The sequence below is a fragment of the Rhinoderma darwinii genome, chromosome 1 (assembly GCF_050947455.1).
Source record: "Rhinoderma darwinii isolate aRhiDar2 chromosome 1, aRhiDar2.hap1, whole genome shotgun sequence".
Classification (NCBI taxonomy): Eukaryota; Metazoa; Chordata; class Amphibia; order Anura; family Rhinodermatidae; genus Rhinoderma; species Rhinoderma darwinii.
This window is the reverse complement of record NC_134687.1, coordinates 356,600,020-356,888,377: the sequence shown is the minus strand read 5'-3', so window position 1 is coordinate 356,888,377 and position 288,358 is coordinate 356,600,020. Positions and strand designations below refer to the sequence as shown.

Below are 288,358 nucleotides of genomic sequence, written 5' to 3'. Positions count from 1 at the left end.
TTTTCATTTTAAAGTGGAACTTCTTACTTGCGATTTGTGCTTTGAATATGCAGCTTTTGCGCAGCAAAAAATGCAAAAAACCATTCCGCAGCATAAATTGACATGCTACATATTAAAAAATTTGCACCGCAGGACAATTTCTACACGTACATTTTCAGCAGCGTGTGGATGAGATCTTTGAAATCTTATCCACTTTGCTGCTACTGTATTACGCTGCAGATTTTCGGTGGTGTATCTGGACGCAAAATGTGCATAAATTACACTACATGTGCAGAAGGCATTAGGGTGAATTCAACACTGAAAATTTGGGAAAATTACAACACATTGCCTGTGGATGGGGGTTTCCTCCACATGTAGCAAAAAAAATCAGTGTGGAATACAGGGCATGCTGCAGATTTATAAAATCTAATAATCCCTGCCTTCTGTACTACACAGGAGAGCCAACAGAGATCAGAGGATGTCTTCAGTGGTAAATGTAATCCTGAAAAGTACTGATTATCTGGAAAAATTTATCATTTGTAACCTGAATTGCCAGATTAGTGGATATTAGTGTAGCTTTCACTTGCAATGTGTGTAGCAATATGTTCTATGCCTAGGGGTATATTGGTACGACTGTGATATTGTGGTCACCAGACAGCCACATGTGTAATGACAGCTATCATCACCATGTAATATGAAGCATCTGGAAGAACTATCACAACAATGTTCATAAACAATTTACTAGTCTCGGAAACGTTTCTATTGATTGTAATGTGATTTTTCCAGGGAACTTTAGGACTCACTAGCTTGTCCTCTACCTTTTATCCTACATAGATTAGAAGCCAGGTTCAGTTCATGCAACAGTCCAGATTCCAATAAGGCTGAATTTACATTGCGTGTTCAGTGTCCGCTTGACGTAGGTGCCGAGAAAGTTCCTGTTGCATATGTCAAATGTTTCTCTACGCCTCCATTTACCTGAGTGTTCTTTTGCCCACTGTCAGGATGGTATACGTTGGTATAACTTTTTTTCAACTCTATTGACTGGCACAGTCTGATGCCCTATTGCATACATAGGAATCCCGTAAAAAAAGAAAACATATAGAGTGCGGTATATGTTTTTTTAAAATATGAGAATATATGGGCAATGTATGCCACTATATGCCTATACAGAGGAATCTTTTGAAGGTGTACCACGCAGTGTAAATAGGCCCTAACCTGATCACTAACTTGTGTGGTATTTACCAGATTTAAAAGGAAAAAAACAAAAAAGCTGTATATATAAAAGAGGAAAAATAGAAAAAACTGTATATATATATATATACATAGTATTTTATAAAATATTTTGAAGAACCAACTATACCTTCATTTTGAAGGGAGACGTTATAGGGCTGCGATAGAGGTGCATGAAAATTTTACTGTACCTTCCTATACCTCCTATTTTACATGGAGGCATAGGGAGGTTTGACAAAATCCCACAGATAATATGTAACTTGATAGAAATAAAAAATCGTGGCACGCTCTATCGAACTCTGTGTATAATGTAAGGAGGTATATTTCCCTAGACGCAATGCAATATGTGCCCACAAACAGTGGGCACTTATTGTCCGATGGAGACTAAGGAGCCACACAGGTTCCAGGCACAGGGCTCTGCCATGTGAATAAGCCCTTACAAAGAGCAGTACACAAATTCCTGCCATTCCTCCCACGGTTATCTGTAACAGCTGAAGGACATCTCTTGACGCTTGTCTTTTTAACCAGTTTCCAATAAAATACAAAAATATATCCCAAATTAAAAAAAATGAGGTACTAGAAATGTAATCGCCCCACTGTCCTTTGCTAAGACATTAAATGCAGATGTGTATATTTCCAGTAACAGGCCTAACAGCTGGGGCAGAGTTCACTACACACTTATCAGACAGGATACTGCATGGATTTTTTTTTCTCTGCTTTTTCTTGGGTTTTTTGAGACTTAAACATCTTTAAATGTACATGCTATTCACACAGGTCTTACTTTTTGTAATACTTTATGTGCAGTAATCTCAACACGTTCCCATGTTCAAGACACGTGATCACAGCAAACCCGGCCTAAGGGTATGTCCACACAAAGCGTAAACACTGCGGATTTTACGCAACGGATATTATTGCGGAAAATCTGCAGCGTATTACAGTAGCAGCACAGTGGAATTGAACAAATCAGACGCTGCGTAAAAAATACACTGAAAAATCGTTCATAAATTGACCCGCGGTGCGGTTTTTTAATCCAAGTCAATTTATGCTTCAGAATGAATTCAATTGGGAGGTAAAAATCGCAAGAAATGGCAGATGCTATGATTTTTGCTGCAAAAATCGCAACTCAGAAAAAAAATAAAGATTATACTTACCCAGATCTCTTTGCTTCAGCGTCCAGGCCCGCCTACCGGGATGCCTTTTTATCCCATATAACTGCTACAGCCAATCACAGGCTGCGTATATCACGGACCGAACACTGTCGTGTGAATTAGGCGTAAGGATGTACACAAAGATATATGGGGAGTACAATTTAAATCTCTGTGCACAAAGGTAAGTGGGAAGTACACTGTGGATTTTAGGTAGAGCAAAGAGTTTGGCTAATAAAAAAGTAAATAAAAAAATAATGATTTTCGTTTTAATATAAGAATTTTGTATGCGTTTATTTTCAATTATGCTGTATTTACTCCCTGGACATAGTTCTATATGTCCTCATCATCCATGTACAGAACAGTGGAGTCTATAACTGTTGGTAGTGACAACTCAGATAAACCTGCCCCTTTAGGGTCAATTCACATGTTGCGTAAATACTGCAGATTTTCCGCAACGGAATTCATTACGGAAAATCCGCAGCAAATATAGTAGTAGCAAAGTGGATGAGATAAAACAAATCTCATCTACACGCTGCGTGAATACTGAGCGGAAAAAAACGCAAAAAAATTTACCTGCGGTGCAGAATTTTATTCCGCAGCATGTCAATTGTATTTGTGTAAACGCTGCTCATTTGTTGCAGGTTCCCCCCATTGAATTCAATGGGGAGGTAAAACCCGCAACAAATAGCAGTTGTTGCGTTTTTCTGCGGCGGGTTCGAATCAAACGAACCTGCCGCAAAAAAACTCAACTCAGATAAAAAAAAGAAAAAATTCTTATACTTACCCAGGAGTCTGTGTTTCTTCCTCCAGGCCAGCCTCCTGGGATGATGTGACCGCTGCAGCCAATCACAGGCTGTAGCGGCGGTCAGACGGGATGAAACGTCATCCCAAGAGGCCAGCCTGGATGACGTCAGAATGCCGGCCTCCTGTGATGATGCTTCATCTTATGTGAATGTCGCTGCAGCCAATCACAGGCTGCAGCAGTCTACTGCAAGTGCTGCAGTTTTCCGCAGCTGACATTACGGGCGAAAAGCTGCACCACAGTTTTGTTCGGTTTTTCGCCCGGAATTCCCTGCGGTGCACAGGGCAGATACGCTGCGTGCTATTACGCAGTGTATCCGCCCCGTGTGAACTCGGCCTAGGGCCGGGTTCCCAAGGGACGGATACGCTGCGTAAAAACTGTGCAGCGTATCCGACCTGGAACCCGCAGCACCTTTCGTCCGAAAAATCGCACCACATTGTGCGGAATTACTGCTGCGGAAATTTCCCACGTAGCGTAAACGCTGCAGAATTTCCGCAATGGAATTCTGTGCGGAAATTTCGCAGCATTTACAGTAGTAGCAAAGTGAAAAAACGTACAAAAGTCGTGCGGAAAGTGTTCTGCGGTGCGTATTTTCAATTCCGCAGCATGTCAATTGATGCTGTGTGTTCTGTGCGCAGATGCTGCATGTTTGGCCCATACTCTTCAATGGGGAGCATAAATTCCACAACAGATTTATGTTATTGCGGTTTTTACAGTGTTCACGTTGCGGAAAAAAAGTAAAAACTGCTGGAAATCCACAGGTGCACATATACTTTGCTATAAGCAATGTTAAACACTAAATCCGCAGGTAAAACCGCAGCGTTTCCACAGCAATATGAGCAGGAAAAATGCACTATTTGGTGCGGATTTCTGTGTCATATTTACTACGTTTTCTAGAAATTCTGCTGCATATTTTTTGTTGCAGAAATTCTGCAGCGTATGTTTGGGAACATACCTACAGGGTAAATGCACACGATGTGTATTTGCATGCGGAAAAACCGCAGCATAATACAGTACTAGCATATACAATAAGATTCCAGGGAATCTCATGTCCACGCTGCTGTATTTTTCAGGACGTAAATTGACCTGCGGCACGTATTTTCGGAACCGCAGCATGTCAATTTATCTCGCGATTCCGCTTGTCAATTTATCTCCCTATTTCTGGAGAAATATGCAGGAAAACCCGCAGCATGAAAATACCGTAATTTACGCAGCAAAACGTAAAAACCGCACTAAAAACGCTCGAGTGAATGTAGACTTAAAGAGTGTTTGTCCGGTTTCAGCAAGTTATCGTATTTTTTTGCATAATGAAAAGATATACAATTTTCCAATATATTTTCTGTATTAATTCCTAACGGTTTTCAAGATCTCTGCTTGTTGTTATTCAGTAGAAATCCTTATTGTTTACTTCCAGTGGATACAATTCTGTTCATGGCCATGTGATAGACACACAGGTGCGTGGCTCGTTACTTAGGCCCTATTCACATGGCAGGGATACTCGGTCGTGTGACGGCTGTTTATGAAACGGCCGTCACACGGCCGCAGTCAAAACAATATTCAGACGGGCAATTTTTACAGTATATACTATATCCATAGATATAGAACGGCCGTCACTCGGATCACATCCAAGTGACGGGCATGTTTTACTCGGCCCCATAGACGGTTTTACTCGGCCCCAAAATAGGGCATGTTCCATTTTTTGGACGGCTTGGTTTACATGTATCATATATAGTTCAAAGTACCTACTGCAAGTTTTTTCAATATTAGAAATCACAGAGGAGTTCCATAACTTTATAAAGCATGAGACGGCTTGGCAAAAAAAACTGGTATAAATCACGTAACTCTTAGGTGACTTACTATTCTTAATAATTTACAGTAGGGGGGTATTCCTTGTAATAAACATAATAATAATATAAAAAAATAATAATAATAAGCAAATTATTTCTTATAATAAAGACCCCACCTGGAGCAGAACTTTATTTTGGAGAGGAAGCAAAAGTTTGTTTTGGCTTTACATAAATAACACTTGTGACCTCTCTACGCCAGAAAAGTGGCAAAGAAACGTTGTAACATTCACCGCAAAGATTAGAAAGTTGTATAACTTTTCATCTATACAATGATTTAGCTTTATTTACATAATACCGGTATACCCATTTAACTCCTTAGCACTTGCCTTGCCTAGGGGCTCCATGACGTACATTTATACCAAGAAGATTGCATGGGCACAAAAGAGAAACCTATGATTCAGGTCATGTGAAGGGGTATTCCCAGAATCAAAACTGATCCCCTATCCACAGGATACGTGATAAATGTCTGAGGATCCCCACCTATCATGAGAACAGGGGTCCCGAACTCACTACATCTCCCGAAGTGAGGAGGAGCTTGGATGGTCGAGCATATGTCCACCGCTCAATTCAATGTCTATGAGAAGATGTACATTATATGTATCCTGCAAAAAAGCCATCATACAGCTACATAGACAATACAATACCAAAAGTTATGGCTCTCGCAATGTGGAGATTAAAAATAATTCTTGATCCTGAAGATCCAAAATAAGACGGTCCTTAACCACTTCCTGACCAGGAGCTTTACCCCCCTTCCTGACCAGGCCAATTTTTACGTTTTAGCCATGTGCCAATTTAAAAGCAAATTGTTGTTCTATTATTTTTCCAACCTACATGTATTTGGTCTTGTTTTTCTCAGAACATATTGGGCTTCCATATTGTGTAAAAAAAAAGAATACATTTCCCATATGTCTACTTTAGTTTGGCATCTTTTTTTGAACGTCCTTTTATTTCTCTAGGACGTTACAAGGTTTAGTACTTCAGCAGCAATTTCTCACATTTACAAGAAAATTTCAAAAGACTATGGATCCCCACAACGGTCTCTGAGATTAAAAATTTTTTGCCAATTGCCCTAAATATGGGGCTAGTATAAAAGGCTTTCATCTGGTCCTACTGGGCTATCCACGCTATCCACAGCACCCCTGTTTTTTCAGCCGCCAAACACGCTTTGAAAATATAATGTGTTTCATGCACTTCTCCGACAATTACCAAATCGCCCCAAGAAGTGACCCAGGCTGTGATCGCCTCAACAAATTTAGACCCCTTATCTTCCTCCTAAGAGAGTCATTTTTAAACTTAAGTTGTGCAGCAAAAAAGGTGAGGGAATGGCGGCGTTCCATTGAGACTATATGTGAGGTGGAAAAGTGTAGGTTGCCGGCTGCCACCCACTACGTTCCCTCGGTGCTAAATACTTAGTACCTGGGACAAGATATGTATAGGAGGGCAAGAAAAAATTGCAGTCTAGTAACGGGCATCGGCACCAGGCTCAGGAGGATAAGGGTAAGCATACGGGAAGGTACCCGTGGCCAATTGAAGTCTATGGGCTCGTATTTACGGGCCGTAATTACGGCTCGTAATTACGTTTGTGTGCATGAGGCCTTACTTAGTAAAACGACTAAAGACTAGGGCCTGGTATGAAAAGGTAGTGATCTACCTCATCCAGATGGCTACGTATAACAGATATGTGCTCTATAAGACACAGGGAATGCTCAGTTTCATACAATACCAGGCAAATATTATAGAGCATCTCCTGTTTGACTCCCCCGCACCTGGAGAATCCTTTGAGTCAGAGGATGTCAACAGGGTCACTAAACGCAACTTCCTTCACCCCGTTCCTGCCACTCAGAATAAACAATACCTCCAAAAGAGGTGCTGGGTGTGCAGTAAACATGGAAGGAGGAGAGATACCCGGTTTTACTGCCTCATGTGCCCCTTAAATCCAGGCCTGTGCAAATTCCCCTGTTTTGAGACCTAGCACACCATTTCTAATTATTAATTTTATATATGATTTAGGGAAAACCAAAAAGGGTGGGGTGGGGGATTCTTTTTAGGGAGTCCATTTAATTTATTCATATTTTTTGTTGTTTCTGGGCTTTCCAAGAACGGGAGGGATTCTCATGGGGAGGTAGTAAAGTGTGTTTATTTCAGACTGTAAAACTAATTTTACCCCTTATGATTTTTTTATACAATTCTTGGACAATTAAATCCAGGACTTGATCACTCACAAATTCATTTCTATTATATAAGTCTTGGACAATTAAATCCTGGACATGATCACTCACAAATTAATACTGTTTATTGTGCAGGAGCCCACATCTGTCTATTCAGAACATGGACCCCCATAAGTGTTCTTGAAATAAAAAATAAATGTGGGCATTGCATTTATTAGTAGATAAATCCAACACCTGCGGCCCGTGCCACCTCTGAATTAGTGGAAGTCGTGCATTTTAGCAATGGTTACAAGAATAAATTGGGGATATATTTCCTTTTTCTTATGACTATGTCCTGCCACATACAGCTGTTACATTCCTAATTCTGTACCGTGATACGGGCATGATATTTTTTTTTTGGAGGATCTCTAATAATTGAGTTGTTCCTTATCAATACACCATGGGTTTTCTTACGGTTATTGATCCTTTACTGTTCCTATAGATGGTTTTGGACACTGCCCCTTTATATATTCTGTAGGTGATTGGTTGTTTTGTGGACATAGCGGTTCCTACCTTGCCGGGCAGGGGGCTGTTATGGTGTACCGCGTCACTTGGCACGTTCGTCCCTCATAAGGATTGATGGAGCGAAAGAGACGTTTTACAACCAGTCACTGAAAAAAAAAAAACCTTGTCATGGCAGCCCTGCAGGTGTTCTTCTATCTAGTGAACAGACTCGAGTTTGCAACATAGTTGGATACATTTTCCTCCATTTGTTTGAAGATATTGCCCGTCACTCCAGTACAGTTTATTTTTTCCTCTCTGACTGAGTTTATATTAAGACAGAATTCTGTCCACAATGACATCATAATGGCACAGATGCGGGATAACTGCTTCTTCAGCAAGACATAGTCATAAGTACAGGCAAATACGTCTATAGCGACATGTATCCATTATGAATACACGGCTTCACTTCTCTTCTGTATGCCGCACAAATTTATTAATGTGGCGTATTTCTAACAAAATAACCTTCTACCACGTCTCCTCTATTTCATGTGGAAACGTAATAAGAGTTTGAAGAAAACATTATATACCCATAGTGTCTGAAATAATAACCATTATTTCCTCCTTTAAAAATGTTGCTCAGCATGCCCACTACACCACTAGATGAATACCTTTACATCTCTTGCACACGGCCGAGTTCGGGCCGTGAAAAACGTTCCGAGTGTCGGCTGGATTTTCCGGCCTGACCACGGTACAGGTGAACGGGACTCCTGGTATCATAGACATTCTATGAAGCTAGAAAATCCATGCCTTCCCGCGGAACTGCTGTTACGTACTGAACAAAATGATACAGCATAGAACAGCAGTTCCGCGGGAAAGCAGGGACTCCTAGCATCATAAAATGTCTATGATGGCAGGACTCCCATTCAATTGTACCGTGGACGGTCCGGGAAATCCAGCCGGCCCTCGGACCATTTTTCACAGCCAGAACTCGGTTGTGTGCAAGAGGTGCTAGGGGGTCTAGTTTTTAAAATGGGGTTATTTCTGGGTGTTGTTTTTTTTTTGTTCAGGCAGCTCAATACCTCTAAATGCATGATATGGGGCCTAGAATTTATTCAATTGTGCCCTGAAAGCCTCCCTTGCTTTTTGACCCAGCCACATGTCTAGTAAGCAAATTGAGGCCACAATCAGGGCATTTTTGAACACAGGAGAAACAGGGTGATAGATTTTGGGGTGTGTTTCCTCATTCTCATGTTCGCTTTACAAAGAAATTGCTCTTTAAAATGATACATTTGTGAAAAAAGTGGAATTTTATTTTTTTTAACCTGCTTTCTATTAACAAACAAAAACCATTTGCAAAAGAAGCATTACCATTAAAACCAATGGTAATGCAAACAGAAGCTAGCTGGCGTCGATTTTACTGTGTGGCCTAACAGGGTAGAGGCCTTTGCCCCTTCCCCGATCAGACTGCCCCCTATCAAACAATTAAAAAAAATCAAAATATGTATTGTCACCTCACAGATTATCTTTGCTTCTTCCCCTCCGGTCCCTCAGGCTCTCACAAACGGCCACAGCTCAAACAACTTACTATAGCCGGACAGCATCAAGACATTGTATGTAACGCAGCACTCAAGACTTTTAGTGATGCGTCACATATAAGTCCCTGATGTTGCTCGGCGTCAGGACCTTGTGTGAGAGGCACATACTGAGGGGACCCTGAGGGGACCCGGAGGGGAGAAGTGAAGAGGACAGATGAGTATAATTATTATTATCTTATGTCCAATGTGGGGGGGAATAGATGGCGCCACGGCCAGTGGAAAGATGCAACAGATTTATTAAGAGGTGTCCAGATTTTAATAAATCCGCTGCATCTAACTCCAGTGGAGCAGTAAGCTAAAACTGGTGTATTATGCACCAGTCTTAGTAAGTCTGCCCCTTAGAATAACTTGTAATAAAATCTAAATCCCTTCTCTCTCTGGGCGTAGTCCTAACTTTTTCTGTATTCAAGCTCCCACAGTGAAGGCTGTCAATCACTCAGTAGGACCGCCCACTGGAGTCTTAAAGGAACAGTGTCATCACAAATTATTTTTTTATATGTTAAAGATGTTAGTGCTTTATTAAAAACGTTTATATTCATTTGTGTGTTTGTGTTTTACTTTTTCTTATTTTTACACTTTTTCTTCCCTATGGGGGCTGCCATTTTTTTTCCATTTCTGTCTGTGTCGATTAACGACACATACAGACATGGAATACGGCAGCCACAGTCCCATAGGGACTGCGAACGGCTCCCGTCCCATTGACTTCCGTGTACGGCGTCTGTGTGGGAACTGCGCATGCGCCGCTCCCACACAGTCCAATTCGAAATTGGCGCCGTCCGGCGCCATTTTCCTGTGGACCGGAAGTCGCGGCCGGACAGTAATATTACTACTTCCGGTCGCGGCTTCCGGATTTGTGCACTTGGACCAGCGGCAGCAAACGGAGCGGACGGGCCGGAGGGAGCCGCGGCGGCAGGAGCAGGTAAGAGATTTCAATGTATGTTCGTGTTTGTGTGTGTTTACTACTGTATGTAAACCTACTACACTGTGTGTTAGCTCAAAAAATGGCGACACACAGTGTAGGAGGTTACACCGTTCAAACCCCTCGTTTATCCCTAGCCAGGATAAAGGAGGGGGGGGATGCTGAGAGCTCACTAGAGCGAGGGCTTTTAAACACAATGTTGCAATGCTGCAATTTTGGGAATAGCTCCATCTAGTGACCAAAAATGGGTAGTATTATAAATTTAGAATTAATTTATAATATTTCCTGACTCGTGAAAAAAATAAAAAAAATTTGAACAATGTTTAATCACCCACACACTAAATGTTTAATTTAAAAAAAAAAAACATGTTTTTCTGGCAACACAATGCCTTTAAGCCCAGAATAAGTAGAGATTTAAATGAATAAAATACAAGTTATTCTAAATCTTTTCCCACAAAAATATGCAACAATCTGCTCAGCTCCTCCTGCTCTATAACATGCTGCCTGCAGAGAGGACCGTATTTTTAATGTCACAGGTTCCCTTGAAAGGAAAGGTGTTATTATTTTTTTTTTATTATTCATTTATGTGTTTTTATTTAATTACATTTTATATGTACTTTATTTATTCTCACATGAAATGTTTTTTTTTATTAATACTTTACTGGGGCCTGCCATGTTTTATTTCATCTGTGTATGTGTCTCTTAACAACACATACACAGATGGAATACGGCAGCACAGGGCATTGGACATAATGAACGGGAGCTGTTCATTACATCCTGTGCCTCTGCCGTCTCGCTCTGTACTGCCGCTGATCCTTCACAGACGCTTATCAGCAGTTTTGAAGCATTAGCGGCAAGCACCGCTGTTCCATCGAGTGCTTCAAACCCCCCCAAACATGCAGGTAAGGTGTGGGTGGGGGGTTTATGTGTGTGTGGGGGTCTGTGTGTGGCACGGTTGCATGTTTGGGGGAGTTGTGGTGGGGCTCTTGACGGAGCAGCGGTGCTCGCTGCTGTTCATTCAAAACAGCTGATTGGCGTATATGAAGGACCAGCGGCACACGAGCGCAGCTTATCCTTCACAGCCGCTAATCAGCGTCGAGCACCGCTCCTTCGTCGAGTGCCCCCACACACACACACACACACACAACCCCACCCCAAACATGCACTTAAGGTGTGTGCCTGTGTGGTTTTGTTTGTGCGGGTCTGTGTGTGGCACGGTAGCATGTTTGGGGGGGGGTAGTGTGGGGGGGCGCTCGATGGAGCAGCGGTACTCGCCGCTGTTCCTTCAAAACAGCTGATTGGCGGCTGTTTTGAAGGATCAGCAGTGAGCACTGCTACTCCGTCATTCCTTGCTCCCACTGTGAACAGTAGGAGCAAGGAATGAAGAAGCAGCGGCATATTACTAACTTTTATTTCTTTTTTGCAGGTTGAACTGGACTGTTTGGACTACGTCGTAGATCTTTTCTTTCTTTTTTTTAAAATAAAGTGGTGAAAGATGGTTGTGTGGGGGAGTTTTTATTTCAATAAAAAATTATTTTCTTATGTCTCTGTTTTTTTTAAATACTTTATTACCTGAGCAATAAAACCGCTTGCATAAAAAAATTGTGTTGTATGTAGTAATGGTGCGCTTTCCCATTGATGTAAATGGGAAGCTTAATCAAGCGTTTGATGCGTTTTTTGTTGTGTAAAATGCGTCAAAAAATTAGTCAATTACGCGCAGTGTGAACCGGTCAACTGAAAAGTCATTCGCCACAGGGTCTTTCTTCCCTCTTGACTTTCATTATTCTTAGCCTTTTGGTGTGTCCTGTGGCTGCTGACAGCTGCCATTGTAAAAACACTCCCAAAATGAGAGCTGGACAATGCTTGGCAATTTGAAGACATCTCACCCTGGCTTGTAGCCAAAAATAGTGTGGGGGGTGAGTCTCCCTCCCACATTTACAGCAGCTGTAAGTCAGGTTGCTTTGCCTGATTCACCTTGCTGTAATTCTGGGAAGTGCTCCCTCTGGTGGCCAACATAGGAAAGCATGTCAAATTATTATTTAATTTTTAATACTTTCCACCTTGTGGAAGAAGAAAAAAATACAGCAAAAAAAACCGTCAAAAATATAATAAAAATAAGTAACTTACTTAAAAAAAAAAAAATTATTTGGCGACACATTCCCTTTAAGGACCAAACTAGGTTAATAAATGCTCCCCATTGTGCGAACTTCTTGTATCAAGGGTTGATTTTCCATGGTTGACTAGAAGAATGCAGCCTACAAAGCACATAACACTCCCATGTTCAAGCAGAGAGAAACTACAAGGATTACCTCATAAGAGAAAAGACATATTACATTTCTGTGCACAGCAACACGAGACTCCAGTTATTGCACCGTCTATGAGGGATTGCATGCAGCTCAATTTAACCTAAACAAAGCGCAGCTGGCAGCAAGACAAAGCGGAGGAGAAACCAGTCTTCTCCACTACTAGGAGATTTACGGTACAAGGGATGTGTCACATCAGCTCCTCTTGGCACTGAGGTTTAAAGTTTCAGCAGATCTGCAAAGTGAATGATAGAGACAGCAGAGTGCCAGTGTGCCCGGGCACCGTCCACCTGACTGGACATGCGCTCTCTCAATACTACACCCGCTGGCACTACCTCATTCTGGAGCACCAGGACAGGAGAAGCGCTGGAGGGCAGAGATATGGGTGTATAAAGGAATACGAGCTGCTATTTAATTACATAGGAACAGTGCACACCCTATTGAAGACGTTGTGACTTGTCACCCAGGAAGCAATGACTTATTTATCTGCCCTGCTTTAGTCTGTTTCCTACAATCACCTTGGCATCTGGCTGGCTCTGCCCTCTGAGATCCCTTGTAAGTGTCCTGGAGAAAGCATTGCCACCTCACACCAAAGCATGGCCGATTCCTCCACCCTGGACCTCAGAGATATTGAACTCAAGCTGGGGCGCAAGGTGCCTGAGAGCCTGGCAAGGTCCCTGCGGGAGGAGCACTGTGACTGGAAGAAGGATGCCACAGACTCGGAATGCCAGCTCAGCCCTACTCAGCCCAGCACTCTGGAGAGACTGGAAACCAAGCTCCAGCTTCTCAAACAAGACATGGTGAGTATCACCTGTGACAGCTCTGGCACTGCCACCCGTGCCTGGCAGCTCATATAATATACAGGGCACAGGAGGTTATGTCATCGTCCCTCTCCTATCACTGTGGTATTAACAGCCGTCCCTAGGAACAGGTGCCCCTTCCTGATGTGTGTGGGCACAATGTATCTTCATCCAGGAGAGGATGGCATTTTGGGTGATAACTGGCACTATATTTGTGTTTGTGTATAGTTGTGGGTATGTATATGCATCTTATTCTATAAAATGGTAACACCTACAGATAGAAGCGAGATTTTTAACATGACATATGATGAGCTTGTCAATATAATCAAAAGTTTTCTAATACATTTCAGTTTCTCACCATTTTCAAGATCTCTTATTGCTGTCAGTGATGGAAACCATTCTTATTTACTGTACATCTAGAGAATGAAAACCCCTACAGACCTAGTCCTGCTTACATCTGAGAGTATCCAGTCTAGACAATCCTCTGTGGGCTAAATACATCAGCAGCACAAAGCTCTTTCCGGTTCTGCTAGTTTGTTACAATGTACCAGTGTAGGTAAGGCTCTGTTCACCAGACTCTACACTGTGTATACGTCAGGAAGTGCTCCTGAGCAATTTTAATAGCCAAATGAATTCCAAAAGGTGACGACTACACTTTGTATTCCAGGCAAGCAGTGGAATACGTTTAGCAAATACTTTTAGCTGGACAATTCAAACATGCTCAAGGGCGGTGTGAACAGAGTCTAAAATGTGTCAAACGACGACGCGTAAATGACAGGTCGTCTGCACAATACGTCGGCAAACCCAGTCAAATGAATGGGCAGATGTTTGCCGACGTATTACAGCCCTATTTTCAGACGTAAAACGAGGCATAATACGCCTCGTTTACGCCTGAAAATAGGTCGTGTGAACCCAGCCTTAGGGTATGTTCACACGAGGGCGTCCGTAACGGCTGAAATTACGGGGATGTTTCAGCCTGAAAACATCCCCGTAATTTCAGCCGTACCGGCATGTGCAGGCGCTTGAACGCCGCGTCAATTACGGACGTAATTGGCGCTGCTATTCATTGGAGTCAATGAATAACGGCTCCAATTACGGCCAAAGAAGTGACAGGTCACTTCTTTGACGCGGGCGTCTATTTATGCGCCGTCATTTGACAGCGGCGCGTAAATTACGCCTCGTGTGAACAGACAAATGTCTGCCCATTGCTTTCAATGGGCAGATGTTTGTCAGCGCTATTGAGGCCCTATTTTCAGACGTAATTCGGGGCAAAATGCCCGAATTACGTCAGTAAATAGGCCGTGTGAACATACCCTTAGTATGAAACCTGCAGGAGTACGATGCAGCTAATTTATTAAGAGGCACACGCCTTTGAATAAGTTTGTTGTATCTGGCAATACATTTTCGCTATAATTTACGCCAATTTGTTTCAGAAAATAACGTTTTTTTATTTTACAATGAAAAGTCTTACATTTTTCCAATATACTTTCTATATCAATTCCTCCTGGTTTTCAAGATCTCCGCTTGCTGTCATTCAATAGTAGTCGATCATGTGATAACAGTTTGGCCAAGATCACACATACTGTTTTGATGCAGTTTTTGGCTCAGTTTTTTTGAGCCAAAGCCAGAAATGGTTTCAAAAGGACTGACCGGTATAAAGAAAAGACTAATGCATCTCCTTTATTTCGTGTCCACCACTATGCACCACCCTGGGAGTAAACCGTGTGAATTCTTACTAAATGACAGCAAGCTGAGATCTTAAAAACTGAGGAATTGATACAGAAAGTATATTTTATTTTGCTAAAACTGGAATACTCCTTTAATCTTTGTTTATGTAACACTCAAAAAGTGTTTGGGTCTATTCACACGGGGTGGTAATGGTGCGGCAGACCACATATTGGCAATACTACATGTAAATACATCTGTTTTCTATGCAGATATTTACTGGGAGTGTATGAGAAATTATGAGAATGTCTACGTACGCAAAGTTTTGGCTTGTGGCTTTTTAATGCAATTTTTGAAATCAGTGGCCTTTTTTTCCCGACCAACCAGCTATGCACGGAATTGCAACGAGCCCCAAATACTTGAATGAGGCCGTGCTGCAGGTCCCTGCTAAATCACTTTATAAGATGGGAATACACCGTTAAGAAAGGTCACTAAAAACACCATAAAAAAGCCTTGAACGGGACGTTTAAAAATGCAAAAAACAACCCTGCCTGAGCCCAGCCTGACCTTTTCTGGACCTCTTGGCTTTACATTGATTAATAGGAGACTCCCTTTTGGAATATTACAGACCTCTTATTAGTGTGTCCATACAGATTTCTATGAAGACCTAATATTATTGACAGCTTGGCAAGATGACGAAATAGAGGGATTCATTTACAAGAGTCACACCTGGAACATAGGTATTAGTAATACTATAGCACCCAAACCAAAGATGTTAACCACAAGTAGGACATATCTATTCTTCTCGTGTGCTCTGAATAGGTCAATAATGGCACCGCCATTTTTCTTTTTTTATAAGAGAGATGAATTGCAGCCATTCAATAGACCTGACATCAGAGGAATAGCATGGTTGTGGACAGGTGTTCAATCATTTATCCTGAATGCTTTACTACTTTTCCTATTGTGCAGTGTGTATATAATTAAAAGCGACAAAATCTATATACACGAACGAACGATGTTGTTCTTCCCCATACAGTACAATGGTTGCTGTATGGAAATGAGAACCCATCGACATGCTACACTGTCAATTTGGCGCCTGTTCACGGCATATATTTCCCGTTGTAAATGGAGCCTGAAGGCCTAACGTATCCTGTTTAGCCACCTAAAGCATTGGTGGCTAAACAGGAGCTCTCAGGTAGTAGATATTGAACTTAGGCCACCACTGAGGGATGTCTTCCTTCTAGACAATTCACCACAGGAAAATATCACACTATAAAAACGAGTAATAGTAGAACGTTCTTGTTTCCCCTCTGTGATTGGAAGGATCATATTACGCAGTATTTCCATTATTACATTGTCACAATGTACAACCATCATCCCACCTGCTGCTAATCTAAACGTACTGGAAATAATAGCACACTTTGTACTGAGCTCCATGCCGTATTCATCACTGAAATATAAAAATTATATATGTAGCTATTATTGTTAATAACTAGAGCTTATGTTAACTAAATATCATCTTGGGAGTTCTCACAGGGCCATTTTTACCCTCAGATGCACAGAATGTACGGATCATGTATAAAAAAATGTTCCGGAAGTAACCTAAATAAATTTGGTAGGCACAGTTGCCAGCGGGTGACCCATCACAGTATCACTCAGTGTTCAACGGAATGATTAGTCACGTATATTGATAAGTTAAACCACCCCTCCCCCACAAACTCCCGGTCAGGAAGCCATAAGTCATCTCGCTATATTCTAATTAGAACCAGTCTTGACTGATTGGTTGTGAGGGATCATGTGGCCCACCCACTACAATGCCTTTCTTCTAAGCTTAGTTTTGTTAGGGCATCTAAAAGATTCTCTCATTTAAAGATGTCTATCTCTATGTCAGCTCTTGTTTAATGCTGCAATTGGGTGTAGACCAGTAGATGAGACAGTGTCTCTCTGCCAAAGGGTCTCTTTAATGGTATGTTCACACGTCTTAACAAAATACGTCTGAAATTACGGAGCTGTTTCAGGCGAAAACAGCTCCTGAATTTCAGACGTTTTTGTAAATACTCGCGTTTTTCGCGGCGTCCATTACGGACGTAATTGGAGCTGTTTTTCAATGGAGTCAATGAAAAACGGCTCCAATTACGTCCCAAGAAGTGACATGCACTTCTTTGAGGCGGGCGTCTTTTTACACGCCGTCTTTTGACAGCGATGCGTAAATATACACCTCGTCTGCACAGAACATCGTAAAACCCATTGAAATCAACGGGCAGATGTTTGCAGACGTATTGGAGCCGTTTTTTCAGGCGTAATTCGAGGCGTAAAATGCCTGAACTACATATGAAAATAGGTAGTGTGAACATACCCTAACTGCTTTGCTTAACTTTATTACGGTCTGTTCCCACTGACAGGAAACGCTGCAGATTTTCTGCAACAGAGAATCTGCAGCGGAATCTAAAAAAAAAACGTTGGTAAATCAGTCACAGGAATACACATCAAATAGTGCACTTTTGCTGCGCATATTGCTGCGGAAGCACTGCGGTTTTACTTGTGAATTTAGTGTGAAGCATTGATTATAGTAAACTTTTTAGGTTCACCTGCAGTTTTTCTGTGGTTTTTACTGCGATTCCGCTTAGGAATTGTTATACAACCCAACTTGCGATTTTTAGTGCAGAATTTATGCTCCCCATTGAAGTCTATAGGCCAAACACGCAGCATATTAACATATTCTCACAGAATACCATACCTCCCAACTTTTGAATTCGGAAAAGGGGGACATTTTTAAGCCACACTCTCTAACCACACCCAATATCCCGCATAAGCATATCAAATCACGGCCAGATCCTTCTTCAAATAACAAGCGCACATTCTCACTGCGGATCTCTAGACTCTATGGATATCACAGATATTATATTTCAGGTTATATCGTCTTTGTGTTACTTTTCCTATCTTGGGTATAACATGTTAGGGATCTGCCAGGTACTTCATCTAGGTATACTCCTGGGATTAATCAATCCACACCTGAGGCCAGACCTGTTCGACTGACACCATCTCCCACCAACCAGGGTGGCAGGCTCAGGAGTGGGAGAGCCTATCGCGGCCTGGTCTGTCGGAGTTAGCTCTGCCCCCTGTCCTTTATTACCTGCCCTGTTCTCTCCCTCAGTGCTTGTAATTCTTTTGGATTCCTGGCCCCACTGCTGCTTGCTCCAGCCTGCTTCTGCCGTGCTTCTGCCTTGCTGCAGTTCTGCTTGACCTGCTTTGCTTTGCCCCTGGCTTGCTTCTGTCTCCTTGCCCGCTTGGGTGTACTCACTTCGTCCTGGTCCTGACTGTCCGTTCGCCGCTCCGTTTCCTCGTGGCGTTCCGTGGCTACTGCCCCTTCCCTTGCATGTTCCCTGTTTGTTTTCCTGTGCACTTAGACAGCGTAGGGACCGCCGCCCAGTTGTACCTCGTCGCCTAGGGCGAGTCGTTGCAAGTAGGCAGGGACAGGGCGGTGGGTAGATTAGGGCTCACTTTCCCTTCACCTCCTTCCGGCCATTACATAATTACAAGCCTCTAGGAAGTTTTCGCCCACGGAGAGTAACTATGATATTGGCAACCGCGAACTTCTAGCCATTAAATGGGCTTTTGAGGAGTGGCGGCACTTCCTGGAGGGGGCCAGACACCAGGTAACGGTCCTTACGGATCACAAGAATCTGGTTTTCCTAGAATCGGCCCGGAGGCTTAATCCTAGACAAGCTCGGTGGGCACTATTCTTTACCAGATTTAATTTCTTGGTTACCTATAGGGCTGGGTCCAAGAATATTAAGGCTGATGCTCTGTCACGTAGTTTCATGGCCAATCCTCCTTCTGAGAAGGATCCTGCTTGTATTTTACCCCCTGGTATAATCGTCTCTGCCACGGATTCTGATTTAGCTTCTGATATCGCGGCTGATCAGGGTGCTGCTCCCGGGAACGTCCCTGGGGACAAACTGTTTGTTCCCCTGCAATACCGGCTGAGGGTACTCAGGGAAAACCATGACTCCGCTCTATCTGGTCATCCTGGCATCTTGGGCACCAAACACCTCATTACCAGAAACTATTGGTGGCCTGGGTTGCCTAAAGACGTTAGGGCTTACGTCGCCGCTTGTGAGGTTTGCGCTAGGTCCAAAACCCCTAGGTCCCGACCTGCGGGCCTACTACGTTCCTTGCCCATTCCCCAGAGACCTTGGACCCATATCTCCATGGATTTTATCACCGATTTGCCTCCATCTCAGGGCAAGTCGGTGGTGTGGGTGGTAGTCGACCGCTTCAGCAAGATGTGCCACTTTGTGCCCCTTAAGAAGCTACCTAACGCCAAGACGTTAGCTTCTTTGTTTGTGAAACACATCCTGCGTCTCCATGGGGCCCCAGTCAATATCGTTTCTGACAGAGGGGTACAATTTGTTTCCTTATTTTGGAGAGCTTTTTGTAAAAAGTTGGAGATTGATCTGTCCTTCTCCTCCGCCTTCCATCCCGAAACTAATGGCCAAACGGAAAGGACCAACCAATCCCTGGAACAATATTTAAGGTGTTTCATCTCTGACTGTCAATTCGATTGGGTCTCATTCCTTCCCCTTGCTGAATTTTCCTTGAATAACCGGGTCAGTAACTCGTCAGGGGTCTCCCCGTTTTTCTGTAATTTCGGGTTTAACCCAAGATTCTCCTCCGTCTCCCCTGGTTGTTCCAATAATCCTGAGGTAGAGGATGTTCATCGGGAACTGTGCACCGTCTGGGCCCAGGTTCAGAAGAACCTAGAGACGTCCCAGAGCGCACAAAAGATTCAAGCGGATAGTAGACGTTCTGCTAACCCCCGGTTTGTCGTCGGGGATTTGGTCTGGTTGTCGTCCAGGAACTTGCGCCTTAAGGTCCCGTCCAGGAAGTTTGCTCCCCGATTTATTGGACCTTATAAGATCATTGAAGTCCTCAACCCTGTATCCTTCCGTCTGGAGCTCCCCCCATCATTTCGCATACATGACGTCTTCCATGCCTCCCTCCTTAAACGCTGCTCCCCGTCCTGGTCCCCCTCGAGGATACCTCCTGTTCCCGTTCTCACCCCTGAGGGGGTGGAATTCGAGGTGGCCAAGATTATGGACAGTAGGATGGTCCAGGGCTCCCTCCAGTACCTGGTCCATTGGAGAGGATACGGGCCGGAGGAGAGGACTTGGGTACCTGCCCGTGATGTTCACGCTGGGGTATTGATCAGGAGGTTCCACCTTCTCTTCCCCACTAAACCGGGTCCCCTTAGTAAGGGTCCGGTGGCCCCTCATAAAAGGGGGAGTACTGTTAGGGATCTGCCAGGTACTTCATCTAGGTATACTCCTGGGATTAATCAATCCACACCTGAGGCCAGACCTGTTCGACTGACACCATCTCCCACCAACCAGGGTGGCAGGCTCAGGAGTGGGAGAGCCTATCGCGGCCTGGTCTGTCGGAGTTAGCTCCGCCCCCTGTCCTTTATTACCTGCCCTGTTCTCTCCCTCAGTGCTTGTAATTCTTTTGGATTCCTGGCCCCACTGCTGCTTGCTCCAGCCTGCTTCTGCCGTGCTTCTGCCTTGCTGCAGTTCTGCTTGACCTGCTTTGCTTTGCCCCTGGCTTGCTTCTGTCTCCTTGCCCGCTTGGGTGTACTCACTTCGTCCTGGTCCTGACTGTCCGTTCGCCGCTCCGTTTCCTCGTGGCGTTCCGTCGCTACTGCCCCTTCCCTTGCATGTTCCCTGTTTGTTTTCCTGTGCACTTAGACAGCGTAGGGACCGCCGCCCAGTTGTACCTCGTCGCCTAGGGCGAGTCGTTGCAAGTAGGCAGGGACAGGGCGGTGGGTAGATTAGGGCTCACTTTCCCTTCACCTCCTTCCGGCCATTACATAACCTTTGCTCATAACGGCGGCAGCAGCTGCAGGACAAACCAAAAGACTGAGAACAATGAGAGTCAAGAGGGAAACCCTGTGGTTGATGACTTTTCAATTGACAGGTAGCAGAGTTACATGATGGGGATTTTTTTTTTCCAGTTGTGTAACTCTTCTACCGGTCAATGGAAAAATCATCCACCAGAGCCCCCCTGTAGATTACTCCACACACAGCCCCCCTGTAGATTCCTCCAGACACAGCCCCCCTGTAGATTCCTCCAGACACAGCCCCCCTGTAGATTACTCCACACACAGCCCCCCTGTACATAGCGCCAGACACAGCCCCCCTGTAGATTCCTCCAGACACAGCCCCCCTGTACATTGCTCCAGACATAGCCCCCCTGTAGATTTCTCCAGACACAGCCCCCCTGTAGATTGCTCCAGACACAGCCCCCCTGTAGATTTTTACAGACCCAGCCCCCCTGTAGATTGCTCCAGACACAGCCCCCCTGTAGATTGCTCCAGACACAGCCCCCCTGTAGATTGCTCAAACACAGCCCCCCTGTAGATAGCTCCACACACAGCCCCCCTGTAGATAGCTCCACACACAGCCCCCCTGTAGATAGCTCCACACAAAGCCCCCCTTCAGATAGTTCCACACACAGCCCCCCTGTAGATAGCTCCAGATACAGCCCCCCTGTAGATAGCTCCGCACACAGCCTTCCTGTATATAGCTCCACACACAGCCTCCCTGTATATAGCTCCACACACAGCCCCCCTGTAGATAGCGCCACACACAGCCCCCCTGTAGATAGCTCCACACACAGCCCCCCTGTAGATAGCTCCACACACAGCCCCCTGTAGATAGCTCCAGACACAGCCCCCCCTGTAGATAGCTCCACACACAGCCCCCCATGTAGATAGCTCCACACACAGCCCCCTCTGTAGATAGCTCCACACACAGCCCCCTTGTAGATAGCTCCAGACACAGCCCCCCCCTGTAGTTAGCTCCACACACAGCCCCTCTGTAGATAGCTCCAAATACAGCCCCCCTGTAGATCGCTCCACACACAGCCCCCCTGTAGATCGCTCTACACAAAGCCGCCCTGTAGAGTGTAGAGTGCGCCACACACAGCCCCCCTGTAGAATGCGCCACACACAGCCCCCCTGTACATTGTGCCACACACAGCCCCCCTGTACATAGTGGCAGACACAGCCCCCCTGTACATAGCGCCAGACACAGCCCCCTGTAGATAGCGCCACACACAGCCCCCCTGTAGATAGCGCCACACACAGCCCCCCTGTAGATAGCGCCACACACAGCCCCCCTGTAGATTGCTCCACACACAGCCCCCCTGTAGATTGCTCCACACACAGCCCCCCTGTAGATGGCGCAACACAACCCCCTTATACTTTGTGCCGCCAGAGCGGAGAGCGGTAGAGGTAGCCCTACTGCTGCCACTCTCCACTCTGCTTTGCCGTCACTCACCGTCAGAAGAAGGCAGGAGTCTTGCGGCGGTATTCTCACTGGTGTCGATGCCGGCCCGGGAGTGGACCAGTCCAGTCACCTGACCTGTCACCTGCCCGGTGAGGTCAGATGACAGGTCAGGTGACTGGACTGGTCCACTCCCGGGCCGGCATCGATCCCAGTGAGGACACCGCCGCAAGACTCCTGCCTTCTTCTGACGCTGATTGCTGCTGCAGTCGTCTGGCATGCAGGGCGCCTGTCAGCAGCGATCAGCTGTTTTGATACAGCTGCAGCGCCCAGCGGGACATTTTGCAGACCGCCCGGGACGGTGGGACCCCGGCGAGAAACCGGGACTGTCCCACCGGATCCGGGACGGTTGGGAGGTATGGAATACGCAGCATAAATTGGCATGCTGTCGATTTGAAAGTTGCATCGCAGAGCACATTTCGCACTAATTTTCTGCAATTTATTTCTGCAGTGTGGACCTGATATATGCAAAATCTCATCCACTCTGCTGCTAATGTAAATGCTGCCGAATTTCCGCATAGAATTCCATTGCAGATATTCTGCAGTGTTTACGCTATGTGGGAACTCGCTTTTAGTCTGACAGAATATTTACTTGTCCTTTTATTCCTCATGTCTGTTTATATAACTTTATAAGTGGCTGTTTTGGGTGCACAACATAATATGGGTGTGATACAATCCACATCTGAGGAGGCAACTTGTTGCAACACAGATCATTTCACAGAGTTTTTTGACGCGGAAATCGCGTCGGAAAACACGCCAAAAAACGTCCGAAAATGCCTCCCATTGATTTCAATGGGAGGCGGAGGCGTTTTTTCCCCGCGAGCGGAAAAGAATGCTCGCGGGAAAAAGAAGGGACGTGCCCTATCTTTGGCCGTTTACGTCTCTGACCTCCCATTCATATCAATGGGAGGCAGAGAAAGCGTATTTTGCTGCATTTTTTGCCCACAGGCGAAAAACGCCACGAAAATCAGCGTGCAGGCAGAGCAAAATCTGCCTGCAAAAAACTCCGTGTGAACCCAGCCTTAGGCCCCATGCACACGAACGTGCTTTTGCGGCCGCAATTCCCATGAAAATCCACGGGAGAATTGCGGCCCCATTTATTTCTATGGGGCCATTCACACGACCGTGGTTTCCACGGTCCGTACATGGCCCAGAAGCCTGGACCGCAGAAAGAACGGGCATGTCTTATTACGGCCGTATTCTGCGGTGCAGGCTCATAGAAAATAATGGCCGCGGCCATGTGCACGGCCCGCGATTTGGGTGATGCTCCGTGGCCGGCCAACCTGAAAATCACGGGCATGCACATGGCTACGGTCGTGTGCATGAGGCCTTAGAAGAAGAAAAGTAACAAAATAAAAAACCCAAGGTTCTGCTGTTGGGATAATCAGCTGATGCTCTGCTTCGAGACTCCAGTACTGCTTTGCCGACATCATTGTCTATATATGGACAGTGACAGTGACGTGAGCAGAAGTTGTGGAGTCCCCAGGCAGAGCATTAGCTGATGCTTTGCTCCGGGACTAAAGTACTACTCTGCCGACGTCATTGTCCATATATGGACAGTGACAATGATGTGGCCAGATGTTGTGGAGTCCCCAGCCAGAGCATCAGCTGATGCTTTGCTCGGGGACTCCAGTACTGCTCTGCCGACGTCATTGTCCATATATGGTTAGAGACAATGATGTGGGCAGAAGTTGTGAAGTCCTCAGGCAGAGCATCAGCTGATGCTTTGCTAGGGGACTCCAGGACTTCTGCCCACTGTCCATATATGGACAGTGACGTCGGCAATAGTACTGAAGTCCCGGAGCAGAGCATCAGCTGATGCTCTGCTCGGGGACTCCAGTACTGCTGCCGACGTTATTGTCCATATATGGACAGTGACAATGACGTGGGCAGAAGTTGTGGAGTCCCCAGGCAGAGCATCAGCTGATTCTCTGCTCGGGAACTCCAGCGATAGGCAATGTGACAGCCCCTTGCGGTCATGTTCACGAACAGCACATGAAGCAACAGCTCAGTCACGTGCGGCCGTGTAGGGAGCGTCATAATTTTTAGAAAAGTTCCAGCACTTCCTGAATAATTCATGAGGTTTGAACTGCACCATTTAGCACAGAATTTTTAATTAAAGTATATTAGTAAGTTACTTAGTTTCACAAAAATATATTATTGCAATGCAGTTTTTGGTCCCCGGATAACCCCTTTAAAGGGGTTGTCCCATGAAGATAATCCTTGTCCATATACCCTGTTAAGGCATATGGACATTATAGACGGGGTCCCCTGCTCAGAACCCACTTCTATAAGTCAAAACAGAAAGCCGTTTGGAAAGAGTTGCTCCTGCTGTAGTAGACCAAGCCTCTCCATTCATTACATGGACAGTCATTCATTTGAATAGTCGCCATGTAAGGCTAAATTTCCCCTACCACTGCATGGAAAATGTCTGGACAGTTGCTAGACCAGGGGTTAGAGAAGCCAGACCTGGCTTTCTTTCCAAAAGGGGTTCTCTTCTTGATACTTAAATTCAGTCCCCAAGGACCCCCCAAAAAAGCAAAATTGCATATTACACATAAAACATCCTGTACACACAATGCAACCTAAAACATCATGGCTTTTAAGGCAACCTTTTTATGCCACAACATAAACCAAACACATACCTAGAATGATTTTGAAATGCGTAGTTGGGTATTTAGGTCCAGTGTGATTCTTAGCAACAAGTGAAAGTTTACTTTTGTGACATCAGTGCTTGTTCTGTGCACATAAGAGCAAGCCAAGCTCCCTATTGCTTCATATTCGGGTGGTTGCTAGTTCCAGTAGATCTCCCAACTATTTAAAGCATGGCATCATGAAATCTTAGGGGTTTGGACTGCCAGCTTCCTCTAGGGCACGGTAGATTTCCAGTGTGGAAGCTCGCTGTACTCACTCTTGTCAGGCTCTTTCTCTCTCTGTACTGAAGTATGGTGTGCTCTTCTCTTCAGGTTCTGCGAACTGACTGCTCCTCTGCTGTGACATACTGCTCCCAGGAATAAAATCTATGGGGAGGGTGGAAAAACTGCAAACAATGGTCCCACATACACCATCAGCCACATAAGTTGTAAATGTAGGATGGGGGCAGTGGAGACAGATCAGACCCCAAAATAAATTCAGGCTTCAGACAAGACCCAGAAATTCATTCAAACCTCAAACCAGACCATTAAAGTGTACCTCCAGCTATAGAAGAACAATTATTATAGTGCAAAAGTTTGCAGTATAATCTTACTTTCTAAATAATTGTTAAGTTATACGCTGCTCCCTAGCCTACTGTCTTTAGTGCCGGTGCCAGCGTTAGCTCCCGTACTGAAGACTGTAGCCTAGAAAGCAGAGCAGGACACAGCAGTGGCGAACTACCGCTATAGCAGCCGTAGCGGCTGCTACGGGGCCCGCGGCATGAGGGGGCCGTGTCGCCCGCCGGCACGGGCCCCCACCATGGCCGGAGGCTCCGCTAGCAGCCGCTAAGGCTGCTACAGCGAGACGCCACTGAACACTACGGCAGAGCAGGGAGGTATCTCCCCGCTCTGCCATTAAACAAAAGACATGTATCCCCTATCCACATGACAGGGGATACATGTGTGATCGCTGGCAGTGATAGGGAGAACGGGGGACTGAAAGTCCCCCAATGTTCTCCATCACAAACCTCGGACTTCCGGGGTCTGTGTCGGCAGCTCCGTAGAAATGAATGGAGCGACGGTCGCGCTTGTGCGCATGCGTGACCAGCGCTCCTTTCATTTTTATTGAGCTGCGCAGATGCCGGAAGTCAGAGGTTAGTCATGGAGAACTTGGGGGACTTTCGGTCCCCCGTTCTCCCTATCGCTGCCAGCGATCACACATGTATCCCTTATCATGTGGATAGGGGATACATGTCTTTTGTCTTCTCACACTGTAGGTCGCATTTTTTTGGGGGGTTGGGGACGCTGTATGGCGTTCCCTACAGGGGGGGCTGTATAGCGTTCCCTACAGGGTGGGGGCTGTATGGCGTTCCCTACAGGGGGGCTGTATAGCGTTCCCTACAGGGGGGGCTGTATGGCGTTCCCTACAGACCCCCCTGTAGGGAACGCCATACAGACCCCCTGTAGATAACGCCATACAGACCCCCTGTAGATAACGCCATACAGTCCCCCATGTAGATAACGCCATACAGTCCCCCCTGTAGATAACGCCATACGGTCCCCCCTGTAGATAATGCCATAAAGTCCCCCCTGTAGATAACGCCATACAGTCCCCGCTGTAGATAACGCCATACAGTCCCCTCTGTAGAGAACGCCATACAGACCCCCCCTGTGGATAGCGCCATACAGCCCCCTCTGTAGATAGCGCCATACAGCCCTCTCTGTAGGTAGCGCCATACAGCCCCCTCTGTAGATAACGCCATACAGTTCCCCCTATAGATAACGCCATACAGTCCCCCCTGTAGATAACGCCATACAGTCCCCCCTGTAGATAACGCCATACAGTCCCCTCTGTAGAGAACGCCATACAGCCCCCCCCTGTGGATAGCGCCATACAGTCCCCCTGTGGATAGCGCCATACAGCCCCCCTGTAGATAACGCCATACAGCCCCCCCCTGTAGATAGCGCCATACAGCCCCGTCTGTAGATAGCGCCATACAGCCCCCTCTGTAGATAACGCCATACAGCCCCCTCTGTAGATAACGCCATACAGGCCCCTCTGTAGATAGCGCCATACAGCCCCCTCTGTAGAGAACGCCATACAGCCCCCTCTGTAGATAACGCCATACAGCTCCCTCTGTAGATAACGCCATACAGCCCCCTCTGAAGATAGCGCCATACAGCCCCCTCTGTAGATAGCGCCATACAGCCCCCACTGTAGAGAACGCCATACAGCCCCCCTGTAGATAACGCCATACAGCCCCCTCTGTAGATAGCGCCATACAGCCCCCTCTGTAGATAACGCCATACAGTCCCCTCTGTAGATAACGCCATACAGCCCCCTTTGTAGATATCTACAGAGGGGGCTGTATGGCGTTATCTACAGGGGGGGGCTGTATGGCGCTATCTACAGAGGGGGCTGTATGACGCTATCTACAGAGGGGCTGTATGACGCTATCTACAGAGGGGGCTGTATGGCGCTATCTACAGAGGGGCTGTATGGCGCTATCTACAGAGGGGCTGTATAGCGCTATCTACAGAGTGGGCTGTATGGCGTTATCTACAGAGGGGGCTGTATGGCGTTATCTACAGGGGGGGCTGTAAAAAAGGCACTATCTACTAGGGGGGGGGGTTGTGTGACACCCAGGGGAGGGGGTCCCCAGTCAAAAGTTTGCTATGGGGCCCAGTCTTTCCTAGTTACACCCCTGAGACACAGGGTTTATGCATCAGACATGGTGCAAGTAACAGATTAACAGATAAACAGGTTACAGCTCTGCAACATTCAACAGTTAAATACTGATCCTGGAACGTGTTTTGTTTAAGCAAACATTGACCACTTTGTAACTTCAGTGTTACACATACACATCAGAGTTACTGCAGCAAATGTCACATTCCAGGCACTCATGCAGACTTACATTGAAAGGGAACCCGTCATGCCCATTATGCTGCCCTCTGTGAGGGCACCATAACGTGAAGCAGTTTCTGAGGAATTTACATGAAGACGCCATCCTCTGCAGAGATGAGTCCGATGTATTGATAAACTGCCAATAGCTCCACCCAATGTTCACTAGCTCTGCCCACTCAGCTGATTGACAGATGCCTCTAAATGGCAGCGCATGAATACACCGGACCTATCTCTGCCCGGTCTCTTCATGTAAGTTCCTCAAAAACTGCTTCAGATAAGAAGATAAAAGACAGACCACTGAAATAAGGGTGTCTGTCACTACATTATGCTGCCCCCAGTGAGGGCAGCTTAATGGGCATAACCGGTTCTCTTTAACCCTATTATTCAGGACAGCGCTATATAAACCTTTTGAGGGCATTTTCTTAAATGTATGTATAAATGCCTAAAAAAATAATTTTTTTAATATATATATTTTTATTGATCAGCGATTGTCTACATGTCTCAATCTTAGATCCCCACAGCGCTGTCCATTTCTTTTATCAAGATTTTCAAGCATGTTGGAACATCTTGTGTGATATCAAGCACTTGATTCAGAACCTCCTCATTACCTCAGGCCAAAATATTGCATTATGTATGGCCAACTTTACAATGATGAGGAGGGTTGTTTGGTCTACGAACACTACTAACTACTAATTCCCATGTGTAGAAATACATACAGGCGATAGAAAAGAACTGACGATGATGAAACGAGTCATAGTTTTTATGCTTTGACACATGTGCCCTGTTATAACCTGACATCAAAAAGCATAATAAACCTGGATTTTTTTGAAGTGTCTTTTACATGTCCTAATATAATCATATACCACATTCTATAATTTCTTCCTACTATAGCACTGGATGTATGTGTGCACACGACTACAAACACATTCTTTGTGGGTTCTACTTTGATTACATATTTTTCTTGTTTTACTATGTGACTCACTGTCCTAGAGGTACGTCTGCCTTTTTAATATATCCCTTTGTGGAACATAACAGCTTTATTGTGGTTCTCCAGTGAAACCAGATCACTTACATCCACAATGTTAAGACCAGATCTTGTTTTGATAGCACACCGATTTTCATGCTTGATTCCGCAGTGTTATGCTTTCAGGTTACATTCTTCCCAGGCTATGGTAACATACTCTTGGACTAACGTAATATCTAGATAATTACGGACATGAAGTTTCATACAAAGAAAAGTCCTTTCAACAGCTGAACAATAACCTCTTGGTGTCCGCTCTGGTTCTTCCCATTATCTTGTTCATTGGCTCACATATCTTTTGTCAGGTGTCACCAGCCTCATCCGCAACTTTTCAAGCATAAGTCATTTCCAGCCAAAAGTCTTCCATTTTTTATATGAGAAGGAGAGAACATACATGAAATCGAATTAAACAATCTTACATAAACAAATAAGAATAAACGATTATTAACCCCTTCCCACACCTTGACATAACTGCACGTCAAGGTTAGCAGTAACTTTGCGCACCTTGATGTGCAGTTACGTCTGGACTTTGGCAGTTAACCGCCGCGCGGTGCTACACTGCAGCGGCGGTTAACTGTGCAGGGTGTCTGCCCTGCATTCCCTGTTGCCAGTCAGCGGCCCATCGCCACTGATTTGGACAATTAACCCCTTAGATGCGGCGGTCGATTGCCGCATTTAAGGACTTTAGAGCAGATCGGCAACCCCCACATGAAATCGTGGGGGCTGCCGATGGTTGCCCTGGCAACCGGAGGCCAAACAATGGCCCCCGGGCTGCCATGTATGAAAACCTATGAGGACCAGCCAGAGGCTGGTCCTTATAGGCTACCTGTCAGAGTTACTGTAACGTCACAATGACAGTTAGAATACATTACACTACGTAGGTAGTGTAATGTATTATAGTAGCGATAAGAGCTGCAAGTCTTCAAAAAAAAAAGTAATAAAAATTTTATAAATGTGTAAACCTAAAAGTTAGAAGTTACAAAAACAAAAAATGCTTTTTTTCCTTTAAAAAGTCTTTTATTTGAGGGAAAAAAATAACACGTTAAAAAAAGTACACATATTTGATATCACCGCGTTCGTAACGACCCAGACCATAAAACTGTAATATTCTTTTTCCCGCACGGTGAACACCGCAAAAAAAAAAGAGTAAAATGGCATATCAGTGAAACATTTTTCACTCCGCACCATCTGCTGCGCATTAACCCCTTCGCGCACCACGACTTATTATGACGTCGTGGTGCGGGGGGTGATGTATGGAGTGGGCTCACGTGCTGTGCCCGTGCCATACACTGTGGGTGTCAGCTGTGTATTACAGCTGACGCCCGGACTAACGGACAGGAACAGCGATCGCGCTGTTACAGGAGCCTGTAAAAATGATTTCATACTGCAATACATTAGTAATACATTAGTTTACATTGGCTGGCATTGTTAATCCACGCCACATTGTTTCAGTACATTGCACTTCTAGAATGCTAGAAGCTATAACATTCTGACTCATCAAGCCCCTGACGATTTACAGCAGAGAAATAACTTAAGAGGCTCTGTCACCAGATTTTGCAACCCCTATCTGCTATTGCAGCAGATAGGCGCTGCAATGTAGATTACATTAACGTTTTTATTTTTAAAAAACGAGCATTTTTGGCCAAGTTATGACCATTTTTGTATTTATGCAAATGAGGCTTGCAAAAGTACAACTGGGCGTGTTTAAAGTAAAAGTACAACTGGGCGTGTATTATGTGCGTACATCGGGGCGTTTTTACTTCTTTTACTAGCTGGGCGTTAGGAATGGGAGTGTATGATGCTGACGAATCAGCATCATCCACTTCTGTTCGTTAACACCCAGCTTCTGGCAGTGCAGACACACAGCGTGTTCTCGAGAGATCACGCTGTGACGTCACTCACTTCCTGCCCCAGGTCCTGCATCGTGTCGGCCACATCGGCACCAGAGGCTACAGTTGATTCTGCAGCAGCATCAGCGTTTTCAGGTAAGTAGCTACATCGACTTACCTGCAAACGCCGATGCTGCTGCAGAATCAACTGTAGCCTCTGGTGCCGATGTGTCCTCGCTCGTCCGACACGATGCAGGACCTGGGGCAGGAAGTGAGTGACGACACAGCGTGATCTCTCGAGAACACGCTGTGTGTCTGCACTGCCAGAAGCTGGGCGTTCTGAACAGAAGTGGATGATACTTCTCGTCAGAACGCCCAGCTAGTAAAAGAAGTAAAAACGCCCCGATGTACGCACATAATACACGCCCAGTTGGACTTTTACGTTAAACACGCCCAGTTGGACTTTAGCAAGTCTCATTTACATAAATACAAAAATGGTCATAACTTGGCCAAAAATGCTCGTTCTTTAAAAATAAAAACGTTACTGTAATCTACATTGCAGCGCCGATCTGCTGCAATAGCAGATAGGAGTTGCAAAATCTGGTGACAGAGCCTCTTTAGTAAAGAAACGCATAGTGCTGGAAGTAGGTAGATAGGGATAACACTGCCTGAATGCAGCAGTGTTATATTTCCTGAGCTCAGCCACCTCTGAGGATAAGCATCAGAAGGGCTGATAGAAGGTAGACAGGGATAACACTGCCTGAATGCAGAAGTGTTATACTTCCTGATCTCAGTTACCTCTGATTGACAAGCATGAGAAACGGAGTGGAAGAAACAGATATATCCACTACACTGACATAAGTTCACCTAATAATAAAAAACAATATATATATAAAAAATATCAAGAATATAATAATAATATCAAAATAGAAATATTAAAAAGGTGAAAAAGGAAAATATGAAAATCTAAAAAAATAAGAATAAAAACTGGGAGGAGGAAAAAATATAAATATTATATAGAGATCATTGCATCCGCATAGGTAGTATCTGTATTCCTTATCTACCGCACTACATCTAATGGTGTAAATGTAAAGTTTACAGGCACTAGTAAAATAAGGCAGATTGTTGCCATAATTCATTTATGCTAAAATGACAAAACAATGTAACAAATGTAACCACATTTAGATGGTAATATATACAGTGAAGGAAATAAGTATTTGATCCCTTGCTGATTTTGTAAGTTTGCCCACTGTCAGTCATGAACAGTCTAGAATTTTTAGGCTAGGTTAATTTTACCAGTGAGAGATAGATTATATAAAAAAAAAAAAAGAAAATCACATAGTCAAGATTATATATATTTATTTGCATTGTGCACAGAGAAATAAGTATTTGATCCCTTACCAACCATTAAGAGTTCAGCCTCCTCCAGACCAGTTACACGCTCCAAATCAACTTGGTGCCTGCATTAAAGACAGCTGTCTTACATGGTCACATGTATAAAAGACTACTGTCCACAGACTCAATTAATCAGTCTGACTCTAACCTCTACAACATGCGCAAGACCAAAGAGCTTTCTAAGGATGTCAGGGACAAGATCATAGACCTGCACAAGGCTGGAATGGGCTACAAAACCATAAGTAAGACGCTGGGTGAGAAGGAGACAACTGTTGGTGAAATAGTAAGAAAATGGAAGACATACAAAATGACTGTCAATCGACATCGATCTGGGGCTCCATGCAAAATCTCACCTCGTGGGGTATCCTTGATCCTGAGGAAGGTGAGAGCTCAGCCGAAAACTACACGGGGGGAACTTGTTAATGATCTCAAGGCAGCTGGGACCACAGTCACCAAGAAAACCATTGGTAACACATTACGCCGTAATGGATTAAAATCCTGCAGTGCCCGCAAGGTCCCCCTGCTCAAGAAGGCACATGTACAGGCCCATCTGAAGTTTGCAAATGAACATCTGGATGATTCTGAGAGTGATTGGGAGAAGGTGCTGTGGTCAGATGAGACTAAAATTTAGCTCTTTGGCATTAACTCAACTCGCCGTGTTTGGAGGAAGAGAAATGCTGCCTATGACCCAAAGAACACAGTCCCCACTGTCAAGCATGGAGGTGGAAACATTATGTTTTGGGGGTGTTTCTCTGCTAAGGGCACAGGACTACTTCACCGCTTCAATGGGAGAATGGATGGAGCCATGTACCGTCAAATCCTGAGTGATAACCTCTTTCCCTCCACCAGGACATTAAAAATGGCTCGTGGCTGGGTCTTCCAGCACGACAATGACCCGAAACATACAGCCAAGGCAACAAAGCAGTGGCTCAAAAAGAAGCTGTAATGGCAGGAAGGAGGTGAAGGGAAAGTGAGCCCTAATCTACCCACCGCCCTGTCCCTGCCTACTTGCAACGACCCGCCCTAGGCGACGAGGTACAACTGGGCGGCGGTCCCTACGCTGGCTAAGTGCACAGGAAGACAAACAGGGAACACGCAAGGGAAGGGGCAGTAGCCACGGAACGCCACGAGGAAACGGGGCGGCGAACGAACAGTCAGGACCAGGACGAAGTGAGTACACCCGAGCGGACACGGAGACAGAAGCAAGCCAGGGCAAGCAAAGCAGGTCAAGCAGAACTGCAGCAAGGCAGAAGCACGGCAGAAGCAGGCTGGAGCAAGCAGCAGTGGGGCCAGGAATCCAAAAGAATTACAAGCACTGAGGGAGAGCACAGGGCAGGTAATAAAGGGCAAGGGGCGGAGCTAACTCCGAGAGACCAGGCCGCGATAGGCTCTCCCACTCCTGAGCCTGCCACCCTGGTTGGTGGGAGAAGGTGTCAGTCGAACAGGTCTGGCCTCAGGTGTGGATTGATTAATCCCAGGAGTGTAGCTAGATGAAGTACCTGGCAGATCCCTAACAGTACTCCCCCTTTTATGAGGGGCCACCGGACCCTTACTAAGGGGACCCGGTTTAGTGGGGAAGAGGAGGTGGAACCTCCTGATCAATACCCCAGCGTGAACATCACGGGCAGGTACCCAAGTCCTCTCCTCCGGCCCGTATCCTCTCCAATGGACCAGGTACTGGAGGGAGCCCTGGACCATCCTACTGTCCATAATCTTGGCCACCTCGAATTCCACCCCCTCAGGGGTGAGAACGGGAGCAGGAGGTATCCTCGAGGGGGACCAGGACGGGGAGCAGCGTTTAAGGAGGGAGGCATGGAAGACGTCATGTATGCGAAAGGATGGGGGGAGCTCCAGACGGAAGGATACAGGGTTGAGGACTTCAATGATCTTATAAGGTCCAATAAATCGGGGAGCAAACTTCCTGGACGGGACCTTAAGGCGCAAGTTCCTGGACGACAACCAGACCAAATCCCCGACGACAAACCGGGGGTTAGCAGAACGTCTACTATCCGCCTGAATCTTTTGTGCGCTCTGGGACGCCTCTAGGTTCTTCTGAACCTGGGCCCAGACAGTGCACAGTTCCCGATGAACCTCCTCTACCTCAGGATTATTGGAACAACCAGGGGAGACGGAGGAGAACCTAGGGTTAAACCCGAAATTACAGAAAAACGGGGAGACCCCTGACGAGTTACTGACCCGGTTATTCAGGGAAAATTCAGCAAGGGGAAGGAATGAGACCCAATCGAATTGACAGTCAGAGATGAAACACCTTAAATATTGTTCCAGGGATTGGTTGGTCCTTTCCGTTTGGCCATTGGTTTCGGGATGGAAGGCGGAGGAGAAGGACAGATCAATCTCCAACTTTTTACAAAAAGCTCTCCAAAATAAGGAAACAAATTGTACCCCTCTGTCAGAAACGATATTGACTGGGGCCCCATGGAGACGCAGGATGTGTTTCACAAACAAAGAAGCTAACGTCTTGGCGTTAGGTAGCTTCTTAAGGGGCACAAAGTGGCACATCTTGCTGAAGCGGTCGACTACCACCCACACCACCGACTTGCCCTGAGATGGAGGCAAATCGGTGATAAAATCCATGGAGATATGGGTCCAAGGTCTCTGGGGAATGGGCAAGGAACGTAGTAGGCCCGCAGGTCGGGACCTAGGGGTTTTGGACCTAGCGCAAACCTCACAAGCGGCGACGTAAGCCCTAACATCTTTAGGCAACCCAGGCCACCAATAGTTTCTGGTAATGAGGTGTTTGGTGCCCAAGATGCCAGGATGACCAGATAGAGCGGAGTCATGGTTTTCCCTGAGTACCCTCAGCCGGTATTGCAGGGGAACAAACAGTTTGTCCCCAGGGACGTTCCCGGGAGCTGCACCCTGATCAGCCGCGATATCAGAAGCTAAATCAGAATCCGTGGCAGAGACGATTATACCAGGGGGTAAAATACAAGCGGGATCCTTCTCGGAAGGAGGATTGGCCATGAAACTACGTGACAGAGCGTCAGCCTTAATATTCTTGGACCCAGCCCTATAGGTAACCAAGAAATTAAATCTGGTAAAGAATAGTGCCCACCGAGCTTGTCTAGGATTAAGCCTCCGGGCCGATTCTAGGAAAACCAGATTCTTGTGATCCGTAAGGACCGTTACCTGGTGTCTGGCCCCCTCCAGGAAGTGCCGCCACTCCTCAAAAGCCCATTTAATGGCTAGAAGTTCGCGGTTGCCAATATCATAGTTACTCTCCGTGGGCGAAAACTTCCTAGAGAAGTAAGCACAGGGGCGGAGATGGGTGAGGGAGCTGGTACCCTGGGACAGGACGGCCCCCACTCCCACCTCGGAAGCGTCAACCTCCACAATAAATGGCTCCTCTTGGTTGGGCTGAATCAGCACAGGGGCCGAGATAAAGCACTTCTTGAGAGTCTCAAAGGCCTGGACGGCCTCAGGGGGCCAATGGAGGACATCGGCACCCTTGCGGGTAAGGTCCGTAAGAGGCTTAGCGACGACCGAGAAGTTGGCAATAAATCTCCTGTAATAGTTGGCGAACCCTAAAAAACACTGTAACGCCTTAAGGGAGGCAGGTTGGACCCATTCCGCCACAGCTTGAACCTTGGCAGGGTCCATGCGGAATTCATGAGGAGTGAGGATTTGCCCTAAAAATGGTATCTCCTGTACCCCAAAGACACATTTTTCAGTCTTAGCAAACAGATTATTCTCCCGAAGGACCTGGAGCACCTTCCTGACATGCTCCACGTGGGAGGACCAGTCCTTGGAAAACACCAGTATGTCATCAAGGTACACAACAAGAAAATTACCCAGGTACTCTCTCAGGATTTCATTAATAAAATTCTGGAAGACAGCAGGGGCATTACACAACCCAAAGGGCATGACCAGGTATTCGAAATGACCCTCGGGTGTGTTGAACGCAGTTTTCCACTCATCCCCCTCTTTGATGCGGATAAGGTTATATGCCCCCCGTAGATCGAACTTAGAAAACCATTGGGCTCCCTGAACCTGATTAAAAAGATCCGGAATCAAAGGAAGTGGGTACTGGTTCCTTACGGTGACCTTATTCAGGTTACGATAATCAATGCACGGCCTAAGACCACCATCCTTCTTCCCCACGAAGAAGAAGCCAGCACCTACAGGAGAAGTCGAGGGGCGAATGAAACCCTTGGCCAGGCATTCTTGGATATACACCCTCATCGCTTCACGTTCAGGACATGAAAGATTAAATATCCTACCCTTAGGAAGCTTGGCACCAGGCACCAAATCGATAGCGCAATCGTAATCTCTATGGGGGGGCAACACCTCGGAGGCCTCCTTAGAAAACACATCGGCGAAGTCCTGAACAAACTCAGGAAGTGTGTTTACCTCCTCCCGGGGAGAAATAGAGTTAACAGAAAGACATGACATCAGACATTCATTACCCCATTTGGTGAGATCCCCAGTATTCCAATCAAATGTGGGATTATGCAACTGCAACCAGGGAAGGCCTAAAACCAGATCAGACGATAATCCCTGCATCACCAGTACAGAGCACTGCTCCAAATGCATGGAGCCAACCAGGAGTTCAAAAACAGGAGTATGCTGAGTAAAATAACCATTAGCAAGGGGTGTTGAGTCGATTCCTACTACAGGGATAGGATAAGGTAAATCAATACAAGGCATCTTTAGAGACATAGCAAATTCCACAGACATGATATTAGCAGATGAGCCAGAATCCACGAAAGCACTGCCCGTGGCAGACCGGCCAGCAAACGAGACCTGAAAGGGAAGCAAAATTTTATTGCGTTTCACATTAACGGGAAATACCTGTGCGCCCAAGTGACCTCCCCGATGATCACTTAGGCGCGGAAGTTTTCCGGCTTCTTATTCTTGCGCCTGGGACAGGTGTTCAGTAGATGCTTGTCGTCCCCACAGTAGAAGCAGAGACCATTCATTCTGCGAAACTCCCTACGTTGTCGAGGGGACATGGAGGCCCCGAGTTGCATAGGTACCTCCGAGTCCTCCGTGGAGGGGCGAGGAGACGGGACCTCGGGGGGAATCGCAGAAAAGTCAGAGGGGAGCACACTGAAGCGTTCTAGCTGACGTTCCCTGAGACGTCGGTCAAGTCGTACTGCTAGGGCCATAACCTGGTCAAGGGAGTCAGGCGAGGGGTAGCTAACCAGCAGATCCTTCAGGGTGTCAGATAATCCTAACCTAAACTGGCACCTTAGGGCCGGATCGTTCCACTGAGAAGCTACGCACCACTTCCTAAAATCAGAACAGTATTCCTCAACCGGTCTTCTACCCTGACGTAAGGTCACCAGCTGACTCTCGGCTAAAGCAGTCCTGTCAGTCTCGTCGTAAATGAGTCCGAGGGCAGAGAAAAAACGATCAACAGAGGAAAGTTCAGGGGCGTCAGGAGCCAAGGAGAAGGCCCACTCTTGGGGCCCTTCCTGGAGTCGGGATATGATGATACCCACCCGCTGGTTCTCGGAACCTGAGGAGTGGGGCTTTAGGCGGAAATACAGTCTGCAACTCTCCCGGAAGGAGAGAAACGTCTTACGGTCCCCTGAAAACCGGTCAGGTAACTTGAGGTCGGGTTCTAGAGGTGAGGTGAGGGGTACTACTAAAGCAGCGTCACCCTGATTGACCCTTTGGGCCAGGGCCTGGACCTGTAGGGAGAGGCCCTGCATCTGCTGGGTCAGGGTCTCAAGGGGGTCCATGAAAGCGTCAGCGTAGGAGAAATGGTAGACTAGGTAAGGGCTTGTAATTATGTAATGGCAGGAAGGAGGTGAAGGGAAAGTGAGCCCTAATCTACCCACCGCCCTGTCCCTGCCTACTTGCAACGACCCGCCCTAGGCGACGAGGTACAACTGGGCGGCGGTCCCTACGCTGGCTAAGTGCACAGGAAGACAAACAGGGAACACGCAAGGGAAGGGGCAGTAGCCACGGAACGCCACGAGGAAACGGGGCGGCGAACGAACAGTCAGGACCAGGACGAAGTGAGTACACCCGAGCGGACACGGAGACAGAAGCAAGCCAGGGCAAGCAAAGCAGGTCAAGCAGAACTGCAGCAAGGCAGAAGCACGGCAGAAGCAGGCTGGAGCAAGCAGCAGTGGGGCCAGGAATCCAAAAGAATTACAAGCACTGAGGGAGAGCACAGGGCAGGTAATAAAGGGCAAGGGGCGGAGCTAACTCCGAGAGACCAGGCCGCGATAGGCTCTCCCACTCCTGAGCCTGCCACCCTGGTTGGTGGGAGAAGGTGTCAGTCGAACAGGTCTGGCCTCAGGTGTGGATTGATTAATCCCAGGAGTGTAGCTAGATGAAGTACCTGGCAGATCCCTAACAGAAGCACATTAAGGTCATGGAGTGGCCTAGCCAGTCTCCAGACCTTAATCCCATCTAAAACTTATGGAGGGAGCTGAAGATCCGAGTTGCCAAGCGACAGCCTCGAAATCTTAATGATTTACAGATGATCTGCAAAGAGGAGTGGGCCAAAATTCCATCTAACATGTGTGCAAACCTCATCATCAACTACAAAAAACGTCTAACTGCTGTGCTTGCCAACAAGGGTTTCGCCACCAAGTATTAAGTCTTGTTTGCCAAAGGGATCAAATACTTATTTCTCTGTGCACAATGCAAATAAATATATATAATTTTGACAATGTGATTTTCTGTTTTTTTTTAAAATATAATCTATCTCTCACTGGTAAAATTAACCTAGCCTAAAAATTCTAGACTGTTCATGTCTTTGACAGTGGGCAAACTTACAAAAACAGAAAGGGATCAAATACTTATTTCCTTCACTGTACAATACATCCTTTGAGATACAAAACTCAGTGAATTTTGCTCTAGCTTCAAGGGAAGCCTACAAGAAATTTGTTTTTTTACAGTGAATTAATACATTAGTATTGCAGTGTATTGTACCAGCGATCTAATGATCGCTGGTTCAAGTCTCCTAGGGGGACTAATAAAATGTTTAAAACAAATAAATAAAAAAAAAAGTAAATTAAAGTTATTATTAGTGAAAATAATTAAATAAATCAATAGTCAAAAAAAAAAAACCTTTTCCCATTTTTTTCGCCCAAAGTAATGTAAAAAATACACAACATTGGTATTGCTGCTTCCGTAAAAGTCTGAACTATTACAATATACCATTATTTAATTTACATGGTGAACGACGTAAAAATTAAAGAATTTAAAACACCAAAATCACAGTTTTTTTGGTCACCTTAACTCAAAAAATTTATAAAAAGTGCTCAAAAGGTTGTATGTACCAAAAATCTGTACCAGTAAAAACTACAGCTCATCCCGCAAAAAATAAGCCCTCACGCTTCTCAATCGACCAAAAAATAAAAAAAAAGTTATGCCTCTTGGAATGTGGTGATTTTTTTTTTAACAAATAGTTTTTACTTTGTAAAAGTAGTAAAATATTTAAAAAATATATATAAATTTGTAGATTTTACTGCACGGTGAAAGCATTAAAAACAAAACCCAAAAACAATGGAGGAATCTCAGTTTTTTCCAATTTCTGCCTGCAAATAATTTTATTTTCAGTTTCCCAGTACATTAAATGGTACTTTAAATGGTGTCAATAGAAACTACAACTCCTCCCACAAGAAAAAAGCCCTCACAACACTCTACAGATGGAAAAATAAAAAAAAGTTATGGCTCTTGGAAAGCGGGGAGGGAAAAACGAAAAAGAAAAAGCAAAAAATGGATCAGTCCGGAAAGGGTTAATTAATTTCTAATAAAAAAATGTATGACCACATGTGAGGTTTAGCAATACTAGGGAGAAATTGCTTTACAAATGTCGGGGTGCTTTTTCTGCTTTACTCCTTGTAAAAATTCAAAATTTCTATGTTTTTTCAGTAAAAAAGTAGACTTTTCATCTTCACAGACTAATTCAAATACATCTAGCAAAAAGACTGGGGGGGTCAAAATGCTAACTATACCCCTAGATAAATTCCTTGAGGGGTGCAGTTTCCAAAATGGGGTCACTTTTTTTTTTTTTTTACTGTTTTGCGTCACGTTGGGTACATGGACCCACTGGGCCGTACCGCCTTGACGGTACGGCAGCTGGCCAACAGGGCACAGGTCACAGTCTATAGTTCGTATAGTGTACTTGTGGTTGCTCGGACAGTAGTAAGACAGGCTCGGCTGGGACTAGGCAGCAGGCAGGCGCCAGGCGTGGTATATAGTACAGCATGACTTCAGCTCAACACGGCACTTGACCAGGATAGCATGGGATACAGGTTACAGGTAGCAGGAACGGGAAACACTGGAAACTGGAAAACACTAGGAGACCATTTCCTAAGACAAACTTAAGGTAAGACAACAACGCTCAGGCAAGGCAGGAAGGAGCTGGGTCCCTCTTATAGTCCAGGGTGCTCATGGGCTAATTTAGACTTGAACTCAGGTTCGCGCACTGGCCCTTTAAGTGCGGGCACGAGCGTATGCGGGCACCCTACGGGACCCGGCCGAGGTAAGCGGAAGTGAGTGAGTGAGCCTGACGGCCCGCGGCCATGGGCATGACATTTTGCCACCACAAGACCTCTTCAAACCTGACATAGTGGCCAAAAATATATTCTAAAATAAAGGAGGCCCCAAAATCCACTAAGTGCTCCTTTGCTTCTGAGGCTTGTGTATCAGTCCATTAGCACTCTAGGGCCACATGTGGGATATTTCTAAAAACTGCAGAATCTGGGGAATAAATATTGAGTTGCATTTCTTGGGTAAAACCTTCAGAAAAAACTGTATTACAAATGAACTTTGGCAAAAAAATACTTGGATACTTAGGGGTGCAGTTTTCAAAATGGGGTGATTTATGGGGACTTTCTAATATAGAAGGCCCTCAAAGCCACTTCAGAACTGAACTGATCCCTGAAAAAATAGCCTATTGAAATTTTCTTGAAAATGTGAGAAATTGCTGCTAAAGTTCTAAGTCTTGTAACGTCCTAGAAAAATTCAAAGAATGTTCAAAAAACTATGCATACATAAAGTAGACATTTGGGGTATATGAAATAGTAACTATTTTGTGTGGTATAACTATCTGTCTTACAAGCAGATACATTTAAATTTTAGAAAAATGCAAATTTTCGCACATTTTCTCTAAATTTTGGTGTTTTTCACACATAAATATTTAATTTATTGAGCACATTTTTTTACTTATTTAAAGTACAATATGTCACGAGAAAACATTCTCAGAATCACTTGGATATATAAAAGCATTCCAACGTTATTACCACATAAAGTGACACATTGATTGAATACACAGTGATTTGTAAAAATCAGCTTTGTCCTCAAGGCCAAAGGGGTTAAAAACATTTTGAAAAGCAAGTATGTTGAAAGTTTTTGTTTTGCAGAAGAAGTTTTGGGTTGTTTTGTCAAATTAGAATAACAAAAATATTACTATGTCCAACTTTAGATTGTAACAATATTTACTTTGTGTGTGTCTCGCTGGGCTAGAAAATTCAAGTGTTTATAATGTAAAAAATTAAAAAACACTTCCTCTTTAAGTCTACAGCTGTTTTATACAAAAGAATGTGTGTGAATATTTTCAGCAATACCCTTATCAAAACCCAGAGTGTGCACATTAGAGACCAGCCACCTCCTTTAGTTCAGTGACATGAAAAACGGAATTTAAAACCAAAGATAAATAACATTGTCTGTGTCAAATTACTCGAAGAACAAGTCTAATAAGTAGATTAGAGCCAGACATAACTGTAAACTGTACAAAAATAAAAAGCTCTTTATAAGCCGTGTCTTCAGATGAGTCTGTAATAACAACAAATCACTCACAACAATGTCCGCAACAAGTGTCAGTCGGAGGACTGTGATTTTTTGCACTCGAGCACGCTGCCTGGTACAGGACAATACTGTCTGATACTTGGATTTGATTGTTTATGCTGCAAATGCCAATGCTTTGCTCTTTTGCTCTGTAGGCAGCTTTTTATATCATGTTTGTTCCCTTGAGGTAAAATATTTTGTTTCTGTTCTATAAGACTACTTTTTGCAGTATTTCTAAACATTCTGAAAATTAATCTAATATGAAAAGAAATATCAAAAAGTGAGTGTTTTTTTTTCAGTTTTTTGGTATTGTAATATATTAGTTTAGTTTGAATAAACTGCAATTATTCAGTATATTTCAATGGCTCGGAACCACAAGTAGCTGTTGGGCACCTTGCACATGGCTCTCCAGTTAATGGTAAATCAAAATACTATTGAGCCAATGTACCACCATGTCATATTGTTATTAAAATGTGGCACTAGGATATAGACCTTATCTATAGAAAACAACACTAGGATAAAAGTCTTATTAAAGTGGCTTGTGAGCTACAAAAGGTTGAGGACTTTGCATATATATATATATATATATAGAGAGAGAGAGAGAGAGAGAGAGAGAGAGAGAGAGAGAGAGAGAGAGAGAGGGTGGGCCATTTATATGGATACACCTAAATAAAATGGGAATGGTTAGTGATATTAACTTCCTGTTTGTGGCACATTAATATATGGGAGGGGGGAAACTTTTCAAGCTGGGTGTTGACCATGGCGGCCATTTTGAAGTCAGCCATTTTGTATCCAACTTTAGTTTTTTCAATGGGAAGAGGGTCATGTGACACATCAAACTTATCGAGAATTTCACAAGAAAAACAATGGTGTGCTTGGTTTTAACATTACTTTTTTTGTTCATGAGTTATTTACAAGTTTCTGACCACTTATAAAATGTGTTCAAAGTGCTGCCCATTGTGTTGGATTGTCAATGCAACCCTCTTCTCCCACTCTTCACACACTGATAGCAACACCGCAGAAGAAATGCCTCCCGATCTGACCCCCTTAGACTTTTATCTTTGGGGTCATCTGAAGGCAATTGTCTATGCTGTGAAGATACGAGATGTGCAGCAACTGAAACTACTGATACTGGAAGCCTGTGCTAGCATTTCTTCTGCGGTGTTGCTATCAGTGTGTGAAGAGTGGGAGAAGAGGGTTGCATTGACAATCCAACACAATGGGCAGCACTTTGAACACATTTTATAAGTGGTCAGAAACTTGTAAATAACTCATGAAAGAATAAAGTAACGTTAAAACCAAGCACACCATTGTTTTTCTTGTGAAATTCTCGATAAGTTTGATGTGTCACATGACCCTCTTCCCATTGAAAAAACTAAAGTTGCATACAAAATGGCCGACTTCAAAATGGCCGCCATGGTCAACACCCAGCTTGAAAAGTTTCCCCCCTCCCATATACTAATGTGCCACAAACAGGAAGTTAATATCACCAACCATTCCCATTTTATTTAGATGTATCCATATAAATGGCCCACCCTGTATATATATATATATATATATATATATATATATTATACTTTTAGTATCAGGCAGCTGTAGCACAAGTCTACCACTGTCTGTGTAATTCTCGAATATATATAAGTGCTTGTCAAAAGGCATCCATTTCTCGTTTTAGTAATGACTCTTGAAAATCTAGTGGTTTAGCATTCATCTCTGTTTATTCAGTGGGCATTCCTTGTCTTTGTGATCCATTGTCTAGTCCATTTCTAGTGATCCTGTTGGCATCCTCCGATACAGTTTTTAAGTTGTAATGCTTGGTAACCCAAGGATTGCTTTCCTACCGCCAAGCCTAGTTCCTTGTATAAAGATGTTGATGTTAACATTAGCTAAAGAAATATTTGGAAATATTTTCCTCCTTTGTATTAGTATTTGTTCCTACTTTTGATAAAAAAGTCCTAGTGAAGAGCAGATCTCCTGAACATCGTGTGAAGGCAGCCTTTCACACTGAGTTTTTTGACGCAGAAACCGCGCCGCAAAATTCGCCAAAAATGCCTCCCATTGATTTCAATAGGAGGCGGAGGCGTTTTTTTCCCTCTAAAGAAACGTCTCGCCGGAAAAAGAAGGGACATGCCCTATCTTCACGCGGTTACGCCTCTGACCTCCCATTGACATCAATGGGAGGCAGAAAAAGCGTATTTCGCTACTCAATGGCCACGGGCGAAAAATGCAGTGAAAATCGGCATACAGGCAGAAGAAAATCTGCCTCAAACTTCCAAGCTGAATTTTGAGGCAGATTTTCCGCCTGCAAAAAAACTCTGTGTGAATCCAGCCTTACATCCAAAAGTCCTCAAAGAGCTTAGTTCAGTTTTTTATGTACCCGTTTAAAATATTTATAAACTCTTTAACAACAATGTCAATGGATTAGGAAAATTCAATTTGGGTCTTTGACAAGTCATTTATAGACTTCTAAGCTTAACATTTATCATAGGAAAGACATTTGAGGGTCTGTAAAGGGACTACATAGCGGTATATGTGATATGAAAATAATATAAGCAGTTTTATGAAAGACCAACAAATTTGTTTTGTTCTGTGTGTTGTGTGTTTGTTTTTATAGACTGGCCTCTATGTATACGTTAGGTCAGACTTTGTAAAAACATTTGACACTGAGACACCTCCCGGGTACATTAGTATCTATTGGTCTAGAAAGTAGAGTTAGCAATTGTATAAACTATTGGCTTCAACACTGAAACTAGAAAGTGGTGACCAATGATACATACTCTGATCCACTGTTAGGAGTGTTACCCTAAAGTTTCATCTTGGGACCATTATTGTTCAACGTATTTATAAATATTGAACATGGGTTAGCACTCTTTTGGTACATGCAGAGGGCACCAAGCTTTCTAGTGTAATCTAGTCTTCCAAGGAGAATCTGGGTACTAACAATCAGCATACACCATATGTCCTTTGGGGGTAGAAAAGGAGCTGGGTGTATTTGTAGATCATAGACTAAATTACAGCACGCATAGCTAATCTGCTGCTTCTAAGAAAAGCATGACACAGAAGAGCATGATGCTTTTCTGTATTAAAAGATACATGGACTCACGGGACAGGGGCATATTCTTACACTTTTCAAAGTATTAATGTGGCATTATCTAGAATATGAGGTACAGAAGCTCAAAAGACAAGGGCTGGAAGAAAAAAGATTCCGTATCCAATGGTGAAAAGGCTTCTTTGCTGTTAGAGCTGTGAAAGCTCTGGAAAAATCTGCCGCAGGAACTGATCGCTTTAGAAGAGGCTTAGATGTTTCCTGAAACAGAATAACATAAATGCTTATGTAAATGTATATAGGTTCTTCTGCCTTCCTCTTGATCAACATGGGTAACTTGGGGACATATGTCTTTTTTTTTACCATATAGGTAGGCCAGGGTACTGTAAGAAACGGAAAGCTAAAATATAGAGTGTGTGATGTATGGGGAAATGTGGAAAGGATTAGGGCCTGTCCTAATTAGTCGACTGCGCTATTGATTCCGTAAAAAAAAAACGGAGCCCTTTCACAACGGTGATGAACGGAGACCATTAGCAAAGTATCCGTCGCCATTAAGATCAATGGTGATGCAAACGAAAGCTATGGTTTCCGTTTGCGTATCCGTTGAGGGGTTTCCCTCGACGGAAAGCTCCGATGGGAACCCCTCAACGGGCTGACAATGCTTATGTGAACAGGCCCTTAGGTTACTGACCTAGTAAATATAAAAAGACAAATCTAGTAGCAGATGCTGCGGTAACAGAACAAACCAATAATAACAAATTATACAATGATACATTGTTGATTGTTATTGCACAATATGTATACATAAAAACCTGGTAGAAGTGACATTCTTTCAAAGGAATTGGAAAAATGGTCTGAAAATGGTAGTACTGCATATGTCGAACAATCTACTCAGGCTGCCAGAGTAGGGAAAGCACAGTTAGGGTATGTTCACACGCACTAATTACGGACGTAATTCGGGCGTTTTTGCCCCTGAATTACGTCCGAAAATAGCGCCTCAATAGCGTTGACAAACATCTGCCCATTGAAAGCAATGGGCAAACGTTTGTCTGTTCACACGAGGCGTATATTTACGCGCCGCTGTCAAATGACGGCGCGTAAATAGACGCCCGCGTCAAAGAAGTGACCTGTCACTTCTTTGGCCGTAATTGGAGCCGTTATTCATTGACTCCAATGAATAGCAGCGCCAATTATGTCCGTAATGGACGCGCCTGCACATGCCGTTACGGCTGAAATTACGGGGATGTTTTCAGGCGGAAACATCCCCGTAATTTCAGCTGTTACGGACGCCCTCGTGTGAACATACCCTTAAAGGTAACATTTAAATAAAAGAAGAGCTCAAGTTACCCCCCAGTTGTGACCAAGGAAGTTATGTTGCAAACCACCAAGATGCAGATGGCCATAGGCGTGCAACAAATGTCAGCCCTAAGGCTGGGTTCACACGACCTATTTTCAGGTGTAAACGAGGCGTATTATGCCTCGTTTTATGCCTGAAAATAGGGCTACAATACGTCGGCAAACATCTGCCCATTCATTTGAATGGGTTTGCCGACGTATTGTGCAGACGACCTGTCATTTACTCGTCGTCGTTTGACAGCTGTCAAACGACGACGCGTAAATTGACTGCCTCGGCAAAGAAGTGCAGGGCAATTCTTTGCAACGTAATTTGAGCCGTTCTTAATTGAACTCAATGAAGAGCAGCTCAAGACGCCTCGCATAATACGAGGAGGAGCTTTTACGGCTGAAACGAGGCAGATGTTTTCTCCTGAAAACAGTCTGTCATTTCAGCCGTAAAAGCCAGCTAGCGTGTGCACATACCCTAAGTCTCCCATAGACGTATTATTCCAATAAGGTAGGAGATAAGCGGCTACCAGACACCACTGCCACCCCTTATTTTTCAGGAAACAATAAGATAAGGATATTGTCATAAAACCATATGTGCTTAACATAATAGCCAACAGCAGTAAGAGGAATATATCAAAATTGCCAATGGAATAATTATATATCTATACTTCATAAAATGCCCCGCATATAAACAAATGTTGATTGGTTGCTATGGGGGACATTACATTTTAGTTCTATAACTTTTTTCTATTTCCATTTTATATTACTTTTCTGGGGATCATTTTAAAATCTACACCTCAAAATGAGCTGTAGAAGAAAAAACTAATTTTTAGTTTTCCATTCTCCATAGCATCCTGATACAAATTGATGGAATATAGGTCAAATTATAAGGATAACTCCATAACTCTGCCAGAAAAATTAATATGCATTGCGTTGATTTTAATTAACTGAGGTGAAACGTTGGAAAAAGTTAATTAAGCTCTGCTACAAAGCAAAAAAGTACAGATGGTATTTATATGTATCAGGTACATTAAGAACCACTCTGGGAAATAAATTGTTTCTATTTTCTCCACATTCAAAATCAGTTCACTGTAATTAGGATATTCTTAATGGAGAGCTGTAGGATTTACTAAGAAATGAAAGCCTTTGAAGACAAGCGCTGTAATTCCTATTGTGCTGCTTTAATAATGTTTGCCGTATTTGAACCATTTAATTTTTAACCTTTTATGATGGTTTGTGTATTCGGATTACCCTGAGGGTATGTGTCACGATGCGGGGTGTGGACCCACTGGGCAGCTGGCCAAACAGATACAGAGTTCAATTAGTTCAGCGAGGGTACCTGAGGCAATCGTAGGCAGTAGCGAGACAGGCACGTCCAGGATCAGGCGGCTGGAAGTCGTCAGGTGAGGCGTAGCAGATCAAGCGTAGACTGTAGCACAGCACGGCACTAGAACTAGGTAGCACGGAAACAGGATACGGGATACAGGAGCAAGGTACACTGGGAAACTGGAAGACACTGGGAGACCATAAGCACGACAAACAACGCTCTGGCAAAGAGCAAGAGGAGAGAGCCCTTTTTATAGCCCAGGGCATCCTGGGCTAGATTGCAGATTTCCTGCAAAAATGCGCGCACTGGCCCTTTTAAGGCCGTACACGCACGGGCGCGCGTGCTCGCCAGAGACACTCGTAGTCCGGAAGTGAGTGCCGGCGCCTCACAGGAGGGCGACGCTGCAGCGAGGTAAGATGTCCATGGCCACGGCCGTCGAAGTTAACGATCGAACGACAGACCGTGGCCATAGACGTTATAGTATGTTCACACAGCCTATTTTCAGACGTAATTCGGGCGTTTTACGCCTCAAATTACGCCTGAAATAACGCCCCTAATACGCCTACAAACATCTGCCCATTGCTTTCAATAGGAATTACGATGTTCTGTTCCCACGAGCCTTTATTTTACGCGTCACTGTCAAAATATGGCGCGTAAAATGACGGCTCGTCAAAAGAAGTGCAGGACACTTCTTGGGACATTTTTGGAGGTGTTTTTCATTGACTCCATTTCGCCTGAAAACAGCTCCGTATTTTCAGACGTATTTTGCTAAGCCGTGTGAACATACCCTTAGATGGATCCATAATTACTGATTTACCAGATAGTGGTAGTAGCAAGTGCGTTATGTTACATTTAATAAAGAGAAGTTTTCATATGATAAATGCAGTATTCAACACATATAGGAATATGAAGAAGAGAAAAGGGCTTTGGTGTGTGTGTGTGTGTGTGTGTGTGTGTGTGTGTGTGTGTGTGTATACACCATGTTCCAAATTATTATGCACATTGGATTTAAGTGTCATAAACATTTAATTATTAGTTTTTCAATGAAACTCATGGATGGTATTGTGTCTTAGGGCTCTTTGGATCATTGTAATCAGTCTCAGACACCTGTGATAATTAGTTTGCCAGGTGTGCCCAATCAAAGGAAAACTACTTAAAGGGAATGTGTTGCCAGAAAAACATGTTTTTTTTTTTTAATTAAACATTTAGTGTGTAGGTGATTAAACATTGTTCACATTTTTTTTTTTTTTTTCACGAGTCAGGAAATATTATAAATGAGATTCTAATTTATAATATTTCCCATTGCTGGTCACTAGATGGAGCTATTCCCAAAATTGCAGCATTGCAAAATTGGGTAAAAAGCCCTCGCTCTAGTGAGCTCTCAGCATCCCCCCCTCCTTTATCCTGGCTAGTGCCGGGATAAACGAGGGGTTTGAACGGTCTAACCTCCTACACTGTGTGTCGCCATTTTTTGAGCTAACACACAGTGTAGTAGGTTTACATACAGTAGTAAACGTACACAAACACGAACATACATTGAAATCTCTTACCTGCTCCTGCCGCCGCGGCTCCCTCCGGCCCGTCCGCTCCGTCTGCTGCCGCTGGTCCAAGTGCACAAGTCCGGAAGCCGCGACCGGAAGTAGTAATCTTACTGTCCGGCCGCGACTTCCGGTCCACAGGAAAATGGCGCCGGACGGCGCCAATTTCAAATTGGACTGTGTGGGAGCGGCGCATGCGCAGTTCCCACACAGACGGCGTACACAGAAGTGGATGGGACGGGAGCCGTTCGCAGTCCCTATGGGACTGTGGCTGCCGTATTCCATGTCTGTATGTGTCGTTAATCGACACATACAGAAATGGAACAAAAAATGGCAGCCCCCATAGGGAAGAAAAAGTGTAAAAATAAGAAAAAGTAAAACACAAACACACAAATAAATATAAACGTTTTTAATAAAGCACTAACATCTTTAACATATGAAAAAAAAAATTGTGATGACACTGTTCCTTTAAGAAGGATGTTCCACATTATTAAGCAGGCCACAGGTTTCAAGCAATATGGGAAAGAAAACCGGTATTTTAAGCCGCTGGTGCCTCTTGAGTCCCGCGAACCTCAAGGTGTAGGATCCTCCAGAGGTTTGCAAGTGTGCATAAAGCTATTATTCGGCCACCCCTAGACAATGCTCACAAGCAGTAACGGTTGCAGTGGGCTCAGAAATACATGAAGACTAATTTTCAAACCGTGTTGTTTACTGATGAGTGCCGTGCAACCCTGGATGGTCCAGATGGATGGAGTAGTGGATCGTTGGTGAATTGCCACCATGTCCCAACAAGGCTGCGACGTCAGCAAGGAGGTGGCGGAGTCATGTTTTGGGCTGGAATCATGGGGAGAGAGCTGGTAGGCCACTTTAGGGTCCCTGACGGTGTGAAAATGACCTCTGCAAAGTACGTAGGGTTTATGACTGACCACTTTCTTCCGTGGTACAAAAAGAAGAACCGTGCCTTCCGTAGCAAAATTATCTTCATGCATGACAATGCACCATCTCATGCTGCAAAGAATACCTCTGTGTCATTGGCTGCTATGGGCATAAAAGAGGAGAAACTCATGGTGTGGCCCCCATGTTCCCCTGACCTCAACCCTATTGAGAACCTTTGGAGCATCCTCAAGCAAAATATCTATGACGGTGGGAGGCAGTTCACATCAAAACAGAAGCTCTGGGAGGCTATTCTGACATCCTGTAAAGATATTCAAGCAGAAACTGTCCAAATACTCACAAATTCAAGGGATGCAAGAATTGTGAAGGTGATATCAAAGAAGGGGACCTATGTTAACATGTAACTTGGCCTGTTAAGTTGTTTTTTTTGATTGAAAGAGCTTTTGATTTCTGTAAATATGACCTCCTGATGCTGCAAATTCAACAAATTACCATTTTAGTTCTCTTTACAACCTTTAAAATGTTTTGATCTCTGTTGTGCTTAATAATGTGAAACAGTGCATTTTGAGTTTTTTACTCCTAAAAAAAAATCTGTTATCATTAGGAGATTTGTTCAATAAAATTTGCATTATACTCCAACGGTTGATGGCTTGAAGATTATACTGACTGTCATTTGCATCGACTATTTATTAAAATCAGCGAAAAATAACATTTGCATAATAATTTGGAATGCGGTGTATATATATAATATATTTCAAAGAAAACACTTCCCCCAACAGCGGATGTGTAGGGACTGTCGGGTTGCCCCATACACATTAAATTGTTGCTGGGATTAGTCATTCTTCATATAGCATGTATGGATAGATATAACTCCATAAAACAGTGAGTGCAGGTTTTATTGACCACAGATATATATGAGTGGTCTGGCACATAGGAAAGCTGGGAAATTAATGATCTGGCACACGTAAAATAACTGCTGAAGGAGTGGTTAGCCACATTAAAAGCGCTTGGCGTAGCAATGATTTGGAACATATGTGAACTGTAGGAGAGACACATGGTGTGACATGTTTTTTTAATATTTCGACTTGGCTTTTTTGTAATAAATATATTTCATCATCTTTTTAACTTTGGAAACCCCTGTCCAACGGTCATTTCCCCCAAATAGGTGTTGATGATGGGCAATCCGGGGCTGGGATCATCTGTTATCACGGGAACATGGCCGAATTACTGTTCCGATCAGAAGCAGGACTGCTGCTGATAAATGATTTCTGTTATCTCTGTGTTTGGGTGTTGCTAGGCAATTCTGAGTCTGGATTTGGTCATCATTTGGCTTTGGCTGGTTAATTAGGGCAGCGTACTTTTCTTGGGCTTAGGGCTTATTTAGATGAACATGTAATACGTCCGTGCAACGCGCGTGATTTTCACGCGCCTCGCACGGACCTATGTTAGTCTATGGGGTCGTGCAGACTATCCGTGAGTTTCACGCAGCGTGTGTCCGCTGCGTAAAACTCACGACATGTCCTATATTTGTGCGTTGTTCGCGCATCACGCACCCATTGAAGTCAATGGGTGCGTGAAGATCACGCGCAGCACATGGAAGCACTTCCGTGTGACGCGCGTGATTCGCGCAACAGCAGTAAAAAGTATGAATGAAAACAGAAAAGCACCACGTGCTTTTCTGTTTACAAACATAAACAGAGTGTCATAATGATGGCTGCTGCGCGAAAATCACGCAGCCACGCATCATATGGTGATGACACTGCTGTTAAGTACCTTTTGCGCGTGCAAAACGCAGCGTTTTTTTGCACGCGCAAAATGCACACGCTCGTGTAAATCCGGCCTTATATATAGATACTTCAGGCCTGGAATACTCAGGTACTGGTTATACTGTTTCTGGCATGTGCTAAACTTTTTCTAGATTCTAGTTGATGACCATGTTCTTGTCTATATGTTTGTACTGTGGGACCTGTTGGTCCTCTCAGAGATCTAGTTTTTGTATAGTAGTTTTATGTGCATCCTGAGATCAGTAGTTTGGTTTGCCTTTCCTGTGTGTTTGGTTTGCTGCCAAGCTGTTATCTTACCCTGCTGTGGGATAGTATTCAGATAGGCTCAGTGAGTGCTGTCAATTCTTGTCCACTGTCTATTCTTCTGGTCACTGCTTGCATGCTATTAATCTGCCCTTTACTCCATTTATGCATCTCCATCTTCTACTACTTTCAGTGTTCAGTTCCACTCATCCACTGGTGAGTTACTTGTGCCTTTTTGTTTCCTGCCATTGTTGATGCGTGCTTCACCCATGTGATAGCGATTGTCTGGTGTTGAAGTTTTGAGCACCACCAACAATTACACTGTGCTTTTTGGAGTCAATGGGTGTTCATGATATATGTCGATGCTCCAGGATCAGATGGCTTACAAGCCACTTTTTGTAGTATCTTTCCACTCTAACTAGAGATAAGCCCTGATCACACAAAGACTTTTTATTTTGCTTCATATGGAACTGGCCCTAGTGTGTGTGTCCATGTTTGTAATAGACAGACAAGATTTTGAGCCCGACTGGCCTATGATTTTATTCTATATCTAGTGCTGAAGAATATGGCTGCACAATATAAATAAATTGATGAATTTTCTTTGCAGTAACTGCATTGTCATTGTCTTATGAGCTGTGTTACAATTTGTCCTTGAACATGGTAACCAAATATATTTAACCATCTTTTTCTTTCGTAACAGATCTATCTTCGAGCTACTGATGTGAAATTGATGAGACAGTTGCTGATCATCAATGAAAACATTGAGTCTATCAAGTATATGATGGAGGAGAAGGACATTGTCACCAGCCAAGGGAGCAGCCTGAGTGGGAGCCTATGCAGTTTACTGGAGAGCCGGGATAGTTCATTGCAAGGAAGCTACACCAGTTTACACGGCTATAGTGATGGAATGGATGAAATATCAGTGGGCAGTTACTTGGATACACTAGCAGACATTGTCCCTGGACACTGTACCCCAGATTTTGACCAATATAATGATGTACAACAGAACCGTGACGACTATCAACCACTATGCAATGATTCCAACCATCAGTATGATGAGTATTACTGTTTTAGATAGGCTAGCATATCATATTAGTCCATATTGGACAATCCACGCATTTTCTTAATTATTCTAGTAGGTTAAAAATTAAACAAATAAGGTGTGCACAAGTTTTACAGGAACTGTATATGTTGTTTTTGCTCCTTTTTTTCTTTCCAACACATGTTCAGTTGCTATTTATTAAATAACTTGTCGTTTTACATATTTTATGTTATTGATTGAAGACTGCAATATTAATAATCTGTTTTTAGAATAAATCAGGGAAAGGGTTATGCATTACCACAAAACTGCCATGAATTTCTATGCTATTGTTAATTGCTTTGTGTTTTTCTACCTTTTATTCAACAAAATAAAGCACAGTGTCACTCAGCAATATGTCCTTCATATGTTGTTTTCTCATATGCTCAGTCACCGGAGGAGTAAGATCTTAATTACACAGAAATAAATATGTAAAAATCTTTCAATTGGTACTTTTGCAGAAATACTAGCAATAACCAGTAGTTACCCTGCCAGAGGAAGACAAAATAACCATTATGAGGAAGGAAGTAATTGTCCTCATAGTAGGGGAAAATAAACTTCTCTGGCTCCAAATATGGCAATCCGAAAATATATCACTTCAATCCCCATCTCAGTATTACCATGTAAGGCTTTGTTAACCCTTCGCTTTTAATTATTCATAGGCCGATCGTGTCCTTAGGCCTTCATGCACTCAGCATATGCCAAAACAGTGTCCTTTTGGCATACGCTGGCCCAGTCTACGTTGGCATACCTTTTTTTTTTCCCGCTGTTTAGGAAAGCAAAGTCTGCTGCGCTTTCCTATATAGAGTCATCTAGTTAAAAAAAAACATATACATATAACCGCGCAGTATACATTTTTTTTTACAATGGGAGTTTGTCGACGTATGCCACTGTACGTAGCCTACCGTTGGTGGTATACGTCGGAGAATATTCCTGATGTAAACCACCAACCGAAGGAAAACATGAAGTATGAACAGAGCCAAATATTATTACATCCAGGCTCCTTTTGAACTCCTTCTGTGAATTCACCATAACAACTTCTTCTGGCAGAGTAAAGAATCCCTTTCAATGTTGAAGGAGAAATCTTCTTTCCTCTAGACATAGTGGATGCCCCCTTGTTAAAGTTGCAGTCCTACGTATGAATAGGTCATTAGACAGATCTATGTTGATACATTTGTACATACTAATAATGACGCCTCTGAGTTGTCCGTTCTCCAACTAATTCAAATTTTTTACTAATCCTTTCTATGTACTGTAATCCACCCATTCCCTAGATTACTTTGATTTCCCATCTCTGAGCTTTTTGCACTAGTTTGCTGTCTCTTTTACACCGTCCAATCTGCTTTCATTTAGCTATTTAATGGACAATTAGGAATTGTCTGTCTCGGCTGGCGTTTACCTTGTGTCTATTCTCAGTGTGATACACTGTCCCCCAAAGCTGTTCGCAACAGGCCAACATGAAAGTAAGTAATCATCTGGACTGCCATCGGAATGAGGTGGGTGTCATCCAGTGTAATCTCAGCCTATGGCTTCATGCACATGACGTGTGCAGGAGACTGTATGGTGGCATTCTGTGTGCCTCCGTATGGTGCGACATTCAATGCCGTATGTTGGAGATATACTCCGCTAAAAGCATTGTCTAATATGGTATTCAAGAGAAAAATCCTCTGCATTCCTCCATATGAGATCGGAGGTATACAGGGGTACAGTAGGGCCTCACAGAAGTCTATGAGTGCCGTACTATTGTTCTGTAAAACTTGAAGGTTGTATGGAGCCATAATGCAGCCATGTACATTTGATGGGGTATGTTCACATACGCCACTTATTTAGGGGTGTTGCCGTTGTAATATATGGCAATGGGTAGATGAACATAATGCAGGCGAAAGCCAGTTTTTAGGTTATGCTCTCATTTTTTTGTAATCACATTGCAGTTTACTTGGGGATTTGTAATGCAATGCAATTTTCCATACAAGCAGTTCGAGGAACATTTTCCTAGAACTGTTTCTTTAAGGGAAAACTGCATGTACTTAACACGTGGTTTCACCTTTTTCCGTTTTCTTCCAATGCAGAAGTTAAGCATCTTCCTACTTCTTTGCATTAGATAATAAACCTTTACACATTCCGTTTTTCTAACTATTTTAGTAATATTCTTTAGCATGGCAGGAAGTTATAAATAGTGACATATGAGTAGTGTTTACAGCTGTTATTTAACTCTGAATCGTTTACTTCCTTTCTCACAGAATTTTTTTATTTTTTTGTATTATTTCACTTTTCTTTTTATGGAAAAAGTGAACTGAGCTCCAGCAGCAGAAAATACTGGACGTAAAGAACATTACCATGTACCAGACATGTGTATACAATAGTTATAGAACAGATCTCGATAGAAATGCTTGTCCATTTACAAAAAATATATCTCAATGCATTTTTGTGGGCCCCAAATTTCAGGACCGTAATACATTGCCGGGTGGTGTCCCAATTAAAGCCTATCTAGGATTAGAAAACCTTTTTCCTGAGCCTAGGAGAACAGTGGTCTGCTCTACAGCTGAATATATAAAAAAAGGGAGCACATATTGTACCTAGCCAAAAATCAACATGTGCCCCTAAATTCGTACAGGTAATAAATGTGTGCAGTCTTTTTCTCGTAGGCCCAGTCAGTGCTTTATCTTTCTATTGCCTTTAGTTACTGACTTTAGAAGAAGCTACTTACTATTAGCCCCCTATACATTATGTTTTTGCCTTCCATCAGAGTTGTATTTCGGGAGGACTACTCTGATGGAAGGCTGCAACGTATTCCACTGTATAGGCATACAGTGGAATACGACGCCCGTACCCCCCAGGCATTATTAAGCATACTGAATAATATATAGGCAGGCATAGATAAACTACCAAGCAACTAGTGCATGTTGGGTAATTTAGTTATAACATCTTTAAACAGCTTGAAAAGTATTAGAAAAACATGGCTGATTTATTCCAGAAACCTGCCCATGGGCTGTGTTCGATACTTCATCTAGGCTATATAAAAGTGAATGGGATTGAGCTGCAATATCACAGACAACCTGTGGATAGGTGTGGCCCTGTTTTTGGTAGAAAGTATCCATGTTTTTTTAATCCCTTTAAGGGAAATTACTGCATGCAGGGGATTTTTTCAAAATCACTAGAAATGTGATTTCAAATTTTTATTGTTACGTCCACAGGAAGCGGTAATGGTGCGGCAGACAGCTGCACTATGTAAATACATGCGCTTTTTTCTGTTGTACCCCGATTATAGTCTGGCAAAACCACATGTAAATATGTGTGTTTTTGCCATGGTTTTACAGGTGCCGTAATGGTGTGGCTCTCTGCGGCACCAAGTCTGCTCTGTGTGTACATACTCTTAGGGTGAATTTGCACGTTACGGATTTGCGGTGCGGATTATGCATGATGCAAATCCACAGTACTGTACGACACACATGGATTGGTTTTTAAAAACCCTATCCACATTTAGAGAAAAAAAATACACATGGAAAAACGAGCATGCTGTAGATTTTTAAATCCGCAGCAAGTTAATTCTGCTGCGGACTTTTACTTCGGATTTCACCCCTTCAATTTAGAGGGGGAAAAAGCGCAGCAAAATCTGCATGTAACACGCATATTTTGCAGCTTAGTCGCCAAGGATTTCCTGCGAAATCTGTGGTGCATTTTTTTCGCTACGTGTGGACCCCCCCTGACTTTCAAGAACCTCAGACATTATCAGGAAAACCTACTCATTAGATGGATTGTATTAATAATGAATTAGCTGTTCATGTGCCCCCCTTTGATGTGAAGGTAAAAAAAACGTAGACACCACTGAATGTCTAATTTTTTTTCCCTGACCGTGGCTCTACAGGACTAATAAGTGCAAAATGGATTTACGGTACTCCCTTATTTTATTGGTGAGAAATTCTGATGACTACCCGTCTCCCGCCATGTCAGTGCAAACGGCCAACAAAATCATTTATTATACTCTGTGACAAATGTGACAAATTTATATCAAACTAAGGGGGGATTCACACGAACGTGTATTGGTTCCGTGCGGGCCGCGTGGTTTTCACGCGCCACGCACAGACCAATACAAGTCTATGGGGCAGTACAGACAGTCCGTGCTTTTTGCGCAGCGTTTCTCCGCTGCGCAAAAAGCGCGACATGTTCAATATCTCCGCGTATTTCGCGCATCACGCACCCATTGAAGTCAATGGGTGCGTGAAAACCACGCAGGTCGCACGGAAGCACTTCTGTGCGAACTGCCTGTTTCGCGCACCAGCTGTCAAAAGGATGAATGTAAACAGAAAAGCACCACGTGCTTTTCTGTTTACAAACATCCAAACGGAGTGTCTTTGAGATGAGCGAACCCGGACAACCCAACCGAACTTCACCGGGTTCGGCCGAACTCGTTTTGGCCGAACCCGGCAAAAAAATTTCCGGTACGCGACGTCAGGAGATAGTCACTGTCCAGGGTGCTGAAAGAGTTAAACTGTTTCAGCACCCTGGACAGTGACTTCCGATCCCAATATACATGAACGTGTAAAAAAAAAAAAGAAGTTCTGACTTACCGATAACTCCCTGCTTCTTCCTCCAGTCTGACCTCCCGGGATGACAATTCAGTCCAAGTGACAGCTCCAGCCAATCACAGGCCAAGCACAGGCTGCAGCGGTCACTTGGACTGCAGCGTCATCCAGGGAGGTGGGGCCCGATGTCAAGAGAGGCGCGTCACCAAGGACGCGTCACCAAGGCAACGGCCGGGAGGGAAGTTCTCGGTAAGTACGAACTTTTTCTTTTTTTTTAACAGGTTTCTCGATATTGTGATCGGCATTCACTGTCGAGGGTGCTGAAAGAGTTAACTGCCGATCAGTTAACTTTTTCAGCACCCTGGACAGTGACTGACGTCGACTAGACTCATCTCTATGATGGCGGCTGCGCGAAAATCACGCAGCCGCGCATCATACACGGATGACACACGGAGCTGTCAAGTGTTTTTTGCGCACACAAAACGCCGCGTTTTTTGCGTGCGCAAAAACGCAACGTTCGTCTGAATAAGCCCTAATAGTGTGTGTGTGTTTTCCACTTTCAATATCTGCAGTGGAAAATCTCCAAGCCTTACACTTCACCCAAGAGGGGAATCAGAAGCATGGAAAATGTGAATGTGTCATTGTACAACCATGACTCTGGGTTTTCACTTGAGGTTTATTTATTTTCATCTTGCTATCTTATTGACGTTTTTGGCAAATATGTGAAATTTTTAGCCAATTTCACAGATAAATATCTTACCCAGCTGATTTTGCAATCATTTCCATTAAGTTATTGAAATAGTTTACGACTAAAATGTTGCTACCAGCAAATATGGTAGAGAAATCTTACAATCTGCAAATAAAGATTATCTTGTTATTTAAGACTTTATGGAAAAAAGTGATGGAGGCTTTTCAAAATCCATATTCACATGACTCATGTACAATATGGTGAGATAGAGGTTATTTACATACTGACCTATATAATTGTGTATACATGAGCTTGTATAGATCGTAATGTACTTCTACTCTACGAAACTCCTGGGTTGTCCCAACTGGACAGCTCCTTGTTTAAATGAAGTCAACCCGGTGACCAGATGTTCACTACGGGTCCAGCTTCTGTAACTGCGTGACCATTTATTTCCCCACTGCATTACACAGTGCCCATTCAATGAGTGTCCATGTAATACATGATTGTCTCGAGTCTGCCAGATCAGGAATCACTATGTGCATTTAATATCTGCTCTGGCATATAGAGATCCCAAGCTGGAGACCTACTTCTCTGATGTCCATATGTCCTAATAGGGCATGTGCCAGGGCTGTCCTGATGGGAAAACCCTTTGAACCTCACACACGTTTCGCAAGCTCATTATTTGCCTGAGTCTAGAAGAGGGCTTGCAAATCACTGTTATCAACTGCCAGAACAGAGACCAATACATAAGTAATAGTAGCCTACTTTATTTTAAAATTTTACTTTAGGTTACCTTTTTGGGTGATTTTTGCCCCTACAGATACATTTTATATATTTTTCTGACCCTCTGGTAATCCATAATATTTTACAACCTGACACTTGTCAGGTCCCTTTAATGGAAAATAAAGAAAATGTATTCATATATTAGAAGTAGACATTTTACAAACCATTCTATTATTAAAAATAAAGAGCTGGTAATATCATTTACATCTATGTTTATCAGGAGATTCTCAGAACTGATATTTTCCATGATTTCCTGTCAGTAATCCCATTATAGAATAACAGAGTCCGTCTTTCTCCACCCTTAAATGGATGCTTGCAGGGAACAATATTACATTTAACTACATAGTGTCCCTTTAAGTCCTTGTACTGTACATAAATAATCTTTTTAAAGTGATACACTGTTACACAAAATGTATTCATTAGGAACTTCACAATGGGCTGTTTCAGCGTCCGCTGCAATTATGTAGTGAGTGATATTCATCTCTCTCTTGTAATAAATAACATTTCACTCATATTTCCACTTGGTCCTTTACATGTCAGTAGCTTCAAGCTTTAATGACATGAATATAACATCTGGAGAGGATTCCGTTTCACATAATCCTTCTGTATGTTCCTTTCCCATTTCACAGATAACTGCCCTTTGTTACATATCGCAGGAAAACGGGCTTCTAAATGAAATACGTACACACTCGTCTATATACAACAGTTCGCACTATTTATAGCTATGGGATTGACTTTCATCATATGTCTCCCTATATTAGAAGCGTTTGATAGGTAACTAATTACATTTTTAGAAAAAATAAGACTTGTTACCTAAAGGAGGGCCCTCAGAACAAAGGAGTGCTGAAGAAGAGGGAAATTCCATGAATACATTGCAAGCATATAAGCACGTTATTGATAGGTAGGGCAGTGAGATTGCCTCCACATCCAGGTTATATGCTTCTGCTACCCTGTGCATCCCACCATGTTATCAATCAATCAGTGGTCAGTATGCAGGTCTACAACCTGTGCCTCCAAGACCACAGAAGTCATGTACACTACAACTCCTGCCAACCCCATTAATGCTTCTGAGGCGGGTATTCTGTAAACACAAGGAATGCAGTAAGAGCGAGTAACCCGGCAGAAGTAATCTGCCATTATATCTAGTGGCATAATAAGTACTCATGTAGCTCCAAAGAAAAACTTGGAATGGGGCCAAAGCCTAACACTAGGAGTAAGTGGGTCAAGCAAAGGCTTTTTTCTTTCTCACTCAATCTTAGGCCTTATTCACACGAGCGTCTTTGTTACGTGCGTTAAAACAACGGACATCAACTGGATCTATGCAATTCAATGGGGCCATTCAGACATTCAGTGCATGTCCTATTCTTGTGCGTTTTTTTGCGCATCACGCAAACGTTGAAGTCAATCGATGCGTGAAAAAAATGGACAGCACACGTCCGTCATCCATGTGCTGTCCGTGATTCACGGAACAGTTGCTGAAGAGATGATGAGAAAAAAATAAAACAACTCCTTCAGTTCTTTTTGCTGACGTAAAAAACGTGTGACATACGAATGACATACGCGCGTAAAAAACCCAGATGCGCACCGTACACGGATGCCACACGGAACTGCAACGCAGGAAAACTCTGCACTTTTTACGCCCGCAAAACGGACACTCTCGTGTGAATTAGTCCTTAAGTAGTAAGGCTTTAATTATTATGTGTGATTTTAGAGTTAACAGTGAGTTGCAATCTCTTGGTCTCTTGTATATTTTGTTCCCTCCATTAATCTCTCTACATCATTCCCTCTCATTCATATCATGGGAAATGTATTTGCAATGCCAAAATAAATTTCTCTTGATCCATTGTAAAGTAAACAATACAATTTTAGCATTCACCACTAACAATAAGAAACATTTTAAAGCCGAACGATAAGTGTTCTGACCGACACGTCAGAACTGATCGCTTTTAGTGCTAAGGATGTAACAATTGGTTACGGTTATAAAATCGGTCGGATCATTAGAAATAATTGTTATGTCTATGGCCAGCTGAACATTGCCATCATGACAGACAATTTTATAAAGACAGATTAAAAGCTGGATATGTTGTATGTCTAAAGCTCTGTTCACACTTGCGCTACACTTTCCCATCAGGCTTTCTGGTTGTTTTTTTTTACAGCAAGAATAGCACAGTCTCTAATCTTGTCCTCAAAAACACCAGAACTCCGATTGACCCACATTAGTCTGTCGTTCTTTTTGGATCCAGATCCCTTATAAACAGAAGCCTCGATGTTCGTGTGAACGGATCCACAGTACAGCCTGCTATACATGATAAAAGACATACGTTTCTTGGTGAGAATATGCCCTGTTCAATATATACTACATATATATATATATATATATATATATATATATATATATATATATATATATATATATATTTATATACATATATATTTATTTATATAGTATACAATTCTTCCCCGTTTCTCGGGAGTCTTATAATATGCTATGTATTATTTTTAATACAGAATGCACCATGTTTATTACAATGTAATCCTTTGTAATGAAGTACTGTATATGAAACACATCATTTTTAATCTGGTCATAGATTAGATTATTAATAATACACAATGACTATGAAATACAACAATATCATTTTGGTCATCATGACATTATATCATTATGTCTTTTATTAAGATCTACTTTATCCTTCAGGATAATCAGGTTACTGCTTACAATAAAGGAGAACCTTCATACAGAAGATTGGACATATTGTTGGAATGATTCCATCTTGTCAGAGGTCAACACGTGGCTTTCTGCGCTAAGATTATTCACAAAGAACTTTGGATAGAGAATACTCAAATCCATCAAAGTTAGGATATCTGATACTAAAACCTAGCCTCCATTACTAAGATAAAGACAGTGTTTTACTGTTTCTTTGTACTGCATGTTGGATGGAAAATGGTTTCTCTAAGAAAATATAGACAAGTATTGTCCTACAACAAGATAGAATATAAAGGGCCACAGTGAGTAATACAGTACAGAGAAATGTTGTCAGTTTACTGAATTATGTTATTTTCCCACATTTGGTTGAATTTTCTGATACAGTCATTAATAGTTCAATTTTGTAGATTTTTTATTTATTTAAAGGGGTATTCCAAACAAAGACATTCATGGTATATCCTTAGGATATCTGTATTGACCAATCACTGCTCGCTGCAGTGATGCATTGTCCATTACCTGTGTTCCAAAGTATAAGGGATGAACTAAATCAAATTGATGAATAGCTCAAATACAAATAATATTATTTAAAATTTCTGAAAATAATTGTATTATATGAAATTATACGAGCAATGTAGAAGATCCTGGAATGCAGCTAGCTTGCGAAAGGAGACAGGATGTCCATCTAGCAAAGAAGGAAATGATGTGTTTTTCAACTTGCCCTGTTGGTTTATCTAGAGCCTTATGGGGGTTTTCTTATTCTACTCAAATTAGCTGGGATCTAGAAATGGCTTGTGAACTGCGGAAGATACTACTTTTTTTACTCCAAATTCTTTGCAGCCTATTTAAGTTATGCTTGTCTCAAAGATCATTGAAGCACACAACACTCAAATAGCTCATTGGATAAATGTGGTAAATGCAGTGGGTAAAATGGACCTTTGTAAAACTGAACCTACAGTGATGTGTGTACGTTAATCAGACCCTAAGAAATCTGGGGACCCTTAAGTAGAAAGGCCCCATCCTCCCATTTTAACTAGCTTCGTTGGCTACTTTAGAAGAGCTTGGCACATACGTATGTACCCAGCCCGCAATATCTATATATACCTATATACCTTTAATTAAACAGTCTGCACTGCGCTCTCATAGTGCAAGTGCAGTGCTTAAGATACAAGATTTATGAGATTTGTCCTTTAGTAGTGTTAAGGGTCATCAATTTAGGCAGGTCATCAACTGGACCTCAATGTCTCTTATCTGGTTTCAAATATGTGGGAGAGCTTGACGATGCATCGGAGAGAAACGACACACTTCACACATATTGTAAGTGCAATCAGATTCTCTAGTTTATTAGCAAACAATACATAGATTATATATCATTAAAAGGGGTGTTGGCCATGTCTCCCTCTCCAATCACATAAGAGGGGCTATGGCCTTCAGTCTATCCAATCAATATTGACCATGTCTCCTCCTCCTCTAAATCACGCGGGAGTTTATCATAAAAGAACACGTATACATTATATCACATTGTATCAATTTATATCACATGTTTTGTAATATTGGTAATCAGCATATTTTTTAGCTACGTGCTCAGACATTATATATTTTAGCTATGCCAGCAGATTCATAGTCTGTCTAAGAAAGAGGAAGTATCATTTTAGCTCGCTGGGAGACATCTAAAAGGAAGAACAAAGGTTAAAGTATTACACAACTGAATCAGTAGTTTTAAAACTTGAGAATAATATACAAAATGGAGGTTAGAAGTCCAGGCTTCCATATCAGTAGTCTGACACTTTGCGGATGGATGTCTACAACCTTCCCTTTTCTCTAGAGTTTTTGGTCACTTTAGATTTTTTTACATTTTTGATTTTGAGAAAATGTTTTTTACATTTTAAAAAATTGGCTATAATTGCCCAGGAGGGTTTGTTTTTCCTTTCTAGACCAAATAGATAGCATTAGGTTCGGTTCACACTTGCGTTGTTAAGTTTGGAAACCCAGACGGACCATATTACAATCAATGGAGTTTGTTAGTAACTTTTTGTATCCATTGGATGACAGATCTGTCACAGTGCTAGGGTGTCACATACTCTCTGCCTGCAGCTCCCTCGGTTTCTAGGACATTGAGAGTTACTCGCTCGGGCGTCGCCCGGCCTGTCAGTCTGCAGCCAATAGGAGCTCAGGAGCGTCAGGCCAATCAAAGCCTGGCTGATGTTCCTGAGCTCCCGCCGTCTCCTTATTTAGTTCAGCCTGGGATAGTTGGCCTTTGTCTGTAATTAGTGTTACCTAAACTGGTGCTTTCCCTTGTTTTAGACTCCCCTGAGCGACTTGCATTTTGACTTCCTGTGTCCTGACCTCGGCTTGTCTCCTGACTTTTCTTTGCCTTCTGACATTCGCACTCTCCCGGTTTGACGCTGCCTGCCTGACTCTGCCTTTTGCGCCCGGACTTGACCGCGGTGCAATTGCCCTGCCTCTCCCTCCGTGTACTTCCCAGGTGACCCTTTGTTATTTCGTACTGTCTCTGTCTTTTCCGTTTGTCAGTTTCACTTGTACTAGTATAGGGAACGCTGCCCAGTTGTGCGCCGTTGTTTAGGTCGGGTCGTACAAGTAGGTAGGGACGGAGGTTTGGGAAGAACAGGGACCTCACTGTTTACTGTGTATTTGTTCATGACACAGGGCTTCCATTATAAACGGAAGCCATAATTGTAGTGTGAACAGGGTCTTTTGTGTATAATGCAGTGCAATACATCAGTGCTATTTAAATTGCACGAAACAAAAGAATAAAAACCCATTTTTTTTAATGTCCTATGCCTAGATTATTATTTCTTTGTTGTTAAAGGTTAAAAGTATAAAAGCCACATCTCAGTACTGGTAACAGCACACAAATATGTTTTAAATAGTTCTTATCAAATTTAGCGATATCAAGCTGCCCTGTTTTTGTTACCAAGCCAATACCTTGGATTCACATAAAAGCACATCAATATCTGGTTTTGTCACTGCTGTTATGAACAAGCCTTAAAAGGAATGTGTTGCCAGCAAAACATGATTTTTTATTTTTTTAGTTAAACAATTAGTGTATAGGTGATTAAACATTGTTCTAATTTTTTATTTTTTTTCACGAGTCAGGAAATATTATAAATTGGATTCAATTGGATTCTAATTTATAATATTTCCCATTGCTGGTCACTAGATGGAGCCATTCCCAAAATTGCAGCATTGCATGTGGTAAAGCAACCACATTGCTTTATGCTGCAAAATTGGGTAAAAAGCCCTCGCTCTAGTGAGCTCTCAGCATCCCCCCCTCCTTTATCCTGGCTAGTGCCAGGATAAACGAGGGGATTGAACGGTCTAACCTCCTACACTGTGTGTCGCCATTTTTTGAGCTAACACACAGTGTAGTAGGTTTACATACAGTAGTAAACACACACAAACACGAACATACATAGAAATCTCTTACCTGCTCCTGCCGCCGCGGCTCCCTCCGGCCCGTCCGCTCCGTCTGCTGCCGCTGGTCCAAGTGGACAAGTCCGGAAGCCGCGACCGGAAGTAGTAATCTTACTGTCCGGCCGCGACTTCCGGTCCACAGGAAAATGGCGCCGAACGGCGCGCATTTCAAATTGGACTGTGTGGGAGCGGCGCATGCGCCGTTCCCACACAGACGGCGTACACAGAAGTGGATGGAACGGGCCCCGTTCGCAGTCCCTATGGGACTGGACCTGCCGTATTCCATGTCTGTATGTGTCGTTAATCGACACATACAGAAATGGCAAAAAAAATGGCAGCCCCCATAGGGAAGAAAAAGTGTAAAAATAAGAAAAAGTAAAACACAAACACACAAATTAATCCAAACGTTTTTAATAAAGCACTAACATCTTTAACATATTAAAAAAAAAATTGTGGTAACACTGTTCCTTTAAGCAGTTACTGAAAATCTACTATTACACTAAAATCTAATTAGTCGACCAGGTTTCCCATTGACTAAAAATAAGGGTTCATATCACATTCATTTTTACAGGCAAGAAACGTGTTTCTACAGGATATTTGTGATGAATAATTTAGACTACTTGTGAAATGAGAATTTATGTAACAAACTAATATAATTAATATAAAGCAATTGCTCACTGGACTTTCAATAGTTGCAGAAGATGTGTTTTTAAACAATCAGAATATATTTGTTGGTACAAAAATATTTATTTCCCTATAATGGATTTTGTGGTTAGTCCACAAAATATTCATGTTGGTATGGGGGAGGTCCAGGTTTGTGATCTAAGGCAGCTGGAATCACACCAGCTGTCTGACTAGACCAGCTGTCTGAATTACACAAGGTTTGTCCATACTAACGCAGTGCCCCTACCCTGGAGCAGGAAGGGCTGGGGGAACAACAAAATACTGCTGCAACTTATAGAGTAGATAGATAGATATGAGATAGATAGATAGATAGATAGATAGATAGATAGATAGATAGATAGATAGATAGATAGATAGATAGATAGATAGATAGATAGATAGATAGATGATAGATAGATAGATAGATAGATAGATAGATAGATAGATAGATAGATAGATAGATAGATAGATAGATAGATAGATAGATAGATAATTATTAAATGTGATTCATTGCACGCGACTCTGAAAACCCACACATTTTTTCCAACACATTTACTCCGCCAAACAAGTGGCACAGGGTTTCACAAGTTTGCCCCATTTACTTTATTTAATATCTAATTTACATTGTAAAATAAGGGTGTTAAACTCAAGACTTATATCTACTTCTAGAACTATTCAGAGCTAGGTTGGTGGATGCAGTCTTACAGCCAGAAAACCCAGATATTTTCTTGTAGTCATCTATAATTAACTGTCTTGAATGATTCATTTAGTGTAGCTATCAATATCTGGTTTCCCTTTGAATAGACATCTCACAATGATGTGTAGAAAAGCCATTTAATGAATTAATCCGGGGTATATATAGAGTTTCAGCTAAATATTTAATCCTCCCATTTAAAGCCAAAAAAAAGATAATCACAATCAGAAAAAGTTGTGATACTTAGAACAAAATGTATATTTATGGTCAAGTAGACTAAATTTGTCATTATACCTCGACTTTCTATTATAATAAGAATGGGGGACTGTACGTTGTCAGATTATACCCTCCAAGAGATCTACATGTTTCTTTTTACCCTTAAATGTAGAATTTAGCAACTGCTTTGTATTCTCGCTGCCTGGCAGTAGCTGTCTGTAACCACCATCGGGAAAGATGAAACAAGTTGCAGGCGGTGTTGGAATAAGGTTCTTTGAACCCACCAGTGGATAGGATTCTTTGAACCTTTCGTCCATCTATAGGGAACATGTGTTCATACGGTACACTTTTTATTTCATTGTAATCTTTGTTGTTATCATTGCATACACATAACATATCAATAAGAAATAGACCATAATGGCAAGTGATTGGTACCAAAAGCAGCTCCAAATGGGGTAGTCTATTGGACCTCTTATTGTGCCAGAACCAGGACTCACTGGAGGTTCCTCTGGTACTGTGGTGGGCCAGTTTGATTCTAAGTGCAGGTGGCATAGACACATTGTGACCTTTATGACTGGTCATTCTGCCTTTATTGGGGCAAGGTAAAAAGCCCTGTGACAGTATACAGGTGTGAACTCCAAAAGCCTGTACTGGTAAGAAAGCATGCAATAACAAACAATTCTTTCATGGAAACATTGGATTACTTAGACTCTAAGGCTATGATCACATCTGCATCAGAGGCTCCGTTAGGGGCCTCCATCGCACATCCAGCAGGGTTTACCGGACACAATAGCGCAGCATGCTATGTTATTGTGTCCGGTAAAATCACGGACACCCCGACAGAAAGCTGACATAACCTATTAAAGTAAATGGGTTCCGTCGACGATCGGCGGTCTCAGCTGGTTCCGTTATTCCCTTGTTCTACTCCTCTGACGGAGCAGAACAACAGCACGGAACAACGGAGGTGTGAACAGAGCCTAACACACAATTAGTGTTCCCCAAAAGCTATTATTGCAAATGCCAAACGTTGTCCTGCAAGCCGGCATTTGTCCTGGGGAGTTGGTACTGGTTCTCACTGAGGAGACCCAGCTAGTGTATGAAGACTTACTTACAGGCAATGCTCTATTGAAAGAAAAAGTATACAAATTAGCTCTCCTCCAGAGGGAAGACAACCATCTGTGGACAGCTGTTTGGGGCTTCTTGCCAATCATCAGTACAGAGCAGGGTACTGGTTGGCTGGCTAAGATGTTATGAAATAGTTTTCTTCTTTCTGGTGGAAAGCTAATGTGCATATTTCTTTCCCATGGAGCATTGCATGTAACAAATGACTTGAATGTAAAACTGTATGGTTCTATAGCTAGGCTCCTTTATAAAGTACATATGCGACTGAAGCATATCTCCTAGTACAATGAATAGTAGCTGCAAAGCGAGACTCCCGTACTGTCCACAGTAACCTAAGAGATAGTGCCCTCACTGTCTCCGGCGCAGCAGTAAAAACACTGGGCAGTTTGTGCTGCAATATTATAGTAAATAGGCAGAACAGGCTTATAAAGTATATTCAGAAATAACAATGGCGGAGTCTTACACAATATTAATTTATGCATTGTTAATAACAAATGGTGTAAAAAGACAGACACCATTTTGTCTGCTTCATTGCATTGTATACGGGCTTGAAGTCTTTGAATATCACCTTTCGGCTGCAATGTTGAGGTGGCACTCCACACATTCACTGTCAATGGTAACAGCATTGTATAGAAATCACACTGCAATAAACATACATTTATATTGCGGTTATCTGCATGCTGGTCATTATCTAATCACATTTCTATATAATAGAAGCTGTGAATCTAGCCAGTGGGATGAGTGTCTAGTACACTATACTGTATTTGCTTAGCCATTCAGCTGTGCACATATGTTTTCCTAGGACAATCTGGGGTCAAACAGCTGAGTCCATTGATCGGACTCAGTCAGGAACTTGGAACAAAGTTGGCCTGGCTAAGATTTGGCTTTTGTTTTTTATCTCTCCCTTCATGGTCATTGAGCTCGTTGCTGGGAGGTCTTGAATGTGTTCATACTGTCTGCCCTTTAAGGATTGGACACCTGTTTTTGTGCATAATAACTTTGCTGCATTGATTATTTTTTGCCTAACTGAATACAGTGTTTTTATTGTTTCCTGCAAAGTTCTTACCACCTGTTTCATAGACCTCTGTGCTGTATTGTGATGAAAAACGCATTCACTTCCTAAGTAATATTTCTATTCCAGGTTGAAATCCTTATATCTCTCTGGAATTATCATAACACAATATTCTACTTATAGTCACTATAGGCTGAAGTCACAGACAGCATTATATGTGCATTCTGGCCATTGAGGTATTGGCCAAGTGCTATACGACAGTGTTCACACAGTGTGGGCCATTGCCGTGCATCTGAGGTATGTTATGGCTTTCACATGTGGAACCTTCATTGCATTTTTTCCAAGAAGCAGCCCCTTCCTACACCATATATTTACGGCATTGGGGGAATGTTTTTCCTGCACAGAGCCATAAATGTACAGCACGGTGATGGCTCGAATGCCTGCGCTATCAGTAGCGGGTATGAACGGTAACATCTGACACCCTGTTGCAACAGCCAATTCAGAGATCCTTAGATGCCACAGTCAATAACGACTGCAAAACCTAAGTGGTTTTACAGAAGGCATGTTCTGACTGCTACCTCTACACCCCATATAGCTACACCCTTGAGTTCAAAGATCTTTGGATCTCCAAGCTAATGTTAACAGTGCTGACATATGACTCAGTAGGATTGTACAGTTCTACTAAATCCTTCATGATGAATCAACACTTACAGTGAAGGAAATAAGTATTTGATCCCTTGCTGATTTTGTAAGTTTGCCCACTGTCAAAGACATGAACAGTCGAGAATTTTTAGGCTAGGTTAATTTTACCAGTGAGAGATAGATTATATTTAAAAAAAAACTGAAAATCACATTGTCAAAATTATATATATTTATTTGCATTGTGCACAGAGAAATAAGTATTTGATCCCTTTGGCAAACAAGACTTAATACTTGGTGGCAAAACCCTTGTTGGCAAGCACGGCAGTCAGATGTTTTTTGTAGTTGATGATGAGGTTTGCACACATGCTAGATGGAATTTTGGCCCACTCCTCTTTGCAGATCATCTGTAAATCATTAAGATTTCGAGGCTGTCGCTTGGCAACTCGGATCTTCAGCTCCCTCCATAAGTTTTCGATGGGATTAAGGTCTGGAGACTGGCTAGGCCACTCCATGACCTTAATGTGCTTCTTTTTGAGCCACTCCTTTGTTGCCTTGGCTGTATGTTTCGGGTCATTGTCGTGCTGGAAGACCCAGCCACGAGCCATTTTTAATGTCCTGGTGGAGGGAAGGAGGTTGTCACTCAAGATTTGATGGTACATGGCTCCATCCATTCTCCCATTGATGCGGTGAAGTAGTCCTGTGCCCTTAGCAGAGAAACACCCCAAAAACATAATGTTTCCACCTCCATGCTTGACAGTGGGGACGGTGTTCTTTGGGTCATAGGCAGCATTTCTCTTCCTTCAAACACGGCGAGTTGAGTTAATGCCAAAGAGCTCAATTTTAGTCTCATCTGACCACAGCACCTTCTCCCAATCACTCTCAGAATCATCCAGATGTTCATTTGCAAACTTCAGACGGGCCTGTACATGTGCCTTCTTGAGCAGGGGGACCTTGCGGGCACTGCAGGATTTTAATCCATTACGGCGTAATGTGTTACCAATGGTTTTCTTGGTGACTGTGGTCGCAGTTGCCTTGAGATCATTAACAAGTTCCCCCCGTGTAGTTTTCGGCTGAGCTCTCACCTTCCTCAGGATCAAGGATACCCCACGAGGTGAGATTTTGCATGGAGCCCCAGATCGATGTCGATTGACAGTCATTTTGTATGTCTTCCATTTTCTTACTATTGCACCAACAGTTGTCTCCTTCTCACCCAGCGTCTTACTTATGGTTTTGTAGCCCATTCCAGCCTTGTGCAGGCCTATGATCTTGTCCCTGACATCCTTAGAAAGCTCTTTGGTCTTGCCCATGTTGTAGAGGTTAGAGTCAGACTGATTAATTGAGTCTGTGGACAGGAGTCTTTTATACAGGTGACCATTTAAGACAGCTGTCTTTAATGCAGGCACCAAGTTGATTTGGAGCGTGTAACTGGTCTGCAGGAGGCTGAACTCTTAATGGTTGGTAGGGGATCAAATACTTATTTCTCTGTGCACAATGCAAATAAATATATATAATTTTGACTATGTGATTTTCAGATTTTTTTTTAATATAATCTATGTCTCACTGGTAAAATTAACCTAGCCTAAAAATTCTAGACTGTTCATGTCTTTGACAGTGGGCAAACTTACAAAATCAGCAAGGGATCAAATACTTATTTCCTTCACTGTATATCTATGGGACAACATATCAACATTAGCAGGTTACTTTATTTAGCTTTATGTTGTACCTTTTGAGCACCAAATCAAGTGAAGACCGGAAAAGAATTGCATAAGTAATCACACGTGGACAAAATGCAGTATTTCACCTTGGCGCAATTTAGAATATGAATATGAATAACTGCCAAATAGACTTTCACTTATATAGTGCACCATAAGAACAATTTAAGGGCTGCAAATACTCAAATATAATGTGAGGAGTATGTGACAGCCAAAATAATCTTTACTGCAGGCAGAAAATGGCGCCCCCCAGATCTTGATTGACACCCCTGGCTATTCCACTTCACTAGCAGCCACCTTCGACTATTTTGGATGCGCCGTTGCCTTGTACTCCCCTGGTGTGCTCGGTGCAGCGATGAAGCCGTGCAGAGTACACCTCACTCCATGGAGTACAAGGCAATGGCACATCCTAGAAAGTTGGAGGAGACTGGTAGTGATGTAGAACAGCCAGGAAGATGTCAATCAAACAAGGAAAGGTCAGTTTAGAGGCAGGACTATGTGACTCTTCAGGATAGCGGCACTGCCCCGTAACCCTTTAACCCCTTCGCACACCCTGACGTGCCATTACATCCTGGTGCGGGGGGTGATGTTTGGAGCACGCTCCATATGCTGCAGGTGTCGGCTGTATTTTACAGCGGACACCCGGGACTAACAGCCGGGAGCAGCAATCACGCTGTTCCTGGCTGTTTATCCCCTCAAATGCAGCGGTCAATCGCAATCGCAGCATCTGAGGTGTCGAAAAGAGGGGGGGTGGCCCCCTCCAACAGCTCACTGCCCCCCCCCCGGAGTGAGATCGTGGGGTGATAATGGTTGTTTTTTTAAAATATCATTTTTATTAACATTTTTCTAATTTTGTACAAACATTTCACAAAAAAATTTGCAACATCAATGAACAGCTCGCAACTGCGAGTATAACAGAAACAGAATAATCACAAACATGCATGGCATATCGTCTTGCATCTGTTAAGCAATTAACATGACTTCCCCTATTCCCAATCACGACTTAGATCATTGAAGAATAGCACCGCCCCATCTATCCCTTATCTGCTACTAGACTGGAGTTGCAAGCCTCCTAAAGTGCCAGCCAAAAGCTGCGTATGATACCACGCTGTGTGTCTAAAAGGCGTAACAATTTCCACCACCTCAGTCGCTGTGCATTGCGTTTCTATAAATAGCTGCCATTTAGCAAACAACTTTTTGGCTCCCGTTTCTTTCCTTCTTTCTACCTCCACTCATTCAAGGGCTAACAATTGTTTCAAGCGGGACACGATCATGTCGATGTCCGGTGTATCAGCTTCCAGCCATTTACATAAAAGGCATCTTAAAGCCACCAACAAAATTGTGTGCACCAGGGGGGGAGGAGATCTCGTTCCTCCAGCAACCTCTTCCTCTGGCGGTCGCGCCTGATGGAACAGCAGCGCTTGGGGCGTCATTGGAAGGTTTGCCTTCCAATGATCTAAAATATAGCTACGTACCATTACCCAGTACCGTTCAGTATGAGCACAGCCCCATACCCCGTGCCACAAATTCGTCAGGGGGGTATTGCATTTGGGACAGCTCGTAATGCGATCGGGGAAGGACTGTGAAGGCAGAATATTGAAGCCATATATAGCCGCATGCATTAGTTTGAAATAGGTTTCCCTCCAGCTCTCGTTAATGACCACCTTCCGTACCGTCTCCCAACCCCCAATATGGTCTCTCCTATCGCCGGATCGTGAGTCCACCGTTCCCAGACCTTTAAACATTACCCGTTTTTGCGGGCGGACAAAATACTCCCGAGTGCTCTATACAACCTCGAGATAGTCGCCCGAAGAGCCGTTGGGCCAATTACCTCATCTAGCGTATGAGTGGTGGCTTCCCTATTTAAATCCCTGAGCCTAGAGGTACAGAATGACCGCACCTGGAGAACTTGTAGAAAATTAGCGTTGTCCTCTAAGGGACTGAGTTTAGCCCTTATTTCCAACCCGGTTAACCATCTCCTTTCCTCTGTATGCATAAGGTCCCCTGCATTACTAATACCTGTATTCCCCCAAGAGGCAAATCTGTCTCTACTGTCTACTCCCGGTAAGAATTCCGGGTGTCCACACAACGGCATGTGCTTGGATAGCAGATGAGGCAAGTCAAAAATTTTACGAACCACTTTCCAGGCTAGGGCTGTATCTCTCAGAACAATGGAGGTTTTGAGACGGCTTGGCAGAGAGGCCACCCGACAATGCAGCAAGGCCTTTAAGTTCCAGGGTGAGGAATACTCCCCCTCTAGATCTAAGTTGGAATAATGGTTCGTTTCATGAAGCCAGTCCACTACATGTCTAAAGAGGCACACCACATTGTATCCCCTAATATTAGGAAACTTCAGCCCCCCCTCATGCTTGTCCCTCATGAGCTTAGTGAGTGCAATGCGAGGCCTCTTTCCCGCCCATATGAATTTTGTAAATGCCGAATTCAGCTTGGAGACGTCCCCATGTTTCAGTAAGAGCGGGAGTGTTTGAAAGGGATATAGCAATCTGGGGAAACTGACCATCTTAATTAGGTGGCACCTCCCCAGAAGGGATATTGGTAACTGACATCATCTGGTGAGTTCCGCCTGCATTTTTTTAAACAGTGGTGGATAATTCAAGCCATACAAGGTTTCCGGTGCCTTCCCTATCTTAATTCCCAGATAAGTAATGCATTGTTTCACCGGGGATATCCCACATCCCAAGGATTGCCAAAAGGTCCCAGGTAATGGTTTGCCCAACTCCAGCAGTTCACTTTTAGCTATATTGACTTTGTATCCCGAGCATTGCCCAAAGTCCTGCAAAAAGTGAAAGACCGGCAATAAGTGTTCTTGAGGATTCGACATAAACAGAATAACATCATCAGCGAACAAGGCTAGCTTGACAGCCAAAGACCCCAACTGGATACCTCTGAACACTGCCGACTCTTCCAGAAATCTAGCCATTGGTTCAAGTGCTAGATTAAATAAAAGTGGCGACAAGGGACATCCCTGCCAGGTCCCTTTATACAATTGGAAGGGAGCCGACAGAAATCCTGAAGAGTAGACACGCGCTTGGGGATTAGTATAGACCCCCTTCAGAAAGATCCGAAAGGCTTCCTGGACATTCATCTTGTCTAACACCATCCCCAGCCATTTCCACTGTATGTTATCAAACGCTTTCTCTGCGTCTAGCGCTAAGAGTGTCGGCCGGGTACCTGGCCGGGGATCGTGTCGGACTGTTTCTAGTATAGTCAACACCTTACGCAGATTAGTCACTGCTGCCCTGCCCTTTACAAAGCCCACTTGGGATTTTCCCACCAACGTCGGTAGATACACGGCCAAACGATTAGCTAAGATTTTTGTAAGTAGTTTCTGGTCTTGGTCTATCAATGATATTGGTCGATAGGACCCCGGGTCCAGAGGGTCCTTCCCCTTTTTGGGCAGCACCTTTATATGCGCTATTTTGGCCTCCATTGGTAGCGTACCGGTATGTAATAAAATGTTATAATACTCCATCAAGATGGGGCTGATTTCTTCCCTGAGGGACTTAAAAAATTCTCCTGTGAACCCATCCGGCCCAGGGGCCTTCCTGTTAGGTAAGGTCCTAATGGTACTCTCTATCTCTTCCCCCGTGATTTCTGCGCTCAGCAGATCGTTCTGCTCCTGCGTGAGTCCAGGCAGCTTTACCTTCTCCAAAAATTCCTTTCCTTTTTGGGTGTCGACGGGCGTGTCTGAGTACAGGGCCTCATAATATGTACGCAGTATAGTGTTTATGGTTTTTGGATCCGCTGTAGGAAGTCCGTTGGCGTCTTTAAGGGTTAAAATGTGCGACGGTGTATACCTCCCCTTCGCCAATCGTGCTAGTAATTTGCCCGCTTTATTACCGAAACGCATAAGGTCAGCATCAAATTGAGACAGATAAATGCTTTCTCTTTTGTCTAGCCATTGATCATACTGTCGCTTGGCTTCCCTCCAAGCCTCCCCCAGAGACGCTGATGGAGATTGTAAAAACGCTGTGTATGCGCGCCTTAATCGGTCGCTCGCCGTCTTATACCCTTCGGTGGTTTTACGTTTAAGATTGGCCATAAATTGTATTATTTTCCCGCGAACTTTAGCTGTACGCCAGTATAACGACGGGTCCGTACGGTGTGATGCATTATCCCCGTCAAATTCCGTCCACCAGCCCTTTAACTTCTGTACAAAGCCCTCATCCGCCACCAGAAAGGAGGGGAACCGCCAAATAAAATCCAGTCCCTTAGCTACCGCTTCTGCCAAAGTAATTGTGATTGGGGAGTGGTCAGAGATGACCATATCTTCTATCGCCACGTCACGTAGCCGGCGAGAGAACTCCTCCAAGCATCTGTGAGGGCCGTGTGTCTCAAAAAATGTGGCAGGATCCTATCCCTCTGTCTCTGCAAAATGGACCCTACACTTCTATTTTCCCTAGCGGACCTTACGGTATAAAGGTCTCCCCCTAGCACGAACAGCTTAGTGCGATCCTGCTGGAGTTGGGTTTCCAATTTACCAAAGAATTCTGCGTTGGCCGCATTAGGCCCATAAACATTATGGATGCTAATAGTTTCCCCTGCATGCTCCATCACTAGATGTATCCAACGACCCTCATCATCATGGTCCTGGGACACCACCGTAAAAGCAAAATTTTTGTGCACCAATATTATCACTCCCGCCTTACCGTCTCTTGCGGCCGAGCCAAAAACATGGCCCACCCAAAACTTTTGTAGATATTTAAATTCAGATTCGGTAAGGTGGGTTTCCTGTAACAGGGCTACATCTGGATGTAATCTCTTCATATGTCGTAAGAGTTTGGTCCGTTTCTGTGGGGATTTAAGCCCCTTAACGTTCCATGAAACTATTTTCATGTTATTGGGCTATGTCTAAGGTGAGCTAAGGTGTCCAAAAGTCGTGACTGAGTCGGGGAGTCAGATCCATCTTTCCCTAAGTGCCATGCATGAACATTTAAAACTCGGCCAAAACCCGGCCTAGGAAACAAAGCTAAAATCCAACTCAAAGCCTTCAGACTTTGTTCAGAAAACATTGAAAAAACGCCTGTGACAAGGGCAGTCATCTTCCTAGTACACATTGACGTCAGAGACTTCACTTTTTTCTGCTGTGCACCAACACGTCCCTCCCTCCCACCCCCTCCCAGACCTGCGTAGCAGAAATTTCCCACCGACCGAACCACACCAGCCCACCATCCCATCCTTGACCAGCAATCTCTAGCAGCCGATACCCGGTCCGATAGCAACGGGTCAACCCCCCAGTTTCCGCTCCATTCACCATGTAGCATTTAGACCTGATCACTGTTCCACTTCAAGGTTTCCCCGAGCAACGATCCAGAAGCCCCTACTGAGATTTCCCCTCGTATTTGACCTGCAACGGTCTTAGCCAATCTCATTAGAGAGACCAGCCTCGTAAAATTCTTGCTTGAAGAGCCCCACCCACTAACGAGCATGGACTGCATAACATTGAAACCAGCTCGAACTCAAACCCCTAGCAGTGTAACTACGTCATTGCATCATTATAATATAATAATGGCATTATAACAGTAGGGCAGTATATAAGAATGCATACAGTTTGGCATGAAAACATTTGGCAACAGACTATAATATTGTAGTAATAAAAGACTAACGTGTGCAACCATCAAGCCTTATCATTCTCTGCTAATATCTGTAGTAACTGTAAACTTATCTGCTTAAGATCGGAGCCTGCAATTGCTCTACAGCGTCCTCGGGACCCTCGCACAAGGTATGAGGGTCTCAAAAAACTTTCGTCCTCAATCTTCAATCCGAGGACGCGGACCTGGAGCGATCACGCGGTCGTCTCTGCGGCTTCGGAGACGCACCTCTGTTCCTGGCTCTTCCTCCGCGTTCTCTGCCAGGTGTGGGCAATAAAGCTTCAGCCCAAGTCCGCTCCATATCGAAGCGACTCCCTCCGACTTCTCTTGGCTTGTGGCGTGGGCTGTGGTCTGGAGTGCGTCGCACCTCGTGCAGGGGGCGGCTTCCACATAGCTCTGCCAGCGCTTCCTCCGCATCCTTCACTGTGGCGAAAGTCTTGATCCGCCCGTTTGCCTGAAACACTCGTAAGATAGCCGGGTACTGTAGGTTAAAGCGCACTTTCGCTTGAAACAGCTCCGTACAGATCTTGCTGAAGGATCACCTATGTTTCGCGACCTCCGTCGAATAGTCCTCAAAAAGTAGCACTTTCATGCTCATTATCTCCAAGGGTCGGGATCTACTTCGATATGCCTTCATCAGTGCCACCTTGTCATTATAATCCAGCAGCTTAAAGATAACTTGTCTGGGGCGAAGCGAACTGCTGCTGTTATCTGCTGGTGGGAGATTTCTTGGGTCCGGTCCCACCCTGTGTGCCCTCTCCACCTGGCATGGACGCGGAAGACCCAATGCTGCCGGCAATGATCTCTCGCATATACGTTGCAACTCAGAAGGGACCACCGCTTCCTTCAGGCCCACTATTCGCAGGTTACTCCTCATGGAGCAGTTTTCCAGGTCCCCCACCTTTTCCCCCAACTGCGTAGTACTGGATAACACCGTTTTAAGCTTGGACTGCAGGGGCTCATTCTCATCCTCCAGCAGCGATACACGTTGCTCCAATTCGTTAGTCCTGGAGGTTACTTGTGCCAGGTCCGCATGCATGCGGTTGAGCGACTCTTGCACCATTTTTCCAGCGCTTTCTGCAGGTCGGGGGCTATGCGTTTAGCCACTTCATGAGCCAATGCTATATAATCCACAGGTGCGTGGTTAGAAGAGGTTGTGGGCTCTGCTGGACTTGGAATCGGTGACTGGGACTGGGGCCGTAGCTGTTCCTCATCCTGTGAATACAGTGGGGGAGCAGTGGCAGGAAGCGCCGCCATCTTACCTCCCCTGTCTACTCCCGCGTCTAGATCCTCCATGGCTGGCTTATGTGCGCTCCTGAGGAGGTATCGGGTCCATGCAGGCACCCCCGGGTACTTTCCTGTGTGCAGGGCCGGTGTCTGTCCGCCGGTTGTCGCCACCGAAGTGGCTTTTGCAGTTAAGCAGGCTAGTCGGGAGCGGGAGCTCAGTCACACGCGTCCTGCATCGACAGCGCCGGAACCAGAAGTCTTTCGATAATGGTTGTTATGGCAGCCCAGGGGCCTAATGAAGGCCACTAGGGTTGCCTTTACTCTGCCTGTGCTAAGCCATGCCTGTGGCAGGGCTTAAGAGATGCCTGTAAAAATGATGATATACTACAATACGTAAAAATACGTGAAAGCCGTAAAAACCATTCAGGAATCACAGTTTTTTCCAACTTCAGCCCACAATGAATTTGTTTTCAGTTTCCCAGTACATTATATGGAACTATAAATGATACTAAAAGAAACTACAGCTCCTCCCGCAAAAAAATAAGCCCTCACACCACCCTTTTGACCAAAAAAGAAAAAATTTATGGCTCTTGGAATGCGGGGAGTGAAAAACCAAAATGAAAAATCAAAAAATGGCTTAGTCCCGAAGGGGTTAAAGAGTAAATGGAAATATGGAAATATTGAAATATCGTCAGGTCATGTATTACCGCATGGTGGCAGTTCAAGGGGTTAAAACTACCTGGCAAGTTCCCATTACATAGACAATGAATTGCAAAAATTCCATCTGCCCTGCAATTTTGGTATTATAAATATATCCTATATAATTACAGTACCAGAACAAAGCTCATACACATATACAGCACCAGAACCAAGCTCGGTATATAAATACATCACCAGAACAAAGCTCAGAACATAAATACAGCAACAGTACCAAGCGCAGTGCAGATATACAGCACCAGAACTAAGCTCAGTTCATAAATACACCAGAACAAAGCTCATTACATATGTACAGCACCAGAACGAAGCTCAGCTCAGTACATAAATACAGCCCCAGAACAAATCTCAGTACATAAATACAGCACTAGAAGAAAGCTCAGAACATAAATACAGCACCAGAACCAAGCTCAGTGCAGATATACAGCACCAGAACAAAGCTCAGTACATAAATCTAGCGCTAGAACCAAACTCACTACATATATACAGCACCAGGATCAAGCTCAGTACTTAAATATAGCACCAAAACTAAGCTCATTACATATATACAGCACCAGAACAAAGTTTAGTACATACATACAGCACCAGAACAAAGCTCAGTGCATAAATACAGCATCAGAACCAAGCTCAGTACAGAGATTATTTGCAAATTTAGTGCAACCCCTGCCGTATATGTTTGTACGGCATAAAACTACAGCTCCCAGCATGGCCAAGCAAAGGTAAGGATATGCTGGAAGTTGCTGTTTCACAAAATAAAAATCATAGCATCCATCATCTCGCTTCAGATCATACAGAGACTACAGTACTATTTAGAGGCCAAAAAAACATTTACATTGAGTGACTCTTCTCCATCCGGTCCAGACCTCTATGATTACTTCTCCCGGCCCATTTCTGCAATTTGTCGCTCAGATGTCTTCAGCTTCTCACTTTTCAAACATTTACGCACCTATAAACGAAGATAAAATTCTCATGGTGTCACACACTACGCCTCTAAATATAATAGCGCTATACGCTGCACCCCTAAATATAATAACGCTATACTCTGTGTCCCTGATTATAATAGCATCATACACTGTGTCCCTGATTATAAGATTATAATAGCACCATACACTGTGTGCCACACACACAGACACACACACACACACACACACACACACACACACACACACACAGTGCCCCCAGTAGATAGTGCCCTCTGAGCATAGTGGCCATCATAGATCCGCCTGTAGATAGTGCCCTCTGAAGATAGTGCCCCAAATAGAGCCCCCTGTAGACAGTGCCCCACATAGAGCCCCCTGTAAACAGTGCCCCACATAGAGCCCCCTGTAGACCGTGTCCCACATAGAGCACCCTGTAGGCAGTGCCCCAAATAGAGCCCCCTGTTGACAGTGCCGCCCCCATACATAGTGCCCCCTATAGAGCCTCCTGTAGATAGTGCCTGTCACGCCTGCGGGGTTTGAGGACCCACTAGGCCACTCCGCCGTAGCGGAGAAGCAGCTGGCCAAATGACAGTCTATAACAGTCTCTAGGGCAAGAGTACCTGGGAAGATGATCTGGCAGATACTCGGAGTAGCAGACACGTGGCGTAGCAGACACTTGGCACAGATGGTGCTTGGTGAGGCAGATGACACTGGACATTGCAGATGACACTGGACGTGGCAGATAAGACACACACGACTCCCACAATAGACTTTGGCTCAGGATCAAACACAGCAACAGGATACAGGATACTGGAAGCAGGATACGGGAACAATGGGAGCAGGATACAACTAAGGGACCATGCTGCTTATGGGAATTCAACAACAACAATGCTCAGGCAAGGAGGGGAAGGGAAGGGCAGAGTTCTTTATATAGTCCAGGGTGATCAGAGGATTGGGTAGGGAACACATTATTGGTGCGCGCGCTGGCCCTTTAAAAAGAGGCTCTGTCACCACATTATAAGTGCCCTATCTTCTATATAATGTGATCGGCGCTGTAATGTAGATTACAGCAGTGTTTTTTTTATTTAGAAAAACGATCAGTTATGACCTATTTTAGATTTATGCTAATGACTTTCTTAATACGCAACTGGGTGTTTTTTAGCTTTTGACCAAGTGGGCGTTTTAAAGAGAAGTGTATGACGCTGACCAATCAGCATCATACACTTCTCTCCATTCATATACTCAGCACAAAGTGATCTTGCGTTGTTAACGATGTGCTGTCACTTACTCACACATTAATGTTACTGAAGTGTCTTGAGAGTGAATAAACATCGCTTCCAGCCTAAGATGCGATGTCTATTCACAATCCCAACACTTCGGTAACGTTTGTGTGGGACTTAATGACAGCAAACGTGATCTCGCAATATCACGCTGTAAATAGAGCCCCCCGTGTAGATAGAGTCAATCACACTGTTAACTGAAAAAAACCTTTACATTCACACCTAATCCCGTTCTAGTCTCTTCCGACCAAGTCTGCTGGAGCTAAATTACACGTCATCGCGCCGCTTGCGTCATTGAAAGGCGCTAAATGGCAGGGCAAGGCTCATCCTTTCCCTGCCATTCAGCGCCTTTCAATGACGCAAGCGGCGTGAAGACATATAGCCCCCTGTAGATAGAGCCCACCTGTAGATAGAGCCCCCTATAGATAGAGCCACTCACACTAACTTATCTTACTACTGATCTTGTTCCCGCGCCGTCCTCTAGCAGACCTAGTCACTTCTGACCAAGTCTGCTGGAGCTAAACGACTCAAGCGGAGCGATGACTTAATTGCGTCGCTTGCATAATTGAAAGGCGCTGAACGGCAGGGCAGGGTTATATCTATGTAATTGTATCTGCATCCTATAGACGCAGATACAATTAAAGTGCAAGAGGGGGTAGCGGCGGTTGGTTTCAGTGGTGCCGCCGCCCCCTTTAGAGAGGCAGCAGGACGCCGCCTGAAGCAAGGCGCTCATCTTGACTCATGGACGGTGCGGTCCTGAATTCAAGCAGAGGTTTACTTTGAATGAAAACAGAACACGTAGCTGCCTATAGGGCTTGTGTGTTAGGAAGCTCAGCGCAAAGAAGACCATGTAGTAACCATGCAGAGTGCCCCCCATTAATAGTGTCATATAGAGTAGCATTCAGGGTGCCCCTGTGAAAAAGCCGGTCATTAAAATAAATAAAATAAATATAAAAACATGACGTTTTCTGACTGCCTTATTTAATTTTACACTGTCTAAAACGTAATGGTATTAGCAAATCTGCCCCACTGTATACAAGATATACACTGAATTTATAAAGTGGAAGCTCAATTACACTAAGAAGTGGTGATCTTTTTGTGCCCTGCGAATATAAATCAATTGAATCCAGCAAGCTAAAGAGAACCTTTCACCTCCCAATACATGTACAATACATTTTTTTTTTCTACCTCCCACCGTTATTTGAATATCGGTGCCGTTATATTTAGCGCCCAATATTTAAATAACCCCTTGAACAATCAACGGGGCGTGTACTGGCAAGGGGGCATGTTACTATGGCTGTGACACTGTCCAATCAGATATGAACAGTGACACAGCAAGAGCGAGGAGAGAGAGAGTGTGCGATTGCAGTCTTTTCACCTGCACATACCCTCACTCTTCAGCTTTCAAGATTAGTCTTCTGCCGAACTGGCAATGGGGAGTTTCACTGCTATGGACAGTGTAAGAGCTGTGGAGAGGAGAGCACACTCTCATCTCTTCAGCTCTTGCGAGAGATCAGTCTTGTATTGTCTGCCGAACTGGCAAGGGGGCGTGTCCCTGCTACGGACAGTGTAAGAGCTATGGAGAGGAGAGCACGCATGTGCGCTCTCATCTCTTCAGCTCTTGCGAGAGATCAGTCTTGTACTTTGTCTGCCGAACTGGCAAGGGGTCGTGTCTCTGCTACGGACAGTGCAAGAGCTGGGGAGCGCTTACACTGTCTGTAGCAGAGACACACCCCCTTGCCAGTTCGGCAGACAATACAGGACTGATCTGTCGCAAGAGCTGAAGAGATGAGAGTGTGCTCTCCTCTCCACAGCTCTTACGCTATCTGTAGCAGTGACACGCCCCCTTGCCAGTTCGGCAGAAGACTAATCTTGAAAGCTGAAGAGTGAGGGTATGTGCACACGATAACTGCATTTACGTCTGAAATTACGGAGCTGTTTTCAGGAGAAAACAGCTCCTGCATTTCAGACGTAATTGCTCGTTCTCGCGTTTTGCGAGTCGTCAATTACGGCCGTAATTTGGAGCTGTTCTTCATTGGAATCAATGAAAAACGGCTCCAATTACGTCTCAAGAAGTGTCCTGCACTTCTTTTGACAAGCCGTCTTTTTTACGCGTCGTCGTTTGACAGCGACGCGTAAATGACAGGTCGTCGGCACAGTACATCAGCAAACCCATTCAAATGAATGGGCAGATGTTTGCCGACGTATTGGAGCCGTATTTTCCGACGTAATTCGAGGCGTAAAACGCCTCGTTTACGTCTGAAAATAGGTAGTGTGAACACAGCCTAAGAGTGATCGCAGTTGCTGTGGCACTGTCAACATCTGATTAGACAGTGTCACAGCCATAGTAACATGCCCCCTTGCCAGTACACGCCCCGTTGACTGTTCAGGGGGTTATTTAAATATCGGGCGCCAAATATAACGGCACCGATATCTAAATAACGGAGGGAGGTAGAAAAAAATGTAAAGTGCCCCAGGGTTTGTTTAGCACTCCCCATTACATGCTGCATTTAGCTGCACATGTATGGGGAGGTGAAAGGTTCTCTTTAAGAGTCTTAATATACAGTACCTTTCCCTTTTTTTTTTAAATGCTAAACTCCTCTTCAAGTGCATACCATATGATATGAAACAACTGCTTTTTAAATGTCATGAATTCCTTGAATTCTTTTGCCAGTGCTAACTGTTTAATGTCTACTAATGTCTGGTCTATAGTAGTGATATATATGTAATTTAATCAAACTGATTGTGTTGTATCAAGTCCAGAGTCAGCGCAGCCGTCTACCAGGAAATTTTCCAGCACTTCATGCTTCCCTCTGCTGACAAGCTTTATGGAGATGCTGATTTCATTTTCCAGCTGGACTTGGCACCTGCCCACACTGCCAAAAGTACCAATACCTGGTTTAATAACCACAGTATCACTGTGCTTGATTGGCCAGCAAACTCTCCTGACATAAACCCCATAGAGAATCTATGGGGTATTGTCAAGCGGAAGATGAGACACCAGACCCAACAATGCAGACGAGCTGAAGGCCGCTATCAAAGCAACCTGGGCTTCCATAATACCTCAGCAGTGCCACAGGCTGATCACCTCCATGCCGCACCGCGTTGATGCAGTAATTCATGCAAAAGGAGTCCCGACCAAGTGATGAGTGCATATACTGTACATACTTTTCAGTAGGCCAACATTTCGGTATTAAAAATCATTTTTTAAATTGGGCTTATATAATATTTACATTTTTTGAGACACTACGTTTTGGGTTTTCAATAACGGTCAGCCATAATCTTCAACATTAAAAGAAAAAAATTCTGGAAATAGATCCCTCTGTGTGTAATGAATCGATATAATATATGAGTTTCACTTTTTGCATTGATTTACTGAAATAAATTAACTTTTTGATGAAATTCTAATTCATGGAGAAGGACTACACACACACACACACACACACACACACACACACACACTGAGAGACCTGCCCCTGAGAACCTCCGGTTTGAGCAACCACGTCAAATCTTTCCTGGCCAGATGTTTATAGGAGCCTCTAGAACTTAAAGATGTTTGTTCCACTGGGCAAGGATATTGGACTGTAGACACCTGAAATGGAACCTAGCCCATGAAACTGCTTTGATGGAGGATGTCAGACGGCCCAAGACTCTCATGGTTACTCTCACAGAAAACTTCTGCCGATAAATCAGGAATTTTGCTGATTTTTCTCTCTTTGGACAGAGAGACTGAGAAATCTTGGGTGTCTAGGATGAACCACCAACTACTGGAGCTTCTGAGATGGCTGAAGATGAGACTTTCTGTGGTTGACTAAGAACCTGTGTTTTTCTAGAACCTGGATAGTGATAGAGAGGTAAAATGACAGAAGATCTGCAGACGGAGCTCGTAGGAACCAGTCGTTTAGGTACTGGACTAGGAATATTCTCTGTAGCCTGAGGGCAGCTGTCACTATGATGATGATTTTAGTAAAGACTCGCGGAGCAGTAGAAATGCAGAATGGTGGGCATCTGAACTGGAGATGTGCCACTCTTTAGCCCCTGCGTATTGGGAGTCTCAGAAAGCACTTGGGAGCGGGAAGAATTGGGATGTGTAAATATGCATCCTTAAGGTCTACTGAGCCATAAAACCTTAAGGACAGAACATATCTAACTCTGTTCTTATAGACTCCATTTTGAACCTCTTCTTTGCGAGAGGATTGTTCAGGTAAGTAAGATCCAAGACCAGATGCCCGTGATTGACTGGCTTTGTTACCACAAAAACGACAGAGTACACGCCCAAACTTCTTTCCTGAAGAGGGAATTCCCCCAAGGCCCCTTTTAGGATGAACTCATCCAGGAGATGTAGAAGAGCAGGGTTCTTTGGGCAGTTCAGGAGAAACCCGTCTGGTGAAGAAGTAATAAATTCTAGAGTCTGATGTTGTAGATGCTGTCACGATGCGGGGTGTGGACCCACTGGGCCGTACCGCATAGCGGGAAGGCAGCTGGCCAACCAGGTACAATACAATGTCTATAGTCCAGAAAGGGTACCTGTGGCAATGTAGACAGTAGCAGTGATTCAGGCTTGAGATGAGGCTCCGGCAGCAGGCAGATACCCGGTGGGTGTAACACAGTAGATGCAGCGGAGGACACAACTCGACTTCAAGAGGCATGGTAGCACAGGATACAGGGTACAGGCAACAGGAACGGGTAACACTGGGAACTGGAAAACACTAGGAGACCATTTGCAAGACAAACTAAGGTAACACATCAAGGCTTAGGCATTGATCAAGAGGGCAGAGCCCTTTTTAAAGGTCCAGCAGCATTCTGGGCTAATTGCAGAATCACTGCAACTGGACGCGTACTGGCCCTTTAAGGGCACGCACACCCTGTGGGAGACAGTCTCTGAACCAGGAAGTGAGTGCCGGCGTCTCTCAGGAGGGAGATGCCGCCGAGAACTCACACGTCCATGGGCGCGGCCGTCAGAGTGTAAGTCTGAACGACGGTTCATGGCCATAGACGTTACAGTATCCCCCCTCTTACGCCCCCATCTCTTTGGACAAGAGCGGGAGAGAAACTTCTTCACGAGGACAGGGGCATCAATGTTCTCCTCTGGCTCCCAAGACCTCTCTTCTGGACCAAATCCTCTCCAATCCACCAAATAAAATGTCCTTCCTCTCACTTTAATGGTGGCCAGGATCTCTCTCACTTCGAAAGTCCCTGACGAGCCGCCAGGAGCCACTGCGGAACTAGAAGTCCTGGAGTAGCGGTTCAGGACCACGGGCTTCAGCAGAGAGACATGGAAGGAGTTAGGGATCTTGAGGGTAGGAGGCAGCTGAAGCTTGTAAGATACAGAATTAATTTGCAGCAGAATCTTGAAGGGTCCGAGGAACCTGGGGGCAAATTTGCAAGACGGAACCCTGAGCCGGATATTCCTGGAAGACAGCCAGACCTTTGTACCTGGAAGAAACTGGCGAGGATCTCGTCTTCTAGTGTCTGCCTTTCTCTTCATGCGGTCCACCGCCAGCAGAATAGAAGTTCGGGTCTGTTGCCATATCTGCAGAAAGTCCCTGAAGGTAGATTCAGCTGCAGGCACCTGGGACATAGTAGAGACAGGAATAGGTATTCGAAGATGTTGGCTGTAGACAATGAAGAACGGACTGGAGGTGGTGGACTCACTAGTATGGTTATTATAGGAGAACTCAGCCCACGGAAGCAGCTGCACCCAGTCATCATGCCACCTGGAGACAAAGTGCCGCAGATAGTTCTCCATAATCTGATTAACCCTTTCAACTTGACCATTGGACTGAGGATGGTAGACCGAGGAGAAGTCCAACTTTACAGCGAGGAGACCGCAGAGTGCTCTCCAGAACTTCAAGGTGAACTGGACCCCTCGATTCTAGGGAAATGCTCTGGCATGCAAGGCATGTGAAGTGAATCTGACACTGATTGAGAAATCCCCTGCATGCACTTGCGTCTCCGTTGAAACGAGGCGGTAGTGGCAGCGAGAACCGGGGATCAGAACTGGTGCTGACAGGAGGTGTAGCAGGAGGATCAGCCGGAGAAACTGGAACAGGAGCAGAGGAGAAAGAAGCTAGCACCCCTAGCTGTTGTGCCATGGCGTTTACTGCCACAAGGAGTTGATCCTGTCGTGTTCGCAGGTCCTGCAGATACACTTTCATGGCTTGAGAAGGTGACTAGCCCTTGAATTGACCAGCGGAGTCCATGGCCTGAGCGTACTGTCACGGCGTGGGGTGTGGACCCACTGGGCCATACCGCGTAGCGGGATAGCAGCTGGCCAAACAGGTATAGGCAATGTCTATAGTTCTGGAAAGGGTACCTGAGGCACCGTAGACAGTAGCGGTGGTTTCAGGCTGAGATGAGGCTCCGGCAGTAGACAGGCACCAGACGGGGTCCAACACAGAAGATGCAGCAGAGAGCACAACACGACTCCAACACTTTAAGGCACAGGGGCACGGTAGCACGGGATACGGGGTACTGGAAGCAGGAACGGAACACTGGGAACCACTAAGGGACCATTTGCAAAGACAGACTAGGGTAACACAACAACGCTCAGGCAATGATGGAAGGGCATAGCCCTTTTTATAGTCCAGGGGCATTCTGGGCTAATTTGCAGATATTCTGCATGAGCGCATATTGGCTGTAATGACCGGGGGGTAGGGAAACGGACAAGTGAGCCCTAATCTACCCGCCACTCTGTCCCTGCCTACTTGCAACGACCCGCCCTAGGCGACGGGGTACAACTGGGCGGCAGTCCCTGCACTCAGTAAGTGCACGACAAACACGACAAACATACAAGGGAATACAAACAAGGGAAAGGGGCAGTTGCCCACGGCAACACCGTGAGCAACCAGAGTGGTGAACGAGCCGAGTCAAGCCAGGAGTGTGCGAGGTACCAAACGAAGAGCAGAAGAGTAGTCAGTAAGCCAGGGTCTGTATGGAGCAGGAACAAAATAGAAGGAGCTGTAGCTGGGCCAGGAAAGCACACGAAAAAGAATAACAAGCAAGGAGGAACAGGAAATGCAGGTATAAATAGACAGAGGGCGGGAGCTAGCTGAGTCTGGCCAGGCTGCGATAGGCTCTCCCACTCCTAAGCCTGCCAGCCTGAGTGGTGGAAGCTGGAGTCAGTCTCAGGGATGTAGATTCAGGTGCTGACTGATTAATTAAGGGAGTTAACCCTGAAGCTGTGCCTGGCAGATCCTTTACATTGGCCCTTTAAGGCCGAGCACGTGCTTGTGCACGCACCCTGCGGGAGCTAGTACCTTAATCGGAAGTGAGTGCCAGCGTCTCCCAGGACGACGGTCCGCGGCCATAGATGTTACAAGGAGTTTACAGAGAGCTCTCCAGAATTTTGAGGTAAATTGAACCCCCTGATTGGACATGATGTGAAAGGGCAAGCCATGCAAGCGGAAGATGTGCTGAATGAAGAGACTTGCCAGTCGGGGAGCAGAAGGTAGGCCGGTCAGCGGGCTAAAATGTGCCATCTTCGAAAACCGGTCCACCAACACCCAGACAGTATTGCATCCAGCTGAGGGAGGTCAGTGACAAAGTCCATTGCAATGTGCTGCCAAGGAGCATTGTGTACAGGCAGAGGTTGGAGCAGGCCAGCAGGCTTGGAGTGAGCAACCTTGTTTGAAGCACACACAGTGCAGGAAGAGACAAAGTCCATAACGTCTTTTTGCAGCGTGGGCCACCAGAAATGACGAGTTATCAGGTCTCTAGTCTGACGAACACCCGCGTGTCCAGCCAGTTTGCAGCTGTGTCCCCAGCGAAGGATTTACCTCCTGTCTGCCAACAGCACAAAGGTCCTCCCCGGAGGGATGTCTCTAACTTGCAGGGGATTAGCCGTAATAATGCAGGACGCGTCTATGATACATTGGGGGGACTCCACAATGTTCTCTGTTTCCAACGACCTGGATAGGGCATTGGCCCTCACATTTTTGTCAGCAGAACAGTAGTGGAGCACAAATTGGAAACGGGTGAAGAACAGCGACTACCTGGCTTGACGAGGGTATAGCCGTTGAGCCGACTGGAGATATGTGATTTGCTTGTGGTCGGTGTATATCAGGATGGGATGAGCTGCGCCCTCTAGCAGATGTCTCCACTCCTCCAGCACCTATTTGATGGCCAATAACTCGCGATCCCCAATAGAGTAATTGAGCTCAGCGGAGGAAAAAAAGTCTTGAGTAATAGCCACATATCACTGCCTTTCCATTGAAGCTTCTCTGGAACAGAAGTGCACCCGCACCAACAAAGGACGCAACCACCTCCAACAACAATTGCTGGATGATTGAGGCTGAGGTAAAGGCATTCTTGAGGCTATTAAAATGCAGATTCTGCCTTTGGAGTCCACACTGTGGCGTCCATGGCCGTGGGCCGTCGGGTTTACTCTCCTCCCGCAGCCATGGATCAGTAACCGCTGGCTCGCATCACCTCCCTAGGAGACGCCAGCGCTCACTTCCGCTCCGGTCCGCTGTGTCCCGTAAGGTGCGCATGCACGCTCGTGCCCGGTTTTAAAAGGCCAGGGCACACACACGTGAAACAATCATCATCAACTACACATGATTCCTGGACTATAAGAAGGACCCTGCCCTTCTGATCCTTGCCTGAGTATTGTTAGTTATCCCAAGTCTGTCTTGCAAATGGTCCCTTAGTGATTTCCCGTTCCAGTTGTTACCCGTGCCCTGTTACCTGTCATGTCTACTGCACCTGCTGTTGTTTGCCACATCCTGTGTCGTTTGCCATGTCCTGTGTCATCTCCACGTCCAGTGTTATTTGCCACGTCTGGCGCAACCTGCGGTTCCTGCTGTCATCCGCCATGTCTGGCGTAACCTGCTGCACCCACCTCCATCCATGCAAGAGCTGTGGCCACTGTCTGGACTATCCAGGCACCCTAGTGCGGGACTTTGTATTACTGGGGTGCTCTGTTGTTTAGCCAGCTGCCTCCCCACTACGGCAAGGCAGCCTAGTGGGTCCACATACCCACGAACCGTGACAGTACCCTCAGGCCATGGACCCTGCTGGTCAACCAAAGACCTTGATGACACAAGCCATGCTGGCCGAGATGCAAGACCTCAAGTCTTGGCAAGACCAACTCCTCCTGTTGGTGAACGCCATTGCTCATCGGCTGGTTGCTCCAACCACAGTCTTCACCGCACCCATTCCTGCTGTTCCTCCTGCTAAACTTCCTGTCTTTACCAGTGCCGATCCCCTGTGCATCTTGCCGCTACCTTCTCGCTATGACGGAGACACAAGGTCCTGCAGGGGATTTCTGAATCAGTGCCAGATCCACTTGACTACATGCCAGGGCCTTCTCTTCTGATGACGTCAGGATTGTCTTCATCATATCTCTCCTTACTGACAAAGCCCTGGCATTGGCAAATCCTCTGTGGGAACATCAGGGACCAGAGACCCGTGACTTGCAGTACTTTTTACGGACTTTCCGCTCGATTTTTGAGGAACCTGGGAGAGTTTCTTTGACTACTGCATCCCTGCTGACCCTACACCAGGGAGACAACTCCGTGGGCGAATATGCCATTCAGTTCCGTACCCTGGCTGCTAAATTAACCTGGAAAAACGAGACTTTCGAGGCCACATTCTGGCAGGGACTGTTTTCTGGGATTAAAGATGAGAAGGCCACTCGCGATCTGCGATCTACCCTAGACGATCTCATCCTTCTTGGCACCCGGGTTGACATGAGGATCCGGGAGCGTTCCCAAGAGGTTCTCCAGGAGAGAGGATCTCCTAGGCTGGATTCTACTTTCCAGCAATCCTTTCTATCCTCCTCAGTCGTCCTACCAGAGGATCCTATGCAGATGAACCGAGTCAAATTGTCTACCCAGGAGAGACAACGCAGACGCACTTCTGCACTTTATCTGTATTGTGGCCTCGGAGGCCATATTGTGCGTTTTTGTCCCCAGAGGCCAGAGACACCCCAGTGCCTAGGATTAGTTGGAGAGAGAACCCTAGGTGGAACGGTACGAAATAAAGCATTCTGTTCCAAGTTGATTATTCCTGTGACTATAGTATCCGGCGAGAGGACGCATCAGCTTTCTGCCTATCTAGACTCCGGGTCCGCAGCAAACTTCATCCAAAAGGAGCTAGTGTATCATCTCCAGTTGCCCACAGTTCCACTGGAAACATCATTGGCTGTTGCCTCAGTGAATGGACTGCCTCTGCCCGATCCGATCGTATCTAAAACCAAGCCGTTGAAGCTCCCGGTTGGAACCCTTCGATCTGAACTAATTTCATTCCTCGTTTTGCCCAATGCCATCAATCCTGTTCTGCTGGGCCTACCATGGCTTCGTCTGCATGCTCCAGTCCTGGACTGGAGTTCTGGAGAGGTTCTCCAATGGGGCTCCAAGTGCCTCAGTCGTTGTCTGTTGATTTTCTCCCCAGATCCGACGACTCATCGGAGGCATGTTCGTCAACTTCTACAGCGTCAAACAATTCGGATATTAGTGGCAACGGGTATTTATTCTTGACCGTGATCTGGTTGAGACCACGGTACCCGGTCAATGCAGGGTCGAAGAGATCCGTCTTTCTTCTTAACGAAGAAGAATCCGGCCCCAGCCGGGGAGGAAGACTTTCGTATGAAACCCCTCTCCAGATTCTCCTTTATATATGCCGACATGGACTGAGTCTCTGGTAAGGAGAGAGGACATACCCGTCCACAGGGAGGAGAAGCGTTAGGAACCAGTTAAATTGGACAGTTGTAAGACCGGTGCGGAGGTAGCATCTCAGCCTCGATTTTGCTGAAGACATCTGCAAACCGGGAAAAATGAGTGGGTAATCCTGCTAATAGCTGAGGCAGCGGAGGCTTGATGGGATGGATCTGTACCAGGAATCGGTGGGGACATTTGGGGCCCCATTGGAGAACTTCTCCTTAATTCCAATCCCGGAATGGAGCATGCAACTGGAGCAAAGGCAGACCCAACAAAACTGTATTGACGTCTTTAGGCAAGACCAGGAATGTAATCAGTTCCATGTGAAGAGCTCCAACTTGGAGCTTCAGTGGCTTGGTCTCAGATACGATCAGATCGGACAGAGGAAGACCATTTACCGAAGCAACAGCCAAAGCCTTCTCCAGAGGAACAGTGGGCAACTAGAGATGATCCACTAGATCTTGCTGGATGAAGTTTGCTGTGGTCCGGAGTCCAGATAGGCAGAGACCCGATGCGTATTTTCACCAAATACAGTGCGGAAAGTTTGTAGGAAGCACTGTAAGTAACAGGTCTCTGGTCCCTGACGTTCCCAGATGGGATTCGCCCATGCCAGAGCTTTACCAGCCAGAAGAGAGACTATGAATGGGATCCTAGCACCATCGGAAGGAAATGCTCTGGCGTGAAGGCTGAAGTGAATCTGGCACTGGTTTAGAAATCCCCTGCAGGACCTCGCGTCTCCGTTGTAGCGAGGTGGTAGTGGCAGCGAGAATCGGAAGTCGGCACTGGCACTGACAGAAGGTGTAGCAGGAGGAACAGGTGGAGCAACAGGAGCAGGTGCTGTGGCGGTTGAAGCTTGCGCATCCAGCCGATGTGCAATGGAATTCATCGCCTGGAGGAGTTAGTCAAGTCATGACCGAAGGTCTCGTATGTCTGCCTGCATGGCTTGTGATGTCGCCATGGTCTTGACTTGACCAGCGGGGTCCATGGCCTGAGCGTACTGTGGGTGTGTGAACCCACTGGGCCGCACCGCCGTAGCGGGTTGGCAGCTGGCCAAACTACAGTGTACCAAGTTAATATATATATATATATAGTCCAAGCACAGGGGTACCTGTGACAGTCCAGACAGTAGCAACGGCTAGGCACAGATGGGATCTTGACGGCAGGTGATGCAGACGAGACAGATGACATCAGATGGGGTGTAATACAGCAGACGTGGCAGATGGCAGAACTAGACTCCAACACTATAGCGGGCACAAGAACAACTGCAACACGGGATACAGGTAGCAGGGTACAGGAACAGGATAACACTAAGTGACCATTTGCAAGAGTAACAGAGGAATACTAACAATGCTCAGGCAATGAGCAAAAGGGCCAGGCCCTACTTAAGTCCAGGGTGATCATGTGCTAATTAGTGATGTTAAACATGTGCGTGCACTGGCCCTTTAAGGCTGGGAACGAGCGTGTGCGCGCACCCTATGGGACTACAGAGTGGAGTGGAAGTGAGCGCTGCCGTGTCCTGGGGAGGAGATGCGGACCAGCGCTCACACGTCCATGGCTGCGGCCGTTGGGGGGTGAGTAGTCCCGACGGTCCGCGGCCGGGGATGTTACACACAACAAAGGATATCTTATTGAGAATACTTCACCCTTTTTTTTTATTATTTGTTTTTATGCGCTGCAAACAGGTATGTAGGTGTACAAACATCCATTTTAATAAAGTCCCAATCAATGTTTTGGAATGTGATTTACCCTTTCAAATATCTTGTTTGCAATTTGTATACAATAGCCCTCAAGCACATGACCGTCTGATGTGCAAGTTCTGAGTTTTATGAAAAGACAATACAACATCTATAAAAATATATGGGCCCATACTGTACCTTTTGTCATGTCCGTGGCTGCGGGCCGTCCGTACCACTCTCCCCCTGACAGCCGCAGCCACGTGTCGGCGAGCGCTGGCCCCAGTCTCCTCCTCAGGAAATGCCAGCGCTTGCTTCCACTCACCTCAGCCGGATCCCGTAGGGTGCGCGAGCACGCTCGTGCCCGCTCTTAAAGGTGCAGTGCACGCACCGGACTTTTAATGTACTATCAGCCCAAAAGTCTCTGGACTATAAGAGGGGTTCAGCCCCTTGCTTCTATGCCTGAGCGTTGTTGTCGTATCCTAAGTCTGTCTTGCAAATGGTTCCCTGGTGTTACCTTCTCCCAGTGTTCCCTGTTCCTGTATCCTGTAACCTGATCTAATGCCGTGCTGAGCTGTAGCCGTGCTGTGCTGTATACCACACCTGTCCTGCTGCCTAGTCCCAGCCAAGCCTGCCTTGCTACTGTCCGAGCTGCCACAGGTAACCTATATGAACTATAGACTCTGACCTGCGGCCTATTGGCCAGCTGCCATACCGCCAAGGTGGTACGACCCTGTGGGTCCACGAACCCAAGGTGACAGTACGCTCAGGCCCTGGACCCCGCTGGTCGACCCAAGACCAAGATCACATCACAAGCTGCTGTTCCTCCTACTACACCTCCTGGCAGTGATGGAGACACGAGGACCTGTCGTGGATTCTTGAACCAGTGCCAGATCCACTTCCGTCTGTATGCAAGTGCATTTTCATCTGACGGCGCAAAGGTCGCCTTCATCATCTCTCTCCTCACTGGCAAGGCCCTTGCTTGGGCGAACCCTATCTGGGAGAGACAAGGACCTGAGACCCGTGACTTCCAGGGCTTCCTCCAGACTTTTCGCATGGTATTTGAAGAGCCTGGACGAGTCTCGTCTGCAGCAGCCTCTTGATGAACCTACGCCAAGGAGACACCTCCGTTGGCGAGTACGCCATCCACTTCCGCACCCTGGCGGGAGAACTGTTGTGGAACAATGAGGCCCTGGTGGCTAAATTTTGGCATTGACTGTCAGCCTAGAATTAAGGACGAGCTTGCCGCCCGAGATCTGTCGTCTACTCTGGATGATATCGTCCTTTTGTCCGCCCGGATTGATATGAGGATCCGAGAACGGTTCCAAGAGGCTCATCGGGAGGGAGGCCTCCCTAGTCCGGCTCCATTCTTGCAGCAACCTCTGTTATCCTCTGATGCCGATCCTCATATGGAGTCTGTAAGCGGGGACCGGTGGAAGCGGTCTTCTCACTTCAGGACTCTGTCTATATTTCGGCCTCGGAGGCCATCTTGTGCGCCTGTGTCCCCAAAAGCCCCTAAGCCTAGGGTTGGTAGGAGAGACAACCTTGGGTAAAAAAGGTAAATTGTCCTTACCCGTGACCATAGTGTCCGGCGAGAGAACGCAACAGGTCTCTGCATATCTGGACTCTGGATCCGCTGCTAATTTCATTTGTAGAGACCTGGTGGATCTTCTTCAATTGCCCACTACCCCTCTGGAGAGGCCGTTGACGGTAAATGGACTTCCTCTGCCAGATCCAGTTATTGATGTGACCGAGCCACTGAGGCTCCCGGTGAGAGCTCTCCACTCCGAGTTGCTATAAATTGTTGTCTTGTCCAAAGCCGTTAATCCCGTGCTGCTGGGCCTGCCTTGGCTCCGACTACATGCCCCAGTCCTGGACTAGAACTCTGGAGAGGTTCTCCAGTGGGGCCCCGAGTGTCACAATCTTTCCCTGGGACAGATTCGTTCAGCTCAGCCTCCTCTGCCTCAGTCACTGACAGGATTGCCTGGTCATTTTTCTGCATTTGCGGACGTCTTCGGCAAGGAGGCGGAAACACTGCCCCCACACCATGCATATGACTGTCCTATCGAGCTGATTCCTGGTGCATCCCTTCCCTGTGGTAGGGTATATCCTCTCTCTTTGCCAGAGACTCTATCCATGTCCGCCTATGTTAGAGAGAACTTGGAGCGGGACTTCATACGCAAGTCTTCCTCCCCGGCAGAAGCCGGGTTCTTCTTCGTCAAGAAGAAAGATGGTTCTCTACGTCCCTGTATCGACTACCGAGGTCTCAAACAGATCACGGAGAAAAATAAGTATCCATTGCCATTGATCTCAGAATTGTTTGACCGTATACGTGGTGCCAAGATTTTTCCAAACTAGACCTGCGTGGGGCTTACAACCTAATCCGGATTTGCCAGAGTGATGAATGGAAGACGGCATTTAACACCCGTGACGGACACTATGAATATCTAGTAATGCTCTTCGGCCTGTGTAATGCTCCCGTGGTCTTCCAGGAGTTCGTTAATGACATCTTCCCTCCCTGACCTTCTCTATGTTTGTGTAGTATTCTATCTTGATGACATCTTGATTTTTTCTCCAGATCCTATGACTCATCAGAGACATGTCCGTCAAGTCTTGCTGCGGTTAAGGGAGAATCATCTGTATGCCAAGTTGGAGAAGTGCGTGTTTGAGAGAGATGCTCTACCCTTCCTGGGCTACATTGTCTCAAATAGAGGTCTCAAGATGGATCCTGAAAAGCTAAAGTCCGTCCTGGAATGGCCACGTCCTCAAGGCTTGAGGGCCATACAGTGCTTTTTGGGATTTGCCACTTTTTCCAGACAGTTCAGCCCAAACTTCTCATTACTGACATCTCATATCTCTAACCTCACCAAGAGGGGCATGAACGCTAAGGTGTGGACTCCTGAGGTAGAGTCCGCATTCAATAGCCTAAAGAGTGCCTTCACGTCAGCCTCTATCCTCCATCATCCAGATGTTTCCCTACAGTTCTCGTTGGAGGTGGACATCTCCTCTGTCGGTGCTGGTGCACTCCTGTTCCAGAGAGGTTCCAAGGGCAAATCAATGGTATGTGGATATTTCTCTAAGCTCTTCTCTTCTGCAGAACGCAACTACTTGATTGGGGATCGGGTGTTACTGCCCATCAAATTGGCCCTGGAGGAGTGGAGACATCTACGAGAGGGCGTAGCTCATCCCATCCTGATTTTTACGGACCACAAGAACCTCGCCTACCTCCAGACGGCCCAATGGCTGAAACCTCATTAGGCCAGTTGGTCACTGTTCTTTGCCAGGTTCCAGTTTGAGTTCCATTATCGCCCGGCTGACAAAAATGTTAGGGCCGATGCCTTGTCCAGGTTTTTTGAAACAGAAGACACCATGGAGATGCCACAGAACATTATCGACCCGTCCTGCATTGTCTCGGTCAATCCACTGCAAGTTGGGGACATTCCTCCAGGGAGGACTTTTGTGCGCATGGCTGACCAAGGGAGAGTCCTCCTCTGGGGACACGCCGCTAGACTGGCAGGTCACGCGGGGACCCTTAAGACCCGGGATCTGATTGCCCGTCATTTCTGGTGGCCCAAGCTGCCCAAGGATGTTATGGAGTTTGTTTCCTCCTGCTCTGTATGTGCAGCTAACAAGGTCTAATCTGCTGGCCTGCTCCAGCCATTGCCTGTGCCCGATGCTCCCTGGCAGGATATAGCGATGGACTTTATTACTGACCTGCCTCTCTCTGCCGGATGCAGTGCTGTCTGGGTGGTGGTGGATCGATTTTCGAAAATGGCCCTGTTTGTTCCTCTGACCGGTCTTCCATCTGCTCCTCAACTGGCCAAGCTGTTTATCCAACACATCTTCCGCCTGCATGGCATGCCGCAGCATATTGTGTCTGATCGGGGGGTTCAGTTCACCTCAAGGTTGTGGAGAGCCCTCTGCGGACTCCTAGTTGTGAAGTTGGACTTTTCCTCGGCCTACCATCCTCAATCCAATGGTCAGCTCGAGAGGATCAATCAGATCTTGGAGAACTACCTACGCCATTTCATGTCTAAGCAGCATGATGACTGGGTACAGTTGCTTCCGTGGGCTGAGTTCTCTTACAACAATCATACCAGCGAGTCCACAAGGAACACACCGTTCTTCATTGTCTTTGGCCAACACCCACGAATACCTCTCCCGGTTCCTGATACGTCCGAGGTACTAGCTGCTGACACGTCCTTTAGGGACTTTCTACAGATCTGGCAGCAGACTCGATCCTCCATCCTGCTGGCGGTTGACCGCATGAAACGGAAGGCGGACACAAGGAGAAGAGAACCTCCTCAGTTTCTTCCTGGCTCAAAGGTCTGGCTGTCCTCCAGGAACATTCGACTGAGGGTGCCATCATGCAAGTTTGCTTACAGGTTCCTTGGACCCTTCGAGATCCTACAACGGATCAATCCTGTCACCTACAAGCTTCGGCTGCCTCCTGCCCTCAAGATTCCCAATTCCTTTCATGTCTCTCTCCTGAAACCGGTGGTCCTGAATCGCTTTAGCAAGATTCCTAGCCCTGCGGTTGCCTCCAGCGATCCTTCAGACACCTTCGAGGTTAAGGAGATCTTCGACACCAAGAGAGTGAGAGGAAAGACACTTAATTTGGTGGATTGGAGGGGGTTTTGTCCTGAAGAGAGGTCCTGGGAGCCAGAGGAGAACCTCAATGCTCCTACTCTTCTGAAGAAGTTTCTCTCTTGCTCTGGTCCCAAGAAGAGGGGGCGTAAGAGGGGGGATAGTGTCATGTCCGGAGATGCGGGCCGTCAGTTCCAGTCTCCTCCTCAGGAGACGCCAGCGCTCGCTTCCACTCACCTCAGCCGGATCCCGTATGGTGCGCGCGCACGCTCGTGCCCGCTCTTAAATGGGCAGTGTGCGCAACGGACCATAATGAACTATCAGCCCATAAGTCCCTGGACTATAAGAGGTGTTCAGCCCCTTGCTTCTATGCCTGAGCATTGTTGTCATATCCTAAGTCTGTCTTGCAAATGGTCCCCTAGTGTTTCCTGCTCCCAGTGTTCCCTGTAACATGTATCCTGATCTAGTGCCATGCTGAGCTGTATCTGTGCTGTGCTGTGCTGTATACCACACCTGTCCTTCTGCTCCACGCTTGATGTCTGCCTGCTGCCTAGTCCCAGCCAAGCCTGCCTTGCTACTGTCCGAGCTGCCACAGGTACCCTATATGAACTATAGACTCTGACATTCGCCCTGTTGGCCAGCTGCCATAGCACCAAGGCGGTATGGCCCTGTGGGTCCACTAACCCAACGTGACACCTTTGATGTCATACAGAGGCATACAGAGATATTTTTCACTTATTTATGTGGCGTTATGTCCCTTTGGATGCCGTATATATGAAGATTTTCTCTGCTAGAAGCAATACCTTTGTCACTTTGCCATATTGAGGCACTATAGAGCAGAACATAGAGTGTCTACAGTCCTATAGTACGTGACCATACAGCCTAGGTACACACAGGCCTTAAAGTGCCCATACACATAAGACCCTGCCGATATCGGTGGGACTAGCCGACTATCTAATCTGTATGTGGGTGTTCCGAATCTCCCGCCATGGCAGAGGGAAAGACATATCAGACATATTGGATTTTTTATGCTTGTTACTTTGTTCCCATATAAGATTAGTTGCTGACAGAGGTGTCTGGCAGAGTCTTAATCCCTTTTCTCCATTGAAAACACGTACACGCTTGGCCGAGCATGCAAGTGTATGGGGAGTTGGGAGGAATAGCCGTCGGCCAAACAAAAGTTCAGCAAACGTCCATATGAAGAGTATGGCCACCTTAACTTCTGTGCCCCGCACTGTGACATCCTGCACTACTCTATTAACTGGGTGAGTAATTAATAGTGCATGTTCAAAAAAATTAGGAGATTAAATAGCATCACCATTGAATAAAATCAGATTATACCAATGCATCAAGAGCAGTGATTTTTTTTACCTTTATTTCCTTAATTAATGGATGGATTATAGCATGAAGGAGAAGTGCTCATGAACCGTGACCCTATTATTGTAACTTTGATTATCTCTTTATCTCCTTAACGACCGCCAATACGCCTTTTCACGGCGGCAGTTAAGGGTACTTATGCCAGAGTGCCTCCTTTTCACGGTGCTCTGACATAAGCCCGGCACGGGTGTCCTAAAAACAGCCGGACACCTGCACTAACGGACGGGATCGATTTCAACATCGATCTCACCCGGTTAACCCAGATGCGGCACTCAATAGCGAGCGCCGCATCCAAGTGGTTTTGGAGAGAGGGTGCTCCCTTTCTCACTCCATCGGCACCCTGCAATTGCAATCGCAGGGTGACAATAGTTCTATGGTAGCCGGGGGACAAACAAAGGCCCCCAGGTCTGCCTGTAGTGGATGCCTGCAATACAGAAGATCGAATAGTGAAGTCCCCTAGTGGGACTAAAAATAAAGTTATCAAAAATGTTAATAAAGTTAATAATAAATAAATAAAAATCAGAAATAAAAAAAATTAAAACCCCACTTTTTTCCCTTATAAAATACTTTAATATGAAAAATAAATAATAATAAAAAATTACACATATGTAGTATCGCCGCGTCCGTAACGACCCCATGTATAAAGCGATTACATTATTTAATAGCTTGGTCATTAAGGTTTAAAATAGGCTGGTCACTAAGGGGTTAAAAAAATAAGGATGATTTGCATGAAAATGGACTATAAACACGAATTTTTTTATTTTTATTGAGCTGTATATAAATATCTGCAGTGTAATCACTTTGCATACTACAAAAAAAAATGCTCTCTCTCCAGTATATCTGCGCTAGAATAGTTTATATCAGCTGGAGGTAAGCTATTAATGGGTAATACTTGTTTATTGCTTTTCATTCTCATAGGCTTTTCTTTTATTATTGACACAGCTGGAATAAGACCAGTCTAATAAAATGAGCTCCGCTCTCATACACAACAGCCTGCAATGTAGCCTTCATTTCGTTGGCTCAGCTGCAGTAAACAATTAGAGGATTAGCATTATTTTTAATCTTTGTTGAATGATTGAAAAAGTTGACAAAATATGATATTGTATTTATAAGTATTCAGACTCTAAAACACATAGTATAATGACTTATCCTTTGCGGTACTAATACATCTGACATTATGTTTGTTGATGACAGAGAATGAAGAGATAGAAGGTAAAACTCTGAAGACAAAGAAGTATAGTGTAACGTCTATGGCCGCGGTCCGTCGTTCTAACTTACCCCTCGACGACCGCGGCCATGGACATCCTGCTGCTGTGATGCATCGTCCCCCTGTGAGGCACCGCCACTCACTTCGAGGTATCGATACGGTCTCCCGGAGGGTGCGCGTGCGCACCCATGAAAATCATCATCATTAACTCACATGACTTCCTGTACTATAAGAAGGCCACCGCCCTTCTGATCCTCGCCTGAGCGTTGTTGTTGTTTCTCAGAGTTTGTCTTGCAAATGATCTCCTAAGTGTCTTCCATTTTCCAGTGTTCCCCGTACCTGTATCCTGTACTATCCAGTACTATCCTGGTCTACTGCCGTGCTGAGCTGTTGCCGTGAATGCTGCATTCCACTCCTGTTCTGCTACTCCACACCTGACGTCTACCTGCTGCCTGGTCCCAGCCGAGCCTGCCTTGCTACTGTCTACATTGCCTTAGGTACCCTTTCTGGACTATAGACTCTGTACCATACCTGTTTGGCCAGCTGTGTCAACACCCCGCATCATGACATATAGTAATTGTGATAAGAGGGTATAATGTTAAAAAATATTTCCATCTTAAGAAGGGATGGGATATCACTAAATTATACCATAACTTCATGATCGGTAGGGATCCAACCTCTGAGACACCAGCTGATCCTGAGAATGAAGGTGCAGAAGCACCTCTAGCAGTTTCTCTGCATAACGTAGGTCCCACCCGCCAGCTGTGCAGGGAACACCTACACAGCACCATTGAGCTTCTGCGGAATGTCACCTAACTGTATTTAAAAGGGTTGCAAAGGGAATGAAGACAACCCCTGTCCATATGCCCCTATCCATATGACACCCCTCTATGAGCCAAAACGGACACTCCCTTTAACTGAGCAGCTCCTGTTCTGGCAGACTCAAGACGTCCTTGTATTACAAGGACCTCCATTCATCTGAATGTCTGCCATGTGATACTAAATTTCTCCAGCAGCTGGAAAAATCAGCTGTTTGTCAGGGGTGTCGGGAACCGCATACTGAAGGATGGAATACCCCTTTAACGTCTTCTGTATACCTTTGCATAAACTGTTCTAAGAATACTTTGCAGACTGTGAGAGTTCTGGTTGCTCAACAACCATTTGACTTTTCTTCTTGGGTGACCCATGTTTTACTATGTATAGCTACATGTACAGTGCCTTGCGAAAGTATTTACCACCCTTTAACCCCTTAACGACCGCCCACCGTCTTTTGACGTCAGGCGGTGCAGGTACTCAGTCTACAACGACGCCTTTTGGCGTCGCTGTAGTAGAGGGGGTTTAGCGGCACCCTGGTGAAGTCTGCACTAAAAACCGGCTGTAAGTAACAGGTCCGGTTCTTAGTGCAGCCATCAGGACCTGCCGATTTTGTCGTAACATCATGTGACCGCTGTGACAGCCAATCACAGCGGTCACATGCTGTTACTGTGTACAGAGCCGCCGGGAGTGTCTAAATGACAGCTCCTGCTCTAAGAACAAGCTGTTGCTACCAGCTCTGTTCTTAGAGCAGTGATCAGGAGCCAATAGTATTGGTTCCTGATCTTTTGTGTTCACTATGAGATCCAATCATAGTGATTAGAGATGAGCGAACATATGAAAAGTTCGGTTCGGCTGGTTCGCCGAATTTCATGAAAAGTTTGATTCAGACCGAACTAGTTCTGACCGAACCTGTAATTCAAGAAAGCCCCTAAAAATCGTGTATAACACTGTTTAAAAGCCCTAGAAGCCCTGTATAACACTCTTAGGTCACCCATGAGTGTATCCAAGTACTTTTGAGCTGTCTTTAAGGCAAAGTTAGTGTCAAAGTTACGCCAACATGTATGGCTATAGGAAAACGGATGGGACACGGTGATAACTAACAGAAACCTCCGCACTTGTGCATGTTGTATGCTTAATGCATTGTTAAAAAAGGTACAAAAATTAACCATTTTTGGCGGCAGATGCCTGCCAGGGTTCATACATATAAGGTGGTAAAAGAAGAAGCAATGGCTTTTGACAAGCCTTCCAAAAATGTACCCTTTTTATTGGCAGATGCCTGCCGGGGTTCATACATACATGGATGTAATGTAAAAGCAACAAGCAATGGCTTTTGACAAGCCCTCCAAAAATTTACCCTTTTTATTGGCAGATGCCTGCCGGGGTTCATCCATACATGGATGTAATGTAAAAGCAACAAGCAATGGCTTTTGACAAGCCCTCCAAAAATGTACCCTTTTTATTGGCAGATGCCTGTCGGGGTTCATCCATACATGGATGTAAAAGCAACAAGCAATGGCTTTTCACAAGCCCTCCAAAAATTTACCCTTTTTATTGGCAGATGCCTGCCGGGGTTCATCCATACATGGATGTAAAAGCAACAAGCAATGGCTTTTCATAAGCCCTCCAGGCCTGCTTGTAGCAGACGGCAGTGGAGGTGTATTGGTGGTAGTAGAGGTAGCCAACGGACAGCAAGGGTGGTGGTAGTAGTAGTAGCAGCAAATTAAAACAGACTGGACAGTCACAGGACAAAGCCCTGTGGTGGGGCTGACCTCAGGCCTGCTTGTAGCAGACGGCAGTGGAGGTGTATTGGTGGTAGTAGAGGTAGCCAACGGACAGCACGGGTGGTGGTGGTAGTAGTAGTAGTAGCAGCACATTAAAACAGACTGGACAGTCACAGGGCAAAGCCCTGTGGTGGGGCTGGCCTCAGGCCTGCTGTAGCAGATGGCAGTGGAGGTGTATTGGTGGTAGTAGAGGTAGCCAACGGACAGCACGCGTGGTGGTAGTAGTAGTAGTAGTAGCAGCACATTAAAAGACACTGGACAGTCACAGGACAAAGCCCTGTGGTGGGGCAGGCCTGCTTGTAGCAGACGTCACTGGGGGTGGATTGGTGGTAGTAGAGGTAGCCAACGGACAGCAAGGGTGGTGGTAGTAGTAGTAGTAGTAGCACATTAAAACCGACTGCACAGTCACAGGACAAAGCCCTGTGGTGGGGCTGACCTCAGGCCTGCTTGTAGCAGACGGCAGTGGAGGTGTATTGGTGGTAGTAGAGGTAGCCAACGGACAGCACGGGTGGGGGTGGTAGTAGTAGTAGCAGCACATTAAAACAGACTGGACAGTCACAGGACAAAGCCCTGTGGTGGGGCTGGCCTCAGGCCTGCTTGTAGCAGACGGCAGTGGAGGTGTATTGGTGGTAGTAGAGGTAGCCAACGGACAGCACGGGTGGTGGTAGTAGTAGTAGTAGTAGCAGCACATTAAAAGACACTGGACAGTCACAGGACAAAGCCCTGTGGTGGGGCTGGCATCAGGCCTGCTTGTAGCAGATGGCAGTGGAGGTGTATTGGTGGTAGTAGAGGTATCCAACGGACAGCACGGGTGGTGGTAGTAGTAGCAGCACATTAAAAGACACTGGACAGTCACAGGACAAAGCCCTGTGGTGGGGCTGGCCTCAGGCCTGCTTGTAGCAGACGGCAGTGGGGGTGTATTGGTGGTAGAAGAGGTAGCCAACGGACAGCACGGGTCATGGTAGTAGTAGTAGTAGCAGCACATTAAAAGACACTGGACAGTCACAGGACAAAGCCCTGTGGTGGGGCTGGCCTCAGGCCTGCTGTAGCAGATGGCAGTGGAGGTGTATTGGTGGTAGTAGAGGTAGCCAACGGACAGCACGCGTGGTGGTAGTAGTAGTAGTAGCAGCACATTAAAAGACACTGGACAGTCACAGGACAAAGCCCTGTGGTGGGGCAGGCCTGCTTGTAGCAGACGTCACTGGGGGTGGATTGGTGGTAGTAGAGGTAGCCAACGGACAGCAAGGGTGGTGGTAGTAGTAGTAGTAGTAGCACATTAAAACCGACTGCACAGTCACAGGACAAAGCCCTGTGGTGGGGCTGACCTCAGGCCTGCTTGTAGCAGACGGCAGTGGAGGTGTATTGGTGGTAGTAGAGGTAGCCAACGGACAGCACGGGTGGGGGTGGTAGTAGTAGTAGCAGCACATTAAAACAGACTGGACAGTCACAGGACAAAGCCCTGTGGTGGGGCTGGCCTCAGGCCTGCTTGTAGCAGACGGCAGTGGAGGTGTATTGGTGGTAGTAGAGGTAGCCAACGGACAGCACGGGTGGTGGTAGTAGTAGTAGTAGTAGCAGCACATTAAAAGACACTGGACAGTCACAGGACAAAGCCCTGTGGTGGGGCTGGCATCAGGCCTGCTTGTAGCAGACGGCAGTGGAGGTGTATTGGTGGTAGTAGAGGTATCCAACGGACAGCACGGGTGGTGGTAGTAGTAGCAGCACATTAAAAGACACTGGACAGTCACAGGACAAAGCCCTGTGGTGGGGCTGGCCTCAGGCCTGCTTGTAGCAGACGGCAGTGGGGGTGTATTGGTGGTAGAAGAGGTAGCCAACGGACAGCACGGGTCATGGTAGTAGTAGTAGTAGCAGCACATTAAAAGACACTGGACAGTCACAGGACAAAGCCCTGTGGTGGGGCTGGCCTCAGGCCTGCTTGTAGCAGACGGCAGTGGAGGTGTATTGGTGGTAGTAGAGGTAGCCAACGGACAGCACGGGTGGTGGTAGTAGTAGTAGTAGCAGCACATTAAAAGACACTGGACAGTCACAGACAAAGCCCTGTGGTGGGGCAGGCCTGCTTGTAGCAGATGGCACTGGGGGTTGATTGGTGGTAGAAGTAGTAGCAGCACCAACAGCAGCACATTAAAAAAAAGAGTGGACAGGACAGAATCCCGTAGTAGCAGGCGGCAGTAGCAGGTGGCAGCGGCAGCAGCAATGTCAGATCCAATCAGTGGCATCAGGCACAGGGGTTTTAAAATCCTCACCGATCCACTCTTGATTCATTTTCAGAAACGTGAGATTTTCCAAGTTGTTGGCAGACAATCTTGTTCGCTTAGGGGTGACGAAGCCCCCTGCCGCGCTGAATACCCTCTCTGATGCTACACTGGAGGGTGGACAAGACAGTACACCCATGGCAAACTGGGCCAGTTCTTGCCAATGATCCAATCTGCTGACCCAGAAGTCCATGGGGTCTGGGATCAGGATTTCTGATGGAGAAAGGGCACAGTCCAGGTACGAGTGAACCTGGTTGTTTAGGTGCTGGTGATGGTAAACATCCCTTTGGTGACTACGATGTGTGTCAGGTCGGGGTATTGGATGTAAAAATGTTGTCATCATATTTTCCAAACTGAATTGGCTGCTGCTGCTGCTGCTGCCGCCGCCTATTGCAGAGGTAGCTCTGCCAGAGGCGGTGGAACGATGAGACAGTGGGGAGCGGAGAGTGGTCCCCGGTCAGACATGCTTGCAGCAGGTGTTTGCCGTTTGAAAGCCGTGACAAGCTGGCTGCATAGCTTCTCTCGATAATAAGCCAATTTTGCCTCCCTCTCGGAAGGCGCAAAAAACTCCCCCATTCTGGCTTTATACCAAGGGTCTAAAAGTGTGGCTATCCAGTACTCATCTCTTTGCTTCATGCTAACAATACGACAGTCAGCGTGCAAGTAACGAAGCATACAGCTCGCCATCCTGGCCAGCGTTTCAGAGGGCACGGTTGGTTCCATCTCCACCCCATACTGCCATGGTTGTCCATCATCAAGGTCGCCGTCAGACTCGTCATCACCATCATCACTGTCATGTTGTGCGGCTGCCTCGTCCCCTATCCCTTCCTGTGATTCCATCTCCAAATCCAGCTCCTCTTCAGGTCCTGTTTCCTCATCCTCATCCTCCTCCTCCTACTCAACATCCATAGCCAGATGTGATCCTTCCTTCATCCCTTGCTGAATCATCGATGTGAGCGTTTGCTCCAGAATGAATATCAGCGGCATAACATCGTTCATTCCGCTAGCGTCACGGCTCATAAATCGTGTGGCCTCTTCAAAGGGCCTCAAAACGCGACATGCGTCTCTAACCAGTTGCCAGCGCCTGAGCTCGAAATTACACTGGCTCCAAACGCTGCCCGTCTGCTGCATCAGGAAATCATTCACGGCTTTCCGCTGTTCGTACAGACGGTCCAACATGTGCAGGTTGGAATTCCAGCGTGTTGGAACGTCGCAAATGAGGCTGTGTTCTGGGAGATTGTTTTGACGCTGCAAGTCTTGATGGACATGTGTCTTTTTTCAGCCGTACTAACTATGTAACTATGTAAGTCCAGGAGGGCGTGCTTAAATGCATACGAACGTCTAAAGCGAACGCAAACCCTCCTGGACATGGCCAGCACACCCTTCAAACCAACATATGACTGTAAGAAGCGTGTTATGACCAGATTGATCACCTGTGCCATGCAAGGAGCGTGTGTCAGGTGACCTAGAAGCAGTGCAGCCACAACGTTCTTCCCGTTATCAGAGACAACATTGCCCAGTGTGAGTTTCAGAGGAGACAGCCAGCATGCGATTTCCTCCTTAATGCACAGCAGCAGCTCCTGCCCTGTGTGGCTTTTCTCGCCCAGGCTCAGCAGGTGTAAGACAGCGTTGTGGCGCTTCACCTTGCACCTATGAAAAGAGGAGGGAGGAGGAGTGGAAGATACGCTGTGTCCCGTCGGGGACGGGAAGACCTCCATTGAGGAGGGCAAGGAGGAGGAGTAGGAGGAGGAGGAAGGTAGGCGCCTGGTGTCCGGAGTTGAACCAGAAAGATACAAGCGTGGAGGTGGTAATGCCTGGCATTGCTGCGGTGGTGCATCGGACTGCAAAATATTGACCCAGTGGGCCGTGAAAGACATGTACTGTCCCTGCCCATAGTTGCTGCTCCACGTGTCGACGGTGGCATGTACCCTGCTTCACACGGATAATTGCAAGGACTGGCCCACCTTTTCCTCCATGTGCTTGTGCAAGGCAGGGACAGCTGTTTTGGAGAAGTAATGGCGGCTAGGTATTCACCACCTAGGCTGAGCACACGCCATCAATTGCTTGAAGCCTGCGGAGTCGACCAGGTGGTACGGCAGCAACTGCACCACCAACAACTTAGCCAGGTGTGAATTAAGCCGCACGACAAGTGGATGACTGGGTATATATTGTTGCTTATTGGACAAGGATTCCGTAATGGATAACTGACGCGACGTAGGAGGAGCACTAGATGACAGTGATGATGATGACAACGAGATGGTGGATAAGGCCTGGCTACTACTTAGATGACAGGGACTTGGAGCAGCAGCAGCAGCGGCAGAGGGGTCTTCATTAGATGTACATGATGGTGGGGCATGTCGATTGTCCCACATGGCCTTGTGATGCCGCTCCATGTGTTTACGTAGAGCGGTAGTTCCTACATTGCTGCCCTGCCCACGCCTTACTTTCTGCTTGCAGATACGGCACTGTGCGGGGCCTAAAAGGCGTCCGGCCGCAATTTCAAGATGGCGCAGGCTCAGAAGCTGAGCCTGCGACATCAGCCGCTGGTGTCCGCTGTATGTTACAGCTGACACCGTGCTGTAATGGCAGGGAACAGAGCTAGCTCCGATTCATGCCATTAACCCCTTAGATGCCGCGATGAAAAGCGATTGCGGCATCTTAGTGGTTTGTAGCGATCGTCATTGACACGGTGTCTAATAATGGCCTCCTGGTCTGCCACGTACAATAGCCTATTAGGCCCCGCCCACAGACGGGACCTATTAGGCTTGCTGTCAGTGAATGACTGACAGCTCTAATGCATTGCACTGCGTGGGTAGTGCAATGCATTAGAGTAAAGATCAGAGGTGCAGACCTTCAAGTTCCCTAGTGGGACAAAAAAAAAGTTGAATATACACTACCGTTCAAAAGTTTGGGGTCACCCAGACAATTTTGTGTTTTCCATGAAAACTCACACTTATATTTATCAAATGAGTTGCAAAATGACCAGAAAACATAGCCAAGACATTGACAAGGTTAGAAATAATGATTTTTATTTGAAATAATTTTCTCCTTCAAACTTTGCTTTTGTCAAAGAATGCTCCATTTGCAGCAATTACAGCATTGCAGAGCTTTGGCATTCTAGCTGTTAATTTGCTGAGGTAATCAGGAGAAATTTCACCCCATGCTTCCAGAAGCCCCTCCCACAAGTTGGATTGGCTTGATGGGCACTTCTTGCGTACCATACGATCAAGCTGCTCCCACAACAGCTCTATGGGGTTGAGATCTGGTGACTGCGCTGGCTACTCCATTACAGATAGAATACCAGATGCCTGCTTCTTCCCTAAATAGTTCTTGCATAATTTGGAGGTGTGCTTTGGGTCATTGTCCTGTTGTAGGATGAAATTGGCTCCAATCAAGTGCTGTCCACAGGGTATGGCATGGCGTTACAAAATGGAGTGATAGCCTTCCTTATTCAAAATCCCTTTTACCTTGTACAATTTTCCCACTTTACCAGCACCAAAGCAACCCCAGACCATACCATTACCTCCACCATGCTTGACAGATGGCGTCAGGCACTCTTCCAGCATCTTTTCAGTTGTTCTGCGTCTCACAAATGTTCTTCTGTGTGATCCAAACACCTCAAACTTCGATTCGTCTGTCCATAACACTTTTTTCCAATCTTCCTCTGTCCAATGTCTGTGTGTTTTGCCCATATTAATCTTTTCCTTTTATTAGCCAGTCTCAGATATGGCTTTTTCTTTGCCACTCTGACCTGAAGGCCAGCATCCCGGAGACGCCTCTTCACTGTAGACGTTGACACTGGCGTTTTGCGGGTACTATTTAATGAAGCTGCCAGTTGAGGACCTGTGAGGCGTCTATTTCTCAAACTAGAGACTCTAATGTACTTGTCTTGTTGCTCAGTTGTGCAGCGGGGCCTCCCACTTCTCTTTCTACTCTGGTTAGAGCCTGTGTGTGCTGTCCTCTGAAGGGAGTAGTACACACCGTTGTAGGAAATCTTCAGTTTCTTGGCAATTTCTCGCATGGAATAGCCTTCATTTCTAAGAACAAGAATAGACTGTCGAGTTTCACATGAAAGCTCTCTTTTTCTAGCCATTTTGAGAGTTTAATCGAACCCACAAATGTAATGCTCCAGATTCTCAACTAGCTCAAAGGAAGGTCAGTTTTATAGCTCCTCTAAACAGCAAAACTGTTTACAGTGGTGCTAACATAATTGCACAAGGGTTTTCAAGTGTTTTCTAATCATCCATTAGCCTTCTAACACAGTTAGCAAACACAATGTACCATTAGAACACTGGAGTAATGGTTGCTGGAAATGGGCCTCTATACACCTATGTAGATATTGCATTAAAAACCAGACGTTTGCAGCTAGAATAGTCATTTAGCACATTCAGGCTGGGTTCACACGAGCACATTAACGTCCGTAATGGACGGACGTATTTCGGCCGGAAGTCCAGGACCGAACTCAGTGCAGGGAGCCGGGCTCCTAGCATCATAGTTATGTACGATGCTAGGAGTCCCTGCCTCTCCGTGGAACTTCTGTCCCATACTGAAAACATGATTACAGTACGGTACAGTTGTCCTGCAGAGAGGCAGGGACTCCTAGCATCGTACATAACTATGATGCTAGGAGCCCGGCTCCCTGCACTGAGTTCGGTCCGGGACTTCCGGCCGAAATACGTCCGTCCATTACGGACGTTAATGTGCTCGTGTGAACCCAGCCTCACAATGTATAGAGTGTATTTCTCATTAATTTAATGTCATCTTCATTGAAAAAAACTGTGCTTTTCTTTCAAAAATAAGTACATTTCTAAGTGACCCTAAACTTTTGAACGGTAGTGTAAGTGTAAAAATAAAAGTTAAGTTAATAAAAACAAACTGCCTTTTTACCTATAAGTCTTTTATTATAGGAAAAAAATTAAAACGTTAAAAAAAGTACACATATTTGGTATCGCCGCGTCCGTAACGACCCAATCTATAAAACTTTAATGCTATTTTTTCCATGCAGTGAACACCGCAAAAAAACAAACAAAAAAAACAATGGCATCATTTTTTTTTTTTTTATCACAACCCCTCACAAAACATGGAATAAAAAGTGATCATAAAGTCCCATGTACCCGAAAATAGTACCAATAAAATCTACAACCCGTCCCACAATAAACAAGCAGTTACACAGCTATTTTGACTGAAAAATAAAAAAGTTCACGCTCTCAGAATATGGTGACACATAATGTGCAGTGTCCAAAAGCGGATAAGATTGGGCACCATTTATCAGTGCGACACTGGCCACACATCTGCGGATTATTATTTATTTACCCCATTATTATACCCTCTATTATGCCCTGATGTACCCCGCACAGCTTACATATGCCCCCACATCATAAACTGAAATACCAGCAAAACTCCAAACAGAACTATTACCAAGCAAAATCTGTGCTCTGAATGCCAAATGGCGCTCCCTCCATTCTGAGCCCTACAGCGTGCCCAAACAGCAGTTTACTTCCACATATATCGCATCACCATACCAGGGAGAACAAGCTTAGCAGTTTAAGAGGTGTGTGTCTTTGGTGTCACAAACAGGGCACAACATGTAGTGCACTAAAATGGCATACTAGCGGAAAATTGCAATTTTCACTTTGCACCATCCGCTGCGCATTAATTATTAATGAAAAAACACCTGTGGGGGCAAAATGCTCACTACAACCCTTAAAATTCCTCAAGGGGTGTAGTTTCCAAAATAGGGGTCAATACTTAAGGGGTTTGTTTTACTATTTGACCTCAGGGCCCTGCAATTGTGGGCCAATGCTATGAAAATCACCAAAATAGACCTCAAATGCGCTTGTTGCTCTTCACTTCTGAGCTCTGTCATATGTCCACGCAAATGATAAATGCCTTGAGGGGTGTAGTTTCCAAAATGGGTTCACTTCTTGGGGGCTTCCACTGTACTCTGGTACCTTAGGGTTTTGCAAATGCAACATGGCGCCCAAAAACGAATCCAGGAAATTCTGCATGCCAAATTACGCTCCTGCCTTTCTGAGCACTGCCGTGTGTCCAAACAGCAGTTTATGACCACATGTGGGGTATTTCCGTACTCTGGAGAAGTTGCTTTACAAGTGTTGGGGTGCTTTTTCTCTTTTATCCCTGAGGAATTAAAAATATTCTACTTTTTAGTGGAAAGAAATGTTGATATTCGTTTTTACGGCCTAATTCCAATAAATTTTGCAAAAAACCAGTGGGGTTTAAATGCTCACTTTACCCCTAGATAGATTCCTTAAGGGGTGTAGTTTCTCAAAAGCGGTTTCCTACTGTTTTGGTCCCGCAGGCACTTTGCAAACGTCACTTGGCACCCGAAAACCATTCCAGCTAAATTTGAGCTCCAAATGGTGATCCTTCCCTTTTGACCCCTGCCGTGTGTCCAAACAGCAGTTTATGACCACTTATGGGGTATTGCCGTAATTGGGAGAAATTGCTTTTCAAATGTTGGGGAGTTTTATTGGAAAAAATTTAGATTTTCATTTTCACGGCTTCATTCCACTAAGTTCAGCAAAAAAAACTGTGGGGTCAAAATGCTCACTATACCCCTTGATAAATTCCTTGAGGGGTGTAGTTTGCCAAATGGTGTCTTTTTGAGGGTGTTTTCACTGTCCACTTCAAACCGGACATGGTGCCTAAAATATATTCGAATAAATCCTCTAGGCGCTCCTTTGCTTCGGAGGTCTGTGTTTCAGTGAATTAGCACACTAGTGCCACATGTGGGATACTTCTAAAACCTGCAGAATCCGGGCAATACATATTGAGTTGCGTTTCTCTGGTAAAACCTTCTGTTGCAGAAAAGAAAAGGATTAAAATGAATTTCTGCAAAAAAAAAAAAAATTAAATTTGTACATTTCATCCCTACTTTCTGTAATTCTTGTGAAACGCCTAAAGGGTTAATAAACTTTCTAAATGCTGTTTTGAGTACTGTGAGGGGTTTCGTTTTTAAAATGGGGCAACTTATGGGGGGTTGCATTGTATGGGCCCCTCAAAACCACTTCACAACTGAACTCGTCCCTGTAAAAATAACCTTTTGAAATTTTCTTGAAAATGTGAGAAATTTCTGCTAAAGTTTTAAGCCTTGCAATGTCCTAGAAAAATAAATAGGATGTTCCAAAAATGATGCCAATCTAAAGTAGACTTATGGGAAATGTTAGTAAGCATTTATTTTGTGTGGTATTACTATCTGCCTTACAAGCAGATACATTTAAATTTAGAAAAATTCAAATTTTTTCAGTTTTTCACAATAAAATACTGAATGTTTAACAAAATTTTACCACTAACTTAAAGTATAATGTGTCACGAGAAAACAATCTAAGAATCGCTTGGATAGGTTAAAGCATTCCAAAGTTATTACCACATAAAGTGACGTCAGATTTGAAAAATGGGGCTGCGTCCTGAACGTGCCAACTAGTCCATGTCCTTAAGGGGTTAAAGAAAAACAAGAAAACACATTTTGAGTTCGTCAAACAGTGTGCGGCAAACTTCCCAACCACATGAACGAAGGTCTTCGGCCACGATGGGAAACGCTGTTTGGTGCAAACCCAACACTTCCCATCACCCCAAGAACACCATTACCAAAGGGAAGCATGGTGGTGGCAGCATCATGTTGTGGGGATGCTTTTAATCGGCAGGGACAGGAAAATTGGTCGTGATTGAAGGAAAGATGGATGGCAATAAATACAGGGCAAGTCTTGAGGAAAACCTGTCTCCTTCTACCAAAAATTTAAGACTGGGACGGAGGTTCCCCTTCCAGCAGAACAAGGACTCTAAATATACTGCTTTACTCGAGTGGTTTAAGGGGAAATATTTAAATGTCTTGGAATGGCTTTGTCAAAGCCCACACCTCCATCCAATTGAGAATCTGTGGCATGACTTGAAGATTGCTGTACACCAATGCGACCCATCTAACTTGGAGTTGGAGTGGTTTTGCCTGGAATAATGGGCAAAAATTCCAGTATCTACTCATTAAGAAGACAATGGCACAAGTTGTTTCGCTGATTTGTGAAGGTCCCGAGAACTAAGGACCCCAGAGGTCTGAAAAGTACAAGCCAATTTATTTGTTGTTGTATTATGGACTTTAATATTTCAGAATAAAGTCTCTATTTCACTCCTTTGTTGGATTCCCTTTGCTTAGCATTACTGTAAAGAGTTAGGGTATGTGCCACACGATAATGACCATTACGGCTGAAATTACGGAGCTGTTTTCAGGAGAAAACAGCTCCTGCATTTCAGACGTAATTGCTCGTACTCGCGTTTTACAAGGCGTGAATTACGGCCGTAATTTTCAGCTGTTCTTCATTGAATTCAATGAAAAACGGCTCAAATTACGTCCCAAGAAGTGTCCTGCACTTCTTTGACGAGGCAGTCATTTTGACAGCGACGCGTAAAATGACAGGTCGTCGGCACAGTACGTCAGCAAACCCATTCAAATGAATGGGCAGATGTTTGCCGACGTATCGGAGCCGTATTTTCAGGCGTAAATTGAGGCATAATACGCCTTGTTCACGCCTGAAAATAGGTCGTGTGAACCCAGCCTTAGTATGGGAATCCACCACTTTGAGAGTTCTCCAAACGGGCCATTCATTCCACTGTTCCTGGGGCTTCTCTCTGAAATGTCTCCCTCGGTCAGTGTTTATGAGCAAGTTGCTCATATGCTTCACACCCCTTAATCAGTGAAGATCGATGAAGTAGAAATGATTGTGTGAACCTTTGCTTCTGTTATAATAGTTGTTCTTTATGTTAAAGAGGCTTTGTCACCACATTATAAGTGCCCTATCTCCTACATAAGGAGATCGGCGCTGTAATGTAGGTGACAGTAATGCTTTTTATTTAAAAAACCGATCTTTTTTCACAACGTTAGGAGCGATTTTAGTTTATGCTAATGAGCTTTCTTAATGCCCAAGTGGGCGTATTTTTACTTTCGACCAAGTGGGCGTTGTACAGAGGAGTGCATGACGCTGACCAATCGGCATCATGCACTCCTCGCCATTCATTTACACTGCACTAGCGATATAGTTATATCACTATGTGCAGCCTCATACACAAGCCCTAACATTACTACAGTGTCCTGATAATGAATACACATGAAATCCAGCCTGGACGTCACGTGTACTCAGAATCTTGACACTTCTGAATCTTTTCTGTGAGATTTACAGCAACGGATACGAAATCTCGTTTACCTCGTAATCTCGCGAGATTTCGTATCCGTTGCTGAAATCTCACAGAAAAGATTCAGAAGTGTCAAGATTCTGAGTACACGTGACGTCCAGGCTGGATTTCATGTGTATTCATTATCAGGACACTGTAGTAATGTTAGGGCTTGTGTATGAGGCTGCACATAGTGATATAACTATATCGCTAGTGCAGTGTAAGTGAATGGAGAGGAGTGCATGATGCCGATTGGTCAGCGTCATGGACTCCTCTGTACAACGCCCACTTGGTCGAAAGTAAAAGTACGCCCACTTGGGCATTAAGAAAGCTCATTAGCATAAACCAAAATCGCTCCTAACGTTGTGAAAATAGATCGTTTTTTTAAATATAAAGCACTGCTGTCACCTACATTACAGCGCCCATCTCCTTATGTAGGAGATAGGGCACTTATAATGTGGTGACAGAGTCTCTTTAAAATTCTATCACTAGGCATTTATTTATTATATTATGCCATGTTTGTCTCAAACACAGTATCTGATCTTTAAGTTTATGATTACATACATGTAGCTGTATTGTTACAAATTATTATTTATAACACAACACACAAAATGTATATCAAGCGAAAAAATCTCCTCGGTTACAAGCAGACTGGTTTTAAATGATGTAATTCCTACTTTATTGCCAAATGGCATACACCTCTTATTCTAGCAGAACAGTGATGAAATGGAATTAAATCATAACATTCTAATAAATGCAGAGTCAACTAATGTAAGGAATACATTTTCTATTGGATACGAAGTTTGGCACATATTTACTTATAGCTTCCAATATGTATAGCTAACTTTTGGCGGAGCCTATCAATTTAATGTCAAGTTTTTGTCCCACCTTAAAATTGCAGCCCTTACATAATCTTAAAAAATAAATAAAAAATATTAACATACAATGCCATTTACATATTAGTAGTGTTGCTTGATAATTGTTTTTTACAATGCTGCTCATATTATTGCACTTTCTTTTATAAATTTGATGCAACTTTGTATGCTTTATTACAGGTCTAGCTTGTCTGACAAAGTGAATATTAAAACTACAGTGCTGTAAAAAAGTATAGTATCCAGATGTCCCCAGTTATCATATATGTAACTTAGGCTTTATTCACACGACAGTGATAAACGGCCGTGTGACGGCCGTTCTTTTAACGGCTGTCACACGGCCATTTTCAGAACAATGATGTTCTATGGGTGTATTCACACGGCCGTTTTTTTAACGGCCCGTGAATAATGGCCGTCAAAAAAACGGACGGCCCCCATAGAAGTCAATGGATCAGTTTTTAACTGCTGTCAATACATGTAACAACCGTTAAAGACGGATCTGTGACATGGGGATTAGCAAGAGAACTAGTAGTTCCCTTGCTGGCTATCGGCGGCTCGATGACACACACTCACCGATTCACCGCCGACTTCTCCTGGTCTGGTCGCTAGTGTCGCGGGTTCTGCGAAGGTGGCGCGATGACGTTATCGCCTTCGCAGATCCCGTGAGACTAGCGACAAGACCAGGGGAAGTCGGCGCTGCATCGGTGAGTATGTGTCATCCCGTGAAGATGAGATGCCTTACCCGAAGAAGACAGCGCTGCATCGGTGAGTATGTAGGGCATTCATGTCGGGCTGTGTGGCATCATATATAGGAGGGCTGTGTGGCATCTACAGGGGGCTGTGTGGCATCATATGCAGGGGGTCGGTGAGGCATCATATACAGGGAGGCTGTGTGGCAACATATACAGGGGACTGTGTGACATCATATACTGGGAGGTGTGTGGCATCATATACAGGGAGGTGTATGGCATCATATACAGGGAGGTGTGTGGCATCATATACAGGGAGTTGTGTGGCATCATATACAGGAGGTGTGTTGCATCATATACAGGGAGGTGTGTGGCATCATATACAGGGAGGTGTGTGGCATCATATACAGGGAGGTGTGTGGCATCATATACTGGGAGGTGTTTGGCATCATATACAAGGTGGTGTGTGGCATCATATACAGGGGGTGTGTGACATCATATACAGGGAGGCTGTAAATAGTGTCTAGGTGAACATGTGACATTCCTTTGGGTGTTTTCAGGGGGTGGGACAAAAAAAACCTGACCAATGAAATTCATCAGTTTTTTTAACGGCCATGAAAAACTGATGCAAAAGGGATGTCAAACGGCCATTAAAAACCGACAGCCGGACTGGAAATGGATGAAAATTTAGAGACACTGATGCAAAACGGCTATCAAAAACTGACAGTTGATCAGTTTTTAATGGACATTTTTTTTCACTGTTGTGTGAATATAGCCTAACAGTGATTTCTGTTCTCATTTTATTTAAATGTTATGACTATATCTCTTTAGTAGACATAAACATTACAATCTTTCCAAAAAATATTAATTTTAGGCTTTGTTCACATCTGTGTCAGTGTCCTGTTCTGACAGCTTCCCGTCAGAATGGGACCCTGACTGAAACAAACAGAAACCATAGGTTTCCGTTTGCATCACCATTGGTTCCATCCATCGTTTTGACTGAATGAATAGCGTAGTCTACTACGGTATTGATTCCGTCAAAACGACGGAACCCTTGCACAACTGAGACAAACGGAAACCATTGGCACCGGATCCATCATCATTGAAATCAACCTATGGTTTCCGTTTGTTTCAGTCATGGTCCCGTTCTGACGGGAAGCTCTGACGGAACGTCAGAGGGGGACCCTAACGCCTTACAAACCTAATTATATGTTTCAGCAATTTTTGACTAATGCAAAACCTTCGGAGACCGATATAACATCCAATATTTAACAATAACGTATTCTGCAAAATAACATGTTAAGTACGCATAGTTTAACCTTTTTAGAACACTTAAATTTTCCAGTATACGCAGAATACACAATGTTGTAGTCGGGTGCAAGGAAAGACCAAAAATCGTATTCATGTTTTATAGAATATCTATCCAATAACATTTTAATTTATAACATCACCATAGAATATGGATCAGATCTGCGTCGTCCTTACATTTTGGGTATTTGGAACAATCATATCTCTTAATTTTAAACCAAAATTTTTGTGTAAAATATATTCTGTGCATAATTTTAAATTGTACTAGATTTTATTTTTGAATGATTTTTCACCCTTTTCAGTCATCCCTCTTGCTACCCATGCATTCATCAGTCTTGTGTATAAATTCCCAAATATTCCTTTTCTTACCTGGACTCTTTCAAAATAATCTAAAACTGCAGTTTCCGATCTTCAAACCAAACAAATATCAGAAAAGGTAAGCTGAGTTACACTGTTTTTAAATAACTACTGCTATTCCTTTAAGGCCTTATTCACACAAAACTTATTTTCTCGGCAGTGTACTGTCCATTTCAACAGTGGACAAAAGAGAAATATAAAACCAGGAAGTGATTGCAGAGGAGAAAAACGAACGAGAAAAACGGATGACACAAGGAAACCATACTGACACAACATGGACATTCATATGCATGAAAAATGGTCCATGTGAATAAGGTCTTAGGAACAACTTTATCAAACACTATAATCAAGCATCAAGTCAAGAATTTTACTAGCCAGAACTTTAAAAGGGTTGTCCGGGAATCAGGGTTAAAGAAAACATGGCTGCTTTTTCTAAAAACAGTACGAAACCATCTTCATTGAAGTGAATTGGGCTGAGCTGCAATACCACACACAACATGTGGTCAGGTGTGGTGCTGTTTTTGGTGCAACTGGCAATTGTACAGCGAGAACCCTAGCCCGCCATGACTACTCTCCTTGGATTTACCTTTCATTTATTTGTTGCTATTGGTTACAGAACCCGGCTTGTTTGACCACGCTTCTTGGATTACCCATCTTATTGCTGTAGCTAACTGGTAACGACCCCAGACTGTCCGAATACCCTCCTTCACTCCGTTTTTTTAATTTTGGTTCACTTCCTCAAATGTAACCCTTGGTTTGACTCTGACACCGCAACTGCCTGTCCCGCATGTTTGTCTCTTCCTAGAACTGTTACCCGGTAAGACTTTATTTACTCCTGTTATGCCTCATTGCTCTACATGCTCAAACTGCCAGCCAGTGACTACCCTGGGAACTGGAACCTCAGGATTACCTGCAGTGAAGTATAGATCCCTGTATGGAGTTAAAGGGTGTACTGACTGCAGTTTGCGCTACTAGCAGGTGACTTTCGTGCTAATAGCGCAAACTGCAGTCAGCTTGGGGCTGGGTAGAGTGTGAAGCAGGACCGATTCTAGCTTTTCTGCTGCCTGAAATAAAAATGTAAATACTCCCCACTGACCTTGATTGACATCCCCTGGCTGTTATAGTTCACTACAAGCCTCCTCCAACTCTCGTTGATGCGCCGTTGCCTTGTACTCTCCGAGCATGCCCATTGTGGCAAAATGTACTTCCTTGGAAAGCACAGTGTAGTAATGAAGCCGGGCAAAGTACACTGCGCATGCCCGGGGAATAGTGCCACACACAGTGGCCTCTGTAAATATTGTCAAACACAGTACCCCCTGTAGATAGGGGGACAAATTGCCCCCTGTAGATAGTGTCACACACTGTGCCCCGGTACGTAATGCCATACACACAGCAGTGACCTCTGTAGATTGTGGCACACACTGCCCCCCATATAGCATCCCACATACAGTGCCACCTGTAGCTAGTGCCACATGAACAGTGCCCATCTAAAACAAATAAGCATACTAACCTGTCCTGTTTCTATGCTGTCCAGCGACACAGGCCTGGCCTCTTCTAGCGAGGCCTTCTAATAAGGAAAGATGCAGGCAGCAACTTGACATCATTACGCCGCCTGCATCACAGATGCGGCTTTGGTGCGGAGTCTAAGCGTGCCCTGGCCTTCAGTCTTTAACCCCTTGGCAGGGATTTAGACTTGCTGCAGGGAATCCCCAAGTCGCAGTTCCCAAAGTAGTTGCCGACTGATGGTAGGGATCCTGAGGTTGGGTACCCTAAGGATAGGCCATCATTAAACATATGAAACACTAGGGTGAATTGCGATCATGTACACTAATTCATGAGCTTCTAGGCAATGTAGTGCAAATTTGAAACAGATCTGATTTAACGTGGAAAACTCAACTATATCATAAAGAAATTACTTTTGCCGAAGAGAAAATGAGATTCCAGATTGTTGTCTTTTCTTCAGCTCCAAGAAAAGTTGATCTCTTTCCAAAAGTATTTCAGGGCTATTATTTGAAGTTTGTTTTTCCCACTAGGCTCCAAAAACACTGGCAAATACGCCTGCAATTTATTTTACTCTTAGGAATGAATCAGCTGAGTTCATGGACTATTCTCGAGCAATTTCTATCGTTTTATACTAAAGCTTTATTAATTGATGATCAGACTGGCATGACAATGCAGGAATCTCAGGAGGACACAATGATCTCAGAACAATTTAGATAGAAGCAAAGGTATCACCTGGTTGAATTCAATAAAGCAAATCTTTGCACAAACATTAACCCATAGCTGTGCTGATAGTTCTATCACTGTGCGGTTTTCTTCTCGTCATCCAGTTATGCTCATTTATTTGTAGGTGATATGGTAAAGGAACACGTGTCGTACGCCATCTGGTATTTTTTGGACATTTTCCTGCATCTCTACACATCTGGAGAGTTACAGTTTGTCTGTGTTTCAGTGCCAGCAGTCCTACACATGCCCAGTAGCCCAGCCCACATCCGGATCTTCTTGTGCACAAGTGGCAGAGGGATTCCTGCTATACTGCAGACCAGTACACTAGAAGCGGCTGCTAACTAGCACATAATACACGTTGGTTGGACCTTCTAAGGGTTAGTTCACACTGAGGTTTTTTTTAGCCAAAAAACGGCCAAAAATGCCTCCCATTGATTTCAATTGATTTAGGGTGTTTACGTCTCTGACCCCCCTTTGATATCAATGAGGCAGAGAAAGCGTATTTCGCTGTGTTTCTTGCTCGATGGCCGTGCGCGTAAAACGCAGCGAAAACTGGCGTGCAGGCAGAGCAAAGTTTCTGAATGCAAAAAACTCTGTGTGAACCCAACCTAAGAAGGAAATCAAGAGAAAACCAGGTAACATGTAACAGCCCTATCTAGACACAGGAGCTTTTTATTTTAAAATGGTTACATTTATTTCTATTTTAAGGCTAATAAAGTGCCAACGTATTCTGCAGCGCTGTACAGAAATTGTCATCACTCACAGTCCTCAGTGGGGCTCAGAATCTAAATTCCCTATCTATGAGGGGTTTTTTTTTAAAGAAACCGGAGTACCCGGAGGATACCCATGCAAACACAGGGAAAACATGCAAACTCCATGTGGATGTTGCCCTTGGTCAGATTTGAACAAAGGACCACAGTGATGCAAGTGCAACAGTGCTAACCAGCGAGCTGCCATACTGCATGGAACAATTGTTGTCATTTAGGCGATTCAAAAGAAAAATGTAATATTGAATCATGGCGAAACCCCTTTAAGGGTATTTTCCGGGTAAATATGGAAAGATTCCAAAAAGAAGTACTCTGTAAGGGGTATAACAAAACATTTCTGACAAGTATTAAAACCAAGAGGGGTATAGGGGGCATTTGTTTCCATAACTTGTGTGTGTCAGAGAGTGAAGGGAGATGAACATTCTCGTTGGCATTTGTGGAGAGGGAGATGGGAACAACTTCTCTAATCTGATCCTTTGCCTTTAGGAGGTAGTAATGATTGCCACAATTGAGGACAGATAACGTTTACATACGGTAGCGCCAGTTTCTGCTCTTTGTGGACCTGTACTGTGAGCTTTTGTGGTCTTCCTCTTTACTACAGCTGTCCAGAGCAACTCAGGCAGGGCAGAAATCTGTGATGTCGGTGGCACCCTATGACTACGTGCTACGTTATAGGTCACTGAACTCTTCAGTACAACACTCTTAAAGGGATCCTGTCAACATCTTACCTGTTAAACTCGCCTGACCCCTCAATGGCCGCAGCTGTCCAGAGTGCGTTCCTGTTCTCTTCTTTCCTGAAGTCCTCCTCTGTCTGTAAATATAGTCGTTTAAACTTTTCCCGCCTTTTATGGTAATTATTTTTCCCTCTGGGATGCAGCTTCTTAACCACGGCCACCGCTGCCACCTGTCCGGCCCTGACTGGCTAAGGAGCTGTCAATCAAAAAGAAGGAGGTGGAGTCCACTCTGAGATGCTGGAGGAATGAAAACCTGACTCTTTTCAGATGAAGATTTGACTCTTTTCTGCTCATTTGCATACGGCGTGGGACCACAGAAAAACGGAATACTAAAAGGTATAGAGCTTACTTAGAACATATTTATAGCTTAGATGACAATGATTTTTCACCCACTTTCACCAGGTATTGCTGGCTTTATAGCTAAAATGCTGGTGACAGGTTCCCTTTAAGGTTGTCATATACATTAAATAACTGTCCACCGAACTAGCTGGTGTGGCTGACCGTTATTTTTCCCTACTCCCCTGCGCTCCTTGGCTGAGCATAAATGTTTATTTCATTTAGAAGACTGGAATAAGCTGCTGACAGATAAGTCAGGCTTATCTCCTGTGCAAACCAGTCATCTGGCATGTTAAAATCCAACATGCCTACTCCTTCTTTCCCAACATTTGCCATCCCCCATACACGTTAGATCGTTGGCCGGTCCTGCCTAAATGGGCAGAGGATAGTCTAATGTGTATAAGCATCCTACTTGTAATGTTTGTCTATATAGATTTCATAGAATGCTTGATATTAGGATGGTCAAGCAGTGAATATTAGAGAATATGCTAGAATTCACATTAGATGATTATATAGCCAATGTTAATAATGGTAATCAAAGCATGAACTTTACTTTAAGGCCATCGTACGGCCTTACTGCCTGGGAAAATGTCTAGTATTTGTGAAAATATATATTTTTCCCCTGAGAAACGGTTTACAAATTGCATGCGTTTTTCTTTTCTTGGACATGGGTGGATTTTAAGGAGTGGAGGAACTAGATGCTTTTTAACATTTAAGGCTATGTACACCATGGCCACCATTTTTTTTTTTTTTATTGCACCAACTTATCTAAAATTAAAAGTGAAGCAACCTTGCAAATAGTATTGATTAAACGTGTCTACAGCTCTTATGCAGACCTATGCATCCCTATTGATACAGACTACAAACAAAGCCTGCGTAGTCTGATCTAGCAGGTATACTCTTCCATTCGTCCTCTACTTCTTGCTAACATTAAATGGATGTTATCAAAGACGTTAACAATTTATAGGGTTAATCTGCTTAGAGTTTTCAGAATAATCACCTATAGCGATTTGAGGACACTAATGAGTGCGATCATGTACATCAAACAAGCTAAATATATTCAAAGATCAAATATTAGAAGATTCTATAAAAAAAACTGTGTAACTGCTTCAACCATCAGCATGTTATATTTGAATATACAGCACACACCTTTCTGTGACATTCACAATATCGGACTGTAGAAAACAAGTAACTCAAGGTCAGTCTAGGCAATCAATGCATCATTTAAACCCAAGTAATCTGCTTAAAGGGAAAGTGTAGCATTAAAATAAATGTCCACCTTTTAACACCATGTCATATTTTTAGGTCGAAACTTCTGTGCAAATTGATTTCCCAATATATCTTTATAACAGAGCTTGGATTTTCTGTTATAGAGCTCCAGATTCGAAAGATAGTATACTAGTTTTATGCCGCTTCCACTAGGGGGAGCTTAATGCATACTGTCTTAATATTGAGTTTAATGTACTGTATAAACTATATGCAAGCACTTCCCATGCTACCTCTAGAGGCGGCTGTCTGGCATTAAACATAGGCCTATGCAGGGAATTTAGAGCTCTAGATCATTGAACTAATTTGTCACGTGCCCTTCAGCGCTTCACTAGGCATAATACAGTGTATATCTTTTGCCTGGAATGTTGCTTTTAATGCACAGTAAAATGTTTGACTAGGTTAGACAAAAAACAATTGGGTATATATAAAATGTGTTTACCCTTACCTTTGCTTGAATTGCCATGTTACCATGCAACAAATTCAGTACAATATCACATGCGATCAAAACCCTTGACAGGCTGCACTGCACATCATAACCACTGGGTGGCCACACATATAACAGACATGACACTAGCTGGTCATTTCTCGCCACACATCTCAGGATATGTTGAGATAAGAGGAAAGGTCATATCTGTATAAATGTATAACCATCATTCTCATATATGGAATATTTTTAGTGCTCAGATTAGAAGTACATATTTATTCTAGAACATTGAAATGGAAATATCTTTTTGCATGAACAAAACGTAATATGCAAAGTTTTTATTAGAAATCACAGAAACATCAAGTCTAAGTATATCTTTATTGTTATCTAAATAAAGCAAACAGTGGTCTTAACGTACATTGAACTTGACAGCAGTAAGAAAATATCTGTACAATTATATTTATTTCTACAAATGCTTAAAGTGACACCTAAGAATGTATGCAATGTTATAGAGAATAAACAAGATTGATATATGTGAACTAATAAAATACATTTCTGTAGAAAAAAACACGGGTATTAAAAAGTCAAATGAAAAATCTCCATTTTGGAGACATAAAATCCCCTGCAGGCCTCCCCCTGGCCCCATCCGATACATACTATGGAGAAAAAAAAGTTATAGAGTTGCCACCTTCCTCTCTCTGTGCCGCAGTGGCTATGAATAATGCCTCAAGGCCATTGTAATGTGACTATGTGGCGTTTCCACAACAGTGAGGAGATCCACATTATGAACCGCTGGCCATGTCTTTTGTTACTAAGCACAGATCTAAATGTAAATAAAAAGAAACATTCATCTGTGAGTCTGAAAGGCCAGGTCCACCATAAAGGAAGAAATCCGACACAGGTTTTGCTGCAAATCTGTGGGATTGTGCTGCAGATTCACCTCGGATTTCATCCCCATACATTGAAGGAGTTAAATCCGCAACAAAATTAATGTGCTGTGGACTTAAAAATCCACAGCAGGCTCCTTTTTCCACGCAGATTTTTTTTACGATACATGTGGATGGAGTTTTCAAAACCCATTTACATGTATTGTACTGTCATTTTTTTGCATTTTTGCGGTGCGGAAACTGAATTGCAAATTCACAGCAAATCCATAGCGTGTGACTGCGTCCAAAGACAATCCTTAATTATTAGGAAACCGTTTATAATGGGAACGTTTTTACAGGAATTTAATTTAAATTCGAGATGCATTATAAAAGAATTAATAACACTGTAGAATTGTTTGGATAACACAGTTAAAGGGGTTGTGCACTTTTTAAAAAAAAATAATACATTTATATAAATTATACGGTTTTCGAATATACATGCATTCAAAATTCTGCCCTTGGATAACTATTTTATATAAATAGGTTCAAAATTCTCTGCTAATTAAATTCTTAATATATATCTATAGTGTTTGGAGCTACTTATTCTGATACATAGCTCTCAATCCCCTGCATAGACATTAATAGACAGAACATGCTTGCTACCTGCAACCACCACTAGAGGGAGCTTAGGAGCTAAATGCATATTGTTATACATTGAACACAATAATACAGTATGCAATAAGCTCCCATGCTCCCTCTAGTGGTGACTGTTGGCAGCCAGCATTGTCATCTTTTATATCAATGTCTATTTAGAGGATTTGGAGCTCTGTATAACAATGGAACTCCGACCAATATAAAGATATACTAAAAAATTAATCATCGTAGAATTTAGGATCTAAAAAGGACATGATGATAAAAGGCAGAGGTTCACTTTAAGCAGATATCAACACTCATGCACAGTATTTTCGCTTTTAATTCATTCAACCTTTTACCTAACAGACTGTCTAAAAATACTTGTTACTGTAGGGCAGCAAATTTGTAAAGTGGTTGTTTCTCTTCTAACACATCACAAGGAGCAAAATAAAACTTGTAAGACAAGGTTAATGGTAGGATTGTACAGAAGATTTTCACAAAGTTAAAGCCAATGCATGCGACAGTTCCGTGAGCACTGAGGCATATGGAGGTGCATTAACTGTACTACGAGGTCATAATATGGCGCTGTGGGCATAATCCCCTAGTATGATTCTTCTAGGGGGGATTACCTTCATAGTTTAACTAAGTTACATTATAATGTTTAACCACCACATGCGCTCATTTTCTTAACCCCTCAAGCGCTGAAAGAAAAAAAAAGAAAAAAAAAAAAACAACCTTCAAATTCTATTGCATATACATCCATAGTATGAGATCCATTCCTTCAGCAACCGTTTAGCATTATCCTGGGATTCTCTGGATTTAGATAATACTGGACAGGTTTCAGCTTCAGTTATATATCAGAAATAAAAATACCATAGTAAATGAAATAAGTGAATATTTCAAAAGCACTTCATTTTTTTTTTTTAGAATAGGAGACACAAAGCCTCTCGTTTTCCATCATTGGTAATAAGTAAATACAATTCTCTCCACCACTATGGAGCCATGCTAAGAAGTCAGTAAACTGACTATGACCCAAGAAAAAGCCATTAGATCTTTATTCCTGCTTTCAGCGGTCCTTTTTTTTTTTTTGCCACCCTCAGAGTATATCTATGCGTCTTTTGTAAAGGTATAAAACACCATCAGACCTTTTAACGAAAACTTCATTTAAAAGGGTATTCCAGTTCTAACAAATTATCACCTATTCGCTGAAAAGTAATAATTTCAAGCAAAATGAGATAACTAATGCAATCCTGCAAACTGCCATGCTTTGTCAAGTTGTAAAAATCTCAGAGGTATTCAAACCAAATCTACTAGTTATTCTGCATCATGAAGGTCGTGATACCGTGGAGTCTAACATCCACGTCGTGTAAACCTCACCTATCCAGTGCACCAAAAAGTTTTTTGTGCGTTTTTGTGGCGTGTTAGTGCGGCCAGATGTTACTATAATGTCTATAGTGAAATCTAAAATGCACTACATACAACTGTGTTTTGGTTAATGAGTTTTTTTTCAAGAGGAGAAGAGCTTATTATCTTTCAGTGTCCTGCGGGAACAAAGGATTGGGCATGTTAGAATCCAACATGCCCATTTCCCCCCACATCTGCCATCGGGGGAAAGTGGGGCCACCCCTTTATAAGTCAGATAGTAGGCAGGTCCCGCTGAAATCGGCAGGCTGATGTGTACGAGTACCAAATCTACTTTAAAGGGATAGTTTAGTTTAAGTGTTTCAGGTTAAGCGGGCATAATCATCTAGTCGACATAGGAAATGCTCTATACAGGTATATCTTTACCTGTATTGGGGAATAAAGGAAAATTGCAATAGTCCCCTAAACAAGTGGAAAGGCACCTGTACAAGATGTATCCCAGGAAGACTATATCCTTACCTTCAGCAATGAGGGCACAAGTGAACAAAGGTGAGGCAACACCTTAAATAATGGGCGGAGGGGGCACAAACCCATAAAGGGCGTCTTTACATCTTTTATTGTTATATTCATAGTGGATTACTCGGCATGCACATATTACAATATCCTTCATGTCACAAAATGTATTCACGTTTTAAGAAGAGTTTCCCTTTTTGTTAATTTGCTAAGTGATGTGTTTTAATACTGTTCTGTATATAAGGGGGGGGGGGTTATTTTATTTTATAAGTTGTAAAACAATATACATAGATTTGATAGCTATAAGTCAGCATGTAGTATTTCATAATGTCTTACAAAAAGAACACATGCTGCTCAGAAGCGGACAGGCTTAGGTATTCAGGGAATGAAGGTTAGTGTTAGGCGTTTCCGATAAGATATGTATAAATCCTTGACATTCCCTAACGTACGGTACGAACAAAGAAGGTGATTGTTCCCCGGAGAAATCTGACTCCATTAACAAATGACACTGGTGATCTGACATTGGCAGGCAGAACAGCTCCAAGTGTTGTCTGCTGCATAACTTCATTCTGTGTAGGTGCTGAGAGTCCTCTTAAACATTCATTATTTAATACTGAAAAGTTTTTTTGTTTGCTACAAAACATTCAACAAAGTTAAATATTTCCTTCACTTATTCACATTATGACTGTAGAGCGATTTATCAATATAGTGTCCTTTGTAGAACATGCTGGTTTTCGCTCTAATTCTATCCAAAATTGTTAAACTTTTTTTTCTTTCAAAATGACCAAAAATGTCATATCGTAGATCGCTGTTTCACAACCAGGGTTTACTGGCACTTGGTCAGGGGTTCCTCAGAACACAGCAAAAATTCAGCCTTCTCAAAAATGCATAGGGGCAGGCAAAGCAGCTAAGAAATCTCAGCCAGAATACAGAATGATGTGCTCCCCAATATTAAAGGGGTTGTCTGGGCATGGGGCGGTCTTTTATCCTGATGACCTATCCACAAAATAGTTTATCAGCTGTTCTTGCGGCACTGGAAGTTTAGCAGAGGTCGGCACCAGAAGCAGATGGTTCCGACCAGTCTAGCGGCCGTGCTGCAGCTCTGCTCCTGTTCACTTGAATAGGAGCAGTGCTTTAGCATGGCTGCTATACAATGTACGGAGCCATCTGCTTCTGGCACCGACCACTGCAAAAATTTCTGATGCCCGGATGCAGCCGGAACAGCTGATTAGTGCAGGGTCCGGGTGTCGGACCCCCACCGATCATGTACTGATGACCTATGCTGTGGATAGGTCATCAGTATGAAAAATCGCCCCGTGCCCAGACCACCCCTTTAAGGAGCTTGAGAATCACTGCTGGAGATCATTCATGGCCCAAATTATAATATACTAAGTATGATCCAGTCCCTAGTGACGTGAAATCCCTATCAGAGAGATTAAACCAAAATACTAAACTACGATTCAGTGAGGCGATTGAATCCTGCTTGCCTGTATATTACCAACATCTGCACAGCAGACTGCGAATATAGAGAAAATATCAGATACATTTGTGTTGGAGAAGTTGGAACCATTAAATCAGAATGCAAAACATAAACCAAAGAAAATATTTGTGCCTACAATTGTTTCTAAATAAAATACAATTTTATACCATAATAATTCAATTTTGTGCAACGTTTGTCCAATAACTATGCAAAATCAAAATCATATACATTATATTTGAATTAAGCTATGGTAAAAATAAATCTAAATATGTCCAGTGTACTTGTAAAGATAGGCGCAAAACACAAAGCATTCATTTGTTCATAGGCTATAGCAGCAAAGCAGTGATACAAAAGACATGTAAGCGGAGTAAAAACACAGCAACAATAAAATGTTCTTGTGTTGCCAAGTTCCAAGCTCGTCACACACTCGTGCTAAACTATTTAGATCGACACTATTAAAAAAAACTTCCTTTGTGGCTAAAGAAAGAGCTATTGGAAGTGGCCTCCAGGAATCATTGAGGAGAAGAGTACACAAGTCAGCTGGATAAGCTGGAACAGAATGCTTTGTCTCTACAATGGAAATCTGAGTGTGTTAAATGACAACAGCTAGGTAAACATTCACCCAGACACACCGCTGACCTATAGTGAGGAGCCTTACTGCCTTATGTACTTTCACAGGGGAAAGTGCTGGTGACACACAACTGGACCCTGAAAGGTGGTGGTATACAAGCCGCAAGGTCAGGACAGCACAGTAAGAGTAACTGTTCCTTTTGTCCTCTTCAGAATAGCAACCGCTTCCTCATGAGTGACGCCTTCCAAACTCTGCCCATTCACAGCAATGATCTGGTCCCCTCTGTTCAGACGACCGTCTTCGGATGCTGCCCCCTGTAACAAACGACGGCAAAGACGTCATATAGAAACAAAACTTGGGGCTTTAAAATACCAAAACTTATATACAAGATGATCAGATATAGGACAGGTTTTGGAGAAATGCTTTTTTTATGCCAGTATAGATAGAAAAGCTGGGCTTCCCATAACTGTCGACGTGTTTTTTACTTGGGAAGAGAAAATATAAACCAACCAGATAAAGAATATAATAAGGAAAATTATGTACTGTACGTCAGGACTGTGTTTTAGAAACATACTAAGACACAAAGCATTAATGGTAATTTGAGACGTTTGAGGAAATAACTAATTTTCTCTGGCGCTGCTTACTGGTAAAACCCTTCTTGAGTAATGAGGATTCAAAACAAGCAAATGTAATATCAGATATTGTTTTATTTACTACGCGTTTCAAGGCCGGATGCTATAGTATTTGTATTTAACCTGATGAAGAGGCCGGTCCGGCCTTGAAACGCGTAGTAAATAAAACAATATCTGATATTACATTTGCTTGTTTTGAATCCTCACTACTCAAGAAGGGTTTTACCAGTAAGCAGCGCCAGAGAAAATTAGTTATTTCCTCAAACGTCTCAAATGACCATTTACCACTGGACCCTTTGGATTCGGATCGGAACCCAGGCTGCAGCAGTATTTTAAAACATGCTTTCAAGGATGTTGTGCTCCTAGCACAACCAACCAGGTCAACAGAACTGATCACCTATCTGTGGCTTTTTTACTATATAATTTGATGCACTATGTGCGCTTTGTGTTGTTTTTTCTCCTCTACTGTTTAGTGACTACAACGTATTAATAACCCATTACTTTATATTAGGAGATTCACTCGTGTTATAATGTACAGAAATATGTATAGTTTGAACATATTTGATAATCAACATAAAAAAATAAGAAATTATGACTGAACAGATAAATAAAGGGGATATTACCAGACAGAAGCTCTGACTTCAGAGCATTTATAAGCTGCCTTGATAAAGAAATATTAGCGGCTGCATCTATGCGGTTTGTAAATTTACTACCCTTTGGCTCTCGGCCAATCAGAACCACAGAGAGGACTAATATGGTTGCTCCTTCAACCTGCATTGGCTTAATGAAAAGTGAATCTGGGGGAGAGTTATTAAAACTGGTGCAAAGGAAAAGTGGAGTAGTTTCTTATAGCAACCAATCAGAATCTACCTCTCATTTTTCAAAAGCCCATTGGAAAATAAAAGCAGTGACCTGATTGGCTTCTGTGGGCAACTACACCACTTTTCCTTTGCATCGTGTTTTGACAAATCTTCCCCAATATGAGTGCACATGTGCTTGGGTGTAGTATGAGGGACACAGACGCACCTACAAATATAACTTTACAAGGCATCTTACAGCAGCTCTAAAATAAAGAGGGTCTATTTGGTGACATATACCGTTTAATAAAAAGAAGAAAAAAACACAAAAAAATGGAGGTAGAACATTTTTATCAATTCACAAACTCTTCAAATGCGAATGTAAACTACTACATGGGATGGAAGCTACTCACAAAGAAAAAAAAAAAAGGGGAAATTTCCCACAAGCGTACATAGTATTACAATACACTACAGGTTCACTTTGGGGGGGGGGGGGTCTACACTAAAATAAATATCAATATCCAAAAACGATATTCTAATTATCAGAATTTAGGGTAAGATTCCAGCAGCAGAATACAAGCGGACATAAAACAGCTGAAGTTGCTAGCATTTTACAACCCTTTGACTACCCCTCTATATTATTGGATTGTTTTCCCTTTTCTGATGAGAAAACATTCGGCATTTGCGGTTTACACATCCCTGTGCATCGATGATGACAATAGGAGTGAGAAGACATCTTAAAAATAAATGTCCATGTGGATTGCAATCTCCATTAATACTTGACAATTGTTTTTCCTGCAAACATTAATACACACAAAGGTAAAGTTACCCATACACTATAGGAATAACCAATTTGTGAATAGCCTTACTTGAAATGTCAAATAAATCAGTTAGATGCCTTTTATGCTTATTCTAGCATATGTTCTATCAATCGTATGGAAAACCATGAGAATAGGCCAGAGTTGAAGTTCTTTGATATTAATTGTAAAACATCTAAAACATAAGGCAACAATGTAGAATATCCAGAGGAGGAAGGTTCATATCGTACAAAGGTTCTGTTCACACTTAGTTGTGAACCTCTGTGGGGGGTTCCTGCAAACGGTCTGCCATTTTTGGCAGCAAGAATAGTGTAGTCTGCAGCACTATTCCGGTCATCAAAAATACTGGAATCCCGACAGACTATATTAAAACCAATAGGGTCTATCGGGGACCATATGTATCAGTCAGGTTAGAGAGCCGTCACAGTTTAATGGCTTCCTTTATAAACTGATCTGTTTTCTGTTTACCTTGCTAAAAACAGTCTTTACATAGATGGGGAGATCACCGTGTGGACTCCCATGACCCCCAACGATACTGAATCCAAGTCCGTCTGGTCCTCTCTCAAGAATGATTGTCTTGTACTGAGGCTGTCTAATATGGAAATATATACTAGAATTAGAATGGTTAGGTTCAAAGGATCAATCATACCCAAAACAAGAATATGTAATACGGACATTGTAAAAATGAGTTCCCCATAAAATTTCTGCCATTTTCCATTAAAAAGGTTTAATACAAGTTCTTAGGAATGATCTCTCACCAACACAACCCCTTCCATAAATAAAAATTATTAGATCATCATGGGTTCGGCTCCTGAAACCCCGGGCAATGAGCTGACATTGCAGAAGGAAGTATCCTCTGGTCGAACATTTCCTCTAAATTTTGTCATGGTTCCCATTCAAATGAATTGCTGACCACGTAATACATAGACAGGCCGAGTCTACCAGATCAGTAGTCCTAGTCCTACCCCAACATATAATGGCATATAAGAAGATCGAGCTATAGTGGCAGCCACACTGTTTGTCAACCAGCTGTCACAGAAACAAGTAAAATAGCTGAATACAGAGGAGCACAACCTGTGGGGCATATATTTACATTTCTTGAAGTTCTTTAACCCCTTCACGACTGCCATATGGCTATATATGTTCCAACTGCCGACGCCCCGTGCAGTTGTCACATATATAGAAGTTGAAAGAATGGAACAAGTTTAATGAGTGCAGGGCTGCTTCAGTGTGAGCAGTGCTGCACTCTCGTGTCAATCGGGGCTTTGAGAGCCCCGGAATACACCCCCCCACTGTAGATAGCGCCACACGCAACCCCCTGTAGGTAGCGCAAAACCCTCTGTAGATAGCGCCACCTAAGCTCCCTATAGCATCGTAATCCTCAGCGAATGCTCGGGCCGAGGATTCCCCTCCTAGAGGGAGCCCCCGCCGTCTCTCCAACCCCGCTGTACATAGTGCCTCCCCCCTGCTGTAGATAGCATCACACCCCCCACTGTAGATCGTGCCACCTGAACTCCCTCTAGCGGAATCCTCGGTGTCAGATCGCACCGGCGCCGGGGATTCCGCTTCTAGAGATCCCCTGACGTCACTGTCCATTCTCTAAGAGCGGAATCTCCGACCGACACTCTGGCCGTGGATTCCGCTACTGGAGAAGCCCCTGGTGTCACTATCCATATATAAACAGTGCCATCAGGGGCTACTCCTGGAGCGGAATCCCCTCTCTAGAAGGGGATTCCGCTTTCAGAGTTAACCCCTGACATCACTGTCCATATATGGACAGAGACACCAGGGGCTCCCTGTAGGAGCGGAATCCCCGGTCAGAGGGATTCCACTCCTACAGGGAGCTACAGTGGTGCTATTCACAGGAAGGGGGTGCTATTTATGGGGGGGGTTTCGCTATTTGCAGGGGGGATGTTGCTAAACACAGGGGGGGATTTTGCTATCTACAGGGGTGGTGGCACTATCTACATGGGCACTGTGGCATTTTAATGGCACTGCCTACAGGGAACACTGTAGCGCTATCTACATGGGCACAGTGTGTGGCACTATGTGGGCACTATCTACAGGGAGAACTGTGGCACTATCTACAGTGGTATTGCGTCAATATCTACTTGGGCACTGTGGTGTTTTCAGGGGGTTGGGACAAAATAACCCTAACTATTAAAAAAAATTTTAACGTCCATGAAAAACGGATGGCGAATGGTGGTTAAAACGGTCAGACGATCGGGAAATGGATTCAAATTTTGAGACGCATTGATGAAAAACAGCCATAAAAAACTGACAGTTGATCCGTTATTGACTGCCATTTTTTTCACTGTCGTGTGTATATAGCCATCTTCACTCTCCCCTCACAGCGATCCAGCGTGACGGAGAGAGAAGACTACTAATTGTTACAGAGCTATACACTATTATATATATATATATATATATATATATACACACACATACATACACACACATATATATTTATACACACATACACATAAAATACAGATAAATATATATAAAAAGTAAAAAAAAAGTGTTTTTCTAATTTTGTGTGATTTCTCTTCTCATAATAAAAATGTAAAACACGGAATTAATAAAACTAATCTAGAAAATGAAAGCCTCATAAGTCTTGTAAAAAAACAAAGTAAAAATAGTTGTGATATTCAAAGCGGTTGCAAAGATATCGTAGTGCATATCAAAATTAGAAAATTTGACCTTGACACAGGGGCATCAATGACCCTTGGTCATGAAAGGGTTAAAGTCACTTCAATAAAGTAAAAAAAAGAGGCAAATAAACTTGCAATTAGATACTTCTAACGTTCCAGCAGGTTCTTTCCCTGGAGCAGCTTCATCCAAACCTTGTATTAACAATGGTCTGATGATATACAACATTATGTGAAGATGGAAAAATCATAAATAATATGCACTATGTAGACAGTGAGGTATGTAAGGAAGTCTCCTCGGATATAACTAACAAAAACATCAAACTAAAAGGTCAAGTCCATAAATTTATTTTATGTTATTGTGTAAATCAAACAAAATTCTGCTCTCCTTACACTACAAGTAATAGGTGCCAAAAGATAGCCTGTGGTATTGCTAAAATCTAGTGGTTTGTAAAGTTCAATATTATAAAACTCATAGGTCAATGGGCAAATCTTACGACACAGGTTTTCTGGATTATAAACTATCATTTACTTTGGCGTGAATTTTGCAGCAGTGAAATTAACCTTTTCAGGACCAAGGGTCACTGATACCCGTGTCCAGGTCAAATTTGATATGCATTTCTCTAAACGATAATATCTTTGCAACCGCTTTGAATATCACAACTATTTTTACTTTGTTGTTTCTTTTACAAGACTCTTGAGGCTTTCGTTTTCTAGATGAATTAATTCCACGTTTTAAAATTTTATTATGAGCAGAACAATCTAATTTTAAAAAACAAACAAAAAAAACACTTTATTTTTTGTAATATCTATGATTGTATATATTTATATATATATATATATATATATATATATATATATATATACACATTCATATATATATATATATATACATATATACTGTTGCAGCTCTGCAGCAATTAGTCTTCTCTCTCCGTCAGCCTGGATCGCTGTGAGGGGAGAGTAAAGAGGGCTATAAGGCTATATCCACAGGACAGTGGAAAAAAAGGGCAGTTAACAACGTTCAGTTTTTTATGGCTGTTTTGCACCAGTGTGTCTCAAAATTTGAGTCTATATTCTGGCCGTCTGACCATTTTTAACTGCCATTTGCCATCAGTTTTTCATGGCCATTTAAAAAAATAGAAGAAACTTCTTGGTTAGGTTTTTTTTGTCCCAATCCCCTGAAAATACCACAGTGCCCATGTAGAAAGTGTCGCAATACCCCTGTAGATAGTGCTAGTGCCCACTGTAGATAGTGCCACACACAGACGTCAGGGGTTTCCTCTAGGAGCGGAATCCCTGGCCAAAGCGTCGGCAATACTCTGGCCGGGGATTCCGCTGCTAGAGGGAACCCCTGACGTCTCTGTCCATATATGGACAATGACGTCAGGGGCTCACTCTAGCAGCGTAGTTCCGGGCCAGAGTATTGCCGATGCTTTGGCCAGGGAATCCGTTCCAAGAGGAAGCCCCTGACGGCATTGTCCAGCGATCTGACCGGGGATTCCGCTCCAAGAGGGAGCTTAGGTGGGATTGCACTATCTACCAGGGAGTTGTGTGTGGCGCTATCTAGAGGGGGAGTGGAATCCGGGGTTCACAAAGTCCCGGCAGACATGAGAGTGCAGCGCTGCTTACAAAAAAGCAGCACTGCACTTATTAAACCCCATTACAGGCTGCCAACGTTTAAATACGGGACAACTGCACAGGGAATTAGCAGTTGGAAGGTATATAGCCGTATGGCTGTCGTGAAGCGGTTAACCAATCATCTTGAATATCACCAATGCTGGATACAATTCCATATTACAGGTTATAAAGAGGCTGCACCATTGGAAAGACTAAGGTATTGTAAATAAACCAAAAGCGGTATCAAAAATATTAAACAATCTTTATTGTCAAATTAAGACATAAATATACATTAAAAAAGGTCCTCAGACAAACTAAAAAGACGACAACCAAATCACAAGCTCATATGTATAGAATGATTACCAGTCGTATGATATACGTAGATCATATCAGAGTTGAACATGACGTAACAATACAGATGGAAATTCACAGAAGTTTATGCAAGGTGACGTTAACAAATATACCGATATAAACATCTATAGACAATCATACTGACCCATAGTGGAGTACAAAATTAGAGTACAGGATTGGCGGCCACCCCGACGCGTGTTTCGGCGCACTTGCTGTCATCTGGGGGTGGCGCTATACTAACATATACTGCCTTTTAAAGGTAGAACAACCAATTGAATAGGCCGGAGACCAGGTGTGTGGGTTTAGAGTAAACTAGTATCGCGCTTACCGATATACTACTGGGCATGTCCGCCTGTCATCCGGAACTTGCGAGTGTATCACAGCATGTGCGCGGGGAACGCAAACAGGTGATGACGAGGTCACGGGTGCCGTCGCCATAGTGTGACGCAGGCGTCAACCCGGAAGTGGATGGGAACATTACCTACTGCGCATGCGTCAGAGGAAGCATTTCATATATATTGAAAAGAACCCATAAATACACAGAGGGGCCAAGAATGGTATTCTACATCAGTGGACCTGACAGGATATGTGTTATTGCAATCATTTCTAGCCAATGGTCAAATCGATGCTACATATAAAAGAGGGGAAGGGAAAATGGGGACTGAATAATAAATGTATATCAGCATATAATAATAACCTAGATGTCAAAATATTGACAAAATCTGGAGTAATATACATGTTCGTAATAGGACACAAGTGTCCAATTAAATAATGGCTCCAAAAGAATGAAAAATTCATATTGAATGAAAAACTACATGTGAAACACCAGTGTGAAAACATAAAACAAGATGATATTTATGAATATATAAAGAAATACATTAAAAAAAAGTGCACATATCAAGTATAACTCAACATCAATAGTTACTGGACTCAGTTGATCATAATTGTGTATAACATAATATATATGAAGTGCAAGTGTTTGAATATGAAAAATCATATCATATATAAGAAATGCAAAAGGTGAAAAAAGTGAGAGAAAATGGAAAATAAATCTTTTAAAAAAAAAAAGATTGTTACAATGCGAGTGTAAATGGATCTGGCGCCTTAATATGATGAAACCCAAAGGTCTCAATGAGACACTGGGTTTTGCGGCACTTATTTGATGGTTAGCAAAGTGGCAGTTATACTAAGTTGCTTACATGTGTTTAGTTTGCTTTTTAAGTAATATTTTTTCTTCTTCATTTAATAAGTTTAGGTCCTAATATCGATCTTAGAAAAAAAAAATTCTTCTATTTTGTCCGGAATTATAGCTACAGCTTTTGTCGAGTTCCGGGGTGAATTAACTGAAAAAAATACACCATCGATACTCAATATGAGGGATTGAAATTTTATTTATACAGATCTGCATATTGAGTATTTATTATTATGGCTGCCTGTATAATGTTATATTTCATGGTTTTATCTATATATTGGTGTTCTGTCACACATATTAACGGACTAGGATCATATACATATCGCGTACATCTATGTGTAGGTGTCCGCCTAGTTTCCGTTTTCTCTCACTTTTTTCACCTTTTGCAATTCTTATATATGATATGATTTTTTATAATCTAACACTTGCACTTCATATATATTATGTTATACACAATTATGATCAACTGAGTCCAGTAACTATTGATGTTGACTTATATTTGATATGAATTATTCATTCTTTTGAAGCCTTTATTTAATTGGACTTGTGTCCTATTACGAAAATGGATATTACTCCCGATTTTGACAATATTTTGATATCTAGGTTGTTATCATATGCTGATATACATTTCATATATAATATTATTAAGTCCCCATTTTCCCTTCCCCTTCTTCCCCCACGCCGTTGTTTCCCTCCATGCCCACCCCCCCTTTTTTATGTAGCATCGATTTGACCATTGGCTAGAACTGATTGCAACAACACATATCCTGTCCGGTCCACTGATGTGGAATACCAGCCTCGGCACCTTGGTGTATTTATGGGTTCTTTTCAATACATATGAAAGCGCCTCCAATGGTGCATGTGCAGTAGGGAATGTCTCCTCCGCTCCCAGGTTGATGCCTGCGTCGCACCATGGCGACAGCACACGTGAGCGCTTCATCATGCTTTTGCGTGCCCCCACGCACATGCTGTAATACACTCGCAAGTTCCGGATGACATGCCACTGCATTCATGCACCCAGTAGTATATCGGTAAGCGTAATACTAGTTTACTCTAAACCCACACACCTGGTCTCCGGCCTATTCAATTGGTGGCTCTAACTTTACAAGGCAGTATATGTTAGTATAGCGCCACCCCCAGACGAAGGTAAGTGCGCCGCAACGCACATCGGGGTGGACGCCAATCCTGTACTCTAATTTTGTACTCCACTATGGGTCAGTTTGATTGTCTATAGATGTTTATATCGGTATATTTGTTAACGTCACCTTGCATAAACTTTTGTGAATTTCCATCTACATTGTTATGGCATGTTCAACTCCGATATGATCTACGTATATCATACGACTGGTAATCATTCTATACATATGAGCTTATGATTTGGTTGTCTTCTTTTTAGTGTGTCCATGGACCTTTTTAATGTATATTTGCGTCTTAGATTTGTGAATACACATTGTTTAATATTATTGATGCCGCAAAATTGCATATCGCATCTTAATTCGTTTTAGGTTTATTTATTCAGTCTGGATGCTAGCAATATATTATTTCTGTTTTTTTGATCACCCCCTAACAAAACTATTCATTGATATAAATTATGCCAATTGGTGGGTGATCACTTCTATACTTGTTTTGGTTATAAAGTAATATAAAGCATTGTCATATAAACTACAGTAAGTGGCCTAGATGAGATAAGATTTTACAGATGCCCGACAATGGTAGTGGAAAACGTGAATCTTGTGTGTGATAATACATACCCTAAATCATCCTGCAATATGCTGCTTGAAGCAAGCCCAGAAAAGCTGACTGCTGTCCCCACATGTTCCTGCTGTTGACCGGTGACCACGCTTACGTCTCCCCCAGCCACAACCTGAGATGTGAAATATATATTATTTCATGCATTTAAGAGGGATTACATGTGTCTTTTCAGGACTTAAGTTTTCAATTCAATGAAGAGAACATGAGAACTATATGGTCACTAAAGGGCTCAACACTTATTGACATGTCAGAATCCTTTCAGGTCTGCTTAGGTTGGTTTAGGGCCTCTGTTTGACTACTAGGTTGGGGTATGCTCCCACGATATACCTGTGACGTATGCAACAATATGCCCTACATTGAATACATCGCCCATAGAGTCCCATTGTAATAAATACAAGTATGCCACACAGGATACTTTTTTTGTTTTGTAATGCGACTGTATAGGAAAGCACAGGCTGCACTTAAAGGGAACCTGTCACCAGCATTTCACCTATTAAACCGACTATACCTGGTGGTAGTGGGTGAAAAATCATTTATATATAACCTATAATTATCTTCTTAGTCGGCTCTGTAGCTTTAGTATTCAGCTTTTTAGTGTTCCCACACCGTATGCTAATGAGCAGAAAAGAGTCAGATCTTCATTTGAAAAGAGTCAAATCTTCGTTTTAAAAAGAGTCAAATCTTCATTCCTCAAGTCTTTCCGCGTTTCCCCGGCCTTCTTACTTTTGATTGGCAGCTCCTCGCCTTCCCCCAGCACACAACATCCCGCGCTTGTGCATTGATGTCCTCTTTTGGTGTGTGCGCACAAAGGGACACCGGATTATTACGATAAAAGGCGCGAAACGTTTGCAGACCGTTATTTACAGTCGGAGGAGGAGTTTAGGAGAGGGGATAACGGCAATGAACTTTTTATAGCAGCAGCTAGTGAGGGAGAAGTAAAGTTCAATAGGTGAAATGCTGGTGACAGGTTCCCTTTAATGGTATACCAGCCAGATGAACACTCTTTTGGCATCGGTCAGGCCCATGAGAAGTGAATAGACTCTATACGGACTTCCTGAAGCAGTTATGCTCATTGATTATGTTTGCCATAAGCATTGGATTTACTTTTCACATTTTATACAAAAACCTAAACAGCATTAAATAAGTCTTAGTACATTCTTCAATATAAAGGATTAGCAAAAGGAACCTTTGATGGGGAGAACCTACTTATTTGTATTCATTTTTTTTTCTGAGAAGAGTGACTCATAAGCATGGCAAAGTAAGTCGTGACTTAAAGAGGCTCTGTCACCAGATTTTGCAACCCCTATCTGCTATTGCAGCAGATAGGCGCTGCAATGTAGATTACAGTAACGTTTTTATTTTTAAAAAACGAGCATTTTTGGCCAAGTTATGACCATTTTTGTAATTATGCAAATGAGACTTGCAAAAGTCCAAGTGGGTGTGTTTAAAAGTAAAAGTCCAAGTGGGCGTGTATTAGGTGCGTACATCGGGGCGTTTTTAATACTTTTACTAGCTGGGCGCTCTGAAGAGAAGTAACATCCTCTTCTCTTCAGAACGCCCAGCTTGTGACAGTGCAGATCTGTGACGTCACTCACAGGTCCTGCATCGTGACGGCCACATCGGCAGCAGAGGCTACAGTTGATTCTGCAGCAGCATCAGCGTTTGCAGGTAAGATCGACTTACCTGCAAACGCTGTTGCTGCTGCAGAATCAACTGTAGCCTCTGGTGCCGATGTGGCCGTCACGATGCAGGACCTGTGAGTGACGTCACAGATCTGCACTGTCACAAGCTGGGCGTTCTGAAGAGAAGAGGATGTTACTTCTCATCAGAGCGCCCAGCTAGTGAAAGTATTAAAAACGCCCCGATGTACGCACATAATACACGCCCACTTGGACTTTTGCTTTTAAACACACCCACTTGGACTTTTGCAAGCCTCATTTGCATAACTACAAAAATGGTCATAACTTGGCCAAAAATGCTCGTTTTTTTAAAATAAAACCGTTACTGTAATCTACATTGCAGCGCCTATCTGCTGCAATAGCAGATAGGGGTTGCAAAATCTGGTGACAGAGCCTCTTTAAGCTTGATTCTATGAAGTCTGAGAAATACACACATGAAGCTATCTACCTATGGAGACACATCAGGCCACCAACAACTCACAAGTCAGAGGTCACTGGCAGCAAGGAGAAGCCCACCCCCTGCTGCCTGCTTTTCCTGCAGGACAACCCACGTCCATATGCCAATATTAGGGTATATGAACAGCATACAGGGGTCCCCCTCTAGGAGCCAAGGCTGCTATCAAGCAGCATCTCTTCCTATGGCAGACTTGAGCCATCCATGTATTACATGGACATCCATTCATCTGCATGGCCGCCTTGTAATACTACATTTGGATCTTCGAAACAGATGGTTTTTCTGGGGGATTTGGGAGCTGGACTCTTATATTAAAAGAGAGGACTGTGATAAGACAACCCCTTTAAAGGCAAAAGTCAGGAGTCCAACACCTGACTGCTGTCATAGTTTGGGGCATGCACCCCGAGTCCCTAACACGATCAATGCGAAAGTGGATAAGGGGCTTTTGTACCTGCAATCCCCCTCCTTCTTGGCACCACAAATAATTTAAGGCTTTTTTAAGAGAACGTGCACTTTTAACCTTAAGGCTGCAAAGCAAATTTCTGAAATCGGCTTTTGCTTTCTAAACATTTAAAAAGTGAAGGTTTATTTAGCTCCATTGTTAATACATGAGGAACAGGGCTTATTTTGACAATGGATTAACATGACCTGCATGAATAGCATTAAACAATACTGAACAGTGTTTTACCTGCAGCTCGATTGTTCCTGTGGCATTCTTCAGGAGGCTGACAGCCTGAGAGTGAGTCATTCCTTCAGTTGATGTCCCACAAATACTAACAATCCTGTCACCAACCTTGTGTATGAAAAGAAATAAAAAAGAAGGACAAAGCAAGTGTCACTCACCGTCTCGGGTCACCATGGTAACAAAATATACTTTATTATTACTAGAGCATTGTAGGCTCGAATCACAGGGCTCTGGACAAATAGAGTGAGAGACTATACTTCATCATCGGGTTTCAAAATGGTAACTTTTTCTATAGCGTTTCATGAAAAATATTAACATTTAAAGAGACATTGACATTTTTCAATTATGAGACATTTAAAAGTATTCATGATGAGTTGTGAACTCGCACAATATATGTAAGGCAGCGAATCTGCTACATTATAGGCACGATGTGGAAAACCTATTCACATGTATTGTCCCATACTTTGTGGCAGTAACAACTCCGACCCACTTGTCCAGCAGCTTTGGTTAAAGAAATACCCTAAATATCTCAAGTGGATATGTCCATATATCCCACCCCCCCTCTACACGTTCACACACTACTCTGTTAAAGAAAAACTCCTTGCTCCAGCACTGCAGACTAGAAGTGCATGTCGGTGCTTCTGTAATATAGAAGATGATCATGCTGGTCTGGGATATAATGTAGATTGTCCAGTTCATTCATCGATGGCTGCAGCAGGAAATAGTGACAGGACCGCAGAGCTTGAATATGTTTTAGGTTCTTTTTTTATTTAATCTCAAAACTCTGCTGTTTATTTAGTATTTTACAGCTGAATATTGGTGCTGGCACAAAATTACTGAGCGGATGCTGCGAACCGATTTAGCTAGTCCTACCCCGACCTTGACCGGTTTTACTATATACGGTACATATGGAAAGAGAGGCATGTGTCATTGAGGAGGGTAAAAGGAAAGCAGAGGGAAACTCCCAAAGGATTGGGCTCCCTGCATTATATTTTCTTCTATTACGCACAACTTTTCATGTAAATGAAATTTAATAAGCAGGTAAGATTTTATCTTCCTGTAAAGAAACTCAATTACAGTAGCGATACAGTATATACAAGTCAATGGACATAGCTATGAAAACCAGAATAAAAACATCCATGGTTTATGTCATTCGTTGCATTCATAATAAAAAAATTATACCAAAAAAGTGACTTCCCTTTAATAAACTGCTAAATGTATATTAATATGGTGGATTCTACATGTGAATTACAGTATATAATAAATATACAGCACACTCCTATAATAAGAATACCGTCGGTGTCTCCTGGTTTTCGTCTTATAGGTTTTTAGGTATCGTTTATCACACATTTTAAGTCTGAAATTAAAGTGTAGCTAAACATTCGGCAAACTTCTGACATGTCATAAGTTTGTATTGGTGGGGTTCCGACCACTGAGACCCCCACCAATCGCTAGAACGGAGCAGCAGAAACACTCGTGTGAGCGCTCAGCTGCTTCGTGTCTGTTCGGCTTTTTCCGGAAAGCCGATGTATCGGAGTACGAGTTCACAGACTTTCTAATGAGTCCGTACACCGATACATTTATTTCCGGAAACAGCCGAACAGACACGAAGCGGCTGAGCTCACACGAGCACTTCAGTTTATTCGTTCTAGCGATTGGTGGGGGTCTCAGTGCTCGGACCCCCACCAATCCAAACTTCTGACATGTCACTATGACATGTCAGAAGTTTGACGACCGTTGAGCTACAATTTAAGCTATATTTATATAAATTAATATTTGTAGGTTTATTCTTTAATTATTTTCCAAAAGGAGTCAGAATTCTAAAGCAAAATTGACAAAGAACACCACAAGATATCAAGTTCAGTGGCTCTCTGGCTGGAGGATCTTCTCCAAGCTTGTAAAGGTGAAAGCGTCAAATAAGACCAGAAAGAATTCATAAGTGTTTTATCTCGAACAAAGCCATTGTAAAAATGGGATAATGCCCGAAGTCAAGACAGTACTGATGAAATCTGCGTGTATACTGCCATCTGGTGGTCATATCACAGTTTGCTAAATAGCTTTTAAATAAATGTTATTTTTATATTGCATTCCTCACACTGTAGAGAGGATTGCTTAAAGGTTCATTCCAGTAAAACAATAATAATAAAGAAACACAGACTTCTTTGTAATTCTTCATGAAGGAGTCCTTTAGCGCCATGTCATTTGACTGCAGGTCACGATGTTGTGATGCCATGTGTTAAGGGTAACTTGAGGTCTCCACAACTGTATCGTTGTAGTATTTCTTTATTAGTCTCTCAATTGCCAAACCAGTTACAAAATACAGAAACCCCATTTTCTTTTCTTAATAGATATACACAGAGAGACGAAGACTTGGAGCAAAGAAGTTAACGTGCCTTCAATTTTACCATTAGCACATCCATTTATTTTCAGTTGTTTTCTATTTGTGTCTCTTGGTCTCTTATTGCTGGGCCAGATAAAAAAAAATATTCGACAACAATTTATCTTTTCATGGTTATACAATACTTTCTACTGTGTCAGTAACCGCACAAATAGCGGATTTCAGTTTTATAACCGTGTGTTTATAAGTGTATGAGTCCTGTACATTGTACCCTTATAAAAATTAGATCTAACCATGCACTAAATGACCAACCAGTTATAGAAAATATACACACCCTTAATTTCTGCGTTTGGGCCACAACTCCATTAGCATGCATCATGGCTATAAAAATTGGTACATCTCCTAGAGGGCTGCCAATTCCACCAGCAATACTGATCCCAAGCGAATCTGAAGGGCCCTGCAAAAATAACAGTGTAAGTATAGATAACCTTCATATGTGAAAGAATTGGTGATCTGAGACTTTTCTGTGCAAAACTTAGGCTTCGTTCACATCTGCGCTAGGGCTCCGTTCCGATGTTCCTTCTGAGCTTTTTGTCAGAATGGAGCCCTGACAGACACAAACGGAAACCAGAGGTTTCCATCACCATTGATTTCAATGGTGATGGATCCGGTGCCAATGGTTTCCGCTTGTCTCCGTTGTGCAAGGGTTCTGTCGATTTGACGGAATGAATAGCACAGTCGACTACGGTATTTATTCCGTCAAAGCGACGGAACCTTTGGCACCGGATCCGTTACCATTGAAATCAATGGTCATGGAAACGAAAACCTATGGTTTCCATTTGTGTCTGTCAGGGATCCGTTCTGACGGAAAGTTGACTAAATAGAAAATTTCAAGCTCCCAAAGGTTCTCAGTCAATAGACACAGGATTTATGATGACAATTTTTATTTCTTTTTTTGCTAGATATTGCATACCTTTATGATTTCAACTGTCCTCAGTCCTTGGATGTCTGGAGCTGTGGAGAAAAACAAAAATAAACCTCAAAGTTCATGTGAACTGAACAATGGAAATATTGCATCTGGAACATAGCCAGTTTGCTAAAAGTTGGAAAGACAAGGTGACCTCTAAGAAGAAAATGTTATAAGAAGAATAGCACAACACAAGCGATGCCCAGTCACTTGTGCTGGAAGAAACCATCAGCTCGTTTTTCAGTTTTTGTTGTACAAGACAATCTGTACTAAATCCATTCTTACAAGTGACAAGTTTACAATGCTGTAGTACAGCCAATGTAACCTAAATATGTTCTTGATAAAAACAAACACATAACTTACAGCACTAAACAATCTGAATGGCAATAAACAAAAATCAACAATTTCATGTTAAAGGAAAATAAAAGCTCTAAATATGTTACCATATTGCAAATGAAAAATACAGGCATAACCATCCATCTTATAAAAAAGAACATTTCCTCTTCAATCAGCCTGAACATATATGTTTTTGAGTGGTGTTTCTTCGTTTTTTTCTGTTTAGATAACGCACGGATTCTTTTGTTCTGCTTTGGAGTCTGGAATAGCTGAGTAAAAAAGGAGTCTGGCTGGAGATGCAATGGCGGTCATATCAATCATTACCCAACTTTATCAGAAACACATTATTTTCAATTAACTGCCAAGATAAGGCTTTTTGCTAGCCAAAGTGCATAAAATGTGATTGAGCACACAAAGTGCACAGAGGATGGATGTAGTATATTAAAAGACCTCTCCAGAAATAGAAAGGCCTTCAGATATTTCCTAATCTTCAAACCAGAAGACCTAGCAAGGAATGGCCACAAGAAGAAACAAGAAGACAACGCATGGACTTATAGTAACTGCTTCAAGAGCAACATGGGATCGTACTGCAGACAGGTAGTGCTCTCCGTGCACTGCCATATATCTCTATGAACACAAGGCCTGCATAGAAAATACGTTTTAACATATTAGAAAGTGTGACAGCATCTCCAACATAATAAAATGCAACTAAAACAAATAGAAGTGTATAAAAAAATGAATTAGAGGCTGAATGTAAGTGGCTGAGGTCTGTGAAAATTGTTAAAAATAAAAGGCTCCTTAACATTTAGCATACTATAATGTCAAGGCTTACTTTCATTCTTTTTGGAGGTATTCTCAACTGAGTCAGCTGTTAAAGAACCAGATAGTGGAAAATTGAAGGATGTAAGACTGCTGCTGCCATCACTGACCTTAAAAAAAAAAAAAAAAAAAAGAAGAGAACATTCATACCAAGAAGTGAAGAGAACATTCATATTTAGTGATATTTCATTAAATTAAAGTCAGTAGCTTATAAAACAGGGATAATACTATAATGTTATTCACAAATACGAATGCAAATGTTTCCAGCGGGTCTCATAATTACGAGTGTGAGTCAAAAATTATCCGCACTCTCTTTATATTAAAGCTCCTGTTGGCGGCACGGTCTTATCAGCGCTTTCCAAACTAGGTAGCCGTTTCCCCAGTCAATGCAGTGCAGGTTTGAACGTGTTACGTCTGTTTATTTGTGACTGCGGTGCGGGAATCAATGGCTGTCCCACTTGTGATTTGCACGAAAGAATAGCAGCATGCAGTGATTAATTTTTTTTGTGGTCTGTGGGTGTGTCTGGTGCCGATATTTATCGAAGACTTTGTGCACAATATGGAGAAAGTGTTTTGTCGCGAAGAAGTGTGTATGAATGGATAGAGAAGTTCAAGGAAGGTCGCCCAAGTGCCATGAAGAAGAAGCCGGACGCCCGTCCACGACTGATAACAACATTGAACGTGAACGTAAACTGATTCTATTGGATAGACTATCACCTGTTTGGTCCCCTGAAAGAAGCCCTACGAGGATGAAGATTCACGTCTGATGAAGAGCAGAAGACAGCGGTGCCAGAGCGCGGATAATTTTTGAGTCACCCTTGTAGAAATATTAGGTTGGGTCCACACGGGAGGAAAATACTGTTAATTTACCGTGCAGATTTAACAGTTCCAGCCATGTAGATTAGATTTGAATCACATGGAAATTAGCATGCTGCTCATTTTGCAGATGTTCAAAGTGGATTCTTTTCAATGTAGAAAAGGTGAAATCCTCTGTGAATCCGCAGCAAAATCTGCACTAAAATCCATATGTAACACATGCAGATTTTGCGGTGGAGTTGCTGCAAAAACAGTAGTGATCACGGAAGAAGTCTTTTTTTCTGTACTTCTTGTCAGTTATCAGGTTGCATATTATTCTAATCATCATCTCCTCAGCCTCAAAATGGCTGATAACAGAGAACAATATATTTAGTTCAGCTACAAAGAATATGGAGGGGAAAAAGACTTTAAATTCAGTGTCAGTTTACATTGTTATATTTAAAATTGTTATCCGGCGACCAAAAATTGCATTGCATTAATATTTTTATCTAAAAAGAAGTCACTTACTAATATACTTTAATAAAAAATTCGGTACTAAATGGTGCAGTTGAACTGTTCCCGGAAGACCTGGAGCTTTTCTAATATTGATGACGCGCCGACACGGCCCCACGTGACTGAGGGCTTGCTTTCTGTGCTGTTCGTGTCGGCGTGCTATCAATGACATGACCGCAAGGGGCTGTCACACTGCCTATTGCTGGAGTCCCCAAGCAGAGCATCAGCTTGCGCTTTGCTCGGGACATTTGGTCAGTGACTTCAGGGGTTTTCTATAGCTGGAGTCCCGAGCAGCGCATCAGCTGATGCTCTGCCCAGGGACTTCAGTTCTGCTGCTGACATCACTGTCAATATATGGCAGACAAAGAAATGGCGACAGCACACTGCGAACACTAAAGCCACCTAAGCCACTAAATATAAATAAATATGCCTTACTGCTAAATCTACTTACAAATAGGGAGGTTCTTAGTGCACATTTTGATCAAAAAGTGTTTGCCCACCTGTTGTGCTGTTCAAACTTTTGTTGTGTTTATGTGATTCATATATGTGGGGTTAGTGACTGCCTCCATTTTTGTTCTTGCACTCCTCCCATTCTGCCCTGGGTGATTTTAATTAGTTCAATGCTGGATCCTACCATCCCCAGGTATATATGTAGGCTTAGTCCCAGTTCTGGGTGTATGTGCAGAGTACAGACCTTACAGAGGTCGCTTTGTCGTGGCAGGTGGGCAAACACTTTTTGATCAAAATGTGCACTAAGAACCTCCGTATTTGTAAGTAGATTTAGCAGTAATGCATATTTATTTATATTTAGTGGCTTAGGTGGCATTAGTGTTCGCAGTGTGCTTTCGCCATTTCTTTGTCTGCTGTATATTTGCAGTCACAGGTGTTCTTGCACCTGTATACACATTTTGTATCATTTTGTTGGAATATGCTGTTCAAACTTTTGTTGTGTACTGTCAATATATGGACAGTGACTTCAGGTGTTTCCTATAGCTGGAATTCCGGAGCAGAGCATCGGCAGATGCTCTGCCTGGGGACTCCAGCACTGGTGCCAACGTCACGGTCACTGTCCATATATGGGCAGTAACGTCGACAGCTGTACTGGAGACCCCGAGCAGAGCATCAGCTGATGCTTTGCCTGGGGACTCCCATGCTGCTGCCGACATCACTGTCCATATATGGCTGATGCTCTGCTCGGGGACTCCAGCAATAGGAAACCCCTGAAGTCGCTGTCCATATATGGACACCAAAGAGAATGTGAGCAGCACAGCAGAACAAAAGAAGCCTCCAGGGCCCAGATGGGTGCCGACCTCCAGGGATCTGACTTTTAAATCCCACAATGTCCAAAGAAGAAGTTGCTCTGCCCGGGAACTCCAGGACTGCTGCCAAAGTCACTGTCCATATATGGGCAGGGATGTCGGCAGCAGTATTGGAGTCCCTGAGCAGAGCATCAGCTGATGCTCTGCCTGGGGACTCCCGTACTGCTGCTGACATCACTGTCCGTATATAGACAGTGATGTCGGCAGCAGTACTGGAGTCTCCTGGGAGAGCATCAGCTGATGCTCTGCTCGTAGATTCTACTACTGCTGCCGACATCACTGTCCATATATGGATAGTGACTTCAGGGGTTTCCTATCACTGGAGTCCCCGAGCAGAGCATCAGCTGATGCTTTGCCTGCAGACTCCAGCACTGCTGCCAAAGTCACTGTCCATATACGGACAGTGATGTCGGCAGCAGTACGGCAGTCCCTCAGGCAGGAGCATCAGCTGATGCTCTGCTCGGGGACTCCAGTACTGCTGCCAACGTCACTACCCATATATGGACAGTGATGTTGGCAGCAGTGCTGGAGTCCCTGGGCAGAGCATCAGCCGATGCTCTGCGCCGGAACTCCAGCTATAAGAAACCCCTGAAGTCACTGACCAAATGTCAGGAGCAGTGCTGGAGTCCCAAGCAAAGCGCTAGCTGATGCTCTGCTCGGGGACTCCAGCAAGAGGCAGTGTGACAGCCACTTGCGGTCATGTCATTGATAACACGCAGACAAAAACAGCACAGGAAGCAGGCGCTCAGTCACGTGGGGCCGTGTCAGCGCGTCATCAATATTAGAAAAGCTCCAGGACTTCCGGGAACAGCTGTCTCGTTGATCGGTGTTCGTTTTTACTGCCCATATTGGCCGGTGTAAAAGAACCCTTACTTATACCAAGTCATAAGAAAAAAAATCTGTTTTTATGAACGCTCACTTGACTGCATTGTGAAGTTCTTCTTTCAGAATGGAATGGCCCAGCTTTAATTCTTCCAACCTCTAGTTTTACTGTACCTAGGGAACACTAAAACAATCATATATTATTGTTAAAAAAGTCTATAGTAAAATATATTCCAATTATCTCTTGTTTGTCTGAAAATGTGTACTCTGTGAAATCCTTCTCTACGAAGTTACAATTTTTTAATTATTAGCAAAGAACCACTTGTTCCATAATCAAATTTCCTCCATGGACATTTTCACTCAACACTGTAGTTCCTCCAGATCTATCAAACATCAAGAGCAGAATCTCCTTGTACAAATGAGTATGTACCAGGTGCAGTAAGAAGCAATGATTTCATTGTTGGCATGCGCTCTCTCTCCCTTGCTGTGTCCTATACTGTGAGCAGCTATATGTACGAATGGGGAACTAGCAGATACAATAATGGATGATGTATATACTTAAATGTATTCAACCGTCTCAAGCTCAGTGCAGTAATGTTCACAAAATAGTTGTTTTTTTTAGCTCAAGTTAAATTGTAAAAAGATAGTAAGATCCAGTTCTGGTTCAGATCATAAAATAACCACATGGGGAATCAATAGGATTATTAAACAAGGCCTTTGGAGATTATAGTTATTGCTGCTCTTTATTTTATGTTCTGCCATCTGGAGTCATCAGATGTAACTTGCTATTATTATCCAGTTATGGATCTCCTGAGTCACTGAGTATATGATTACAGCCATTCTATTGAAGTCATTTTTGTTTTAATAAGCCTCCTCCCTCAGTTTCATGATTTAACAATAGGGCCTAATGGAGAGAAATTGCATTTGATGGCATACTTTTGGTGGGGGAATAGACAAAAGGTGCCAAAAGAATTAAGTGCAAACGGACCAGTAACTGATAGCCAGCTTTAATGTTGATTATTGTTTACAGGGATTACAAACCCCTCCGTTCACATAAAAAGCTTTTCTCTATTATATGCCAGCCTCAGAGCATAGAGTTTTACAGAAACCGTCTCAAATCGAATTGCAATCTATTGCCCGTTATTGGGATTAAAAACATATTTGCAAACCTTCTGCACTGATCACTGTAGAGAATGTAAATGAATAATATCCGAAATAGTGTAAGTACCAGTGGTAGATCCTGTACTAGTTCCCTGTTGTGACAGCTCCCCCTTAGGATGACTAGTACATCTCTATACTGCCAAAAAAGGCATCAGTTTGTCACGCCAATTTATGGAAGACGCAGAACATTAAAATATTACATTTTTAATATAGTCTTAAATGGAATACATGCTTTACTGTATTATCTTTTTTAAAATCATATGTTGTGTAACATGACAAAATATGCATCAGGTGTCAGTTTCGCTACTGCGGTCCATAGAGACGTTTGAATTGAAGAATATACAGGTTTTTATGCCCAGGATATCCATAGTGTACACTATGGAGGAGATTTATTAAGACTTGTGTTAAATACGCCAGTCACCATAAGAAACAAGCTGGAGTAAGATGCAACAAAGTTATCAAGAAATACACGCCATTTAGTAACATTGTGACATCTTCGACTGTCTGCGCTCCACTGAATGAAATCTACGCAAACCCGGAACTGGCATAGATTTCCACTATAATTGACGCCAGTTGCAATTTGGTGTAAATTATAGTAAATGCGTCAGGCCGCATATGGCTATGACCCATTCCTCTACGCTCCGCCCACTTTTAAAAAAAATAATAAATTAGAGAAACGGAAAAGGCCCAAAAGTTGCAATTTGGCCTATTTGCTACGGGAAAACTGGCGTAGGAACGTTATTAAGTTCCCATGTATATGTATCAGGCCTGGACAAATCCTAGCCAGATGTAGGAACCAGTAAAGACACACTGTAGGGCCGGGTACACACACAAAGTTGAGGAGGGAATAGGCATAAAAGATGTGTGAGCCAGGCCTTACACATCATTGTAGTCAGAATAGATCTGCTTCTGTGTGCTGTACTGTAATGTAACATTTTATAGGTAAGCAAGAGGTTATAAAGGCAATATTTTCTTAAAGGGCAGTTTAAAGGGGAATGCAGTTTGTATTCAGCCCAAAGTTAGAGAAGTTCATAGACTTAATAGGAAGCTTAATTATTAGATATTACTTGTAAAAATCACGGATAATTCTGCTGCAGGCAACTTCATGCAACTTTTCTCTTACTACAGGCAGATCTTTTAACACCTAAATGACAAAGACCAATATTTGACCATGCATCTATCTATATATATATATATACCTTTAAGAGTGCTGCCACAGATTCCTGGGTAGCGTTCCTGACATCCTCTCCGTTTACTGTTAATATTTGATCACCTTGCATCAGCCTTCCGTCTGTCTCTGCTATACCGCCTTTCACAATATCTGAGACAAATACTCCTGTATCATTCCTGAGGTGTGGAAAAGAAATGGTAAAATATCCATATGTACTACATATATAATCACTGAATACACTAAGGCTACATTCACACGAGTGAAAAATGCACGTGAATCTGGTCCGTTATGCATCAGTGTGCTTTGCGAGTGGCATGCGTTATTCACGCACTCGCAAAGCACATTTTGTTAAAAAATTATTTTCAATTGAATTGATGTGCAAATCACGCACAGTACACGGATGTTCATCCATGTGCGGTGCCTGGTTTTCAAGCACCCATTGACTTCAATCGGAAATAGGTGGGTGAAAAACACACCAATATAGGACAGCGTTTTTTACCTCTTTCTTTACCAGGCAAAGGAAAAAACTGCGTTTTTTGCCATAAAATGTGCCAAAGAAGACGTCGGTCGTTTGCAGCGTTTTTTTCCATCTCCCATTGATTTCAATGGGGTTTTTGAGGCGAAAAATGCCTCAAGATAGGGCATGTCGCTTTATCCAGCGAGCGTTTTTTTCTGCTCGCGGGAAAAAAACGCCTCCACCATCTCGGCTGCTCCTCCACGAAGCTCCCGTATAAGAGTGAGAAAGGTGCCTTGACCATAATATACACATTCTAGTATTGTTTTAACTAAAGTTTTACAAAACAAGAGCACCAAGTACCAAAGTCATATTGAACTTTCAGGTTATGGATCCACAGCAACTTTTGGTTGAGGGCTCCCGCAAACAATGTCTGACTTCAATGTTTCAGAGAAAGAGTTGCAGGTGACTTGCAACGATTGCAAGAATTCTGACCAAAAAGTTACCGTGTAGCCCTTCCTAGACTAAATTACTACGGCCTGCAACAATTGGATTTTGTGTGCTACATCCTGACGTTAAAATATGTTACTAGCATGGCAACATTGGAAAGAATTTTGTAAATCCTATATGGAGCCCATTTAAGACAACAATGTGTTTCCACCCTGGAGAGGAGCTTGCTTTGATAAGTAAAGCTTTGGATTGCTTTGATTCTCATACAACAATATTAGAATTATTGCCATTGTCAAAGGAAATTATTTCAGAGAATAGGCTTTATCTGATCTTTAGTTTGCTGAAAATCATAAGGTTCCTTTACACGGACAGATTCGTTTAAAGGTCATATTACATGGGCATGTATGGGGATGAACAATCGTTAATAAGATCGTTCAGTCCCCATGCGGTTTGCATATTGTCGGCAGCATGACCCCTGTTTACACGGAGAGATGTGCTGCCGACAACGATTATTTTTTAGGCTGCATAAGATGCGATCAGCTGACAGACTAGCTTGTATGTCGGCTGATCGCTAACATGTTTACACAGGCCAATGATCGGGAATAGCCGAACACTTGTTTGGCCAATTATTGGCTCGTGTAAATGGACCTTTAGTATATATGGCCAGATTTAATTTGAGGAATGCAGGGGAAACATTTAGGCCAGGTTTACAAGGAGAAGCACGTTGTAGCGCCAAATGAATTATAGCAAAAGCATTTCACATAAGGTATCTATTTTTAAAGAAACACTTGAAGATAGTCTGCCTAGAATAAGAATGGCCCACATTTTATTATGCAGTTCCCCCCAGGTTTCGAAATAGACCGCAACACAGTCGCAAATCGCAAACTGCGATAAATTTGTGGTAAGACTGGCAACTTTTCTTGTCACTTGACCAATTTGAAAAGCAACGCGAAAAATGGGCATGGTCTCCAATGAGACATAGTTTCGGTGAAATTTATTAAGTATAAAGGCGGAAAATGGTGGAAACTTTGTCACAAATCAACACCTTACTAAAGAAGGCATAAATTTGTTTATCTGCCTCTTAACAGTGCAAAAGGTGGCAAATTTATTAAGAGATCTATACGAATTTTAATAAATTTGACACAAATCACTCCAATTATCTCCTGTAGTGTAAGATACGCCAGTTTTTATAAATGTGGGCCAATTCGTATGAAAAAACAGAATGGAACATTTAGTGTAAAAATCAAATGCATTGTTTTCATGTAGTTCTTCCTATTGTCTTTTTTTTATTCCATTAAGACAAGGAAAAAAAATGCCACAGAAACACCAGATATTCGTATAACAATAGAAAAAAAACACAGCAGGACATAAAAACGCAGTGTTCGGTAATGTGAACTAGTACTCATGAATTTCCATTAAGTCACAGCTGCTATCCGGTTAAAAAAAACAAACAGCAGCTGAAAACATGCCATTCAGACAGTTAACTGGACCTAAATGAGAAGTCTCTTCATTTCCAGTGGTACATGCAAAGTTTCAGAATGCAACATAAAAGTTATAATGTTGCCAAAAAGTATACTACACCTCTTCCCCACGATGCTTAACCCAAGACCTTTCCCTGGTTTCTTCTGAAGCTCCACGGTTGTAATATCATACATATCTTCCTCCTTGTACTGTGCCTCGTCCCGGTATACAGACAGCCTGACTTTTTGTGGCGTCTGTCTCAGCACATTTATGGCTTCATCATGTGTGGCATTTCTTAAATCAACTCCATTTACCTAGATTTCAGAAGGAATAGTTAGTGGGTAAAATTAACAACAAAAATTGGATATAATAAGGCTTCGTTCACATCTGCGCTAGGGTCCCGTTCCGACGCTCCGTCTGAGCTTTCCGTTGGAACGGGACCCTGACTGACACACACGGAAACCAAAGGTTGATTTCAATAGTGATGGACGCGGTGCCAATGGTTTCCGTTTGTCTCAATTGTGCAAGGGTTCCGTCGTTTTGACGGAATGAATAGCGTAGTTGTCTACGGTATTGATTCCCTCAAAACTACGGAACCCCTGCACAACTGAGACCAACGGAAACTATTGGGACCGGATCAGTCACCATTGAAATCAACCTTTGGTTTCCGTTTGTGTCTGTCAGGGCTCGGAAAGCTCCAATGGAACGGAGCGCTTGCGCAGATGTGAACGAGGCCTAATCTGTTATTCTTGCTCCTCCTACCTCTAAAATCTGGTCCCCAGCCCACAATCTGCCATCTTTGGAGGCTGCACCTTCTTCATACACTTCATGAATAATAATGGCACCCTGGTTAAAAAAAAAAAAAAAAAAAAAATGATTTTTTAAAAAAGCAGTTAATTTAAAGGCTATGTAAACCGGTTTTTTTTTGTTTGTTTTGTCATTGTGTTTGGTGCAACTTTCTAATTACTTTTTATGAAAAATTATTTGTACTTTTTGAGACACTGCTGCTTTGTATCCTGTATAAAGAGCAGCTGTATCTAGAGCTGAATCCTGTACCCGTCAGGTTCGTGGGACTGACTGGCTCAGTGTCAGCGGGTTTTGCGTGTTTCTGACATGCAGGATCGAGCAGTTACCGATCACATCTAAAGAGGCTCTGTCACCAGATTATCAAATCCCTATCTCCTATTGCATGTGATCGGCGCTGCAATGTAGATAACAGTAACATTTTTTTTTTTTAAACGATAATTTTTGGCCAAGTTATGAGCAATTTTATATTTATGCAAATGAGCCTTTCTAATGGACAACTGGGCGTGTATTGTGTTTGTAACATCTGGGCGTGTTTACTTCTTTCATTGCACAATCACACTGTGCTGTGGATCATGCTGGGCTGGTACAATGAGAAGTGTAGGACACTGATTAGTCACTGATTGGTCACAACACCCAGTTGGTAAAAAGTAAAAAAACGCCCAATTGTCCATTGAGAAACTCATTAGCATAAATCTAAAATGGTTCATAACGTGCTCAAAAATGATAGTTTTTCAAAATAAAAACCACTGCTGTTATCTATATTACAGCGCCGATCAGATTATGTAGATGGGGCACTTATAATCTGGTGACAGAGCCTCTTAAATTCATAACTTGTGATCGATAATCGAGGGATCCTGCGTGTCAGAAACACGCAGGATCCGCTGACACTGAACCCGTCAGTGACTAAACCATAAAATAAAAAAAAGCTATCTACGCGAAAAGCGGGTCGGGGCGCTACTTTGTGCACACTGACTTAGTGTTACTAATGGGAAAGCTATTCACCTTAGATGCCTACTTAGGATTTACTTTTACTACATGTATTTATGTGTGGGTTTGCATTGCTCTAGATAGAGACCGTGAGCTTAGCAGCAGCTGCATTGGATGCATGGCTGGTCTTTCTTTTTTTAGATGCTTTAGTCATAGCCATACGCTTTGTGCCCCTCTTTTTGTAGATATTAGTACTTATTACCGGACCCGTGGTTTTGCCGGAAGCAATAGAGAAGCAATAACGTAGTCGACTACGCTATTGCTTCCGGCAAAACGACAGGTCCGATGCACAACAGACACAAACAGAAACCACCGGCACCGGCTCAGTCACCATTGAAATCAATGGTGATGGAAACGGAAACCTCTGGTTTCCGTCGGTGTCAGTTTGTGTCTGCTCAGGGTCCCGTTCTGACGGAAGCCTCAGATGGAACCCCAACGCAGATGTGAACGAAGCCTAACTTGTCCTGCGAGACATATTTTTATGATATTTTCACAAACAGTAGTTTGTTACGTTATCACAACAATGTAAAAGACAGCAGCCGCATAAATCCCTCCCCAATTCTGTACACCAGGCTGTTTTCTGACAGCAGAGTTCTTGAAAATGTTGAAGATAGATTTAGGCTAAATGCACACGTTGCGTAATTTGATGCAGAAAATCTGCAGGTATACTTACGTAATTCTGCAGCTATAACCACACCTAATGGTGCGTATTTTGAAGCGTTTTTAAATTTTGATACGGAAATAGGTGCGGATTTTGGTGCATTTTTCTGTAAAACTAGTTAATTCGCAAGCGGAAATGAAGGATAAATTGACATGCTGCTGATTTTAAAATCCGCACCGCAGGTCAATTTACTTGCAGAAAAAAATCTGCACCGTGTAGATGAGATTTCTTGAAATCCTATTTAGGCTACATGCACACGTTGCGTATTTTGCTTCGGAAAATACACACCAAAATCACAGCAATACGCAGGGAATTCGCAGGTAAAAACCGCACCTGATCGTGCGTTTTTTGATGCGGTCTTTACGTTTTGATGTGTTTTTTGGCGCGTTTTCATGCTGCAGATTTTGGTGCAATTTACAAAGCACTAGGCAGATACAATTCGCAAGAGGAAACGCATGATAAGATAACATGCTGCGGAGTCCCAAAAAAATGCACCGCGGGTCAATTTACGTCCCAAAAAAATACTGCAGCGTGTACATGAGATATCCTGGAATCTCATTGACTATAATATGCATTGTGTGCATCGAGCCTTACTTTGCTGGTACTGTATTACATTGCGGATTTGTCGCATGAAAATACGCACGGCAAATCGGCACGTAATACACAACGTGTGCATTCAGCCTAAGTATACCTCCAAAGATGGGCAGTACCAATGCAGCCAATATATTGTGTAAATCTACTGCCGGAAATTGTATACAACGTATTAACTCGAGTGTGCAGCCCGCCATTGGAGGTACACTTTAAACTGTGTATACACAGGAAAATTCAACATTGCCCTTTATACAAAGTATGACTAAACCATTAAGTTAATCTGACCATTTTATCATCAAGTCATGTTCATGTCCAATATTCTGTGCTGAGTAGTTTCTTAATATATCTTTATATCAGTAGGATATAGATTCAAAATATAACATGCTGGCTACCAGCAAACACCTCTAGAGGGAGAATGGAAGCTTAATGAATACCGTCTTATTATGGTGTTCAATGCATAACCAGAGCCGGCCTTAGGTTCGACGGTGCCCTGTGCGGGACTCTCTATTGCTGCCCTCCACAATATACACTGTACATACATAAAAGATAGAGATTTAGACAAAGGCAAATATCTATACACACATACACATAGGTAAATATATAGACACATACTAGTCCTTCTCAATTAATTAGATCATCAAAAAGTTAATTTATTTCAGTAATTCAATTCAAAGTGAAACTCATATATTATAGATTCATTACACACAGAGTGATCTATTTCCAGCATTTTTTTCTTTTAATGTTGATGATTATGGCTAACGGTTAATGAAAACCCAAAATTTAGTGTCTCAGAAAATTTGAATACAATATAAGCCCAATTTCAAAAATGATTTTTAATACCAAAATGTTGGCCTACTGAAAAGTATGTACAGTATATGCACTCAATACTTTGTCTGTGTTCCTTCTGTATGAATTACTGCATCAATGCGGCGTGGCATGGAGGCGATCAGCCTGTGGCACTGCTGAGGTGTTATGGAAGCCCAGGTTGCTTTGATAGCGGCCTTCAGCTCGTCTGCACTGTTGGGTCTGGTGTCTCTCATCTTCCTCTTGACAATACCCCATAGATTCTCTATAGATTCTCTATGGGGTTTAGGTCAGGTTAGTTTGCAGGCCAACCAAACACAGTGATACTGTGGTTATTAAACCAGGTATTGGTACTTTTGGCAGAGTGGGCAGGTGCCAAGTCCTGCTGGAAAATGAAATCAGCATCTCCATAAAGCTTGTCAGTAGAGGGAAGCATGAAGTGCTGGAAAATGTCCTGCTAGACGGCTGCACTGACTCTGGACTTGATATAACACAGTGGACCAACACTGCTGCTCAGTGGTCCAAAGTCCTGTTTTCAGATGAAAGTAAATTTTGCATTTAATTTGGAAATCAAGGTCCCAGAGTATCACTATGCTTGATTGGCCAGAAAACTCACCTGACCTAAACCCCATAGAGAATCTACAGAGAATCTATGGGGTATTGTCAAGAGGAAGATGAGACACCAGACCCAACAATGCAGACGAGCTGAAGGCCGCTATCATAGCAACCTGGGCTTCCATAACACCTCAGCAGTGCCACAGGCTGATCGCCTCCATGCCACGCCGCATTGATGCAGTAATTCATGCAAAAGGAGCCCCGACCAAGTATTGAGGCTATATACTTTTCAGTAGGACAACATTTCGGTATTAAAAATAATTTTTGAAATTGGGGTTATATTATATTCTAATTTCTGAGACAGTAAATTTGGGGTTTTCATTAAAGGTTACCACAATCATCAACATTAAAAAAAATAAAATACTGGAAATAGATCACTCTGTGTGTAATGAATCTATATAATATGTGAGTTTCACTTTTTGAATTGAATTACTGAAATACGAACTTTTTGATGATATTCTAATTCATTGAGAAGTACTAATATATATATATATACACACACACACACACACACACACACACACACACACACACACACACACACACACACACACACTCTTAACTATACCCACACAGGCACACAAGCACACAGAAAAATATACACATACAGACACATATATAGACACATAGGCACACATGACACACAGATACTGGAACATATCACACACAGAGACATATGTGCCGAGACATACACACATACCAATCTCTCCTTGATGAGTCTCACAGTGTTCTTGCAGGACGGGCTGTGGGCAGAGCTTCCTCCTCTGATTTTGCTGCTATTGTTTCCTCCGTGTGTGTAACGAGGAGCAGAGTGCTCAAATGACCTGCCCAGTGGCGCCCCCTACATGTAGGGAGGCTGCAGCACCCTGTGTACTCGCACAGGTAGCACACCCCTAAGGCCGGCTCTGTGTATAACAGTATGCAATAAAGCTTCTAAGCTCTCTCTAGTGGTAGCTACAGGTATCCTGCATATTCTGTTTTAAATCTTTGTTTACACAGGGGAAATGGAGTAATGTATCAGAAAAATGCAGCTATGACTGTTATAAAGATAAAACAGGAAATAATGAGCACAGAATTTTGAAACTTTTTAAAAATGGTATTCAAGTGTGGCCATTAACTTTAACCCCTTAAGGAAACAGCATGTTTGGGCCTAGGACAATTTTTTTAAAATCTGACATGTGTCACTTTATGTGGTAACTTTGGAATGCTTTTATTTTTCAAGCGATTTTGAGTTTGTTTTCTCGTGACATTGTACTTTATGTTAGTGGCAAAAATTGGTCGATACATTCAGTGTTTATTTGCAAAAAACACAAATTTAGAGAAAATTTGCAAAAATTTGCATTTTTCTAAATTTAAATGTATATGTTTGTAAGACAGATAGTAAAACCACACAAAGTAGTTATTAGTTAACATTTACCATATGTCTACTTTATGTTGGCATCATTTTTTTAAAGTCCTTTTATTTTTCTAGGACGTTACAAGACTTATAACTTTAGCAGCAAATGATCACATTTTCAAGAAAATTTTCCAATACCTATTTTTTTTAGGTACCAGTTCAGTTCTGAAGTAGCTTTGAGGGCCCTACTTATTTTAAAAACTGCACCCCTTAAAAGTATTCAAAAAAGCACTTAGAAAGTTTCGTAACCCTTTAATTCCTGTGAAACACCTAAGGCAAAGTAGAGATAAATGTACAATTTGAAATTTTTTTTTGCAGAAACTTCATTTCCAGTACATCCCTCATGACAGCACTACAGGAGGTTGCCCTCTTGACCTCTGTAGGGACAGGAAGACAGAGAGGTTAAAAGGCCCCTCCCACCACCCACTTGCCAGTGTTCTTCCTGTCCCCACAAGGGTCAGGAGCAGAGAGCGTCGCTCCTGTATTAGTGCAGGAAAGAAACTCGGGCAGGGGGCAAGATCGGGGGGTCCGTGCACTCCCCCTTCTCTTCCCCCTAAAGGCCAGGCTAACACCCCTCAAACGACGGGTCCCTTAGCTCCCTCCCTGAGACACCTACCGGAGGAATCCTAGGCAGGGTTCTGGTAGTGTGTGGGGGCTGGGGTTTCCCAAGCAGGCTTCGGCCGGGCCGCGGACCAGGCGGGGACCGGCAGCTCCATAGGCATGGACGCACCGGCAGGGATCCTCGCTGCACCGCATAGCAAGCCTCAGTCGCCGGCTATGGCGGCTGCACTCCAGGTACACGCTGGACGAATAGCCGACCGGAAATGACGTCGCACTACTTCCGGTCCACGGCCATCTTGGAAGGCGGGAAATTCAAAACGCCCGCATTTAAAGGGACACGCACAGGTATGTAGTTAGAGCTGATAACTCTAACTTGGATTAATTTTTTGTGGATTGCATATTGCATTGCCTGTTACCTGTCGCGATATGGAACTTCCTCGTCCTGATGGAACTCCAGATATGTCCCAGGGTCACGTGAGTCTCACCCTTGGGGAAGGGTATGACCCCTTATGTATGTACACCATACTATACCTACCTTCTGTTTTCTCTAGGAAAAAGATTCCTCTCAGAGACAAACTGATAAAAAGAAGGTTAAAAAATGTGCGACTTGTGCAAACAAATTGCCAGAGTCCCATAGAAAACAATTGTGTCAGGATTGTATTGCAAAAATACTAAAGGAGGAACAACCAACGTTCATGTCCGAACTTAGGACTATGATTCGTGAAGAAGTGGGTCAGTCAGTAGCCTCCCTCGCCCCTCCGCAAGAAACTCCCTCACACTCCCGGGCAAAAAGACCGCGGATTGAAGTGGATCAAAAATATTGGCCTCCTTCTCAGGGGTCGGACTTTGAGCAGGAGTGCTATTACCTATCAGAGGATGAGTTAGAAGAAAGAGAGGAACTCTTGCCTTCAACTTCTTCCACTCAAGAGAAAAAAAATGTCTTCTCTTCCGAGATGTCGGATACCTTAATTCAAGCAATACGGGAAACTATGGATATTCCCGAAGAAGACCAACCACATACCATCAAGGATGAGATGTTTGGAGGTCTAACGGAAAAGAAAACAAGGGTTTCTCCGGTAAACGAAAATCTTAAAAGAATGGTGACAACTGAGTGGGAAGATTCAGAAAAAAGGCTCTTCATTTCAAGAGATTTTAAAAACAGACTTCTCTTTGATCCAGAGGACACTAAGCCTTGGGATGAGATCCCAAAAGTAGATGTCCCAGTCGCCAGGGTTGCTAAAAAAAACGCAATCCCATTTGAAGATTCATCTCAGTTGAGGGACGCCATGGACCGAAAGGCAGACGGACTACTGAAAAGAGCGTGGGAATCTTCCTCTGCCTTGATCTCAACTAATATCGCGGCCACATCAGTAGCAAGAGCAATGTTTATATGGCTAAACCAGCTAGAGACCCATTTGATGATGAAGACATCACGACAAGATCTATTAGAATCTCTACCCTTACTAAAGATGGCAACCGGATTCTTGGTAGACGCTTCAGCGGAATCTATTCGATTTGCTGCCAGGAATGGGGCTCTCTCAAATGCTGCTAGAAGAGCATTATGGCTCAAAATGTGGTCAGGAGATACGAAGTCCAAAAACAAGTTGTGTTCTATCCCATTTACAGGGTCTCTGATGTTCGGTCCTCTCCTTGATAACATGCTGGAGAGTGCAACAGATAGAAAAAAGGGGTTTCCTGAAGAGAAACCAAAAAAAACCCCCTCAGTTTGGAAGATTTCGCCAACAGAGGGATCCTACCTCACAGAACTACAGCGGGAAAGGGAAGTCCGGTCGCTGGAGTTACCCCAAAGGAAAAAGGGGTCGAGGATATCTCCTTAACCCAAATAATTCATTCCAGCCCTCAAAGCAATGACGCCAAGAGCGTAGGGGGAAGACTCCTACATTTTTACCCCAAATGGTCGAGAATAACCCAGAACCCCTGGGTTCTAAAGATAATAGAAGAAGGATACAAAATAGAATTTTCCTCCATTCCTCCAGAGAAATTCCTAATAACCCAGTACCAAGCAAAAGATCTTCATCAGATCCTTATCCAGGACGTCCAGAAACTACTTAGATTGAGAGCCATTTCTCCAGTTCCCCACAACGAAATATGCAAAGGCCACTATTCAAAAATCTTCTTGGTCAAAAAACCAAACGGTTCCTACAGGACAATAATCAACCTGAAGGTCCTAAACAAATGGGTGAATTATCGGAAATTCAAGATGGAGTCTATCAGATCGACTATTCCTCTAATAAGGGAAGAGGCATCAATGTGTACGATCGATTTAAAGGATGCGTATTATCACGTTCCTATCCACCCCGCGTACCAGAGATTCCTCAGATTCGCAATTCAGGACGGTCCTTCCATTCTCCACTTACAGTTTGTCTGCCTCCCCTTCGGCCTTTCCTCCGCCCCCAGAATTTTTACAAAAATTATGGCAGAGATCATGGCATTCATAAGAAATCAAGGTATAGTAATTATCCCATATCTAGACGACTTCTTGTTGACAGCAGATACTCTGGCTATCTTAGTCAGTCATCGGTCACATGTTCTTTCCCTCCTACAAGAATTGGGATGGATAATCAACTTTCAGAAGTCGAGTCTTCCTCCCCAGAAACAGAAGGTCTTCTTAGGAGTACTGCTGGACTCCTCCCTTCAGCATTCCATCCTCCCAAGAGAGAAACAAATACTCCTACTGGCAGAAGTAAGAAAAATTTGGGGGAAAGACGCCTGTTCCATAAGGGAATGTATGCGGATGTTGGGAATGATGACGTCTTGCATCCAATCTATTCCATGGAGCCAATTTCACTCCAGACCCTTACAGAATCTGATCTTGTCCCGGTGGGATCGAAAACAAAACTCCCTGAATTTAAAAATTCAAATTTCCGAGACTGAGTCGGGAAAAAGTAGACCCTGGAGAATGGTCCCTAAACAGGGAAGTCTTTCTGTCCCTAACCCGAAATTGGGGTTATCCACAAATAGACCTGTTTGCCACGAGGAAGAACACTCAAGTAGAGACATTCTTCTCCCTAAATCTCAGAGACAACCCATTGGGAGTAGATGCATTGTCCCAACCCTGGGACATGGATCTGGCCTATGCCTTTCCTCCGTTTCCTCTAATACCAATGGTATTAAGAAAAATCCAGGAAGATTTGACAAAGCTCATCATTATTCTTCCCTATTGGCCAAAAAGAAGTTGGTTTCCAATCGTACAATACCTAGCGTTGGAAGACCCTATCATGCTCCCAGTCAGGGAGAATCTTCTCTCCCAGGGTCCCTTATTCTTCCAGGGAATAGAAACTCTGAAATTGTCAGCCTGGATCCTGAAAGGCAGATCTTGAGGAACCACGGTCTGTCAGACGAGGTAATTTCAACTATCTTATCAAGTCATGAAGAAGTTACCTCTAAAATCTATCAAAAGATTTGGAAGAAATTCTGTTCCTGGCATGGAAACCCAGGACCAGACCCCTTTTCTCCCAACATTGCGAAAATCCTAGATTTCTTACAATCGGGATTCAAAAAAGGACTTAGCCCTAGTACCTTAAAAGTACAGATTTCAGCCTTAGGTAATTTTTTTTAACACTCCTCTGGCTGAACATCGGTGGATCAGAAGATTCACCCAAGCGGTCTCTAAACTGAAACCTTCCCTAAAGAAATCAGTTCCTACCTGGGATTTGAATGTGGTGTTAACGACTCTTTGTGAGCCCCCCTTTGAGCCGCTAAACGAAATTAGTATGCATTTTTTAACTCTAAAAGCTGCATTCTTAGTCGCTATTACTTCAGCAAGAAGGATTGGAGAAATCCAATCTCTGTCAGTCATAGAACCGTACCTAAAAGTACAAGAGGATAAGATCATCCTAAAGCTGGACCCTTCCTTTATTCCAAAGGTATCTACTGCTTTCCATAGAGAACAAGAAATAATTCTACCTTCCTTTTATCCAGATCCAAAAAACCAACAAGAAGAAAAATTCCATTGCCTGGATGTCAGGCGAACAATTCTTCAGTATCTGGATAGAACCTCCTCCTGGAGACCAGATAAAAATCTATTTGTCCTATTTGGGGGAAAGAATAGAGGAAAGAAAGCCTCAAAAGGCTCTCTAGCGAGATGGGTAAAAACCACCATACAAGAAGCCTACAAGTCCCAAGGACTATGTGCCCCACAAGGCATCAGAGCCCATTCAACGAGGGCAGTTTCGCCATCCTGGGCAGAAAGAAGAGAAGCCTCTATAGACCAAATCTGCAGAGCTGCCACTTGGTCAAGCCATCATACGTTTTACAAACATTATAGGCTCGATGTTCTGTCCGATACGGATTTAAGTTTTGGACGGAAAGTCCTTCAATCCATAGTCCCTCCCTGAGCATTATAATCTGGTATTGGTCCTGTAGTGCTGTCATGAGGGATGTACTGGAAAATAGCAATTAGACCTACCGGTAATTGTATTTCCAGGAATCCATCATGACAGCACCATTACATCCCTCCCTGATTGAATTCTTATTTGTGCATTTAACATGTCAGTTATTATCCCTAGAAATAAAATAGGGTTGCATCCATCCTGGTGTAGTAATTGAAAAACACTGGCAAGTGGGTGGTGGGAGGGGCCTTTTAACCTCTCTGTCTTCCTGTCCCTACAGAGGTCAAGAGGGCAACCTCCTGTAGTGCTGTCATGATGGATTCCTGGAAATACAATTACCGGTAGGTCTTATTGCTATTTTTAGTCCATTTTTTTTGCAACACACAAGGTTTTACGAAAGAAACACAACTAAATATTTATTGCCCAGAATCTGCAGTTTATAAGAAATATCCCACATGTGGCCCTAGTGTGGTAATGGACTGAAGCACAGGCCTCAGAAGCAAAGGAGCACCTAGTGGATTTTGGGGCCTCCTTTTTATTAGAATATATTTTAGGCTCCAGGTCAGGTCTAAAGAGGTCTTGTGTTGCCAAAACAGTGGAAACCCCCCAAAAAGACACCATATGGCAAACTAAACCCCTTAAGGAATTTCTCGAGGGGTATAGTGAACATTTGACCCCACAGGTTTTTTTGCTGAACTTATTGGAATTAGGTCGCTTTTCCAATAAAAATGTAAATTTTTTCATTTTCACAAGGAATAAAGGAGAAAAAGAACCCCAACACCTGTAAAGCAATTTCTGCAGAGTACGGCAATACCCCATATGTAGTCATAAACTGCTATTTGGACACACCGCAGGTCTCAGAAAGGTATGAGCACTATTTGGCATGCAGATTTTGCTTGATTGCTTTTTGGGCGCCATAACGCATTTGCGGATCCCCTGAGGTACCAGTACAAAGGAAACCCCTTAAAAGTGACTCCATTTTGAAAATACACTCCTCAGGGGTATTCATCTAGGGGTGTAGTGCGCATACTGACCCCACAAGTGTTTAATAGATTTTATTAGAATTAGGCAGTGAAAATGAAAAATGTAAATTTTTTACAAAAATATGTAGTTTTAGCTCCAAATTTTTTATTTTCACAAGTGGTAATAGGAGAAAAAACACCACACAATTTGTTAATCTAATTCTTCGGAGTATGGCAATACCCCATATGTGGCCCTAAACTGCTGTTTGGGCACATGGCAGAGCTCAAATTGGTAGGAGCACCATTTGGCTTTTAGAGCACAGATTTTGCTGAATTGGTGTTTGGGCGACATGTCGAATTTGCAGAGCTCCATAATGTACCAGAGTACAGTGAATTACCCTGAGACGTGAGCCCATTTTGGAAACTACACCTCAAGGCATTTATCATTTTCCTCGACATACGACAGGGCTTAGGAGTGAAAGAGCACAATGCACATTTGAGGCCTATTTTGGTGATTTTCGCAGCATTGGCCCACAATTGCAGAGGCTCTGATATCAAACAGTAAAACAAACCCCCAAGTAGTGACCCCCATATTGGAAACTGCACCCAAGGCATTTTTTTTTTAAGGGTAGTAGTGTGCGTTTTGACCCCACAGAGTTTTCTTTTATTAGAAATTAACGCGCAGCGGATGGTGCAAAGTTAAAATTGCAATTTTCCGCCGATATGCCATTTTAGTGCACAATATGTTGTGGCCAGCTTGTGGCACTGCAGACAAATACCTTATAAACTGTTAAGCAGGTTCTCCCGGATATGGGAATGCCATATATATGGACAAACTGCTGTTTGGCCACATTGTAGGGTTCAGAAGGGAGGGAGCGCCATTTGGAGAGCAGATTTTGCTTGGTGGTAGTTTTGTTTGGGGTTTTACGGTTATTGCAGTTTATTATGTGGGGGCATATGTAGGCTGCGCGGAGTACATGAGGGCATAATAAGAGGGTATAATAATGGGGTAAATAAATAATCCACAGATGTGTGGCCGGTGTCGCACTGATAAATGATGCCTGATCTTACCCCCCTTTTGGAACACACATTGCACATTTTGCGTTGCCATATTCTGAGACAGAATTTGTTATTTTTTTTCTCCATTGGAGCTGTGTGAGGGCTTATTTTTTTGTGGGACAATCTGTAGTTTTTATTGGTACCATTTTGGGGTACATGCAAATTTTTGAGCACTTTTTATTCCTATTTTTGGCACATTTTTTTCCAAAGGTTTTTTTATTCTTTTTTTTCAGTGTTCACCATGGGCTATAAATGATGTTTTTACATTATTCTGCGGGCCGAGACAATTACGGCGATACCATATGTATATAGTTTTTTTTATGTTTCACAGTGTTTGCCCAATAAAATAACTTTTTAAATAATTAATTTTTTGTGTCACCATATTCTGAGAGCCATAGATTCTGGAATTGTTTTTTATTTTTTATGGTGTTCACCTTGCGGGAAAGATAATGTGATATTTTTATAGTTTCGGTCGTTACAAACGCGGCGATACCAAATATGTGTACATTTATTCATGTTTTAAATTTATTCCTATAAAAAAAGGCAGTTATTGTTTCTTTAAACTTGAAGCTTTATTTTTATACTTTTGTACAACATTTTTATTTACTTTTTTTCGACCTTTTTTTTTGTCCCACTAGGGGACTTGAAGGCATGAAGCCCTGATGGGTATTCTAATACACTGCACTACCTACATACTGCAGTGTATTAGAGCTGTCAGTTATACATTGATAGCAAGCCTATTAGGCTCCATCTCTGGGCAGGGCCTAATAGGCTTCCGCACTAGGCGGCCCAGGAGGCCATTTTTAGTTCTCCGGTTGCCATAGCAACAATCGGCACCCCTGCGATCGCGTCGCGGGGGTGCAGATCGGCTAGAAACCACCTAGAAGCTGCGATCGCTTTTGATCGCTACATCTAACGGGGTTAATCAGCCGGCTTGGAGGCTAGCTCTGGTCCTGGCCTTGCAGCAGGGTGTCTGCTGTAATATACAGCGGACACCCGCTGGTGATGGCATGGGCTGAGATTCTGAGGCCACTCCATCACTGCCACGTACAGTTACTTGCAGTTGCATTAAGTACCTAACTGCAGCGACATAACTGTACGTGGCGTGTCGCTAAAGGGTTAAGGTTGTTATTAAACAATCATAAGTGTACATACCAACAGAGTGTCTGCCCCTCCGACAATGCTAAGTCCCAGACCTGTTCTCCCTTTAGAGATTTCAATTGTTGTTTCACATCCAGGTATAATCGGACAAGTGGTTGGATCACAAGGAAACGTAGCAGGAGTTGATGATCGACTAGCACCTGCAAACAACATGATTTTTAAGAGAACTTGTCTTCTATTGCTTCTGCAACTATTCTGGAGGTCCCACAAAGAATAATATACATTTATTCTGCTATTTCCTGGTGCAATAATAGTGAGCCATATAACTATACAGACATTGATGAATATATATTATAAGCATGGAAAATAAATTTAAGCGCTTTGCTAAAGGTAGTACAATGAAATTCTTTTAATATGGCATCCGATAATCCATAAAATTTTATAATCTGACACTTGTTTCCTGCACAGAACTGCAGTATGATGTGAAATTTCAGAAGCTTTGGCCGGGGATTCCGCTAATACAGGGAGCTTCAGTGGTGATATCTACAGGGGGGTGTATTTTGGCATCTAAAAGCCCCTAACGTCACTCTCCATATATGGAGAGTGACGTCAAGGGCTTTCCCAAGAAAGGAGAGCCTAGCCAGAGCACTTGCCATCGATGCTCTGGCCGGGGATTCCACAGAGGAGAGAGCCGGCAGACCGGATAGTGCAGCACTGCTTCAGTGTGTACAGTACTGTACCTCTAAGCCCCCTAACAGTGATCAAACACATAGTTGTTTGATGAAACTAAGGGGGAGAGGTGCCGGCACTTGTGGAGGGAGCCGGCAGACAGGAAAATGCAGATCTGCTCACACTGAAGCAGCACTGAACACATTAAACCCCGTTCCAGGCTGTCAACGTTTATATATGCGACAACTGCTCGGGGCATCGGCAGTTGGAGCACATATAGCCGTATGGCTGTTGTGAAGGGCTTAAAGAGAGCAAAGAGCTGAAACAAATTGTGTTTTTGCATTACACAAAGGGCCCAATGGGTTCTATGTAGCACTGTATTTTCTTTTCAGTCTTGCTGGAAAGGAAATAGGCACATTCAGCTGATTGCAGGGGATCCCGTAACTAGTTGTCAGGGTACCTTTTTGACAAAATATGGCTGTCCAAACCAGACAACTAATTTAAACATTCACCTTTTGCTCAATCATACCACTCTTCAAATCTCTATCAAAACCAAAAATGTTAATGAAATCTAAATTAGTCAAAATCATTGTGCTGTTTAAGGCTTTGTTCACATGTGCATCAGGGTCCCGTTCTGACGTTCCATCTGAGCTTTCCGTCAGAACGGGACCCTGAATGAAACAAATGGAAACCATAGGTTTCCGTTTGCATCACCATTGATTTCAATGGTGACAGATCCGGTGCCAACGTTTTCTTTTTGTCTGAGTTGTGCAAGGGTTCCGTCGTTTTGAGGGAATCAATACCATAGTCGACTACGCTATTGATTCCGTCAAAACGACGGAACCCTTGCACAACTGAGACAAGCGGAAACGATTGGCACCGGATCCGTCACCATTGAAATCAATGGTGATGCAAACGGAAACCTATGGTTTCCGTTTGTTTCAATCAGGGCTCCATTCTGACAGAAAGCTCCGGCGGAACGTTAGAACGGGACCCTGGCGCAGATGTAAACGAAGCCTAAAGTGTTTATTTAAAGTGGTTTTCCCACAAAACACATGTATCGCCTATCCACAGGATAGAGAATGTGTGTGTGTGATCGCCGGGGTACAACCGCTGGGACCCCCAGCGATGAGGAGATCGGAGATCCACGAGAATTAATTTCTATGGGACTTCTGGGACTGCTGTCTCTGGCAGCTCCAAAGAAATGAATGGAGCCTTGGTTGAGCATGCACATGAACTCTTCTCATCGCTGGGGGTCCCAGCAGTCGCGCCCCCCCCCATCAATTACACATGCATCCCCTATCCTGCGGATAGAGGATACATTTGTTTGTTGGAAAACCCATTTAAATAATAATAAGCACATGGGCTGTATATGTAGAAAACAATATACTTGAAATTAAAAAGGCAAAAAAATATCAAAAGGCCACCAACACAAAAATAACACGGTAGTTCTTACTATGGACAGGTTCTGGCTCTGGAACGCTGATATAGGGTAGACACTGCTGGTTGTTTCTTTTGTCAGCAGCAATGGAGCTAAATGTAGACAGTGGTAAAACATGGTTTTGCTGGACGTCTATTTCATCAGAACTTATTGTCAGCTTCACAGTTGTTTTTGATTTCTTTAGAAGACTAAAAACCTACATGAACAAAAAGTGCAAAAATTTTTTTTATTTTTTTTGAATTGTTGAAATTCTAAATTCAATGTGATTTCTATATGCAGCTACATAAGATAACCATTATTTATTACAATGTTAGCAATCATCAGATGTGGACAGTATATAAATACAACCTACCTTCTCAATAGGGTCACCCACCACTGGTTCATCATCTACTGCTAAGATACGGTCACCCACTTTAATTTGCCCATCCTATAAGGGAGAAGCAAATGTTAAAACAATCTAGGAACTGCAGCACCAGAATATACTGTATACAAAGCTGACCCTACTCACCTTCCCCGCTGCACCATAATCCGTTAAACTTTTAATAACTACTCCATTAACAGTTTCCTCTTCACTGATGGCAATACCTAGGCCTCCTTGGTCCTATAGGAGATAAAACGTATTGTAACCAGTCATGGTTGATCATCTCCTCCAGTTCTCCTATCCTCATGAACTCGGCATACGGCTTGAATAAGCATCAGGATAGTATTTATCAGAAACTTTTCGCTCCCGAACTACCTGGCATTTGGCTAAGGTAGAGAGATGGGGGAATGGCCGCTAGCCACCAATAGAGACACTTGTTAGCAGGAAATCCAATGCAAGTTCCTCATGAGAAAAATAAAGGGGTTGTCCCACCAGGACCAACCACTGTCCATATGCCCCATCAAGCCATTAAAGAAAAAGCCATCATACAAATTCGAAAGGAGAGCAGCTACCAAGCCAAAGCTCCTGCTCCGGCAGACTCGAGCCATCCATGTATTACATAGATGGCCAATCATCCAATACTACATAGCCGCTGCAAAGTAAATGTGCAACCCCTTTAAGTTACTCGGGTACACCCACTGATCTTGTGTTAAAGCCCCACTAAAGCATAAAGCTTAAAAAAAAATGTACTGCTAATTTCACTCTGAATAAAATATAGTAGAGTTCAAAAAAATAGCAGGGAGTTTAAAAAAAGCAAATAAAGCACAAAATCATAACAACTTTTATTTGCCTAAATGCAAATGCACTGGAAATACTACACATTCAATTCCAAATCAAAACAATAACATTTATCCAGTTTGTGTTAACCCCTTAATGACCAGCCTATTTTAAACCTTAATGACCTAGGTATTTTTTACGTTTTTCCATCGTCGCATTCCAAGATATATAATTATTTTATTTTTGCGTCGACCTATCTGTATAAGGTCTTGTTTTTTGCGGGACAAGTAGTATTTTTTAATAGCACCATTTTGAGGTACATATTATTTATTGATGAACTTTTTTTGGCGGGGGGAATAGAAAAATAAATTAAATTTCGCCACTCTTTTTCGCGTCCTAAATCTACGCCGTTTACAGTGTGGTATAAATAACACAATAACTTTATTCAGCGGGTTGTTACGATTGCAACGATACCAAATTTGTATAGTTTTTGTATGTTTTACTACTTTTACACAGTAAAAACGTTTTTTTTTTTTTTTTTTAATTACTTACTTGTTTTTGTGTCTCCATATTTGAAGAGCCATAACTTTTTTAGGCTATGTTCACATGGGGTATTTTGCCGAGTTTTTTTACGCGGAAACCGCGTCGCAAAACTCTGCAAAAACGGCCCGAAAATGCCTCCCATTGATTTCAATGGGAGGCGTCGGCGTCTTTTTCCCGCGAGCAGTAAAACTGCCTCGCGGGAAAAAGAAGCGACATGCCCTATCTTCGGGCGCTTCCGCCTCTGACCTCCCATTGACTTCAATGGGAGGCAGAGAAAGCGTATTTCGCGCTGTTTTATGCCCACGGTGCTCAATGGCCGCGGGCAAAAAACGGCGCGAAAATCGGCGTGCAGGGAGAGGAAAATCTGCCTCAAAGTTCCAAACGGAATTTTGAGGCAGATATTCCTCCCCCAAAATACTCCGTGTGAACATAGCCTTATTGTTCCGCCAATGTAGTTTTATGAGGGCTTTTTTTTTGCGGGACGACTTGTAGTTTTTATTGGTACCATTTTGGAGTAGGTGCGACTTTTTGATCACTTTTTATCAAATTTTTTTAAAGTCAGGAATCATAGAAAACAGCAATTTTTTTCCATAGTCTTTTATTTAATTTTTTACGGCATTCACCGTGCGGGTTAAATAATGTAATAGCTTTATAGTCGGGGTCGTTACGGACGCGGCGATACCAAATATGCGTAACTTTTTTACTTTATTTTGGTTTTTTAATAGTAAAGCAGCTTGTAAGGGGAAAAAGAGGGTTTTTCATTTTTTTTTTTTATTAACTTTATTCAACTTTTTTTACTAGTCCCACTAGCGGACTTTAATATGCGATCATCCGATCGCTATTATAATACACTGCAATACTTTTATATTGCAGTGTATTACTGCCTGACCATTTAAAACGGCATTCACTACAGGCAGACCTGGGGGCCTTTATTAGGCCCCCGGCTGCCATCGGAGACACAGACACTCGGTGATCTGATCACTGGAAGTCAGTGGGATGAGAGGGAGCTCGCTCCCTCCCTCTCTCCAAAACAACTCAGATGCGGCGCTATTGAGCGCCGCATCTGAGGGGTTAAACGGGTGAGATTGATACTTATATCGATCTCACACGTTCGAGCAGGGACGCCCCCAGCCCTCAGCTACCTGTGGCAGCCGAGAGCAGGGAGATTTGACAGCTCCCTGCTCTGTTTATTTATTCTGATGCAGCGGCATAAAAAGGCTTATGCATCAGAATAAAGTCCATTAGTGGCCGCCGTGAAAAGGCGTATTGGTGGTCACTAACGGCTTAATCCTTTACCGAAAGTAAAGAAAAAGGAATATTAGGGCACATCACCGTTGTCCTTCCGTTGAGGGGTTCCGTCGGAGGTTTCCGTTGGGTTAACCCCTCAACGGAAAGGCAAACGGAAACCTAAGCTTCCGCTTCCCTCACCATTGAACTCAATGGTGACAGAAACCTAGCTAATGGTTTAAGTCTGTCACTGTTTTGACAGGGTTCCGTTGTTCTTGACGGAACCCTGTCACAACGGTGACAGAGGGAAACAATTAGCTAGGTTCCCGTCACCATTGAGTTCAATGGTGAGGGAAGCGGAAGCTTAGGTTAACCCGACGGAAACCTCAGACGGAACCCCTCAGCGGAACACAGACGGTGATGTGAACACAGCCTTAGGCTGTTCAAAAAAATAGCAGTGCCAGCATTTTTCTTTAAAAACTCAAAAGTTTTATGTATACACTGAAAACATGTTCCAGATTTAACTTTACTGAACTAATATTTAGTGGCATAACCATTGTTTCTGAGAACTGCTTGACATCTGTGTTGCATGGATTCGACCAAGATTGGGCTACATTCAACAGTTCTTCTGCATTTTTGGGTTTTGCCTCATAAACCACATTTTTTATGTCACCCCACAAGTTCTCTATGGAATCCAAGTCAGGGGATTGGGCTGGCCACTCCATTACCTTAATCCGGGTAGTCTTTAACCAAGAATTTTAACCTTTTAAGGACATGTCTTTTTTTTCAACAACGGGACTTTGCGGGGAGTTCTTGTTGGTAACTTGGCTTCACTTAATCGTCTTCTGATTGTAGCAGTACTCACTGGTAACTTCAGATCTTATTTGATCTTTCTGGAGGTGATCATAGGCTGAGCCTTTGCCACTTTGATTAAAGAGTGTTCGAATGGATCGAAGAATAGCCAAAGTATGTTTTTCATCAGAACAATGTTTGAACGACCCATTTCCCCCAGTATTTGAGAAGGAAATGCACTATAACCAACATGTGCAACATTTGCCACCTTCCTACCTTAAATAAGGGCCAAAATTGACACCTGTTATTCCACAGAATGACTACACCAATTGAACTCCTCACTGCTATTATTTTGAACAAGCCCCTTACAAGGAATGATTCAATTACTCCGAATCAGCGGCACGTATGTCCTAATTGTTGGCTCTGTTTTTTTCCTACTACACTTACAAGTCAATTATTTGCTATGTAGAAATATCACTTCTACCAAAAACATTGATTTAGCAGGTTGACTATGTTGGACTGCTATTTTTTTTTAAGTCTACTGTATATACTTTTTTTAAGCAGGTATCAGAACTGGAGGTAATGAGTGATCAGGACTTCCACCCTTTAACTCTTTTAGAGAACGCAACATGTCAGCCTTTTCCGATCCCGAATTTGCTGTTTACAGACAACAGAAAGTGTTTATCTACATATAATACAATACCACCCTATAAGCTGTATACTAGATGGTTGCTCTGACAAAGGTAACTTGAGTGCCCTTTCTAGGGAGATACTACCGTAAAATCCCATGTATAGCTCCACATACCAAAAACGTCCTCTCTGCTAAAATACTCTGTTCTGCTGTTAATATTTATGCAGTTTCTCCGCTCTAAAACCTTGTCTCTGTTACTGGTGTTCTCAGGAACAAACACGTTTCACACCACATATATGCATCTCATAGTTCTACAATTTTGCTCACTCTTTTAGGCATTTATGCAACTGATTTCCAACCGTAAAGCTCCTTACTTCCCATAGGAGTAATGTGCTACGTAACTGTGAGTATAATTATTCCCAGCGCATATTTGTTAGTGTTGTAAAGATAAAAGTATTGATATCCCTACTGCTTTTTATATTTACATAGTAAGGTTGAAGTGAAAGTCATGGTTATCTTAACCTCAAGTATAAATATTACCTTTGGCAAATTCACATGGATGACATTTTTAAAGGAGGTGAAATTCATTGGAGGCTCTGGACTTGGAATGTTCTCATCATTCTGAAGGGAAAACATTTATTATAAAATATATATATTGAACAACCAACACTTAAATTATACAAATCAATATATGGACGAAGCACATGATCATAAAAGCGTGTTTAAAACATTGCAATTCCATGCATCATATACAAAAAATTTAGGAAAAACACTGGCAATTTTTTTTTTTTTATATAATAATCCACCCCTAATGCCATACACCTGAATAGTGTTGCCTTCACTGCGTTAGTATACTAACTTTTTAAGATTGCATTTACAATGGCCGGGGGGGGGGGGGGAGGAGCATGTGACAGTAGGGTTACAATCATCTCTGTGCCTTGGTTCCGGTCAGGGGCGCATCAGTACTGAGTGAGGGGAGAACTTTGCCTTAGATGACACCTTTCCCTGACTGCAGTTCATCACTACACTTTCTGGCCTCTAAATTGGGAAAAGAGAGGCAGCAAAATGACCAGAAGGACCCCTTGGTGTAATGTTGTAGTCACTTGCTAGATGGAGCAGTTCACCATTTTGCCTATAAAATGCAGTAGGCACAGATGCTACATGCATACATTTTTTTTTTATTTTTTTTTACAATGAACAAACATGGTCAGAAATAAATGGCAGCAAAAAGATTATACACATGGCTTCAGATTTGATATCTTCCTTCTACATTTTGAGACATTTTTGTGCTCATGGCAGATACAAATCTGCACCACTTATTCTGTTCCTAATTTAGGCCTCATGCACACGACCATAAGGGTTTTTACTGTCCGCAAATACGGATCCGCCGGCTACGGATGTGTATCCGTCCGTAATTGTGAAAGGGCCCATAGACTTCTATGGGCTAATCTGTGCCCCAATTGCGGACAGGAATAGGACATGTTAAATATTCTGCGGATCAATTCTACAGCAAGGACACACATCCGTAAATATACGGAAATGCATTCGTGGCCAATAGAAATGAATGGGTATGCTAATTCATCAGTAATTACGAATTAAAACTACGGTCATGTGCATGGGGCTTAACTTAAAATGACTTTTTATATAGGACCCTGCAGTGTGTAACAGAGAAGTACAGATAGAATTTATGTGAATATACTTCCCTATAGCACTTGAGTGCACAGTGGAGTCTGAATGTAAACAGTGGCAAATATTCCCAATATGACAGATCTGGCAGTACCACTCTGGCCGTTAATGACTGAAGCCAAGAGTGAACAGCTCAGCATGGGTCCCCGCTGCGCTCCTCCTACACAACACATCGTGCATGTCGCCAGCCAGCTTTCCTGGGCTACATTAAAAGTTCTGTCCTCATGTCTCCCTGCTAGAGAAACAGACACCATTATGTAAATGTGTCAGTGTGATGTCTACCTCTTGACTTGGAAAAGCGGAAGAGTTGGAAGGGCACATCTCAGTCGTTTTCACAGGGCACACCGCCATTTGGCTTACAGCGTCTTTATTCCTTTTAGAAAATACATGAAGTCAGAAATCAGAAATGCTTATCCCAACCGGCTTGTAAACTGTTCACATATATGTAAATGTTAACATAATTTATGTGCTCACATGGGCACCTGTCCTAAAAACAGTTCTCTTGTCTTCGTTTTTCTGGAAAGTAACCCAGCAAATACCAACAGCATCAGAAACCCTGTATAAATCCTGCAGCATTATTGCCAAGGCATGTGTGTGTCACAGGAATTTCTTATACAAACATCAGTTAATCAACACGCCTACAGGAATAGCGCTATACCAAATGGCGAAGCAGATGACAAGCATGTCACACTAAATAGCATTTCATCTGAGAAAAACACAGTCTCACTAGATTCCCAATGATTTATAGTTTATAATGTGTTTAAAAAAGTAATGATTTCACAATGTGTTGAATACATAGAGACATAGTTTACTCAGTAAAAGGGGTAATCCGGGGACCAAAAATTGCTCGGGATATATATTATGTGAAAAGAAGTCTCTTACTAATGTACTTTCATTTTTAACTCTGTCCTGAATCGTGTATTTCAAACCCGGTCAAGTGGTGCCGGAAGTTATGTAGTTTTCCTAATATTGATGATGCGCCGACACGGCCCCACGTGGCTGAGGGCTAGCTTCCTCTGCAGTTTGTGTCGGCGTGTTATCAGGCACATGATCCTTAGGGGCTGGCACATTTCCTATAGCTGATGTCCCCGAGCATTGAATCAACTGGTGCTCTGCCCAGGAACTCCAGCACTTCTCCTGACATCACTGTCCATATATGGACAATGGCACCAAGGGTTTTGCATCGCTGGAGTCCCCGAGTAGAGCATCAGCTAGTGCTCTGCCCGGGGACTCCAGCACTGCTCCCGACATCACTGCTCAAATATGGACAGTGACATCAGGAGCAGTGCTGGAGTTCCTGGGCAGAATGCAAGCTGATGCTCTGCTCGGGGTCAGTAGTGATAGGCAATGTGCCAGCCCCTTACGGTCGTGTGCTTGATAACACGTCGACACAAATGGCAGAGGAAGCAAGCCCTCAGTCACGTGGGGCTGCGTCTGCGTGCCATCAATATTACGAAAAACTACAGGACTTCCAGCACCACTTGTCCGATTACACGATTCAGGATGGAGTTAAAAATCAAAGTACATAGGTAAGTGACTTATTTTCACCTCATATAAATCCCAAGGAGTTTTTGTTGTGTGTTATTATTTCATATGGAAAAAAAACTCAGTACTCACTATAATGCACAGTGTTAAAATATGGTTCAGGGAAAGGGTTATTGGACATTGGATGCGAGTTCATTTATCTACTAAGTATAGAAAAATCATTGCATCTATCTAGAGCTGGATGGTAATAATCCCACCATAAAGAATTGCATGTGCTTTGTTATTTAAGATTTGGCAGAAGTGTTTCCTATGATGTGACATATTTCAGAGAAGTATCAAAGGAGAATATTATGAGGGTCTGGGTAATGAGACCCCAACCAATTGCTAGATAGCATTGACTGATCAGGCCCAGTATCATTGCTCCAGAATGAAGCAGAAGGAGAGCAGCATTAGAGTCTTTTCTTTTTCTGAGCCATGTCAGAAAATCTAATTCTTTACTTAGGTGAAACATTTTACTTTAATAATGTAATTCAATATTGTGTAAAATGAGTAACCTATATTTATCACGCAGCATTCTTCTAGACCGTGCTATGATTGAGAAGGCCATGATTTATAGAATCTACTTTAAAGAAGTTGTCTAGGATTAGAAAAACATGGCTGATTTCTTCCAAAAAAAAAGTGCCACTCCTGTCCACGGGTTGTGTGCTGTATTGCAGCTTAGCCCCATTTACTTCAATCGAGCTCAGCTGCAATACCAGATATAACCCATGGTGTAGCGCTGTTTTGGAAGAAAGAGGCCATGTTTTTCTAATCATAGACATGGGCGAACCCCTAGGCATGGACGAACCCTTTTTGGGAATGTCAGGGACCAGAGACCCGTGACTTACAGTGTTTCTTACAGACTTTCCGTACAGTATTTGAGGTACCTGGGAGTCTCCTCTGCTGACCCTTCGCCAGGGAGACCTCTCCTACGCCATTCAGTTCCGTACCCTGGCTGAAGAACTAACCTGGAACAACGAGGCCTTGGTGGCTACATTCTGTCAGGGACGGTCTTTATCTTCTGAGATTAAAGATGAGCTTGCCGCTCGTGCTCTGCCACATACCCTGCATAACCTCATTCTTCTAGCCACCCGGACTGACATGAGGATCTGGGAGCGATCACAAATTCTGGAGAGCCCTCTGTAAACTACTAGATGTGAAATTGGACTTTTCCTCAGCCTACCATCCCCAGTCCAATGGTCAAGTCGAGAGGATTAACCAGATCATGGAAAATTATCTGCGTCACTTCATCTCCATGCAGCGTGATGACTGGGTACAGATTCTTCCATGGGCCGAGTTCTTCTATAACAACCACACAAGTGAGTCCACTACTTCCACACCGTTCTTCATGGTCTACGGCCAGCATCCACAGGTACCCGCATCTGACTCTGTATTTGGAGACTTTCTACAAATCTGGCAGCAGACCCGGTCCTCTATTCTGCTGGCAGTCGATCGCATGAAGCGTAAAGTTGATACTAGAAGAAGTTTCTTCCTGGTACCAAAGTTTGGCTGTCCTCAAGGAATATCCGTTTGAAGGTGCCTTCGTACAAATTTGCTCCTAGGTTCCTCTGACTTTTTGAGATCCTGCAACAAATTAACCCGGTCTCCTACTCTCAAAATCCCCAACTCCTTTCACGTGTTCCTCCTGAAGCCTGTGGTTCTGAACCGCTACAGTAAGACTCCTAGTCCTGCATTTGCTCCCAGCGGTTCTTCCGATGTGTTCAAAGTGAAGGAGATCATGGACTACAAGAGAGTAGGAGGAAGGACTTTTTATTTAGAAGATTGGAATGGGTTTGGTCCAGAGGAGAGGTCCTGGGAGCGAGAAGAGAACCTCAATGCCCCTACCCTCATTAAGAATAGGGATACTGTAACGTCCCCTGCCGCGGACCGTCGTTCCTACTCACCCTCCCGACGGCCGCGGCCATGGACTTGAGTGCTGGCCGGCATCTCCTTCCTAGGATACGACAGCACTCACTTCTCGTAGGGTTTGCGAGCTTGTGCCCTGACTTAAAGGGCCAGCGCGAACACATGTAAAATATTGTTAATTAGCCCTAATCACTATGGACTATAAAAAGGGCTCTGCGTTTTTGTGTATTCCCATGTTAGTCTTAGCAAATGGTCCCTTAGTGTTATCCTGTTCCAGTGCCCTGCTACCTGTATCCTGTGCTGTGTTTGTTCCTGAGCCTTAGGGTGCTGGAGCCATGTTGTGCCACCTGTCACGCCTGCGGTCATCTACCACGCCTGATATCATCCACCTTCAAGTTTCATCTGTGCCTAAGCCTCTGCTACCGTCTGGACTATCACAGGTACTCTTGTACTAGGACTTTGTATAGACGGTTGTTTGGCCAGCTGCTACTCTGCTACGGCGGTGCGGTCTAGTGGGTACACGTACCCACAGATCGTGACAAACTGCATAATATCAGATTTGTCCAACCAAGTGTCAGGTAAATAATGTGGTACATGTACCAATACAGTCATAGGCACAAGCACAGGAAAAAAAAAAACCTCATACATATACAGCGGGGTTTTGATGTGTTTCTTGGTTTTTATAGGTAAAACATAACAATACATGAAACATTTCCCTTGGTTTCTATCATTGTGATAATATTTAATGAATCCTTGTTCTGTTGACATACAAAAAGGCCGAAAGAATTGTGTGCATTCTGCTGCTATATCAGAAATTGATTGGGATGTGGTATTTAAAACGGCTTGTCGTCCTGACGGTTTGGCCCAGTTCACACTTAGCAGTTTTGATGCAATTTTTCAGGATATTGTTTTTTTTTTCTAAGGCAAAAGTTGGGCGTAAATGGAAGAGTATAACTGAAATATTTACGGGCCTTCTCTTTTTTGGATTCTTTCCTAATTTTGCCTGCCAAAACTACACTATAATGCAATACGTGAACAGGGCCTTTAAATTATATAAACAATTAAAGAAATCGAATCTTACGGCAACAAAACTCCATATAGTTTAATTAGTTTGTAGATAAATTCCAGAAATATATTTATCAGCATAGCCAAGTCTGTCCAGATTCTTTTCACTATACTCGTATTAATATTGATAATAATCAGACTGGCCTCAGCGTCATACATATTGTGATTTTAATTGCAAATAGAAAACAATTGATGGGAGAGATAGGTACTGCACCATATTCATTACTGATTTTTATATCCAAATGATAGGACTATTGTCAGGACAACAGTATATTATAATGTAATCAAGCTGCAACTGTGAGATGCAAATTCATTCCTGGCAGACATTGTGCACTAGTAGTGCCAAAAGGCAGCTTGCAACCTTAAAAAAATTCAATAATACTCGCTTATTTTAAATGGGAATTAAAATAAAAACAAAAAGTAATAAAAAATATACATATAATTTAACGAAATATACCAAGTCCAGCAGCACCGGCAGCGTGTGGGTGCAGGCTCTGAGGGACAGACCAAGTCCCAGATACACAGAAGACAAAAAATGAGCAGCAACTCCAATAGTAAGGGTGAAAAAAGTGGGTACTTTTATTGCCCGTGCAACGTTTCAGCTCCGTTCACTGGAGCCTTTCTCAAGCGCTTGAGAAAGGCTCCAGTGAACGGAGCTGAAACGTTGCACGGGCAATAAAAGTACCCACTTTTTTCACCCTTACTATTGGAGTTGCTGCTCATTTTTTGTCTTCCATATAATTTAACGTATATATGCATAACAAATTAATGGTGTATATTTATGTATATATACACACACACAAATATATATATATATATATATATATATATATATATATATATATATACACACACACACACACACACTATTTCATTTTGTATATTTTTTTACCTGATAAAAATTATTTTGACATTAGATGGGGCACATTTGATGATTGATGAGGCGTTTTGATGACTTCTTCCATATAATATTTGTCCATTAATCTATAGAGAAAAAAAAAATCTCACAGAAATGAGAAACCATTACAGTACAGAAGAACCTTCATTCACAAGTTTATGTTTGAGTTATTCTACTTCCTATACCATACTATAGGTCTCATGGGCATGCTTCGTTGGGTGCCATATGTAGCAATGCTTCTAGGGAAGACTACTTATGGCATTCGACCGGGCATGACAATTTTTAATTGATTTAAAAATAAAAAATAAGTAATCCTAAGAATTAACAGTAAGTACCCATAATCTTCCCTGGGTGCCCTATTACAGCTCCGTATAAAACGTAGCTGTAATAAGGCCGTGTGCATGAGGCTTTAGTCTTTTACATTGCATTTCATTCATTTTAATTATTTAGTATTTCTGTGGAATTATGTTACCTAAATACCCTGAAATAATTATTCTGTATTTAATTTCACATGACTGATAAAAGATTCATTAAGATACCTTTGCTTCCACTTCGTAAAATATAAGAACGTTTAATTGAAAGGGAATCTTTATCTCTATCTTTTTAATCGGCTACTAAATAGAATTCAGAATCTTAATTTACAACTACAATGGATGTATTCACTGGCGGCTTATTGACATATACTTGCCTCTAATAACTCATCGGCAATCTGCAACCGGCCATCTTTGCCAGCTGCTCCATTTGGATCAATCCCCACGATGAAGACGCTCATTCGTGATCGGTCTTTGTTTCCAGCAAGGCTCAGGCCCAATCCAGTCTTCCCTTTCTCCAACTCTATCATATGCAACTCTCCTGGCAGGCTTCCATAGCGCTGTGATATCTTTCCTAAATGGGAGGAAGAAGCACTAATTAACAAGTCCATCATACTAAGAACAGACATGAGTAATTAGCTCTTTGCAGCAAAATTGGGATAAAAATGTGCAGAGGTCCCCTAGCAACTACAACACATTATTACCACCATTTCACCATGGAGAGTGGCTCCAAATTGCTATCTTTAGATAACCCAGTTAGATCTGTGATTTGTGAGAAAAATACAGAATTCACCCAGTAAAGAAGCAAGAAACCAGAAAACAGTACAATCTGACAGTCAGGCAAAACCTCAGTGTTTGTGGAGGGAAATGTGATTTTTTTCGCTCTTTCAAAATCAATAATAAAAAAAAAATGAAAATATCCGCAATCCCTGACTGCAATAGTCATACTTACCGTCAATTCCTAAACTTCATGATAAACAGGTTATCCTAATGAAAAAATACAGATCAAAAGGAGTTGTAACCTTTAGAATGTTTGCTCAGGTATCTATTAGTTTGACTTCATAATATTATGTGAAGCTGCCTGTCATGTAGAAACTTTCAGAAATAAAAAAATATTCTCGGAAAGCAAAAGTATGAGAGGTACTGTGGAGAAACCAAATCATGTGTATTTTTTTTTGTCTCTTTGAAGATCCACATTGAAAATCAGGTAACAGTAATATTTTTGTTAATTTGGTAACTTACGCCAACTGTAGCCAAACTCATCCTCTTTTTCAGGGTCTCCGTTGAATGTAGTAGTGACTAGGTGAGCACTGTCAGAACTCATTGAGGTCACTGGTGAAGCAACTAGATTGGTCGTCTTTTCCGAGTCTGAATCAGAATGACTAGAAGCCTAAAAGAAAAATTCAATTATCAGACACTGTGCCTAAATGATAGCTAGCTAGCTAGATAGAGATAGTAAAACTCTTTTAATCCGTCATCCAATAATCCTGAAAGTCTGATAATCCGGCACTTTTTCCCCCACAAAGAGCTATAATATAATGTGAAATACACGACTCTGCTGGGATAAACAAGTAGGATTTTCCCCTAATTAAAACACAATTATAGTAGCAGATTTTGTGCTAAAATTTATTTTTTTAAATATACAAATTAGTTTTATATACTTTTTCATAACCGTCTGATAATTTGACACATATCCGGTCCCATAGATTGGATTAAAGGAATTTTACTGTATATTAATAATATACACACACACACAAACAAACACCGAATTATGAATTACTTTCCATGATGCAAACCCAATCAGACTGTAGATGAAAACACTGGCCTTATAAGCCATTTCACATTTAGTAAGCCACTACATAAAGATGTTGTTTGCTTTAGAAAAGCCATTTTAAAATGCCCTATTAGTTTTGAGAGCTCACTCAGCCAGCCAGATCAGATGTCCCTTAAACCTATTGATTAAGTGGGCGCTGAGATTTACCACATGACGTTAACAATACTAAAAGTTGAAGCTCAGAATCGGACTATAAACATTTGTACTCAGATCCTAAGCTACAGGTGTTGGAATTTAAATGTCACATGACAAATGACAGACTTTAAGCATTGCTGGATGTCCTGTGATCAACAATTGTCAAATGACCTGCCAATCTGGACAACCCCTTTAATCAATTTGTAGTAGCAGTGGATTTCAAAATTTGAACGGATGATATGGTCAAAGCGGATGACAGAGGAAAAACTACAATTTAACAAAAAAAGGAAACGTGCAGTACCCTTAGCCAGTGGCCTAACTATAGGGGTCGCAAGCCAAGGGGGCCCGCAGCCCCTGCACCACATCAATGAAAAGTTACTATAGTAACTGGGGCCTATGTAATAAACTACACGTGCCCCTGTTACTATAGTAACTGACAGTATTTACCCCTCTCTTTCCGGAGCGCAACGGAGGTCCTGACGTCACAGCGCTGTGCATAGCGGATTACGTCACGACGCTATGCGCTGCGCACAACATCCCGACCCTGGATGGAGTGAGGACCTCCACTGCGGCAGAAGAGGAGGGTAAGTTGAATATTACGGTCTGCTGAAGTTGATGGGTTGGGGTCCGACTCCAGGGACCCCTGCCAACTATCTGTTTTGAAGGGGGTGCAGCTACTTCCCCTTCATTCCAGTCACTTTCTCACACTGTAAATCACCGACACGGACGTGTCAGTGATTCATAGTGTGAGCAAGTAAGGGAAATTAAGGGGAAGTAGCTGCACCCCCTTCAAAACAGATAGTTGGCAGGGGTCCCTGGAGTCGGACCCCGACTCATCAGCTATTGATGGCCTATCCGGGGGATACAAATATTCGGTATCGTCGCGACCCTAATAACACATTTATAACGTCATTCAGGTTTACGCTGATATAAAATAAAAAACTGCTTTCTTTCACTTAATGTGAGGCACGAGGAATTATGAATTTTAAGCCTCCATGTGCCGCTCATTAATAGTAATTAACCCCATGATGTACCTCACACATTAACCCAATGTTGTCCATTATGACTGAGGAACATAATGGGGTTAATTACTATTAATGTGAGGCACATGGAGGTTCAAAATTCATCACACCTCGTGCCTCACATCAGAAACTGGAAGAACTTTTTTATTATTATTATTGTTGGCAAAAGTATCGTCTTGGTGTTTTAGTATAGAGTATCTCAATACTACACGAAGTATCGGTATCGAAGTCCAAATTCTGGTATCATGACATCCCTAGTCCCAACGGTGACAAACGGAAACCTTTAGCAACGTTTCCCTCACCATTGAGATCAATGGTGAGGGAAACAGAAGCTGAGGTTTTAGTTTGTCTTTCTGTTGAGGGGCCGACGTTCATCCGATATGTATGGGCAACTTCAGCCAAAAGAATAAGAAGTGATAGCAATGTCCTCCAGTTTAGAGAATACAATGCCTTGTTTCTTTAAATGACACTTCTGACAGTTTTCAAATTTGCCATGGCCAATTCAAAGTACATGTGCTGTTCAAATGTAAAGAGATTTCCATCAAAGCAAAAACATATGCACTAAGTATATCAAGCAAAATTCACAGTAATTAAGATAATCATGCAAAAATGCACACAAATATACAGAACGACCACTTGATGACCATGCTATGTGGTTAACAATAACAATAAAGAACACAGAATATAAGTAACTATCTGATAACACATCTGATGTTTTATATTATGACATACAAAAAGGGCATCGCCAACTAAAAACAATACACACCATCACGTTCTATATGGACCACAAACACGGGCACAATAACAATAGAGAAGTATAGCCAGTTACTTAAAATCTCATCACTCAGACAAACCTTAAATGGCGTGGGAGCAAAGGGGTTAGTTGGGGAACAACGGAAAGCAATTCTAACCGGATTCATTGTGCCCTACAGCAACAAGAAAATAGAATCTTAAATCATAAAAGGTGAAAACTTAGAACGTGTAGAGATAACAGGCATGATGCAAAAGAACGTGCATTATAGTCACCAATACAAAGTATTTAAAACAAATCAGGGAGGACAGGGCACTTAATAATTTATGACAAACAAGTTAGGTGGATGATAGGAGTCCAGCAACAGCACCTGAGAATATTCTTACGGGTTAGTAATACTTGAATTGTTACTGGTTACAGCTGTTATACCAGGTGTGCGCCACAATTAAGTTGAGCTGAATTAGAGAGGGATGAACGGGGGGGGGGGGGGGGATAACATTAAAATATAACTTTTATTCAATTGACTAAAATATTGCAGAGTACACAAAATAAATAAAAAAGAGTGATATTCTCACTCCTAAGGATAAAGGTTGGATATCCCCAATTTAACCACCAACCTAAATTGAAAAGGCCTCTTTTACGATCCAAAAATTAATTATTATGACCCCAATGTGTACCACTTATAGTGGATTATTAAGGAGAGAGGGGGAGACATAGTATCAGATATACTAATATCCCGGCTATAGTGGGTGTAATATACCGTATAAGGATGGGGTGAATGGTCCCTTTGAAAACACCCTATTATAACTTTATAAGCGGGAATGAGGAGGGATAGTAGATTAGATAGGTGGAAATTAGAGACTCAATTGTGCAAATAGCAGGTTTTCATTTACGTGCTGTCAGAAACAGAACTAGAATATGCACTGACGATTTACATTATAGTGGACTTCAATGATCAGTGAATTGAACTTCCAACATAGGATACAGCGCATTGTACGAGTTTATTACTTTCATGCACTTAGGTGTTACTGTCTTAGAACTCAAGTATTGTCAGCAGTGATGTTTAGGACTTCGGGTTAGTGAAGTGACTGTATGGTTTGAAATGTTACATGCCTGTGTTTCCAGCAGTCACTAAAGCCTTTTAAATGACAGGAACAATATGAGACACTAAAGTGGGTCTCTATCGTTCATCTCTTAGCATGATGCTGACAGCGGGCTCATTCAAGCCTGCCTGTAACAGTCTAGTAAATAGAGTTTAAGGAGATTTTCTGATCCAGAGGTGTGGATGCAAATTTCATGATAGTTCTATTTTCATGATTTCTAATAGTTAGTAAAGTTGTTTACAATATACCGAGATAAGATCGAGAGTGGCATCCAGCGCATGCGCATTCACACACGAAGGAGCGTATCGTAAACTGCGCATGTGAAGTGAAGCGGGGTGTATTTCAGAGGGCATTGCACATTTGTCTGATGACGCTGGACCTTACTTGGTGTTCTCTCGGTAAGTTGTAATTTAATTGGCTAACTATTCCAGAAACAACCGGTATCGAGGTTGGCAGATTTGTACTGTTAAACGGTGGTTTAGTGACTCCAAAACTGAGTGACAGGTTCCCTTTAAGCTCCAGATCTGCACTATTTCTTCACTCTGGGCTACTTTAATAGATGTCAATATCATTTGTTTCTAGCATCCAAGAAAGACAGGCTGCTTCCGTGTGTACCTTGTGCTGCTGTAATGGGAGATCACTACACACAACTATCAGTACGGTAAAATGTGCGTGTGTAGCTGTGAAAATACTTTAGTGTTGATGGCTTTGTCAAGCACAACAGCAGCAGTTAAACATTACTTTTCAGAAAATGATACAAAAAACATTGATAAACTCCTATAATGGAAGCCTCACTGCATAATAAGCTAATATACACCCAACATCACCCTAAATATTGCATACTGTTAGGCTGGCTAGACAAGAAGTGCTATTGTGGATATGTTGTCAATCAAAATGGGTAAAAAAGACAAACAAGTTAAAAACATCCAACCTTGTTAGTGGTGAACTGGGAGGAATCAGCAAAAGGGTTAGTGCATCTGAAGAGAGGTTTAGTACCAAAGGTGCTCTGTAAAGGCAAGCTTTGCTTCTATAAAATAAAACACATTTTTATTACTACTATTATTCCCAAGGCAAAGAAAAAATTGCTACAGCTAAGGGTGTTAAAGGGGTTGTCTCACTAAAGACATTGATGGCATATCGCTAAAATACGCCCTCAATGTCAGAGTGGTAGGGGTTCCTTATAGTCAATGGGTGACCGTGTGACCTCTGAAAAAGCGGAGCAAGGCCAGCAGTGGGATGATGTTTCCAACTACTGCTGCCACTTTGTTCTAGCTATTAGCGGGCTGCCACTTTGTTCTAGCTATTAGCGGGCTGCCACTTTGTTCTAGCTATTGGCGGTATTCACATCAGTTGGACCCTCAAATCAAACATTGCTAAAATATGCTATAAATGTCTTTAGAGAGACAACCTCTTTAAACAATTTGCCCAGGTAAACTATTTTTTACATAGTCTAGCTGGACTCATATTATTAAAAAATGACAAATATTAGCAAAAAAAGTTATATATAACTCCACAACTAAGGTCCAAGCTACAAGAGTTTTAATAGTAGAGGGATCACACTGCCAAATCAATTGCGCTAAGGAATTTATTATCTATGACTGACCAGCTATACCCCAATAAAAAGAAAACATTAAAATGTTAATGATAAAAAAAAGCTAGATTAATTTGTGAGATTTACATAGTAATCTAATAGGGGGAATAAAATCTAAACAGAGTTTAGAAACGAGTGCTTTCCCATCAGTGGTGGGAGATTTACTAATATAGTGTTGAAGGATGCATGAACTTACGAGTCACTGAAAATGGGACAAATTGCGACAATTATTATATATTTCTATATGTGGCACAACTTACTAGACCTGTTCCCTTCCTTATGCCAACTTATTAGCTGGCATATGTAGTGCAATATTTTGCATCAAAATGGGGCATAAATTTGTTGGATTTCACTCTTTATTTTTACCGTCTTTCTCTAGACACAAAAAAACGTATTACATTTTGGCGCATTTTGCGATAGAATTTTAGTGTAAAGCGTTAATAGGCAAACACCGCTACAAGCATGCATTTCAAGCAGCATATTTACCTTGGAGAAGTTGTGAGAGAAGGGGTTAGTATGTGGCTGCCCCCTGAAAGTGGAGGCAGATGAAGGGCAATACAGAGATTCAGGCTAGAGAAGAAAATTAGGGAAACATTCCGCAAATTAATATGTATCAGAAATAATTATTGGAGGATGGGGGGGGGGGTTGCTTTCAAGTCAAGCAAAGAACTATTGTTGTCTAACAAGGGTGCAAAAACAGCGTTTGTGGGTCGTTAAAAATTAATTATTCTAAATCTGATTATTTATAGGTTATCTTAAAATATTATTGAGTGTAGATAAAACACATCAAAGCACTGATCAGAGACATACATTGCAGACACCATAGTAACCCCAATTTCTGGAGTTCTGAACGGTCATACGTAGGGCTCATGATACAGCAAACTCCATGTCACAATTCAGTCTCCAAGTAAGAATCCGAAGGTACTGGGGAAAGGTATTGTTTGTTTATTTATGCACCTCCATGCCAGTGTATATGGACCAAGTAGTAAGCCATACACTGCTATATTGAAGTGCATAAAAAAGCTGACCACAACCCCTGACGGAACTGAATTCTGACACACACCGTACTTTAGAGTACTTTCATTGCCGTTACTTGAACCACATTTTTATAAGTTTAGAACGCTTTCATGAATCTTATATAAGTTGTACAAGAGACACTAAATAACTGATAAGTAATAATAACTTAGATTGCACAGCCAACTTCTAATAAACAAGCTATTTAATTACTTACCCTAGGTCTATTGACAATACTCTGAACCAAAAAGACAACCGGGTTTCCAGCTCTTCTTATGGCTTCCACTGCCTGCTCATGACTAGCGTCTCTGAGATCAATGCCATCCACCTAAAATACAATTCATTTAAATTGTAGACAGCTAAAAAATGTTTTACCAAAGTTACATAAGGTCAGTGTTCTAGGAGATCTTCTGGTACGGTGGTGTTTCTATTCTCAAAAATACCAAAGGCTGAATGTAAGGGACAAAATAGAAAAAACAAAAGGGAAAAATTCTCCTCCTATGGCCACTGCACGGATGCATGTATGCATTAGAGAAGTGTTCTAAATAGAGGTCAGTAATAGGCTTTATTGTGAAAAAAGCCTTGGTACGACAGCTTTATGTTGTAAGTGATTTTCAAAATGGCTTTATTGCTAGGATCACCATCGAAGACTGGGTTCTCAGAAGTTAATCTGAAGCTTATGGCTGACAGTCGACTCATTAAAGCAAACAGAAAGAGACAGTTTAAGATTGAGGATAGTAATCTAGTTGAGGGAAAAGCCACACTGCTGTGCCAAATCCGACTCACTCAGTCCATAAGACTTAGTCTCAGTTTATCTTTCTAAGTTTCACTGGGACAATTCCTGGTATTTATTGATTTTGGAAATAAAATAATTGAAGCTCATATCTTAAAATGCCTACAAGAGGAGACACCAGACCATTAGGAGCACACAGAATTTTCATACATTTATAGATTATGTGCATAATTCTATATAGCACACACTTTACAACCTCAGAGTCCTGAGACGAGAAGTGCAATTAAACAAGAAATCACGTCACCAGCTACATTGCAAGAATATTTTAATTTCTTTCTGTATATTGCAGTGTACACATATTCTTCCCGGTTTAGAGACAGGTAAGTGTATTAAAGAAAAGATTGAGAGTAAATAAGTGTATTATTTTAAGGGCTATGGTAGAAAGCTACTCTGAAAGCTTAGTACTAAAGTATAAAAAATTATCTGAATATATGTTGGTGTGCCAATACCTATATGGAATACTCAAACACTAGGCAAAATGTAGATTGCTACAATTCATTGTCAAACGTAATATTTCTGCAGCCAGGAAAACCCTACTCAAATCTTTAAAGAGTCTATACAACAGACTTAAATAAGTTGTATGCCCAATGGTACCTCCACAATCCTATCTCCAGTCTTCAGGGTTCCATTCTTCCCTGCCGGACTGTCCTCTAGAATATGTTTAATGAAGATTCCTCTCATTACTTCTCCATTGCTTAAACGGCTGCCCATGCCTCTGCCACCAACAATGCTGATCCCCAGTGACTTCCCAGGCTCTCTCCAAAGCTCTACCCTGGGGATAAAAATAAAAAACAGACATTTGCTCATGAATATTAAAGACATATACGGCACTGTGACACATCAAGCAAAGGTGTTCAAGGCATTAATTGAGAATAGAGGACATCCATGGTCATACCTTCTTGGAATATTCCAGTTGCTGAATGCAGCATTTTCCAGTTCACTTTCCTCACCTTCCCCTTCTTCACGCTCAGGCAGCTCTGGAGCATCACTAAAAATAGTGAAGAGATTAACTTTAACATTTTAAATAACATTTTACTGTAAAAAAATAAATTCAGTATTTCTAGAATCTTTTATTTATATAAAGCCAGTATATTCTGCAACACTGTAGACACTAACCGTCCCCCATGAGGTTAAAAATCTACGTTCCCTTTGTCAAGAATGCAGAGACTCACCACTTCTGGGTCTCGAAGTGTGGATGGTAACTGAGGTAGCTTGAGGAAACGCATGCAGCACAAGGAGAACAAACTCCATGCAGATGATGCCCTGATCAGATTTAAACCCACGGCCCCAGTACTGTTAATATTGCCAACAGCCACTGCGCCAACCGAAGGTAATGTAAAATGAATTTTAATGTTACTTTCTTTTTTTGACGTTCTCTACAATTCTAGGCTATTTGTTACCTATTCTGCTTCCACTAGCTCTCAACCAGTTCTGTTTACTAGAACCAGTGTAAGGGACCCATTAAAGAGAACCAGTTACGTAGAACATGACGTCCCATCTGCAGGCAGTATGTTATAGAGAAGGAGGAGCTGAGCAGATTCATCTACTGTATAGTTTTGTGCAAAAAGCTTCAAGGTACAAGTTATCCTAAATCTTTTCCAACAAAACTATATATCAATCTGCTCAGCTGCTCCTGCTCTATGGCATACTGCTTGCAGATCGGACTGCATGTATGATGTGACAGGTTCCCTTTGACGTAGATGTGCCCTGTGAAGAGGCATAAAAGTACTTACCCAACACAAGATCACATTGATAAACAGTAGATATTTTAGAAATGCCCTGAATTTCATTATTGCAATTTTGTTAGGTTCATTACACAGTATTAGGGTTGTCACGATACTAGAATTTGGACTGCGATACCGATACTTTGTGTAGTATTGCGATACTCGATACCAAAACGATACTTTGCCAACAATAATAAAAAAATAAAAAGTTCTTCCATTTTCTGACATGAGGCACGTGGCATCATGAGTTTTGAACCCCCATGTGCCTCACATTAATAGTAATTAACCCCATCATGTCCCTCAGTCATAATGGACAACATTGGGTTAATGTGTGAGGTACATGATGGGGTTAATTATTATTAATGTGAGGCACATGGAGGCTCAAAATTCATAACGCCTCGTGCCTCACATTAATAAGTGAAAGAAAGCAGTTTTTATTTTATAACGGCATGATCATCATAAATGACGCTATAAATTTGTTATTACGGTCGCGACGATACCGAATGTGTATAGTTTATGTATTAAGACTTATTTTAATGTTTATTGTAAAAAATGTGTGTATGTATTTTAAATGTAACATTACTCTATTTTTTTACTTTTTTATTTTTAAACTTTAATGTAGTGGCATATATCTATATACCAGTACACAGGCAGTTCTTAGGAAATACCTAAGTATGCACTAACAAGAAATATGGTAAGACAGTCCTGGGGTCCTTCAATAGACCCTGGGCTGTCTTCCCATATATGGTATGTTCTTCGATCGCATCACAGGGATTCCCTGTGAAACAATCCAAAGGGCATCCCCCTTCTCATTTACCCCTTGAATGCTGCGGTCAGCTTTGATCGCAGCATTCAAGGGAATAGTGGAAGAGATTAAAGGTTTCTCTGATCTCCGCCGTCGGAGCGGGGCTGCGGGTGTGTAATACAGCCATTGCCCCGCTCCTGACAATAAGTGTGTGCGCGCGGTTAGCCTGAGGATGTGGCTGGCGCTGCACTAATGAGCGGCGGCACAGGAACTGAAGACAGAATATGGGGGTGTTTTGCAGTGCGCCCACCATGTTCTGTCTTCAGTGTCGGCGCTCATTAGTGCAGCGCTGGTCGCATCACATCATGCTGACCGCGCGCGCACTTATGAGGATTCAGGAGCAGGGCAATAGCTGTATTACACAGCCGCTACCCTACTCTAACTACATGCATGTATTAGTATACTTAGCTGTGCGGCCGCACAGCTTAGTATCGAAATACATGAAATAATAGTATCGAACCGTTTGAGGGTGTACGGTATCATGCAACCCTATTACAAAGGTTAGATCATTTAAAGAGTAACTAAACTTTCAGAAAACTTCTGACATTTCATAATGACATGTCAGAAGTTTTGATCGGTGGCGGTCTGAGCAGTGAGACCCCCACCGGTTGCTAAAACGAAGCGACAGAAGCGTGTGAGCGAGGATCCACTTGGTTTCTGATTGGCTTTTCTCAGAAAGCCAAGAAATTGGTGTAAGGGCTCAATAGAAAGTCTATGACCCCGTACACCAATTGCTCGGCTTTCTGAGAAAAGCTGATCAGAAACGAAGAGGCTCAGCGCTCACCCGAGTTCTTCTGCGGCTTCGTTTTAGCGATCGTTGGGGGTCTCAGTGCTTGGAACCCCACCGATCAAAACTTCTGACAGGTCACTATGACCGGTCAGAAGTTTTTTGAAAGTTTAGTTACACTTTACGTAAAATCAATGGTAAATAGAGCAAATAAATATCCTTCAGATAATGGGAGACAGAGAACAACATGCACTCAATTTAGTATAATTTTTTATGTAAAACTATAAATGTGTGATATACACTTCAATTTGCTGGGTACAATGTAGTGCTTACCTATTGTTTTTTGTAGTAAATACATCTAGTGGCAAAGTTCCTTCACTCAGCTGCCCCATACTTGCCCGATATTCTTCCAAATTCTCATTTGGAACATATGTAATGCTATAAGAGAAATGTCCAGCAATTAATGCTTCCGAGTTATTCAGAGATGAGATGAAAATAACACAAACATACACTAGAGTATTAGTTTACAAGAATTCTAGAGAATTTGTTGGTCAATTAAGGAATTTACATGAGTATAAATAAATAGAGAGGACTATAGCCATAAAGCGAGCTCGTACATTCACTAACACAAGGTGATTATTAATAAAGAAAAAAAAAATAAGAGTAGTCACAATAGATTGAACTTCTAGCAATTTAAAGCTGAATCCACAAATTTACTTGAAAATAATAGTATGATTAGCACAAAGATTCAGAAAGGTCCTTTTAGGTTATTTATTGGTTACATTTTACTTATATAGAATAGATTCAACCGCAAAATGATAAAACTGCACTAAAACATAGTAATGCTAAGTTGCCACAATTTAACCATAATAGGATTTGAAAAGTTTTGAAAAGTATATTTTTACAATTACTAACGATTCAGCTCATCTCAGTCTCTCAGGGCTAAAAAAAAAAATATTCCATATAGAACTTGTTCCATCCTATAAAATTAATTTACATTTCAACCCCTGGGATCAAATGCTCCATACACAAGACACAATCTATAGGAAAGTAGAAAATCCAAAGAAGGTATAAAAACACAAATCATTTTATTAGCATTAATTATATACAATGTTAAATCCAAAAACTGCTAAAGATGTTTTGCATCTCCGCTAAGAGAAAAAAAATTGTCTTCCCTACAAAAACAGAAACATGAAAGGGTCTAAGTAATGGTCACGTAGCAAAAAGGAAAAAGACAATCAATTTTCACATATTATAAAAACATATAACATGAAAATAGACAAAATATATAAATATAAAAAAAACTTCATGACAGCAAATGCTTTCAACAGCAATCAGGTGTGATATATTTATTGTCTTTTATGCTTTTAGGAACCAAGTCTAAAAATGTACTATCTCTTTTTATGAAAATGGGCGTTTTGCATCTCTTTTGTTTTTTGATCTGATTATCTAGTTTCGGTGCAGGCAGACATTGCTAAATTGATTCCCTTTGATCAACCCTCCTAACAAAACTATATTGGTCTGATATAAAAATTATTTCCATTTGGTGGGTGATCACTACTATATCTTTTTGGTTATATAGTCATATAGCCGTATGTATAAGGCCCAACTGTTAGGTGATTTGCTCTAAACAAAGACAAGTCACCTGATGTCGACACAAAGCTAACAACGGACTAATAGAAATGAGATTATAGAAAGCCTTAAATCCATTATTGAAAGGCTTACAATGCTATCTGCAGTATGAGGCTCAGCATCAAATGCAAATGATCCATGTCCCAGAAAACATGTATAGGTCTTGCATAATGGGTTATAATTTCTAGATTATGCTGTTGTGTACATTTTGACAACTGCCTTCATAATGAGCGATTATATCTCTCAGCAAAAGATTGTTTTATGTGATTTACATGGAAAGGAATGAGTTACAAATTGTCAATAATACGTTCTCCCTAATAAAGACCTGAAGGGACAGAAGAATATACGTAATTTTCATTTGATTTCATATTATGCGCTAAATTGAATCAAGGGAGATAAAAATACCATGAAGCCCACCAGCACCTTAATCAGGCATCACAGCTGGTGGCTACCAACACAAGTGCTTTGGGAATTAGCCAATAAACATGACGATATCACAGCTAAAATGAATTTGATCCACTGCCTGGCACCTGGGTTTTTTGACTGACATCCAATGAGTAGGAGTCAGATAAACAACTCATGAATGCATGATCAAGATTTTGCTTTCAATACAAAATGTGTTGTCTATTGGAGGAGGGGAGAAATTCTATTTCTTCAGATTTTTGCTTAATAATAATAATAATAATAAACTCTGGCTAGTAATAAACTGTCATTTACTCCTTTTATTTTAATATAAATAGTTTTATGTTAAAACATGTTTTTATTAATTACATTTTTGCTATTAAGTACAATTCACTGACTACTTGGCTAATGTGTCTGGTCCATTGGCTGTAATGCACATTACTGTGGTCACTTTGTATCTAAGTGCATTTGGATTTCTCCAGCTTATACAGTAAATATAGTAATTGTTACGCAAGTCGAATCAGAGAACTGCAGCAATCCAGATAGGATAATGATCTCTGCCAAGATCCACAGGAGACCGGCTACATCACAAGCTACCTAAACCAAGACCAGTGATGACTAGGTCAAGGAACATTTGGATAAGTGCAACACTCATCCACAGGCTAGAATCATATTGGGCTCATTTCCGGGAACATAAAAAGGTTGTATGCTATAGCAGATGTAACCCACGGGCAAGAATGGCAGTGCTTCTAGGACAGAGCCTTTTTTCTAATCTCATACAACTTCCTTCAATAAGTAGTTTAATTTGTTGACCTAATAGTTAAAAAAAACAAAAAAAAAAAACGGATAATTTTTCTCTACTAAATTCAATTGGATATTAGGCTAAGCTCACACTTTCGTTGTATAATCAGTTACTCTGATCCGTTTTTAGATCAGAATAAAGCTTCTTTCACACTGCCGTTACTAGAGGTTTACATCGATACATTAAATGCAAAGCAATGGATACAAAAAAATTACCATTGAAATCAATGGAACCGTTTCTTTCCGTTTAACGTATCGATCCTCTCTTCCTCTGACGGAAGAGAGGTAAACTGATAGTAACGCCAGTGTGAACTTAACCTAAGGATAAAAACGTATCCGTTAAAAATCCCATTGAAAGCAATGGGGTTTTTAATTGCATTTGTTGTCATCCGTTTGTGTCCGTTATGTTAGTCACCCATTTGATGGAGATAAAAGAGTAGAGAACAAGACTTTTACTACGTTCAAAAAAACGAATGTGTAACGGATGGGTTATTTTTATCATTGGTGTCAATGTAAAAGGGATATAAAACGGATTGTAATCCGTTTGCATCCGATATTTTGATTTCAATGGGATTTTTAACTGAACAGAATAAGGATAAAAACGGATCAGAGTAATGGATTATACAACGCAAGTGTAAACTTAGCCTTAACTGAAAAACAGATATTGCTTCCATTGTCTACAGTCATCCATTGCCTCAAAAACGAAAATAAACTGTTTTGATTTCTTGTAATCTTAAAAAAATAAATATAAAAAGCACAGAATCCAACAAAACATAAATATATATAATATATAGGAGACGATCTTACAAAAATTAGCATTTAAAAAAAAAAATACATATTTAAATATAAAGTACATAACGCCCCACCAGGTTAACAATGTCCAAAGTGCCGAGTCAGAACTATTTACGAATACGGATATAAAATGCATTGTAACATAGTGGCCCCGATAAACGGTCTCTAATTTAACTAAGCCCAGATGCTAGAATTTATGTTTGCCTTTTCTTTTTTTTTTTTTGGGGTGAGGGGGTGTTGTAATTATTCACTCCTTTATATTGTTGTATGCTACAAAAGTATGCATCTGATTGCAATAAATGAAATGTACTGTATGCCTAAAATGCACATCTCCAACAAAATAAAAAGGAGATGTATATTATAGGCCTTTCGGGGGAAAACGCTTGTTTTTCAATGCAATCTATCAAACTGAACTAGAAAATAAAATCAGCAAAATAAGAAAAAACAAACATTCTACGGGGAGTTGGAGAAATTCATCCTCCTATTTTTCTTAATCAGAAAAGGGATTGACCCCTGAAGTGTGAACAAGAGAAACAGATCTGTTACCGATTTTGCTTAAGAAATATGGTCGAACAGGTCCATTAAACTAAAGTGAGGGCTAAGCTATGAAACATAACTTCACTGAAAACCTAAGGGTATGTTCACACTTAGAAAGTTCTGTAACTGATATCTGCTATGACTGAAATTTGTCCTTTAAATGTGAATGAGGTTTGTGGCCACATGTGAACATACCCTAAAAATTCAGGTGTTAGGCCCCATGCACACCGTAAAAACGCCCGTAATTACGGGCCCATAGACTTCTATTGGTCTAGGGTACCTTCCAGTTTGCTTACGGGAAGGTGCCCGGGCCGTTGAAAAATATAGAACATGTCCTATTTCAGGCCATAATTACGGCACGGGCAGCCCATAGAAGTCTATGGGGCTCCCGTAATTACAGGTGGCTACGTGTGTGCACCCGTAATTACGGGAGCGTCGCTAGGCGACGTCAGGGGATTTCAATGTTTGAATAAAGAGAAGCAGAGAAAATGGCGATCATGTGACCATTTTAAGGGGTTTGGACATGATTGTGACATTTTCAGCCCCCCTTTTTTTACGGGTCCGTAAATACGGGTGAATACAGATGACAACGGACCCGTATTTACGGCCAGTTTTTACGGGAGGGAAAAAAATACAGTCGTGTGCATGGGGCCTTAGTGTAGCTACTTCTGAAGTCCCAACCCCGACCACAAGGCTTCAAAAAACTGAGATACGGCGAGCTCTTTGGTAAGTCATCACACTGGACAGCTGCTTTAAATGTACCTGTGGTGGTTTCAAACAAATAAAAATGAAGGACATATCTTCTAGAAATTTAACAGCTTACAATTCAAAACGCCAAAAAAAAAAAATCACAAAATAACACCGCTAGGTTGCTTTTGTGATAACAATATAGCACACAATAGGAAATATATTCTGATCTTTTTAATAAAAAAAAAGCTAAATAAAGGAAACCAAAGGCTGGGTTCACACAGAGTTTTTTTGCAGGCAGAAAATCTGATCAGATTTTGCTCTTCCTGCACGCCGATTTTCGCTGCGTTTTTCACCCGCTGGGAAAAAAACGCTGCAAAATATCCTTTTTCTGCCTCCCATTGATGTCAATGGGAGGTTAGAGACGTAGACTCCCGAAGATAGGGCATTTAGCTTCTTTTTCCCGCGAGATGTTTTTTTCCGCTCGCGGGGTAAAAGCGCCTCTGCCTCCCATTGAAATCAATGGTAGGCATTTTCCGACGCGGCTTCCGCGTAAAAAAAACTCTGTGTGAACTAACCCTAAACCTTTCACATCCTTGTCTTTTTTCCAACCCAATCCACGTTTACCTCTCTCCAGCGGCGACTACTCGACAAGGAATGCAATCACTGCTTTCTTCAAGGAAAACAGTTCAAAGGAAAGAAAGGGTTAGGAGACAGAGAGAGAGAAATCTGACAAATGACCATGCAGAATACTAGAGAACTCACATAACCATGCAAACCGTGCATGCAAAAGAGAAAAGGCCGTGAGACTCGAAAATGATTAATAAAAGCATTACACAAGGGCATTTTGGTTTAGAAATGCACTTGTGTAATGCGCTGTTTATTACAACAACAAGAAGTGACACTTTTACAAAAAAAAAAAAAAGGGGGCAAAAAAAAGGGTTAAAACAAAGTTATAAAAGAACTATAAAAAAGACACAAAAGTTATTCATGGAAGATGTAACATGAATGAAAGTTGTCAGTTTCTTGATCACTCTGCAGAAATGGATATTAAGAAGGGTGAGGTGAAGAGACGAGTATAAGCCATGGCGAACTTTGGAATCACGATACTCACACATAAAATGGGGCCTGATCATCAGCAGGAGCGGGAGAAGATCTAGAATGGGAAGCATATAATGCAGCATCTTTTTACAATAGTGTTAACAAACGCCAAAGCCCTGCGCTGCGCGCGCGGAGCATACATGTGTAGTTACAAGTATGTGCCATTTTATTTGGTCGATTCCTTAGTTATATATTTATATCTATAAATCCCAGCTCTCTTTTAACAACACCTCCCCCAGAAAGCATCTGCTCATTCGGTGTGTCTGTAGCCGTGCTGATCAACAAGGATGAGGAAATGTTACCGCCATCCGTCTCTCTCCCTTGATCAGGAATTTATTCTTTAGGTGAGGGCAGGTGAATTCCATTTCAGACTGGTAATTATCTGACAGATGTTGGAAGCAGCTGCTGCGCTATGCAAAGCCCTGGCTCTTAGAACAGCGCAGATAGCGGAAGCTTCTGGCAAGGTGGATTGTGAAGTGGGACGACATGCATTCTGCGAGTGGCCGCACAGCTGCTTCTCTGTGCTAACAACGCAAACCCGCAACCCCAACCAGCTGTTTTAAAGCTTGTCAAACTGAAACCATTCCATCCTTTTAGAGGGAGAAAAAGAAAAAAAAAATCCAATATGTTCATCTTGGAAATTTCCCCAATCTTACTCTGTTCCGCACACGAGGTTACTGTAACATCTAAAGCGTGTTAAACTACAGTTTTGCAAGGATATTTTCATTTTCTAAATAGTTAAAAATGCCTCAGAACTAAGCAATATGCTAGGATAACTTGGAAGAATATAACAAATTCAGTCATGCACTTTGTCAAGCGTTTAACACGGCTGTAGAGATGTAGCAGTGTTGAATGTCAATGAACTCTTTGGGACTGCACTGTGAATAGCTTTACCCCCAGTCCTATGTGGAACCACGTTTTACAATGCAGAGGGTCAGAGGCCTAGATATAGAGGGTGGAGAAGTACACAGTTCCTGAGCCCAAAGGAAGACACTAGTATTATAAATGGCACATGGTTGAGGGGGTTCCCTATTTTCAAAACTGGTGAGGTAGGCATAAAAAAAAAACCACAATGGGGCAGATTTACGATTGTTATTACAGCAGAATTCCGGCATAAGTTGAGCCCTTTTTTGGCCCAAATCTATTATTTATTATTGATTTGCGCCAAAAAGAACAGATGTTCGCGCCTCACTAGACACTTAAAAAGGGGCGAGGCTTAAATGTGCCAACATGCGCCACAATTTGTAGAAATTTGGCGCATCTTCTGACTGCCTGGTCTAAGTTGACGCAGTTTAAAGGTTACGCAGCATTAGTTTATCTGCCTCACTAAATATCGCGCACTCCATTTTTGGCTGGAGCATTTTGCTTCGTAAATCACCCCCATAATACCTGTATATACACCATTTTAAAGATTGAATTACAACAACTGCCACCATTGAAACCTCTCTTAAATAAGGGGGATATCAAAATGATTTGCACCAAATAAATTCAGTGCTGCTACATATGGCAAACCAAGCTTTGTTACATCTATACACCAGAAATAATCAGCAACTAGTAAGGTGACAATAGGATACAAAGAACTTGAAGTTTACCTCAGATCAGGTCCCAGTAAGGAATGTCTTCGCAGCATAGCCCGTGCTTGGGCATTGGTTAGGTTAGCAGTGGATTCATTATTGATTTCCAATATGCAGTCTCCAACATGAATTCTACCGTCATGACTTATTGAGCCTCCATTAATAACACTGCGGACAATCATACCGGAGCCGTCTTTATTAGTACTTACTGTCATACCTAGCAGAGTCAATAAAAATACATTTTTAATAGTTTGACACAATCGCTTGCATAATAATATATGTTTTATCCCAGGTAAACCGAATGTATTATAAGAATAGGCCATCATAATAAAATGCCTAGACAACCCCTTTAATATCCTCAGTGGAGTGACTATGTAATGCCTCGCTACTCAACATTCAGCAAATATCTCTATTATTACACTACAGCATAAAAGATAAGCACAAGCTCTAGACTGTTCTATATGCCCCATTATTTATTAAGAAATTGTCATGTGTATCATTAGTAGCTTAACCCCTTAAGGATGCAGCCTATTTAGGCTTTCACAATGCAGCGTTTTTATTTTGGGTTTTTTCCTTACCGTTTACGTAGCCGAATGACATGCATGACTAATCATATTTTTCAATAGTACCGTTTTGGTGTACAAACAGATTATTGATTAACTGTTATTAATTAAAAAAATTTGAGGGGGGAATTAAAAAAAATTCAATTCTGCCCTTGCTTTTTGATTTTTTTTTTATGCCATTCACAGTGCGGTTTAAATAACGTGTAAAATTTTTATTGTTATGTGTTGCCTCTAATACAGAGTTTGGTTTCAGACCCCTTTGCTAAAGTATCGTTAGGCTTCAACCATTTTGAGAAGATTTTCCAACGGTTTCTAGAACATAGATGTTTGCATTGACAGCCACGATGTTGGTTAGTTTAGGACTGAAATGAAGTAAGGCCCAGTTCAGTCCATTTCCCCCAAAAATATTTAATGGGCGGGCAAGTCAAGTTCATGCACAGTAAATTCACCAACTATTTTTAGGCTACGATCACACACGGCATACGTTCAGGCTGAAAAATACGAGGCTGAAAACAGCCTCTGAAATCCAGGCATTTTTTTAGTTGATTTTTGCAAGTATATTTTGAGGCGTATTTTCACATGTTTTTGTGAAGTTCAAAAGCATATTTTTACGAGGCATTGTTTAATTCAGCAGTGTAAAATATGCTTAGTATGAACAACACGGCTTTTTGCCATTTAAATCAATTGGAAGTTGTTTGCAGGTTTATTTCAAGTGTGTTTAGAGCGTAGTACGAGCGTTTTACACCATGAATTATGCCTAAAAATATGAAGTGTGAACAAGGCCTTAGCGTCGGCTGTCTCGGTCAGTCCCCATGGACTTTGAATGGAGTGGCAGAGCAAATGAACCCCTTTAAAGTAATTCAGAAGAATAAATAAGGGCTGAACAGACATTCATATTTGGAGTTGTTGTACTAGTTGTCCAAGAACGGTCTGACAACTAGATTTAACCTAATCAGGCCCAATAAATACACTTGGATTGGACAATACACATCTATATTAACCCCTTAATGACCGCCGATACGCATTTTCACAGTGGTCAAAAAGGGGCCGTATTCTAGGCGGCCGCCGCCTTTTCACGGCGGCATAATCAAAGACCTGCACAGGTTTCCTGTGCAAGCTGGATCGGGTGCTCGGCTGTCTGATGACAGCCGGGCTCCTGCTCCAACGGTAGCGATCGAAGTTTACTTAGATCGCGACTGTGTAACCCCTCAGATGCCATCGTCATTAGAAACCGCTGCATCTCAGTAGTTTACAGAGAGTGGGCTCCCTATGTCCCCCATCGGTTGCCCGCAAATGCGACTGCGGGTCGCCGATGTCTTGCCGAGACAGCTGGGGGCCTAAAAAAGGCCACCAGGTCTGCCCTGGCTATATGCCTATTAGGTCATGCAGATGCATGACCGAATAGATTGCCTGTCGTTTTATACAGACAGGCAATAGTGCTTTGGTATACTAAGTATACCAAAGCATTATATAAGCGATCAAAAGATCACACAGTGAAGTCCCCTAGTGGGACCAATAAAATAATCTGAATTAAAAATTATTAACAAAAAGGTATACAGAAAAAAAATCAAACCAATTTTTTTCATAAAAAGTGGTTTTATTTAGTAAAAAAAAGAATAAAAAAAATAAAAAAACTTCACATCTATGGTGTCGCCGCAATTGTAATGACCCAAAAAAAGGGTATTTTTTTTTCCATTTCCCCTCCAAAAAATAATAAAGGTTAATCAATAAGTCCTATGAACCCTAAAATGGTAGCAACGAAGTCCCGCAAAAAACAAGCCCTCATATGGCATATGGCATCGACGGAAAAATAAAAAAAAAGTTATGGCTCTTGGAAAGCAGCAACGCAAAATAACATTATTTTAGTTGAAAAGTGTTTTTATTCTGCAAAAGTAGTAAAACATTAAAAAAAATATATACATATTTGGCATCACCGTAATCGTACCGACCCATAAAATAAAGGTAGCATGATATTTACACCGCATGGTGAATGGCATAAATTTAAAATGCATTTTGAATGTGATGATAGGAAAACTAAAAAAAGAAAATGGTTATTGAGACCCAGAATGCATGCAGGGGGAAGGGGTTAACTCTTTCAAGACCGAGCTCATTTTGACCTTCATGACCAGCCCCATTTTCTCAAATCTGACATGTGTCAATTTATGTGTTAATAACTCTGGAATGCTTTTGCCTATCCAAGCGATTCTGAGATTATTTTCTCGTGACATATTGTACTTTATGTTAGTGGAAAAATTTGGTCAATAAATTCATTGCTTATTTGTGAAAAACACCAAAATTTAGAGAAAATTTGCAAAAATTATGATTTTTCTCATTTTAAATGTATCTGCTTGTAAAACAGATAGTAATACCACACAAAATAGTTACTATTTTACATATTCCATATGTCTACTTTATATTTGCATTGTTTTTTGAACATTATTTTATTTTTCTAGGACGTTACAACATTTAGAACTTTAGCAGCAATTTCTCACATTTTAAAGAAAATTTCAAAAGGCTATTTTTACAGTGACCAGTTCAGTTCTGAAGTGGCTTTGAGTGCCTTATATACTAGATAGACCCCATAAATCACCCCATATTAAAAACTGCACCCCTCAAAGTATTCAAAACAGCATTCAGAAAGTTTCTTAACCCTTTACAAATTTTTTTTTTTTTGCTGAAATTAATTTGTAATACATTTTTTTCTGTAACGCAGTAGGTTTTACCCAAGAAATGCAACTCAATATTTATTGCCCAGATTCTGCAGTTTTTAGAAATATCCCACACGTGGCTCTAGTGTGATAATCGACTGAAACACCGGCCTCAGAAGCAAAGGAGCACCTAGTGGATTTTGGGGCCTCCTTTTTTTAGAATATATTTTAGGCACCATGTCAGGTTTGAATAGGTCTTGTGGTGCCAAAACAGTGGAAATCCCCCAAAAGTGAGACGGTTTTGGAAACTACACACCTCAAGGAATTTATCTAGGGGTATAGTTAGCATCTTGACCCCACAGGTCTTTTGCTATATTTATTGGAGTTTGTCTGTGAAAGTGAAAATCTACTTTTTTTTCTGAAAAAATATAAAAAAAAATAATATTTGCAAGGAATAAAGATTAAAAAGCACCCCAAAACTTGTAAAGCTACTTCTCCCGATTACGCCAATACCCCATATGTGGTACTAAACTGCTGTTTGGACCCACGGCAGAGCTCAGAAGGGAAGGAGCGCCATTTGGATTTTGAAGCGCAGATTTTGCTGGATTGTTTTTCAGTGCCATGTCGCGTTTGCAACGCCCTGGAGTAAGCAAAACAGTGGAATCCCCCCAAAACTGACCCCATTTTGATCAAGGAATTGTTCTAGGGGTATAGTTAACATTTTGACCCCATAGTTTTTTTGCTGAATTTAGTGGAATTAGGCCGTGAAAATGAAAATCTACTTTTTTCTGAAAAAACATAGAAATGTTTAATTTTTACAATGAATAAAGTAGAAAAATCACCCCAAAATTTGTAAAGCATTTTGTCCTGATTACAGCAATACTCCATATGTGGTTATAAACTGCTGTTTGGACCCACGGCAGGACTCAGGAGGGAAGGAACAATATTTGGCTTTTGGAGCTCAAATTTAGCTGGAATGGTTTTCGGGTGTCATGTCGCATATGCAAAGCACCTGAGATACCAAAACAGTGGAAATATCCCAAAAGTCCCTTTAGGGGACTGGAACGAGCGATCATTAGGTCGCTGGTACAATACACTGCAATACTAATGTATTGCTGTATAATGTAATTTTACAGGCTCCTGTAACAGCGCGATCGCTGTTCCTGTCCGTTAGTCCCGGGTGTCAGCTGTAATACACAGCGGACACCAGCAGAATATGGAGCGGGCACAGCACGTGAGCCCGCTCCATATATAACCCCTCGCACCACGACATGCTATTAAGTCGTGGTGCGCGAAGGCGTTAATGTGCAGCGTATGGTGCAAAGTGAAAATTACAATTTTCCACTGATATGCCATTTTAATGCACAATATATTGTGCCCAGTTTGGGCCACTGAAGACAAATACCTCATACAATGTTGAGCAGGTTCTCCCTGATATAAAATATCATATATGTGGACGTAAGCTGGTGCTTGGACACGCTGTGGGGCTCAGAAGGGAGGGAGCGCCATTTGGCTTTTGGAGCGCAGATTTTGCTTGGTAACTGTTCTGTTTGGGGTTTTGCTGGTATTTCAGTTTATGATGTGGGGGTATATGTAAACTGGGCAGAGTACATCAGGGCGCCCGATCTTATCTGCTTTTGGAACACTCTGCACATTTTGCATCGCCATATTCTGAGAACCAGAACCTTTTTATTTTTTCTCCAACAGAGCTGTGTGTGGGCTTATTTGTTGCGGGACAATCTGTACTTTTCATTAGTACCATATTAGGGTACATGTGATTTTTTTTTATCACTTTTTATTACATTTTTTTGGAAGCAAAGTGACAAAGAAACATATTCTGACAATGTTTTTTGTATTTTTTTTTTACAGTGTTCACCGTGCGGTATAAGTGACATTTTACTTTATTCTGCGGGTCGGTACGATTACGGCGATACCATATGTATATAGGTTTTTTTATGTTTTGTGGCGATTGCGCAATAAAATCACTTTTCGATAAAATTATTTATTTTTTGTGTCACCATATTCTGAGAGTCATCATTTTTTATTTTTCCGTCAAAAAAGCGGTGTAAGGGCTTGTTTTTTGCGGGACGGGTTGTAGTTTTTATTGGTATTATTTTGGGGTACATGCGACTTTTTGATCACTTTTTAATCTATATTTTGGGAGGGTTGATGACCAAAAAAATTGTGATTCTGAATTATTTTTTTGCGGTGTTCACCGTGCGGGAAAAATAATATTATAGTTTTATAGTTTGGGTCGTTATGAACGCGGTGATACCAAATATGTGTACTTTTTTTTAACATTTTCATTTTTTTCCTATAATAAAAGACTTATTATAGGAAAAATAGCATTTTTTGTTTTTGTAACTTTTATAACTTGTTTTTACACTTTTATAAAACTTTTTTATTACTTTTATTTTTTACTTGAAGCCTGGCAGCACTGATCGCTGCTATAATACATTACACTACCTACTAGGTAGTGTAACGTATTATAAACTGTCAGTGTGACGCTGAGAGTCACACTGACAGGAAGCTTATGAGGACCGGCATCCGGCTGGTTCTCATAGGCTGCTGTGCATGGCAGACCCGGGGGCCGTTATATGGCCCCCGGTTCTGCCTTATAAGCGACTGCAGCACCAGCAATCGGTCCCCGGGAAAGTTTGTTGTAGCAACAAACTTTCCAGTTTGTTATAGCAACAAACTTTCCAGTTCGTTGCTACAACACACTTTCCCTGCGATCACATGACCGGGACCTGAACTAATCAGGTCCCGATCATATCTCCGGGACCAGAGGCAGGTGATAACAGCGCGATCCGGGTGTCAGCGCTACTCTGAGACACCCGGATCGTGCTTTTAACACCCACCGTGAATTCACATCGGCGCTGCACAGAGCCCAGCAAGCGCCGACGTGAATATACAGTGGGCGGTCGGGAAGCGGTTAAACATTAAAGGACATTTCCCCATAAAACTGTTTTAAGAATTAAATGATAATCATATGGAAATTTACCTTCTTCATGGAAAGGATGTATTTACACAAGACATTTTTTTGTTGCGTTTTTGGCTTTAGTTTTGTTGTCTTTTTGTTTGTTTTTTTTAAATGCAGAAGTTCAGCTGAAATTATTTAATTTGCAGGAAAAAAAAATGAAACGGAAATGTCTCATGTAAATAGACTCTTATTCTTGGTTTAGCCTTAATACATGTGAAGGCATTAAACGTTAGGAAAATGAGATACTACTCTGAACAATGATTATTAACACGCTTAAAGCTACAAATAGATACAGTGTAACATCAGGCTAAAGTCTTTGATCTACCACGTGCTCTGGGCAATTGGACATTGTTCAACAGAAATCACTCCATGTGAATAGACAGTTCTAGGATGCTCAGAAACAGGGACTTTCCTTGAGGCCTGCCTTGTTGCTTGCGGTGTCTTTATTTAAAAGAATTATGGTTTTACAGGAATCCAGATAAAATAATTCAAACACTTTCTTCATTTATGTTCTGATTTATTCATCAGCAACATATATACATATATATATATATTTATTGTCTTACAAAAATATATCTGCTTTATATGTCACAGGGTCGGTGGGACACCGTTTAATAACCCCCATAGGGACTGTAATGACTGCGGTTAGCGATGGTCACACAGTATTTTGGTACCCATGTAGAAAAGAAAGATAAAATAATCTTAAAGGTTATGTAAACCTTTGTAGTCTTTTTTTCTTTTAATCTATGTGTTATGTGTTTTTAAACATTTTTCAAATGGACATTAAAAATTAGGCTTCGTTCACATCTGTGTCAGGACTCATTTCATGGGTTTCGTCAGAGCTTTCAGTTTGTTTCAGTCAGGGTTCCGTTCATGGGTTCCCCTGATGGAAAACTCAGACGGAACCCCTGAGCGGGAGCCCTGACGCAGATGTGAACGAAGTCTAAAATCTACTTTTTGAGATGCTGCTTGTATGTATGCACTATACAAAGAAGCTGCATAGCACCATTGCAAAGCGAATCCCTCAGTCTGCTGGACCAACGGCTCAGCTGACAGCGGCTTCTGTGTGTCTCTAACACACATGATAACCCTAATACCTATCGCATCAAGTTAATGAACTTAAACGTGATGGGTATTCGGGTTATTCTATGTGCTCAGATGTGATAGGTATTAGGGTTATCCTGTGTGTTAGGCTTCGTTCACATCAGCGTCAGAATTCCGTTCATGGGTCCTGTCGGACCTTTCCATCAGGGGAACCCATGTACAGAAACCAAACAAACAAACGGACACCATAGCTTTCTGTTTGCATTGCCATTGATTTCAATGGCAACGCATCCATTGCAAATGGTTTCTGTTTGTCACCGTTCTGTAAGGTTTCCGTTGTTTTGACGGAATCAATAGCGCACTCGACTACCCATGAACGGAACCCCGACGCAGATGTCAACGAAGCCATAGAGGAGCCGCTGTCAGCATAGAAAAGTAAACCCCCCCCCCCCCCCCAAGATATTTTCCTACAAAGCTATACAATTCATCTGCTCAGGTCATCTTCCTCTAACATGCTGCCCTAAGATACATGTTCAACTAAACCGGTTCCCTTTATGGGAGGGGGGGGGGGGGGGGACAGGACTCACCAAGGCTGCAGATTCCTCTGGTTACAGTAATTGTTTTTTCAAACACGCTTTTAATTAAAGCCTTAGTGTTACAATCTCCGCTTGCTTCAATGCACGGTCTTCCAGATGAATGTCTATCAGCCTATTGTGGAAAGACACTGCTTTGTTATATATGACAATACATCTTTTAAAAATGAATGGCGGTATCACTAATACATGAAAAAAATAGAAATTTACAAATTTAAAAAACACACCCTAAAAACAAAGTTGTTAAAGTTATGTTCACACTGCATGCTGCGCTATTCTTTTCGTCAAAACGAAGTGGCTCCAAATGCAACTTTGAATTAAGGGGTTGTGTGAGATTAGAAAAAGGAATAGCTTCACTCTTGCCAACAGGATGTGCCTGATATCGCAGCCTCACCCCGCCCCCCCCCCGACTATCTTTTTCTTCTAATCTCATAAAACCGTCTAACTTAACCCTCATTCCATACTTTACTGTTATAGTTATGGATAGTGTTATAGTTATGGATACAGGTGGATCATCAGATGTACATATAGTGTAGTTCGTTGAGAAAAAAAATCATTGGTCTACTGATTTCAAAAATACTTGAGAGGCATAGTCCAATTTGCCTCAAAAAAATTATTTTCCGATCCTTACAGTTCCCTGGATGGACATTCTACCTTCTTAATATCTGTACAGCTTTGTTCACATCTGCGTTGCGGCTTCTATTCATAATAGAAACAAGGATGCAGACTGTATCAGGCATATGAAAAACACCATCGGCGCCCAACGGACCCCTTTGACTTATACTGAGGTCAGACTGGTTCAGTGATGGAGTCAGTCATTTTGACAAAAAAAATTGCTCTGTATGCAGCACTATTTTTCCCTCTCAAATATGATGGAAACTGCGACGGAAGCTCGGATGCAGATGTAACCAAAGCCTGATCTTCTATGTTCTGTTACTGTAGAAAAAGAAAGCAACTTGATTTAGAGTGTTACCTTTAAAAGAGTGTCAGAAAGATCTGCAGGGGTTTCAGTTTCATGCGTCTTTAAGTGTACCCATGAACCAGATGATGTGCCTTCAAGTTGCTTTTCAAGACCACCGTCTCCTGAAAGCTCCTTAAACTCACAAGAAGGACCACTATTCATTCCAGCTCCTTTGGCATCTTCTGTTGGGCCAATATTAATATTATACAAATCCTTGGCAGGCAACTTAATATCCAGTACTGATGTTGAGGTAGCCCAAAGTTCAGACGTTGGAAGGGATTTTTGAAAATATAGCTTTCCAGTTTGGACTTGGGATGCTGAATGAAAGCTGTCATCTTCCTTAGAGAAATCCTAATTAAAGACATATTACTGCAGAAGTTAAAGGCTATGGAAACCTTTTAGATGGAAAAAATTATTTTTACTTATGTTAGTGGTTACCTGGCGTTAAATAGGTAATGCTAAGTTTCAGGCTACAGTCTTTATTCCTTCATTGATTTTCAAATCCTGATATACAGTTTGCAACCTGCTCCTAGTTTAAGAATTTTCTTGTGTGCGTGTCCCTCCCAGTAATACAATCCGGATAGGTCTACTTTGAACCCAGGATGCTGCTGTCTTCACTAGCTCGCATATACTAGCACAGCTTCATCCCTGTACTGCTTTCTCCATGAGACTTCTCTTCTCCCCTACGCTGATGCTGAGAAGTGTGTAATCACTATCTGCTTTCCCCTGCAGATTCTGCCTGTGATCTTTCCTTCCTATCAACACTAATATAGTACAGTCTGTTATATTTTCCCCATCTGCACATTCTTTTGTCTGCCTCCCCCCTGTCAACAGCCTGTGTCAGCTTACCCCCCTCCCCCCCCACCTTGCTCTGCTGTGTACAACCTGCTCCCCTCCCCTCCTTGCTGGTATCTCGAACACTGAGAGAAGGGAGGGGGAAATCACAGAGAGCAGATTACCTCAGCCCCAGTTGGATCTATGTCCGAAGCAGCACAGCCAAGTTATGTATAGGAGTTGCACAGACAGTTGCTTAATTTTGCATTTAGTAAGAAAAAGCAACAATAAAACCAATTCAGTAAAAATGTGACCATAGCTTTTAAGATACACCCAAGGCCACGTGCACACTTGCATCTGGAGAGAACCTCTCTCTCTTTCGTTTACTCATGGGGTTTAATACATTATATGTTATTTCACTAGGATACACCATCACTAGCTGATTGGTGGTGTCTAACTACTGGGACATACACCAGTCATGAGTACGCAGGGCCCAAGCTGGTAGCGGTGCTGTGCAGAGAACGGGTATATAGTCCTATTCCTGTAATATGTTTGGTAAGAATCCAAAGGGGCTCTACGTTACAAACTACCCACAATTACATTTTCTGCGTTGTCAGTCTTAAAGGTTAATTTTCCAATTTTTTACGAAAGAAGCATCAGAAACAGATTGGAAACAGATTGCAAGCCATTATTACCTCGTTTCCATTCACCTTTTTGCACATTGATAAAGTATGTTGAGGTCAGCTACTAGCAGTGTCTATGTATATGCACACTTTGTAAAAATGTTCTTACCTGCAAAGAACTATCAGTTAAGGAATTAAGGTGTTCATCATTACAGGCACTGCCATGCAGGGCTAATATAGAAGCCTGAAGTGAGCTGTCATCATCAGGAGGAAAGTCAGATTCTGTACAACAGTCTCCTGTCTGGTCAGCATCGTTGGTCTCCACCTGCAACGTCATAAACTCAAAATAACTTAAAGGAATACAGAGCAATTTGTTTTTCAGCATCTGATGAAAAAATATCCAACTCTTTTACATACGATATTTATTACAAACCCTAACAGAGCTTTCTCAATGAATACATTCGCCCCCATTAATGGGCTAACCACAAGATTCTTCTTGTCCACTCAGCAGCTTATTTGTTGCTCTGTTTGATAACCATTTATTAGGCATGACTGCACTCAATAATACACCTTTATTAGGGTATCTGATTTCTGTCTAAGCGAAAGGGTCACTTTGAGAGCTACCTGCCTGGAATTTTGTTGAGAGAGGAAGGAAGGGTGAGAACATTAGGAATGAAGAGGCTGTGGTGCAATAGCTCTGAGGAAAACATGCCCAAATGTTGTCGTGCGGCAGAGTAGCTGAGGTTCAGTGGAGCGAACCTGAACATTATATGATATTGTACTGCATGACTGTACCAATGTATAGTAACTTATTTTTAGACTGTACATCCACCAAGTAGCCCACCAGCTTATTGTATGATCTTCACTTCAAACTATACTGTTATTTCAACTTTCTATACTTTTTTTTGTGAATAATTTCCATTAACCTATAAAATCTGCTAATGCCAAATATGCAGAATTATCTAAAATATAATGTAGACATATTCCACAAGTAGAAGATAAGATTCCAAATGTAATTTTGCAATGGATATAAAAAGAAAGTAGGCTTTGGTTTATATCCAATGCTCAGAATTTAATGTCATATATCAACATATATAAATTCTATGGTAACTTTAGCTATGCAATGATACAAAGATAATCCCTACACTTCGCTTGCTGGTCTTCCTAAAAAAAAATAACCATATTTTAATGTTTAATAAGGTTCCTGGCACTAACCAACGCTAGTTCAGCATGGAAAAGAGGAGCATCACTGGAACCTTCCTCATCATATGAGTGTGCAGTGTAGAAAGCAGAGTCATCCTTAGCAGAAATATAACCTTCTTCTGGGGACATCTGTAGAACAAGGAGGTCACCATGAAAGGAAAAGACAGCAAGTAGAAAGTTGAGCAAGTTACTAAAGCAACACTTAAAGAGGCTCTGTCACCAGATTGTGCAACCCCTATCTGCTATTGCAGCAGATAGGCGCTGCAATGTAGATTACAGTAACGTTTTTCTTTTTAAAAAACGAGCATTTTTGGCCAAGTTATGACCATTTTCGTATTTATGCAAATGAGGCCTGCAAAAGTACAACTGGGCGTGTTGAAAAGTAAAAGTACAACTGGGCGTGTATTATGTGCGTACATCGGGGCGTTTTTAATACTTTCACTAGCTGGGCTTTCTGAAGAGAAGTATCATCCACTTCTCTTCAGAACGCCCAGCTTCTGGCAGTGCAGATCTGTGATGTCACTCACAGGTCCTGCATCGTGTCGGCACCAGAGGCTACAGTTGATTCTGCAGCAGCATCAGCGTTTGCAGGTAAGTAGCTACATAGACTTACCTGCAAACGCCGATGCTGCTGCAGAATCATCTGTAGCCTCTGGTGCCGACACGATGCAGGACCTGTGAGTGACATCACAGATCTGCACTGCCAGAAGCTGGGCGTTGTGAAGAGAAGTGGATGATACTTCTCGTCAGAACGCCCAGCTAGTAAAAGTAGTAAAAACGCCCCGATGTACGCACATAATACACGCCCACTTGGACTTTTACTTTTCAACACGCCCAGTTGTACTTTTGCAAGCCTCATTTGCATAAATACAAAAATGGTCATAACTTGGACAAAAATGCTCGTTTTTTAAAAATAAAAACGTTACTGTAATCTACATTGCAGCGCCTATCTGCTGCAATAGCAGATAGGGGTTGCAAAATCTGGTGACAGAGCCTCTTTAAACTCAAAGTTATCAATCTGGAGGGGAAAGTCACCGAAATCCTTTCTTTAGTTTTGTTTTTAAATCAAATGACTCGATACGGCTTCATATATTACAGTAATACTAACCATATACAGTCAAATTAATGCTGGAAAATGGACGTGTTTAGTACCAACAATATATTGCTGGACCAGTTGTATAGACTGGTAAATCATTTCACATGAATTAGAATATTACATTCTGATTATGGCATATACAATTTCATGAAAACAGGAAATGCTCTCCCTGCTGGTTAGTGGGTAGAGGGTGCATTTTCTGTACAGGCTTCAAGGCAGTACATGGCAACAACGCCCGAGAGTCATAGCCCAGATCATGGATCGCCTAAGTCAAAGGATGCAGCAGAGGGGCATCTCTGGAGAGGTGGCAAGCATGTAGGTTAAACTTACAAAATATATACTGTGCCATACCTACAAGCAAAGGTTCAATTTTAATTTATAGTTTAAACTTGCGCAAATTAAAAACACCTTGACATAGCGGACGTATTAAATACAGAACACGGAAATATTCTTACTGGCAGAGGCTTGGCAACTCCAATGTTAACTGTTCCTATTGGTGCACCTTTAAGTGCCTGAACAGCCTCCTCTAAACTGGCATGTTCCAAATTCATGTCATTGACAAACATCAGGCGATCACCAGGCAAAAGTCGGCCATCTTGTTCTGCAACTCCTCCGGGCACTAAAGACCGGATTACTATCACTGTGCTTGCTGGGTCAATTGGATCCTAAATGAAAAGTTTAAAACCAAACATTATTTTACTTTATTTATATGCATACTTTGTTGCTATTCAATGGTAAAATAACATAAATTACATGTAAAAGATACAATGTTTTATGAACAAAGGGTTGAAATGTACAAAGTAAAATTCTATCAAACAGGGAGAATATAAAAACAGTCATCAAAACTATGTTTTTCACGAACAGTCTATCAGGGGACATGAATTTTGATATTTTGTTATATTTATTTTGTTTAAACGCAAAGAATCCATGTAATATATCCTAATAACATATATCATTATTAAATACGGCAGAAAACATAAAGGGTAGGTACAGTTTCAGAATCTTTTTTCATGCAGGCAATTCTTTAACTTGATTAAACTTGCCATATACTTCATGCTCGTTTTATGCACCATGATTCGGATGGCGATTCTTCCTGCTCACCTTGCTGCAGTTTGTGTAAGGAATGAACAGCATGGTGGGGGATCTCCAACTTGGGACCTTCCTATTCTAAGTCACTGCAAAGATCATCTCTCACCCTGGAGGTTCTATGGATTTCATTGTGTAATGTTCACTACTACATTTGTCTTGTAGCAATATGTGGGTGTCCACAGCAGTTATCATCAAGGGTTACAGGCAGCATACTGTCCCCTTGCGATCAACTTGCTGGACAACCCCTTGCTCCTACTGACAATAGATTATGTAGGAAAAGCCTTCATGAACATGAAAATTCTGAAGGCAGACCATGTGCTTTGTGAAGTTTACAAATACTTTAGAAGGGAGAGCAGGCCGGCCGTAACTAAACACCGGTGCACAGAGCATAAATGAAATCTGTGGCAGGTTTACTTCTGTCTAATTATACATTTCATTTAAACTTCAAGTTACTGATCAAACAGTTCTGCACTAGGACAGAGAAATATTAAAATCCCAGGCAAACTATGAATCATGAACAGGGTATGGAATCTGATACAAAGACCATACCTGATAGTCTAATATACTGAAACCAAGTCCGAGGCTTCCTTTCTCTAGTTCAATGTTCTGAATTTCAGTCTCCCACATTGCCAAGGGAGACCCTTGTGTATCTTCAATGCTTGGACTTTCGTCCCCTTCTGCCATAATCAAGTCATCAGTTTCCGAAGAGCCAACAGCACCACCGAAGTCAATATGAAGCTAAAATCACAAGACTTACATTTCAAGCAATGCAGCTTTTTCTAAACATTATGAAGTATTAGTTTATAATGTTAGTACACTACAAATAGAACGTCAAATTTGTCATCCTTCCAAAAAATTGCAAAATTGAGTGGGTCGGGAACCATACTGCTTTTTATACTCCATGTTATTTTTTGTTCGTAAGATGGTGGGTAATGATGGCACCATGAATCTTTTTATACCCTGGTTGCATATACCTTGTACCTAACACAAGCTAGTACAGCTTATTCTTTCATTTCTGAAAATATTTTGTGCCAGTTATTTATTCTCAAAGTCGGATAAATTCTGTACTATGGAACATTAGATCAAATACCTGTAGGTGGTGCTCTTATCACAATACATTACCTGTGATTCTTTACTACATATTAGGCCAGGAATTAAAGGATCATCATCTTGTATTTTCCAGAGTGTGGATAACTGGGTATTAGAAGACTCGTCCTCCTGTAATGTGCAACATAAGTGAAAAGTGAATGCACAAACACATTTTTTATCACATTAAAAGGGGTTTTCCGATGCGAATTGAATTTTTTTTAAAAAGGCCTGGGCACACTAAATATCTTCCAATAAGCCCCCCTTCCCAATACCACCTTCTTGTTTCTGATGTTTTCCTCACGATTCCCATCTTTGCAAATTTTTCCGTTTGTTTACATCCAGGAGTTCCAGTCCACGTTAGTTTCCGGTCCCGCCAAGGCTACATTTACCACAATGCATAGAGCTGGTATTTCAGCCAGCTCCAGAGCCATTTAGCACACCTCCTCTGTTCTCGGAAAGACCGCACATTGGTTCTCTGTTGGTCGCTGGGAATGGCGCAGGTGCAGTGTAGTCAAGAGGGCGTGTGACGAAAGAATACTCACGCAGGCGCAGTGTAGTCAGGAGGGCGTGTGACAAAAGAATACTCGCGCAGGTGCAGTGTAGTCAGGAGGGCGTGTGACAAAAGAATACTCACGCAGGCGCAGTGTAGTCAAGAGGGCGTGTGACGAAAGAATACTCACGCAGGCGCAGTGTAGTCAGGAGGGCGTGTGACGAAAGAATACTCACGCAGGCGCAGTGTAGTCAAGAGGGCGTGTGACGAAAGAATACTCACGCAGGCGCAGTGTAGTCAGGAGGGCGTGTGACAAAAGAATACTCGCGCAGGTGCAGTGTAGTCAGGAGGGCGTGTGACAAAAGAATACTCACGCAGGCGCAGTGTAGTCAAGAGGGCGTGTGACGAAAGAATACTCACGCAGGCACAGTGTAGTCAGGAGGGCGTGTGACGAAAGAATACTCACGCAGGCGCAGTGTAGTCAAGAGGGCGTGTGACGAAAGAATACTCACGCAGGCGCAGTGTAGTCAGGAGGGCGTGTGACAAAAGAATACTCGCGCAGGTGCAGTGTAGTCAGGAGGGCGTGTGACAAAAGATTACTCGCGCAGGTGCAGTGTAGTCAGGAGGGCGTGTGACAAAAGAATACTCGCGCAGGTGCAGCGTAGTCAGGAGGGCGTGTAACAAAAGAATACTCCCACAGGCGCAGTGTAGTCAGGAGGGCGTGTGACAAAATACTCACGCAGGCGCAGCGTAGTCAGGAGGGCGTGTGACAAAAGAATACTCCCACAGGCGCAGTGTAGTCAGGAGGGCGTGTGACAAAATACTCACGCAGGCGCAGTGTAGTCAGGAGGGCGTGTGACAAAAGAATACTCCCACAGGCGCAGTGTAGTCAGGAGGGCGTGTGACAAAGAATATTCACGCAGGCGCAGTGTAGTCAGGAGGGTGTGTGACAAAAGAATACTCACGCAGGCGCAGACATGGCAGGAGAGGTGACAGGTTCTCTTTAAGGGAATTCCACACGAATTTGAAAAAGAGGAGTGCTCACACTTATATGTACTCCATTAAAATTGCGCAGGTGGCAATTGGTAGGCAGAATGCATAGAGCCTGAATCCACATCCATGCAAGCACCTGTATGAATAAACCTGCTTACATAGGAATCAATGTAAGCAAGATTGTCCTTATAAACACTCGCAGTTGCAGTTATAGGCTCTCCATGTGCAGCCTGCTCACACACATTTAGGTGTAGCCAGTCTCAGAGGCACAATTTTAAAGTAGTGCATATGCGAGTACTCCATGAGCGGAATTCAACAACATTTCTACACAGTTTTGCGGCATAGAAATGTTGCAAACTGCCCAAAAGTTGGAAAAATTTAAACTTTGGGCTGTGTCCACCACTCTTGCCATTTTAAAAAAAAGTGGTTGGTGCTTAGCATAAGGGGGCATGGTCACCCGCAGTCCGAGGCTTTTACTAGAATTTATGGTGGACACTGGCGTAAATGATAAAGGTCTTATGAAGTGGCGCATGGACAGCCGAAGATATGACACATTAATTTAGATTCTTATTTAGACTGGCGCAGTCTTAATAAGTCTCCCCCATGTGCTTATTCTTTGTAATCCTTTGTTATTCTTCAACGGTTTTTCCTGTACTGATAATAATTGGCTCATGTATTTCAGATAAATATATCATCATACAATGTAATGTATTAATTACCCTTCAAAGTGTTCTAGTGTATTACGTTGGTTACATATATTATAAAGTAAGATTGAATGGTAATACTTAGGCCCTAATTAGACGACAGGGATACTCGGCCGTGTGACGGACGCTTTTTTTAATTTTAACGTTCACAAGGCTGCACTAAAATCAACGCATGTCTATGGGGCTATTCACACGGCAGTTTTTTTTAACGGACCATGTGAACGGCCTGGGAAAAAATAGGACATGTCCTATTTTTGCCAGTTTTCCTGGATCCCTCAATAGACTCAAATCTATGAGGGATCCATGAAAACGGGTCCCAGACAGGTGCAAATCGTGTTAATAAAGCTTTAGAAGCAAACAGTAAGACATGGAAATCCAGAAGGCAAAGGCCAGATATACTTAAATTTGCCTTAATAATTGGTAAATACACACTGGCAAAGACACATCATTCGCACAGACACATAACTGTCAAGGTCAGCAGCGAGTTTAGCTTTCTTCCTGAGCTTTCTTTAACAAATACCTTATCAATGAGATGGACATCTTGTTCAGAAATGCATTGTTCTTCCACATTACAAGGACTGGCATCCAGTAGTAGTGGGCGACAGCATACCATAGTCACACTGATTGGCAGCTCTTTCAGGATATTTACCACATCTTTATGATGTTGGCCCAGGAGAGTTATTTCATTTACCTATAAAGGAAGGCAAATTCCACTGTGATGCTACACGGATTGTCCATTTATGTACATTTTCACACATACTCTACAATGTCCCATTTAAAAGCAGTGAGTTATTACAGTGCATTTTTTACAGTGAGAAAATAAAAGACCATGAATGACCAGTCCATGTACTAACCACTATATAGTGGAGGTCTACTCCCAGGAACGTAAAAGATTTAGTCCGTGGAAGAGCTTTTGCCATGATGGTTGATCGGCCCTTCGGGTAAAACCCAGTTAGAGCAAAGGTTGCAACCCTTATTGCACACAGCATTACATAAAGCAGTTGGAGTGAATGACATGAACAATACAGATTCATATTCCACTTACTGTTGCATTGGAAAAGAAAGAGTTAAAATAACATCAGCTCAATGAGCTCCATAGCAGCTGTACCTGTCTGCAGGGTCTGACATTTTTAAGGGTAAGGCCCCACGGAGCAACATTGACCCATTCGGAGTGGTGGTCATATTGCATGTTTATGGCCGCGCGGTGTTGCGGGTAAAACTGCTGGTTAACTGCAAAATCGTGAGGCCATAAGGGTCTATTCATTAATGCACAATTTTGCAGGTAACCAGCAGTTTTAGCCGAAACACTGCGCATCCATTAACAGGCAATTTAACCCCTTCCCGCCGCAGCCATTTTTCAGATTTCAATTTTCGTTTTTTCCTCCCCACCTTCCAAAGGCCATAACGTCTTTATTTTTCCGTCTATATAGTCCTATGAGGGCTTGATTTTTGCGAGACAAGTTGTAGTTTTTCATAGCACCATTTATTTTGCCATATAATGTTTGTGGGGTAGAAAATGAAAAAAAAAAGCGATTCCTCCATTGTTTTTACGGAAATCACTGTGCAATTAAAACAACATGTTAACTTTATTCTGTGGGTAAATACGATTATGGCGATACCAAATATATATAGTTTTTTCTATATTTTACTACTTTTACAAGTAAAAACCTAAGTGTTAAAAGTAACATTTATTTTGTGTCGCCAAATTCTGAGAGCCATAACTTTTTTATTTTTCGGTGTACTAAGTGGTATGAGGGCTTATTTTTTGCGGGATAAGCTGTAGTTTTAATAATACCATTTTGGTGTACATGCGACGGTTTGATCACTTTTTATTTCATTTTTTGTGGGAGATTAGGTGATCAAGAAATAGAGATTCTGGAGTTTACAATTTTTTTTTTACGGAGTTCACCGTGCGGGTTAAATAATGATATATTGTAATAGTTCAGACTTTTATGGACGCGGCGATACCAGTTATGTTTATTTATAAAAAAATTTACTATGCTCTAAGGGGAAAATGGGAAAAGGTTTTTTTTCTTAACTTTTCACTTTTTTATTTTATTTTTTTTTTACACGAAAAAAATGTTTTTTTACTTTTTTTTTTATTAGTCCCCCTAGGGGACTTCAACCAGCGATCGTTAGATCGCTAGCACGATATACTGCAATACTAATATATTGCAGTATATCGTGATTCTGACAGGCACCTATTAAGTCCTGCTGGATGCAGGGCTTAATAGGTGCACAAAGATGGCGTACGTAGGGGCGTTCATTAGGCCCCCAGGCAGCCATAGTAACGCGATTACGTTGCGGGGGGCGCAATGAGCTGTTAGAGGGGGTCGCCCCTCTTTCTATTGAAGGCAGCATTTAACGAGTTAAACAAGCGGGATCGCGCTCGATGCCGGTCGTTACTCTGAAGTGTCGGCTGTAACAAACAGCCGACACCTGCATCGGATGGAGCGGGTTCACTCAGTGAGCCCGTTCCATACTTCCCCTACCCGACTTTGGCATATGGATACGTCAAATGTCGGGAAGGGGTTAATAACTGCGCCAAACAGTGTGCCAGCGTGGTTTTCGCCCGCAGCGTGACCAGGTCAATGCAACTCTGCGGAGCCTTACGCTAACTCTATGATTTTGACAGCAACCGTTTATAGAGATGAGCAATCCTATTCAACGTATGTGAAAAAATTGGTGACAATCATTAGAGGCATTTTAATGGCTGCCATTAGTGGCTTTAACCCATAATTTTTCTTATCCAGGTAGAACTCGAAAGCTTCTTTTACAAGCTTCAATAATAACTGGACTAACTTTGATCTTCGCTTACGATCTTCTCCACGTGTAAGTATTTGTAGGCAACTACTTTATTCGAAAAAGCGAGCACAGATTCTGAGGGATGTTGAAAATTTTGATTGCAAGAGCAATTGCTCGATGTTCTGACAATTAAACCACCCATCTAGACTTAGGTGCCTCGTACTGTCCCATGTGACTAGGATTACAATTAAAATCGCAATGTCGAGGAATTGCCACTTGTAAAGACATGTTGTTTGTTTTATTTCAAGACCAGTAGCGAATAGTTGCACAAGCAAAAGACAACCTAAAATATATGAAAGATTATAAAAGGACAACTGTCCAAATTCTGTAACTAGATCTTACTTCCAGTATTTCATCCCCACTGTACAGTTTTCCGCTGCGACCAACAGCCCCTTCTGGTAATATAGACCTCAGGAAATGATGACCACCAGAAGCTTCAAGGCTTATGCCCAAACCACTGCTTTCACTGAACTTGTTAACTTGGGCAACCTAGAAAATGGAAAAAACAAGTGCACAGAATTGTTAGTGTTTATTTGGAACAACTATCAGTCGAAGCTTGTAAAACGCATGTAATTGCTAACGTTTCCATAGTAACTATATAGACTGTGCTGTAATTTGGGGGGAAAAAAAATCCTTAATACATTCCAACTGTCATATCTGGAATGAAAAGATTAAGACGGAAACACAAAAACTGGCAGAATACTGTGCTGATCATCTAAAAATGAGAACGCAGAAAAACAAATCCACATTATGTTCTGTGTTTCATAATGTCATCATTTTATTACAGACCCATGCTCCTGGCGTACAAGCTAAATGTGTACTTAGGGCTCCATTAGCCAAACAGAGGCCAATAGAGTGTCCTTTTGGCCTCTGTCAGGTTATTTATTTTTTTATTTTATTTTTTTAAAGTATGGAATCATGTAAAAAAAATATATACCATGCGGTAAACGTTTTTTTTAAACATGGGAGTCTATAGGTGTGATGTATTTCACTGTAAGGCATACATTAAACAACTCCGTTTAACATATATGTCATGGGCTTTTTAAAAGTTTTACATGATCTAATATATACACACACACACACATATATATATATATATATATATCACATATATATATATATATATATGTTAAAATATATACCATTATAGTCTATGGTTTAGGAATCTGTGTAACGTATCCATCAAAGTGGAATCTGTCACCCAAAGACTATAATGGTATACATTTAACGGATACTTCATGAAGACTAATGACCATAGTTCATGACGTATCTGTTTAACAGATACAATTATAGTGTATGGTGACTGATGCCACTGTTAGGGCATCTGTCACAGTCTGAGTTTAACGTATACGTCAGAATCTATTCCTGGCATATTTGTCAAACGTAGTGCAATAAACGTGGTGCGCAGGGGGCCTAATGAAGCAAATTTATGAATAAATAAAAGAATGAATCAATATACAAAATACTAAGTCGGAAGAAATGCAATGTTATGTTATATGAAGTATGTCGCAGATAATGGGAGAGAGAACAAAGTTCTAGTAGTTAAACAAGCAAACATTTGTAGGGCACACTATATAAGTGGTGTCCAAACACAATACAGAAAAGGCAATGTAAGCAGCGGTGTAATAGTGGTGTGCCGGGGTAGAACTATCACCCTGCCAAGTCTTCAGCTTCTCTTATTTTTCATAAAAGCACAAAAATAACCTACATGAATGACGCAAACTTAAAATGAAACATACCACAATGTCATAATTATCACCCATGACTCTTTGCCACTTGCTTCTGACAACATCTTCCTCAGCGACCGTAGTGACACATTCATCTTCTGGGAGAAAAAAAAAACAGAGGAATCACATATCTGGTAGTTGCAAAAGTAAAGATTTCCTCAAATAAGACAAATGGTCGATCCTGAAATTACATATTGGACTAGATTGTCAAAAAACATCATGCATGCTAAATATTTTTCGACATTTTTTTAAGGAAGAACTGTGCCAAACATTAAAGAATGATCATGTTAATAATAAAAGTTTTGCCTTGCCAAAGTTGGGAACTAGACACCGAATTTTAAAACTTATCAGATAAATATTATTGGCCAATGGAACACATGTCAAATCAGTCCAAAATAATAGGGCGTTACAATAGATGCAGGATTGGTCACATTTTTGTCATTGCCAACTTACAGATCATTACCATACTTATCATTTACTATCCATATACTAGCAAGATAAACAACAATTCTAACCACAATAACAATAAAACCCATTTAAAAAGAACTACATGTACTGTAGAATAAGCGGTGAGGCTTGCTGGGAAGACAAATGTAAATTAGACTGAAAATTATAACAATTTTTGCACCAGCTGGAAAAATTTAAAGGGAACCGGTCACTGGATTTTAGAGCACTAAACCACTAGCATGTCATCATACGGCTGGGCTTTAGAGAGGGGCAGGTTTAGAACGCTAAACGGTTCGTTTTAGCATTTTGTTGAAATAGAAGTTATAATTCAGCGTGCGATGCCTGTAAATTATCTGAGAAGAGTCCGGAGAATAGTCCATAGAAATCCTGCACATTCTCAGTGCTCAGATGAAGCCGAGGCTTCAACACCTGGTCTCATCTCAGGACTCCTCTTTGATAATTTACATACAGCGGACTCTATATTAGAAATTCTTTTACGACAAAATGCTAAGCAGACAGTTTTAAGAGAAGAATGTATAGGATGCTAAACCTCAGCAGTATAACATGCTGGTTTAAGGCTGTGTTCACATCAGAGTTCCTTTCCGCTGAGGGATTCCGTCTGAGGTTTCCGTCGGGTTAACTCCTCAACGGAAAGGCAAACAGAAACCTAAGCTTCCGTTTGCATCACTATTGATATCAATGGTGACGGAAACATTGCTAAGGGTTTCCGTTTGTCACCGTTGAGACAGGTCTCCGTAGTTTTTGACGGAAACAATAGTGTAGTCGACTGCGCTATGGATTCCGCCAAAACAATTGAACCCTGTCACAACGGTGACAAACGGAAACCTTTAGCAACGTTTCCGTCCCCATTGATATCAATGGTGAGGGAAACGGAAGTTTAGGTTTCCATTTGCCTTTCCGTTGAGGGGTTAACCCGACAGAAACCTCAGACGGAACCCCTCAGCAGGAGGGCAACAGTGATGTGAACAGGCCCTAAGTGCACTAAAATCTTGTGACAGGTTTCCTTTAAATATCTAAAACTGTAGAACTAATCTTTATGAAGGATAGTAGTGCAGTAAAAGGCACAAAGGTACCAAAAAAAATAAAAACGATTAAAGGGGTTTTCAGGTCTATTTCATGTCTCCTTTCTGCATTTAAAGTGACCCTCCGGTCCCGGGACAATATTTTAAATATGATGGGGTATATAGAGTAGTATCAACTGGTGCCTGCCAGTTGAGCCCCTCTACTGTGGATGAGCCGCTTTAGGGTCCCTTCTGTGCAGTCTCAAAATGGCTGCAGTGCTTCTTCGACAAGTTTGAGACACTCCCACTGTTCTAAGATTGGCCAGAGGGAGTGTCTTAGTGGCCATTTTATGACAGCACAGAGGGGATCCTAAAATGGCAGATCCACCGCAGAGGGGCACAACTGGAGAGCCCCATGTAATATTACACCTTCATATATACTAAAGTGACCCTCCGGTCTCAGGTCAAAATTATTAAATTACTTCTTGTGATCCTAAAAAGTGGTAGTCAACATAAAAGGGAAAGACAGAAATGAGAGGAAGAAAGAAGGAGGTAATGAGAATTAGAGAGAAGTGGAAATAGGGGGGAGTGAGGGGAAAAAGAAGAGGTAAAGAAGGAAGAGATGGAAAAATGTGAGGCAAAAGTGAGATAAAAATAGACACTTGAGAGAGAAGGAATAAGAGAAGTCAAGTAAGAGGGGTTGATTAATGTATAGAAAATATTTTTTATGGGACTAAGAAGTTTTAATTCAAATTCCAACCAATTATAATCAGAAAAGTGTAAAAGAACCATAAATACATTTGTGGCGTTACCCAAGCCATCCAATCAGTGGGAAACCTCTCTACTTTGTCTCTGTGCTAGCAAATATAGATTAAAAAAAAAATAATAAAAAGTAACTGCAAGTAACTATGGCAACCCAATGAATTATTGTTCTTGAACTTAAATTCAGTCACTAAAAATTTAAAGAGGTAAATTCATACATTTATGGGCAGATCAGCACAAAAACTCTTATTAAATGTGCACACAACAGAACGCATATTCACAGAGTCCCTGTAAAATGACAGTTATATTCCAGTGCCGATGCCATATGTGGTATACCAGGAGTGCCACTACATTATACAAAAGCAGATCAGCCGGCTTTTCAGATACATCGGCACATATTTCAAATGACCAAGACAAGACCATGGCAAAAAAAAATTACAACATTTTTTTTTAATGGGGAAAATCTAAACAAATGACTGATCATTTGTTAAATTGCTACATTTTTATTAGGGGGTAATTTGGAAATTAAAATGCATTCTTACTAAATAAACAAAAAAACTGATCAATTATTTTGTCTCTTGAAATACTATATTATTCAGGTCTGTCATTTGGATTTTGAACCGGATTCACGTATTGTAAGGGTTAACTAAGCCATTCTCCTTGAAAGGAAAGACATTGTAGCTGGTGTTTACCATCATATTCTTCAGATAGGAAATAACGATGCTTAATAAGCTTATTGACAGAGATGCTTGCTCTGCAAGTACCGTTTATAGAAAAACGCTGGCATCTACAAAAGTACACACATTGAGACATGATGTCGAATTAGGTATTAAATAATGAACCATTTCTACAATATTATTGCAAACTAACAAGTTGCTAGTTTTTATTTTCTAAAAGAAGAAGGAGGAACAGAATGTTTACTTGGCATTGTTAATATAGAGAGGTTTTGAAAGTCTGTAACAAAAACTTCTTGTCATTTCTCTCCTCTTCTTCACTATACACCCACATTCCAGGAATTGGAATTCTGGGTACAGAAAAAAGGAATTGAGAAAGAACGAAAATGTGGATTGCAAATAGATGATCAATCTGATATTAGTTTACAGATAACGCAAGTTAGACCAATGTGTAAAAACAAATAAATAGAAGAATATGAATGTAGACAACCGTAAGGATAAGATATTAACTGGTTTATATCCAGCGTATTGCATTCCTTCCAGACCAGACACATTTAAAGGAACGTTAAACCTAAAAATGAGCGATAAATGTAAACTGGAGATGGTCAGTCTGCAGGATTTTCTGCATGTTCTTGAAGCAAACAAATCATGTAGAAATCCTGCAGAGAACACAAGGGTTAATTTCCTGCATATCTGTTACGTTTCCAGCTAGTGAACGGCTGAAGGGGTGGAGCTTAGTAAAGGGTCAGAGTTCAACAATCCTTGTGTGCTACTGCGGACAGGACAGAGGGAGGAGGCTGCTCTTGCATCCAGCTGTCTTGGGCCTTGTTCACACAGCGTGCATTCGTCACATTTCTGAAGTTTTTTACGAGCCAAAAACGGCGTAAAAAACGAATGCTTTAAGCTTCCCATTAACATGCATTGTAGTGCATAGGACGCATTTTTTTACGCGCGTGCGTGCGTATTTTAAAAAAAACGCATCATGTAAAAAACAGAAGTGTCAGATCAATGCACCAAAAACACGTCAAAAACACCTGTATGTTAGAAAGCGCTTTACAAAAACGCTAACGTCCTTGACCCGTTCATGCATTGTTGTTTTTTAGCGCCGTGTGAACAAGGCCTTACAGCCAGTCACAGGACATTGAGGAGGAGGAGGGGAAATGGCTGATCTCCTGGTTGGCATAGAATCATCATAATATTTTTACTTTTGATAAGAAATTTTACAAACAGATCAGGGGTTGCGCTATGGGGTCAAGATTCGATCCCTCCTATGCCAACCTCTATATGGGTGCTTTTGAGGACCTTCATATTTATGGCAATCACCTCTTTAAAGACAATATTTTATTCTACAGACGCAACATTGATGATTTATTTTTTATTTGGAAAGGGGACGCGACCAAGGCCTGCCTCTTCATGGAATTTTTAAACTGTAATCAATTTGGATTAAACTTTACACATAACTTTTCAGCCACATCAATTGACTTTTTACATCTCGTTATCAGCAAGGATACCAATGGAAATCTGGTCACCAACACACATTTTAAGACAGTTGACGTGAATAGTTACCTGGATTTCAAAAGCGCCCATTACCCTCCCTGGCTGAGAAACATTCCTTTCAGTCAATTCAGAAGAATTAGAAAAAAATCGTTCCAACCCAAAACTTTTTAATTCAGAATGTGATATTTAAAAAAAACGATTAAAAAGAAAAAAAAAAACTTTCCACGTAGTTTGATTAAAGGGGCCCACATGAAAGCTGCTCGCCTAATCCAAGAGGATTGTATACGACCAGTGGTTAGGACTATTGACACTGAAAAAACCAACCACAATTTTATCACGACTTTTAATACGGGAAGTAAACGTATAACCTCTGTTTTGTGTAAACACTGGTACATTTGAACCCCTTCCCGACATTTGACGTATCCATACGCCAAAGTCGGGTAGGGGATGTATGGAACGGGCTCACGGAGTGAACCCGCTCCATACGATTCGGGTGTCGGATGTTTGTTACAGCCGACACTTCAGAGTAACGAGCGGCATCGCCGTAAAAAAAAAAATTGTAAACGCCAGAATCTCTATTTTTTAGGGTAATTTAATCTCCCACAAAAAATGAAATAAAGAAAGTGATCAAACCGTCGCATGTACACCAAAATGGTATTATTAAAAACTACAGCTTATCCTGCAAAAAATAAGCCCTCATACCACTTAATCGATGGAAAAATAAAAAAAATTATGGCTCTCGGAATTTGGCAAAACAAAATAAATTTTCTTTTTTACACTTAGGTCTTCACTTGTAAAAGTAGTAAAATATAGAAAAAACTATATATATTTGGTATCGCCGTAATCGGATTGACGCACAGAATAAAGTTAACATGTTGTTTTAATTGCACAGTGAATTCCGTAAAAACGGCGCGCAAAAAAACCATGGAGGAATCGCAGTTTTTTTTCATTTTCTACCCCATAAATAATTTCTTTCCCGTTTCCTAGTACATTATATGGCAAAATAAATGGTGCTACGAAAAACTACAACTACAAAAAATGAAAAATTAAAATCTGAAAAAGGGCTGCGGCGGGAAGGGGTTAAAAAAATGATCCATACCTGAAAGACATTTTAGCCGACCTGCCAAAGATCACCTATAGAAGATCTCAAACCCTAAGAAATATTCTTGCCCCAAGGAAACTGCGTGATCCTAAGCCCAGTCGCCCTAGTATGTCCCCCTCACTTTGTGGTTCTTTTCGTTGTGGTGTTTTTGTCGTAATAACATATCACATAGAACCACATCATAACATCAAAACATTCCTTAATTGTAGGAGCGACTATGTGGTCTATTTATTGACATGCCCCTGCAATCTCCAATATATTGGTAGAACAACACAACCTTTAGGCTGGGTTCAGCATCATAGCATCATAGTTATGTACGACGCTAGGAGTCCCTGCCTCCCCGTGGAACTACTGTCCCGTACTGTAATTATGTTTTCAGTACGGGACAGTTGTCCCGCAGCGAGGCAGGGACTCCTAGCATCGTACATAACTATGATGCTAGGAGCCCGGCTCCCTGCAGTGTGTTCGGTCCGGGACTTGCGGCCGAAATACGTTCCGTCCTTTACGGACCGAACATGCTCGTGTGAACCCAGCCTTACGCTGCAGGATTAATAAGCACCGTTCTAATGTGAATAATGAATACCTCAAACAGAGTGTGCCGAGGCATCGTGCACTAAAACCTAACTGTAAATTCGACAATATATCCATTACACACAACAAACAAATTCCTCCAGGTACTGTCGACAGATTCCCTCGCTTAAAGGGAATGTGTCGCTAGAAATTTTTTTTTTTTTAGTTAAACAATTATTTAAGTGATTACACGTTGTTTTCATTTTTTTTATATTTTCACAAGGTCAGGAAATATTATAAATTAGATTCTAATTTATAACATTTCCATGTGCTGAGCACTAGAGGGAGCAGTTCCCAAAATTGCAGCATAGTCAATGTGGTAACGCAACCTCATTGCTTTATGCTGCAAATTTCGGGTGGACACACTCTCTCTAATGTCCTCACACAATCCCCCCTCCCGTCTTCTGGCTAGTGCCAGAAGGAGGGGTTTAAATCTTCAAACCTCCTACACTCTGTGCCGCCATTTTCTGAGCGACTGCACAGTGTAGGAGGATTAGATACAGTGCTCAGACGACAGTATAACACATCACATACACGAACATAAATTACCTTCTCCTGCCGCCGCCTCCGCTCCTATTCCTTGCGCCTTCGCTTCCTTGAACATATGGTCGGAAGCCGCCATCTTACTGTCTGGCAGCGGCTTCCGGTCCACATGAAAATGGCGCCGGATTTCGCTCCATTTTGGTCTGTGTGGGAGTGGGGCATGCACCGTTCCCACACAGACGGCGTACGCTTCAGAGAATGGAACGGCTCCCGTTCGCATTCTCTGTGGGGTTGTATGTGCCATATTCGATCTCTGTATGTGTCGTTAATCGACACATACGGAGATGAAAAAAAAATGGCAGCCCCCATAGAGAAGTAAAAGTAAGAACAAAGTAAAAAGTAGAACATGAGAACACAAATAAATAAAATGTATGTTAATATCATATTAAAAGCAATATGATAAAAAAAAAAAAAAATGTCATGACACTCCCTTTAAAACAGTGAGAAAACTATTAGATCTATAAACTAGCATGCGAGGCCTTAACGATATCACAAACATCACTTGATTGTTGTCAGATGGCTATTGTTGCTCAATCTTTATATATTTGTTTGCTAATCAGGTATCATCATCACGCTACAATTTTTGTACTTGACGTTGTTTTATATATCACTCATGTTCTCTAATTATGCAGCATCGCTTTATTTATATTTTTATCCATTTCTTTATGTTGACCATTGTTAAATTTTACAGTGTTACAATGGACGGGAGTTGAGCCTGGGCTGCCCAAGTGGAAGGCGATAGTTCTGCCACTGGGCCACCAATGCTTTATTTTGTATACTCTATGTACCTTCTTGGCGCTTAATGATCTCATGTAGTGTATTTGCACTTTTATTTGTTTGAAGTATTAACATTTTAAATGTAAATTGTGGTCTATTTTGAATTGAGTGAAGTTCTTTTTCTGAACTGCAGTTGCATCACCATAATCCCTTGTGATGTCAGAGTTGAACTTTGACCTATGACGTAGCAGTCGTTTCAAACCTCTTATGCATGTGACCACACTGACTACATAAGATGACTGTTTTATGGAACTGCAGACTTGGCCTGATGAAGACGTTGGTTCAGCGTTGAAACACGTAGTCTTTTGTAATAAATTATTTTTGTATTTCAAAACACTGGAACTGCTTCTACCTTTCTTACCAGCAGCGCTGTTTATGATCCACCAATTTTTTCTTCCTGCAAATAATTTCCATACAGGCAAGCTCCAATTGTGAATTTGGGTCAGGGCTAGCACTACAACAATGATTGGTAGGAGGCAACATCTAGGGGTGGTTTACTTTGTGTTTTTTTATTTTTTTATTTTCATTGTCTGTCCCAGAAAGGGGCAAAAACAGTCCTCTCCCTTTGTCAGCACTGTTCTTAAGATATTAAATGACCGGGATCAGAGTTTTCTCCAATCATGATTGTTGGTGTGGTGTTTCATTACAGCCATACTCTACCTTGTGTTTGCGTGGGCACAGCTGTTGTGCTATGTCGCTGTGACGTACATGTATGGCATTGTGCAGGAATTACATCCCACCTATGACGTACATGTAGGTCATGGTGCATTCCAAGATGGCACGCAACCCGTACCTATCAGTATTGAAATCTCTGAACAGTTCTCGAATTTCCTTTTTTTCATTATATTAGTTTATCATCATCATTTGGGTATCAAGTTAAACTCTTTTTCCCAATAGCGATCACATCTAAATTCATTAACTTAGATGTGAACGTTATTAGGGTTATTCTGGCTTATAGCGCAACTATGCAGCTTCTATGACTAGTAAATACAGAGAAGCTGCAGCACAAAAAGTAAAAATAAAACTAATAAATGTCAATTTGAAGAAAGTAAAACTTCATTAAAAAAATAAAATAAAAAAAGTAGGTTAAAAAAGGTTTACATAGCCTTTAACCCCCAGTCTTATTTCAATCTGGAATGCATAGCCTTCCAGCTTTCCTGTTTCCGGCTGTTTGATAACCCCCAGTCTTATTTCAATCTGGAATGCATAGCCTTCCAGCTTTCCTGTTTCCGGCTGTTTGATAACCCCCAGTCTTATTTCAATCTGGAATGCATAGCCTTCCAGCTTTCCTGTTTCCGGCTGTTTGATAACCCCCAGTCTTATTTCAATCTGGAATGCATAGCCTTCCAGCTTCCTGTTTCCGGCTGTTTGATAACCCCCAGTCTTATTTCAATCTGGAATGCATAGCCTTCCAGCTTCCTGTTTCCGGCTGTTTGATAACCCCCAGTCTTATTTCAATCTGGAATGCATAGCCTTCCAGCTTCCTGTTTCCGGCTGTTTGATAACCCCCAGTTTTATTTCAATCTGGAATGCATAGCCTTCCAGCTTTCCTGTTTCCGGCTGTTTGATAACCCCCAGTCTTATTTCAATCTGGAATGCATAGCCTTCCAGCTTCCTGTTTCCGGCTGTTTGATAACCCCCAGTTTTATTTCAATCTGGAATGCATAGCCTTCCAGCTTCCTGTTTCCGGCTGTTTGATAACCCCCAGTCTTATTTCAATCTGGAATGCATAGCCTTCCAGCTTCCTGTTTCCGGCTGTTTGATAACCCCCAGTCTTATTTCAATCTGGAATGCATAGCCTTCCAGCTTCCTGTTTCCGGCTGTTTGATAACCCCCAGTTTTATTTCAATCTGGAATGCATAGCCTTCCAGCTTTCCTGTTTCCGGCTGTTTGATAACCCCCAGTCTTATTTCAATCTGGAATGCATAGCCTTCCAGCTTCCTGTTTCCGGCTGTTTGATAACCCCCAGTCTTATTTCAATCTGGAATGCATAGCCTTCCAGCTTCCTGTTTCCGGCTGTTTGATAACCCCCAGTCTTATTTCAATCTGGAATGCATAGCCTTCCAGCTTCCTGTTTCCGGCTGTTTGATAACCCCCAGTCTTATTTCAATCTGGAATGCATAGCCTTCCAGCTTCCTGTTTCCGGCTGTTTGATAACCCCCAGTTTTATTTCAATCTGGAATGCATAGCCTTCCAGCTTCCTGTTTCCGGCTGTTTGATAACCCCCAGTCTTATTTCAATCTGGAATGCATAGCCTTCCAGCTTCCTGTTTCCGGCTGTTTGATAACCCCCAGTTTTATTTCAATCTGGAATGCATAGCCTTCCAGCTTCCTGTTTCCGGCTGTTTGAACCTGTGACATCTGTTTAGAGGAATCACTCCAAACTTTTATAAGTACCGATACATGTCTTATTATACTCCTGATGAAGGGGACATGTTATTGTTTTTCCGAAATGCGTTAAAGGCTATGTAAACTTTTATAAATAAAACATAAAATTTAAAATAAAACAAAGTATTGGTGTTTTAAGCAACTTTGTAATTGTTTTTTATTAAAAGTTCCTTTTACTTTTTTAGATACAGCTTCTATGTATCCTGGATACATAGAAGCTGTATTGTGCTCGGAAACCTGAACCTGTCAGGTGAGCGGGACTGACAGGTTCTGTGACGGCGGATCCAGCCATTATCGATCACATCTAAGTTTACAATAAATGGGAATTACAGCAATTCCTGCCCGAAGCTCTTTTAACAATAATTTCCCCATTGTTCAGTTCCATACTTTACCAAAACAGGACGTGGTGAGGTAAACATTAAATGTGATAACACCCATATTGTTATTCTTCACTTTACATCACAAACAAATAATACCAGCATATGCAATTTTTTGAAATGGCTCCAAGAAGAGATGCGGGTCAATTTAACTTTGTTTTTTCGATCAATTCTTAAATAAGCTGCAACAGTCAGATGTCACAGTATAGCTTAAAGGAAGATCTAAGGGACAGCTGGCCAACTCTACCACTAACAGATTGCTGCAGAATGCTTTTCACATGTAGCACACTATGGAAACCAGTACCTGTTTGTACGCTTTCTCCTTTTGATGCAGGCTGTTTGACAGTAGTACTGATCACTGATGATAGCAGTTCAGTTTGCTTAGTACTTTCTGTAAAATTAAGTATGTGGCATACATGAAAGTAATTCAAAACATACATTGGCATATAAACTGCGTTACACATGACAACCATCGATGTGGACCTCTATCTTTGACAAGAACTAAGACTAGACATAATACAAGATTGGATGGTTGAATAACATAACAGCATAAGTAAATTCTGTAATAAAAAAACAGCATAATTACAACTTCGACCCCCAAAAAATTCTTACAATTTTTTTTTTTTGTATCTTAAAAGAATATTTACTGTCTGTAATGTGAATGGACAACTTAACATGGACTAAGAGATGGGTCCACAACTCTCTATCCCGACTCCCCCATAAACATACACACTTGGCTCTGCTAAGCATGCATGCTTATTTTTAAGAGGTAGATAGAAATGAGCTCTGGCAGAAGCTTGTTTCCTGTTAAAATCTAATAGTCGGGGGACTGTCAGACTGTTTTCAGATACATTAGATTACCAGGCCACTTTTATTGAATATATATGGCCAGCTTTAGTCCATGCCTCTGAAGTGCAAACCATCACTCCTTCACATGGCAATGCATTTCATTATAAATGTTTACTTGCATATGGTACTTCGAGGGAATCTGTCACCAGACAGACTGCTTAAGCACCATCTATAGAATGAAAAAAAAACAAAAAACATTCTTGAGATGTCTCACTTGTCCCGCCTTTAAGATTCTATTGAGACATTTGATAGTTATGTCTGTTTCCGTTCAGTATCCTGCCTAGTTATAGAGCAATGTATCTTCACATTTGACATCACTGTATAACTAGGCAATTTTGCCATTGATGTCTTTAGTAAAGCTTATGGCTTGAGAGACAACCACTATAAAAAGGTATAAAGATTGTCAGATTGGTTGTCACTCAGCTTCCCACAAAGAGATAACAAAAAAAATAAAAGAAAAAAAATATAGTTTGATAGAAAATAACAACTTAAGGATCTATATTTTAAGGCTATTTTTATTATTATTATTGTTTTAGCAGGAAATGCTCTCTATCTCAATTTTATGGACCATTACATTAAAGAGGACCTGTCACTTCTCCTGACATGCCTGTTTTAGTAAATAATAATTCTGGAGCATCTTTTTTTAGACCTCCACGATGTGCCATTGCTCTCTTATTCCCTCTATAAATATATGACTAAACTAACAACCGGGTGTTTCTAGTTACAGGGGGGGGGGGGGCCTACACAGACTGATAATGTTCAATGAGTGCCGACAGAGTGAGACTGTCTAGGGACACACACAAGTATTCACTAAAATAGACACGTCAGGAGAGGTGACAGTTCCTGTCTAACCCCTTAGAGAACACCAATACAACTTTTCACGGCAGTCACTAAGGGACCTTATTGCGATGCTTAAGCCTTTTTACAGCGCATTGAAGTTAATCCTGCACGTGTGTTCTGCTCTAAAAGCCAGGATCAGATTTACCTCCAAGCCAGGCCATTTAACCCTTTAAATGCTGCGGTCAATAGTGACCATGGAATTTAAGTGGTTTCACAGAGGGAGGGGGCTTCCTCTGTCACTCATCTTTGGCCCGCAAATGTGATCACATGCCATCAATGAGTTGCCATGGCAGCCAGGGACCTAACAAAGGTCCCCAGGCCTGTCATGGCTGTATGCCTATTAGGCCATGCCGGAGATATGGCTTAATAGACTGCCTGCAAGTTTTATACTGACAGGCAGTAATGCTTTAGTATGCCAAGTAGACCAAAGCATTATAGAAGCGATCAGAAGATCGCAAAGTGAAGTCCCCTAGTGGGACTACAAAAAATTCATTATGTCAAATAAAGTTAATTAAAGAACACTGCACAGTAAAAAAAAAAAAAATTCCCATAAAAGTGGTTTTATTTTGTCAAAGTGTAAAAAAACAAAAATACACATATTTTGTATTGTTGCGGTCGAAAGACCCAAACAATAAAGTTAACAGGTTATTAAAAACACATGTTAAACGGCATAAGAAAAAAAGCAAAATACAAACAACGGAATTGCTTATTTTTCCATTCTCCTCCCCCAAAACATAGTTAATCAATAAATCCCATGTACCAATGAAAACGATATCTCGTCCTGCAAAAAACAAGCCCACACATGGCCACATCGACAGAAAGATAAAAAAGTTGTGGCTCTTGGACTGCTGCGATGCAAAAATATATATATACATATTTGGTATTGGAATAATCGTAACCACCCATAGAATAGAGGTAACATTTTATTTACGTCGCATGGTGAACAGCGTAAATTTAAAATGCAAAAAATAAATGGCAAAAATTGTTTTTTTTCCCATTCCCCTCAAAAAAAAAGCAAATCAATAAAAAACTATAATGTACCTCAAAATGGTGCCATAAGAAAGAAAAACAAAACTCATAAAAAAAAAACAAAACAAAAACAAGCCATTATACAGCTACATCGGTGGAAAACTAAAAGGGTTAAATTGAGGTGTTAGTGGTATATTTGAAGCCTTCCACCGCAGGACTTGATATTTTGTATACTCTACAAGAATTTATAATTAAATCACTGGAATAGGACTAGAGTTTCGTTTAAAATGTAACCTTTAGGCCTCATTTACACGAGCGTATTATACGCGCGTGCGACGCGCGTGCTTTTCACGCGTGTCGTACGCACCTATAATAGTCTATGGGGCTGTTTAGACGATGCGTGAATTTTGCGCTGCGTGAGTGCATTGCGTAAAACTCACGACATGTTCTATATTCTTGCGTTTTTCACGCAACACGCACCCATTGACTTCAATGGGTGCGTGAAAACAACGCATGCCACACGGACGGTCCTGCGTTGCATGCGCGAAAATCACGCAAGAGCTGTCAAAAGGATGAATGTAAACAGAAAAGCACCACGTGCTTTTCTGGTTACAAACATCCAAACGGAGTGTCAAATTAGAGATGAGCGCACCGAACTTCACCGGGTTCGGCCGAACTCGTTTTGACCGAACCCGGCAAAAAATGTTCGGGTACGCGACGTCAGGAGACAGTCACTGCCCACGGTGCTCAAAGACTTAAACTGTTTCAGCACCATGGACAGTGACTTTCGATCACAATATACATATACGTGTAAAAAAAAACAGAAGTTCTGACTTACCGATAAGTCCCGGCTCCTTCCTCCAGTCCGACCTCCCGGGATGACAATTCAGGCCAAGTGACAGCTGCAGCCAATCACAGGCCAAGCACAGGCTGCAGCCAATCACAGGCTGCAGCGGTCTCATGGACTGCAGCGTCATCCTGGGAGGTGGGGCCGGATGACAAGAGAGGGACGCGTCACCAAGGCAACGGCCGGGAGACCGGACTGGAGGAAGCAGGCAGTTCATGGTAAGTTTGAACGTCTTTTTTTATTCACAGGTTGGTGTATATTGTGATCGGCATTCACTGATGAGGGTGCTGAAAGAGTTACTGCCGATCAGTTAGCTCTTTCAGCACCTTGGACAGTGACGGGCGTCGACTACCTCATCTCTATGATGGCGGCTGCGTGAAAATCACGCAGCCGCGCATCATACACGGATGACACACGGAGCTGTCAAATGCCTTTTGCGCGCGCAAAACGCAGCGTTTTTTGCGCGCGCAAAACGCACACGCTCGTGTAAATCCGGCCTTACTCGTAACATATTTAACTGGTTGCCGACACAGGACGAGTATGTGTGACAGCAGTCTCTGCCGTCTCTGTGCACGCGATCGAGAGCGGGGCAACGGCTGTAATACACAGCCACGGCCCCGCTCTGACAGCGGAGAGAAGAGAAACATCTTCTCTCCGCTGTTAACCCTTTGAACGCCGCGATGACAGCTGATCGCTGCGTTCAAAGATCGCGTGACAGAAAATAACTGTGACGCGATCAAAGCCCACAACTCGTATGGCCAGACAGCCCAGGGTCCAGTGAAGGACCCCAGGGCTGTCTGAACATATTTCCTGTTGTTAGGGCATACTGAGGTATGCCCTAACAACTGCCTGTGTATGATCAGTAACAGGCTAATGTACTGGTATATAGATATATGCCAGTACATCGCAGTTACAAAATCAAAATGACAAATCCCTTTATGGGATTAAAAAAAAAAGTTAAATGAAATGAATGTAAAAAAAAAATAATGGTAAATAAATAAATAAAAAGTAAATAAAATACACAGAAACACACATTTTTTATAATAAATAAACTTTTTAAAATATAAGTCCCAAAACATGAAATAATATAGACATATTTGGTATCGCCACGACCGTAACAACCTGTACAACAAATGTATAACATTATTTATGATGATCGGTGTATGGTGTAAAAAAAAAATATTAAAACTGCTGCGCAACTGCTTTTTTTCTGCATTTTAATATAATTACAAATTTATAGAAATTAAACGATAATGTATTTGTACCAAAAAATGGTACCTACATAAAGTACAACTCGTCCCGCAAAAAACAAAGTCTCATACAACTACGTCGTACAAAAAATAAAAGCGTTATGAGTGTCGGGATGCAAAGAGGGAAATGTAAAAAAAATTGCTCTGTCCTCAAGGCCAAAATTGGCCGTGTCCTTAAAGAGGCTCTGTCACCAGATTTTGCAACCCCTATCTGCTATTGCAGCAGATAGGCGCTGCAATGTAGATTACAGTAACGTTTTTATTTTTAAAAAACGAGCATTTTTGGCCAAGTTATGACCATTTTCGTATTTATGCAAATGAGGCTTGCAAAAGTACAACTGGGCGTGTTGAAAAGTAAAAGTACAAGTGGGCGTGTATTATGTGCGTACATCGGGGCGTGTTTACTACTATTACTAGCTGGGCGTTGTGTATAGAAGTATCATCCACTTCTCTTCACAACGCCCAGCTTCTGGCAGTGCAGCACTGTGACGTCACTCACAGGTCCTGCATCGTGTCGGACGAGCGAGGACACATCGGCACCAGAGGCTACAGTTGATTCTGCAGCAGCATCGGCGTTTGCAGGTAAGTCGATGTAGCTACTTACCTGCAAATGCTGATGCTGCTGCAGAATCAAGTGTAGCCTCTGGTGCCGACACGATGCAGGACCTGTGAGTGACGTCACAGTGCTGCACTGCCAGAAGCTGGGCGTTGTGAAGAGAAGTGGATGACACTTCTATACACAACGCCCAGCTAGTAATAGTAGTAAACACGCCCCGATGTACGCACATAATACACGCCCAGTTGTACTTTTACTTTTCAACACGCCCAGTTGTACTTTTGCAAGCCTCATTTGCATAAATACGAAAATGGTCATAACTTGGCCAACAATGCTCGTTTTTAAAAAATAAAAACGTTACTGTAATCTACATTGCAGCGCCGATCTGCTGCAATAGCAGATAGGGGCTGCAAAATCTGGTGACAGAGCCTCTTTAAAGATACTCTGTCACCAGATTTTGCAACCCCTATCTGCTATTGCAGCAGATCGGCGCTGCAATGTAGATAAGAGTAACGTTTTTATTTTTAAAAAACGAGCATTTTTGGCCAAGTTATGACCATTTTTGTATTTATGCAAATGAGGCTTGCAAAAGTCCAAGTGGGCGTGTTTAAAGTAAAAGTCCAAGTGGGCGTGTATTATGTGCGTACATCGGGGCGTGTTTACTACTTTTACTAGCTGGGCGTTCTGACGAGAAGTATCATCCACTTCTCTTCAGAACGCCCAGCTTCTGGCAGTGCAGACACAGCCGTGTTCTCCAGAGATCACGCTGTGTCGTCACTCACAGGTCCTGCATCGTGTCGGACGAGCGAGGACACATCGGCACCAGAGGCTACAGTTGATTCTGCAGCAGCATCGGCGTTTGCAGGTAAGTCGATGTAGCTACTTACCTGCAAATGCTGATGCTGCTGCAGAATCAAGTGTAGCCTCTGGTGCCGACACGATGCAGGACCTGTGAGTGACGTCACAGTGCTGCACTGCCAGAAGCTGGGCGTTGTGAAGAGAAGTGGATGACACTTCTATACACAACGCCCAGCTAGTAATAGTAGTAAACACGCCCCGATGTACGCACATAATACACGCCCAGTTGTACTTTTACTTTTCAACACGCCCAGTTGTACTTTTGCAAGCCTCATTTGCATAAATACGAAAATGGTCATAACTTGGCCAACAATGCTCGTTTTTAAAAAATAAAAACGTTACTGTAATCTACATTGCAGCGCCGATCTGCTGCAATAGCAGATAGGGGCTGCAAAATCTGGTGACAGAGCCTCTTTAAAGATACTCTGTCACCAGATTTTGCAACCCCTATCTGCTATTGCAGCAGATCGGCGCTGCAATGTAGATAAGAGTAACGTTTTTATTTTTAAAAAACGAGCATTTTTGGCCAAGTTATGACCATTTTTGTATTTATGCAAATGAGGCTTGCAAAAGTCCAAGTGGGCGTGTTTAAAGTAAAAGTCCAAGTGGGCGTGTATTATGTGCGTACATCGGGGCGTGTTTACTACTTTTACTAGCTGGGCGTTCTGACGAGAAGTATCATCCACTTCTCTTCAGAACGCCCAGCTTCTGGCAGTGCAGACACAGCCGTGTTCTCCAGAGATCACGCTGTGTCGTCACTCACAGGTCCTGCATCGTGTCGGACGAGCGAGGACACATCGGCACCAGAGGCTACAGTTGATTCTGCAGCAGCATCGGCGTTTGCAGGTAAGTCGATGTAGCTACTTACCTGCAAACGCTGATGCTGCTGCAGAATCAACTGTAGCGTCTGGTGCCGATGTGGCCGACACGATGCAGGACCTGGGGCAGGAAGTGAGTGACGTCACAGCGTGATCTCTCGAGAACACGCTGTGTCTCTGCACTGCCAGAAGCTGGGTGTTAATGAACAGAAGTGGATGATGCTGATTCGTCAGCATCATACACTCCCATTCCTAACGCCCAGCTAGTAAAAGAAGTAAAAACGCCCCGATGTACGCACATAATACACGCCCAGTTGGACTTTTACTGTAAACACGCCCAGTTGTACTTTTGCAAGCCTCATTTGCATAAATACAAAAATGGTCATAACTTGGCCAAAAATGCTCGTTTTTTAAAAATAAAAACGTTACTGTAATCTACATTGCAGCGCCTATCTGCTGCAATAGCAGATAGGGGTTGCAAAATCTGGTGACAGGGCCTCTTTAAGGGGTTAAAAAGTGTGCAAAACAAATGACACACCAGGACAAGACTGTTTACAAAAAAATCTTCCTTATTATGAAGGAGATGTAATGCTCCATGCACAAAATGTCAATTTAATATTGGTGATATTATCATTTCTTTGCAGAGTGTAAAAGATGCTCCAAATTGTCTCAAAACATGTGAGTGGTCTATTTCCCAGGAGGATAAATATAAATCTCTGTGGGGTAATGACCCCTCCTACCCGTTCCGTAGTTTGTTAGAGTCCTGTTCCGTTCCTATGGCTGGGGACTGGGAAACCTCACTTGTTTCTTTCGTATGATTTAGGCAATCAATCTTGCCTTCTCCCAAGGAACGGAACAGGACTCTAACAAACTACGGAACGGGTAGGAGGGGTCATTACCCCACAGAGATTTATATTTATCCTCCTGGGAAATAGACCACTCACATGTTTTGAGACAATTTGGAGCATCTTTTACACTCTGCAAAGAAATGATAATATCACCAATATTAAATTGACATTTTGTGCATGGAGCATTAGGCTATGTTCACACGGGGTATTTTGCCGAGTTTTTTGACGCGGAAACCGCGTCGCAAAACTCGGCAAAAACGGCCCGAAAATGCCTCCCATTGATTTCAATGGGAGGCGTCGGCGTCTTTTTCCCGCGAGCAGTAAAACTGCCTCGCGGGAAAAAGAAGCGACATGCCCTATCTTCGGGCGCTTCCGCCTCTGACCTCCCATTGACTTCAATGGGAGGCAGAGAAAGCGTATTTCGCGCTGTTTTATGCTCGCGGCGCTCAATGGCCGCGGGCGAAAAACGGCGCGAAAAACGCCGCGAAAATCGGCGTGCAGGGAGAGGAATATCTGCCTCAAACTTCCAAACGGAATTTTGAGGCAGATATTCCTCCTGCAAAATACCCCGTGTGAACATAGCCTTACATCTCCTTCATAATAAGGAAGATTTTTTTGTAAACAGTCTTGTCCTGGTGTGTCATTTGTTTTGCACACTTTTTAAATATGTTACGAGTAAAGGTTACATTTTAAACGAAACTCTAGTCCTATTACAGTGATTTATTTATAGGGTTAAGACATAATACAGACATCAGGTAGGATTTACCTTGGTCATTCTCCACATTCTCTAATGTCACCGTTTGCTCAGTTGATCTGCCACATTCTTCGGTTTGATGAGTGATGACGTCTTGCCCCCTCCTAACTAACGTTAGATGGACAGTCTGCCCTGTGTGACGCAGAACTTCCACAGCTTGCTGGTTGGTGTAACCCTGGAGATTGGTTCCATCAACCTAGACATATTGGTAAATGAATTTAGTAGCAGGTTGAAAATACAGAACAGATTGATTTTATAATCTGCTTTTAAATAATCTTTGTTCTTTTACAAAACAAACAACACAGCCTCTTAAGAACATATCATACCATCTGTTTAACTCTACACGGTACATAATGAAAAAGAGAAAATATGACTAATAGCTCCTTCAACGAAATTATATAACTATCTACATTCGTGTACTGTCTTTGTAAAAAACATGACTTTCCTATGTACTAAATATTAAAGTAACACCAAGAATACAAAAATAACAAATCATAGCATTTTATTAAAAAGTCGATGGGTCAGGGCATGTGTCTATTTAGGATTTTTATAAAGGAGCCAAGGTCTGCACAAGTGTTGCGTTCTTTATAGGGTACAGTCATAGTTGCGGTAATAGGACTTTTTTTTTTAACGTGATATGACCACAACATTTCGGTACACCCTTACGGTAGCCATAAAGAAACTCCAGCGTGTTTTAAATTCCTATAAAAAAGGTGAATGGACTAGAGCATGCTACTGGAGAGATCATTATCGCATGCCAAAGCAAGCTCAATGAGACTGGCCCAAGAAGCCCCGAGATTGATTTTTCTATATGAACAGATGAGATGAGCGAAGGACGTGCCATGGGCTGAATAGCTTTTTAGACATAGGGCACCAGTTCCAGTCAGATGTCAAAAAAGGAAGGGAAGGGCCGGGGTAATTATCTATATCAATATGCTAGTTGAGTCTTAAAGAGTCTCTGTCACCACATTATAAGTGCCCTATCTCCTACATAAGGATATTGGTGCTGTAATGTAGGTGACAGTAATGCTTTTTATTTTAAAAAAACTATTTTCACAACGTTAGGAGCGATTTTGGTTTATGCTAATGAGCTTTCTTAATGCCCAAGTGGGCGTATTTTTACTTTCGACCAAGTGGGCATTGTACAGAGGAGTCCATGACGCTGACCAATCGGCATCATGCACTCCTCTCCATTCATTTACACTGAACTAGCGATATAGTTATATACGCCCACTTGGGCATTAAGAAAGCTCATTAGCATAAACCAAAATCGCTCCTAACGTTGTGAAAATAGATCGTTTTTTTAAATAAAAAGCACTGCTGTCACCTACATTACAGCGCCCATCTCCTTATGTAGGAGATAGGACACTTATAATGTGGTGACAGAGCATCTTTAAATTTGAAGATAGAATCAAAACTCTAAAACGCCCGAAAAAACTTAAAAGAAGGCACTTTTTCAAACAGTAGTACAAATAGAAGCCCATAGCGGCATGCAATAAATATCATGGTTTTCTTGAATACTAAGCAGTCCAATGTTTGGCTGGCAAGAAAATGTTTTCCAAGTATTATCTAGTCATCCTTTTTGAAGCGGGCTGAAGCATGAGTTTTGCAGTGAGGGAAAACCATGCATTTCTTTGAACTTCATCTACGTTGACTACTTAAATTAAAATTGGTTGTATACAAAATCAAGAAATGGTCATTGAAATGTGGCATTGCCAACACATAATTGACAGGCTAGAAATATTATTTGTTAACTGTTAAATTTTATGTGCTGGTTTATTGTGAAATACTCTCATCTGTCACTTATCTATATAGACAGTGTAGCTTGCTCTCTACTTTGCTGCCTGTGCTCTCCTGTTCAGAATACTCATGATACCTTGTAAGACTTTGTTCACATATCCGTTAGGGCTCCATGCCGACATCGGTGCTTTCCGTCGGAACGGAGCCCTGACAGACACAAACGGAAACTGCAGATTTCCGTTTCCATCACCATTGATTTCAATGGTGACGGATCCGGTGCCAGTGGAATCAATAGCGTAGTCGACTACGATATTTATTCCGTTAGAACAACGGAACCCTTGCACAACGGAGACAAACGGAAACCATTGTCACCGGATCCGTCACCACTGAAATCAATGGTGATGGAAACGGAAACCTGCAGTTTCCGTTTGTGTCTGTCAGGGCTCCGTTCTGACGGAAAGCGCAGATGTGAACGCAGCCTAAACTGAATCATGTGTTAAATACTATACGTTGTAATTCATACTTACAGCAATGATCTGGTCACCAACATGAATCCTTCCATCCTGCTCAACAGCACTGTCTTTTGTTACGCTTTTCACAAAAATACCAGAGGGTTCTGTAAATGGAGAAACAACCAAGTAAGGATTTGTACTGAAACACATTGATTAATATGTGCCAGTTATTTTTGCTGCCTTTTGTCAATTAAAATAAAAGGAGACTGACTATCATACATAAAGCACTACACATGGTTTATAAGTAGTGTCTTTTGTATGTATGTATGTATTGAACGTACATACAACAGTCACGGTCAGGGGAACCCATCAACGGAAAGGCAAACTGAAACCATAGCTTCCTATTGTATTACCATTGATTTCAGTGGTAATGCTTTAGTTGCAAATGGTTTCCGTTTGTCTACGTTCCGTAAGGTTTCCGTTTCATTAGCAGAAACAGCGCAGTCGACTACAAAATCAATAGTAATGCAAAAAGAAGCTATGGCTTCTGTTTGCCTTTCAGTTGAAGGTCTGACGGAACCCATCAACGGAACCCTAACGCTGATGTGAATAGGCCCTTATCCGTTCTTGTTTATGAAAATTACTGTCGAAAAGATAGTACATACGTCTCAATATTGTGCTTGTTTTCATATTCTCATTTCTATTTTTGCAAAGGTAAATGGATTTCTGTCAAACTGATATATGTGCAAAATGTTGTTAGGCCTCATGCACACGACCATAGTGGTGTGCACGGCCGTGATTTGCGGCTAGGACGACCGCAGAGTGTCACCCGCGGGCCACTTGCAAATCGCGGGCCGTGCACATGGCCGCGTGCATTCATTTCTATGAGCCTGGACTGCAAAACGTGGCCGTAATAAGACATGTCTTATCTTTTTGCGGTCCAGGCTCCTGGGCAATGCACAGACCGTGGAAACCATGGTCGTGTGCATGGGCCCATAGAAATTAATCAATGGGACCGCAATTCACCTGCAGACATGCGGGTGAATTGCGGCCACAAAAACACGTTCGTGTGCATGGGGCCTTATTGTGGGGGTTCAGTAGCGGATACCCCAAGAATTGTTAGAACAGGGTGCCGTGGAGCTGTGCTGCACGCCATGCCTCTATCGCCTTTCTCGGTTTCATTTGGGAGAGATAAAGATAAGCCATTACAGTCTATGGCCAGTCTGTCTCTTCGGGGTGAAGTCAAAAGGGGAAAGGCACTAAGCAGAGCACCACAGTCCCTATGCTCAAGTGATCTTTAGGTCATATCAGAAGTTGTATGAAATGATGGTTCCATTTTAAAGGGGTCGTCACATCCAGATAAACGGACATTAAGTATTCTATATACGTTGTAGAGATCATAGGGAGGGAACACTCAGCCAGAGGAGAGAACCACTGCACAAAAAAAAGTTGTATCAAAGAAACTATATGAAAATAAAGTCACATTAATGTGCAGAGTGTACTTGCCTGCATTTTTATCACCAACATAACCAGCAATAGTTATTCCTAAGCCCTGAGCATTCTTTGATAGTTTGACATCGAAGGTTTCACCGCTGGTATCTCTTTTCATTCCACCATTACCCTTCAGAATAAAGGGTAAAAAGAAGAAGCGATATGTTATACAGAAAAACCAAAATGAGCATCAACCATTAGTGTAGTAGAATCTCAATGAACCTGGAGGATAGTTCTAGACAATTCACAAAATATTCCGTATAAAGTTATTTCCTTTCACATTTCTAGGTGTCCTATGCATTATAGGTTTTGGGGAACTCCCCTATTACACACATATAAAAATGTATTATGTTACATAATTGCTGCCTATTACATAATTGAAGCACATCCGAAGCAGTCACCCTATGACCATGCTTCTTGTGTGCCCCAGAAGTTCAGCATTGTCACTGGTACATTGTGTGGGTTCCAAATCATCACTCATATCAGTTTTCAAATCCTAATTGCCCCTATTCCAAGCTCTTCGTATACGCAAGGAACCAATGACAATAATGAAACAATGATCAGTCACATGTGCCGAAGACAGGGGTTCTAAAACTTTAAATTACACAGTGTTACATGTTTTTTATGTTTCTACAAAGTTAGAGGCTTTAGGAAGTAATGTGGAGTCAAGCTTATAACGTAGGGCCCCATTGCTGTGATCCCCCGACATAAGCTGTTATTTTGGTGGAAGCCACAGTGCAAATAATCTTAGTGGACAGCGGTCATCATTCAGAGTCAATAGACACTGGATTGGGAGCTTGGACGCAGCTTATAGAGGGGGGTTCCAACCCTGAGAACCTCCCTAATAATTCAGCATGCCCTTAATAGGCAATATAATAAGGCAACAGGTATAATAAACTCCACCTGGAAGCTTATTAAACCTAATCAAGTCATCAATGGGTCAGCGGGAGTGATGGGTCAGCAGAAGTATGAATATTATGAGGGTTTGCCCAGCTCCTTGCTGCTCTAGTTAGCAAAATGATTATTCTGGATGGATGATCGATGAACCAACCAGGAACCTCACCTGCACCCCATATTACGGAGTAGCTACATCATAGCACCTGTATCACTGTAAAAAGTAATGTTTAGCAGCCACAATCAATTTAACTAATTTTACATTGGAAAGTCAGGTCTTCATTTGAATGTAGCAAGATCTAAAAATGCTTCTAACCTGCAGTTCAGACGCAGTAGATATCAACAGAGGCATCTGAATCCCTGTAGAAACTACTGTGGTCGGATCAGCCACTGGGCCTCTAGCAACAACCAGCTTTACTCGGTTTCCACACTGCCTTAGAACCTGGGCAACTTGTTCACTGCCCATTCCAGCAAGATCCGTGTCACCTATTTTTAATATGTGGTCTCCACTGTGCAGCCTGCCATGCTAAAATAAATAAACGAACAAACACATCAGCATCATTTTAACATTATGTTATTTAACACAGTAATACCTTATATAGCACCAATACAAATTTTGAATAACATTTCTTTATCAGATATTGCACTGCCTTTGTAAGAAATCAAATTGGCCACAGACATAGGGTAACTTTTGGCACAATTACTCTTTCACTGATCGGTATCAGAATTATGCACATGCAGTACACATGCCAAATGTGCAGGTTTTTCATTAGGACTAGGGCTCCATGGCAACAAATTGGGCATGATTACTGCACTAATATGTAAAACTGCATCTAGTGTATTCCTATTGGGACATATAATATTTAAAGTGTTATTCCCATCCCAGACATTTATGGTATATCCACACGATAGGTCCAACTCTGGGACCTGCACCTTTATCAAAAAAGTGCTGCTCGGCTGTTTCCGTAATTCCCATAGAACATAATAGAGAGCCTTATGTATGCATGGAACCTCTCGACTCAGTCACCACCTGGAATCTGCGGTAAGCAGCCGCTTCGCTAGGCGGGATGGGGATCATGTGACCAGCGTTCTCGATATAGGTGTGGGTCTCAGAGCAGGGATCTGAATCTAACTGAAATTTAGGTCTTATCCTGTAGATAGGACCTAAATGCCAGAGATGAAAATAACCCTTTAAAGCAGTGGCTCCAGAGGGTCACCAGTGAGTCACAGTAAAATTTGCAGGATTACTGAAAGCTCAAAAGTTTTTCCCTATGAAAAACAAAAGAAGTCGCAAGCGATCACAGTAGAGGATCCAACATGGTAAGATTTGACTTCAAGGTTGAATGCAACTTTTTCTCCCAAAAAGTAACACGGACGTTGTGGCCTAGATTTACAATGTTGAAATTTTTTTGCAATGCTTTGCTTACTCAATGTCCCGTAGGATTTTATTAAAATTGCAAGCATCAAATGTCAGAACTTCTCATCGGTGGTGGTCCATGTTTTGTGAACTCACCATTAGCTAGAAAGAATTGGCTATTATGCTCTGCATAGCACCATGCCCCTTCATCTCCTTTTTGCTTCATATGGGAAAGGTGAAGCTAGGAGAAGCTGACGGGAGTCATACAACACACTGAATTGAGCTGGTGCTATCAAACCACATTAACAAGCATGTTCAACAATAAACACATACCTGATCTGCTACGCCCCCTGGGAGAATTGTTTTGACTATAACTCCAGTTAATTTTCCTCCAACAATTCCAAAGCCTAAACCGGAGCCGTCATTTACCAGTTCTATAGTCTCCACATGCTGCCAGTGTATCTGATGACGCATGAAATAAAGAGATTGAAATGTTATTTCCAAGAGCCAGAAACCGTTTATGCTATTTTCTTTGTGGGAGCATATTCGAGAACAATAGCCCCTTTTCCTACGACAACTGACAAAATTCTGCTGCCATTACTTGTCCAAGTGTGTTTATTAATGTATATATAGTAATTTCCAAAGACATTGCTAAACTGATAATCTGAAAGGTGTAAAAGGAGTTTTACAGGACAATGATTGCCTATGCATAAATCACTGGTTAGGGTTCGACCCCCAACGTTCAGCAGAATGAAGGGGCCACTGGAGTGCCGTGTTTCTAAATTGTTTACACAGGCACAGTGGCTGTGCCTGGTACTGCAGCTAAGTCCCTCTCAAGATAACATCGTGGCCCCTTCATTTTGCTGATTGGCAAGGGTCCTGGGGGTTCGATTTCCACCAATCGAATATTGATGGCCTATCCTATGGATATACACACAACTATTTGGAGAAGGTATTTTATCTAAAACTTGAACAGGTATATTTTGGAGGTACCATCAAACAGATTTCAGATTCTGCAGAGGAGTTTCTAATAGATGGGTATACGGATGTATGTATATAACGGTTTACTTTTCTAGGTCGAACGTGTTTGAATTATCTCAGTTACCCAAGATGTAAAGTTTGCAGACATATTGTAGGTTAATGCCTAAAGAATCGAATACTCACAGGGCTTGAAAGTACAGACACAGTGCTGGCATCAGAGGGTGTGCGAGATACCACAGGACTAGCTAGCTGGGGTAATGGTCCTCTTGCAACCACCAGCTGCACATAATCCTTTGCCTTCTGCAGTAAGTTAATGGCTTGGTGATGTGTAATGGTCTGATCAAGGGGTTGCCCGTTTATGGAGAGAATCTGATCAACTTCCTTCAACTTTCCATCCCTTAAACAAAATAAAGTAATTGGCAATGCAATTTTAAAATGTATGCACCTAAAAATGTACTAGTGTATACAAGTTCTCTGTACAAACATCACAAGTGTAATATACACGCAAACCATCGACCCAAAATGTAAAAAAAAAATCTCACCTATGAGAAACACTTCCTTCTTGTATTTCCTGAACAAATATCCCAAGTTCTCCTCGGTTCTCACTCTTCAGGCCAACAACGCTAAAACCAAGACTACCACTTGTAGGTTTAACCATTTCCAGTATTTCAATCTGACGACCCTATACATTATTAAGAGGTTTTAAACAGATTATTTTTAATATACAGAGTTGGTGCAGTAAATGCCCCAGTAGCTCACTTCACTTATAGTGTAAATTATTAGACAGCATCTTGGCTCCAGAAAAAGTAGGACATATAAAGCCATAAAAAAGGACATGCATAATCCACAGTTTCAACACTAGATTAAAAAAAAAAAATTCTCTTCTTTCTTCCTTTTGAATCCTTTGAGCCCACAAACTGAATAAATGTACTTTTTTTTTTACTTGCTTTAGTAAAGCAAGGTGACTTGAACTAGAGCCATATATAAAAAAAAAAAAAAAAAAAAAAAATCGGTGACTGGTGGTCATTCTGTATTCTCTTGTATATTTGTGTGGAGGAACAGATGATGGTACTCCATACTAAAGAGATCTCAGGTCGTTAATTAAGTAAACGGAAAAAAAAAACTTAAAATTATACATACTACAGCTTGATGTCAAGTTTTACATAAAACAATCGGTATATATTTTAGTAAATATAATTTAAAAATGAGAGTGATAAGAAAAACTGATATAAGTGGCAAATACAGCTTTTTAAGACAATGGAGAATGAAATATAGGTCCATATCATCCGCAATATGTGAGGGCTTAAACTTACACCACAGACTTAAAATATATTGTAAAACTCAGTACAACATATATATATATATATATATATATATATATATATATATATATACACACACACATATATATACACATACATACACACAAACATATATATATATATATATATATATATATATATATATATATATATATATATATATATATACACACATACTTGAGCCATCCGATTGATGATTTGGTCAAAATCCTCATTTTCTGGTTTGCCATTGATCTGAGGAAAAGGAGATGATTCAAACGTTTCCTCAGTGTTAAACTGACTACCATTCTGTTGGGCCAATGGGTAGGACTCAGTTTGTGTTGAAAGAGAGCTGGATCCAAATGAAGAAATTTGTGCAAATTCTGTTACTGATGAACCCGTTGGTGTTGCATTCACCTGAAATTAAAAATGAAAATCAAACTGGCCTCTGAGTTTTTGATACATCCTATTATCTTCTAACTATTATCTCCTTCGTTTAGATTCCTCTAATGCTTTTCACTAACTGGAAATGGATCTGAAAATGTGAGAAGCTTTTATTTGGCTTATATTTCTCCTCACATTTGGATCCAATCATGATTCTGGCAAAAGGAAAAAATAATGCATGCAAAAATTACATTGCGTGCACATGGCTAAGGCAAAGCCTAGCTGTGACATTCCACCCCTGATCTAGGGGCATGTTCAATAGCACGGGTAATGATTTGGATTTCTCTAAGCAGAAGATGAACCCTAGTAGTGATTCCTTGCATCATACTAAAAAAGTACACATTGTGACTAGCTTGCAATCACTAAGTCGGCAAACCTGTTGATCGTGATCGATCGACAGAGTTCAACTATATAAAGCATGGCGCGGCTTGAGCAATTTTGTGGTGGCGCCAGAGTAGTCAGTTATTTTTTTATTTTACTACAACTCGTGCACGACTGCAAGTCGCTATGTAGCCTTGGCCTTATTCCAGTACATCTTCAGAATCTTCCATATAATTCCAGGAGATTTTCGGGCCTGAAAGGTTCTACACCTCTGCTCTAAAATAACACAAAGCCTACAGTATGTACATACTGAAAATTGGCAGGTTCACGCAGACCACAATACTGATGTCAAACAATCATAATGCATATGGTGTTTATTGATTTTTGTCTTCAAACCCATTTACAAATTGCAGGTCCTGGTATTTTTTTATTTTAAAATGTTATAAAACAGTTAAGGTTAAAGCTGAAACATTTGGTTCGAATTAAAGGAATGTTAGAGATAAGCAAATCCCGGTATGGTATTAGATAACAAGTCTGCATATTTTATAAAGGACACAGGAATTCAAAAGTTTTACAACATAATCCTAGATTTGACTTCAGCGCTGCCAGCCTTCAAATGTACAATGCTAAGGGACTATGATGTCTGTAAAATTGTCTTATTAAGACAATATTAAAAGAATTTCAATTGACCATAGGCAAACACCGTAAAACAAGTGTGTGGAAGATCAAAACATGCATAAAACAGGTCACTCTCAGTAAACCAAAGTATGATTCTTAACATATTTACTTTAAAAAGGTGTTTTTCAGCAATAATAATCGCTTAAAAAAAATAAAACCGATTGGAATTAGTAGAGTAAGTTTTATTGTAAATTTGTAATGTTTATGCTTTGGACCCAATTTATGTAATTTTTTATTCCCGGAACACAATTAGGGGGAGTTCACACAGAGTTTTTCGACGAGTTTTCTGACGCAGAAACCGTGCCGCAAAACAACGGCTTGAAAATGCCTCCCATTGATTTCAATGGGAGGTGGAGGCGTTTTTTTTCCCGCGATCGGAAAAACCGGCTCGCGGGAAAAAGAAGGGACATACCCTATCTTCGGGCGTTTACGCCTCTGACCTCCCATTGACATCAATGGGAGGCAGAGAAAGCGTATTTTGCGGCGTTTTATGCCCGCGGCGCTCAATGGCCGCAGTCGAAAACGCAGCGAAAATCGGCGTGCTGGCAGAGGAAAATCTGCATCGAAATTCCAAACAGAATTTTGAGGCAGATTTACCTCCTGCAAAAATCTTTGTGTGAAAGGCTATGTTCACACGGAGTATTTTGCAGGAGGAATATCTGCCTCAAAATTCAGTTTGTAAGTTTGAGGCAGATTTTCCTCTCCCTGCACGCCGATTTTCGCGCCGCGGGCATAAAACACCGCGAAATACGCTTTCTCTGCCTCCCATTGAAGTCAATGGGAGGTCAGAGGCGTAAACGCCCGAAGATCGGGCATGTCGCTTCTTTTTCCCGCGAGGCAGTTTTACTGCTCGCGGGAAAAAGACGCCGACACCTCCCATTGAAATCAATGGGAGCAGTTTTCGGGCCGTTTTTGGCGAGTTTTGCGACGCGGTTTCCGCGTCAAAAAACTCGGCAAAATACTCCGTGTGAGCATAGCCTTAGGGGGAAATTTATCAACCTTCATACATCAGTTTTCTTGAGTAAAAAAATTGCAAAAGGGCCAAAAGTCACAATTTGTGTTGAAAATTGTGACTTTTTGGCCTTTTACGCTGGTCTCGCCAATTTTATAAAAAGGGACATGGCTTACCAAAAAGGACGGGGCCACCGAGGCCAGACAAATTATAATTCATATCAGAAAACTGATGTTAACAATAGGGGAAATCTACGCCAGCTCCAAGCTGGCGTAGCTTTATCGATGTGTTGAGGTGCAAGGTAAGAGGCCAGTGCCGTGTCCCATACATCCACCCGTATGATAAGCCAATCTTAGTAAATCTGCCTCTTAATGTGAAACAAATTTTTTCGACATAATAGAACACATAAGAGAAAAAAAACACACTTGATGCTACTTGATGTTCCAGTAGCACTTCTGAACAATAGAACGAGTGCGCACAGATATGAAAAATTTGCATAAATAGGAAAAGACATTCATCTATCCACAGGATAACATGTGGTTCCTACCTGTTCTCTTATGTGATGGATTGAAGACTGTAAACTCAAAATTTGGTTGAAGAGAGGGCTTTGTAGGACAGATTTCAACAAACACAACTTTTCTTCATTTGCTATATCCCCGCGATCTCGAACTTTTGTCTGCAGGCGCTCTACCGCCTGCAGGGCACAATGAGTATCTGCAATGGAAATAAATACAACAAGGTATCCTTGAACAAATCGAAATAGAATTAAAACTTTATTCCTCCACAAAAAAACACATTTACCAATTTATTAAGAAACCCTTACTATTTGCACAATAGCAACTTTTTTTTTTTGTAACCATCTGTATTTAATCCGCTGTTTTAAGCACATCTACAACCAATTTACCCAGGTCTAGGAGATTCATGGGTGGAGCCTCCTTGTCATGTTCTTTCCTAGATTATTATCCGTGACCACAACAGTTAGGTCTGTTAAAAGACTAGACACTGTAGTCACAGAGACAAGATGTGATGTCATTTAACGGACACTGTAGTCAGAGACAAGATGTGATGTCATTTAACAGACACTGTAGACACAGAGACAAGATGTGATGTCATTTAACAGACACTGTAGTCAGAGACAAGACGTGATGTCATTTAACAGGCACTGTAGTCACAGAGACAAGATGTGATGTCATTTAACAGGCACTGTAGTCACAGAGACAAGATGTGATGTCATTTAACAGACACTGTAGTCAGAGACAAGATGTGATGTCATTTAACAGACACTGTAGTCAGAGACAAGATGTGATGTCATTTAACAGACACTGTAGTCAGAGACAAGATGTGATGTCATTTAACAGACACTGTAGTCACAGAGACAAGATGTGATGTCATTTAACAGACACTGTAGTCAGAGACAAGATGTGATGTCATTTAACAGACACTGTAGTCACAGAGACAAGATGTGATGTCATTTAACAGACACTGTAGTCAGAGACAAGACGTGATGTCATTTAAAAAGGCACTGTAGTCACAGAGACAAGATGTGATGTCATTTAACAGACACTGTAGTCACAGACAAGACGTGATGTCATTTAACAGACACTGTAGTCACAGAGACAAGATGTAATGTCATTTAACAGACACTGTAGTCAGAGACAAGATGTGACGTCATTTAACTGATGGATGCAGAAAAGAGGACAACTTTTGCAGCAGATTGGGACATCACACAGAAAAATTACTGCAGTCATGTTACATGGCATGTTGTATCTATTACATGAGTCACGTGTGTTGTTTTACCACAGACCTTTGTGGCATATCCACATGATATGCCCTAAACATCTGATAAATGCAGGCCCCACCACACAGATTCCCACCCTGTTGTGCACCTATGGTCCGCCTGGATGTGGTGGTCACCGTACCAGGCAGGAAAGGGGTTGGGGGACCACCGTTCTGGAGAGAAGTGCAAACATTTAGGCATATTCTGTGGCTATGCCATAAATGTCTGTGGTGACACAACCCCCTTTAAGTCATCAGAATGTGATTGAGATGATCGGCTACATTGCAACAAATGTTAGTTCCATGTATTAAAGAGGCTCTGTCACCAGATTTTGCAACCCCTATCTGCTATTGCAGCAGATCGGCGCTGCAATGTAGATTACAGTAACGTTTTTATTTTTAAAAAACGAGTATTTTTGGCCAAGTTATGACCATTTTTGTAGTTATGCAAATGAGGCTTGCAAAAGTCCAAGTGGGTGTGTTTAAAAGTAAAAGTCCAAGTGGGCGTGTATTATGTGCGTACATCGGGGCGTTTTTAATACTTTTACTAGCTGGGCGCTCTGACGAGAAGTATCATCCACTTCTCTTCAGAACGCCCAGCTTCTGCCAGATCACGCTGTGACATCACTCACAGGTCCTGCATCGTGTCAGACGAGCGAGGACACATCGGCACCAGAGGCTTCAGTTGATTCTGCAGCAGCATCGGCGTTAGCAGGTAAGTCGATGTAGCTACTTACCTGCAAACGCTGATGCTGCTGCAGAATCAACTGTAGCCTCTGGTGCCGATGTGTCCTCGCTCGTCTGACACGATGCAGGACCTGTGACGTCACAGCTTGATCTGGCAGAAGCTGGGCGTTCTGAAGAGAAGTGGATGATACTTCTCATAACGCCCAGCTAGTAAAAGTATTAAAAACGCCCCGATGTACGCACATAATACACGCCCACTTGGACTTTTAAACACACCCACTTGGACTTTTGCAAGCCTCATTTGCATAACTACAAAAATGGTCATAACTTGGCCAAAAATGCTCGTTTTTTAAAAATAAAAACGTTACTGTAATCTACATTGCAGCGCTGATCTGCTGCAATAGCAGATAGGGGTTGCAAAATCTGGTGACAGAGCCTCTTTAATTTAGTATAACTGCTTGTAAATAAAAAGTGTGATTTTATTTGTGAGCTGTAAAGATTTAAATACAAATCATATACATAAATCAGTATAATATCACAGAATGGAGACAATGTTTTCTGCAGCAGTTTCTTATTCCAGTTACACTCAATCTGGCACCAGCAAGTCCTAATAGGGGCCAGATTGCAGAGAAGATAAACAAAAAAAACCTCATCCTAAAATAATAATAAAAATATGCTCTTTATATAATCTGTTATCTCTGCTTTCATTTCCATTTACGGTGTTGTATGATTTTCAACAACTGTAAAATATCTATAACCAAGCATTATCTGAACCTGGTAGGTGCCTGATTATCAAATACTCAGAATTATCAGATGGCCATGGACACGAGAATAAAAAAAATCTCCAACATAAAATGTTACCTTACAGTAAAATCACTGGGAGTCTGTAACGTTAAACATTCTGTCGTAAATGCAGGCATGTTATAAAGCAGGAGGAGCTACACAGATTCATATATAGTTTTGAATTTAACCAATGTACTGGTCAAACGGCTAAACGTTTTTTTTTGTCTTAGGTTATTAAAGTTATTTTTGCGTCATATTTAGGGCACTTTTTTTTACCATTTAATACAAAGTAACAGTCTTTTTTTTGTTTTGTTTTTTAACCCCTTAAGGACATGGACTAGTTTGCACGTTTAGGAAGCAGCCCCATTTTTCAAATCTGACGTGTCACTTTATGTGGTAATAACTTTGGAATGCTTTTACCTATCTAAGCGATTCCGAGACTGTTTTCTTGTGACACATTATACTTTAAGTTAGTGGTAAAATTTTGTCGATACATTCAGTATTTTATTGTGAAAAAACCCAAAATTTAGCGAAAAACTGAAAAAATTAGCATTTTTCTAAATTAAAATGTATCTGCTTTTAAGACAGATAGTAATACCACACAAAATAAAAGCGAATTAACGTCCCCCATATATCTACTTTAGATTGGCATCGTTTTTTGAACATCCTTTTATTTTTCTAGGACGTTAAAAGGCTTAGAACTTTAGCAGAAATTTCTCACATTTTCAAGAAAATTTCAAAAGGCTATTTTTACAGGGACCAGTTCAGTTGTGAAGTGGTTTTGAAGGGCCCATAGAATGCAAACCCCCATAAATCGCCACATTTTAAAAACTGAACCCCTCCAAGTATTCAAAACAGCATTTAGAAAGTTTATTAACCCTTTAGGCATTTCACAAGAATTACAGCAAATTAGGGATGAAATTTACAAATCTCATAATTTTTTTGCAGAAATTCACTTTTAATCGTTTTTTTTCCTGTAACACAGAAGGTTTTACCAGAGAAACGCAACTCAATATTTATTGCCCGGATTCTGCAGGTTTTAGAAGTATCCCACATGTGGCCCAAGTGTGCTAATTCACTGAAACACCGGCCTCAGAAGTAAAGTAGCACCTAGAGGATTTTGGGGGCTTCTTTTTATTCTAATATATTTTAGGCTTTTTCCTGTTTGAAGAGGTCTTGTGATGCCACAACAGTGGAAACACCCCCATAAAGTCACCATTTGGCAAACTACACACCTTTAAGGAATTTATCAAGGGGTACAGTGGGCATTTTGAGCCCACAGTTTTTCTGCTGAATTTAGTGGAATGAAGTCATGAAAATTAAAAAAATCTAATTTTTTTTCAATAAAACGTAGAAATGTTAAATTTTTACAAGGCATAAAGAAGAAAAAGCACCCTAACATTTGAAAGCCGATTTCTCCCGATTATGGCAATACCCCTAAAGTGGTCAAACTGCTGTTTGGACACACGGCAGGGGTCAAAAGGGAAGGAGCACCATTTGAAGCTGAAATTTAGCTAGAATGGTTTTCAGGGGGCCATGTCACGTTTGCAAAGTGCTTGCGGGACCAAAACAGTAGGAACCCCTCAAAAGTGACCCCATTTGGGAAACTACACCCCTTAAGGAATCTATCTAGGGGTATAGTGAGCATTTAGACCCCACTGGTCTTTTGCAGAACTTATTGGAATTGTGAATATCAAAATGTTTCCACTAAAAAGTTGCATTTTTTCATTTTTAAAAAGGGATAAAGGAGAAAAAAGCACACCAACTTTTGTAAAGCAATTTCTCCAGAGTACGGTAACACCCCACATGTGGTCATAAACTGCTGTTTGGACACACGGCAGGGCTCAGAAAGGCAGGAGCGCTATTTGGCATGCAGAATTTCCTGGATTGGTTTTTGGGTGCCATGTCGCATTTGCAAAACCCTCAGGTACCAGAGTACAGTGGAAGCCCCCAAGAAGTGACCCCATTTTGGAAACTACACCCCTCAAGGAATTTAACATTTGCCTGGACAAATGACAGAGCTCAGAAGAAGAGCAATATGCGCATTTGAGGTCTATTTTGGTGATTTTCACAGCATTGGCCCACAATTGCAGGGTTCGGAGGTCAAATAGTAAAACAAACCCCCAAGTAGTGACCCCTATTTTGGAAACTACACCCCTTGAGGCATTTTAAGGGGTGTAGTGAGCATTTTGCCCCCCCAGTGCTTTTCCACTAGTAATTAATGTGCAGCGGATTTTGCAAAGTGAAAATTGCAATTTTCCGCTGATATGCCATTTTAATGCACAATATGTTGTGCCCAGTTTGTGCCACCGAAGACACACACCTTGTAAACTGCTAAGCCGGTTGCCCCGGGTATGGCGATGCCATATATGTGGACGTAAACTGCTGTTTGGGCACACTGTAGGGCTCAGAATGGAGGGCACGCCATTTGGCTTTTGGAGCGCAGATTTTGCTTGGTGGTAGTTCTGTTTGGGGTTTTGCTGGTATTTCAGTTTATAATGTGGGGGCATATGTAAACTGTGAGGGATACATTAGGGTATAATAAGAGGGAATAATAAGAGGGAATAATAACGTGGTAAATAAATAATAATAATAATCCGCAGCGGCCAGTGTCGCACTGATAAATGGTGTCCAATCTGCTTTTGGAACGCTCTGCACATTTTGTGTCCCCATGTTCTGAGAGCCAGAACTTTTTTATTTTTCAGTCAAAAAAAGCTGTGTAAGGGCTTGTTTATTGCGGGACGGGTTCTAGCTTTTATTGGTACCATTTTGAGGTACATGGGGCTTTATGATCTTTTTATTCCATGTTTTGTGAGGGGTGGTGATAAGAAAAATAGCGATTATGGCATAGTTTTTTATTTTTATTTTTTTGCAGTGTTCACCGTGTGGGAAAAATAACATTATCATTTCATAGTTCGGGTTATTACGGATGCGGCGATACCAAATATGTGTACTTTTTTTTTTTACGTTTTCATTTTTTTCCTATAATAAAAGACTTATTATAGGAAAAAAGGCAGTGTTTGTTTTTATTAACGTAAAGCTTTTTTTGTCCCACTAGGGGACTTGAGGGCCTACACCTCTGATCTTTACGCTAATGCATTGTACTACCCACGTAGTGCCGTTACAGCACGGTGTCAGCTGTAACATACAGCTGACACCAGCGGCTGATGTCGCAGGCTCAGCTTCTGAGCCATCTTTTTACTATGGCCGGACGCCTTTTAGGCCCCGCCTCTGAGTTGTAGATTTTCACGGCACCATATAATGTAGTGGGAAACTGGAAAAAAAATGTGGGGTGGAATAAGAAAAAAACAGCGATTCCTCAATCTTTTGGGTGGTTTTGTTTTTACGGCGTTCACTGTGCGATAAAAACGGCATGTTAACTTTATTCTGTGGGTTAATATGATTACAGCGATAACAAATTTATAGTTTTTTTATGTTTTACTACTTTTACAATGAAAAAACTGCTTGTTAAAAATAAAATTTGTGTTTTATCGCCACATTCTGACTTTGTATCGCCACATTCTAACTTTTTTAATTTTCAGTCAATTGAGCGGTATAAGGGCTTATTTTTTGCGGGGCGAGCTGTGGTACGATTTTGGGGTACGAGAATTTTTGATCACTTTTTATTTACATTTTTGTGGGAGATGAAGTGATGTTTTTCATTTTTCATAAGTAATGATATATTGTAATAGTTCAGACTTTTACGGACGCGTCGATACCAGTTATGTTAGCTTTTTATTTTTTTTACATTGTGCTTGAGGGAAAATGGGAAAAGGGGGATTTTTTTGAACTTTTAATTTTTTTTATTTATTAAAAAAAAACAACAACTTTATTTTATTGTTTTTTACTTTTTGTACTTGTCCCCCTAGGATCACGGAAATCGAAAGCATAATATACTGCAATACTAATGTATTGCAGTATATCGTGATTCTGACAGGCTTCTATGGATCTTTTGGAGTACAAAGATGGCGGACCTGGGGGCCTTCACCAGGCCCCCAGGCTGCCATGCCAACCAATGGCACCCTCCTATCTCGCCACGGAGGGGCTGTTGGAACATTACAGGGGGTCACCACCCCACCCCGTTTTTAGTCATTTAAATGCCTCGTTCGCTATTGACCGCTCCATTTAACGGGTCAAACAAGCGGGATCGCGCTCGAGCGAGATCCTGCTCATTACCCGCAAGTGTCGGCTGTAACACACAAGTTAAATCTCAATATATTGCACTCTAAAAAAAAGTCAATTATTATATTTTATTTTTTATCCCCATGTGTTACGTGGAGCGGTAATCCCCATGATTGTTTTGTGGCAATACGTTTGTGTATAGGACTAAATTATCAGACAATACTGTACATGTTACATGCTCTCCCATCTGTGGCCAATGACTTACAGCTTTCACCCACCCTTATCACGTCCTCCCACTCTCACCTTGAAGAGAATGAATTCCGTGCTGCCCCCATACACTGGAATGTATCCTAGGCATTCAGCTCATTAATACACAAAGTATCAAGCAGAAAACAGCTCCACTTTGTAACAACTGGTAACGCTACGCCTTCATGTTGACTCTTCTATCATTGCTTCTATTGAATGTATGTGTTCCATTAGATAATACAATGCTGTAGAATACATTGCCATTCTCCAAATAAAAATATAAGTATAACACATACAATTGTCTTTTTGTATTAAAGATGATGAAATTAACCCTTTATTACACGGTATATAAAACAAACCTTCACTGACCATTAATCTTTTTCTTTAAAACAATTTAACGAGTTAAGAAATAGAAATACGAAGAACGTACCAAGAGTTTCCAACATGGTTTTCAGAGGTTTCCTAAAAAAAAAAAAAAAAAGTCATTGGTTTTAAAATTCCTGATAGATTTTAGTTTGCAACTTGTAAAATATTTTTCTGGAACTTTAAAAGCACCACACATTTCCAGTAATAGAATCCACCGTAAGGGTCAATGCGCACGATGCGTATTACGTGCGGTCTTGCCACGCGTATTTGCATGCGGCAAAACCACAGGGTAACATAGTACCAGTTTAGGCAATGAGATTCCAGGGATTCTCATGTCCACGCTGCGTTATTTTTTTGGGACGTAAATTGACCCACGGTGCTTATTTTCAAAACCGCTATCTCTATCTCCCTAGTTCTGGAGAAATATGCAGCAAAACCCGTTGCGTGAAAACGCCACAATTTACGCAGCACAACGTAAAAACCGCACCGAAAAACGCATTTAAAAAAACCTTTGTTTTTTTGTTGCGAGCTTCTTGCAGTTTTGCTGCGTAGTTTCCGCAGCAAAATACGCAACGTGTGCATGAAGCCTAAAATTGCAATCATTTCCTGCCTTAGCCCTTCTGCAACAAACCTGCCGTGTGAAAATCTGCCCTAAATTCCCTGAATGCAGTGCCCACCTTCCTCATTGATAATGTCATAGAACTACTTTGCCTTAAATGCCTGGCTATATATTATTTATTGTGCTTTTATGCATTATTTATATGCTATGTATGGTCTGCAACATGTGGCTCCACAGCCATTCTAATAACATGCAGACCTTCTGCAGCTTTGAAGGTATGCTCGGACTTATGCTTTTAGCATTCCTATTTATGACATCTTTTATTTTATCGAACAATAGATTTTTTTTTATAATTTTTCAGAATGTACAATGTATACATAATATGTAGTAACATGATCATACAGAGAATCCTAGCACTGCTTATTAACAATAATAATGAAAACATATGTCACCATTGTGTTCTCTTTTATGGGATTCATGTTTAATTTTCTTATCCTATTTAGAATATCTAGAATTGGTCCACAATTGAAACCTATTCAGAGTACAGAGAAAATAAAAATGCACAAGATTCTAGCTCTGTAGATCAGAAAGGTCCTCCACCGCCTTCGGTATCCTCGTTTCCGCTATATTGGGTGCTTTAACATCTTTGTATGTATTTATGGCTTTACTTCATGTCCCTCTTTCTGTTCTAACAGTCAAGCAATCACTGTGAGAAAACCCTTCCCCCTCTCATTGTCAGGCATTCTGCACAATCTATAATGCAGCAAAAAAAACAAAAAAAAACAAAACAGATCTTTACTAACTTCTCGCCGCTATGTGCCCTAAAGGTTGATTGGTGTGGTGGAGACGATGGGAGGGATCTTCTGTTCACAAGCTACTTGTGCGCTAAACTAGGGTTGCATGATGCATCGAAACTTCAATACTGTTTCGATGCCGTGCACACTCAAACGGTTTGATACCATTAATTCATGTATTTCGATACTAAGCTGTGCGGCCGCGCAACGAAGTATAGTAACACATGAATGTAGTTAGAGCGGGGCTGCGGGTGTCTAATACAGCCATTGCCCCGCTCCTGAGTCCTGACAAGTGCGTGCCCGGTCAGGATGAGGTGATGTGACCTGTGCTGCACTAATGATTGCCGGCACTGAAGACAGAACATGGCGGGTGCACTGCAAAACACCCCCCTGTTGTGTCTTCAGTGCCTGCACCGCCGCTCATTAGTGCAGTACCGGCCGCATCACCTCATGCTGACCGCGCGCGCACACTTATTGTCAGGAGCAGGCAATGGCTGTATTACACAGCCACAGTCCCACTGTAACGGCGGAGATCAGAGAAACCTCTCATCTCCGCTGCTATTCCCTTGACAGCTGCGATCAAAGCCGATTGCAGCATTCAAGAAGGGGTATATGAGAAGGGGGGATGCCCTTTGGATCGTGTCACAGGGAATCCTTGTGATGCGATCGAGGGACATATGATATATGGGCAGACAGCCCAGGGTCCATTGAAGGACCCCAGGGCTGCCTGACCATATTTCCTGTTGTTAGGGCATACTTGGGTATGTCCTAACTGCTGCCTGTGTACTATCCGTACACGGGCTAATGTACTGGCATATAGATATATGCCAGTACATTAAAGTTTAAAAATAAAAAAAGTATATAAAAAAATAAAAATAAAAAATACACACATTTTACAATAAACATTGAAACAAGTCTCGATACATAAAATATACACATATTTGGCATCGTCGCGACCTTAATAACAAATTTATAGCGTCACTCATGTTTACGCTGTTATAAAAAACTGCTTTCTTTCACTTATTAATGGTCGCATTCCAAGAGTCGTAACTTTTTTTTTATTCCGTCGACATAGCCGTATAAGGGCTTGTTTTTTGCGGGAGGAGTTGTATTTTGTAATTGTACCATTTTTAGATGCTTAGCATATATCGATTTACTTTTATTAACTTTATTTTAGGAGAGAATTGAAAATAAGCAGCTATTCCAGCATTAATTTTCACGTTACAAATTTACGCCGTTTACTATGCAGTGTAAATAACATGTTAACTTTATTCTATGGGTCGGCACGATTACGGGGATACCAAATATGTAAAGTTTTTATATGTTTTCCTACGTTTGCACAATAAAAAGCCTTTTAGAAAAAAATTACTTGTTTTTGCATCGCCGCATTCCAAGAGCCGTAATTTTTTTATTTGTCCGTCAATGTGGCCGTACGTGGGCTTGCTTTTTGCGGCTCAATGTGCAGTTTTCATTATTACTATTTTGGGGTACATAGGACTTATAGATTAGCTTTTATTTAATTTTTTTATGGGGGGAATGGGAGAAAATAGAGAATTTTGCCGTTTTTTGCGGTTTTTTTGGACGCCGTTCATCCGGCGGTTTCATTAATGTGTTCATTTTATTGTTCAAGTCGTTACGATCGCGGGGATACCATATATGTGTATGTGTTATTTGTTTTGACACTTTTACTAAATAAAACCACTTTTTGGGCAAAAAAAATCGTTTTATTTGATTTTGACTGTAATTTTTATTTTTTTTTTCACAAACTTTATTTAACTGATTTACATTTTTTTTTTAGTCCCACCAGGGGACTTCACCATGCGATCTGTTGATTGCATATATAATGCTTTGGTATACTTAGTATACCAAAGCATTATTGCCTGTCAGTGTAAAACGGACAAGCAATCTATTAGGTCATGCCTCCGGCATCGCCTAACAGGCAGATGCTGAAGGCAGACCTGGGGGTCTTTGTTAGGCCCCCGGCTGCCATGGAAACCCGACGGCGACCCGCGATTTGTTTGCGGGGGCGCCGATGGGGTGACAGAGGGAGCTCCCTCCCTCTGTCAAACACATTAGATGTCGCTGTCACTATTGACAGCGGCTTTTATTGGTTTAACCTGCGGAATCGGAGCGCGCTTCGATTCCGGCAGTTGCAGCAGGAGCCAGGCTGAGTATAACAGCCGTGCTCCTGCCGCTGATCGCGTGGGTACAGTGGCAGTACCCGCGCCATCACAGAACGGATATATCCGTCCTCCTGCGCGAACTAGCAGCTGCAGAGGACTGATATATCCGTCCTTCGGCATTAAGAGGTTAATGTGAGGCACATGGAGGTTCAAAATTCATCACACCACGCGCCTCACATCAGAAAATGGAAGAAATTTTTTTTTTTATTATTATTGTTGGCAAAGTATCGTTTTGGTATAGAGTATCGAAATACTACACGAAATATCGGTACCAAAGTCAAAATTCTGGTATAGTGACAACCCTACGCTAAATATTTAGCAACATAGGCCCAACAGCTCACATACGCTCTTGTCTGATATGCGGAGATTTGACAATTTAACCCCTTACCGCCGCAACCAGTTTTGCCCTTTCTGACAGTGCCTCATTTTTCAAATCTGATTTGTGTCAGTTTATCTGGTAACAACTTTGCTTTTACTTATTCAAGCAATTTCAAGTTTGTTTTCTCGTGACAAACTGTATTTTATGTTACGGTTACATTTTGGTAGATAAATTGTGTTTAGTTGTAAAAAAAAAAAAAAAATCGCATTTTTATACATTTTATTTTCCCTAGTTGTAACGTAGATAGTCATACTACACAAGTTACACTTATTAACCCCTTAGTGACCACTAATACGCCTTTTCACGTCGGTCACTAATGGGCTTTAGGCTAGGCTGACGCCTTTTCACGTCAGCCTAGTCTAAGTCCTGCACGGGTCTCCCGTGCAGGCAGGAGCCGGGGCTCTGCTGTCTGATGACAGCTGAGCTCCTGCTCCAACGCCCGCGATCGAAGTTTACTTCGATCGCGGCCGTTTAACCAGTTAAATGCCGCCGTCAATAGCGACCGCGGCATTTAACTTTGTTTACAGAGGGAGTGCGCTCCCTCTGTCACCCATCGGCGGCCCGCGAATGAAATCGCGGGTCTCCGATGGGGTGTCATGGCAGCCGGGGGCCTGATAAAAGCCCCCAGGTCTGCCCTGGACATATGCCTGTTAGGACGCGCCGGAGGCACGTCCTAACAGATTGCCTGTCAGATTTACACTGACAGGCAATAATGCTCTGGTATACGAAGTATACCAGAGCATTATAGCAGCGATCGGAACATCGCACAGTAAAGTCCCCTAGTGGGACTAATAAAATCAGTCATCAAAGTGAAATAAAGATTATTAATAAAAAGTACAGTAAAAAAATAAATAAAATCATTTTTTTCCATAAAAAGTGATTTTATTTAGTAAAAGTGTAAAAAAAAAAAAATGTGGTATCGCCGCGACCGTAATGACTCCATTTATAAAGTTAATATGTAATTTAAACTGCAAAGTGAACACCGTAAAAAAAAAACGCAAAAAACCATGGCGAAATTGCAATTTTTTTCCATTGCCCCCCAAAAAAGTCATAATAAAAATGAATCAATAAGTCCCATGCACCCCAAAACAGTACCATTCAAAACTACGTCTTGTCCCGCAGAAAACAAGCCCAAAAAATCACTACATTGATGGAAAAATAAAAAAATTACGGCTCTTGGAAAGCGACGATGCAAAAACAAATAATTTTAGTTCAAAAGTGTTTTTATTGTGCAAAAGTCGTAAAACATAAAAAAACCTCTACACATGTGGTATCGCCGTAACCGTACCGACCCATAGAATAAAGGTAACATGTTAATTACGTCGCACAGTGAACGGCGTCAATTTAAAAACGCATAGAACAATGGCGGAATTTCAGTTTTTTTTTATAATCCCCCCCAAAAAGGTTAATAAAAGTTAATATAAAAATTATATGTACCCAAAAATGGTGCTATTAAAAAGTACAACTAATCCCGCAAAAAACAAGTCCTCATACAGCTATGTAGACGAAAAAATAAGAACGTTATAGCTCTTTGAATGCGACTATAGAAAAACGAATAAAATAGCTTGGTCATTAGGGCCTAAAATAGGCTGGTCACTAAGGGGTTAACATTTCCCATATGTCTACTTTATGTTGACATCCTTTTATTTTTTTAGGATGTGAGAAGGCTTAAAAGTGATGTGAGAAGGCTTAAAAGTTTAGCAGCAATTTTTCACATTTTCAAGAAAATTTCTTTAGGGACCAATTCAGTTCTGATGTGACTTTGAGGGCCCTATATATTAGAATTCCCCTATAAATCACCACATTATAAACACTGCACCCTCAAAGTACTCAAAACAGCATTTAAAAAATGTCAAACATTTAGGCGTGTCACAGGAATTAAAGAAAAGTGCAGGTTAAATTTAAAGGGGTTTTCCAGGGACACAATTTTTTAACTAATACTCTATGTAAATATTTAATAAAGTTCCTAATATACATTCTGTATTAAATCTGAACACTTTCCTTCCTATTCTCCCTACCTCTGCCCTGCCGGAAGTTTTGATTTTCTACCTTGGGCGGGATAAACTATTGGCCCTACACACTAATTCTCCCTTCCCCTTTAGTTTATCCTGCCCACCTGCTTTATCCGAGGTGCGGTCACAGAATTCTCTGACCGCACCTCAGATATCTAATGTGATCCCCATCATCTCCAAATATATGTACCCCAAATATATGTACCATTATAACTAGACATAAAATCGTGCTGCTATTGAAGTACAAGCAAAGAATGAATGGAGCGGACATTGAGGAGGCTGTGGACCAATAGGATGCCTCAAACGTCAGAAGTCCCGGGTTTGAGGCATCCTATTGGTCCACAGCCTCCTCAATGTCCTTTGCGTTCATTCTTTGCTTGTACTTCAAAAGCAGCACGATTTTCTTTGCGTGCATGCTAGTCCTCAATTTTCACTGACGAATAGCAGGCGAAGCAAAGAAAATCGTGCTGCTATTGAAGTACAAGCAAAGAATGAACAAAGCAGACATTGAGGAAGCTGTGGACCAATAGGATACCTCAAACCCGAGACTTCTGACGTATACCCGGGTTTGATGTATCCTATTGGTCCACAGTCTCCTCAATGCCCACCCCGTTGAATTCTTTGATTACGCCTCAATGCCCGCCCCATTTGCCTCATTAATAAAACTCCACAGTGTTCGTGTGTTGCGCGCCTGGAAGAAAATAGTGTCCCTGGAAAACCCCTTTAAGAAATTCAATTTTAATCCACCTTGTGGATTTTGGAGCACCATTATAGGTTTGCAGAGGCCTTGAGGTCCCAAAACATAAGAAACACCCCCAAAAAGACCCCGTTTTGAAAACGAACCACCTCAAGTAATTAATCTTAGGGTATGTGCACACGACCTATTTTCAGACGTAATGGAGGTGTTTTACGCCTCGAATTACGCCTGAAAAGACAGCTCCATTACGCCTGCAAACATCTGCCCATTGCTTGCAATGGGTTTTACGATGTTCTGTTCAGACGAGGTGTCATTTTACGCGTCGCTGTCAAAACATGGCGCGTAAAAAGACGCCCGCATCAAAGAAGTGCATGTCACTTCTTTGGATGTTTTTGGAGCCGTTTTTTTATTGACTCGATTGAAAAACAGCTCCAATTACGTCCGTAATGGACGCCGCGAAAAACACGGATACTTGCAAAAACGTCTGAAATTCAGGAGCAGTATTCGCCTGGTATAGTGAGCATTTTGACTCCACATTTTGTTGCTGAAATTATTAGAATTGGGTCATAAAAATTAAAAAAAAATTCCAATAAAGTGTCGTTTTAGATCAAAATGTTGATCTAAAACTAGGAAATTCAAAATAAAAAACACCCCCCAATTTGTAATTCAATTGCTGCTGATTACAGTAATACCAGATATGTGATCATGACCTGCTGTTTCAGCACACGGCAGGGTTCAGAAGGGAAGGAGCGCCATTTGGCTTTTGGAGCGCAAATTTTGCTAGATTGCATATGCAAAGCTTCTTTGGTACCACTTCAGCGGAAACCCCCCAGAAGTGACCCCATTTTGCAAAATACACCGTACGAGGCATTTATCAAGCGGTGTAGTGAGCATTTGGACACCACAAAGAGACACATGCCATAAATTGTTAAGCAAGTTCTCTCGGTATGGCGGCAATGCCATATATGTGGATGTAAACTGATGTTTGGGCATATTGTTTTTTTGAGTGCTACTTTTGCTTAGTAGTGGTTTTGCTTGAGGTTTTGCTGGCATTTCAATTTGTAATGTGGGGGCATATGTAGGCTGTGCAGGCGAAACGCGCGTCGAGGCGTCTTTGTGCCATCTCTCCACGTCCCGTGCTTCCATCATGTCCACAGGTATATCTGTTCTTATTCATCTGTTTTGCGTATATCTGTTAATTGGTCTGCATATGCGCTGCTTATTTGTAGCGGTTACTTTTGCATTGGGCAGCTTTCCTGTCACAGATTTAGCTTAATATATATATATTCCTTATTCTATTGGTATTTATATTATACTTGTGTGCATGGCTTGTTAGTACTGGGACGTGTTTTGAGTTTGGTTGTTTCCTGTTTTCCCTTATGGTATATTGTCATCTGTACCTGACTGCTATTCCTCCTGATATATGATCTAGTATTGTTATATGTATTATTACCATACCATGAATTGTTATTTAATAAAGATGTATACTTTTTACTACTCATGGTAGCTATTTTCATATTATATTGGGACGTCATGTCCCTTGCGCTTTGTAGGTTGCTTCTGAGTCATATTGGGGTTTCCCCCCTTTTTTTCACTCTGTTTTGAGGTTCTTTGTAGGTTTGTGAGGATATATTTAACGAACACTATTTAGAATGTTAAAGCAGAAAAAGAGAAACTTGATCCAGTGCTGGGTTTAAAAGGAAGTAATATTCCAAATATATTAAAAAGTCCATATACATAGGGGTGGATACATCAGATAGCAGGCCTACGCGTTTCAGACAAATTGCTTGTCCTTACTCGTGGCGTGTTGCCGCCACGAGGATCCGTGCGCTGTCCGGGCTCGGACATAGGATCGGTGATCTGGAGGATTCCTCCCCCATTTACTTCTATTTAGAATGTTACTTAATTTTGCATTTAGGAAGCAAATAAATAATAAAAATAAATTTAGTGTAAAGGCGTCCATAGTTCAAGGCCACATACAGGCTTGCATTTGGAGATGACTTTTTTTTAATCTTTTTAACATTATATGTTATATCACTAGGATACACCGTTAGTAGCAGATTAGTGTAGTCCAACTACTGGGACATCCACCAATCATGAACGAAAGGCTGGAGTTCAGAGCGGAGCCATGCACAGAACTGCTATGTAGTTCCTTTCACGTAATAGGTTTGGTAAGAAGCGATTTTGGACCTTTTTCCATCACTGCAATCCGAGAGCTATGACTTTTCCATTTTCCCATTTATATAGCCAAATTAAGGCTTGTTCGTGGAAGGTAGAGTTGTATTTTTTAATGGCACAATTTTGGTCTACAACTAATGTATTGAAAATCTTTTATTACTACAAGTTTTATTTAAAAAAAAATAATATTTGTTTTTGTGTTTTTTTTTGTTTTTTTTTTTATCATCGACAGAGTTTTATGCTTGTATTTTGACGAGTTTTAGTTGTTATCAGTACCATTTTGTGGTACATAGGACTTGGCTAAAACTTATTATTTTCCTAACTAATAGGCATACACACGTGGCAGACCTGGTGGCCTTCTTTAGGCTCACAGCTGCCATAGCAACCCATTGGCACCCTGGGATGGGGTGACAAAAGGGAGCCCCCTCCCTCGGTCCAACCACTTAGGCTTCGTTCACATCTGCGTCAGGGCTCCGTTCAGTCGTTTTGTCTGAGCTTTCCGTCAGAACGGAACCCTTACTGAAACAAACGGAAACTATAGGTTTCTGTTTGCATCATCATTGATTTCTATGGTGACGGATCCGATACAAATGGTTTCCGTTTGTCTCCTTTGTGGAAACCATTTGCACCGGATCCATCACCATTGAAATCAATGGTGATGCAAACTTAAACCTATGGTTTCCATTTGCTTCAGTCAGTGTTTTATTCGGACGGAAAGCTCCGACAAAATGCCTGAACGGAGCCCTGACGCAGATGTGAACGAAGCCTTAGATGTTGTGGTCACAACTGACTGTGGCATTTAATGGGGTTTAAAGAGGCTCTGTCACCAGATTATAAATGCCCTATCTCCTACCTAATCTGATTGGCGCTGTAATGTAAACATTGGTTTTTCTTTTGAAAAACAATCATTTTTGAGCAAGTTATGAGCAATTTTAGATTTATGCTAGTTTCTTAATGACCAACTGGGCGTGTTTTTACTTTTTACCAACTGGGCGTTGTACAGAGGAGTGTATGACGCTGACCAATCAGTGACCAATCAGCGTCATACACTTCTCATTGTTCCAGCCCAGCTTCTTTCACTGCACAATCTCACTGTGCTGTGGATCATGCTGGGCTGGAACAATGAGAAGTGTATGACGCTGATTGGTCACTGATTGGTCAGCGTCATACACTTCTCTGTACAACGCCCAGTTGGTAAAAAGTAAAAACACACCCAGTTGGTCATTAAGAAACTAATTAGCAGAAATCTAAAATTGCTCATAACTTGCTAAAAAATTATCGTTTTTCTAAATAAAAACCACTGCTGTTCTCTACATTACAGCGCCGATCAGATTATGTAGGAGACAGGGCACTTATAATCTGGTGACAGAGCCTCTTTAAGGGCAGGGATTAGCGTTATCTTCGATCTTGGCCATTGCAGCAGTGTAAGCTGTAATGTACAGCTGACATCTGCGGCGGATGGTTCGGGCATAGTTCCTTAGCCTGCATCATCCCCACCATACATTCAGGGCGTTTGGCATTAACTACATAGCGTCAGTGCCGTAAATGTACGGCACATGTAGTCAATGGGTTTAAACATATGTTCAGTTAAAAATAACAGGTAATATGTACTGGTACTCACTAATATAAGCCTATTAGCAATATGCTTCATAAGGGAAAACTGTTCTTTAGGGGTTAAAAAATAAAAACGTTTATCCACAAGTATAGAATCCTACACGGAAGTTCTAGGGAAGACTACAGAACAATTACAATCTTCTAAACATAGATACATGATTCGGTAATAGGCTTTAATGCCATATGTCATTACCTCTCACTTAGATAACACGTGGCAAATGGGATAGGAAGGTGAAGTCCTTTACAAGGAGACTTTTAACCCTTTAGATGCTGTGAGCGAGTAATAGGACATCAATGGGTCAAACGGAAAGTTTAAAGCAATATTTTTGGTTTTACACGTAAATTACATGTTTTATTTGCTTCTTTCGTGATCTTTAAAGAGGCTCTGTCACCACATTATAAGTGGCCTATCTTCTACATAATGTGATCGCCGCTGTAATGTAGATTACAGCAGTGGTTTTTATTTAGAAAAACTGTCAGAGTTATGATCTATTTTAGATTTATGCTAATGACTTTCCTAATGCCTAACTGGTCGTGTTTTTACTTTTTGGCCAAGTGGGCATTGTGGAGAGAAGTGTATGACATCGACCAATCAGCGTCATACACTTCTCCCCATTCATTTACACAGCACATAGTGATATAGCTAGATCCCTATGTGCAGCCACATACACACACATTAACGTTACTCAAGAGTCCTGACAGTGAATAGACATCACTACCAGCCAGGACGTGATGTGTATTCAGAATCCTGACACTTCTCTGCACTTCTCTGTGATTTACAGCATAGCAGGCGTACTCTCGCGAGATTACGAATTAACCTGTCATTTAAAACGAGATTACGCTTGCCTTGCTGTAAATATCACACAGACGCTACAGAAGTGGTCAGGATTCTGAATAGACATCACGTCCTGGCTGGAGGTAATGTATATTCACTGTCAGAACACTACAGTAACGTTAGTGTTTGTTTATGTGACTGCACATAGTGATACAGCTATATCGCTATGTGCTGTATAAATGAATGGAGAGAAGTGTATGACGCTGATTGGTCACTGATTGGTCAGCGTCATACACTTCTCTCCACAACGCCTAGTTGGTCATATAGTAAAACACGCCCAGTTGTCCATTGAGAAACTCATTAGCATAAAGCTAATATAGGTCATAACTCCGTCAAAAATGATTGTTTTTCTAAATAAAAAACACTTCTGTAATATACATTACAGTGCCGATCACATTATGTAGAAGATAGGCCACTTATAATGTGGTGACAGAGCCTCTTTAAGGCAAAGAAAACCCCTTCTTGTCGCAGTCCTGCAGGAGCGTTGAGCTTATGTGCATGTTTGACTCAGGATTGCTCAGTAATTACTGTCAGCCCATCAATCTCTTGTCTGTTTGCCAACATTCTTATCACGAATATACTCTAGATAAACACTTCTGTAACAATCTGTAACCTATGTTTACTCAGCAAACAAACCAACTTCATGAAATAATTAAAGTCACCAAAAACAGAAGACAGAATGCAACTTATATTAAAGCGCCTATTAGTCAGTAATGTCACAAATATGTCCTGCAGATGATTTAAGGTGGTTTTACACTGGGCGGTTATCAGGCAGACAAGCGTTCATAGAATGCTCATTCCCGAAAATTGTCCTGTGTAAACAGGGGAACGATGAGATGAACGAGCAAACGCTCAATGCACTGGCAGATTATCATCATTAGTTATGAAGCCATCAACTGCAGGATATTTCCTGATAATGGGCCCGGGTTCACACAGGACATTTGTGTGCTAGATGTAGAATATATATATATATATATATATATATATATATACATACACACACTACCGTTCAAAAGTTTAGGGTCACTTAGAAATTTCCTTATTTTTGGAAGAAAAGCAGTTTTTTTCAATGAAGATAACATTAAATTAATCAGAAATACACTCTATACATTGTTAATGTGCTAAATGACTATTCTAGCTGCAAACGTCTGGTTTTTAATGCAATATCTACATAGGTGTATAGAGGCCCATTTCCAGCAACCACAACTCCAGTGTTCTAATGGTACATTGTGTTTGCTAACTGTGTTAGAAGGCTAATGGATAATTAGAAAACACTTGAAAACCCTTGTGCAATTATGTTAGCACCGCTGTAAACAGTTTTGCTGTTTAGAGGAGCTATAAAACTGACCTTCCTTTGAGCTAGTTGAGAATCTGGAGCATTACATTTGTGGGTTCGATTAAACTCTCCAAATGGCTAGAAAAAGAGAGCTTTCATGTGAAACTCGACAGTTTATTCTTGTTCTTAGAAATGAAGGCTATTCCATGCGAGAAATGGCCAAGAAACTGAAGATTTCCTACAACGGTGTGTACTACTCCCTTCAGAGGACAGCACACACAGGCTCTAACCAGAGTAGAAAGAGAAGTGGGAGGCCCCGCTGCACAACTGAGCAACAAGACAAGTACATTAGAGTCTCTAGTTTGAGAAATAGACGCCTCACAGGTCCTCAACTGGCAGCTTCATTAAATAGTACCCGCAAAACGCCAGTGTCCACGTCTACGTCTACAGTGAAGAGGCGACTCCGGGATGCTGGCCTTCAGGGCAGAGTGGCAAAGAAAAACCCATATCTGAGACTGGCTAATAAAAGGAAAAGATTAATATGGGCAAAAGCACACAGACATTGGACAGAGGAAGATTGGAAAAAAGTGTTATGGACAGACGAATCGAAGTTTGAGATGTTTGGATCACACAGAAGAATATTTGTGGGACGCAGAACAACTGAAAAGATGCTGGAAGTGTGCCTGACGCCATCTGTCAAGCATGGTGGAGGTAATGTGATGGTCTGGGGTTGCTTTGGTGCTGGTAAAGTGGGAGATTAGTACAAGGTAAAAGGGATTTTGAATAAGGAAGGCTATCACTCCATTTTGTAACGCCATGCCATACCCTGTGGACAGCGCTTGATTGGAGCCAATTTCATCCTACAACAGGACAATGACCCAAAGCACACCTCCAAATTATGCAAGAACTATTTAGGGAAGAAGCAGGCAGCTGGTATTCTATCTGTAATGGAGTGGCCAGCGCAGTCACCAGATCTCAACCCCATAGAGCTGTTGTGGGAGCAGCTTGACCGTATGGTACGCAAGAAGTGCCCATCAAGCCAATCCAACTTGTGGGAGGGGCTTCTGGAAGCATGGGGTGAAATTTCTCCCGATTACCTCAGCAAATTAACTGCTAGAATGCCAAAGGACTGCAATGCTGTAATTGCTGCAAATGGAGCATTCTTTGACGAAAGCAAAGTTTGAAGGAGAAAATTATTATTTCAAATAAAAATCATTATTTCTAACCTTGTCAATGTCTTGACTATATTTTCTAGTCATTTTGCAACTCATTTGATAAATTTTTCATGGAAAACAAAATTGTCTGGGTGACCCCAAACTTTTGAACGGTAGTATATATATATATATATATATATATATATATAATACTGCTGATGCTATGGGTAAAATCACCTATAGCCGCAGCTATAAAGGTATTCCAACTGTAACAAGGGAACAGTCTTTCACAACCGTAGCGTTTATGGGTTTTAAGTGATCAGTTCCGATTGATGGAAATTGATAATGTTACTAAATGTTTCACTGTTTTTACTAAATAAACTCACAATCATAGCATTTTATTTACCTGTTTTAACTAAAGCTTTTTGGGGTTAATTCACATATATGAGTGGGGGGGGGGTATAATCCTGCAGAATGGGTACAACATACATATGTGGTGTCTGCTCTTCCCATCAAGCAGAACAACGCAGATTTATAAATATTTTTATGCATTTTTCTGGTGCGAATACATTGAAAAACACATAAGTGAAGCCATTGCGCCACTTTTTACGCAGGATGTGCGTCATAATAATGAATCTAATGCACGTTGCATTGGGGAAGAGACTGGCACGCCGCTTGTACAGTGCGCCAATATTAAAAAATGTCCCCTAATGGCTTTACAGTCTGAACTGAAGGAATGTAGCAGGCGACGTTACTTCGGCAGGACTAATGACTTTAGGGCTCAATGCACACGATGCGTATTACGCGCAGTGGGTTTTTATCGGCGCGTAAACCTGTGGTGCGTATTTTACAAGCCGCAGCATGTCAATTTATCTTGCGTTTCCGCCTGCGAATTGTATCTGTCTAGTTTTAAAGGAAAAACGCGGGGAAAAAAACGCAGCATGAAAACACACTGATTTACTCGTCAAAATGTAAAGACCGCACAGAAAAACGTATCGAAAAATGCACTATTACGCGTGGTTTTCCCACAAATACCCTGCAGTTTGATGCCTATTTTCAGCAGCAAAATACGCAACGGATTTTCCCATTTACAGAGCGATTCATGCTATGATCAGTCACAATAACATCCGCCTATAGACACAAACATGACACCAGATAGCAGTAGAACAGCTGCCATTAGCACAGTCCCTCTATTCCCAGTCTATATACAGAATTAAAGCCATACATTCCCAGAGACTAAGCAGCCACTACACTGCAGCAGCAGTCAGAGGCCTCTCCCTTTAAATGCTACTATTCGCCTATGGGCAGATAACAGGACAGCCACCTGTTGTCGTCAGCGCTCCGGTCCTGTCCGCGACCTCCCCTCCTGCTCACCGGACACCGTTACAACATAACACCTCAGAGACGGAGAATCTCACACACAACCCGGTGACCGGAGGCCGCTTGCGGTCCACGCTCCGTGACGTCACCCCGCTAGCAGCGCTCTGACGTCATGGGCAGTGGGGGCCGGACAGCTAGTACGGGGAGAGAGCCTGGAGATGCGGTGGGCTGCGGAGGGGGGAGTAGCAGAGAAACAATGGCTGGAGGGGGAGGAGATGCTGGCTGTCTGCTGTGGCACAGGACATGGGACACACAGGAGGATGGATGGGAGAAGGCGTGTGCTGCGGGTTTACCATCCGTTTACTACAGTGTGTACCAGACAATGGATTTAAAGGGGTATTCCAGAGAAAAATATTTATCATCTAAGTGTTAAAATTAGTGTGGGTCTCACCATAAGAACCTACACTAGAAAAGTCAACTATTTCCCCCAACTTCATGTCCATGCACTCTATGGGAGTAAGGTTTCGTTCACATCTGCGTCAGGGCTCGGTTCAGCGGAGCTTTCCGTCAGGGGAACCCATGAATGGAAATCTGACCGAAACAAATGGAAACCATAGGTTTCCGTTTGCATCACCATTGATTTCAATGGTGACGGATCCGGTGCAAATGGTTTCCGTTTGTCACAGTTTAATGGTTCTGTCATTTTGATGGAATCAATACTGTAGTCGACTGCGCTATTTGTTCCGTCAAAACGACGGAAACCTTGCACAATGGTGACAAACGGAAACCAATTGCATCGGATCCGTGACCATTGAAATCAATGGTGATGCAAACGGAAACCTATGGTTTCTATTTGTTTAGGTCAGAGTTCCATTCATGGGTTCCCCTGGCTGAAAGTTCTGAACGGAGCCCTGACGCAGATGTGAACGAAGCCTCAGGCTCTGTTTGCAGTGCATGGCATGTGCCAACGTAAGGCTTTATTCTCCTAACGTATGCTCAAAGAGTGTTGTTCTAGGATACATTGGGGCGGTATGCTTCGATTTGCATTTATTTCAACTGTATTGAATAGCAATGTAGACTATACTATTGGATACAGAGGCATCCAGTAAAAAAGAAAGTATACTACGCGGTATATATATTTTTTTAATGGGAGGTCTAATGGGTCACGTGCAAATGTATTTCTATATACAGTTGCATATGTCAGAGGTACAGTCGAAAGTGAATAAAGTCTTATAGCCAAGCAAAATATTTTTAGAGCCTTACAGCCGAGTGAGCGTGATAAATATTTTTTGCTGGAATACATTTTTAAATGGGATCTTTTTTTTTTCTTCAAAATGCTGCATTGTTTGTCGCGTAAAAAATAATTTTCCATTTTTTTTTTATGGAAGCAAAAATAGTACACCAGCACTCTAGATACCACAAAGCGAAGTTATGTAAAATATATAAATATATTTAAAGGCTCTATAAACCTTTGACTTTTTTTTTTTGTTTTTTACTTGATTTTAGTGTTTTGTGCAACTTTGTCAATTATTTTTATTTTAAAAAAAAATATTTGTACTTTTTCAGATACAGCTTCTATGTATCCTAGATACATAGAAGCTGTAATGTGCACTGAAACCTAAATCCATCTGGTCAGCGGGTCTCTGACACACAGGATCCAGCTGTTATCGATCACATCTGAGGCCCTATGCACATGGCCGTGCCCGTAATCATGGCACGCGATTAAAAGCGTAGACGCAGACAAGCAATTTGCATTTTCGGCCCGTGCTCCCATACAAAGTATGGGAACACGGCCCGTAAAATAGCAAAAGGTCGGACATGTTCCATAATTTGCGGTACACTTTTACGGCCCGGACACCTTCCCGCAAATATACAGGAAGTTGTCCTTGGTCAATAGAAGTGAATGGGTCCGTAATTGTAGACAGTAATTACGGTCTGCAATTACGGACAATTTTTACGGTCGTGTGCATGGGGCACTTTACAGCTTCTATGTATCCAGGATACATAGAAGCTGTATCTAAAAAGGAAAAATTATTTTTTATAAAAATACATTTGCGGCATGTTGGTCGGGAAGATATAAAGCAATTATCTTGTTATAATTTTGCCTGTTAGCACCTTATTTGTGTAGGATGCATGTGTTTGCATCGGTCCATAGCGATCTAAAAAAGTTTTTCAATTTGGCAATTTATAAATAGGTGGTTTTTAATCATTGAAAGAGGACAATGACCTTGTAATAAAACCATCCGATAAAGGCAGGACAATCATCATCATGGGTAAAACTGATTACATTGACGAAAACATAACACAACTGTCAGACCCCACTACCTGTACTCTTCTCCTTAGGGACCGTACTTTCCATATAGCTGAGGAAATTCGATGTGTGCTTGAACGACACTTAAAACAAAGCATTATCGGTAATAAAATGTGAATTCTTGACAAATAATTTTTCCATTTGTCCGATCTTTTATACACTGCCTAAAATTCATAAACGTCTGCAGAAACTACCGGGTCGACCCATCGTAGTATCCACAAATTCTATTATTTTCTGTGTCTTTATCCATTCTTCTAGAAAAAAAATAGTTTAAAGCAGGGGCGTAGCTAAAGGCTCATAGGCCCCGATGCAAAGATTCTTCTTGGGCCCCCTTCCCAAACTTCTCATGGTCGACGGCCCGCAGCTTTTAGCTGTATCGCTGGGTCTTCTAAGTGACTCAACGATGCAGCACTAGCAGCGAGGGGCGTCACTAAGGTCTTAAATCGTCAAAGGAAATAGCCCCAATACATACACCCCCCAAAAATATGTATGTATATGTGTGTGTATTGTCACGATGCGGGATGTGGACCCACTTGGCTGTCCCGCGTAGCGGGATGGCAGCTGGTAAACCGGTATTGTACAGAGTCTATAGTCCAGAAAGGGTACCTATGGCAACTTGGACAGTAGCAAGGCAGGCTCGGCTGGGACCAGGCAGCAGGTAGACGTCAGACGTGGAGTAACAGAACACGACAACAGCTTCAACACGGCACTAGACCAGGACAGCACGGGATACAGGATACAGTTGGGAACTGGAAGACACTAGGGGACCATTAGCAAGACAAACTTTGGGTAACGAACAACAATCAGGCAAATAACAAGAGGGCGGAGCCCTTTTTAAAGTCCAGTGGCATTCTGAGCTTGATTGCAGACTTCCTGCAATTATGCGCGCACTGGCCCTTTAAGACCGTGCGCGCGCCCCCTCTGGAGACACTCTCGATACCAGAAAGTGATTGCCGGCGCCTCACAGGAGGACGGTGCTGCAGGGAACTCACATGTCCATGGCTGCGGTCGTCGAGGGGTAAGTCAGAACGACGGCCCGCGGTCATAGACGTTACAGTATCCCCCCTCTTACGCCCCCTCTTCTTGGGACCAGAGCGGGAGAGAAACTTCCTCACGAGGACAGGGGCATCGATGTTCTCCTATGGCTCCCAAGACCTCTCTTCTGGACCGAATCCTTTCCAATCCACCAAATAAAACGTCCTTCCTCCTACCTTCTTGGTGGCCAAATCTCTCATACTTCGAATGTCCCAAACGATCCGCCAGGGACCACTGCGGAACTAGGAGTCCTGGAGTAGCGGTTCAGGACCACGGGCTTCAGCAAGGAGACATGGAAGGAGTTAGGGATCTTGAGGGTAGGAGGCAGCCGCATCTTGTAAGACACCGGTCCGAGGAACCTAGGAGCAAATTTGCAGGACGGCACCCTCAGCCGGATATTCTTTGAAGACAACCAGACCTTAGTACCTGGAAGCAACTGAGGAGGATCTCGTCTTCTAGTATCTGTCTTTGTCTTCATGCGGTCCACCGCCAGTAGGATAGAAGATCGGGTCTGTTGCCATATCTGCAGAAAGTCCCTGAAGGTAAGGTCAGCAGCAGGCACCTGGGACATAGTAGAGATAGGAAGAGGTATTCGAGGGTGTTGGCCGTAGACGATGAAGAACGGACTGGAGGTGGTGGACTCACTAGTGTTGTTATTATTGGAGAACTCTGCCCACGGAAGCAGCTGCACCCAGTCATCATGCCGTCTGGAAACAAAGTGACGTAGATAGTTCCCAATAATCTGGTTAACCCTCTCGATTTGCCCATTGGATTGGGGATGATAGGCCAAAGAGAAGTCCAACTTTACACCGAGGAGATCGCAGAGTGCTCTCCAAAACTTCGAGGCGAATTGGACCCCTCGATCCGAGACAATATGCAGAGGCAAGATGTGTTGAATGAAGGGGTCGGCCAATCGCGCAGCAGAAGGCAGACCATTCAAGGGAACAAAATGAGCCATTTTAGAAAATCGATCCACCACCACCCAGATCACACTGCAATCCGCAGAGAGAGGGAGATCCGTGACAAAGCCCATTGCGACATGCTGCCAGGGAGCAACGGGCACAGGCAGCGGCTGGAGCAGACCAGCCTGTCTGGAGTGGGCAACTTTATTTGCTGCGCATACCGTACATGAGGAGACAAAGTCCATGACGTCTTTGGGCAGCGTGGGCGACCAGAACTGACGGACAATTAGATCTTGGGTCTTACGAGCACCCGCGTGATCTGCCAGCTTGGAACTGTGACCCCAGCGGAGGATTCTTCCTCTATCTGCCAGACGTACAAAAGTCCTTCCCGGAGGAATATCTCTAACTTGCAGAGGGTTCACAGAGAAGATGCAGGAAGGATCAATAATACTCTGTGGGGACTCCACAGTGTCCTCTGTTTCAAATGACCTAGACAAGGCATCGGCCTTCACATTCTTGTCGGCAGGACGGTAGTGGAGTTCGAACCGGAACCGAGCAAAGAACAATGACCACCTGGCTTGACGAGGATTCAACCGCTGAGCCGTCTGTAGATAGGTCAGGTTCTTGTGATCCGTGAAGACCAGGATAGGATGGACTGCGCCTTCCAGTAGGTGTCTCCACTCCTGCAGAGCAAGCTTGATGGCCAGTAACTCCCGATCCCCAATCGAGTAGTTGCGTTTTGCGGAAGAAAACAGCTTGGAATAGTAGCCACATACAAGTCTTGCCTTTTGAACCTTTCTGGAATAACAGTGCACCAGCACCAACAGAGGAAGCGTCCACCTCTAAAGAAAACTGTAGGGATACATCAGGGCGGTGAAGAATAGAGGCTGACGTGAAGACTTTTTTTAAGGATTCAAATGTGGTTTCTTCCTCCGGAGTCCACACCTTGGCATGCATACCCTTTTTAGTGAGGGTATAGATGGGAGCTGTCAAAGATGAGAAGTTGGGAATGAACAGCCGGTAGAAGTTGGCGAATCCCAGGAAGCGTTGTATGGCCCTTGAAGGGACAGTGTCATGATTTGTTTTTTAAATTAATTTATGTGTTTTTATTTAATAAAATATTATATTGACTTTAATTTTTCACACACAAAGTTTTTTTTTATTGACACTTTCTTACTGTACTGAGGGCTGCCATGTTTTATTTAATCTTTGTATGTGTCTTTTAACGACACATACACAGATGGAATACGGCAGCTACAGTGCATAGGACACAATGAACGGGAGCCGTTCATTGTTTCTGCTTTCTGGCTCTGTACTGCGCAGATGCAGTTCAGAGTCACACAGCAGAGAAGATGGTTTATAGGGATATAGCAGGCGCCATTATGAAGACCAGCTGCACTGCAGGTAAGGTCTGTTTCTCTGTCTGTCCCTCTCTCTCTCACAGACCCCCCGTCTCGTGACCCCCGGCGGGCCCCCCCGCCACCCCCCCCTGTCGCCCCCCCCCGTCGCTTGATGTCAGTGTGGACGGTGTGCGGACTGTGATCGGGTGAGGTATCCGTCAGCAGGAGGTCGGAGAGGAGTCTGTCAGCAGCAGATGGTTATTCCTATTACAGAGTGGTGTGAAAGTCTCCTCTACTGTGGAGGAGACTGTCAGCAAGATTGTATGGGGACGATGGAGGAGACTGTCAGCAGGATTGTATGGTGATGCTGGAGGAGACTGTCAGCAGGATCGTATGGGGACGCTGGAGGAGACTGTAAGCAGTATTGGGTGGTGATGCTTGAGGAGACTGTCAGCACGCTCTCCTCTCACCAGCTCTTGCTGTGACACTGTCCGTAGCTGATTGGACAGTGTCACAGCGATGTTATACGCCCCCTTGCCAATTACACGCCCCATTGACAGTTCAGGGGGTTATTTAAATATCAGACGCCAAATATAACGGCACCGATATCTAAATAACGGAGGAGGATAAGAACATTTTTTAAAGTGCTCCAGGGTTTGTGAAGCCCTGCCCATTACATGCTGCACTCAGCTGCACATGTATGGGGAGGTGAAAGGTTCTCTTTAAGGCCGGCTTCCCACGTAACATAAACGCTGCTCAATTCTGTGCGGAAATTCTGCAGCATTTAGGGTCAGTTCACGCAGAGTTTTTTGACGCGGAAACCGCGTCGGAAAACGCGCCAAAAAACGGCCGAAAATGCCTCCCATTGATTTCAATGGGAGGCGGAGGCGTTTTTTTCCAGCAAGCGGAAAAAACAGCTCACGGGAAAAAGAAGGCACATGCCCTATCTTCCGGCGTTTACGTCTCTGACCTCCCATTGACATCAATGGGAGGCAGAGAAAGCGTATCTCGTGGCGTTTTTTGCGCTCAACGGTCGCGGGCGAAAAACGCTGCGAAAATTTCCAAACAGAATTTTGAGGCAGATTTTTGAGGCTGCCCCGGTACCTGACCATCACTACAGATGGTCGGGTACTAGAACGTACCTGACTCTTTCCGGCACCCCTGGTGGCGGTGGGTATCAGGGTAATAATGGGGGTTAGTGTTAGCCTTTTCATCAGCTAACACTAAGCCCTGCCTGTAAAGGATCTGCCAGGCACGGCTTCGGGGTTAACTCCCAGAACTAATCAGTCAGCACCTGAGAATACATCCCTGAGACTGACTCCTGCTTCCACCATTCAGGCTGGCAGGCTTAGGAGTGGGAGAGCCTATCGTAACCTGGCCAGACTCAGCTAGCTCCCGCCCTCGGTCTATTTAAGCCTGCACTTCCTGTCCCTCGGTGCTTGTGATTCTTTCCTTGTGGTTTCCTGGCCCAGCTACAGCTCCTGCTATTTTTGATCCTGCTCCATACAGACCCTGGCTTACCGACTACTCTTCTGCTTTTCGTTTTGTACCTCGCACACTCCTGGCTTGACTCGGCTCGTTCACCACTCTGGTTGCTCACGGTGTTGCCGTGGGCAACTGCCCCTTTTCCTTGCTTGTGTTCCTTTGTATGTTTGTCGTGTTTGTCGTGCACTTACTGAGCGCAGGGACCGCCGCCCAGTTGTACCCCGTCGCCTAGGGCGGGTCGTTGCAAGTAGGCAGGGACAGAGTGGCGGGTAGATTAGGGTTCACTTGTCCGTCTCCCTACCCCCTGCCATTACACTGCCTTAGTAATGGACGCTGTCAGACAGCAGCCATTACTAAGGCAGTAAAACCTGTAAAAAAACACAAACAAAAAATAAGCGAAACAATTATTATACTTCCCTTTCCTGGGTCCAGCGTTGGAGTGATGGGAAACTCCTGACGTCACTGCCCATATATGGATAGTGACGTCAGGAGCAGTGCCGGAGTCCCCGAGCAGAGCGACCCCAGAGCAGACACCCCCTCCCCACCAAAGACCAGACCTCCCCTCCCCAACACAGACCCCAGAGCAGACCCCCCTAACATAGACCCTCCCCTTCCCAACACAGACCCCCCTCTCCAAAACACAGCTAACACTTAGACCTGCTTTAGTAATGGACGCTGTGAATCAGACAGCGGTCATTACTAAGGCGGTAGTAATAAAGTTAAAAAAAACAGAGACATAGAAAGAACTATTTGATTGAAATAGAAAATCCCCACACAACCCTCGTTAACCATTTTATTGAAACTTAAAAAACTGCCGTCATCGAAGTAGTCCTCGAATCCGAAGAAGTCCAACAACCGAACCTGTAAAAAAAACACAAAACAAAATTAGTAACACACAAAAAAGGCAAACCAATTATTATACTTACCCTTCCTGAATCCACCGCTGGATCAATGTCAGCGAGCTACACTGTTTCCGTAACTTTGGGAGTTATAGGGGGCGTTAGTACTAAAAGTGCCGAGGGCAGCATCAACTCTAAATACGGCCCAGGTGCTAGTAGCATTTACAGGAGGGGGGTCAAGGAGGAGAAAAAAAACTGGCAAGGGGCAGGGGGAAATAGTGGTTAGCAGGGGCTCTGTGGAGGAGTAGGTGGAGACAGTGGGTGGCAGGGGCTCTGTGAAGGGGTATAGGTGGAAACACAAAAATTAACTGCATCGAAGCTGCACAGAACGCAGACAGGCAGCAGCTTCAGTACCACCCTAATCTCCCTCCCACAGTCACTTACCACTTCTGCTTCTGACCACAGTGCCCACTGTAGATAGTGCCCACATAGAGAATGCCAAAGTACCCACTGTAGATAGTGTCACCATGCCCACATAGTGCCACAGTGCCCACATAGTACCACAGTGCCCACATACAAAGTGCCACAGTGCTCACATATTAAGTGCCGTAGTGCCCACATATGAAATGCTGTAGTGCCCACATATAAAGTGCCAGAGCCCACATAGATAGTGCCACAGTGCCCATATAGATAGTGCCTTACACAGTGCCCATGTAGATAGTGCGACACACCCTCATATAGTACCACAATGCCCATGTAGATAGTACTACACCCCCTGTAGATAGCACCACCCTAACCCCCGCCCCTGTAGATAACGCCACTGTATCTTCATGTAGGAGCGGAATCCCCGGCCAGAACATTGACTCCCTGACGTCACTGTATATATATGGAGTAGCCCCTGGAAGGTGTGAGAAGACCTTTAATTTCCAGTGTGAGGGTATGTTCACACGGCGGGGGTCCGTAACGGCTGAAATTACGGGGATGTTTCAGCCTGAAAACATCCCCGTAATTTCAGCCGTACCGGCATGTGCAGGCGCTTGAACGCCGCGTCAATTACGGCCGTAATTAGCGCTGCTGTTCATTGGAGTCAATGAATAGCGGCTCCAATTACGGCCAAAGAAGTGACAGGTCACTTCTTCTACGCGGGCGTCTATTTACGCGCCGTCATTTGACAGCGGCGCGTAAATATACGCCTCGTGTGAACAGACAAACGTCTGCCCATTGCTTTCAATGGGCAGATGTTTGTCAGCGCTATTGAGGCGCTATTTTCAGACGTAATTCGGGGCAAAAACGCCCGAATTACGTCCGTAAATAGGCCGTGTGAACATACCCTGACCGTACCTCCATTGTACAAGCCTTCTCCATGATCATCTGTTTTGACAAGTCAGCATCCCATGGTTGGTGGGAATTGTGTTGATTAAAAACCAGGTATGAATATAACACTATATAATAGCAGCACAACTCTTTTCTAAGGCTGGGTTCACACGAGCACATTAACGTCCGTAATGGACGGACGTATTTCGGCCGGAAGTCCCGGACCGAACTCAGTGCAGGGAGCCGGGCTCCTAGCATCATAGTTATGTACGATGCTAGGAGTCCCTGCCTCTCTGCAGGACAACTGTCCCGTACTGTAATCATGTTTTCAGTACGGGACAGTAGTTTCACGGAGAGGCAGGGACTCCTAGCGTCGTACATAACTACGGACGTTAATGTGCTCGTGTGAACCCAGCCTCAGGGTTTTTCTGAAGGCTGTTGAAGGGTTTATTGAGCCGGGCCTGTATGGAGTGGGTAGGTTTGTACCTAGTATAAAATTCATGATTTTAAGGGTATGTGCACACACACTAATTACGTCCGTAATTGACGGACGTATTTCGGCCGCAAGTCCCGGACCGAACACAGTGCAAGGAGCCGGGCTCCTAGCATCATACTTATGTACGATGCTAGGAGTCCCTGCCTCTCCGTGGAACTACTGTCCCGTACTGAAAACATGATTACAGTACGGGACAGTTGTCCTGCAGAGAGGCAGGGACTCCTAGCATCGTATATAACTATGATACTAGGAGCCCGGCTCCCTGCACTGTGTTCGGTCCGGTACTTGCGGCCAAAATACGTCCGTCAATTACGGACGTAATTCGTGTGTGTGCACATACCCTAATGATTTCTTGCAAATAGGGCTGTAGGAGGGGACAAGACCCCTAAATGTGTGTCATATTGCTCATGTCATTATTGTAGATAGATAGTTGATAGATTTAAGTTCATAGAGTTTTTCTTTGTACATTCACCACTGCTCCCACATTAGTTCCTTCTCCGTTATCTCTGCCAGCAATAATCCGTGTATGCAAAGTTCAACGCCATCAGTGAATGACCTCTCCTACCGGACAGACTCCTGGCTGTGTGAAAGATTTGTCTGCACTTCCATGAGATCTGAAAGTCTCCCCTTATTTCATAAGATACCCAGACAACCCGAATAGGTGGGCATGTGTGCAGTATAAAATTCTATACAGCTTGATATACTTAGCAATAGGACACAATAACATCTATATAAATAAGGTAATCTAAAAAGAAACTGTAACAGGAAGGTATTGAACACTGATAAGTGAAAATCTGTCCGAAAATCTATCAGTAAGTAATTATTTTTGTGAAGCGCATTTGAATTTACTTGAAAGTAAAATGAAAGTTGCCACCCCCTTAGGCTTCGCTCACAGCTGCGTCGGGACTCCGTTCATGGGTTCCGTCTGAGCTTTCCATCCGGGGAACCCATGAACGGAATCCAAACTGAAACAAACGGAAACCATAGATTTCCATTTGCATCACCATTTACTTCTGTAGTGACGGACCCGGTGCAAATAGTTTCCGTTTGTCACCGTTGTTTAAGGGTTCCGTCGTTTTAACAGAATCAATACCATAGTCGACTGTGCTATTAATTCTGTCAAAACGACCGAACCCTTGTACACAGCCAAGATGTCTGCCCCCCCCATTACCGGGGGTGGGCAACGGAAAGTGTGTCACTCACATTTGTACGTTATACGCATTAACTGATTTTGGTGCTGATGTCAATTACAGTGAAGGAAACCATGGAGCAGTCAGTGACCGGTTAATGCTCTGGATTTTGATCTATTTAGCAAAAACGTATCCGACTGTATGGCATAAAGTAGAATACGTCGCCCGGGGAATGGCCCAGGGGAAACTACTGAAGTCACTGTCCATTAACAGGGCTGGAGATTTCTACTAGCGCGCTGCCCAGGGACTATGACTATGACCTTAAGGCCCTGTTCACACGGAGGTTTTTGCAGGAGGAAAATTCTGCCTCAATATTCAGTTTGGGATTTTGAGGCAGATTTTGACCTGCCTGCACGCCGATTGCCGCGATTTTCGTGGTGTTTTTCGCTCGTGCCCATTGAGTGCTACGGGCAAAAAACGCAGCGAAATACGCTTTCTCTGCCTCCCATTGACAATGGAAGGTCAGAGGCATAAGCGCCCGAAGATAGGACATGACGCTTCTTTTTACCGTGAGACAGTTTTTCCGCTCGCGGTAAAAAAACGCCTCCGCCTCCCATTGAAATCAATGGGAGGCATTTTCGGACGTTTTTTGGTGCGGTTTTCGACGCGGTTTCCACGTCAAAAAACGGGTAAAAACACTCTGTGTGAACAGGGCCTAAGGGAGGGGGAAGCGCTTGTGAGGATGTAAGGAGAACTAATGCTCCATTCTTACATTGCCATTAAAGTTCAATGTGTTTTTCCACAGCAAAAATCTGAGGCTTTCCCTTTGATTTCTGACGCAGATGCTACAAGCGTGTAGTAGATCCGTACAAGAATAAGGCCCTGTTTACAGAGAGATTTTTTGCAGCGGAAACCGCGTTGGAAACTGCGGCAAAAAACAGCCGAAATTGCCTCCTATTGATTTCAACGGGAGGCGAAGGCGTTTTTTTCCCACGAGCGGAAAAAAACACTTGAAGAAAAAGAAGCGACATGCCCTTTCTTCGGGCATTTCCGTCTCTGACCTCCTATTGACATCAATGGGAGGCAGAGAAAGCCTAAAGGAATTTGTAGGCAGATTTTTCTGCCTTCAAAAAACTGTGTGAACAAGGCCTAAGTCCCAGTGTCATTCAAAGTTGCTTATCCTCGTCTTTTGCATAATATAAAAGTTGCATGCTACATATTGCTGTGGTGGATTTCTTATCATGGTGCGGACAAAAATACACATGGAAAATTTTTCGCAGCATGTGAACTGGGTTGTGGAAACCTCATATGCATGGGATGCAGAATCATCAGCATGTCATCGGAATCTGTATCAAATCCTACATGTGTGAACGGGCCCTAAGGCCTTATTCACATGAACGTGTATTACGTCTATGATACGCGCGTTAGAATCACGTGCGTCGCACGAACCTATGTTAGTGAATGGGGCCGTTCAGACAGTCCATGGTTTTCACGCAGCGTATGTCCGCTGCGTAAAACTCACAACATGTCCTATACTTGGCCGTTTTTTGCGCATCACGCACCCATTGAAGTCAATGGGTGCGTGAAATTCGCGCACGGCACACGGAAGCACTTCCGTGTGACGCGCGTGATTCGCGCAACAGTAGATAAAGAAATGAAGGAAAAAATAAAAGCACTTCCTTCATTTCTTTTTCTAAACTTCAAAACAACGTGTCATAAGCATGGCATATGCGTGAAAATCACGCAGCCATGCAGCACATACTGATGACACACGCAACTGCAACGCGCAAAAAACGCAGAGTTATTTGCGCGCGCAAAAAGCACATGTTCGTGTGAATAAGGCTTTAGGGTGAGTTAAAAAAAACTCTGTTAGGCCAAATGCACACGATACTTATTACATGCATATTTGTCGCGGGTATTTTCGTACGGCAAATCCGCAGTGTAATGCAGCACCAGCAAAGTAAATGAGATCAAGAAATCTCATCTACATGTCGCATTTTCTGCACAAAAATTGACCTGCGGTGCGTATTTGAAAATATGATACATGTCAATTTATCTTACGTTTCCGCTTGCGAATTGTTTAAAAAAAAATACAAATTCTGCAGCATAAAACCTGCACCTATTTCCGCATCAAAATGTAAAAACTGCACCTAAAAACGTATCCAAAAACCCACTATTAGGGCTTATTTAGACGAACGTGTAATACGTCCGTGCAACGCGCGTGATTTTCACGCGCCTCGCATGGACCTATGTTAGTCTATGGGGCCGTGCAGTCTGTCCGTGAATTTTTCGCAGCGTGTGAACTGGGTTGTGGAAACCTCATATGCATGGGATGCAGAATCATCAGCATGTTATCGGAATACGTATCAAATCCTACTTGTGTGAACGGGCCCTAAGGCCTTATTCACACGAACGTGTATTACGTCTATGATACGCGCGTGAAAATCACGCACATCGCACAGACCTATGTTAGTGAATGGGGCCGTTCAGACAGCCAAGATTTTCACGTCCTATATTTGTGCGTTGTTCGCGCATCACGCACCCATTAAAGTCAATGGGTGCGTGAAAATCACGCGCAGCACACAGAAGCACTTCCGTGTGACGCGCGTGATTCGCACAACAGCAGTAAAAAGTATGAATGAAAACAGAAAAGCACCATGTGCTTTTCTGTTTACAAACATACAAACAGGGAGTCATAATGATGGCGGCTGCGCGAAAATCACGCAGCCACGCATCATATGGTGATGACCCACGGAGCTGTTAAGTACCTTTTGCGCACGCAAAATGCCCCGTTTTTTGCGTGCGCAAAACGCACACGCTCGTGTAAATCCGGCCTA

The 288,358-nt window shown here is 42.5% G+C and overlaps 2 protein-coding genes across 6 annotated transcripts; one reads left to right on the top strand and one right to left on the bottom strand.

Annotated features, from left to right (window-relative positions):
• Nucleotides 1-12,709: 12,709 nt before the first annotated feature.
• LURAP1L (leucine rich adaptor protein 1 like) lies at nucleotides 12,710-53,437 on the top strand. Its single transcript, XM_075851937.1, has 2 exons — nucleotides 12,710-13,274; nucleotides 52,716-53,437. The coding sequence occupies exons 1-2, from the start codon at nucleotides 13,071-13,073 to the stop codon at nucleotides 53,091-53,093; spliced, it is 582 nt and encodes a 193-aa protein (XP_075708052.1). The 5' UTR covers nucleotides 12,710-13,070; the 3' UTR covers nucleotides 53,094-53,437.
• A 74,672-nt stretch (nucleotides 53,438-128,109) lies between these two features.
• On the bottom strand, nucleotides 128,110-274,964 carry MPDZ (multiple PDZ domain crumbs cell polarity complex component). Of its 5 annotated transcripts, XM_075826777.1 has the most exons (51): nucleotides 274,674-274,964; nucleotides 259,733-259,764; nucleotides 252,236-252,402; nucleotides 249,492-249,710; nucleotides 248,535-248,674; nucleotides 248,176-248,389; nucleotides 247,345-247,473; nucleotides 245,971-246,180; nucleotides 244,776-244,890; nucleotides 243,345-243,433; nucleotides 241,090-241,273; nucleotides 232,793-232,879; nucleotides 222,343-222,428; nucleotides 220,946-221,092; nucleotides 218,319-218,489; nucleotides 215,645-215,740; nucleotides 215,072-215,260; nucleotides 213,889-214,098; nucleotides 212,350-212,466; nucleotides 211,304-211,459; nucleotides 209,750-210,088; nucleotides 208,771-208,891; nucleotides 200,964-201,162; nucleotides 199,385-199,426; nucleotides 193,753-193,857; nucleotides 191,059-191,151; nucleotides 190,758-190,935; nucleotides 189,588-189,698; nucleotides 188,843-188,926; nucleotides 187,697-187,792; nucleotides 185,766-185,837; nucleotides 183,163-183,310; nucleotides 182,298-182,494; nucleotides 181,604-181,695; nucleotides 176,539-176,629; nucleotides 175,111-175,191; nucleotides 170,748-170,840; nucleotides 170,592-170,666; nucleotides 170,255-170,435; nucleotides 168,184-168,329; nucleotides 154,996-155,079; nucleotides 154,354-154,547; nucleotides 151,897-152,044; nucleotides 149,634-149,720; nucleotides 146,101-146,197; nucleotides 144,939-144,979; nucleotides 144,300-144,422; nucleotides 141,631-141,735; nucleotides 138,809-138,921; nucleotides 131,712-131,835; nucleotides 128,110-129,310 (listed from the first exon to the last, which is right to left on the bottom strand). In XM_075826777.1, exons 2-51 carry the CDS (start codon nucleotides 259,746-259,748, stop codon nucleotides 129,164-129,166), a joined length of 6,549 nt encoding a protein of 2,182 aa, XP_075682892.1. In that variant the 5' UTR covers nucleotides 259,749-259,764; nucleotides 274,674-274,964; the 3' UTR covers nucleotides 128,110-129,163. The 5 variants fall into 5 exon arrangements, with proteins under 5 accessions (XP_075682892.1, XP_075682901.1, XP_075682908.1 ...); XM_075826786.1 differs by lacking the exon at nucleotides 199,385-199,426; XM_075826793.1 differs by lacking the exons at nucleotides 187,697-187,792; nucleotides 188,843-188,926.
• Between the last annotated feature and the right edge of the window lie 13,394 nt (nucleotides 274,965-288,358).

What these genes read in the sequence shown, in the direction of transcription:
- LURAP1L (XM_075851937.1), top strand. Translation starts at nt 13,071, where the DNA reads ATGGCCGATTCCTCCACCCTGGACCTCAGAGATATTGAACTCAAGCTG. An exon ending in AGCTTCTCAAACAAGACATG is followed by an intron (nt 13,275 to 52,715) that starts GTGAGTATCACC and finishes CTTTCGTAACAG; the next exon opens with ATCTATCTTCGAGCTACTGA.
- MPDZ (XM_075826777.1), bottom strand. An exon ending in TCATCAATCGGATGGCTCAA is followed by an intron (nt 248,675 to 249,491) that starts GTATGTGTGTAT and finishes AATAATGTATAG; the next exon opens with GGTCGTCAGATTGAAATACT. An exon ending in GAGTTGCCAAGCCTCTGCCA is followed by an intron (nt 212,467 to 213,888) that starts GTAAGAATATTT and finishes CTTGTTCTACAG; the next exon opens with ATGTCCCCAGAAGAAGGTTA.